The 266,496-nt window shown below is 42.1% G+C and overlaps 2 protein-coding genes and 2 long non-coding RNA genes across 6 annotated transcripts; 2 read left to right on the plus strand and 2 right to left on the minus strand.

The window, feature by feature from the left end:
- The first annotated feature begins 1,395 nt into the window (after window positions 1–1,395).
- On the plus strand, window positions 1,396–75,708 carry LOC139591812 (uncharacterized). Of its 2 annotated transcripts, XR_011679752.1 has the most exons (5): window positions 1,396–1,803; window positions 1,927–1,986; window positions 71,287–71,442; window positions 72,763–72,834; window positions 72,976–75,708. It is a non-coding gene; the product is annotated as an uncharacterized lncRNA (long non-coding RNA). The 2 variants fall into 2 exon arrangements; XR_011679751.1 differs by lacking the exon at window positions 1,396–1,803 and having other exon boundaries at window positions 1,838–1,986.
- Window positions 29,051–196,000, minus strand: CLYBL (citramalyl-CoA lyase). Of its 2 annotated transcripts, none has more exons than XM_071430907.1 (9): window positions 195,900–196,000; window positions 107,827–108,016; window positions 57,289–57,477; window positions 53,665–53,766; window positions 51,809–51,902; window positions 50,255–50,422; window positions 45,064–45,188; window positions 29,604–29,703; window positions 29,051–29,199 (listed from the first exon to the last, which is right to left on the minus strand). In XM_071430907.1, exons 1-8 carry the CDS (start codon window positions 195,950–195,952, stop codon window positions 29,608–29,610), a joined length of 1,017 nt encoding a protein of 338 aa, XP_071287008.1. In that variant the 5' UTR covers window positions 195,953–196,000; the 3' UTR covers window positions 29,051–29,199; window positions 29,604–29,607. The 2 variants fall into 2 exon arrangements, with proteins under 2 accessions (XP_071287008.1, XP_071287009.1); XM_071430908.1 differs by having other exon boundaries at window positions 29,051–29,473.
- On the plus strand, window positions 182,826–185,103 carry LOC139591943 (uncharacterized). The gene is made up of 2 exons (XR_011679805.1): window positions 182,826–184,752; window positions 184,893–185,103. It is a non-coding gene; the product is annotated as an uncharacterized lncRNA (long non-coding RNA).
- Window positions 196,001–214,078: 18,078 nt separating the features above from the next.
- TM9SF2 (transmembrane 9 superfamily member 2) lies at window positions 214,079–242,520 on the minus strand. Its single transcript, XM_071430909.1, has 17 exons — window positions 242,180–242,520; window positions 237,406–237,473; window positions 236,250–236,343; window positions 235,431–235,558; window positions 230,717–230,846; window positions 229,066–229,190; window positions 228,091–228,202; window positions 226,103–226,182; window positions 225,897–226,005; window positions 225,641–225,773; window positions 225,270–225,389; window positions 223,044–223,101; window positions 222,224–222,383; window positions 220,618–220,769; window positions 219,500–219,611; window positions 218,719–218,890; window positions 214,079–214,745 (listed from the first exon to the last, which is right to left on the minus strand). The coding sequence occupies exons 1-17, from the start codon at window positions 242,309–242,311 to the stop codon at window positions 214,678–214,680; spliced, it is 1,953 nt and encodes a 650-aa protein (XP_071287010.1). The 5' UTR covers window positions 242,312–242,520; the 3' UTR covers window positions 214,079–214,677.
- Window positions 242,521–266,496: the final 23,976 nt, after the last annotated feature.

Here is a 266,496-nt window from a genome sequence, read left to right on the forward strand (position 1 = left end):
GAAAGTGCTTGTGTTAAACAAGAGTTATAAGTCATCCAAAACAACAAACATTTTGATTTTCTTTGCCTAAAGGGTTTTCCCTGGCCATGGGCACCGTGAAAAAATAATGTACTTGCTGAGAAAGGAGCACCAGTAGTAGCATTACAAGCACAGTGCATTAAATATTGAATGACACGAGGAAAAAAAAAGAACTTGTCGAGGGGCACTCAGCCTTAAAGTCTTTCTTCAACTTTGTCTTCAGTGCCTGTTGGACTATTTAAGATGGTGTTAATTAAGGGCTGCATCTGATTCCACTAGCCCCCAGCTTTGTCTCTTTGCAGCGCTCCCATCAATAGCCCCTCTCAACCGCGGGCTTTCCCCACAAGTTGGTTTAGTGGTGCATGTGTCACTTCTTATTTTGAGGCTGAAGAGAAACCCGGATCGTGCATTAAGGGCAACAGGGAGATAGTAATCAAGCGGTGTTGTGGGGTTGTGGGGGGGTGGGGGGTGGAGCGGTGGGGCAGCGACAGGAGGAGGAGGAGGAGGAGGAGGAGGGTGCGCGTCTAAGGCTGGAGCAGGGCAGCAGGGAGCGGAGCGGGGGCACGGCGCCGGGGTGAGAGCCTGTTTGCACATTGCCAACAGCCTGTTTGGCAAACAAGAGGCTGGCGAGCTTAATTTGTTTCAAATTAATCGTTTTCCACGAGGAAAAAGAAAGAAAGGAAAAAAAAGAAACAAAACAACAAACCACCAACTCCACGCGTCAAACAGCCCTCCCCAAAATCCTGCAAGGGAGCAGGAGGAACAGCCTCCGGTCCCGCGGCAGCCCCGTGCGGGAGCCCACGCGTGGCTGCGTGGGGAGCCGTGGCGTGTGCCTGTGCCCCTCTCCGGCTGTGCCCCGGCCGATGCTGGCAGCCGCTGGCGCTGCCCTTGGCCGGCCCCGCCAGTGAGGCCGACCCTCGGTGTAGGGCAGCCCCCGGTGCGCCCCGGGCAGCGGGGAGGGCGAGGGCAGCCACCGGAGCAGGGGGACACAGCGCTGGGGACACCCGGCGGGACGCCTCGCCCTGCATTTACCCTCTCGTATTTAGGGACTCGCCGCTCTCCCCTCGGCGGGGAGCACCGTGGCACCCGCATTTCGGGGAGACGCCTTTCCCGGGCCCCATCCCGGCGCCCCCCGCCCCGGTCGGGGGGGGCTCCTCGAACCCCGATGGGGCGCCTCGTCCCTCCCTCCCTCCCTGAGAGCGCTGGAGGCCGAGAGGGGCTTTGCCCGTGGGGGCATCGTCTCGGCTCTCAGCAAATGCCAACAGCGGGGGTGCAAACTGGGGGGCGGCTCCTCTTTTCTGTACGGCTCCTTTTCAACCTGCCAAAGGCACCGGGTGTTGAAAGCAAGGGGGCGCAGAGGGATCCTTTGCAGGTGTGGGGGGTGTGTGCCCCCGTTCCCCCCGGGGTCAGCGGGGACCCTCTGCCCCAAAGTGCGCTCAGAGCTGAGGTCGGGTTAGAGGACCCCTTAATTGGATGGGGCGGGGGGAAGAATGGTTCACTTCAGTTCTGTCCTGCCTGAGCTGTGAGGAGGGGAAAGCCAAGCGTGAGGCTATGAAACCCAATAGCCAGATTCTGTTCGTCTTCTACTTTTTTTTTTTTCAATCTCTATGTTCCCCCTCTCCTCCTCCTCTTCCTTTCACTCGGCAAGCCCGTCTGAAGCGCTCCAAATGGCCTTTCAAACAAGAAAACCCTTCAAGGAAAAATGGGCACACATCCCCTTCCAGGCACCTTGCCAAAATCTCCCAAGCACCCTACCTGGCATCCTAGCTTAAGTTTCTTCAAGAAGTATGTGTGTGTCTGAGTACGCGAGGGGGGTGGGGGGGTTCGGGGCCGAGGGGGGGTGGAACTACAGCCGTCCTGTAGTGGTAGACACAAGTTCAGAGCTCCACTTCTCCCCTCTTTAATTAGGCTGGGGAGAGCCGCGGAGGCCCCTGGTTGAGGTGCGAGCGAGGCGGCCGGGCCGAGAGAGTGAGTACCCAACGCAGCCCCGACGGGACCGGGATGGGCACCCGGGGAGCCGCGCCGGGGGGCTCCGCGCTCAGCGGGCAGCAGCGAGCAGCCGCCTCCCGGAGAGAGATGTGGGAGGGGAGGATGAGGATGAGGGTGGGAACAGCGGGCCGGGGGTGTGCCAGTGGGACTCGCTTCCCCGAACTTGCGGTGCGGGCCGCTAGGCGAAACTGGGGAGGCCAGAGCCGGTGCTGCAAAAGTCAGCTCGACCCAGCTGTGACTTCACCTATTAGCCCCGATGTCTTTCCGAGGAGATTGGCGGAGTTAAACATCCCACAATGGGCGCTCTGGGGCGTCTCCAGCCTGACCTCTACCCGGTTTTAATAGTTTCATAGGAACTTCATTAAATCAATTACTTAGTGAGCACATCATCATTTATTTGTAATTAGCACTGAAGAGCTTGATTTTTGCAGCAGCCCGCAGCCCGGTTCCCAGCGGGGTTGGCCATGTACTACAAGCACTTTTGTTTGCTGTGTGTGTTGACTCGTGGTATTATTCGGCCGCCACAATAAAAGTGTAATCTTCACGTCTTAATCTAGCGTTCAGGGAGGAAAGGAAAACAAACACGGGGCGGACGAGGCACCGGTTCCCGTGTCCGTGTCCCCCCCTGCTCGGGCCGGGCGCGGTGCGGCTCCCGGGCCGTGCGGCGGGAGGAGGGCGGAGGGACCGGAGGGTGGGACGGACGCCGGGGCCGAAGGGGGGGAAAGGGAGGAAATGGGTCATCCGCAGCCAGGACAAAAGAGAGCGGCTCGGTGCCTTGAAGGGCACGGAAAAGGGGTGCGAACCGGCTGCCCGCGGCCCTGGGTGTGCGTGCTGGGGGGAAACCAGCGGGGCTCAGCGCTGGGGGCGCAGCAAGAAGGCTTTCGTATGGGGGGCTTCGGGGCAGTAAAGGGGACGGGTAGGGGCAGGGAAAGCCGCATCGGACGTGGGGTGGACGTGACTGTCTTAGGGGCGGGAGGAGAAGAGCAAAAACTCCCCGACGTAACCATCCAGGCCTCCTCTGCTTCTCCCCGCAGCCAGCGCCTTGCCATCGCGGCTCCCCACGGGGAGGCGGCTCCACGCGTGGGCCGCGCCACGGCTGCCCCCAGGCGACAGCCCCAGCCCCTCTCTCCCGCCGCAGGAGCTGCCGCGGCCGCGTCTCTGCGCACCCCGGCTGGGGCCCGGCTCGGGACCGGGATCCCGGGCCGGCCCGGGGGAGGAGGGCTTTGCAGCCCCCTCCCTCGTCGGGCTGCGCTGGCTCCCAGACAGACGCTCTCCAGGCAGGCAGGCAGGGGTTTGGGGAGTGGGGGCTGTTTTGGGGTGTCTGCCTGCCGCCCGAGGGAGGGAGGGGAGCTGATGTCCCGTTGGAGGCTGCAGCACACCCGCAAGCCCAGGGGCTTCTGCACCCCACGCGTGCCAGTCGCGGGTAGGCACCGAGGCAGAGACCCGAGGGGGCGGGTCGGGCTGTGTGTGCCCCTGTGCGGGAGCAGTACCGTGTTCGGCTCTGACGACAGCCCCACTCTTGGTATTCGGGCGCTGCCCACATTTCGGCAGATCACCTGCAGAGGGGCTCTCTCGCCCCGCTGCCCGGTCCTTCCCCACGGAAACCGTCGAGGTGAACGGGACGAGCGGCCCCGCCGGTACTTGCCTGGGTCGGCTCCTACCGGCCGAGGGGATGGATAGTGATTTCCATCTCGTCTTAATTTCCATCCTCGACGCGGCGAGAGCCCGGGTCCGGGGCAAGACAAGTGCAGAGCAGGGTGCAGATGTCACCCGCGATGGTGCTGCCCCTCGCCGTGCCGTCGGTCACCTCGTCTATCGTGGTGGGTCTCCATCGCCCCCGGCCGAGGGGAGCGAGTCCCGGAGCCCCCCAGCTGCAGGGCCCAAGTGGGGGCTGGCAGTGCTGGCAGGGCACAGGTCCCCGCGTAGGCAGGGCTGCCGTGGCGGCACACGGGTGATAAAACACGCCGTGGGGGCAGGGGGCGAACCCTCTCTCCCCTCCGCCCCAAAAACACCGCTTGGCATTAGTGCAAGGGCTACGTTCCCAAGTTCAAGCGAACAGTAGGGAAAAAACCCCTGAATATCCTCTGGGAGACGGAGAGGAGAGAGGTGCTTTATTTGCCCGGAGAAGCCGGGACGCGACGTGATTTTAATTGCTATGTATTTTTAATATTAAATCGTTTTAACATGTAACATAACCAATCTCTTCTGTCCGAAAACGACCGTCCGAGAAGCCGAGCGGGGCGCGTTTGTCGCCAGGGTTGGGATAAATGGGAGTTCCCCGCGATGGCAGCGAGGGAGGCTGCGCGGGCGCGGAGGTTGCGCGGCGGCTGAGAGCGGTCCCAGCGTGGTGAGCTCTCTTCTTGCTGGGCAGGAGACCGAGCCCGGCACAGAGCCGAAACCCCAAACGTTGAAAACAAAAAAGGTGTTTCCCGTGGGGGAGAAAACCAGTACCATCCTCTCCTCCTCCTTCTCCCAGACCTACAAATCCCGCAATTTACTCCACGGGGAGTGCTCACGCGGATTCGTGGGAACCGGCCCGCGTTGTAGGGTGCTATTTTTAGGGCATGGGGCTGGAAATAGAGGGATAACCCCAGGCTTTGCAGAGCAGGAGAGCTGCAGGTGGGGAAGATAGCGCTGGCTGCAGCCGGACGAGTCAGGACGTCAGCCGTGGGTGAGGCGAGTTGCTCGTGGGAGGAGGGAGGAGGAAAGCAGGACCGCGGGCCATCCGTGCTCCCCGTCCAGCCCCTCAGTGTGCCGGGCAGCCGTGGCGGGGCTGCTCCCGCTGTGCGCGGCTCCAAGGAGCGGAGGCGGCCTGCGGCAGAGGCACCTGCCCTGACCAGGAGCGGGTCCTGCCCTTGCCTCTGAGTTTTATGGAAGCGGGAGCACGTTCCCAGCCCGGACGTGCTCTATAAGCTAAAGCCCGTTTGGGTGGGTGGCGGTGCTGCCGCTGTGCCGTCCCGAGGCCCCACGGCAGAGGCATGTCGCGGGTGGAGCCTCAGGGAGTCACGGGCAGTGTCCGTGTGGGGCAGCTCAGCACCCCCCGGCCTCTGGCTCCGGTCCCTTCTGCCCCACGGCCTCTCCTGCCTGGCCACGAGTGTTCCTGCTCGTGCCTGCCCGTCCCACTTGTGTCCTGCCCGTGCCACCCTCCCTGCCTGTCTTGCTTGGCCTGTCCCTGCCTGCCCAACCCGCAGTCCCTGAACCAGCAACCCTCAGCCTCTGCCCCTGGTGCTGTTCATCACTGGCAGGAGCTCATGGACATTTGTTGAGGCTGTACCCTCTCACAGGGTACATCCCTTTCATCTGCTCTAAGGAGGAGGGAAGCTGCGTCCTGTGGGAAATGGGTGAGGAGAGAAGGGTCAACAGGGCAAATCCAGTCGGGTCTACCCTGTCCTAAACCTGGAAGCAGCTTCCCAGACACCCACCCGCCATTACCAACCTGGATGGCAGATTGTGTTTGGAAGCTGGGGCCATGCTACCAAATATTTTACAGCAGCTGTTTAATGTTGTCCTACCCAGTTATTAAAGACAAATAGGAGTAAATTAAAACAGCAATGTAAAGTGAAGTAAAAACCCTTCTTTCATTCTACTAAAAGACAATATCTTTCAATTAAGGAATATTTGAATTCCACAAAAACGCAGAGTCTCCACAGTGACATAAGACTTAGCTTTTCAAACTGTAGCCAAATACAAACCAGCCCAGCTCAGACCAAGCTTAGGCACAGGGGCCATGATCCCATGGGCCAAGGGCCAGGGCAGGCCAAAGACAGGGGCCTGCTGCTTTGATTCTACCCCAGAATACTTTGATTCTACCTCAGATTCCCTCATTGTGGGAGGTCTCCTTTGACTTTTTTGTTCTCATTTCTCGCAGGACAGGGAAGCAGGCTTGGCCCAGAGCAGATTTTCAGGTTCCAAGTTTGCTGGTGGTGATCCAGGGCAGCACCAGGCGCTGGCTTCGGCAGCCGTGCCCAAGTGCCCAAGTGTGCCTAACTGCTGGGGACAGCCCTTGGATTCTTTCCCCCCTGTTCTCTAGCACAGGAAAAAAAAAAAAAACCCAAACCCTCCCTTGAAACTGTTCATCGTGCAATGCCTGAAAACCTTGAATTACCTTATGCCATCACTCGACCCAGGGCAGTCTGCCCAGGATTTTATCAACATTGACTTCATCAGTACTTAGATTTCTATTCTGTAGTTGGCAATGCTCATATGCCAGATGCACTTGCCATTTAGTGCATCCTGCCAGGGTTAGAGAAATATAATGCAGGAATGAGATTAACCTGGGACCATACCTGTGGGGTTTGATGCTTGCTGCTGGCGCCTGGGATCTTTTCAGGGGTATGAACCTGCCAGGAAGTCCTTGGAGAGGGAACTTTGACCTGGGTGCATGCAATTCTGCACCATGTGGCTCTTAAATAAAAAAGTAGAGAAAATGGGAAGAACTTAGGCCCAAATACAAAAATGAGCTGTTGGCATTGAGCTCTTCCAGTGGAGTAGAGAAGCAGGGAGGTCAATAGTCCTGGTTGTCCAAGATGGCAATGAGCTGGCAAGAATGATTTAGCAACATTTTATAGCCACATAAATGGAGCTACATTCAGTGTTTTGTAAGGTACCATAAAGCATAAGTCCTTCTGTCTCTTGGCTGCTCCAGTTCTGCTTTGTTTTACCCAAAAAGAGACAATGTCTGCGATTGCAGCTAAAACCCCTCTAGACACACATAAAACGTGCATGTACCTACACCTGCCCTTCCACACAGGCACCAGTCTCACCCAAATACCCTCAGATCATGTTCATTAAAAGAATAAATTCCACAGGGATTTTCCCAGAATATAAGGGAAACAAAAACAACCTCAAAAGAAAGATGATGCTGCTGGCATCCACTTGTCTTCTTCCCTGAGCTCTCCAAGAACACTACCAACACCTTACCACTGCACAGAGCAAGGGGCACAGAGTGACAGCAAGGTCCCCTTTAATGGCAGATGTGGCCTTATTTAATGTTTTGTAGTGTTTTCTTTATTTTTATTATTTTGCCACTTAAGAAGCAGTCCCATCTTTCCTAGGGATTATGGCATTGTTCCCTCCCTTTCTCAGCTGCCTATCTGTTGAAGAACTAAGAATTTTACAAAACCGATTTATTGTATCTAAAGCAAACCAAAAATATCAAGGTGGAGGATTTTATTTAAAAAAAATATTCTGACTGCCAGAAAACATGGGGCCAAGTTGTCATCAAGTCCATCTTACCTGCTGCCCTACCAGAAGCATCACTTGCAGCTTCCCCTCTCCCCAGAGAACCTGGGGGTCTGATGAGCCAGCAGGGACAGGGATGGGAGGAACATGTATCCTATCCTCTGGCTGGGCAGCTGGGCAGCCCAAATATGGGACTGGGAAGGGTAATGCTGAAATGAGTGTGCAGACAGCCCAAGCTGGTCCCCAGGAGAGAGGGCCCTGCACATCTTGTCTGCTGCCTCTGTCTGCTGCTTTGAGGAGGGCATCCTTCAGCTCCTGAGGGAAGGACCCCACCTCTACCCTCGCTGGGGCAGTGCCCATGCTCTGACATGGCAGGACACCTTCCAGCTCAGGATTCCCCAATGCAACATTGGGCTTGTGACTCATGGAGGGCAGCAGCACCATTTGCTGTGCTAGCACAGGCCCTGGTGCTCCCCAGTGATAAAAGGGAGCAGTATGACAATACACAAGCTGCTGGTGACATGGATGTGCAGGCTTGTCTGTGGCTGCCAGCTCTGGGAATGAGTGTGGCTCAGTGCTGGCAGAAGGTGCTTGATTGATGGCTGGGTATTGTGGGGCTACAGTAGATGTGTCGTGCCAGCTTCTGTGTACCCAGTCCAGAAACCCAGGGATTATATCAAAATGGCAGCTTACAACCATGCCTAAATAATAAAGGTGCTTTCTTACAAGTGCAGTGAACCCAGCCATTTCCTAATGCCAGCACTACATTTGCTTTCTGCATTTGCATCTGTGGCTTGTCTGAGCTCCGCATGTTGGGGAATTTAAAAACAATCATTCGTATTTTTTTCCTTGTTTCTGAATGAACTAGGCTCCTGCAGAAAAATAGCAGGGGTGAATATATTTCTGTTCAGGGATATAACATTCTAGTCAAGGAATTTGGAGAGCAAAAGCATAAATGTGCAGAACCGTGAAGAGATAATACGTGGGGAAATGATTTTTAAAATGTAGAGGTAAAACAAGGATTACACTTTTCCAGAAGCAATTTGTAGACTGTGTGGCAATAAGAATTGGCATGGCAAGTGTGAATCTTGGCTGTGCACATATAGATGCTATAGAGATCCCTCACCAGCCATTTAGACAAATGATTAAGGCTAGAAGATGACAGTGTGCACACATTAAGGTGTGACACATGCTCACACACAAACACAGACATACATGTATGGGCACACACATCTTTACAATCAGCACTGCCTGATTATTCTTTTGTTTTCAGAAGGTTTAGAAATGTTGAAGCACTCTGATAATTTATGCTTACCTATGGGATCTCAACCATTGGGGTGGTACCTGGTTTATTTCTTGTTGATGTTGATGTCAATAATTTATTTCAATGACCAGAGGGGACGTGCTATGCATTAATGATTACTTACTTGCTCTATACATATTCAGATTTTGACTCCTGAGACTGTGCACATTTAGTTTGCCAAGAGATGCTGCTGCCTCTCCAGCAGGTATTATTGACTGAGGCAGCATTAAAGCAGCAAGAGGGGCACTGGGAAAATATCACTGATAGCTGGGAAGGGCCAGGAACAGATCATAAACTAAACTTCACTAAAGCTGAAATACACTCAGGACATTATCTTTCAATGAAAGATTATTTAAAACTCAAGTCTTTGAGTGCAGAGATCATAATGGATCAATTACATTTCAGAGCCAAAATTGTGTTGCCAGGTTATAAACTCACATTTCTGTCACGGTCCAGTTGCTGCTAGCTAACCATCTCTTCAGCCACCAGCACTGCATTTTTAAAGGACAGTTTGGGAGATACATGGCTTGGGAGGAACCAGGGGTGCCAGAGAATCAGTCTAGTTCAAGACTGACTCTTTCTTTTTGTAGCATGGGAGGGAGCGCTGGGCCCACGGCGCCATCAGCTCAGGGGAGGTGAGGGAAGCACAGACAGAATTGCTAACTACATCTCCCTCCATGACAAACTTGTTTCCCTTGTAAGAGGTGAGATACTTCTTCAAAGCACAAAGGAGAGGGGATAACTGGCAGGTGGGGCTCTGTTTGAGCATGCAGAGATTTTCTCCCCCTTCCCTGAGGTCTATTTTTTGTGGTTGTGACTGCCTTTGAAAGGCAGTAATGAGGTAGGAAATCTTCACACTCTTTTTGGCATTGAAGGGTTTCAGAGCAGGATTGATGCTGGATGGCTGGGAAGAGGAAGTCCAAAGCAGGAGAAGTATTTTGGAGTAGTGTAGTTTTTTTAAGTGGCATACATGCAAATAATTTCATATTTGTGACTACATGGACAGCTAGCAGAGCAGGACCATTTACAAGTTTTCCTAAATGGTGGTTCTTGTTGCTGATCATCTTTATGTAGACCTGGTTATTCTTGCTTCTGAAAGCCTATCTTCTTTAGGGTCTCTCTGGGATGATGTAAAGTTTTAATTGACAATATGGATTTCTAACTCAGCTAATACTAACATTGGCCTTAAGACAAATCAACACAGCACTGGCAGAAAGAAAGAATTCCCTTACTGGAAGCTGGAAGGTGTTTCTTTTCTCTCTCGTGCGCGAGAAATAAAAATCTTCCCCCAGATCTGCTCCAGGAGACGTGGTCAGTGCACAGGGCTGGGAGCTGGGGTACACAACCACTAATCCCAGCTCTGACAGACCCCCTTGGTGGCAAATCTCCCCAGCCTCCCTTTCAGCACCTGTAAAATGGAGACAATGAGCAGGACACCCTCCCTTCCCCGGGGCTGGGTGCCGTGTGCGGGGCTGCCGGGCTGGTCCCGCAGGCATCCCTGTGTGCAGCCCTGCTCCACACACCGGCATTTTGCTGCCATTTGGTTGGCAGAAATACCCCACAACAGCACAGTGCTCCAGACGATCACGAGCAGCCATGTAGCAGTCATCCTTTGTTTTCTTTAAACGATTTCAACAAAAATAATGTCTCTTTTTTTTCTGGAGCTGCAGGCAAACCATTTGGCCTCCTGGCAGACAGCTTTCCTGGGCCTCTGAGCCCACTGCGTTTACTGGAGAGGCTCATGTTGCATTTTCTGCCCCTTTCTTTCAAAATGTTCCTTTTGGGGAGGGGAAGGCATGCTCTTATTCTCTTTTATTTCATTTTTTGAGCCCCAGAGCTGGCAGAAAAGAGCTACCTTAGAACAAGCGTGGCTGGTGCAGAGCAATGGCTGTGGTGGGGATGCTTCCTGGCTGCACGGGCTGTGTGCCTGTGATTAAGATCACTGTCAGAAAGAAAGCAGCACTTTTAGAGGGTTTTTCATAAAGCACCCAGCAGAACCCAGCATGGACCAGCAAGAGATCTGCTAAATGCCAAAATTGCACTCAGAGTGAATTTTTTTTGTCTTTGGAGGGTTTTTTAAAAACTCTTTTATATTGACAAACTGTCAAGGAGAGATATTTCTGATTTTCAGGCTGAAACAAAGCACAATGACTGTCACTATGGCCCTAATAAAGGCAGGTAGGTGAAAAAAGAAAGAAGAAAAGAAATGCTTGCTTGGCTCTTGCCCCCACATATTTGTCAGTGTGCCTGTGACCTGAGCCAGCTGCTACCTCTGTGGCTCAGCCGCCACTGTGGTGGCCACAGTGTCACAGGGAAACTGGCCAGGTGCAGCCAAGGCCACCAGCCACCAGCTCTGGACACACAGTACAACCCTCACCACTCTAAACTCCATCTCTGCTGCAAAAACACCGGGAACACTGAGCAAAGCCTCACCAATTGTAACAAAAGCCACCCCCCCCATTGCACCAATAAAGTAATTTTCCCCCCTTTTCTTCTCTGAGAAAGCCGTGTATGAAGTTGTGGCAGAGAGGACCCAGGGCACACCAGGGACTGGAATTTAGGAGAGCTGAATCCTACATCCACCTCCTGTCCTGTTACTCCATCCTGGAGATAATTGTGCTGTGTCTGTCCCTCCTTCAGCTGTCCTGTCTTTTAGGTCAGGCTTGTTCTTGTTATTTGTACCACACGTAGAACCAAGGGGGCTCCCAATTCACTGTGGTAGTGGTAGTAGTAGTAAAAATTGTAATTATAATTATATTAAGAGACCGAGCTGTAGCCAAAACAAAATCCCTTTTCACACATTCCTATTGAGATGTGATCCATAAAACTGCATTTTTATGTCAACACATTGGCAATGCTATAACCTGGAGGCTGGAATAGGCAAAGGCATAGCTATATGCATATTTATTTTATATCAGCCCATTTTTATACCAGTGTGTGTGTGATTGCATTGCACATAAGAATTTATTTTCCTGTGTTCACTGAGATATGCATACATAGCAGTGTTCCATTTACACAGGTAATGTTAGATGACTAGTTTGTTATTCTGGGTGGTGCACAGGTGTTCTAACCATTTTTGATCAGATGCAAGCTGGTCTAACTCTTTTAGGGCACCAGAAAGGATCATCAGGCTTATAACTTCACAGAGGCAAGGCATTGGCCCTTGCCACTTGTAGCTTCAAAAAAATACCAACAATCCAAAACCCAAACTAATTGCAGGAGGTGCTACCACTTCCCTCCTTTGATGTGGCATCTCCCATAGCAGCAGATTGTCTCTCTGGCTCATCCAACTCTGGAGTCAGGTGGTTGTCTAGAAGTGACTTTTCCCCCTCTGGTATTTTGGCTCTTGGTCTCTAGGTTGGAGGCCGCAATTTTCAGCACCTGCTAATATTTTTTTTTAACAGATGATAGAAAGGAAAATTTCCAAATGCAGCAGATACAATCTGCTGTTGCCTGGGTCAAGCATGGACCACAGGGTTCATTTGCCCTGGAGATGGGGGGCTAATGCTGTCCATGGTTCTGGCAATTGTCCCGTGTTCCTCTAGGATGGTGGTCGGTGTAGCGCCTTTCTGTGAATTCTGTGAATTCTTTGCTGCAGAGGAGAAGCACACTGTGTGAGAGCTCTCCTCTTCCTGCTGTAGCAGTGACTGGCCCCTCCAGCACCAGGAGAATCCACACTGCCAAAACCTGTAATTTGCATTATTTCAAACACACTTTCATTTAAAATCCAAAGGAAACATTGAACTAATTCAATATATGCAGGTTCAAATTGCAGCACTACCACAGTAAGAATTCAGATGCTCTGTTCCTTGCAGAGATCATGGCTAAAAGAAGTCTTGACATAAAACCCTGCTTTAATATTTCTGGCAGCTCTCTGTCCCATGACTTCCACCACCCTTTGCTAAGCAAGTCCCTTGCCCCCTTCCCTCTGTTTTTCTTGTGACAGTGTGTGTATTTTAATCCAATGTAACTATTTGTTCTCATAGCCTTCCCTGGCCAGCAGGAAGTAATGGGACCTCTGAATGGCTCTTGAGAGGCAAGGGAAATAAATAAAAGACAAGGAAATTGAAAGAATAACAAAGGACAGACCATCCAGAGCAGGTTTCCATTAGGCTCAGGAGGCAAATGACAACAGGCATGGGAGGTTGTAGATGAGACAAAATGTCTCAAAAGGTTTTTGCCACTCTCTGATGACACTGACTAGAAATAAATATGCTTTTTTGTCTTTCTTCTGAGTTTTAAGCTGACTCAAGGTGTAAATAATGAGAAATGTAGAAGGTTGGATGTTTGCAGAGTGCATGTTATAGCTGGGACTTCTTCTACTGCCTTTTCCAATACGTGTATATATAACTACATGCACACATTTGTAATGCCAGCCACGTCTCTGTGCTGGTAACAGGGATGGGAGAGCTGCATTGCCTTCCTCCAAAAAGTATCTGTTTATCCTTGTCCCAGCCCACATGTGATGGGTACGCATGCTTTTCCCCATCTTACATTCAGAAGTCACTGTTAAGATCTCTTTCACAAACTCATTTCTTTCAAATGTGCCCATCATAGGGTCAGAGTTTGAAGATGAAATCAGAGAATCCAGGTGAATGTTACTCTCCTCCTTCCCTGTTTTTTTTTTTTTTTTTTTTTTTTTTTTTTTTTTTTTTTTTTTTTTAGTGCTTGCAACACTCTTTTTCAGGTTTGGAAATTAATTTATTTTCCTGCCAATGTTTTCTGATTCCATGTGGCAAATATTTTTCTTTACAGTGGAGCAGAAGCCAACATGGCTGCCTCCAACACGCATTGGTTTTGTGTATCCTGTCAACTCTTTCCCAGACAAAGTGAACAGTCCTGGGATCTGTTCTGCCTCCCCCTAGCCCTCTGGTGTGACAATCCTCAGTTTTAGCACATGCATAAAACTGAGGCAAAGTACTGGCTACTTGTAAATACAATTTTGAGGACATTGCTTGTTTTATTTGGAACTATGAACACTTTTCCAACTTTCCCCTGTACCTTTCCAAACTTGGCTATATCATAAAATGTGACCTAACACCCAAAGCACAGACTCCCACAGGAGTGGGTCTGACTGACTACTCACCTGAGTTGCTCAGGTCCCAGATAAATAGATGGTTTATCCTAATTACTTGTTATGTGAACTTTTTGTAAGGACTCTGGCCCTTACAAAACACAGATCAGGGTTGGTGCGGGGTCTGAGGCAGTGCAATGAGCTGGGGTATTTCGCTGTCCTTTACGGATGGAGGAGGTGAGTAGGCTGTGGAAGTGCACTGGAAGTGTCTGTGTTTTCATCCTTTTCATTGGGAGCCCAGGACATGCCCTTGGACACAGGATTCCTGGCTTGCTGGCCATTATTCATCCTGAACTACAGTGGTTGTGCTTAAGTAACAAAATCATGAAGCATAAGGGAAAAGAGCTTCAAGACAAGGCAGGAGTTTTTTGTCAGAGCATCTTAAATATTTCTGTCCATTGTTCTTGCTACATTTGTATTCTTTCCTGCAAGTACATTTATAAAATCAACAACTACAGTAGTTATATGTGTTTGTTAATAAATAGGGCTATGCACCACTTCTGGATAAAATCCATGGTTGTGCATGAGTATTACCTCAAAACGTGTGTGTTCCTCTGCCATGGAGAGGTCCCAGTCCACGGGAACTTGGGTAATGAACTGAAGATTAATTCATGTTTCTTGTCACATGACGGGTTGTGTCTATTAAGGGGCTTAATTATGGAGTCAGTAGCTCTAGGTCCTAAGGAAGTATGTTAGGCTGGTTCTCTCTCCTTTTAACTTTGTTTTCATATTTTGCATTCTGGACAACAACAATTACAATATTGTCCATGTACTGATCCTTTTTCACACAGTATGAACATTGCAGCCTCTGCTGAAGAGTTTTTAGCTGTTTGCTAAGTAAGAGCAGATGTAAAATGAAAGAAGATTTCAGCTCATAGCACAGACTAAGTGCCAGGTTTCAAAACCTGTATTTTGGGTTATGTTTTAAGTTTTGCTTTAGTTTTCATGGTATAATTGTTTACTGTGTTGTCAACAGATTTACTTCTGCTCTCCCTCTGCCCTTATGATACATGTACTGATGAGTGTTTAACTCTTGCCAGAGTGTGCCTCCCATATTGTGAATCAATTGCAGCTTGAAGTTGACACATTTTGCTCCCATTGAGGAATCACTGTTTTATTCATTATGGTGTTGCTATGGTTCTGCCACGATGGACTTTGAGTGTGATTCTGTTGCTCTCAGCAAGTACATGAAAAAAATATGGTGCCTTGTCCTCTGATCTGCCACCTATAAATCAAAGAAAATGATTTGACATATAACTAGTCAGATAATTGCCAAAGACATATGCCAGTTGGGACAAGCCCAAAATAATTTTGGGAAATAGCTGACAAACCCATGGTCAAGCAGGGCAGAATGTGCCCCTGCAATTCCATTCAAACAAATCAGAAATGCCTCCAAAATGACTGTTGCTTCACGTCTGCCCTCTTCTTTTGGGGCTACTATTTATTTCTGTCACTGGATTAGACACCATAACAGAGCAGTGGTCCTGAGCATTGCAGAGATTTGTTCCATGGCCAGCTGGAATCTTGGATCTGTGGCACTGAATGTTTCCATATTCCAGCAGAGCAGGTACAGAGGGGAGTTTGGAGAGAGCAGCATGAAGACGAATGCTGGTACTGGTGGCAATTATCTCAGACCTTTTGTTTTCACACCAAATTTCAGGGAAAGGATGAGGCAGAATAGGGAGTGAAGGAAAGGGCAAAGGCCAGGCTGCCAGGATGTCTCTCCTAGATCTCTAGCAAAGAGTGTAGGCCATGCATCTTGGCAGCTAGCTGGAGTCAAGGAGCTCGGAGAAGTCCGCCAAGAGGCAAGGCACAGAAATGAATGCAAGCCATCCAACACTGGCCTTGAACTCTGATTGAAGCCAGGTCATTTCTGCAGTCCTTACCCAAACCAGACTCTCCTTGGACGAGCAAGGCTTTGGTTTCTGTATGGACTGCAGATTCTGGGCTCTGACATACCCTGTGGTGGCAGATTTCTGCAAAAAACTGATGGTGCAAGGCCATTGCTCGGGGCTTCACCAGGAGAGAGCGAGCACAGAGGGAAGGGATGTTTCCAAATGAGAAATATTTTTTTTTTAATGAGTGATATGTTGGCTTCAGGCAAATGGCAGAAGGTTTTACTGAAAAGGCTTCTTTATGGGATTGTGGTTTAGCTTGGGGTAGGTTAGAGAAGTCTGTAAACCCCAGGAGCTCAAGGAGTTTGACAGGTTTGACAGGCCTTCCTGCTACTTATGAACAGGAGGCTGGAGCAAGTGTTCTTGAAATCACCTCCCTGTTTTCCATAAAAGCATGCTGGCAAGCCAGAGGAAGAGAAAAACTGTTTTCCTCACCCATTTTATTTTCTTGTATAAAGACAATCTTAGAAATATTTTTTTCCAGATCTTTAAAACTTTGCTTTTTTTGGCTCCTCTCAATACAAAATTCCTGTCCACATTTCTCGGCTTTGGATTAGACCCTTCAACGGAGACTTAAGTACCTTAAAATCATTACAGCAAGAATCATTAGTGACACACCAGAAACTGGTATACATCACCTCTAAAGAACGTGCCAGCTCTAAAGAGCCACTCTCTCACCTGGACCCCATTACCTCTGTTCAGCCTTTTTGTGTTCATTTAACTGTACCACACTCCACACTCTGCTTTGTCCCAAAGTGAGAAAATAATGGAAATTATGAAAATTATAAAAAATGATGAATGAAAGCCATTGAAATAATGAAAATGAAAATGACTGTAGAGCTGTATGTGTGTCATGTGCAATGATAGTAAGGGCTGCAGGTCCTGGTGATGACAGGGAGAAGAGCCCTCTTTACTTTCCCTGGGTCAACCTATGCCTTCACACCACCCCTGATCTTAGTAAAGGGAGTAAGTGCTTCCAATTAACGTCACATATTTGCCAGGTTTGCAAAGCAAAGGGCTTGGGTTTCTGCTGTAACAGAAACAGCAGTGGCTGCTGCTGCAATAGTTAAGCCGTCACTGGTCAGAGAGCTGTTGCAGTGTTTGGGCTGGGGGTCACTGCCCTGGAAAGGGGAAGCCTGGAAAGAATCAGTAATTCATGAAAAATGTACACATAAGGAGGAATTTCCTATTTCTTTGAATGATAGTAATTTAATTTAAGAAGAAATCCAGTGACAACTACCTAGGAAATAAATGCCTTTTTGTAAATCTCTGTGGTGAAAATGTACTTAGCTGAAAATCAGCAGAATTCTTCTTACTCTAGTTTCTAAACATGCCTCAGTTCCTAACCCAGTCCTAAGCTTGGGAAACTGAAATGAGCTCTGATAACACGAACAGAATGCTTAGGGCAGAACAAACCCAAGAGATTAAGTTAAATTTGCCAGCTGAAGAAAGCTTCTAAGCTTTATCAAACATACAAGCTGGAGAAAACTCTGAAGGTGGCATGTGAGCCTGCTAATATCTTCCACGAAATCTTCCAGCCACAAGGAGCTCCTCAGACCTGGGAAAGTTTCCTACCTCCTGAGGAGAAGGAGCAGCTTAGCTCCAGAGGCCAGCCTGTAATTCCATAGCCTTATCCCTGGCAGCACCTGACCAGCCCACCTTATCCAGCTGGCCCAGCTGGGAGGCTCATGGGCAAGCCACTTTATCCAGCACCAGCTCAAAAAGTAGAAATTATAATCCCATAGGCAAAGCACCAGAGAAGCCTAGCTGGACTGAAAAAAGAAAAGCAGGCTCTTCAGTGTAAACCCTCTAGCTCTATTCTACTCTCCTATCTTTCTTTCTTTCTTTCTTTCTTTCTTTCTTTCTTTCTTTCTTTCTTTCTTTCTTTCTTTCTTTCTTTCTTTCTTTCTTTCTTTCTTTCATTTAAAAAAACGATTCTTATTCTTATTCTTATTCTTATTCTTATTCTTATTCTTATTCTTATTCTTATTCTTATTCTTATTCTTATTCTTATTCTTTAATGCAAATTATGTATTTCAGCCTCTTAATTCTTGTTCAAAACCAGTTCCTGCTTTTCTGCGCTCACTGTGGTGGACTTTGTCCTACCATTCTCAAAAATTTTCATGGAACAAATATCTTGTCCTCCTTCTGGATGGAGTCATGAAACCTTGGTGTTTCTTTCACATCACCTAGACACTTACCTGGTTTCTTCAATTACGGCAAAAATGACTGCAAGCCCCAAACTGCTTTGCTAGAGCTGTGCAAACGCAGTAAGAGGTGACCTGTATGCCAGAATACATCATCTAAATAGACAAGACAAAGGAAACACAAATGTTCCAGCTGTGCAAAGGGAAACTGATGTATACTGAAATTTCAGAGAAATTTCCACATAGGGAATGTATGCTAGAAGGAAAAATTCGGTCAGGTCCAACTTAGTGCTTTATGACCTTGCTGAGTAGCTTTTCCCTCTGGAATTAAATGTTACCCCCCAGCTTTGCTCTTGGCAGGTTGAGATCCACCCAGGGGGGCTGGAGGAGTTATCACCACAGATCACAGATTCCTCATGGTGGATATGGACCTGATGATGCTCTGAGCTGCAGCTAGCTGCATAATCACCCTCATCACATCCTACAAATGAAAACCAGGGCCTCCTTCACATACCTCCATCATTAAACAGTTGGTTACAACCACATGAAACCCTTCAGGAGCTGTGGGAATTTCCCTATGGTTCCCAGTCTAGGATTTGGGGTGCACCTCCCCCTGTAGTCCCTCACAAAGCATCCCTGCACTGGTGACTGCCCTTTCCTTGAGCAAGGGATGTCCAACATAGCTTTTCAATTTGAGCTCAGCTCCCACTCCACAACTCATTTTTATTTTACTGGGATACCGGTGAAGCTGTAGCTCAGTAACTGATGTTAAGAGAAACTTTTAACACCTCAACAGCAAATGGAGGAGAATGTTTCCCATTAGTGGCTGAGGAAGTAGTGCTCCCGTAACTTCAGCCTTGAAAGCTAATGAAGCTCAGATTGTGGCCATGGCCTTTGATGTAGAGATGCCTGAGGTCAGTGCAGCTTTCGGAGGTGCCAGTGCTATGCTGTGTCACTGCGTTCGTCTGGGCGGGGGCCCAATAACTCTAATCCTGTAATCATGTTTCTGTAAGCAACAGTATTTATGGTGCAGATAGTGGGGGATAGCTGCAGTGGTAATTAAATCAGGGATAGCTGCAGAGGAAAAGCTAATCCAACCCTGTAATATTTCCAGTAGAGGAAGTTACCGCCAACTACGTCAGTAAATGAGTGGCAAAATACTGGAATTGGTGTAGGGAGAGGGTGTGGGGATTAAAATGCCACGTTTGGCCATCTAATCCATCTCCCTGCCAGGACCCTCATTCTGCCAGGGGAGTGATGTTAGCACGCTGGCAAAAATCAAGCAATTCAAAGCTGTGCCTTGACACTGCATCTTTAGCTCCCACTAATGCATGGGGAGGGGGGTTAAAGCACCCACTGATGGGTTTGGCACAGCTAGCTCTGGATTTAATTCCTTCTCTTCATCTGTCTTGCAACCTCAGGCCACATACTACGTATTTCATGTCTTCTAATGTAGGCTGCTGTCTCCCAAGTGCATGTGAATGGTTGGAAAAACACAGTGATGTACTCCACTCTAGTGGGGGGGAAAAGCATGTATTTGAGTAAATATGGTTTATCCAAGAGATGAGGAGAGCCTCCAACAAGCTGTTCTGCTGTACTAATGAGTAAATATATAGACATTTCTGCTATTTTATTTTGCACAACTCCATTATAGATAAATCTCTTCCTATGTAGTTTTTGTTAAATCAGAGGTCTTTTATACCCTCACTGTTTTAAAGAGGAGAAAAAATGGGAGTAGTGGGTATACCCCTTTTTGATGTGGATTAACTTTGGTGGGGATTTTGTGTGCAAAACTGGTCACGAAGAATCCACTCTGCATATCAAGGAATAAAGAAAAATCATGGTTTAAAGAAAATCTCATGTCAGACTGCAGACTTCAGTTGCATTACTCACAAATGCACATACAAAAATAGACTAATACATAGTATGGATAGATATATGTCTAGAGATACACATTCACAAACATATTTCCTTTAGCTCAGTGCCTAAAAGTTCATTTGTGGGCATCCTGATTCTTGATATATTATTTGTAAACAGAGGGCCAGGGGACTGGAGTATTTCCTTGACTTCAATGGATGATGAGGCTTCAAGCTGTGCACTCAGATTGGGACCTCTAAGTATCCTGCTGCTACCTAACAGCTTGCTGAAAAATGACATAATTTGTGACATCAGCAATATGCTGCTTTAATAGGGGTTTATAAAGCAGTTCCCACCCTTGTGTGTTAGGACAAAAACATCTATAGCTACTAAATCTGAGGTGCCCCCCCTGTATTCCTCACACACCTTGCATCCTTTGTACTTTTTTGGCATGTGTGGCTGTAAAGTCCCAGTATGGGAAGAGTGATAAGCAGCCATTCAGCAACATCTGTGCGAGAGCTCTGGCCCCACCAGCGCCAGGGAAGATGTCACTATTCAGAAGAACAGTGGCTGCCAGTGGGAGGTTCAGCAATGCAGATTTTAATGTGGGGATTTAATTTCAAATACAATTCACAGTTTGTATGCAGTTGAAAGATGTTTATTACCACCCGGATGTTCAGGACATTTTCCGATGAAATAAATTTCAATTTGGACGATTGCTGCTTTTAAAGCATTTTCACGGCTCTGTAAACAATATGCTTTATATAATTCTAATGGCAACAGTGAAGAACACACCAACTTTTAAATCACCCAAAATAATGCCAAAAAAAAAAACTGGCAACTTTGGATAACAGAATATTAGTCTGATATTGATTCAAATATGAGGGTTGTAATGACTTTTGCAAATGTTCCATTCTATAATACAATAAGAAGAGAATTATTTACCTCTGGGGTAAATTTGTTTTAAAATAAGGTGCAAACTAAAAAACCTCACATTTTGAAGAATGTAGAACTCTTCAGAACCTGACCAGCAGTAGTAAGGTGTTTTAGCTTGAAAGATTTGGTGCTCTGGAGTCACTGCTGTGTCACTGATACATGAAATGCAGTCAGTACCTGACAGAAAACCCACCCTGGAAGTCACAACTGCCTGGTCACACCTTCAGCATCTACTCAGATTTCTGGATGGGGGGAGGTTTGACACACTCGTGGGAGAGGGGCCTTCACACATGGCTCCTTATAAATGAAATGGGAAGGTACCTCAGGAGACAGATATCTCTGCAAGTGAATGTGTAGTGGATGAGGCAGGGTCCCTGCCCTTCAGAAGACCATAATCTGGGTTTTCCAGCCCACCACCACTTTGCCCTGAGACAAAGGTGCTTGAGTTAGGAAGAACATAGAATAAATCAGGGAGGGCCCATGCAATAATACAGGGACTTCTTTATCTCTCTAAATAGCAGTGTTATAGGTCAAAAGCAAGAAAGAAAGGAAGGAAGGAAGCAAGGAAGGAAGGAAGAGAGAGAAAGAGAGAGAAAGAGAGAGAGAGAGAGAGAAAGAAAGAAAGAAAGAAAGAAAGAAAGAAAGAAATTAATTTTCAAAGGGAGAAGCTGTTCATTAGTGTAGCTATCTAGGCAGCAAACTAAGATGCAAGAACATCTTGAAAAAATACAGGGGTAAGAAAGTAAATTTCCAATTCCTCCCTTGTTCATTTTTTAAGAGTGCTCTTTATCCTTTTGTTTCGTTCCATCCCTGTACATTTTGTAGCATCAAAGATTTTCTACATTATAAAAAATTCCTAGAAGACCTTGGGTAGACACCTAGGCTACCCCCTCATGAAGGCCCTGTGGCAAATGTTTACCTTACCTGCCTTTTCTAGAGAAACTTCATCCCTTTTCTTTACCAACTCATCTCATTGGGCAACTGGCTTTCAATTAGATTCTTTCTTGTTTTACAATAGTGAAGATGCTCATGGATGCAGAGAACAAGGGGTGACTCCACTGCAGGGTATGAGGGAGTAGGCATCTGTCCTCTCTACCCCCGTTCCTCAGCCCTTTCTCAGCCGCTCTCTAGCAGTAATTCCCCCACCTCTTTGGCCACATCTCTGTTAACATCTGCTTTGCAAGCTGTTTTACATGCCCATCTACTTTTACTTGGAGTTGGTTTTTGTTCAGGCTGCTAACTGGATGCAACAGAGGAGAAGCAGCATAAGGGCTTCCACAGGGAGCTCCGGACAAAAATCCCCTCAGATGCGCTTTGGCCACGGGAAAAGGTGGTTTGCCAGATATTCCAGGGCTGAATGGGAGGAAAGCATGGAAGGGGACCTGTAAAGGCAGAACTCAGTGGGTTTTGGCAGCCTCTCTTCAAATGCCATCAGGAACCTCAGTGATGCAAAGAGGAGCACACTGAACTCACAATGCAGCTGGGCTTCAGCCCTGTGTTTACTTCTGTGGTGGCAGACATGAAATATGCTGTAGAAGCAAAAAACAATTTCTGCTTTTGCTCATAACGCTGAGTTATAACCAACCTTAGCTCTCTGCTGATGTCTGCCCTGGTTTTATGCACATTGACTGTATCCAGAGGGAAAGCCATGGCTTCTATTTTCATACTTGGTTCTCATATGAAATAATGGGGGGAAAGGAGGAGGGGGGAAGATGCAGCTGCAAAAACAGTCAGTGAAACATAAAAATCCCTATTGTTTTGTTGTAGCTCTCGGTGCCCTTCAACTTCTGGGCACAGACAAGACCTCCCCCTGCTCAGGTTCAATACACAGGGGAGCCTTGAGGCTCAGAACTCCCTTCCTACTTTTGCCTAAGCCTTGCTTAAGCAATTGTAGTCAATTGTGCTTTTGTTCACGTTAAAAAAAATAGCCCAATGCATGCTAATTTATAGCCAGGGAAGCAATTAAAAGAAAAAAAGTTTATTATCCTTTTCCCCCCTGCCTCTCAAATGGAGTGTTACAGCAGCAGGGTTTTTTGGTAAACTTGACACAAACTGATGTCAGTGATGGGGGAGCAAGGCCAAGAACCAAGCACATGTCTTTACATCTTCCCTCCACATGAAATGGGACAGCCTTCCAATTTTCTCTGTCTGCCTATACTCAGGAACATGCATGCTTTAGGAAAACCTAGGCACAAAGATACACTCATTTCCTTAGGCTTTGTCAGTAAATGTGTTCTGTACACATCACCCTCACATACCCACTTAAAAAAATTGGGTTTTTGTTAAAACATTAAACAAAGAATTTGTTAATTGTTAAACATTAAACAAAGAATTCCTAATATAGCCACAATGTAGAGACATATTTACCTTTTATTACTGAACTTACTGCCTGCCTTTTTTCTGTAAATTATGGCATATTCTTAATATTCAACAAAATGTTAGACACCAACTAGTCCATATGGTGAAGTAAGTTAACACAGCTCGCCTCTCCATTTTGCAACTCTTTGCAAAACCTTAGAACTGCACCAATAGAGGATCTGCCATTAGCACAGGACTGGCCCTTTCTTTCAGGAGGAACTGGTTTTTCAAAACTGATGGAAAAGAAAGCAACAGATTTCTCTCCCTACTACATATTTTAAGAGGTCTCTGAGCAGAGCCATGATGTGGAGCTGAAAGTGCCTGAATGCTTTCAAATGAGCAGGTAGCTTTCACCAGTGGCCCAGAAGTCACACAGGGCAGGCAGGGATGGGCAGCCTCTGCAGGGTGAGCTCCTCTGGAGGCATCTCATGGGCAGAGACCAAGGCTCTTCCCTGCATTCCCACCAAGCACCACAGAGCTGGGGAACCTTCCTCCAGTAGTTCACAGTAAAACACAAACTCTTCGCTGGCAGCCCAGGTGCTGATGATTGAGGAGGGTGGAAGTGATATTTCCCCTGGCCTGTGCTCTCACTCAGTAATACCAATGATGTAGGCAGACAGCTCTTTCACATCCACTGCCACTGGTTTCCCTCTCATTTTGCAAGTATTTAATTCTGTGTTGTACAAGCAGAGGCCTCTTGGTGACAAATCTGGAGGCAGGGCTGTCAGTGGTGGTCAGATTTGCAGAGATACATGCACTACCAACTGTATCTAAGCTACATTTTAAGGGAGAGCAGGACATGGAGAGTTAACATAAAGCACTTCCAGTGGCATCCCATAGAGCAACAGACAAGCACAAACACTACTTAATGTATTAGGGGCTACTGCAAAAGCAGGCCAGGAAGGAAGTCAGGTATCTGGAAGCCTAGGCTAGGTCTTCCCAGCAGCATGAACATCTTCCATAATTCTAGGTTATTGCAGGCATGTGTCACACAGAGACCTTCAGCAAGCTTCAGCTCAGAAAATTCGTAACTGGTGTTTGTGCTTGACAGCACAGCTTCAATACCATTAGCAGCACTAGAAGAAGTAGGAACAAAATTCTAAACAGAAGATCCAAAGCTACATGGAATCACATTTTAAATTACAGAGGCCCAAGAAGGTAGCATAGGCATTTATTAATCCTCATTCTCATCAGGATGATCAGTTTCAAATGTTGCCAGCAGGCAGTGGCCACCTTCAACAGATTTAGAAACAGGGCCTCTTGCACTTCTGAAGGCATCATTCTGAGCATCACCTTATGGTACTGGCTTTGATATGACATTTTGGGAGCTTCAGAGTGAATTGGGGAAGTAATAACCCTAAGCACAGTGAGGCTGTCTGATCTCTCCCCTGCTTGAAGTGTGGCACACACAGGACATTTCCACTGTGCATCCCATTCCCTGCAGCCCAGGGTGAGCAGGAAAGCCCCTGTTCTGTTCCCGTGAGGGACAGCCAGTGCTGGGAGGCAAAGGGAGGCTTGAAGGAGCACCACGAGGACAAGACCAGGTGGGGATGGTGAGGGGGAGGGAAGGTGAGATGGAAATGGAGAGCACGAATTTCTGTGCTGTCCCTTGCAAGCATTGTTGGTGCCACGCTGGAGTTTGTGTGTGTGAGTGTGTGAGTGTGTGTGTGTGAGTGTGTGAGTTTGTGTGTGTGTGGGTGTGTGAGTGTGTGAGTATGTGTGTGTGAGTGTGTGAGTTTGTGTGTGTGTGGGTGTGTGTGAGTGTGTGTGTGAGTGTGTGAGTGTGAGTGTGTGAGTGTGTGTGTGAGTTTGTGTGTGTGTGTGTGTGTGTGAGTGTGAGTGTGAGTGTGTGAGTGTGAGTTTGTGTGTGTGAGTGTGTGTGAGTATGAGTGTGTGTGTCAGTGTGTGAGTGTGAGTGTGAGTGTGTGAGTGTGTGTGAGTGTGTGTGTGTGAGTGTGTGTGTCAGTGTGTGAGTGTGAGTGTGTGTGAGTGTGTGTGTGAGTTTGTGTGTGTGTGTGTGTGTGTGAGTGTGAGTGTGAGTGTGTGAGTGTGAGTTTGTGTGTGTGAGTGTGTGTGAGTATGAGTGTGTGTGTCAGTGTGTGAGTGTGAGTGTGAGTGTGTGAGTGTGTGTGAGTGTGTGTGTGAGTGTGTGTGTCAGTGTGTGAGTGTGAGTGTGTGTGAGTGTGTGTGTGAGTGTGTGTGTGTGTGAGTGTGTGTGTCAGTGTGTGAGTGTGAGTGTGAGTGTGTGTGTGAGTGTGAGTGTGTGTGTGAGTTTGTGAGTGTGAGTGAGTGTGTGTGAGTGTGTGAGTGTGAGTGTGTGTGTGTGAGTGTGTGTGTGTGTGTGTGTGTGTGTGTGTGTGTGACTGTGTGTGAGTGTGTGTGTGCACCACTCTGCAGGTGGCCTTTCCAGGGGCACCCTGGTCCCCACTGAAGGGATGCTGTGGCTCTGAGGGTGGCTGGAGGAGGCCGTTTTTGTGGCAGAGTAATGAATGTGATTAAATCACATTATGCCTTCCTTCCCCTTCCCTTTCTCCTCTATGTCCAGGGCTCCTGGCAGCAGCCCAGGAAGTCATGGGACAGTTCTGGTCCCCGCGGACTGACCATTCATCCGTCCGTCCGTCCGTCCGTCCGTCCGTCCGTCCGTCCGTCCCACGGCCGCAGCCCGGCGGTCCCGCGGCAGTGCGGAGCGCTCCGGGAGTTTCCTGCTGCCGCCCGGGCACCGCTTATCTGCTCCGGGGGGGCAGGACACCCCTCCCGTCTGCGGGGCACCTCGTGGTGCAAGTGCCAGCGCCCCAAAGCCACCCGAGCCCCCCAAAGCCACCCGCAGTGCTCCCCCCTGCCCCGCCGGGGCTCCCTCCGCGGAGTGCGCACTCCCCAGCTGCAGCGATGGGGAAAAAGAGAAGATCGTGGACTTGCCCGCACGAGCTTTCATTCCCTTCTTCCCGCTTTTTAACCTTTATAAGAGTTGTTATAAACTAGCCCTGCCTCGGGACTTCGCCGTGCTCTGAACCCGAGGGAGGTGAAAGTGGGAGAAGAGGGTTGGAGGGATAGGATGGGATGGATGAAATGCAGTCAAAGTTGGTTTCCCCCCCGACCCCCCTCCTTCTCCAATTCAAAATCAGGAATTACTGCTCGAGGAGCAGAATCTCCGTTTTATTGGCTCGTAAAAAAAAAGTTTTCAAAGCCTAATTTCCACCAGATACATTGATTTTCCGTTGAAAACAGAATTAAAACAATAAGCGCGAGTAGGTGCCATTAAAGCTAAACCATCTCTGGCCGTTAATCACGGGAGAGAAGGATTAGAAAAGTCCGTGAAGGAGCACTGGGTTTGAAACGCAAAAATCTGGAGTTTAGGAAAAGTAAGCTCAGAGGGGGTTGAAGCAGCTTAAGAAAGAAGGAGAAACCCTTAATAAGAGTGAAAATTCAGTGTCGGGTTACTTGTCGATATTGCGAGGAATACGCCGTTCCTGTAAGGGATTTGTGGTTGTGAAACGCATCCCTTGCTAAAATACCGTTTGATGTTCGTGTCGAAGAGAAAACCAAAGCAATCTTTTTTCCTTTCAAGTCCCGATTTCAAAACAAAAAAACTCCCGCCAAACCAAAACCAAGCAAAAGAAAAAAAAAAAAAAACCAAACCAAACAACAACGCCCCAGAAAAATCCCACTAAATTTCCAACGGCATCTCTGAAGAGTTTTCCTGGAGATATTTGCTTCAAACCTCACAGGCGCAGTACCCCTGTGTTCCCGAGGTCTCCCTGCCCTCCCTTCCCCCTTTTCTGCTGCTTGGATGGTCGGCAATGCCCGGCTAAATAATTGCTAGAATCCGAAAAAAAAAAAAAAAAAAAAAAAAGAAGGAAAAAAAAAAAAGCCGGGAAAATGCGCACCAGCATTCAGGTGCTAACCTACTTATTTGAAAGCAATTTATTTTCCATTTTGCCCGTTTTCCCCCTTTAAAACAGAACGCTGAAAGAAAGAATAAGTGCTTTAACATTTCAGTGTTGTGCTCTGGTAATTACTTTTTCACTTTTCCCCTAAGTTCCAATGTGAAAACCTCACAGGGGGGTCTTTGCTGTAGCAGGGCTACAGTTCCCAATCCCAAGCGCAAGATCTGCAATTACAAACCCATTCGGTGCCCTTCCCTATCATTAATATGCACAAAATCCTGCTGCTAATCTTATAATCTGTTTTGTTTCATCAATTGCTTGCCTAGCACCAGGCGGGAAAGAAAAAGAGAGAAAGAAAAAGAAAGAAAGAGGAGAAGAATAAAGCCGGAAAAGCACGGAGAGCTTCGGAAAGTAAACGGAAAAGCCAAATAAATCGGATTTTATTTTTGATAAAGCAAATATCGTTAAGGTTGTTAAAAGGAAGAGGCATTTTCCGCTGGAGGGGTGGGTGTCAGGGAAATTTAAGGAAAAATCGGAATATATCCAGCAATTTATTTGCATATTCGGTTTCTCCGCGTACGGGTCACGAAGTTCCTTCAGCAGTCAGCTGCGGAGGAGGGAGGGGGCGCGTAAACACCTCGGCAGAGTGTGTTCCCATATTCCCATATTCCCATATTCCCATATTCCCATATTCCCATATTCCCATATTCCCATCCCTTGTGTTTGCCGGGGGGAGGAGGCGCCGAGCGCGGGCGAGCCGTGGGTGCGGGTCCGGGCAGCTCCCGCGGGCTGCTCAGCCTGGCCACTCCGACTTCGGTAAAACAATGAAGACATTCGTGTTTGAAATCGTCCTCACCCTACTCCTCCCTCCCCCCCGCTCCCTCTTCCTGCGCGGAATTAAGGGAATGAAACCATCTACACCACACGCGTCCTATTGAGATTAATGTAAAAATTATGCCCCCCCCCCCCAAAAAAAAAAAAAAAAAAAAAAAGAAAAAAAGCCAACTCACACAAAAAAAAACAACCCCAACAACCCTTATCTCATATGTCTTATTCTCCGTGCCCCGCGCCAGGCCCCGCCGCCGCCTTGCCGTGCACCTGATGATTTATTAACGCAATCTGCGGGGAGAGCGACACGCGTGCCCGGCCACGGCTCGTCCCAGCTCATCTCCTAAGTAATTGTTTCTCATTAGTTCTCATAATGTTTTAGTAGCGCTGCCCGTAATTTAGTCAGCCTGGAATTAATAACGGAGGGTGTCCTGAAACGCGCGGGGATGAGGGGGAGCTGCAATATAAGCAGGTAGTCTTTAATTAATGAGATTAGCCCGGAGGTCCCCGCGCTGTAAGGGATGCCCCGGCAGCGCCTGGGACGGGACCCGGGTGGCGGAGGGGGAGAGGGGGGTCGGCCCTGGCTGCTCATCCCGAGCTCCGCGCAGGGGCTGCGGGGGCTCTCCCGGGGCCGCCCGGCGGAGCAGGACGGGGCTGAGCGGCTCTCCCGCTCCCGCTGCCGCCGCCGCTCTCGCTGCCGCTGCCGGGCCGGCCCCGCCGTTCCCGGGGGAGCCGCGGAGAGGCGCTCCCGCCGCCCCCGCGCTCCCTTCCCTCGCTGCTTCCACGCGGGCCGGATGGTGGGGTTCTCCCTCCCCCCTTTTCCTCTCCCCTTAATTAAACCAAAAATAACCCCAAATAAGTGAAAGCGCTGCTCAGAGACGGAGGGGAAACACACTAAGCGGGGAAACGGGAGGAATAAGGCACTGTGGCTCCATACGTGAAATGGCCATGGAGGCGGTGAGAAATGAAACTAAAAAACAACTGTTTTCTATTTACAATTTTAAATAAACAGAACAGCCTTCCCCGCGGTGTTTGTCTAAGTGCAGCAGCATTGCTGCTGTGTAGGTCATGAAAAGGTTGGTGCATAGTTTAAAACTTCCCATTCTGTTAATTTCTTAAAGAACAGTCGTTCATAGTCTGAGCACAAAAGCTCATGATTTAATGAGGAACAGAAACAAAATCTCTGATTGTTGGTGTTTCAAACTTCATTGGAGTCCTCTGGCAACCACAAGTTGATCCTCTGCAGCTTCAATACCCTTTAGCCCTCCATATAAGAGTACATGCTGAATAGAGGACAATGCCTGGTTGTTATGTTTATTTACCCTTACTACAAGCTGGGTTAACCTCTTCAAAACAGCTTTACTAAGCCCGTTAACCACACAGCCCACATGATCTGTAGCCGTATCCCTAATGTGATGTAAATCTGACTCGAGACCATATGCACAAGTTCTGCTGCATTGTGTCTCCAAAAACTACAAGTTTATTGCCGTCCAACCCTTCCCGGGCTGGACGCTTCCAGGAGGAAACTCTCTGAATAGAGACTGCTTAAAAAAAAGGAGAAGAAAGTCAAGAGCCCTGCATTGTTGGAGCATTATTTTTAATGGCTGTTGCACACTTACAGAAGGCCAGTGTGGGGGGAAAGCAAAGCTCACACAGGGTAAAGATTTTTATCTCAGTTATTTCAACTGGTGCGTAATTATTCGAGGCTTTCTCCTTTCTGCCAGGAGTTCTGCATCAGAGCAGGAAGAAGCACAGAAAGAAATAGAAAGAATTGAATTAGTTTCCATCTGCTCTTTTAACAGATCTCAGGGCTCATGTTTTGCCTTTCTCTTTCCCTGAAGTCATACTCCCACATTTGCAGTAATTACTGTGATGTCACAGATTCGATGAGGTAACTTCATTGAAGGCTATGAGTAGAACATGGGCCATGCAGGAGTGAGCAGTGGTTTGAGTTGGGAATAGTTTTAGCAATTAGCAATTCCAGCAAGCAAACTATGACAGATCTGCAAAATGGAAATTAATTTCTGTTTAAGCCTGACGTCTTTAATTTTACACCCCCCTTCCCCCTCCCCAAAGTATTATAGTCATCTTTTAAAACAGCTACTGGGGCCCCATGGTGAGAGCTTCATTTACCAGCTCATTTTTTCTTGATGGCTGTGGCAAGTGTAACAATATTCTGTGCCTGCTTCAGTAATGGCATGTCGATCATGCTCCCGCGGAAAGTAAATGCTCCCTGGAAAAGAGAGAAGATGAACTTCCTGAGACACCTTTGGAAATTGTAGTTGGCTGTCTTATTCTTTACAAACACATCTGTTTGCCAAGAAACATCATCTGCCTCAGGAATCCTGAAGAAGTTTTAGGAGACAATCTCATCGAGACAGGACAAGTGCATTTAAAGAAATGGGAAGGGCAACAAGCTCTCCAAAGGGGAGGCAAAAAGAGAGAGAAAAGAGAAGCCCAGGGTGCAGCTGGCCTGTTTCAGCCTCTCTAGCTGGCAGACACTGAGGGCCAAGGGCAGTGAGGCCGTGTGTGCCAGCTGGGGAGAGGGACTGGCACACCCCACACCTGGGGGCAGCTCTGTTCCCCACCTCCAGCATCACCATCCAGCATCCAGCCAGGGCTGTGCCACAGGGCCAGTGGGAAACTGCCTGCAGACAGAGGGCAAAGCCAGAAGCTCCCTTTGTCAGCAAACAGCAGTGGGTGTTTGTAGGGGTGCAGGGAAGTTCTCTTGACTCGGGGGTTTGCTGAGGTTGTGCTGCTGCTGCACCTCTCCATTAGGTCTGCTAAAGACAGGCTGGGCCTGCGCCGAGACCCGGAGACTGGGATGAAAGCTGAAATAACCAAGTGGGTGGCACAATAATATTGCCCAAATCTCCTCTGGAGCCAAGGTAAAGCCCACCTGAGCACCACACATGGGGAATTTCCCCAAATGGATGCAGAGCTACTCTGCATGCCTCAGCGGTGGCGATCTGAGAGTCAGGACAGGTTTCAAAAGTCACTTTGTATTCCTAAGAATTTTTTGTTGGTACCATGGTGACAAGTTTAAAACAATTAACTATGAATCACAGTTAAATCTTAAACAGAAGACATTTGCTTTAAATAGTGCCAAACCTGACTTGTTCCCTTAGATGCTTTAATCCCCACGTGTCTCTGAGGTAGGATTTGGAAGATAAAACACTGCATTAAGACATGCTGAAGTTCAACAGACAAAAAACCCCCATCTTATTTGCAATTCTAACAGTAGTTTGACACATTAAAAAAAAAAACCCCAAACAACAAACCCAAAAATCCAAGTACAAATGTGCAATCCCTTCCCTGAAGGATTTACTCAGAGCTGAGCCCCAGCAGTGCACAGGGTGGCTCTGAGAAGCACTGCACACCCTTTTAATGTCCTGTTGCAATTGAAATGGGATCACAGGCTGGCCTTGGGTTTGACAGTGAGCAAGGCTAACCAAGAGCAAGGTACAGTCCACAGCAGCACCCGTGCATGAGCAGTGGGAGAAATGCACAGGAGAACAAACCTTTTTCTGGTTTTCATTTGAGGCTTGATAATTATTAAATAGAGGACTCTAGCAAGTAAAGTGAAAATATAACCCATTTACAAAAATATTTAGGAAATGTGTTGCTCCAGTGGCATATCTAGCTAAACTGAAGCAGCATTAATTACATACCAAATTGTGTTCTGGCATAATTAACACAAAAAATCCACCTTAAACAATAATGTAACATAAATCAATATTCTTGCATGTAAGAGCAGGCTGCATTAAAGCCATTGAAAACATAATAGTAAGAACTATTATTTTATTCAAAGTAGATTTTCCTACTATAATTTCCAATATTTCAGGTAGTTTTGGAGAATGGTACTGGCAGCTACTCAAGGGTTGGTGCTTCAAATTGAATTTTTTTGTTTACTGAGCAAACAGTCAACCCTACCACACCCCAACACCAACATAAATGTTATTATTATTACTACTATTATAATATACTCCTTCTAATTATAGCTACATCTCTGTTGTTTTCAGTTACACTTTAAAAACTTTAAAGAAAATGCAGTCTCAAACTATTAAATTTATTATTGGTTGTGAAAAAAAAATAGGAACTAAGTAAACATTTTATGGCATAGGACGTATTTGAAATAATTCAGATCTATGCAGTGATCACAAACTGCAAGGTACATTTTTTTTTAAGTGTAAGAAAAACATCCTTTACTTGTCCTTTTTTTCCTGTAGGCATTCAGTAATGCCCATTCAGTAACAGCTAATTCAGTAACAAAATAGAATAAAGCTAATTCAGTAACAGCTATTGCTTACAGAAGAAATTTGCATGTGGGATGACAGTCATAAGTAGAAATATGTTGAAGCCTCAAATCATCCTTCCTAGTCCTGTGAAAGGCTGATTTAGGAGTACAGCTATCCTAAGTACCTGCAATGGTTTGCAGAAAGAGATGGGTGCCTAGCAATGTCAGTTCTGATCTCTGGTGGTCCAAACCATGGCTGGGAGGGCCTCAACCCTTCCACTGACTGGATACAGAATGATCTAAAGTCAGATACTTCTGCAGGTACCTAAGCTGTACCATGATCAATCTGGGCCAGAATGTCTTCTTTATAAAGCAAGAATTAATTAAGCAGCATGCTTGTCCTCTCTTCACTGAAGTAATATGTTTAAAAGGAAAACAGGATAATGGTGTGTACATGGACACACAAACACTGAACCACGTGAGAAATACAGTATATTTCCTGCTTGTCGGTGTGCAGCTGTACTTTGGGTTGCTAGGAATTTGAATTCTTGAAGGAAAAAACATGCCTTTTTTTTTTTCCTAACAGCAAAGGGTAACATGAAGTTGGCTTCTCTGCCTGTTCACTCTGAGGCTTATTTTCCCCCTGCTAATTTGCAGTGTTGAGCTAAAGTCCAGAAAAAGAAACTAATTTTAATGCCATTGAATATACCCTATTCACTGACTCTCTTTGCACCCACAGGTTTCAACAGATAGGAAATACCAGTAATTACAGCTTTGTCCCCATGCTCTCTTTTCCAATTCTGCTAGACGAAATTTGCCTCTAGCATTCTTTTGATTTTCTCTCACATGAATATAAAGAAAACAAGACTTTCTATAAACACCATTTGCTTTGATAGCATTAATCTGGGGATTAATTTAGCCATAGATCTAAACTTCGTTTTTGGCTAATTTTCTCAACAATCTCACACTTCCAGTCTGTACTTAGATTTCCAGTAGTTCTGCTATGGGACCAAGGGCCTGCTCTTAAGGAAGCTTGCAGCATGAACAGGAACAATGGCAGGTGGGTAAAGCAGGGCTGGGATTTGCATCCATCCCATTTGGTGGCTGTGGTTCTTGCTCACCATGCAATCATATAAGTCATTCAGAGGGAGCCTTTTCAGAAATATGTAAAGGGACTCTGCCATCAGGCTAATCAAAAGTGTCAGACCTGTCTTGGGAAGAGACAGGCCCTCCAGGTGGAGGCTGATGGAGAAGTGGGGAGGAGAAGCATGCAGGAGGCAGAGCTGCAGATGATGGGCACAGCTTCTGGGTGACAATACCTAGATGCAAATAACTCAGCTGGGATGAGAAGTGGGGAATGGAGGACAACTGTGGCACTCACCAGACAGCAGTCTGGAAGTGCAGCCCTACTGAGGAATGGGCAGATCTGTGGGCCAAAGACAGATTGGTGTGCCCCTGTTTAAAGCGACACAGCACAGATTCTGCTGTGCCTGTTCAGCGCCATCCTCCATGCAGCCACACAGAGAATGTGCTGAAGGCAAAGCCCTGTGAGAAATAGGGTGGCTTTGATCTGCAGTGTTTGGGAGCTGTAAGGGCACTTTGGCTGCTCCACACTGCACAGCTGTGAAGGCAGCACAACACAGCAGAAGGGTTTGTAAATACAAAATGTATCCCTCAGCCTGATGTCTCTACAGCTTGGGCAGGGCAGACTACCAAGGAGGAATCAAGGAAGAAAGTGAATGGGCAACATTCCCTGTTTGGGTCATCATTCAGACTATCTAAAAGTCCTTCCCAACTGAGTGACAAGCAAGGAAAGACTCAAGGTTTTTCCTTCTGGCATGAAGTATTATTCACAGTGACATTTAATGCTCTATTAGGACAGTAGTAACATTTCTGAAAAATAACAGCAATTTATGCAAGATGCAGGCCAGGCTGAGTAAGGCGTTAACAGCTCTACTTTAAATGTCAGTATATCCTAAAGTGCTGTGAGGATTGGAAAAAGAAGATTTAGCAAATATAGAAAACAACTGCAAGTGAATTAAAATTATAGACAGCAGTTAGTGGTTTTGTTGGTGGTGGTTTTTTTTTTGTTGTGGTTTTTTTTTTTTTGTTTGTTTGTTTTGTTTTGTTTTTTTTTCCTCAGAGGTAATGGCAAATTATAATCTTGGAAAAATGGAAATCGACAATGGTCAGCTCCAAGTAATGCAAGGATCCAGCCTACAGGCAAGAGAAGCCATAAGGCATAGCTGACAGAGAACAGTCAGCTTTCCAACTACTTTTCTCAACAGAACATTTTCACAGGTCAGGACATGAAGATACAGGCTTGTGATATAGGAGGGCAAATCAGTTATGCAATAAGAATAACAAATGCAACAAATTTCTAGGTGGTTGTGGAGACACTGAAGAGATGCAGAACCTAACTTTGTAGTATGCAAGCCTGTCAGATTTTATGCTTGTATCATATGAACTTCCTCTTAGATAAATTCAGCCACTCCAGCACAGCTCAGACCTGGCAAAGTTCAACATGTAATTGAAGGTTCTTCTTTGACAACTTAGAATACAACCCTGGCCGCACGCTGCCATGAATCTTGAAGGTGGCTCTTGTTATCTGTATGTCATCCTTAAAGATTTCCTTTATCTATAAGAAATGACATGTATCAAGCCACAGAAAGAGTCTCAGTGTTGGTCTGTCATTTGCCATGGCAAAAGATGAACACATTAATGCAGTGTTTCCTAGAACATGAAGACCTCCTCTTTTTGTGTGTGTCTTTCCTGTATTTGGGAACATTTACCTTGTGAAACTTTTGGGAGTAGTTAAGAGCTTGGAAAATCTGTAAGACCACTTCATAACCAGAGTAATACTGGTTTTTAGTGGCAAGAATGTTTTTACCTTTCTACAAGTTAAATGGACAGGATTCGGGGTCCATTATTTCAGTGTTGTCTAGGGATCAGTATTCTCTGGTGGAACCAGGAGAGGGGAAGAAATGATACAGGAGCTAGTGTTTACCATGGGTGTAATGGAATGGTGTTAAATATGGAACTGTGTTGACTTTGACTACACAGGGGATGGACAGGATTGCAAGTGAGGTACCCTTATGTTTTTCCATAAGATCAGGGAATGTAAAGTTTTATACTTCTTTATCTGTACTGAAACCTTTTTTATGATACACAATGTTACACAGGGTTTTACTCTCACCATATTTTATTTCTTTATGTACTGTTGGATTAAGGAGAGAAATAAGCAGAGTAAAACTATCATGATACAGAACATTCAAGGCATCTCTTAGTAATGTGACACAATGATCTCTGAGTTGTGTATGGAAGTACTTGAGTTAATTAAAGTCAAACAATAATTGTTCTGGGACATGTGGGACAGTGATGAGACGAGCTAGTCCCCTTTGGCTGGCAATACAGAAGAATTAGATGTACTCCTGCACCTGCCAATGCCTGCAGCCTTTTCTTCAGCATTTGCTCTGTGGTTACCTGTGCCTCTAACCACATCCATCCCAATGACTGCAATGAGCTCACTAAGAGTGTTACTGCAGACCCTCAGTTCCTAGACCACTGTAATCTATTAATCACCTGTGTTGGTAGTGAATATCAAGATTGTATGCAAAAGTATGTATGAAAATAAGAAAGGATGTAAATTTTGAAGTACCAAATGACTCTTGTAAATTCCAAAAAGTCTGCTGGCTCCCTGTCCGTTGGCAGACAGGACTCCAAGCACAAGCATTGGCTTTGACATCTCTGCTCTTTCTTTTTGGAACCATTGATGTGGTTCCACTCAATGGTTGTCCAGCCGTTGCTGATAAACCTGTGATTTGATGCCTTGATCTCATCATACATGTAGCCAACAACTTTAACTCCCATGTGACAGTTGCCAGGGTTTTTTCAAAGATATTTATACAGGTTACATTAAGATCGTGGCTTGTCCACAGCAGAAAGAAAAACCCAATTGTCCTGCATCAGATGAAAGAATATAACTAATAGTGCTAGGTTAATTTGTTGTGGGCTGTCCTAGGTCACTGTGTAGAGACAACTGACTCTTCCAAAGCAGCTTACTTTGGGAATCTAGTCAGGGTACTTAGATGGCAGGCTTGAAGGTGCTAGGGGGTCCTGGGAGTAGGTAAGGCTTTGGCATGGGGGACACTCTAGTTAGTTAGGCCAGTGAAAAAAAGGAAAAGCAAGACAAGATAATGTGCCAGGAAACAGCAATATGGACAAGACATCACCTGCTGATGAATTTTGAATTAAGTATGGGTCTAAAATAGGGATTATGTGATGCTTATGAAATGGTCCCAAACCCCTCTTCCACTACTCAGGGGACTACTGACTGTATGACATCTCTCAAGTGAGGGGGGACCCTCAGACTGAGCTCTAGTGTCACACAGTTAGAAACAGTGCCCCACTGGGGGCTGAGGAACTGGGTTTTTTCCAACTACTTTTCTCAACAGTTTTGCAATACTTTCCTTTGCAGACCACATCCCTGCAGAGTGTGTAGCAGTCTGGTTATCCCCTTGTCCTACTGGGCCGTCTTTGGAGGGGATGTGCACCGAGGACATGGGGGAAATGGGCATAAGGGAACCAACAAGGCAGCCACCCTTCTCTCCTCCACCCCCTTGATCATTAGGAGATGTCGTGAGTCAAACAGAGCTCCCTCACTGCTCTGGCAGCACGGGCCAGAGGCTGGTGTGAATACAGCCTTTGTGTAAATCAGTAATTATGTAAGTGCCCTTCCAGCCCCGGTGACCTGTGTTGGCACTTGCAGGCAGTGCCAGGCTAAATTGAAATGAGCAGAAGGGGTGATGCCAGCTGGCCAGGGCAAACCTTGTGTACCTCCTAACCCATACAGACAAATGGCCTCAAGTCCACAGACACAGGAAATCTTTGATCCACAGTTATCTGAGAGACACGAGTTCTTTCCATGGTAATCCAGTGTCTCACCCACTTCTGAAACACAAAGGTCTAGTTAAGACTTATTGGAGACACCAAAACTACAAGGAATAAATGCACTAAAATCTGCTTGGGTCTGAGAACATTGCCTCTGATCCTGTACAATATTAGCTGCTATAAGGCAATAAGAGTTTTGTGTTCTGCAAGCAGGGCAGATTTGGTCTTCTGAGGAGGGAAGGGAGCAGGTGGATGGCAAAGGCTCCCCCTAAAAAGTATGGCATTCATGAAGATAATTCCCCTGGGATTAATGAAAACACACGTTGTTTGAGTGACTCCCTGCAGAGGAAATTTGGAAGTCTTTGCTTTGGGGCTTAAAAAGAACGCTTGGATTTGCTTACAGGTAATGAACAAAGGAGAAGAGGAGCCTGGTCACAGCAAATGGCGTTGGGTCTGTGCCTGGGGGAGGAGTGATTATCCTCAGTACAAAGGAATGATTTCTCTTGAAACAGAAGGTTGAGACCATATTTTTGGGGAAGTCAAGAGCTAACAGCTGTGATGGTGCTGAATGCAGGTTTAATTAATTTTTTTTTCTTCTGCAAGTTGTAGCCAAAGAGCTGTCATAAAGAGCTGGGTCATGATTCTACCTTCTCATAATGAACTTCCAAAGGTTAGTGAGCTGCTAGGAGGTGTTCAGTGAAATCTGGGTCAACTGAGAGTATGTTCCAGGCTGTGACAAGATAATGTCTCTCTCTCTTCTCTGCTCAGGCCTGTCCTGCCCTCAGTCACACATAACCCTGGCTTTCTTTAAGTGTCTTTGCAGTAGGTAGGAATGCCCAAAAAACCAGTGCAGTCACATATGACAAACTGAAGACTTCACAGGGTGTGAGCTGTATGGACAAAGCTTTTTGGGCCACATATTTCCATAGCCTCTTCCCTTGGACCTTTTCACATTCACCCCTTTTCTGTAACAACATTATGGGTGGAAAAACACTTGTGCACAAAATCTTTGTGGAAAAAGAAGTGATCCCTGAAAAGGTTTGTCAAAGATATCTTCTTGGCAAGAGGAGATGCTCAGTGGGTCTCTGATCTGTTGAAGCGTGCATAGAGAGGGAATTTTGCAAAGTATCATCACCATTAAGTTTCCGTAGCCTTTTTGCTGATATGTAGAAAGCATTAGAAATCACTACCTTTTGTTTCTTTTTGCCAGTGCAATCTTCCACTGGAGTAGTAGTAGTCAGTGAGTTCAGAGGATAAATCAGTTTGTAAAGCCAGAAGCAGGCCTGTTTGTTTGAGATAGGCTTCTGCCTCTAGGAGCAGATGGAAGGACACAAAAGGTCAAGAAAGAAAGAGCAACAACCACATGAAATAGAGATTGATTTTTGCCTCAAATAACTCCTGAGCAGCAGTGCAAGAACTCTGACAGAAGAAACCCTTTCTAAAGCTCAACAGGTAGAAAGGACTTTGTGATCCTTCAAGTCCACAGTGGGGCAGGAAAGATGAAGAACAAGGACCTACAAGGTCCTTCATTTCTTCTCCACCTGGCAGTACTGTTTCCAGCCCATATATAAGGGTTTTGCCCTGCTGGGTGAGCCAGACAAGCTGTTTTTCCATCTTACAGTCCCCCAAGCTCCCTGAACCACCAGGGACAGCCCTTTCAGCTGGGGTAGGCCTGGGGATGCTGCTTGGTCCAGCGCCAGAAACTCCTCAGGCCACCAAAGTCTCTCCCTCTGCCTGAGCAAAAAATCTATTTAACATCCCTGAATGAAAGGCAGATAGGAGGGTTTTTTATTGCTGTCTTTGCATTTTCTTTAGTTACCTTCTTATTGTGGTTGCTGCCTTCCTGTGTTCTCCTCTAGAGCAGGAAGGAAAAAAACTAAAGAAGCAGAGGAAAGTTCTAGAAATCAGGAATACCCTCCACTGGTTTTCATTCTCTGTCTCATACTGTATTGGGAACGGAAGAATCCTAGAGAGCACACTTGCTGCTGCCAAGCAAATCTTTATTTTATAGCACAAAAGCAGCTTCCTGGACAAACAGCCTATCCAACCATGCATTTTTTTCTCCCTAGTGAGCATCATGGTTATTATATGGAAAAGTGAAAAGAAACTCATATTAAGACTTTAGGATCCTCAGATGACCTTCATTTAGTAATTTGGAATTAACTTGAGGTTTATAGTCATGGAAGCAATTTGTTAAATATAAACTAGAAAATGCAATCTGAAAGTAAATGACTACAGGGCATAGACAGCATTTGATACTGAAGGGAAAGGTAGGTGTAAAATACAATGGAGTTGAGGAAAATAATAATAGTGAGTCTTGTTCTGCCCACAAGCATGGAATTGCCTATATTTTTGTATTCTGTGTTTTTTCTAATTTCAGATTCATTTTCTGAATAGGATTGAACAGCCATTTTTTACTGTGATTCTCTATTTCAACTGACAGAGCTTTTGCAGACAGCCACTCCAGGTCCCTGGAAAAGCTGGCTAGCACAGAGAGGAGTGAAAAGGCAGCAAGACTGCTGCTACTTAAATTAACTGAAACAATATTTTGGCCGTACAGGCTTCTGAATTCCCTCAGTAAGGCTTAAAAAGAGCCATCTGGTCAGAACATTACCTCTCTAGTTAGAGCCTGCTTTGGAAATTGAAATGAGGCTCATGAGCACTCGTTAATGCTTTTTAAACAGGGATTTTGGAGGTGGGTAGCTGCCTTGGTGTGTTGCTCGGTGCAGAGCAGGTTTTGGCACGATGGTGGGCAGGTGTCTGCAGCGTTGGGTGTCTTCCCACTCCATGCTCATAGCAAAGCAGTGCCTGCACTGGGAATGTGCCGACACAGCACGGCCCTTCCAAAAGCAGCTCATCCTGCGTTTATCTCCTCGAGCCGACAAGGATGGGGGAGTCGTGCCTTGCTGAGGAGGAGCCCAGGGAGCTGCCATCCTCTGCAGGGCCCGTGTCCCCTGGGACAGGAGCAGCTGCCCCCTCCAGGGCTACCTCCGGGTGGAAAGGCTATGGAGGGGCACAGATCCATCCTGCTCCCGGTGAAACTTGTCCCCGCGGGAAACAGCAATGTGCCATCCGAGTCCTTCTCCCTCTGTGTTTTGGACACGGGTCTTTAATGAGTGGAGGAAAACAGATTAAGAGCCACTGAATGCCTGCTGGGGAGTGGAAAGGGCGGAAGCTGGCAAGAAAATGGTTTTGTATGAGTTTCTGCCCTGCTTAGAAGCTTTTGCAGCCCCGTGTAGTAAAATCTGTCTCCTTTTCTCCCCACCTGGCATAACTCCCTCAGGACTGATTGCACCAATGTAGGAACCAGTATAGCACAAGCAATTAGCTAATACAGCCCCTTCTGCTCTATTATAGAGGTTCAAAATCCACCCCAGATGGATCTTTTTAAGAGAAAGGCCTTCAACCATGACACAAAACACATTTATAAAGCATTTTTCAAATACTGAAAGTGTATAGGGAAATTTTGAGTACTAATATGAGCTCTCTCCATCTCAGTTTTGACATTAAAATTTCATTTGGCCATTTTTTAAAAAGACAAACAACATAACCATGGTCCATGCTTAAATCCCTCTAGCACTCTTCATCTTTGCATAGAGATGCACCTGCGCCTAGACTTCTTAAGGCTGGTGCTCCTTAAAGGTGGCAATTTATCACAAATTCCTGAATCCCCTACTCTGCAGAGAAAGGAATACACATTGTCTAATTAACATAAGGGACAGAACATGCCCTGTGCTCTCAGAGGGAGGGCTGACAGTGCTGCAGCCCTGCACACACAGAGGTATCCTGTGCTGCCACTGCCACCCTGGGATGGGATCCAGCTTGGTTGGTGGCACCTCAAAACTCAGCAGTCTGTCCTGGGCAAGGGCAGTGGGGGCCTGGGCTGCTCCCTCATTCCCAGCTCTACATAAAGCCCTGAGATATAATGCCCTGTAAGGTGCAAGATAATCCCTGGGGATTGATGGGGTTTAATACAGCCCCATGCCAGAGGGATGCTCCTGTGCATCCCTTCCAAGAGGCATCCCTTGGACATGGTCCCACTTTCCTGGCAGCCACGGGCTGCATTGAGAAAGGGTGGATCCCACTTGGCTGGGGAGCCCTCCTGGGGTCAATGGAACAGCCAGGAAGGCGAAGAAAGTCAGGGCAGACCTCCCTGTAAGGCAGTGGGAGCTGGAGCTGGCTGAAGCACGAGGGCGCATCGTCTCTAAGATACAGTGGCTTGGGGTAGCTTTTCCTAAACAAAGAGCATTATAAGAGAGCCACTGCTGGAAATTTCCATTCCTTTGTTGGGTTGATGCTGTGTAAATAAATGCATTCCTAAGCTTTTTCATAATCCTGGAAAGGGCCGTAAATGAAACTGTATAGTTTGCCAAATCACTGGAGTTCATATATATTATTCCTCAGCTGCTGGGTACACGATATACAATGGCGCAGAATATAATGCAAGAAACATATGCTAAAGGTCTTCTTAGAAGCATTCTGTGCATTTGTATGTGGCATGTACAAATATTGATTTTGATTTGCTCTATGAGATTTAAATATTCAACCTATAATACAACTTGGATTTGTGGTATACTTACCTTAACTCTAAATAATCCTTACCTGACAGGTGACCTTAGCAGCAGCATTCAGTTATTCCCTAGTTTAATCTGTGGGTGCTTTGAAAGCATTTGTAAATTAGTATGTGAGATAAATGTGTAATCAACCTTTTTCTTTATTCTTCTGCTTTTTCTTATATTTGAATTTTATTTAAAAGTAAGGTAATTTGGGAAGATTAAATTCCAATAATGATACTGTGCCTGGTGTACTTACACTTTGAATGGCTTAAAAATGCATTTTCAATGTTTTTAATGTCTTATATTTTTGTCATATATAAACACTAACCACTTCTAGAAGAGATACAGTCCTGTATCCAGGGTACTGGTAATGTAAACTCAGGAGTTACCTAACTAGTAAAGATTGTTATGTCCTCATTGTTAGAAATCAGATATTTTTCTTAAAATAGGCTAATAACTTCTCCCACTAACTCTACTCCCTCAGATTCAGTTTATCTGTATTTATAAGATCACTTCCCTGTTTAACGTAGTACAAATGCTTTAGAAATTTCTAACAGAAACTGTTCTTTAGACTACTGGAATTATGCTTAACAATCTGCTTTTTATTTTTGAGCACACCGACATCTATCTTATATTTAGACTTTCTGACAGCTACACCTGCTTTCTTCAGGATGAATATTCTAATTTTGAAAATCATATCCCCTAGTAATGCAGTTCTACTGGAAAAATATTGAAATGACCTGGAAAGAACACTTTTCTTTTTTAGCATGTTTCAGTTTTAGTTCTCAAAGTTTTAGACAAAAGAGAACACTTAATAAACAGTTGAATAAAATACAAAATGTACTTTTTCAACATTTGTTTCTACTTGTCCAAAATACAACATTACCATTTATTTCCTGGACATGCCATTTTTAAATTGGATTAGAAATGTAAAAAAAGCCCCACAAGCAAAACAACCTAGAAACCAAACCAAAGCAACCCCTCAAACAGGACTATCTCCATAAGGCAAGCCCAAATACTCCTGGCTAGCCTGTTAGCTCTCTAATTTCCTTCTGTTTGGACATTGCCACAGCATCTCTAATTCCACAGTGCTCATCTGAGATCCTAATTTTTCCTGACCTCAGTACTCACATTTGGGGGCTCCTATGTCAAAGCTTTTCAGCGTCCAGGATGAAGCAGCCTGGTTCAGCCTTCTTTCAAAAGAAGATTATTATGGTAATTGTAGGTCTCAAATCAGAATAGATTATAAAAGCTTATTACTGTATTTTAATGTAAAATATTGTTAACTAAAGGCATCAAACTTTAAACTACATTAATAGCAAACTATGATCCCAGAGACTGCAGACCAGTAACTTATCTACCACACAAACAGCTGCACAAATCCCTCACATTTATTTTTTCCAGGCTTTCAACTTTGATTAATAACATGGTAAAACCATGCAAGTCTCAACCATATTAACCACAGCTATATTTTTAGTCCTACCGACATGAACACTTTAATATAATAAAAGGGAAAGGAAAACAGAAGAGGTGTTTCATTAGGACAGGAGGATTACTGAAACCGCTGTGTGGAGCATTTGCCAGGAGGTGGTAGGGGAAGAGTTATTACTCACATTTTAGCATGTCGTTAGGATGTGGAGAAAGAGGATCCCTCTGTGAGATATGTTTGCTTTGGAAAAAAAATTAAGTAATCAGACTGTCCAAGCTCTTCTCACTGACACAGTCATAACAGCAAATTAGAAACTCAGTTAATGAGTTTCCAGCATTACATGGAAAGCTATTTTTCCAATTTTGTTATAAAATTCAGTAATACGACAGTGCTGCGAGATCCAGAAGTTCACATATTAACCTGCCAGTCCTTTTTATTGATAGATGGCTGTGTGCAAAAAATATATAAAACACGCAACCTGGTTGGTTAAAAAAATAGCCTGCACCACAAACCCTCAGCAAATTTGCTCTTGCAGCTGATTATAGAAGCTTATAACATATTTTAAAAGCATTAATGAAGAGGAAAAAAAATTCCCCAAACCCAAATAAACTCCCCCTGAATGGCTGATATAAACAAAAAACCTCAGCATTATGTCAGTAAATAGCAGTTTCAAAAGAAATTAAAGACTAATGCTTGCCTAACATTAAATTATTCAATATTTAACATTTTTGGCTTAATGATTGTATGATACTGGCACTAGAGTTAAATTTGGTCGAGTCTCCTAGTCGACTACTCATATGACAGAGGTGCTCCTTAAATGAGTTTCTGACACTAAATTCCACTGAATGAATAGTATTAAGCACATAATAAAAAATATTTGGCTGAGTAAGTTGTTTGACTTTTTTTCTTGCTGCATGTACCTGCCTACACATTTGCACCAGCAGTATGTTTGTAACGATGCCTTTTGTGAGGGAGCCAAGCCCTGTAAATTGGAATAATGGGCAAAACCAGTCGCATATTTTTTTATTTCTATATTGCTTGCATGAAGAGAGCTACATTTCAAAACTGAGGTGGAGAGAACAAAGAGATCCAGGCACACAGCATCCTAATAGGGACCCTGAAATCACTGCTCTGGACAGCACCCAAAAAGCATAGTCATGGCAGTGCTGGACACAGCCAGGTACCACAAAGGGGATGCAATAGCCCAGCAAGGAGAAGGGCAGAGCAATAGCAAATACCTTGTCACACTTTTACTCTGAGAAGAAAGCATAATATCTGTTTTGACCTTTGCAGCAATTTTAATGCACGACATCCATAGCATCAGAAATGCAGGGGAACAGGGAAGGCAGACATCCCAATTTTTTCTAATCCACTAGAAAGTGGAAAAAATGTGCAGAAAGCATTTATATGGCACCAGTGAAATGAGACCCCATGCACAGTCTTATAGGTGAACTTCTCGACCAGAGGGATTTGTCTCCTACTTGAATGCCACACAAGCTAGTGTGAACCATTCCCACTCATCTGCACTCCCCATTCTGACATTGGGACTTTCCTTTTTAACTAGCCCAGGCTTGGCTAAGACTAAGATAAACGTGTTTGGCTGCAACTTTTTTTTTCTTTCAAAAAGAGGCAAACTGGATTATAGCAAATAACCTTTAAGATAATTAACTGACAATGCTGCAACTAGCATAAAATCTTCCTTCAGGCGACCCCTAATTTAAGTATTACTGGCACAAAGTGGAGACAGATTGTGCATCACCACCGCAATATTTACATAGCAGAAACCCACAGAGCAGGAAACGTGAGACTCAATGATGCACTAAATTAGGAACAATCATATTCTAGTGTTAATTTGCTTTCTCCTCTATCCAAAATCCAGGTCCAGCAATTGGTACAAATGCACATAAAACATTTCCATTTTTAGTGATTAAGAACCACAATCTGAAAGCAGTTTCACTCAAAAGTACATTCAATTACTACTGGGCATATTTGAGGGATCAAACCCCCAAAAGTGAAATAGGTCTACCAATGCAGAGATTTTTTTTAGAAACCAAAGGCTTCCTAATACATTTATTTCTTTCCATAAATGATGTCTGTGCAAGCAGTCTGAGTCCTCTGCCAGGCTACCTGACTTGGGTTGCAAATATTTTCCTCTGACAGTAACACTGTGATTATGCAGCGTAATGGAGAAGCAGTTTTAATTCTCCGAACCTGTAGATACTTGCAGGTACTCAAAAGGCTGCATAATCACAGAATTACAGTTAAAATGGGGAGGAAGGAAAAGATAGCCATTCTATTTCTAAATATATTGGTAAGTGACACATTTATAATATCCACTATCCAGAGACAGATTTCACAAGCAATACTCTCAGTTACAGCACTTCGTAAGATAAAAGCAAAGAGCCATCACCGACCTTTCTAATAGAATCTTAAATATTATTCAAATTTGGTTCCACTATGGCATATTAGCAAAATATTTACCTTGCCTAATCGCTGATGTTCTTCAAAAGCAGAAATCAGTTCTTGCGCCCACTTTATTTTTTCCGGGCTCGGAGAGAACTGTTCCTGGACAACAGCAATTTGGTTGGGGTGAATCACCTGCTTACCTACAAAGAAGATTAATAACACCAGAATCATGCATCGACAAACAGATGTTCAAGCAAAATGTTCCAACCACCTGAGGCTCTCATATGCCTTGCAGACTTTCTTGCTCTCTAACTAATTATTTTACTTGGTTTATTTTATTTTTAAAACTGGAAAACAGGCAGATAGCTTTTTGGCAGATTATTTTAAAAGCAAGAATACCTTGTGCTATGCTTGCATTTAGTATAGTTTGAAGGAACCCAAGATTCTTTCTCCTCCCTCCCCATTTTGATCTATACATCTTCCCTCAGGAATTTCAGGTGCAGTTGCTTGTCTTGGGCAATCAATAACAATTAACTGTAATGCATCTCTGAATTTGACTATGTAAATAACAGCTCCAGCCACTCTTAAATAAGTTGTATTAAAGTGTGTTCAGAAAATGAGATCTGAAGAAGATGGCAAGAGATCTGTCGGGCTGAAAAGTTTCCAGTACCCTAAGGATCATTCCCTAAATTCTCAGTATTGGCTTATAATCATATAATCCCCAATGTTGTTTAAACTGTTGTTGCTGCAATTATTGGTAGTTGCAGGTAGGCTGCAATATTTATTTAGTCACTGGTATAGCAAACAACCACCAGCAGTGCCCTGAGGCTTTATGAAACAGTTTTTTTAATCCTTTCTTGTATAAACATAAGTTAAGAAAATAAAAATAGATGTTGTCTTTTTCACTAGAGATTTTCAAACGTGAATAGACAGCCACATAATCCCTTTTAATCTGTGATTGAATTTAGCCACCTTAAAACAAATACATGTCTAATTTGTTTGACACTTTAAAAAGTGCGGCGTTTGGCGTTATTAGTTCATTTCTATGGGAATTTCACAGACCGGTGGGATCTCCGTGGTTTGCTTTTAAGGTGCCCTAATAAAGGGAGGCTACCGTAACTCCCAGCTTCCTTCGGAGGAAAGGACTCTCCTCGGTGCCAGAAAACAAAACTAGTTAGAGGGGTGAGCCTGATGCTGCAAAGCTGCCAGCAAGTGAGCAGTGCCCTGCAGACCGAGGCTCCCACAGCCCCGCCGCTGCTGCCGCAGCCTCTTGTGCCAGCGAGATTTTTGCACTTTGCCAGGACACGTTGGAAGTGTCAGGAGCCAAGGAAGTTCCCTGCACAACGGGGTCTGCTCCCCTGTCCTTACTGCCATTAAGGCAGCTGCACTTTAGGAACCAGCCCATCACTGCATCTGAGAAGTCTCACGCCTGAGCGCAGGAATGCACCTATTTCCCAAGAAATAACACTGCAAAAATCCCTGGATTACTTTCATCAGGCTGCAGTGGGTCTGAGTGATAACCTGGAGTACAAAGAAACTCTACTTAATTAAATGAGCAAAGAAATAGTAGTGCCGCAGTGTTGCTACGTTCCTTTGCTAAAATGCCACAAGTAGCTCAAATTTACTTCTTCTTGAACAATGTTTGGTTTATGATTTTACAGGCATGCAAATATTAGTTTGAAATTTCAATAACACAACTATTTTTAAAATACCTTAAATACTGGTAAAAATTTAAACCCCATTAGGAACCATAATTTTTGAAAGAAATGGCACAAATAATATTTTTAAACTAATATGCTTTATCTTAAGTTTACCCAGAAGTTTTTCAGTTATTTTAATAAAATGTCATAATTAATAAGCTGATGATGTTCCTTATTTGTAATACAACAAATTCTCCATAGCTAAACCATTAATTCCAAAATTGAAGTGTGTACAACAATTTCTCAAAAAAACCTAAAGAGCTTAATTATTTAAAAAAAATGTTGAGTATATTTTAAATAATATTTGAAGTCAATCTCTAATTATAACAAAATTGAAATTTGTATTAAAAATAAACATATATGACTTTTTAAAAGTGTAAAACATTTCTGTAAAAAGACTTGCTTTTGATAAAGATACCTACATTAGTAAGCTATGCTTTTAATCATTAAAACACTACTAAACAATTTAGGAAGAATATAATTGAGCTTTTGATTTAGAGCACTTGGTTGATTTTTGTCACAGACTACCTATCCAAATAACTGTATTACAGACATAATGCCATGCAGGAACGAAGTAAATATTTTAAACAGAATTGTTGTTATTGACAAGTTATGGAGAGAGTGCAAAATTGGAAGACATTAAAATTTATGACCACGAAATCCTTTTTACAGTACCACTTGATATATTGTGTTTTAAATCAATACTTGTCAAGTCTTTTAGGTAACTGTATGATGGTGTCATTTTAGTCTCCTACAAAAGACTGAAAGGAGAGGACACCTAGACTGTTTCGTATTTGTATCTGCTCTCTCAGCATGTAGCACTGGAATTTTTATAATGACTAAGTCAGCTGTTAAAGCTTATGGCAAGGTTTACCTAATTTTTTACACAAACATTCCTAAAAACTATGCCCATTATATAGGCAACACACTGATTTAAAGTCCACAGGTAACGCTAGTGTAAAACATCTTGATGGATGCCTATTTATAGAAACATAAATTTTTAAATAAATATAAATATTAAAGGACTATTAATTTGGATGGATTACATTTGAAAACATTTGATTTTATGTTTATACACTCACTGAAGGAAAATCAGGCTGATTTAAAGATAATTGGAAAAGAAAACTTGGCTGCAATAAGCAGTGAGTTTTGCAATAATATTTAAATACCTGGTAAATTCTTCATTGTATTATTTTGCTTGTTTAATTTTGAGGGAAGCTATTTGATTACATTAAGGGCAATTTTACTGGCCAAATATGGGGACATCTAAGGACATACAGCTTAGCTAAATATTTTGGATTTGCATTGCTTTTGAGGGTGGTGAGTTCAGCCCTGTTCATGCAAATTAGTGAGTGTTCTCCAGCTATGAAAGCAATTTGCAAGACTCAGTTAATTTCAGTTCTGTTGATTTCAATAATTTTGATTCTTTATTAAAAAAGTAGCAGGGCGGGACCTTATCTTTAAAAATTAGAAGAATTGCACATTTTGAATTTGTTATTAGGTTGATATTTCAATATTTTTACATTATCAGAGGACTGTCAGTGGCAAATACAATGTGCATACTTCTGCTTTATACAAGGTCATGGATTAAGCTAAGGCCGATTTGTAATTTTCTGTGATGAATGTGAAATTGGAAATGTTAAAATGTTTCACTTATACAGATTTGGAAAAAACACTTGCATAGATTTGAAAAAACATGATTTTGCTATCAGTTTTGAAATTAGATTTTATTTCAATCAAAAGAAGCAGGAAAGATTATAAAAATATTAGATAAACTGAGAGCAAAAAGCCAAAGAACAAGTGAAATATTTTAGATTGACCTAAAATATTTTTTTCTTTTTTCATAGGAAAAGGAAAAATGCTGTTTTGTTTTAGCTCAAACAGATTTTAATTTTTTCCCCCACCAAATCAGTAGAGTCAGTATTGACCCATCTCTAATTACAGTTGGACTGATTGTCAGGTTGTTTGCTGAATTTTGGAAATGTGTCGATGATAGCTGCAGAAAGGCAGGAGGCAAAGGGCAGGTGCAGTGAGAGCACCTTAATAAAATCTGTAGTTTTCACAGACCCTTACTCCTTGTATGGAAAGGCAAGTATGACACACGCACAGCCAAGATAGAAAGTAATTTTACACCCTAAATTGCTGTGTGACCTTTTTATTTGTCTTCTGTCTGGACCCTGTTCTAAGGTCAGGCAACTTCCACCATAAAGTCACTGGAGTCCAAATCACCATCAGCATTGGTTATGCTGCACATTTCTAAATTTCCTAAACTCACAGCCTCAGTTAAGCATTTAAATGTGCATTAAGCATTCAAAAAGAGTGCTCTCAAAGGGTCTAGGCACCTGCAACTCCATCTTCTGTCAACAGGAGGTTCAGATGTTTATGTTGTTTCAAAAATGAAGCCCTTCCTTAAGCTAGGAAATATTGGTTGAGACTAGGTAGCCGTCAGCAGGTGCTACCATTCAGCAGCTCTATTATTTTCCCAACTTCAAAGGCAGCCGAGGGACGGGTGGAAGTCCACATGGCCGTGGATAATGTAGCTGTGAGGAGCTAACCATTTCACCTCCAAAACAAGACTTGGGTTTGCAAATGTCAAAGCTCAACAGACAGTAAAGCAGAGTTTGTGCTGAAAAGCATTGATTGCTATTCTTTACTGGTATGCCAAGGTCACTTAAAATTGCACTTATCTTTTTGTTTGGTGCTTTAAGATATTATATACAGCTAACTGTAAAACCAGGGTTTGCTAGGTGGCATTGCTAGGACCCATGCTTTTGGTAACAGAAGCCTAAGGGATATTCTCATATGTGTATCCTGGATAGTGGTCAGAGAAAAATAATGTGGTGTTCATCCTGTGTGTTAGAATTCTCTCATGCATGTGTCAAATGGCTGCTTACTATTGCAGACCCCAGTCTTTGGTGGCTGCACTGTCCCAACGAGGTGTCTGAGTGACCTGGTACACCAATCACAGGGTGACAGGCTGCATTACAAGACTGTGGGGCAAGGAGCCTGCTGCTCTTGTTGTCTGCCCATACCCATAGGTGTCACCAGCACTTACTAGGGAGAAAGCCAGGAGCTGACAAACAAACCAAAGAAAACAATAAGAAAACAACTTTCCTCTAGCAGCTAGCATATGAGATTTATGAGATTTACTCCTCTTCTTTTTTTTTTTTTTTTTTCCCCTAAAAAGTGTTTTTAAACTGCTGCTGTTGTTCAAACAAAGAGAAAGGGCTCCAGTTGTGGAGGAGCCATGGCAGAGTACAGTACTGCCTTTCCCGTGCTCTGGGAAGGGAGGAATCACTGCACAGCCTCTACCCCAACTTCTCTTCAAAACCGCTCACACGCTTCATGGCAGACGGTTTCAAAAAGCAGCCTGTGACTTTTCAGGCAAAATTTCCAGCAACAATTTTTAAGATAGTAATAAACATAGAAGAGCTTGATATCAATGAGTTTTTCAATAAGTGCCCTGAAACAAAAACCAAGTTATTTGTCCAGGTGACAGTAAACGTAGCAACCTATTTAAAATGAGCAAGGTCCGCGTTTTTTTGAGGCATGGGCAAAAGTCGTACCAGTGAATCCCATGGAGGCGCCTTCCCTCGATTGCCTGCGGAGCCCATCTTCATCGTGGAAATCAATGTAAACAAGGTCTATTGCTTGAAGGCCAAATGCCTTTGCTGTGACTATGATTTTTTGCCTGGCATATAGAATATCGTGAGTTTCCTTACTGCTTGTTGCACCTGAGAAAATAACAAGAACAAAGAAAAGCTGACAAGAGCGTTTTAAACCTTTCTGTTTTAAATATTTCTAACGTTAAAAAAAAAAGGGGAAACTTTGAGATTATATTTAACTGATTTAGAAAATAGAAGAGGGATGTAAATCTATACCATAGAGTCAAAATTATACTCTTCTGAGGAAAAAAGATGCTTTAGCAAAAATAAAAAATAACGTCCCTTGAAACACTAGCTTATAAATTCAGATTTTGATTTAGTTTAAATCAGAAGTTGAAAGCCTGAGGTCAGTGGAAGCTTTGTCTGGTAAGGACTGCTGACTTGGCTAAAATGAAAGTAATTATTAGATTTTGCTATTTACTGAATGTACAGTGAGAGGCATTACAGCAAGTGAAGCTTTACACAAATTGATATACTGGGTCCAACTAAATGGTTAAAAAATTCACACTGAGAATAGAATTGCACTTTCCTTGGTTCTGATTCTTGTCACAACTGATGTCCTAAGCTGAATATTTAAGCTTTAGTATTTGAATGAAAAATTGATGGTAGATGACTTCTGAGAAGAAGCAAAAGTATTCATGAGACTTCATGTGCTCACAGGCTACCAGCTAAGCAATGTACTCATGTGAAGGCTAGTGGGAAAAAAATAATAACAATAATAACCATAAGGTTATTATTTAGATAGAGATTTTCAGTCTGTAAGGAATATTTTAGTAAAGCAATGCTGATTTTTACATTAACATACTTATTTTTAATGTAGAAGTTCATAGCTCTGGGCTTTTATCTTTAAATTAAATCAGAAGCTAAGTGCCCTCTTATAAAATAAATAGTGAAGCACTTTTTAATTTTTAGGAAGTCTAATAGTGCTTTCATTTGAATATGTGGCTGTATTGCCATGTGACAACTTTAAAATAAATTTATGAAAGCAAAATGTAGCAGGAGAGTATTTGTGCTTGATGTCAAAAGCCTGAGTGACAGTTGTATGTAAAGAAGTGGTGAAGCAGACACCAGAATTTTAGGACTTTCAAATGTAGTTCTAAAAAGCATGTGAATGTTGCTTATGCATACAATATTTTAAAATTATTTCAGAGACTCAACAGGGTGAAGGTTTGTTTTGTTTGTCTGTTTTGGGGGTTTTTTTGGTGTTTTTTTAAAATTAACTTCTGGTACTGACTGGCAAAAAGCACAAGGAAGTCTCGGTGCCCTGTAGCACAAGGACCTTGTTTTAAATTGCCAGTGGTACATTCTGCACTGAAAAGAAATTAAGGAGTAAAATGAAAACATAAAATGCAGACTCAAGTGTCATTACTTTAATTATTGCTGTCAGAAATTTCACAGGCTTCTCCAAAGCAAATGCCATACATAAACATTTATAATAAAGAGGCAAGTAACAACCTATGCTGGCACGGAAATCCTCTCCTCCAAAGACAACTGCATCCAAATGAAAGCCAGCCTGGGATCCTGTTCTCAGTGCTTCTTCACAGACAGCCTTCAAATGAGAACAGAGCATTAATGTCTACAGAAATGCAGGATGCAGAGAGACTACAGAGGCTGTTACAGCAACTCAGTGTTATCAAAATCCTTCTGAGAATATTGCTCCTATTAAGCAAAGCCACTGTAGGTGCTCGACAATGCACAGTGCTTTAAAATGACTCAGCAAAAGAAAAAAGTATTTTGCTTTCCCTAAGCACCAAGATAGCAAATACTGGACATCCGTAACAGGTTCCCCACCTTCTGGTTTACATTATGCCCCAGGTGTTACTGTGACCACTACTTCAGACATTTATGTAGCAATATGAAACAAAACATTTGGCAAATATTGCTTAGCAACAAACAAAAAGTATTAAATTTGATTAGTTTGACAAGCAATATATCTGCATGAGAAACTGAAATAAAGATCAGAAACTCTTTTATGAAATAAATAATATTAATGGTTTACAATTATTACAAGTTCCTTACAAGATAGAAGATTTGCCACTTTAAAGCCTCCATCTACATATAACTAAAAATAAGATAAGGAAGTTAAAAATGCAACAAGTGCTGCAGAAAAGTATTCAAATAAAAGTAAAACATTTTTCTGCTGTAGCTTTTTTCATGAGGAGAGTAGTATTGCTATTTTTTATTGCTGTTTGGATAATATTAGTATCTTTTAAGGCTAAGGTACATGGAGAGAGACATGTAATTACCAGCTCTACTAACGGGTGTTCTTCTGTAGCAGCTGGTGGGACACAGAATTATTCTGTAACAGAGTGTGCTTTAAAAGGGAACTCTCCTGCCAGCATCAGCAACTGCAACATTAAACCTCCATTATAAAATACTGTAGGTGAGGAAAAACCTCAATGGCTTAATATATGATCTAATTCTGTGTTTGCACACTGGACAGGAGTGTGTCCATTTGGTTATGGCTTTATCATGCTCGTAGATAGGTGAGTGTGTGCTGTAAGATAAATGGCTGTATCAAACGATCAGGCTGCCTGTGAGGTACTTCTGGAGGGACTTCTGATCTGTGTGTCCTCAGCTGGTCTGAAACTTTTCCCTTAGAGCTTGGGAGGGGAATGCAGAGTTCCTCGTGCATGCACGAGCTCTTCTGTTTCATTACCATGTTGCCTTGCCATTCTGAAAAACCTGGACTTGATAGTAAGGGCTGGGGAGTGATTTATATTAAAATGAAATTAATAAATTAGATTTGATCTAAAATTACCCTAAAAAATGAGCATGTTCTTCAGGTATTTTCAAAGTTACTTCTGTGTCTAATCTCAGCATTAAACACTCCATCATACAGACAAAGAAATGATAACATGGAATTTGGTTGTAACATTATTAGTAGAAACCATTATAAAGAAGCAAGTTTAGCAATAGTGAGATGATATTAACTCTTATTTCAAACTAAGTGTTACACAAAAGTTGTGTCTGACAGCTACTAAATAGCCTGCAACACTGAGTATTCCAAATCTTTGGAGAGGCCTTTTTCCACTCCAAGTGTGTTCAAAACAGTAACAGGAATGAAGAGAGGTTTTGATATTTGTTGTGGACTGTCTGGAACTGTTCTATCACTGGAATACTTTGAATTTATGAAGGCCTTTACAATACAAATATCAGAGTTCAACGTGCAAATGTTTTTGGGGATTGAACAATATGTTTTGTATTTTTTAACCTCTTTTCCTTGGTGAAATCAGGGAGAGACTGAGGAGTATTCTGCTTATCCTAGTTTGCTGAGATGGCAAAATATGAACACTTCAAGACTTTCTTACCTTAAAATTGAGCAAGCCCATTGCAGTTTCCACAAAGGGGATAAAATTCATTGGTTCTACAAGTGTTCGGCCTTTTAGGTGATGTAAGAATTTGTCTGAAAACTAAAACTAGACAGAATGAGCTATCAGAGGCAAAAAAAGAACAGTCTACATGTATAAACAACATGGCAAATATTCACCTGACTGTAACAAACACCCCTCCCCAGCCCAAAACCTGATAACTAAAAAAATTAGAACAGCTTATAACAAGGCCTGTGATCTGAAACGGCAGCATTCTCATACATTTCTAAATTTGGAGGCTGGTTTGCAAGGAAAAAAAAATTTAAAAAAATTCCAAGCTTAGCACCTCTCACCCTGGCTTAGTGAAATGCAAATCCGTGGGCTGTGGAAAACAATGAAGTGCTGCTGTACCTGAGGTCCGGTTTTGTTTCAGGTCCAGCACTGCCATCACTGGAAGCACTCCCCAGCCTTCTAAGTGGCATCCGTATTATTCATTACGGCACCGTTACCCTTTTGTTCAATAGGCTTTTCTTCATAATTTTTTAGCTTACCTAGGAAGGCCTTAAAAAGGAAGTTTAATTCTTTGAAGACCAAAGCTTGCCAATTTTTTCCATGAGACCAGTTCACAGCTAGCTCTGAGCTGCCAGTGGGGTAGCCCAAATTCCAAAATCTATCATCTGGAAACATACAAAAGCTCTTGCACAGATTTTTCCCCTTTCAAAAGGGGAAAAAAAAAAAAAAAAAAAAAGGAGGGGTTGAACCTTCAGCCCTATATTGTAAATGTCTTATGTCTGTCCAGATCGAGTAATTTGTGTCAAGATAAACATATTGCAGGTACTGCAAAAATGTTGGTAAATAAAGACAAAAATCACATATGCATATATTTTAAATTTAAGGAATATTCAACTATTAATGGATATCAAAGGAAAGGGAATTTTAATCATCTCTCCATTCAGTCTCAGTTGGGTAAATCATATCTAAGAGATTTGCATAAATATAAACCATCAAAGACTTTTCATCTTCAAAGGGGGTTTCAAGACCCTATAAGCTTTGTACTGTAATCATCGCAGGTCACAACCCTGCAGGAATAAGGCTGCTATGGCAACATAAAAAACTAATGCTTAAGGCTTAGCATAATATTCTGACTAATAGAAAGGAAACTCATTTTAAAAGCTGGCAGCCTATTTACCAGAAGCTGGATTAGAGGTGTTATTTCCCCTTTTAGCTTCCCCCCACCACCCCTCCCCAAAAGAAGGAAAATCTAATCACCCAGATCTTGAAAAAAAAAAAGCTTTCCAGCAATTTGCAGTAACTTTACAATTAGGCCAAAATAAATCACAGCTTTCTCCAATGAAGAATTCTGCCCCCCATCTCTGCTCTGCATCATCATCATGGCCCTCTTGATAACTTTTTTTTTAGTGAAGAGAATTCCACTCAAAAATGTGCAAGGAGAAAAAAAAATCAATTCACTCTGTACAGTATGGCAGGTTACTACAGTGACAGAAAACAGTAAAGTTCACCCAGGCAAATGCAGAAAATGAGTAATATAATGGTATCAGTATATCTTCTTAAGACTCTTACCTGGTTTTAATTTTTTTAAGAGGAAAAAAATGCTACTGTGTGTATATTTTAGGTGCAAGTTAAAGAGCAGAGATCTTGTTTTATTTTAAAATATTTTAAAAGTCACACTCCTGGAATTTTTGCTATCTTTTGTTTTGAAGGTAAAGCAAAAAAAAAGAGCACATTTAATTAAATATTGCCTCCCTTTCTTTCTCTTGTAAAAGATTTGCAATAAGCACCAATACAAAAGGTAACGAGTGGAGAAGTTTCAATTAATTTTTTTTTTTTTCAAAAGGAGACGATTAAATGTTTCCGGCCCGGTAAAGTGTTCATTTCAGGGAGAAAGGGAAAAAAAAAAGAAGAAGGCGGAGGAAAAAAAAACCCACAAAGCTTGGGGAGGGGATGAAGTAGCAAGGCCTCAGCAATTCTTTCAATTCCAGTGCACACCCAATAGTGTGTCGGGAAGAATGCACACTGGTCGGGATTTGTGGGAGAATTGTCCCGCCACAAAGGGGGGAGAGTTACGCTTGTTATAGTCCAATAAGCCATGCCAGTCAAACAAGTACCCACACTAGGGACAAAAGGAAAGCAAGAGATTCTCACACAAAAGAAAACAAGTAAGCCCATCTTTTAGTTGTGCATCAGCCTCCAGGTTTTCTGCTGCACATAAATAAAAATGAAGCGGGGGGAGCGGGTGTGCGTGGGGGGAAAGAAACAGCTTCTGGGAGGCTGAAAAATCATGTTGGAGTGAAATTTTTGAGGATTGGGAAAAGAAGGCAGCGGCGTTAGGCAGAGTATGCTCTTTGTGTGCAAAGGTTGGGCAAAGGGAGAGCGAAGCAAAAGAAGGACAGTGATGCAGATGCTTCTGGGGTTGGCTTGTTTTCCATGATGGAAATAAAAGTTAGCCAGAGGGAAGGTGGAAGAGGATGAGGTGACAAAGAGCCCTGGCACCCCATCTCCCTGCAAAACCTACTTGGTGGCAGCAAGGGCTCTGCCATTTTGGTATCATGAATATTCATCACTGACAAGTTCTGTCTAACACTTACACAGCTGTAAACCCTGAGAGGTGCACTCTGGTTAATTTAATTACCCATTGGTGGAAGGGGATGGAGAACTTTCCATGGAGGCCAAAGGGGCAGCGCCACGGCACGGACGGGGCCTGCCCCAGACCCGGCAGACAGGGTTGAGCTCCGTGGTGTGCTCAGGCCCATCTCCATGGCCTGATCAAGGTTAGATGCTGAGATTAAAACAGACCCTAATACGCCTGCCTGCCTTTCATCACAGCTTGCACGCATGCTAGTTGCTCAGCTAGCGGTTTGCAAAAAATATGAAGTGAATAATTAAGCATTATTCCTTTCTGGTGTGTTGCAGCAATAATGGTATATCCAAACAAGCATCCCTCTTTTTTGACAATTAAAACAATTATAGCATAATTAGGCCTATTTCAAAGTTTTCTTAAGTAATTTGACATGCCAACCATTTACATTTCAGGTTTTTATTGGCTGAAAAGTCAGTTGTGAAACACAAACACACCTGTCAGCAATTAAAAAGGAAGAAGTAGAGAACTGTTCAGGAAATAATATCTGTGCTAATTAAAAACACTAGTTAAAAGCTTCCTGTTTGTTCCTCCAGTTGCCCCAAGGAGTGACCTTCCCCCCAACCCATTTTTTCATATGTTGCTAACACGGTTTCCCATCTCCTGCTTCCAATGCATGTAACTAAGGCTCTTGGACAGACAATAATTTTGCTTGTTAGGGTAGTCTGAGAAGAGTCAGGCACTTACCCTTCTCCTTTTGATAATATATTCTGACAGCAATATTGGTTCTTTGTCAGCCGTGGGAGAAATACACCTGGTTTTCTTTATAAATGTGTTCCATATATGCTTTTTATACAGCACATCACACACACACATTTAAGTGGATGCACTGCCCAATTACCTCAGCCAAGCAACAACATCATATGGCATTTGCAGCCCTCCTCTTAACTCACAGTCATTCATCTCTGTGCCTGGGTGAACTTGGCCCAACAGCTTCAGTCAAAAGCTACTGTGTTGTTGGTACTCACCCATCTTATTTCCTCAACATTTTCAACCTTTGGCAGCATCATGCTTGAAGGCAGCGTCTTGGACTGCAAAAGCACCTCTAGATCTTCTTCTGCAAGGCCGCTGGACACGGAGTTTATCCTGACACACTTTTCACCATGGCCTAAGTCAAACTCTTCAAGGGTTTTCACGATGTTCAGTCTTGCTTCTCTCTACATTATATATGAGTTCAGATGCACAAGAAAAGAAAAAGAAAGCATATTTTCTATTGACAGAAAAACGCACTGGGAAGAAAACTTGTTGAAGTGACTTGGGGGAAAAGCTAGACAGCCAATATAGTGGTTTCCTCAAAATGTCGGTCACTTTTGGACTTTATTGAAGCAGTCATCACCAGAACCTCACAATTTTACCTTCCTCTTTCCTGTTTCTTTTTAACTGGTAAAGTCAATGCATGGGGTTTCTACCACTTGCAGAAAACAAGACTTTTGTGTCTGCTAGTGCTGAACATGTGTAACAAACACAAATCTTTATGCTAACATAATGTATTGCACTAACTATCTGCTCTCTCAAAAATGGCATATTCTTAAATTTGCATTAAAAATTAATTTTTGTAATTTAGCTCTGTAATTTTGCCTGAATGTCAAAAAGTTCAGACATATATATATATACCTCTTTGGTTTTCCTTTACTCCATGTATTCAAAGTGCATTAAAGGCAGTAATAGAATTCACAACATGCATATAAAAACAACACTGAACTAACTCCAAGGTTTTTCTTAGACCACATGAAAGGGCATTCTGTTGGCACAAAATAAAATCTCCAAAGACACACACTTCCTCTGGTTGTTTGCTATTTTTGTGAAAGTAAATTTACAAATCTGTTTAATGGTTGATTTGCATGAAGAATACTGGCATACTTTTCTGAAATGAAATGCATTTCTTGGCCTGGAGAAGGGGGTAGGGTTGAAGGAAGGTGCTAGGCTCCTTGCTTCCTGCCAACTGAAGTTTCAACCCCAAATTCCTTCCACTCACCAACAGCCCCTAACAAATTTGCATTGTCAAAATGCACACTTATCATTTCATTTGTGAAGAGTTTTTATGGGGCTAATAAAACTTTAAAGCTCCTGAGCCATGGAGGCTCAGGAATGACTTTAACAATATGCAGTTGCTGAATAGAGATGCTTTTCAAGAAAAAAGGCAAACTCAAGAGGAAAAAAACAACAAAAAGAAATCATCAAAGTTAATATCCAGGCTAATACAAATCAGCAAGAGAGCACATGACAGTAGATTTAAACCAGACGGATGCAGACCTCTGCCGGCAAGAGGGGCAGAGGTGGTTTCCCAATGTGGTCTGAGTTAAACAGTGTGAGGGAACAGTAGCTTACAGTTGTCAGGACCGATGAGAACAGGGTCTCCCAGACCAGTTTAAGACAGCTCTGCAGTGTACTGATTTACAGGGCTGGGACCCCTGATAATTAGGGTAAGTTTAGAGAAAAGCAATAGGTGGCTCTAACTGGTTAAAAGGAAGGAATAATGAAGCAGAAAGTTAATGAAATCTGAAGCAAACAGCCTTCAGCTTGGGGCTCCTAGCTGTGCTCCTCCCAAGGCTGGGAGCATATGCCTGTTAATGGGACAGACGGGAACAAGGCACCCATGTATGCATCCCTGGGCTGCCATCAAGGGGCACCTTCAGAGGGAATTTCTGGAAAATGCAACCCAAAACACGTGAGCTGCTGTGAATGGACTCTGTCTGGAGCCATTAGGAAAGCCACATAAACATGCATGCAGTTTAGTACAAACGCGTCCAGCTGGAAGACAGCTCCGGCCCGTGGCTGTCTGAAATGGCTCTTCCAAATTTGGTCAACCCAACTGTATGATGCCAATACTGGGAAATACAAATCCCCTATGTTTTCCTTCTCTGACTCAGGGTAACGGGTTTCTAGGGCTGAGCTGAAAGCTTCTGGACATGATGCAGAAGGGTAGCTTAAAATCACACTCCAAACCAATTTATGCTTTTAATTAAAGTCAGATTATCACCGTTTCAGCACACACCGATGCAATTTGCAAAAGAGAGATCTTCCCAAAGTATCCTCTAAGGCTGCACTCAATTCCAGCTGAAGGCACATCTCCAGCAAACTTGCAGCCTAATTTGTTATGATTTTTTTTCAGAATATAATAATGAGCACTAGACCATTTCATATCTGTTTTTCTCCTCAGTCTGTAAACTCCCTTCCCAAAAAAGACAGATCGTGTCTTTTTAGGTATATTTCCATACAAAACACTTATTAACAGGCTGTTGCTGTTATCAATTTACATAAACTAAATGTGCAGCCCTCTGGTACGTATCCCAAAAATAACCAACAACTTCACTGAATTTATACCAACCAACAAACATGGGGAGGGGGTTGATGTTTTTTCCCATATTTTAATAGAAAATATGTTGCTATGTTAGTTAACACACCCATGCCATCTGTTGGGTTGAGAATTGATGCGTTTTCTTAGAACCGCTCTGTATTAGATCTGTCTGCCTAGATACCCCAGGAATGGAAATGTTTCCTTTCCATGATATAATAGTTCTAGTCACTATAGTTTCCACAGTAAGAATCAATTTATGTTTTTAACTGTGGAACAAACTGATGGGACCTGGTTGCCAAAGCCAGAGCTTGTGAGTGGGCTGACTGTGCCTACCCTTCCTACAATGGAGAAAATCTGACTAATGTTAGTAGGGAGTATCAGGTTCCCATAAAGGTTTCCAATAAAACATTTCATGGGTAAATAAAAAAATTATATACTAAAACCTTTGACCAAATGTATTAAAAACATGGAGAAAAGGGAGAGTCCTTTCTGCCTCATTAGGCAGGGAAATGTAGAGGCTATTCTTATTGAAGAATTTGTGCAACAGCTAAAATCCTAAGCTAGATAAACTACTCCAAAATTGTAACAGAGAAAAATGTAGTCCTTGATACCTTTCTGCCTTATAATATAATATCCTTACTGCCAAGAATGGAAAAACTAGAATTTTTAAGGAATGGTGAGAAAAATATTTGCCCTGTTCTTCATATGAGAACTACAACATCAGATAGTACTTTGTCATGAAGTAATAGCTGATAAAGAAATAAACCAAATCATTAAGTAAAATATTTCATGCTCAAGTAGCTTGGGATGGTGATATCCTCCTTGGGTCCCATGTGAGCTGGGTTCTTTATCAAACTGAACAAGAGAGAAAGACAACAGAGAGCTTCATGGTAAATAGTGATGCTATTAAAATGCTTTATATTTGTGCTGGAAAGCTCACTGAGGAAAAAAAATGGTTGGTTAGGGTGGCTACTTTAGCACCCCTTCTGTCTGACTCTGAGGAGGACACAGGAAGAGGTTCATTATCATGTGCAGCTAGGCCAACTGGTGAAGATAAAGGTTTCGGTGACGCAGCATTGCTGACAAATCCATTGCTACCCAAACACACACACACACACACACACACACACACACACCGAAATTAAAAATGGGAATACGCACATTGCCGACTCCACTGGCACCCATTAAACCTAATAACTAAGCATTCTCATGAGTTTCTAGCTCTGAATTATCAAATCTGCAAAGAAAACAACATCCGTCCACTTTTACACTCCAGTGGAAGAGGTGGTCCCTCGCGGCAGGGCTGCGCAGTCTCGCCATCTGGAGAATAAATCGAGTGTGAAGTACAGTATAGTTTGGGACCAAGCTCCGTGGCGGCAGCCCAGCAGTTAGTTCATTAGTCCCAAACTTGCGGGGATTAGTGCGGTATCAGCTCTACTGTCGGATGGGATCAGGCAGGCAGAGCGCGAGACTCGGGGAAGGGGGTGGCGGCAAAGAGGGAGCCCCTTGGGCTTCTTGATAAAACCACACTGTATTAGTGCACCTGAATGTGTGCTTTTGGTAACAGTATTTGAAAACAGCTTCCCATCATGTGAATCAGTACCTTTTCCATTTCTCCTTTTTTTCTTTGTCTCACCTTTTTTTTCCTGTACGTTATTTGTCAAAACATAGAAATTTCCACTTCAGAACAGAAAAACTAAAGAAGAAAAAATGCCACAGAGCTGGAAGTTCAGCCACCCACTCACCTTGCACACACTATTAATACAGCAAAAGATGGTCAAATTAACAGCAGATGGAAAAATTATATTTTCTTCTTTCTTTTCTAACTGGTACAATTCCCTACAATTCTGCTTTTCATCACTTTTTTCTAGATTTCTAGACCTACCCGATTTTGAGGACAAAATCCCTGTTTTGCTTTATTTTTCTTGCCTAGTCTTCCCCCTCTTTTTCTAAAGACCTCCAGGTCTTAGTTTAAAGATAGTGGTCATACTTAAATATATGCTTGTATATAGATCCCATCCTGTTAACATCTTTTGGTAACAGTTCTTCATGTGGAAATGTAAATATATGATGCACTAAAATGGCAGGCCAGAATCTGTCATCCTCAATGCCATAATAAGTTGGCATGTTTCAAATAAGAGAGGAAAAATTAATTACTATAATCACAATTCAAGTTCTTTTTTTGTGACATGTCTGACATGGTAAAAACATACAATTATGTGGTAATGTTAATTCCTTGGAGTGGTTTGTTTACAGAACTTGACATTGCTGAATCTTTTGTCACTTGTATTAGTGCATGCCATACAAATGCATGTCACAAATAAGATTTTGCAGAAGAGCACATACACATTATATACCTATAGTAGCTTTTGTGCATAATAGAGTTTCTGCAGGGGGAAAGTCTGACAGCTTCTCCATGCATAACTCTCCATCAATGAATGCCATACAGAATGATAGCATACAAATGCCATTTAGTTTCAAATTCACAAATGGGATTGGCAAGAGAAAAAACAAGTTACATTTGTTTTTAAGGAAACAAAGAGAACCATAAATGGGGAGCAGAGTGCTTCTGAGAGCAGCAGGTACTTGTCTCATGAGACTTGCTTTCTACCTTACATATATCAGGTGCTCATGAGAATAAATCTTTGAAATGGCAACTATGTATTTCTAGTTAGTCTATTTTTTTTAGTCTAGTTAGACTGAAAAACTGAAAAACTGTGCTGTAAAATATGCTCAAAGCCTCCAGGAAGTGGTCATTAAATATTTTCTTATTTTTACCTCTGAGCAGATAATCAGCTAACAAGTTTTAAAGATTTAAGAAATTTTAGAACACATTTTCTTTTCGTTCAAAATGGAACACACCAAACCCACCATGTAACTAGTCCTGAAGGAAAAAAGGGGCAGGAGTGAGGAGAAGCAGGGAGAATAGAGTCTCCATCATGTATGTTGCAGTCTCTCCTCTGTATTTCAGGTAAACATACGTTTTAGCATACAGCAAGACACTGATTTTGCTGATACTGTTTCCTGAAATCTTCATATTATTTCTTTAATAATTATTTGGTCTTTTTTTTCTTTCTTTTTTTTTTTTTCTTTTGTTTAATACCAACCTTTCCACTTGTCTGAAAAAGATTCTTCATGACATCAAAATGAGTCATCTAACTCTGTGCACTTCTAGCATCTGCTGCTTTTCTCTCTGCTCTGCTAATTGTCCTTACATGCAGTACATGGTCTAACAACACTAAAATGATGCAAACGTCAGTAGCAGTCAGCATTGTGAACTAAGCAGCAATTTAATTATGCTCTGCTCAGGAAACCAGATTTTTTGCCTATTTCTCTAGAAGTTCCTTTTAAGGTCTGGGAACACATCAGTGCACTTATCAACAATAGCTACCCTGTATTTTTAAAATATAAAATCTCTAAAATCTGTCCAGGAGCAGCTGGGAGTGCTTGCTGCCATGTCAGCCTAGGAAACCTCTCCATCCCTCTACCAGCGTGGACAATGTGGATCCTGAAGATATTAGGTGGGGGTCTATCCAGCACCATCAGAGTTGGGCAATTTCCACATATGGTGGTCAGGTGGCCTGTCCTGAGATGCTTTCAATGTGGAGAACCAGTGAACAAGAGCCTGAGGTTGTCTCAGCCAGCAGCCAGGAGCCACGGCTCAGGAATCCCAATAGAGCTTTAGGGGTGCTCAGCTATGTCAGTACTAAATTTCTGCTGAGTCTGACTGTCCAAGGATGTGGATTTGAATGCAACAGCAAGATATTTCCACAAGTTGTCATCAAGGCATTTTTCTGACTTGCACATATCTCAGAGAAATTTAAACAGAGGCCAGTAGGCTGCTAGAGTGAACTGGCACATAGAAATATTCACATAATATGAGGGCTGAGTATAAACGTTTCAGTAGCAAAAATGATACAGCACAGTATATGTGTATGTGTGTCTGTGTTTACATAAACACAGAGACAGGCTTATACCTTAAGATTATGTGTACAGAAATGTTCCAAGAGGTTTTTAGTGACAGTAATATATACAGCAGCTTAAATAAATCAAAGTTTTGTTCATGCAGGTAGGCAGCTATTCTTCTGTCTGCCAACTTTTATAAACACTTACAAAAGAGATGTAAACAACCTTTCAATTAACACAAATCAAGCTAGCACTAATTTAAGCTGGCTGCAAGAAGTAGTCTCTTTGCTTTTTCCCCCTGGCTTTCTGAAGATACTTTTTGTTTGTGACAGATTAGCATCACAAATGAAAATTCTTTAGAAGCATTAGTGTTAATTAGTCTTCCTGGACAGTCCAAATGAGCTACTGAATGATGAAATAAGGCCACAAAATATACAATCTAATAAATCAGTTTAAAAAAGGGTTATACTTTTCTTTCATCTGAACTTAACAGTATGTTAATTTTTATTTAAAAAATATTACACTTTTAAGATGTATTTACTTGGCAGTATGTAATAGATAGCTATGGAAAATTTAGACATCTATTTTTTATTTTTACAAGTGCATAATTTTGTTAATGCTGATAATGAAATGCACTGCTGTCTGTCAAAAGTACATATGCTTTAGCAAACTATCAATCCCTCTTCAGCAGCTGATTTCAGATGATTCTAAGTGAGATATAGATAAAATGTTTTAAAGATTGGCAAATTATTGCCTCAATTACTTAATAAATCGGTAGAAAAAAAATACTTAAAGCCAAGAGAGGTAAACAGAGGTTTTCTGAAAAAATCCTAACTAGCTAGAAATTTATGCCTGCTTTTACTGGAGGAGACAGTGTCTGCCCTAAGCTGCTTAATAGTTCCTAGGAACAAGGAAGACATTAAGAAAAATCAGGTTAGGTGTGCCATGGCATTTTTTATCCTTCCTCTTCTCGGGAACAAACTTTTCCCAGCATACCTACAGTCTCAATAGAACTATTGTTTCAAAGAGATGGCTTGAAATGACAGTTGTATTTCTGGTGGTGTGCAAACACTGATTAACAGCTCTTATCTCAGTTTTCATAAAGTGCCTTATCTGCATCAGTAAATTAGCAAATTAATATTCTGTAATGTGATCAAAGCCCTACAGAATGCCCTGAGTCCAAGTGTTCACAGTAAAACTGTAATGGTACAAAAAAAGCTCTCAACTCTTCATTTTCAACTTACATTTTAAAGTTAAGTGGTGTCACCTTGTAGATGCATATCTTTCCATGCAGTGGGGATTCAAGACCAGAACTGGTCACTCAGGTGTCTTACACTGGGAAAGGCACTCCCAGAAGTTCTCCCACCAGATGGGTTCTTGAGACACTTAGAAGAGGACTTCTGAAACCTTCTCATACCAGAGGCATTTTTTTAAAGCAGAAATTACCTCATGTATACTGCATATGCCCTTGTGAGATCATGCCATTCATATCAATTTCCATGTAAAGACCCTCTGAGAAAATCTATTCCTCTGGATGAATTTAGTTCCTAGCTTCACCTGAAGGTTTTGAGTCAGCTGCCCACAAGGCACAACTGCCCATGTACATCCAGACTCTCCTTTGGGGGACTGAATCATCTATTTCCTAAAAACCACAGTACAGGTGTGGTTTCAGAGAGAGATCTCTTCAGGCATCATGCCCAGAGAGTGGTTTGGGCAGGAGTGCACCAAGTTCAGCAGCTCCCACCCTGCTCCTGTGACGCTGCTCCAGCAAAGCCTGTGTCCCTCCAAATACCCACATGAGCTGTCTTGCCAAGCCCCAGGGTGTGCAACACATCCTCAGTTAAAGTTTAAAAAACCTCATGGTGGTATGCCACCCTGGTCATAGGCTGGAAATCAAGAAAAAAACACCCAAACTCCAACCATACTACAAACCTAGCTACTCCATCAAAACCCCATGAGGAGACACAGGGCACCCATGTGCTACTCATGCATCACTGCACTTAGTCTGCTCCAGAGATGTGCCCCTATGCCATGTGGGCACACATGGCACTCTGCCACACTAGGTGAGGGCAGCAGGGATCTCTCCTTGGATCTCACACATTTTAGCATTGTAGAAGTAGCCTGGAACTGCAGTAATTACTTCTGTGGGAGAATAACGTTACGGGATGTTCAACACAGGAAGCTTTGATCTAACGAGCTTTGCACTAAATTGACACAACTCTTGCCTTCATGCACAGCAAACTTGTTTTATAATTTTATTTCCCAGCCAGTGCTCACCTCAACAAAGATCCACCTCACTAAGCTGGATTTTGCCAGAGATCCTTCTTCTTTCTCTAGTAGAAGAAGGGCTTGTTTTTGATAGAAATCCCACTTGCATGGGTGACTGGGGTGAGTCAAGGACCCAACAATCCCACTTCACCCCAAATGCAGGTTTTAGCACATCCTGCAGGCAGCATTTGCTCAGATACTCCATATGATGAGGCAAAGCCCACTACACCTTCTGGCAGAGTCCCTGAAGGATGGGCAGTGGTACAAAAGCAGTCGTCCTCCCTTCTTTCCGCCCCCACACCCCAGAAGTGGGAGAGGGGAAACAGCACCAGAACATCATGTCCCATGTGTCCCCATATTGGCAGACAGTGATCCCTGATACAAAATAAAATTGTTAAAAATAAACTCCATGACTCATGTATTCATGGCAAGGAGTATGAACCTTTTGGAAATGAATTCACTTGTGTTCTGTGGTCTAAACAAAACCTGACAATGTGAATTTTTCCCTGCCTAGACCTGTGATTGGTGTCAAAGGAACTGAGATTTTTCTCCAGTTTCAAAGTGGGACCTGAGAAGGTGGTTGTTTTCTAGCTCAGATCTCTGCTAATCCTTCAGGATTTTAGGTGGTATTTGTACATGACTGATAGACGTATTGTCCTGGTACAGTACAATACACACCTTTATAGACATGATGAGAATTGTTTACTCGTATTCTTCAAAATAGTGATTAAGTTCCTCATTTAGATATTCCTGATGGCAGTGGAATAAGTTATTAGACCTTATAACATTTCCTTCCCTAAGATTTTCTTCAACTTACTTCCCTGATGAAATAAATTATTTTTAAATGCTAGGTTGGCTGAGAAGGTGCTCCTCAGTGGGGCTTCTGGAATATCTATGAAGTTTAAAGCAAAGTTGGTGCATATTTCCCAATAAAATGATAAAATAAACCAATATATTATTATTTCTGCAAAATCTAAGCAGTTCCTACCCTCTTCTGCTTATTCCCATTCCATGCCCTGCTTTTTCCTTATGCAAGCTTTTCCAATCAACTTTTTCTCAAGCTGAGATGCAAACTGGATCACTGAAGCAATCCCATTAGAGAAATGGGTTTTTCAGGCTTTTCTGTGTGGGAGAGTAGGATTTTGTTTTTTACCCCAGCCTGTTAAATCAGTCCTGTTTACAGCCTGGCCAAACAAACAATTGCACCACTACAAGCAAGGGCATGGCAAAGGAAGACAACAAGCAGCTAGGAAGGGCAACATGGAAAAAGGAACTTCTTGAGCTGTTTTTGTTTTTCTTTCCACCACAGCCCAGCCAGCTGAGCACCCAGTTGCAGCACTGTTGCACCTAATTTGTGCCCATGAGGAGAGTAGTAGGTAGTAGGTAGGACTCAAGCAAATGCACTCATCCCTTAACAACCCTCACTACAAGCCCCCATTCTTATATCTATGTCCATTTCACCATAAAATTACCTCAGCATAACCAACAGGGGCATCTGGAAGCAGAGCACCTTGTTAAATTATTGATTACTTGACTAACACAACTTTGGCCTTCATTTATGTGGTTCCCTTCATAATATTTTTCCAGACCTGAATATGCAGGACTCCTTCTACCTGTGCTTTTGTTAGCTACCCTTGCATCTGTCCAAATCTGACACGAATTTTATTCACTTCAAGCAGACTGTCAGGGTTTGAGTTCAAATTCATTACACATGGCTTATCAGGTATTTTCTCTCACTTTCTGGACAATGACTCTGTCAAATGTAGTGTAAGTAAAAGACTAATAAGAAAGTGGGTTCAGCTTTGAACCATTTCTATAAACATACAATAAATGCTGGGGTCAGCCTGGACTTTGTACTGATTTAACTACTTCAGATTTATTTGACACCAATAACATTAAGTTGATGCAACGCTCTGGCAAGAAACTATTTGCTAAAATGCTACTAGCAATATAATTTATTCTCCTGTGTGAATAAAATTCATGGACAATCAGGATTTTACAGCAATATAACTGCATTAATACAGTACTGCTGCTTTGTTTATCTTATATTAATTTTAAACCAACAGTGATAAAATAGAATTCAGTGTTTACAAGTTTGGCACCCATTAAACTGCCTTTTTTCTCACTTTCTTTTCCTCTTGTATTTTTGCCCAACTTGCTTTATTGTTGTGTAACTGTCTGAACAAAGTATGCAGTTAGCAATTTTTTTTTGTCCTTTTGACTTGATATGATATCATTCTTGTTCTGAATGAAGGACTGCCATAAGAAAAATGTGAAAATGTGCTCTACTTACCTGAAAAAATCTCTTTTTTGGGAAACTGTTCTGCTTTACTTGCTAACCTGTTTATATTTTTTTATTTCCCCAGTGATAATGTGTTTTCTATTGAGAACAGAAGGTAGTTTTCCCCCCAAAGTGCTCAGAGACATTTTCTCCAGCCAGAATCCCCATTCCCATCACCTGCATCAGGTGCAGGTTAACCCTGGTGGGACTCAGGTGATGCTCCCCTCCCTTTTCTTGGCAGTGTTTTCTCCCTGTGCTGCCAGCCTGCCACCAAGCATGGTGTCTGCTTGGCAGCCACCCCTCAACCTCCGGAAGCTCCCTGGCTCCGTTTCCTCGTTCCAGCTGGCCACTGAGGCACTGTCCCTGGCAGTGTGCTAGCGGTGCTTGTGCTGGTGTGTGCTGATGCTGCTGGATACAGAAGGTTCTTGGTGTCCCTCCCCTGTTAAGGTGTCTTTGCTTTTGCTTAGGGTAGGGCTGGAGCCAGCACAGTCCAGAGCGGTCCTACAGTTACCCTATATCCAGAGCACTTCACTCTCTTCTGAGGACAAAACACAGTGGCATTAATGCTCTTTGACTTTATCTGTTGGCAAGTTCCCCACCCATTCTCTCCTCACTCTTTGATTTGGCAATCATCTATAAACTTCCTAGGAAGTCCCTCTTTAGGGGCAGCAGGTTTCTGCAGCGTGGGTGCAGAAACAAATCCTTCTTGAACCTACTAGACCACTCCAGTATCTGAGGGTGCAAGGTACAATAGTACCAGAAAACTATTGCAAAATTTGTATTTTACCGAAGTATCCTTCTTTCCTGGTTCTTCATTTGATCTATCACCTTCCCCTGAGCTTCAGATGAAGTCAAAGAATCACAGGACTGCTGAGGTTGGAAGGGACCTCTGGGGGTCATTTGTCCAATCCCCTGCTACAGCAGGGACACCCAGGGCTGCACAGCTGGGACTGTGTCCAGATAGCTTTTGAATATCTCCAAGGATGGAGACTCAGCTGCTGGGGAACCTGTCAGTGCTCAGTCACCTACACAGTGGAAAAGTGCTGATGTTCAGAGAGAACCTCCCATGTTTAAGCTTATGCCTGTTGCCTTCAGCCCTGTCACTGGGCACCCTTGAGGAGCCTGGCTCCTCTTTGCATCCTCCCTGCAGGTATTATATACATTGATGGGATCCCCCTGAGCTGAACAGTCTCAGATCTATAAGCCTCTTCTCAGAGGAGAGATATTCCAGTTCCTTTAACTTTTTTGGAGCCCATTCCTGAGGCTTCTCCAGTATGTCCATGGCTCTTGAGTACTGATACCTCTGGCATTCTCCTCCACATGATTTGCAAAGTTTAGAAGTCCTCTCTGCTCTTTGTCAGACATCTTTGAGCATATTAAAACTGTCTACTTTTTTTTTTTTTAATGTTAAGTTCCACTTAAAAAAAAAATTACTAGTAATCTGTACTCCATTTTATTTATTAATATTGTTGTTTTTAAAATTCTCATGTCCCTTCATGCTCTCAGCATCACCTTTTCCAATACAATTCTCATTTCCAACTGAGTGATTCGATCTTTGCTTTAAGATAATTTTTCATCTGTTGCTTATTTGGCTTTATTTCTTCTTGACCAGGTTTCACAGCTTCAGATTCTGTGTTGGCAGTTTCTTGGCCAGTTTTCCCTTCCTGTTGACCAGATATAATCTCTGCCAGTATGGATGCTAAGTCCTCTATTGCTGGCCAAGCGAGAATCAATCATGCTGGATCTTACTAATATAAATTTACACTTAATAGAAATGTAACCCTCTTGGGAATTAACATCTGCCCTAACATAAACTTTGTCACATTTTATGAATGCTTATGAATATTAATTAATTATTCTAGCCCACTTACATGCATGTTTGTAAATAGACAGCTATTAGGACAATTAAAATAGCAAGATGGGTAGCAAAATGGCTTCAGTCTAACAGCTATATAAATAAATATATATTTAAGAATACTACTTCTGCCTGTGTTTCTCAGGACAGGCCGTTGTTCCACTCCGTACGCATGTGGACCTACTTTCCAGCTATTCTTGTTTCACATCTATATTGCACAATCACTGCAGAGCCACAGGCAGGATGAACCCCATTGTCCTCCAGAGCATTCAAGCTTAGCACAAATGCACGATCTAGCGACGAGAGCTTTCACGCAGCCGATTCTGCGTGCCCAGAAGTTCAGCTCAGCTTTTTCATCCTGAACAATGGGGAAGCAAGGGGGATAGCCTAATATTTCATCCTCTGTTTTGCCTACGTAGTCTTTGTCCACCAGTGTTCTGTGGCATTAAAGGTGAACCTCTTTCATGCGATAGCTATCAAAAAGCCTTCCTCCTCTAGACAAGGCAATGATGAGTTAGAGTCACTGTTTGCTGTTATCCTGATCTGCTTTTCAAATGAAGATTCGTTTTCTTTGATCTATATAACTTGTTCTGCTCCTTCTGTGTCTTCCCACACCATGGCACACAGTCTCTAGGTTAAATACAGGACAAAATTCTGAAAATTCATTTTTCTGCTGTCCTGTCTCCTAGGCATGCCCTCCTCCCTTCAAGCTTTCCTTGTACTTTTTTTTCACTGCTCGTAGTCAAACAAGTTATTGAAATGTTTTTGTTTGTTTTTTGGTGTTTCCCTCCCTCACCTTCAGTCGATGTTTGTAAAGCATTTAACACTACACCAGGCGGGTTAATTTACTGCACTGGTAAAACAGGCTATTTGGAGTGTCTTGCAACACTGACATGTTTTCAGCTTGAAAATCAGATGTCTCCATCCCAAAGGAAAGAATTCTTGCCAAAGCTTTGTTTATATCGATGCCAGGTGCAATCTGGCCCAACAGTGGTAATGACATATGAACACTAAACAGTTTGTAAAAAACATACTTCAAAATGAAACCTGAATCCTGTCTATAAAGACCCAGGTAAAGGTCTTACTAGGAATTTGCCTGGTGTAGAAAAGTATTTCTTTGTAGAAACATTAATTTGGCTTCTGGGCTCCCTTTAGTGTTATTAGTGGCCTCTGATTTCAGTTTTTTCATTACAGTTTGTTTTTCTTTTGCTCCTGGTAGAGCTTTCAAAGCCAAAGGTTTATTGTGTAAAAACATTTTAACAAAAATTACTGTAATTACTGTATTTAATATTTTATTTTGCACGTGGCTTTTGCATGTATGATTAGGAAAATAAACCTTTTCTTTTTTTGCTTCACAGAGAGCAACCCTGACCTGGTGAAAATTAGAAATACTGCAATGCAAAGCATACTGCAGCACCTCTTGATAGGGAATTGCCAGAATTTAATTGCATCCTCCTCTTCTTAAACAAGTTCAAAATAGGCTTTCATACCTAGAGGCGATTTTTTGGTTATTGGTAAGTTAAACCTGTGTAAGAGTCCTGACCCTTAGATGAAGTAACTCCCCGCCCATAGTGTGAAAGCATCAGAAACCCCAGTAGGCTGCAAATTGTGTATGTTTGTCTGATCTCTGTGATGGCCACATCCTTTGCACATCCTTACTTAAGGTAGGATACAACTGTGGAAAGCAGAGGCGGGTAGACACACTGAAACGTTTTTAAAATGTGCCCAGATTTTGTTTGCAAATCTGTATTAAATTGACACACCCACTAAATCAGTGGCCATTTAAATGAAAATCTGGCCCTAAAAACCAATGACATTTATGCAGTGATCAGATTCTTCTCTCTTCAGAGGGTCAGCGTTAAACCCAAGCGCTCATTGCTGCTGTCAGTATGTGTGCTGCTGTAAGGAAGGTGCCCAGTGTGATCTACATATCCTATAGGCATAGAGAAAATCGCTTCCTCAAAGAGTAAACCAAACAAAAGCCAGAGAACAACAGCAATAAGAGACTATTTGACAAAAAGCTATTCATGTGCAGAACCCATTACCTCACCACATACCTAAGAGCGAGCCAGTGGCTTTGGGTTTTGTCCTAAGAGGAAGCTGAGGGAAATTTTCAGGATGCTTTTCCCATGTGTTTGAAGTAAAATCAGGAGATCAGTATGCCTTTAAAATGAGAGATAAGCCTCTTAATACTTTAACTCAAACTTCACAAATCATGATTTTTGAATCAGTGCCTCAGCAGAAAAGGAAAGACTCAGATTTGCAGATGGCAAGTTGCTTGCTGCAATCTGAAAGGGTCTATACTATAATGGCAAAAAATATGACTATATACACTTTCTTCCTCTGTCCATCTGCCACTGTTATAGTCTAGTGTGGGGGTGATTTTATTTAAATTTGGACTGTTTGCAGGCTGATTTTTCATTTCTGCAATCATTAGGTTTGTAACAAAAAGAGTAAATAGATTTTTTTAAAAAAATCCCAACTGCTGCCTTAGTGCTGTGTGACTTAAATAGTGAAATCATTGCTACAGACTGCCACAGAAGAAATCTGCATACATCTGCTGCTGGTCTGCATGGTATCTCATCCAGTGACTATATATGTACATATTTACATGTAGGGAATCTTTGGGAATCTTCTTGATTCTTGCAAGTACTTTCTGAAATGGAAGATACAGAATCTTCTGGTGGTAATGACCAGGCAGACCAAGAAAAACAGAAGATAAATACATTAATAATAGAAAATGAGTGATGCAAATAGATATTTAATTTATTAATATTTAAAGGTCATAGGAAGAGTCATCTTGTTTTACTCACTTATTATTCTCCTTCATCCAGGGAAATGACACAGTAGATGCCCTGCGAGCCAGTTTCCCCCACACTCATAAGAAAAAAGGTCAGTGGGCAGAGGTACGTATTTATCAAGACACGGGGACGTTGAAAAGCTGTCAGGAACCATGACTGCAAGCATCAGATCATTCACCTTTCCCCTTGCTTAAGACTTGCCACGAAGAGGACATACAGATGGATTTTTGTTTTCTTGTTTTTCAGAGGGAGTGGATTTCCCTAGAAAAAGCCTCTGTGCTTTCATCCATCAGACCCTTATCATTGCAGGGACTGCCTGGTGGATCTGCCTCCTGGAGTGGTGGTCCTCATGGACAAAGCCCAGACTGGTCCCCTGTGCTTCCCCCATGCCCTTGGCTCCCAGTGGCACTGGTGCACCAAGGCTGTGTCCCTGGGGCTCTGCACAGGGAGCAGAGGGGGCTCTGTCCCAGCACATCCTGCTCCCTAGAAGGCAAGCTGGTGACTGCAGGGAACAGAAACAGCTGTGTAAGGCTGCCAGCTCTGCCAGGCTGATGGCAAAGGAATTGCATCAAATAAGGGAAATTGACTCCTTGATATGTTACGTTTTTAAAATGGCCTGTGATGTTACATGATAAGTTGTTTTAGGGCTTGTAGGTCATTAGCTCAGAGGACCTGAAAAAATAATATCTGAAGACAGACTTCTAAAGGATTCACTTTAAATAGCTTATTCTGTGAGAATGAAAAAACATCAAACTAAAATTATTGCAGAACACCGATTCCCATCTCTTTTGCACTGTGGAAGTGTCAGTGTGCAAGATGGAAACTCGAGCCCACTGGGACAGTAAATATTTTGAATCTGTGTTTTTTTGCAAGATGGAAGAAAGAAAGCAGCTGCCTACAAGGTTTCATCTGCTCTGAGTCCCATGGCAACTCCACCAATGAAGAGGGGAGATGAGTTTGGCCCACTGCTTGGCAATACCTTGAAAAGTCTACATGGAGGTATAAGTCATCTGCTTGGTCTAAATACTAATGAAATTTAGCCACCTTTTGGATGGCCCATATATTTTTTAACTTTCTTTCTTCTTTTTCCTTCTAAATTTAAAAGGAACTTTGATTTTGTTAGCGTTTGCATTCAATATTTGTCCTCCATTAAGATGGCATTGATATAATTTGGCATGCATGTTGTTCTAAAGTCACTCAAAAGAGTGGTAAAGAGCACTGAAGAACACTGTTTGCCATGGATCTGAAAATGTATAAACATTAATATATTTGTTTCATGTAAGAAAATGAATAGGCAGGATACATTTTGATGCACAGTTCTGAAATTTGGCTCTTTGTCTAAAGCCAATGTAAAAAATAAATGGGTTTTAAGCCTATGGAAAGCTTAAACTATCCAGCATCTTTGTCACTTATTCCATGTCAAGTGGGTTAGAATGTAGTGATTGTGATAAGGAGGCTTTTCACATCCATTTCTACCAGTAGTAACCCAAGACGCAGAGGGGGGTGAAGAACAAGGGTCATATTTATAATCTGGAATGCTGCAAAATGTATCTCTTCAAGTTTTCAGCTGAACTGAGATATTTATCTTAACAAGATCTAATTAGACCTAATTTCCATAGCATATCAATTATTTTCCTCATTAGAGTAGCTAATGCCATGTTCAGATATCATGGCAATCAAGCTTGCGATTTCTGGAAAAACTGGTTAGAAGGCTTGGTATTAAGTGTGTTTCCAACTGTGAAATTTATCCTTCTGAGCAATGCCTCCCAGTTTACTCACTTTGTTCCAGGATTCTCTGCAGCATATGGCCACTGGAACCCATTAAATAACACAAAGTAAGACAGGCAGCGATGAGTCAAAAATAGCTGCACTAGTGAATCGCCTTTCAAAATTCTGTCTCTTACAAGAAAAATAATGAAGAATAAGACATGCAATTAGAAGAAATTAAGGTCAATTTTCAAGCCGGGTTGCCTACATGGTGGTTTCAAAATCCACGTTAGGCACCTCAAATAAAAGCAGCCTGATTGAACACCTGCAGCTCTTGGCAATGCACTCGTGTGTATAAGGCAGCCAGGCAATTCTTGCACTTGGAGTCTCTACCTCCTGATTTTATTTTCCCCAGTTCCTAAACATCCTAAAACTCTGGGTTCTAATCACTAGGTTTAACACGTTCCTTTTTCCTCCTAAGGAAGATACCCAGTGCTTCCAGTGCAGGGCCATATGTGTGCCATATACTTGTTGGACCAGTCCCACTGGCTCAGCGTGAGAGTGAAGGCACTTTTTTCATTACAGGAGCTTGTCGCATGTTATTTGGCCAAATGTGTTGTCACAAGACGCTTGGATTCCTTGCATCCAGCCTGGGTCATCTACAAGTTTGGTGTCTGCTCTAAGTTTTTTTCTAGAGATTTTGTTAGAGAGGTCAGTATATCTGCAAGGAGATTTATCTTCTAGAGTGGCTGCATGCAGCGTTGAGATTATTTGCGCTTTGGAGGCACCCAGATCCCACAGCTGAGGCACCTTCTTCCTAGGGAGTTACAACAGTCAGGCTGAATCTCACCTCAGTGTTTTCTGGGCTGTTGTCTCCAATCCCAGATGTGACATACAGCATTTTGCTAATATGAAAGGCAGAGGTAGAGACCTCTGCTGCTATATGAATATTACACTAACAGTGGATCTGAGCTCGATGTATGGTTGTACTGACATGCTGCATGGCTGAGGGCAGCTTTCATTCACAGCTACACCCTAACCAAACACATTCATTTCTTCTCATTTAAAACATGCCTCGTGCTTTCAATGAGTACATCTTGAATGAGGCACAGGAAACATGCAAGTTTCTGAATAAAGGGATTTCTTTACTTGATGCATTTTCATAGAATCACAAAATGGTTTTGAAGATTTGCAGTTATTATCATTTGGTTATGTTTGTATCCAACTCCATTCGCAAATAAAAAGATGCTTCATCTGGCTGTGCAAATAATATATTCAAAGTATACCAGAAAATAAACAACTCTGCTCTTGTGACCTGTGTTATGAAGAATAAAAAGTTACCTAAAGGTCCAGAGAAGGTACATGCTGTGTTTGTGCCCTTATACCTAAGCATGTCTATGAATTTAATGGGCATATTCAGGTATTGTGCAGATAGGAATTCAGCCACATTTCTCCTAATTGATTTGAAATTATATGGACAGTAACGGTGCCAGAAGACAAATTAGTTTGCTCTTTCATACTGAGCTGAAGTTGTTTGGTTTTCTTAAAAGAAATAAAACTGATAATTGTCACTACAGTAAGTAAATATGTCTGAATACATGCAGAAAGCAGATCTATTGGGTAAGAAGGTTACAGAATCTCATTTTGTGGTCCATCTGCTCCCTCTTTGCTTCCCAAGCCAACAGACACTAATCTGGGATGAAGAAACTGACAGGACATGGGGGAGGAGTAGACGGTCATGATTCCTGCACGTTTCAGCTTTTTGATATATGTGCTCATGCCATTGTGATATAATAGAAGGAAAATAACGCAGTGGAGTCAGGAGGACAATTCCAACAATTATGCATTGCAGCAGCATTTTACTGCTCAAGATTTTCTCACATATTCAGTGCAATTTACATATTTTACCACTGAGATCTGAGCACTCAAAATTAACGTTCAAGGGGGAAAAGATGCATTGCTGGAAAAGATTGTTAAGCAGATCATAAGCTGAAATAAACAGCAAAATAATCAGATTGAGTTAAGAAAAGTGTCCAGAGTACTCCTGCTGGATTTTTTCTCTAATTTGCATCTATGTTGATGGTCTTGGAGAAAATGTGAACATCATCCTAGTAAAAATTTCTAATGGCCATAGCATGAAATAAAAGTGGTTCAAGAGGATGAAAATGAAATAAAGAAGAGATAGGGATAAAATCAAAATTCAAAGCCACAGACCATGAGTGTGAAAGACAAAGCCAAAGTGGCAGTGTGGCTAATGAGGGATGAGAGTGAGAGAGGGATGTGCTACACGACTGTGCAGTAATCAAAAAAAGGGCCAATGGAGCTGTATCATGTCATCTCCATCTCTGCACAGCTCAGCAACAACAGCATTGCCAGTTTTTACTTCTAATTCTGGTCACTTTGTCATCAGAAAGACCATAATGAATAGAAATAAGTTTCAATGGAAGCAAAAAGGAGCAAAGTGAAAAAAAGAGATTAAAATAGATAAATATGTATTGTTTGCTTTAACTATAATCAAGATGCAAGGCATGTACAAATGAATCAAGCATTTGAATGCTTCACTAAAAGTGGTAAGTTCTTGAACAGAAGCAAAGAGAAGCATCACTAGCATTTTGGATAAGGACTATGAAGAAGTTACAAAAACCAAAAACCCGTTGTCAGCGGGGAAGTGTGCCTAATGATTAAAGCACCTAATCCAAGATTTAAAAATAATTTCGACCACATGATGTGAAGCACTGATGCAACATAAGGTCCCTCTGCCAGGTGAAGGCTGCTCAAAATTTCTAAAATGGTAACTGTAGCCCAGATCAGAGGCTGTGAGTGTGCACAAAAATGACTGGACTTCCCTCAGCTAACCATGGATTTCTCATGGATTCCTTCTTATTTCCCTTCCATTCCCACCCTTCCAAAGCCACCTGGCTGTCCCTTGGATGTGGTTACCCTCCCTTATGTGCAGGACCATGATGATTCATGAGGAGAGTGGCTTAACTTTGATGCATGAGCCAAGATGCACATTTGTCAGCCTAGAATAGCATGGATCCAAGTCACATCCTTCAGTCTGTGTGATGCCTTCAAATGGCCAGTCATCACCAAAAAGTCAGCCTAAGCTCCATCTCCTCACTCTCCTGTATTTTGGAAGCTGCTCTTGATGCATTCATCTTTCACAGAGGCTGTCAAAAATTCTCTGCTCCCAGGAGCAGACACAGGGCCTAAACTTTCCATGGCCTAAGGACTTTCTCCTTACAGGCTTACTCACTTGGACTAATGGCTATGTATTACATGATATTGATTTTGTGAGAGCCAGGAATTTTACACAGCAAAGCCTATACATAATTACAGATCTTCCTCTGAACTTCATCAATGCTTCAGGATTTATAAAAATCAAACTTAAACTTGAGCTGACAAAAGAGATTCCCAGCACAGCAAGCTTTTCCAGAAAAACCTGCCCAGAAACTCTTCTCAATGGTTTAATGTACTGCAGGCACAGTATGCAATCACAGAATAAGGATATGCTTGGCATGAGCCAAGATGTGCATTCATCAGCCTAGAATAGCATGGGTCCAAGTCACATCCACTGGTCTGTGTGATGCCTTCAAATGGTCAGAGTCATCACCAAAAAAGTCAGTTTAAGCACTTTCTCCTCACTGTCTTGTATTTTGGAAGCTAGTCTTGATGCATTCGTCTTTCACAGAGGCTGTCAATTGCCAGGAGTAAGAAGAGAACAACTTTCTCCTTCTACTTACACTGGATGGGAGATCCTTGGAACGAGTGGCAGGCCCTTTGTGATTAATAGGCCTTGACTGGATTATTTCATGAATATACTCTTGCTTTTTGACTGATGTTCATTGCCACACTATCGAAAGGAAAATGAGTCTAACTATTCATTGTGTGAAACAGAGCTGCTTTTTGATTTGCTTGGAACGTGCCACTTGGTAATTTTTCTTGTTTGAAGCATCTTGGCATCCACAGCCAAAGGGAGACAACTCAAGGACACAGCTGGTCCTACAGGCTCTAGAGAAACCCTGGGAACAAAACCAGGGCTGCAGAGTTGAGAGAAGACTCCACAGAGTGAACGTGCAAAATCAGACTTGGCAGAGAAAGCCACCACAAGTGTGGAGCACAGCCAGGCTTCAGTGAGTGCCTCAGCAGAAAACCTAAGGGCCTTTGTCCAGAACATGACTAGCAGAGGTCAGTAATGAATAATACAGTAACAACACTTTCTCCTCAACTACATCCCATGTCCAGCTTTTAGATCCCATCTCTTGGTGCAGCTGGAAAGCCAATGCAAAGAAGAGCACTTTGACAACCCATGAGTCTATCATCTGTGAGAAGAGAGGGCCAACAGCTCTGCTGGCTTTCACTTTGCAGTCACGAATGTTCGGTAGTGTAGCAGAGAAATCTGCACAATCATCAGCTTCCAGGTGGCCATGGCAGTGGTTTTGTTCCCTCTTTGCAGGGGAGTTCATCAGCTATGTATGTGGTCCTTCTCATCCTGCAGCTCTTGCTCTGCTGCTAAGTCCTCACTGTGGTTGCTGGACCGCCTGCCTCTCCCTCTCCTGCAGGACAGACACTGGAGTGCTCTGTAATTCCAGATCCACCTGCAGTCTGGCTCTCCCTCTGCATGGTCTGGATGGCACAGGAGATGGTACTGGTGGCTGGAGACTCCAAGCACAGCTCTGATCCCCTTTATAGGGTCTTTGTTTTCTCCCAGCACATGCTTCTTTCTGTATTGTGTCAGCTGCTGAAAATAAACAGCATCCTGGAAATGGCACAGTTTCCGTGGCAGGTTAGCTGATGTGGTGGCCAGTGCACCACACTGCAGAGGGTGGGAAAGCCAAATGCAACAAGGCAGGGGATGCTGTGCACCAGACCCATGTCCAAAAAGAAGGGAGCCAGAGCAGCCAAAATTACATAGGTGGGCAGGTTGGAGAAGCTAAGTAATCCATCCCAGCTGAGCAGACCTACATTGAACTGCTGCCACCCATACATGTAAGAGAAACCACTTGTTGCTGTAAAATGCACCCTGAACACAGCTATAAACAGAATTAACATGAAAATATGGGTGTTCGGATGAATGAATTAAAAACAACGACAATTTTGATAAGTTCATAAAACACGCAATAATTTTTTTCTGCAGATAAATCAAAACACACAATTTGAAAAGGAGAACCCAATTCACCCTATATGCTTTAGGTTCAATACATTTAGCAAAACCCAAATTAAAGAGATTGAAAGGAATCTTTGCACAAGTGTTGAAGAAGAATCCAGCCCCCCTTGACTGCAGATGATGCAGGGGCTAGTGCTGTCCTCTGTCTGGCAGCAGACTCCCACCCTTTCCACCAAAATAACATTTGCTTACTAATAATGTCTCTTTCTCCAAAAGGTGTAAATGGGCCCTTGTTCGAGCTCATCACAGATTCAGCTATATTCTTTTATCTCCAGTAATCTGGAGATTTTTTTCCCTGCAGATAGTTTCTGTGTTCCATTTGCTGCTATTCGCTAGAGAAAGACTCTTGGGCTTTTTGCCCTTTGTATTTCCTCTCTTCTTTCATGTGGAGAAGACTGCCAACGTGGGATTTGCAAACTGCTGCCAATATGGGATTTGTGCTGCTGCGGCTGCCAATCTTTAATTTAGCATATGTATAAAGCTAATTTTTGGACATGATGCTAGTGCCTGGCATCTCTGCAGGAGTCAGCCAGGTTGTAATGTTTGTATTGTACTGCACTATAAAAAAACAATAAAAAGAAAATATAAAGGAAAAAGCCTTTTATCTCTAGCTTTATAGCTACAGATATGGTCTAAATACTTGTATTCTCCTTCTGTATCTAAAATCCGCTTCCTCCTTTCTGTGCCATAGCCCTTTCTTTTAGATTTGCAGTTTGTGTTGCCTGTATTAGAAGCCAATGATAGGCTCCTGCTCCCTACTGAGAATATCTTCATATTAAAATGTATAAATTCAACTCTTTAGAGGCAGAAAAAAAAGACTAGTTTCCCTTTAATTATATTTAAAATACACAGTCACATGTGAGAAGAAATATTTTCTCTTTAAAAAAAATATGTTAATACAGAGAATCAGAGAAAAAAAATTATCATTCAGGAAACATCTTTCTTATGGAAAACATAAGCTTGACTACCCTTCCTTGGCAAGGACATCTATGGTTTGGGAGGATGTTCCTGCAGTGAATTCTCTAAAATACGGCAGTGCCATTCTGGCCACTCAGTGGGAGTGTGAGTGAGCAAAACTCCAGCTCCAGAAGCCCCCATTTGGAGGACCCCATGTGGCTCCAGGGAGCTCCTTGGCCAGGCCTGGAAGCAGGCAAAGGGAAAGCTTCTGGGGAAGCCATGGCCACAGGATGGGCTGAGGGAAGCAGCTTTCTGCTGCCCCATGATGGTGGCTATAGCAGGACAAAGGCTGTAGTAGAACCACTGTTCCCAGTGGTCCCAGATGGATTTATAGGAAGAGATGAATTAATTGGAAGAGCCTTCAGTGACAGTTCACAGTTCTTTCTTATGGAGAGGATCTCCTAAACCTTTACCTAAACTTATTCCAGCCCTTGTACTTGAAGAATGGGTATTCCCCAGAAGATGTGTGGCATGGAGGAAATGCCAGTGAATGGGCTGTGGTTTGGAAAAGCCTGGCAGACCACGAGTGGCAAACTGAGCTAGTGACTTAAAGTAGGACCCACTGACTGCATAGAGTCTGAGCATTTGCCCCCAAATGCAGGGGAAAAGTTCACCAGACAAACACAGAGCATCATGAGGATTTTGTAAATCTGCTTTTTACAACTATTTAGTATACCCACAGGCTATTTTGATTTTTTCTTTTGTTATCAACAGAGATTTTTGCAGTTTCTTTTCTCACTAGATATATCAGATGAAGGAAAGGGAAATTGCTCTATCCTGGCATCACTTTTTCATTTTAATTATTGTGATTTAAATTATCCCATCTATGGAAGCCCACAGTAGAGTGTTGACTACCCAGTAATAGAAGGTAGTTTTTCCGCACGGCTAGACTGGTATTTTCTAAGAAGGAGATCTGCTAGCTTGCCTACTTTCACAGCAGCAGTGCCATGGGCCGTAATGAGACAGGATTATTGTTGCAACTGCTCTTGAAGGCCTCTCTCCCCAGGCAGCCAAAGAATGACTGAGTCACGCAGGTGATGCATTCGCTGTAACAAGATGGACAAAACCCTGAAATCCACATCCCGAATAATCCCACACCTCTGGAGGAGGGGGTGTGGGGGGATGAGAACAAAACCACTGATGCCAGAAAAAAAACAAACAATCCAAACTGTTTATTTTAAATAAATAAATAAAGGGGGAGGGGGGTGGTGGTGGTGGTGTTTTCTAATACCAATATGCCCTGCACAGTCATGCAGAAGAACTGGAGTTTGATTTCTAATCGCAGCCTCTTGTTCCTGGGGCTGGCAGGAAGCACGCATGGGGTGGAAGGAGGTGCCGTGCATCACTCAGCAGCAGCCCCTCTGGCTGCCTAATGAAAGGGGCTGACAGGCTCTTGTGGGAGACCCATCCAGCCTGCCTTGGCTGGAAGGATGATGGCCTTGGCACAGAGCACCACACCGCAGGAGGGGGTTTTTTCCCGGCTTTATAAACGACATCCTTGAGGCCCTGTGTGGCTGCCAGCTTCTGCTGCCCAGTGCAGGACTGTCTAGGACTCCCTCTGGAGCTCATCCGCCGGCTGGAGAAGCTGTGTTTGAGAAACACAGGATAGCCCCTGGCAGAGTGTGCCGAGCTGGACCACCCTCGCTGAGCTCCCCGCACCTGCTGGCAGGGAGAGCGAGCACTGGGACTGGAACAGCCTCAAGAATAGAACCATTGATAGAAGCACAAACGTAGAGCAATTATTTATCTTGTGCTAGGAGTGTGTGAGGTGGCAATTGTGCAGAGCCCTCTGTAAGTTAGAAATCTGCTCTATTCCCAGAGCACTGGTGCATCAAGGAAACTCTACAGACAGGCACCTCAGAAATACGGAAAGGATTAGGACTCTGAATGACAGGATGGTGTCACCAATGTTGTGCTCACATTAGCAGCCATGCTCTGACTCCCTCACCCTCTTCTGTCATGGGGGCAGCAGAAGGAAATGCTGTTATCTTTTCAGAATCAAGCACTGCCACTGAAAGACATGAGGCAAATACGATCTTATAGATCCCCATGAAGCTTCAGAATTATGACACAAAAATTAATTTCCAATCTGTAGTGGAGAAAGGAGGAGATTTTCTGCACTTTTGCCTTGCTTTGCAAGCTCCTGCACTGGGCAGCAGCCTTTGAGCACTGGTGACTACTCTGGAGAGCTGTTCCTGGTGACTAAGGTCTCATTTCCACCAGGAGTACCTGCTGTGGTTTGGCTCAGTCATTATATTTCACAGCACACAGGGCTGCCCTCTGCTATGTGCCAGTTGCATCTGAAACAAAGCAAGCAGTTAAGGATACTTCAGACCCATCTACCAGGATAAAACTTACCACAGGTTTTGTTTCACTTGTGTCTGGCCCTTCTCTTCTGATTAAATTCCAAGATTTATTAGGCTTGCCTGATGCAGGCCGAGCCCAAGCACACAGTTTTCCCTGACAAGGTATCACAAGCTCATGCAAGTACCGCTCATTCCCAAGACAAAGATTTTATCCCTGGACTGCAAGCACTGGCCACTGTCTGTGTCTGACCAACCACTGGTGACTCTGCTAAACCTGCCAGAAAAAGGGATGTTACCAAGTATTGTTTCTGTCAGAGAGCTGCAATCCTTGGCAGTGCCAAACAGGAATAAATATGAACCAAGGGGAAAGTATTTCAACTGCATGCTGCATCATGAAACCTACTCAGACACAAAACCCAATTCAACACAAACAACAATAAAAAGCTTTTCAGGAGGTCTTGGTATGACCTCATCATTGACCTGCTGATTCACCATTCAGTTAGGCAAAGGATTCATATGACACTAGTCTTCCCCAATCATGTGAGAAGGGTACCAAATAAAATGGACTCACTGGTGTGAAACATGAAATTATCCTCTCACATTTCATCTGTCAATTATTTCACATCAGCAGTCAAGGAAAACAGATGTAATGAACAGCTCATCATTCAAAACAATCACCTCCTAAACCCAATTCCCTTGCTAAATATATTCAGGGGAAGATCAGCAATGGTTGGATTTACACACAATGTGAACTGACTTCACTGGTCAGTTTTCCATGTTGGGCCACACCAGCCCAGCTGTACCCCACACCTCTGAGTGTCCAGGCAGCTGCCTGCTTCCAACACGTGACCCCTCGCTGTGCAATACCATGTCCAGCTCTGAATAGAAGTGCAATGCCTTGATGTCACTCACTTGACAGCCTGGGCATCTACCTCTCCCAGCATACCAGTGCTGAAAGCAGGGCAAGAAAATAAGGACAATAAAATAGCCAGGATAAGAGAAAAACACCATTGTGTCCAGGGTAGATCACAATCAACAGTGAAAGTGAGAATACATGAATGTTAAAGCTTCACTTCAAAAAAGACTGATGTCCCCCAGAATAACTCATATTTAAGAGACAGGCAGACACCCCACATGTTTCCATTTATTTTTTTTAAGTCTTTGCCCTTACCTTTGCCGTCCTAACCACATCTGACTTCAGACTACCAAAGCCTGACCACTGCTGACTGTATCTCAGTATCAGAAATACCTTGGCAATTGCACGACCAGATAAATATCACTGCAGACTGCTATTTAAAAATGCGTTACTATGACTTAAGGGAGACAAAAAGTGAGAATTTTTTATTTCTCATAATATGGTGCACACAACCATTACATCCTGAGCTTTTACATATCACCCTTTGCTGATGTAAATACTAGAAATGGATGCTATGTGGTCAACAGAGCACTGCTGAAGCACGGGCAGTCACACAAGAGTGACGTTTCCCACCTAATTGCACAAACACTCCAACAAACCGCGGCACCTTGGAGGTCTGGTTCCTCACTGATATTTCAGTTGTTCACTGCCGCAGCCACGGATGCAGCGAATTTTGAAATAAACACCACTGCTCGGTGATGCTGACACTCCCAGTCAAGCATATCTTGATGAAATTAGAGATGCAGAAAATATTTTTTGACAGAGTGCACGAGCAAAACAGCCAGAAGTGCAGCGAGTTCGGTGTGAATGGCTCGTGCAGAGAGAGAGACTGGGGAGATGTTGAAAATTGGAATCTCTGATTTTGGCAGGAAGAGGCGAATTTTATTAGCAATCTATGCCGCAAACATAACTTTCCAACTATTAACAGGTTTTAGTTGCCAAAAGAAAAACACCATTTCTAATTGCTTCTCAGCTCTTACATTTTGCAATGGAAAAAGAAAAAAGGGGAAGGCAAGAAAACTTACATCTCCATTATGTAAAATATCAGACCAGTGGAGAATACAGCAGCATTCCAGTTTAACAAAATCTTCACAAATGTAAACACTTTACAACCTTCTGCCCAAACCTGCAATTCTATGACAAATTAGCACAAACGTATTAAAAATATGCAGGAAAGTTTTGCAGAGTATCATAGGCTATTTAGGAATTGGTAAAATAAGATTGGTTATTCTTATTGTTGCTACCCCCAAGCATGCAGGGTCGTAAAAAGTCTAAGGGCATTTTGTTTCCTTAAAGAAACATGATTTTCCTTTGAGTTTAACAGAATGGAAATTTTAAATTAATGCAAGAGACAGCAGGATAAATTTCAATCTGTAAAGCTCCAAACCCCACCTGTTTCAGTGTATTTCTTCCTAGTCTAAGAAGGAAAATACAGCCTTTCTGGCTCTACAAGTACCACTGTGATCCCTGAGCAGAGAAAATTGCTATGATACAATACTTTAATTGTCTTTGATTTAGAGGTTTGGATGGGCTAAATGAGACTTTTAAAGTAGCATGTCTAAACTTCATTGAAAAGATCCTCAGCTTTCCAGAAGGTCCTCAAAAGTTCACTAAGACACAGCTTGTGAAAATTAGTAGCTAGCTCCTTTCCAGAGAAAGGCTGGCAAGCTTGACTGGGAAATAGCCTTTAGTCAGAGCAGAGAGTGTGGACCTCGGGGAACGGCCCAGATAGATTTAGTTCCCATGGGCAGCTACTTCTCCCAGCCAGAAACACACAGCTTACCCCTAAAACCAAACCAGCTGCTCCCAACCACAAGGCTGTGTAGCTAAAAAATGCAAAGATGTCTTTATCCAGCGCTCTGATCATACTGGCTGAGGTGCCCACACACGTGAGCTTTCCAGTTGCATAAGAAAGCATTGACTAGCTGCTCTATGAGGTGACTGGGGACTTTCCCTACCTTACATTGCCAGAACATGGACAGCGTATGTACTGGCTTGCACAAGACAGGCTCTTGAAAACGAAATACGAATTCTCCTACGTGTCCTTACTGAAGCCATGGAAGTTGGAGGGAAGAAAATGCAGAGCTGAGCAGTGCCTGGTGTGCAATGGTTTGGACCCATGCTGATGACAAAGCTAAAGGAGCAGCACTGTGTCAGGGCACAAGGCAGGAGAGATGTGTTCCACAAGGAGCTCCCTGGACTACAGCATGCCAGCTAAAGCCCACTGCTGCTCATGGCCACACTTTCTCATTTGTCTCTGTGGCTGGGTGCAGCCAAGCACGTGTGACAGTGGAGGCTCACCCTGAGACCTCTTGGGTCCCTGGATGTTGCCCCACAGCACTGCTACAGGTTCAGGTGACAGAGATGGGCAGGAAGCACCCCATCCTCACAGAAGCCTCTGGCAGGACCCAGCCCAAGGGCAGACCTGATGTTCCTGTGACTAGGTCCAGCTCAGCTCCCATGTGCAATCTGGGTGGCCAGAGCGAGCACAGAGGAGTAAGGGGACAGCAAAACCCAATCTTTCCTTCGTCCTTCTGTGAGACAGCAGAGGGGCCTCTGCATGTGTGTGCTTGCAGCTGGAAGCCAGGCTCTGGGAAATGCAGCAACCATGACAGGCTGAGCGCGGCGTGCCCCGCCAGGCGCCCGCTGGGCTCTGCACCCACCCCTACTGCTCGCCCCCTCACAGTGCAACAATTTACCCCTGAATAGATTAGCAATAATTGGAAATCCACTTCACTGGACCTTACGCAGCATGACTAATGTGACTCACTTTTTAGCTCTGTTCCTTTTGTGTGACTACCCAGCAAAGAGGGTGCCTTAGAAAAGAGAAGAACCAGTAAACTTTATGCTATGGAAAAAGAAATTACAGTCTCTGAAGAGTGATATAAAGGTTTAATGGGTGCTTTGGATGCACAAGAAGCGAGTGTGCTAAGAGAGTGCTGTGGGGCACAATGCTCCTACTGATGGCTTTTTGGCTTTGTATCCTTGTCTTTACCTTTCAGATGGTGCATGTTAATTTTGGTGGCATGGGGACAAGGCTCACAGAAGTACATCTCTGCAACAAAGGCAATACAAATCTGCAGAACACAAATAATTTTGAAGAAAAACTCCAGACTTGTGCTGTTTACTAGCAATGTTTCAAGGGCTGGGTGGGCTGAGAGCTATCTGAATCTCAGCCTTTGTCTTTGCCTAGATCTCTTATGAGAATGTGGTTAAGCCATTTTAACTCTTCCTTTATGGAAAAAAAATATTAAAGGTTATTTAGAATGGTTAACACAGAGAAATTACAGCATAAAAATATTATATGTGAGATAGGTAACTTTTAAGAAGCAAGAGTGCAAACACTGTTAATTCTGGAGTGTCACATACATTCATTTTCTCTCATAACCCTATTCAAGCTCATTGTATCGACCTAATTGCCAGGCTATGTTTTTTCAAGAAAAATAAAATGAGGAGTGTTCAGCACATAAATGCCTGTGTAAGCCCTGTAATATAGCACAGCTACAATATTCAAACAATTTGGCAAACTCTGTGCACTCACAGTAACTTGCAACCTGGTATATGAAGTAAGCACTGTGAATTACAATACAGAATTTGCAACATAATCAGTGTGGTTTATTAATGTTATATGCAAATGTCATGTTTAAATATTTATCTTTTGGTACCTGCCAACAGGTATTTTCCATTCTAGGGGGAGTACTTTTCTCTTGATTTATGCACATAATTCCTACTACATGAAGCCCAGATATGCATGCAGAAGGAGAGAGAAATGCATCCCTGTAGCTATAATTTTTTCTAAGACATTAGTGAGACAAGTGTTTCACAATTGCTGTGCAAGATCCTTAAGCAGAAATTGTGGTGCATGAAACAATCCAAATTTCCAAGGAAAAAATTATACCCTTTCATTCTCATAGCAGCATGTAACTAAGGTTTAGATGAGTGAACAGATGCATGCAAAAATCAGCCATGAGAATGGAAAACATTCATTTTCACAATCTGCTAAATCTGCTAGGTATGCATGAAACGAAGCCAGAGAGATCTCCAGCAGAACGCAATGTCACAGTCTTGGCACAACGGGGAACTTTCTCAGATGCTGCTTGTGCCAGCACTGGCACTTTTACTGTACAGCTGTGTTTAGAGAACACTGAAATACACTGGAATCTCAAAGAGTTAATGATACAACTGCTATTAAAATACATTCTCTCTACCTCCCACCTTTTCAGGAAATTAGATGCGATTTTTTTTCTTATTATTGCAGCTATTGCTTCACATGAAGTAATAAGTTCAATAGTGAGATTTTCCAAGTGTGTTTCCCTCTGCAACAATGCAAGCCCCTTATCAAACCCTTTCAATGAAAATCTGGTTTTGTCTTCATAGCACATACATGACCCTGGCTTAGTGATCTCATGCAATGCTGAAAAAAATCTCAAATTTTATATTTTTTTTTTATCCTCAGATAGAGAATAAATGAGCATATAATTAGAATGAGTAGATTAAATTGAATTAAAGAGCATAGTCAAATCATCTCCTAATAGCAGGTTCTCAGAAATACAGTTTCTGACTTTTCAAGGGTGAATTAAATGTCTGACTCTGGTGAAATGTAGATCTTATCAATTTAACGTCACAGCTGGTGCCTGGCCTCCAAAAGCCTGATTCTCTAAAGCCCAAAGAAAGCAAATGCACCACCCTGTTTCATTTTAGCATGCTGCAAACAAGGGCTGCAGGCAAGAAACCATACATGGAAAAGCAGGAAGGGAGGAGACTGTTTCCTTGAGTGGCAGGACTGCCTCTGGCAGCTCCTTTGTACCTCCTCTTGGTGAAGGAGTCTCAGGTCTTCCCATTCCCAAAGAAGGCACCTCCAGTGTCTTTTCCCCTAAATTGCTTGGAAGCACTTGGTTTTAGCAGCACCTTCAGGATGAAGACCTTTTCTGGAAGTGACAGGGAGAGGTTTTCTGCAGAGGTAGCTTTGTTTCCTGGTCTCCTGATGGGATTCTTTCTTTTAGAAATCTGGCACCTTCACACAGAAGGGGAATTTTATAGCTTATCTTTTGGTATCTTGGATCAATTTAAATGGCAAAAAGCATTAAAGGAACTTGTCACATGGCTTCTGGAATCACATGGAGAGTCCAGGATGTCTCCACACTCCAAGGCTGCTGCTCAAGCACTGGCATTTATATTTCTTGGCAAAACCTGCATTTATGTACTCACTCAATTTTCAGAACAGGGTGAAAACCAGATGCCCTTCTTTGCACCATGCAGCTTACACCCTGGGATGTCTACATGAAAGATACTGTGATGATGGGGTTTATTTTAAGGAGGTGGTTGATTGGTAGCCTACAGTGTTGCCCTTTTCATGCCACACTCTGGAAGGGGAAAAAAAAAACCCATGAAAGGAGGTGTGCTTGCGCCAAGGCACTCTGTGAAGTATACCTTCCCTCTGATCTATGACCTGGAATCAGTCCCCAGAGGCAGGGAGGTAGATGCTGCCAGGATGGCCCTTGGACTGCTTACAAAACTCTGCTGGAGTCCTGACATGAGGAGGAGGAAAATGAAAGGAGTAGTTTAGAAAAAAAATACTTTTGTTTAGGCCAGATCTGTGACCTGTAAAGCTGCCTCAAAAGGGATACACAGCCTCTATACTTCCTTCAGAGGCTCCATCAAAAGGAATGCCTGGAATCTGCAGCTCTGTGCAGTATAATGTTTCACTGCATACTCCTTCCTCTTTGTTATGCTCCAGAAGTGTGCATTACAATTTTGTACCTTCTTCAATGACTTACTTCTCCTTTTGTAGGGTGTTCCTCTTTCTTGCTATTTAAAAGATTTCTAGGGAAATTTCCACCAGAAGAATGGACAAATAATTTGTCTAAGTCAGATGCAACATCAGTATCCGCTTCTCTGGCTTGTCCTATAATTGACAATAATGATTTTTAACAGTGCTTTGGGGAATGAGTAGTCTGTATTTAGGAAATCCAAGCAAAGTCTGCAAGTTTTTCAATATTGTGATGAAAGGATGGTGCCTTTCCTACTGTGGTGAATGGGGTGCAAAGCCATGCTTTGGGATGCTATGTCACGGGTTAAAGAGATACTTTCACATAAGTGAAAAACATGTCATTCCCATTCTGTGACAGCCTGGTGCAGCCACTTGGGAAAAAGTGGCTGCACAACAACAACAACAACAACAACAAAGCCCAGAACTAGTTCACTGTGGTTACTGCAAAGCAAGCTCTTTACTGCACGTGCTGTGAGGCTACCTTGGCTACCTTGCTTCCACTGACTAATGCTGGGGAACCCATTTGCATGGTTCGATGAGTGCACAGGAGAGAAGATGGTGTGCAACCTCGGCAAGCGCTGGAAGCGCGAGGCACGGAAATGTGTAAAGTGCCAAAAGGGAACCGGCAGAACATTACACTTGTATGAAATGGGAGTAATCTCATTACCAGAGGTGATAACCATTGCACCCCTGATGGAAATGCATAATTACTGAAAACAGCTAATCAACTGCAAGAGCAGCAGGGTAGCCAGAAGCTCCTATCTAAACCATCTACTGTGCTTAACCCAGTTGAGCTGCTCCTCCTCCTCCTCCATCACCTTCTACAAAAGGATCAGTAAAACATGCTGCACATACAGACCCTCACATGTGGGTCAGCCCAGCTGAGTGATACAGTGCTTTGAATTTTTACTTGCAAATAAAACATGCATCAGTGAAGTCTCTGACTTAATTCTACAAAATGCTCAAGCATGCCACACTTGCAGCTGTTCATTTCATAGCTACATCTCTAGATGAACAGAATTTGGAATAACAGCCTAACATCCGACTTCTGTTGAAAAAAAAGTTGACAGCAAGCTTCTCGCCTTTAATCTCTGACTTTGAGAAATCTTGCCTTTAATTTGCTAACAATATATTTGTCTATGGACAGTAAGAGGTGATAATTCTCAGGCTAACGGTAAGGGAAATTGACCTGTTAATGGGATCTGAGGAACACTTGCTCAGCCTCATTGATGGTGAAACTGGTAATAACCAGCTGCTGGATTCAGCAGCTGCAAGCACATAGTTTTTTAATTTTTCTGGTCCTTTCAGTCTCTATCCAGGCCCTTCCAACAAAAAGAACAACAGGCTTGAATTGTTTATTGAACTGCAACAGGTGAGGGAAGAGTACAGAGGGAGGGAGAAAATATCTCTTGGCAGTTAAAAGTAAAATGCATAATTTTCTAGTTACAATTAGAAAAGCAGTAAAAACTGCACAAATTGTTTCAAGGTATTTAAACAGGACAAGCTGCTCATGGAGCTGGCAGGCTATTAGGAAAACACAGAAATGAAAATTTCCCTGCTAGTATAGCGATGGTATCAGTTTCATGTCTGTTGAGGATCTGATTTCTTGATGATGTCAGTAAACTAGGAATAGAACCACAGAGGGACACATGCACTGTGATGCTTGAAAAAAAAAGTCATAGACCAAAATGTACAATCTGTCCCTGGAACACAGATATAAATCCAGGTCTGTCTTCTCTTAGGTTCATGTCCTGACCACTAAGCTAGAAAGTCAGCTTCAGGCCTAGATTTGATCTGTGGCCCAGTTAATATCTACTTATTTAAAGCAAGGTGGAGGATGTCTCTGCCACAGGGGTGCATAAGTACAGATGGAGCACCAGAGTTTTATTCAGCAAGCAGGGTGCTGCTGTCATCACTCCAGATAAGGACAAATAGGCCTGTGCTCCTGGCTTCCTGGACAAGTTTTCTAACCACTAAGAAAATCATGCAATCACACATCTATTTCAGGAAGGAAAGGAGACCACTTCATCCATCTGCCTCCTCAAAGCAGGGTTATCTACCACTCTACACCAAGCTGATAAGGGCCTCACCCAGCCAGGGCTTGGATATCCCCATGGAGCAAGGATAGACCAGTGCTCTGAGCAGCCTCTTCCAATGGCTGACCACCTGCATGGAAAAGACTTTATTCCCTTTGTCTCCAGTCAGCATCTTCCTTCAGGCAGGCTGTGGCTGTTGATTCCAGCCAGTCTTTGGCCTTCCTCATTCTGTGCTTACATATCCAGGTAATATTTCTGCATTCCTCCTTGGGAGCTCATTCCTGCATCCATTTCCCGTATTCTTCCTTTTTGTGTTTGAGTTAAATCAAGAGTTCCCTTTGCAGCAAGCTGGCTGTCTGCCATGCCTGCCTGTTCTTCCACCCTTCAGATGATTTTTTTTGTATTTTGTGCAGATTGTCACTACAGTCTGACTAGCCCTTATGAGCTCCCTTGTCTCCAGGGGAAGCTTAATGTGGAATTGGTTCTGTCTACAGCTGAAGTCTTGTGTCCTTGCCTTCATCACTGCCTTAGGATCATAAACTCCAGCATCTGACAGCTCCTGCCGCCAAAACTGCAATTGACTGACAGTTCATTTTCATTCAGGATTCCAGCAAAGCATCTCCCCTAGTTAGTTGCTCGGTGCTTCCACCAAAAATTTGTCTTTCTTGCATTCCAGAAATCTGAGTTTCTTGTGACCCATCACGTGCTCCTGTCAGTAGATTCTAGCATGGTTAAAGTTCTCCATGAGAGTAAAAAAGAATTTTAGATACTTCCTTCAATTGTTTAAAGAAATACTTGTCCTCAGTCTCTCCTTGATCAGTCACCATCAAGACATTCCTGTATTCTGGCTTTCCCTCTGACTCTGATCCATCAGCTTTCGGTAAGCCTTTTACTGATGCCACCATGGACATGACCATTATTTCCTCTTTTCTAGCCTAGCCATATTAAAATAAAGCCATGGCTTCTGTGCTTTGCATGTGTCTCTTGTCAGTCTGCTAGGCAAATTTTGATAGCTCAAGTGCCTTAGACAGAAGATATTTGTCTGATAGCCTTGGCATAAAGAGACAACAAGCTCCCACAAGAAGACAGAAACATTGCTAGTAGGCACAAAAGCTAACTTTCAAGCACTTAAGAGTACATTCAGGGATATGTGTAGGAATAGCACTCTTGAATGCAGCTGTCTAAAGTTAACTCAAGGCAACTATAACATGTTCCAGTCCTAAGGATGCTTCAAAATACCTGAAATTGTGAAGCTGCATGATGAAGTAAGAACAAAGTCTATTGTTCATGATATCTCTTGATTCTACCTGGGTAAAGAAGAAGACAGGACAAAACAAGCTGACATCATGATTTCATGATAATTACTCAGCACTGGTGAAGCTGTGAAGCTGCTCCTGAAATGCAATCTCCAGCTTTGGCCACTTACTTTGAGAGAGGTGTTGAGAGACTGTGGAGGGCAGTCAAGATGTGAGAAAGCTTTTGACACTGCTGCATAAAGCAACTTCAAAGGGAATGTGCTAATGCAACAAATGATCCCAAATGGAAGTTCTAGTTTCCCCTGCCAGATACATTCATCAGTAAAACAAAAAAAAAGTCACAATTCTATAAATGCTCTGCTTCACTCAAGGAATTGGGCTTGATAGCCATAGCAGATTTACAACACATTATAAGTTTCTTAAGCACTTATGGAGTTCAGGGTGCCACTTGTCTGGCTGACAAGGTGGGAACTTCCTGCATGTAGCTTGCCCATTTAAAAGGTAGCACAAGCTCTCTTCTCTTGGAGAGTGAGAGTAAAAAAAGGGCCTATAGGCAGCCCAATGTGAAACCCCAGGCAAGACTTCATTGAGTTGAGAGGCTGCTGCTTTGTTCCACTGTTCCTCAGCAGCACCTCATTTGCTTCCCTAGCATTTCCTCACACCCTGTCTTCCACTTACCAGCTCTTGGACCACACTGGAAAAGAGCCTCCTTACCTCCAGCTACAGTGGACACAACCAGCTCACAGATGTTGCCTCTGCCATTATCTGGAGTTCCCACCACTACTCGTTAAATATGCACAACATACATCATCATCATCATTATTATTATTATATTTTTTTACCTCAGTCTGCCTTCCAAGACTATATGGCTTTGACAGGTGAGACTTGTGGCTCTGTTCACCACTAGCAGCACAATGAAATACCAGAGATTCCATGGCAAAAAAAAAAACCAACCCAAAACCAAAAAAACAACCAAAAAAAAAGTGTGGAGCAGGAGATCTCTGAGAGCCCTTGTTTATGTCAAAGAGCTGCTGCTTTTCTTGCAGGAAACATCACCCTCATGAAGGCACGAGCCATGCAATGTTTTGCTATGTTGCACCACATCTCAATGAATGTAAGTGGATGTAGGAAGAGGTGATGTCCGATGACCAGGAATGGGAATTGCTGTCAGAGGTTAGAAGCCAGTTGCTCTTTCTGCTAGTTTCTGTCAATTCACATCAAGCACTACCCAGAGGTTGCTCAGTGCATGAATCACCTCTAGCTACAAAATAAAGCATATGTGTGCAGGGCTGCTTGTAACAGCCTCAAGCACTGAGAACCACAGCCCACCTTCACATTTCTGGGCATTTCTTTTTCTCCTCAGTACCTCCATAGTACCTCATGGATGATAAGAAAATTTGAAAACATGAAGCCAGATTCTGAGGTCAGGTGCCCTGGCTGGCAATGTTCAGGTGCTGCCGCTGTTGTTTTCCACATGCTGGTCCTGAAGGAGCTTCTACAAAGCATCTACTCCAGGAAAACACATGCTCAGATACAAGAGTGCTGGGTGGCAGAGCCAAGCATCCTTCATCCCTCCCTCCCCATTCAATAACTTCTTTCAGAGTCAGGCAGCAGCCAGTCACAGCAGGCATAGGATCATATGGAGGAAGGGTGTTCTGCTCAGTAAGCCCATTGCCCCCTTGCATCTCCATCTCTCTCTTCCAGAGACTGAAGGCAAATGATGAGTATCCAGTCAGGTGATGTGGCTGCAACTCCCTGGTCATATAATATAATCTTTATTTCCACATAATATTTCTTTATTTCTCACTTGACAGTTGCTTCCATATGGAAAATGAAGAGCTAAGCCTATTGACCCAAGCTGAGGTGATAGATGAACATTTTAAAAACAACCTGTCTTAAGGGCCAAGTGTATATACCTTCCTACTCTGACAGCAAACCTGGAAACAAAATGCCATAGCACTGCTCATTACTTAAGGGGGAAGGAAAGACAGATCATTTATCAAGGACCATGTGCACCTGGGAGACATGAAGTTTGTGTCCTTCCTGATGTGAGAAATCACAGGCACGTTGTACGCCCATTTCTCTGAACACTCTCAGCACCTCAGACCTCTGTGGCAGTGGCTACAAGGTCCCTGTGTGCTTTAAAGCATCAGGCTTATGGTCTGTTGCATATGGAATAAAAGAACACATTTGGAGAACAGATTTTTGAAAAAGAGCCACAACAGAGGCTGAACAGCTATTTCCCATTCCTAGTAGGGTTCATTATCATTGGTGCAAAATGCATACAACAGGGTATAAATCTTAGTCCTGTTGATGCCAAATCATATGTGTTTTCTCACTGAAATAATGGTTCCAAGGTTCTTCTTCATGGCACTGCCTTCAGAGGAAGATAGATAGCTTGGCCACTTAGGTATTTCACACTCATTTGTAATTATTGAAATTCTCTATTTGATAAGAAAGAAGAAATTTATGAGACAAGATGGAAGCTAAAAGAAGTTACCATAAAATCTGTACTGGGTCAACAACACTGACTATGATGTTGCAAAATCTAGAAGAAATTGTTTGTCATGTTTTTGTGACTGGTAGGTTTATTAAGTGGATTCTTCTTAGCCCTCCACACAGAAGATTACTAATTTCATTATTTCAATGCTGCAGCTGTGATTAGGTAAAGACTTGGATTCTAACCACAGAAGATTTAAAATAATTTACAGGAGATGCATAATTCACAATTTTAGGTAATAAAAGTTTTGTTCTGCAACTATGATGTGGACAAAGATTTTTTTAATTGAAATATGACATAGTACATACCCTTATAGCTATTCAGTTTATGTATTGCAGGACAAGCAAGTTCATTGTCCCACTCATACCCTGTTCCACTGCCTGCAGCAACTGTCCCAGAACTGTTCTTCAGAGTGTGTAAGGAGAACTCCATCAGGGTCTCTGTGGAACAGCTTGATGGGCCTTTCAGTAAAGGGATGAATGTTCCTTCTGCACTGCTGTCAGTCTTCCTACAGCTGGAATGCAGAGGCAGCCTCCCAGGAGAAGGCCTCTGTGGCTGTCCCATGCTCATTTGGATAACTGAGAATTAGCCTCAAGGCACGTACAAATCAATGTGTGGGTTATATATGAATTATCAATTGTGGTATCTCTTCCTACTCAATGTATTTCCTTTGTATTTGAGGCAGAACATGACCACTCCCAGATTTCACCTCATGCATATTTCACTCCATTTTTCCCTCCTGCACTATTTGTGCCATTTATCTTGTCCTATATTCACTTTCTTTTTTTTCCTACTTTTGGGAAAAGCATCTAATATCCCTGTAGCATTAGTTTTTCTTTGTTAATGTCAAAAAATGTTAATCCGTGAAGACTTGCTTCCTAGATAATGTTAATTCAGCTGCCAGTTTTATAATAGGATTATGCTTTCCAGGATTTAAAAATCCCACTTGTTAGCTACAAAACAGACTTCTACTAACAGCTATAAAATCTAATTTAATCCCTATTGGCATTAACTAAATAGCTGAGGTATAATTTCTGTCTAGCTGCACTTAACACCCTGCTATTGCCATAAATATATAAAATTCCCTTTGAAGTTATAAAAGAAAATGTTTGGTAGGATAAACAGGGTCTCGTGAGTCCAATCATATGTTATCTCCAAGGCATAACAAATGTTGTTTACATATTGTAAGGATTTTGTGGACAGCGTATTTAAATAGATTCATCCATGTTTACATGTATTAATTTGCCCTTTTTCTCAAGAAAATGCATACTAAATTATGATCTATAAATATTCTATTTAAAAATAATTGGTTAATGAGTGGAAGATTTGGTCTGTGCGGAATCAAAGCTTAAAATGTAACCAAATAACCTGACTAAGCTGGAAGAAAATACCAATTTGTTCCACATATCCCCTTTTAATGCACAATTGTATTGTGAAACCTCAGAAGATAAAGTTATCTGAAGTCTGGCATAGGAGCAGCTATTTTAAGGCAATCTAGCAAGAGGCTGTAACAAGTTAGGAGGAAAGAATGAGCAAGTCATGGTTTATAATCATCCTAAAATGAACAGCCAGGATCTTTATAACCATTTGCTCCCAAATGAGGAACAACACAAGGATTTATGGTCTTCTGGAGCTCAGTGATCAAAATAAAGAAAAGTATTTATAATTATTTTCTCCCAGTCTTGAAATAACTGGTAAGTACATTGTTCTGGAGAGGGTAGCCCTACTGCACTGCCGTGAAAGAAGGATAGCAAAAGAGCCATTACAGCGACCCACAGCAGGCAGCACTATGTTATGCAGGAGTTAAAGCAGCAATCTCAGAGCAACCAAGCTGCCTTAAAGATAGAAATTGTTAGTCAGACTCAGAAAACACGAGAATTTCATTTATACTTTCAAAAAGATGCAAAGTGCTGATCAGACTCCACAGTCAGCTTATCAATTTCCTTATTGATAGACAAAAAGGCAGTTCATTTTGTGATATTACAGCCAAAAAGAAAGATGAGCAACCTCAGCAAAGCAGCTGAAATTAACATCCAAATCTGTGGCAGGCTGGATTTGCAGACATGTACACTTGTTTTTGGAGAGTTATACACTATGCTTTGGACAGCACATTTAGGTACGATAACAACTGCACATGCTCCATACAGCTATAAAAAACACTGTCAAAACAGCAACTTTTCAAATGCAGCTGGATGTTTTGACTTACTCATAATAATAATAATAAAACTGGCAAGTTTTTCACTTCTTTGTAGAAGAATTTCTTGCTTGGACCCCAAATTCTGGGCACAGCAATGTGTGACCTAAGGATGCATTAAGAGCTTTCATGCCCTTGGAGCCTACTGCATACTGTGGAGCCAGCAGAGCTGTGCAGGTTTAGATGGGAATAAAAAAATGCACATAGTTCCTAATGCTCCATCCCCATTTGTTATGGCTTTTACAACAGGGACTAGAAAAATTGCAATACTTGCATATTGTGTTCTATTCTGTATGTGAGTGCACATTAGATTTGTGGCTCTGGATGCCCTCCACTGTCAGTGAGCCAGAGATTTTGGGTATCAGCTTGTTCCATGAAAGTGTTTTCTTTTGGTGTATAAAGCAGAGCTCTACAATCATTCACAATTTGGAGAGGAAAGTAATTCACAGAATATGTAAAAACCAGGGCTTTAGGAAATCATAATCCATGTGTTTTGTCTTCTGTTGAACAGAGACAAATTACTCCACTCTAAGTTAAAGGGATGTCATGGCATGGGTTTGATTCATGGTGGAAATAAAAGGCTGGTTTTAGATGGTTCTCTGCTTATTTCACAACTAGCACAGTTCACATGTCTTCAATTCAATATTTGCTGGTGTATGGGAGGAAGAAGCTCAAATTCCCTAAGGGCTTAACTCTGAGTTACTCATTTAGACACAAATGTCCTTAATTCATGAAATGTGAAATGTTATCTGAATAAGGACAGAGAATCCATAGCGTTGTCAGTGTTGTGGACTCTTGGTCATACAGTGGAAGGAAATGAGGCTTTTGCATAGGCACTGGTGGTTTAGTTCCCACCACTAGGATCCTTTAATCTGGTCTCCAGAAGAATAGTAGATGAACCCAAAGATATAGATGTTAAACATCATGGTTTTTTGGGTATCTTGGCAGCTAACACTTGCCAAGATTCCCAAGCCTAGCCATGACAACAAACACCTTCACCTGCAACTTCCACATGTATGGTTATGCTGTTTCTCCATCTGACAACAAAAATTCTTTTCTCTTACCCAGCATCTCACCACATTTTCTTGTGTTGCTACCTAATAACACTACTAAACCCCAGGTGAACAGGAATTGTTTAAACAGCCTGGAAAATAAACCACAGATTTCCCCATAATCTTCTGAGTATCTCTGAGGTTCTTCTCTTCAGTGGGACCCGTCCAGCTTTGATGGCACCAATGCACTGGGAAAAGTACCATGCATTTCCACCTTTCCTTCCCTACCTATCTTGCCCAAATCAGACCACAGGGCCACTGTACCACTACCTGTGACCATAGAGATACCTTGTAGACAAGTTTACCAAAGAGGGCAAGGGCTGTATTCTCTGTGTGTCCTACCACTTTCTGGTCCATATCCCTGTTGATGAGGGTCTCTTGGTTCCCTCACGCTTCACTTGCCACTCTGTTTTCAAAGTGTGGGCCTTGCAATGAGGAAGAATAAGCAGGGTGGACTACTGGCTATGAAAGCACAATGAAATCTGAAGTTCAAGACTAGGTTTCTGGTGTTGTTCTATTTCTCTAGAGTCCCATATTGTTGTTATCAGATTTCTAAAGTCCATACCTCTTTGGTGTATTCTCATGGCTGCAGATCTTCACTGACTCCTTCTGCATGCTGTTCTCTCTCAGGCAGGACTCCTCCAAGGCTCTTTCTGACTGGCTAAACCACCCCCTTTTATCCCAGTCATCTTCATTAGTTATAGCTGCAGCCCAATTAAGGACATCACAGCTGCAGCCCATCAAGGGCAACCAGGACCTCCAGGGCAAAGCCTCTATACAGATATTCAAATACATTTCCTCTACTATATTTCCCCCTTTTCTTTTACATAAGTTATCAGTTGTACAGATATTCAAATACAATGCATACATTTCTCCATGACTCACAGGCTATGTACAACACACATAGCTCCTTGCTCAAAGGCCATACTCTTTCACAGCTCCCTGACCCAAAGGCTATGTTCTGTCACAGCTCTTGGCTGCCACAGCTCTCAGCTGTCTTATCCTCTACCAAATATCACTACAGCTCTTGGCTGCTCTGTCACAGCTCTTGGCCACCACAGCTCTCAGCTGTCTTATCTTCTGCTAACTATCACATTGGGGTCACCAGACATTCTTGTTCTATTTCTCTAGAGTCCCATATTGTTGTTGCTATCAGATTTCTAAAGTCCATACCTCTTTGGTGTATTCTCATGGCTGCAGGTCTTCACTGACTCCTTCTTCTGCATGCAGTTCTCTCTCAGGCAGAACCTCCCCCCAAGACTCTCTCTGACTAGCTAAACCGCCCCCTTTTATCCCAGTAATCTTCATTGGTTACAGCTGCAGCCCAATTAAGGGCATCACAGCTGCAGCCCATCAAGGGCAACCAGGACCTCCGGGGCAAAGCCTCTATACAGATATTCAAATACATTTCCTCTACTATAGGTTTCAAGATTAATTGCAATAGAAACTTGGATAAACAAACACATTCCAATGCCTGCTCATTGCCAACAAAAAAAAGAAAAAAAGCAAAGGAGATCTGGAGCAAATGGTGTTAAGTGCTGAGTACCCCTGTGAATGAGACGGGGTACCTTTATCATTTCCTCATCCCATTGGAGCCCTGACAACACAACACAACACAACACAACACAACACAACACAACACAACACAACACACACATGGCTTTGCATACAAAAAAGTGCCCAAATTTGATCCCTCAGATTGTTTCTCAGCTACCCATGTAAACTGAACTTTTTAGTTTTAGCTTGGTTTTCTGTAGCACACTTGAAACTCAACAGCTCCCTTCTAACTAAATGATAGGAGCTCAATGGCTGTGCAGGCAGGTCCTTCCTGCTACAGGAACAGATGAAATATTGAAAGTTGGTCCAGAAATGTGTAGCAACCCATTCTAGTCCTGCAGTTAGCCTTTAGTACCCAGGTGTGCTGATGTGCCTGCAGACAGTGGACTATACAAAAAGGGAAGGACTGTGACTTACAAGTCCCTACAAACATTAAATGTATGTTCTCAAATATTTTTCCAGGTCTATTAATGTATTCCTGTCTGAAATCCCCATTAATACTGAGCCAAGACATTTTCCCTAAGTTTCTAGACACCATTCTGTCAGCAGTAATGGTTACATCAGTACATGTCCAAGTCAAACTTAATTGGATACATCTGAATCAGTGGAAAAGAAATAACTGGCAATTCAAAGACTCTGCTCGAAGAGAAACAGCCATTACTGAGCTCATTAAGAAGAAAATTGCTGAATATTGAGATCTCCTTACGAATCCTCAAATCTTTATGTAAGGAAGATGATTGGCTTGTAGAGTAAAACAATAGGAACAAAAACTTTTATTGTCACAGTCAGTACTCAGGAGTGGCAGTTCTTCCAGGACCATGGTGGGATTAATGAGGAAATGAAAACACTTTACAACTTTCATAAAAATGTATATTCATCAGAACTCTTCAAGGATCAAAAAGGCCTTGCAGAGTTTCACCGTACAGTTCAGCTCCCCTACGATAAACCAGAGAGACTTTTGGACTCCCCAATTCCTACAGAAGAAATTTCCCATGCTACTCAGACTTTTAATAATGGCAAACCAGTGGGGAAAGCAGCATTCCCATTTTAATTTTGTGCATCTTTTGAAAAGAAGTCACCCTACCATGCGCCTGTGTACATTTAATCATTCTCTACACACTTTATCAGCAAGCCTTCTCCCTGTAGGAGGAATACAATTAGGTACAGTACTAATTTATTATAAATAAAGCAAAGACCTGGTAAAATAACCTAGTTATCAATGTTTCATGCAACTGTGCCTATGAAGTACTAGCTAACAGTCTCACTATGAGCCTAGAAAAATACCTGCAGCATTGATAAATCCTAACCAACACAGCTTTATTAAAAAAAAAAAGAGAGAGATTATCATCATATAATACAGGAAAACTGTTGGGTTTAATTGAAGTAACTAGAGATTTATGGAAACCAACTGGAGCTTTCTTCCACTAATACTATAAAATCCTTCAATAACATCAATAAGGAAATGCATCTCAACAAAGAAAGCCTCACATTTTTTTTGTATACCACGCTGACCCATTTTATGTATTTATCTCCACCCCCGAATTTAGTTGAAGTGTTGTTTTATATGCAAGAGCCTCTTGTCATCAATGATAAGGACTAAAAAGGTCAGAAGGTCTCAGATTAAGGGGAAAATGGTAGGCAAGGATGCCCTCTCTCTGGATGGAGTGCTGTTTGTTCTGACCCCAGGATGAGATCACTAGAGAGATGGAAGAGGCATTCTCACAGGGAGAAATCTCCATAAAATCAGCATGTTTGTGGATGATCTGCTCTTGACTGTAATGAACTAAGAGTCATCTCTTACATATGTGTTATTCATAATGGAACACTTTGAAAGGTGGCCAGGCTTTAATCCTATCTTTAAAAACAGACAATTCAAAAGAATTAACTGATTTTTCCTTCTCCCATGACACAGCACAATGAGTTTTAAGTGGCTCCATGATGTTAGGTAGGAACACATTTATGCTATGATTCTTAGAGGACATGCTTCGGATTAGTAAAATAGGTCCTTCCCTATACCTCCTCTTAACACAACCAAACTTCCCCTCACTGCTGAGGAAACTGGGAAGAACAGGAGAGACTCAGAGGACAAAGCTGAGGCTTTCTCTTCCCCAGCTACTCTTGTTTAAGTGCTGGAGGAGAGAGCAACGTTTTTCTAAAAGAGACAAAGCGGCATAATGATGATTCACATTAAATAAAGCTTAGGAGATTAAACTCTAATCAGTCTGACATAATTTTACAGTGAAGCCCTGAATATCAATAATTTTTTATTGGATGAATGAGCTCCATATAGTTCCCAAGGATCAACAATAAAATTTCCTGTATTCAAGTATTTTATGTCAGAGGAGTGCACAGACGTTTCTCAGCCATATGTACACTCCAAGGGATTGCTTTTACACCTCTGATACAAAAAAAAACATGAGCAGAGGGAACATGGGGCTTTGTTTTGATTCTTAATTATAACGCTGGCGTTCCCCATGGAAAGAAAAGGCCAAATCCTATCACTTTCAAAATTTGCCTGAGAGAATTTTCAAAGGTCATCTTTGGCAGGAGGGACTGTGCCCTGCCTGGCCTGATGGCACACTGAAGGGAGCTGCAGAGTGTACTGTATTATCCCAGTTTTTCAAAACCACCCTGCAAACCACAAACAAGATAAAGCCACAAATAGCATTGATTTGGAGGCATTAAAATTCTCCAAAACTCTTGCCAAGGACTCAGAAAGAGATATAAAGGCTATAGCAACAACCCCAACTGTTCTCTTGCTAGGCTGACCTGGCAGCTAACACCTCCCAGATGCTCTGAAGAACAGCACCACCAAGACAGGATCATGCTGGAAAAAAGACAGTTCTAGAAAACTCTCTTGTAGGGGTGGTAATTTTACATAACCCATGGGAAGTAACTACAAAATCTCAGCTTACTGTGTCCTTGGAAAATGAATGCACTGACATGGAAATCTTCCTTACTCCAACAGGAAGAGAGAACTTTTCCACCTGATAATAGATCCACCTGACCTACAAGCACAGTGAGTGATGCAGCTCTACAGAGGAAAGCTACAGCAGGGACTGCTGGCTTGGCTGAGAGCACTTGAGACAGCTCAGCTCCTACACAGAGATCTTTCATAAGATGCAATTCGGCTTGCTGGCTTATATGATTCATACAAGCATATCAATGCAGCCATTTTTAAAACCTTTTTAATTTTTAGAATCAAAATGAAAGCATATTCAGACCTTTTCCTGTGAAGAGCTGAAATAGATACAAGCTATTTTTGTCTCTAAGAGTGTGATGCATTTGTGATATATTAACACTACAATCTGTATTATTTCTAATTTTATAGTTTTAGAATTTTTATTTGAACTGTACACTTTAAAATATCACCAAGCTCGTAATTCTGACTAATTTCTTTAAAATGCACATGCACATCAGTTGCAAAGAAATCATATCTTTGTCTGTGAATAGTACCTCAGGGAAGGTAACTTCCCTTTACTAATATTCAATTGTTTCCACAACCAAAACTTAAATCTCTGTTTTTCTGTAGAAATACCCAAAGTGTTACAGAGTCAGAAACCTTGAGAGGCAGCTGACAGTCTACATCATATGGCACTATGCATCTGAACCTGTAAAAACAGCATGTGGATCCCCAACCAGGATTAGAGAACAGCATGGCATGTAGGGTATGTTCAGCAAGACTAATGCTACCTCTGTAAAATATATTTTCAGCAACATCAGCATATCTCCCTATCACCTTTCCTATTCTGAATTTTTGAAGCCCTCCTACTGCTCTGCCTGGTCCCAAAGGTGTTGCAAAAGCCCCTGTGCTACTCATACCAGGATCAGGTGTAACCCCACATTCAGGGTTAGTACTCAGCACACTATAACAACTTTGCTTATTAGCCATTTCTTCCCACTGGTTTTCCTCAGAAAATTCACTGAAGTATTTTCTCCTTGTGAATGCTGTGAGATTTTCTGTGTTTTTCTGGTTTAGTCAAAATATCAGATTCAATAAGATTCAAAAGAAGGGGAAAGAGATGACACCTGAAGTTGTGGTCAATGTTGTAGTTCTTGAAGGTAAGAAATGCAGGCACGGAAATGGTAAAGGGGATTAGGGTATGGGTATGGGCTCCCCCCTTCTGGTGCTCTCTGACAGCCATTAGAAAACATAATTGTGGGGGTAAGGCACAGGGAAGGAAGTCTTTCAGAACTTCATTGAGAGAAAATACTGCATAGAAAATAGTTAATTTTTTTTTTTTTTCTGGCCACAGCTTCAAAAGCTGCTACTGCAACCAAATGCAGTTTTACAAATGTTATCAGTTTCAGTAACAGGAAGCTCATCTTCCTTGTTTCCTTCTGAATGAGCAAGCAAATAGGGCCGCTGACATTCCAGTTTATCGATCTGTCAAATTTTAACTTAATCCTAATATAAACCACACAGAATCTTGTTAAAATTGACCCATTAGATGTGGTTCAAGCTTGCTGCTTGGACTTCCTGCAAATGAAGACCTGTAGACAGGCAGGTTTGGCCCAAGGCACTGTGAACCTTCAGCCAGGTCCTGGTTTTCCCCAAATTCAAAAATTCTGCAGCAATTTGAAAGAAGTCCATACGTAGCATTTTAAGTATTATAAGACACAGCAATAAATAGTCAAATTCATCAGTACTATTTGAGAAGAATGAATAAAGGACAGACTCAGCATTGCTGTGTTTCCTAGTGGGTTTTTTCCCCTCAGCTTGAAATGACCCATTTGCAATGGGCCACTGAACACTGTACTTCAATGCATATTCTTGACATATCTTTCACACAAAGTCTCCAAACACCTCATGAACATTAATAAATTAAGCTGCAAGAGCAATAAGAATTTCAGCTTCACATTCATAGAACCTATGACTCAAACTCTTCCTGAGTATCTGTGGCAGATCTAAAAATGAAATTCAAACTTCCAATCACTTTGAATTAGGCTTCTCTACTAAATCATGCAGTCACAGAGTCTAATTCAGGTTGGAAGAGATCTCAGGAGACCACCTCAAAGCAGGACTAACTACTGCTCTACACCAGGCCAATCACAGCTTCATCCAGCCAAGGCTCCTCAGGGAGGGAGGATACACCACCAATGGACAATCTCTTCCAGCCTCTGACCACCTGCGTGGGGAAAATATTTTCCCTTGTCTCCAGTCAGCATCTCCCCTCATGCAACCTGTACCCAGTTTTTTTCTTTTTCATTTCTGAGCTCCTCTGAGAAGAGTCTGGCTCTGCACCCATTCAGCTCCCCTCAGGAAGCAAAGTGCCCATCAAGACCCAACTCAGCCATCTCATCTCCAAGAGGAAGAAACTCAGCCCCTCAGCCTCTCCTCCTGTGCCACGACCAGCCTGATGGCCCTTCATGGGCTCCTTGCCATTGGTCAGCCTCTCTCTTGTCCTGGGATCCACAGCTTGGCACAGGGACTCCACACAGAGACTGTCAGAATCAAGTGCAGGGGATGGAGCCCTTCCCTGGACCTGCTGGGTGCAGCTGTGCCAGCACAGCCCTGGGGATGGTTGGTGCTGCAAGGACACACCAGTGACCCTGTGCAGCTTGTTGTACAACTGCACCCAGGCCTTCTGGGCAGAGGTGCCTTTCTCCAGGCTTTGGGAACATCCCCCAGCCTTGATCTTTCAGGGATGACAGACAGCAGCCTCGTGATGACACACGACAACTCCCTGAGAGGCCTCCAGTGTGTCCTGTCTGGTCCCACAGAGCAGCTTATTTACATAGACCCTAACTCCATCCTCCCCTACTGTGGCTGCTCCCTCCCTCCCCAGAGTTTTGCTTCCAGGCCTGAGACTGGGCAGGCTCTGACAGTAAAGCCTGCAGTTTCATGGAACAGTGCATCCATTTGACTGGTTTTCATTCTCATTTTTCCTGCTGATAAACTTGAGGTAGCCATTTTTGCTGTCCTGCTCATCCCTGCTCATCAACACCAGTTTTGATCCCAGACAAGCTCTGAACTTCCTCATTCTGCTCCTACAAGCCTGGACCACACTTTGTTATTTCTTGGTAGCTTGTCCCCACTTCTACCTCCTGTCTGCTTTTTTTTTTGCATTTAAGCTGAGGCAGGGGCTCATCTGTCATCTCAAGTTTCCATTACCAATTTTCCCCCTAATTTCCTTGAAATCTTATACCCAGTGGCACAACTTCACTTTAACAGAGCTAGAATTTTACCACCCTTGAGAAATTGCTACTGTCAACTTTGTTGTCTTGACCATAAAATTTTGTTTTCTGTCATTGTTTATTACAAATAAATGCTTATGCTATAAATTATTTGATATAATTAAGCTGCACCTAAAAATACTTCAGTTTTATACACAACTATGTCTTGTATCATACAGCAGCAGCCTCTGAAAGGTGATGAAACAATACTAATTCACTGTGACAGGAGATATAATCCTAGTCTTTCAACGCTGAATTTTAGCAACTGAAAAATGCTTTCCAATCATCTTCAGCAGCACACAGGAACATCCAGCAGTGCTACTTTCACTTTTCAGAATTAAAACAGGTACATACAAACTCTGTAAAATTTTTCCTTTCCAACATACCTGAAAAGAGCGGAAGGTTAAAGAAAGCACTATCCAAGAGAGTCCTTGTGGAAAGCATTAACTCACAAGAAAAAGAAAATAATAAAACTTCATCCACATTTTGAAAGGAAATGGGAAAATTCTGAAGTCTTTTTTTCTAATTTTCTGGACAAGATACTTAAACTCAAACCCTTAACACTGCTTGCTGTAGTCTGAAGCATGGAGACACAGTTGGGAAAACCAGCAAATATGAAAATAATGTGACAGCAAACTTACATTCCTGTTGAGAAATAGCTTTCGTTAGGAAACATTTGCACCAATTTCTCATATACATTGTTTAAGATGGCTGACTTGGCAGTTATTTTTAAAGTTGGACTCAGTGATCTTAAAGGTCTTTTCCAATAATTCTATGGTTCTAAGACATGGAACGTACTGAAATGGTTACTTCCATATGTTTTAAAAAAATTTTGTTTGCAAGCAAAACTGAATGCATGTTAGATCATTCTCTCTTTTTCCACAGTTTAATGTTAACAAAAACTTGGCACAGGTACTTGACACATCTACATCCATCTCCCACTCTGCTCTCCATCCCCATTCCAAACACTGATTATGCTTGGGATCTAACTTTTGCTTCCTTGAGAAACATCCCTAACAGCATTTCCCCCCAAAATTTCAGGAAGTATATCTTTCCAAACACCCTAAGGCTCATGCACCAAACAGACTCATGCTGTTTTGCTCATAATCTGAAGATGCTTTTATTTCAATAACAAACTGCCCACCTGGTGATTCTGAACTAACGCTTCCTTTCCCACTTCTCTTCTTACAGACTGTTTCTTCCTCTTCCCTAAGAAATGTGTTGCAATAATAACAGTATCTCCCACTCTTCTGTGATGACAGCTTATGCCAAGTTCTGTATTCCTGCAAAACTCCCTCCCTGCTTACTCACACGGGATCTCTTTGAGTTCTGGGTAACCAGATTTTCCCAACACCTTCACAAAGCCTATCACTGTGACATTACTCTGTATATCTTAAGAGTTATCTTTGTCTTTCTGGTTGTCACTTCCTCAAGGCAAAGGCAATGTTTTTCCACAAGTTCTCTTTAGTGCTGATTATATCACACAGATAATTTTTAATTACCTTTCTGTTCAGAGCCACACCATCTTCACAGTCCAACACTGCACAATCTACATTTAGTGATGGGATTTTTCTTATCTTCTTTTCATCATCCGCAGGTACATAGAGCACAGCCCGTCTGGGAACATATTTGTGTGATGATGTAAAGCGATAACTAAGCTTAGGAACACCAGCTGGCAGAAGAGAATCCACCCTGTAAAGGATATTGTTGAAATTAGACTATTGGCAGCAGTGCTGTAAATCATACTTGACTGTATTTTAAAAGCAAAACATTCCTACCTAGATAGTGGCTGGTTTTGGGCTACTTGCATATTTTTTCCCTTCGGAAGAGACAAGTTAGGGACATATCAGTATTACAGTTAATTACAATATAAAACTCCAAAACCACTGTGTTCAATAGAAGTTGCAAACTTAATCATAATTGAAGACCTGCCAGGGCTAAGGTTTATCCATGTAGCTTTAATTACATTGCTTATTCTGGGTGCTACAGCAAGTATGAAATACAGAAGGGTGGTGGTTGGTTTTTTTTCCCTGTCATAAGTCTCCTCTGTAGGATGCAGACGGTGCTGGGAATGGATCAAGACTGCTTTGGGGAGGAGCTGCTATCTGCTACATTTCCTCCAGGAGCTGGATGCCATGCTGTGAATGAAGCAGGGGTGCTGGTTAAAACAAACACAGGTTTGTGAAGTTCATTTTGCAACCTTAGCATTATATCAACAAATGTATTTGCATGCAAATTTTAAATAAGCAAAATGGATGGAGGGGGAAATGAAGAAAAAAGAATGAAAACCCCAGGCAGTGTGGAACCTCGCTACTCTCTTCAGACCTTCATATCCACAGCACAGACTTCCATTGGCAGAGTTCACAAACAGCAGCATCAGCAGCAGGTTTTTGGCTGTGGTGTCTTTTAAAATGTGTAAATGCTTTGTGCACCACACTTCAGTGCAGGTGTGAGCCTTTGGTGCCACATGGCTTGAGAGGATAACATCCTTGTGGCCCATAGGTGTGAGTCTGGGGTGGTCACCATTCCTGGTGAGGGCCCAGCTAACCTGCTCCAGGCAGGAGCTGGGTTGCTGCACTTGGAGGCTGCCAGAGGAGGCTGCTCTTCAGTGCTGTGGGGAGCTTGCTTTGCTCCATAATTACAAGCATAGAGAAATAAATTATAGAGGGTGCCACTGTGTTTCTTGGCCTTCCAAAAAAACCCCTTGCCTGTTCCTGTTCCTCCTGCTGCATGCTGTACCCCCCGGCCTATTCTGCTACATCAAAGATGAGGACAAAATAATACAATTTACCTTCATATTAAGCACAAGACACTCACACTACAAAATAATCCTACCATATAACACCATTATGCATTATCATGTATATTATTCAGCACTTTGAATAATGCAAAGCTTTCCTAGCACCATGCTGAACATGTCATTATCACATCATGTCAGGGACCCATGCATTTCCCTGTGCCCCTCTTAATAATGCTGCCCAAGTTGCTAGACTTGGATGACACATGGCTACACACACATGTGGGTTTTCTTCAAAGGAAACACAACTAACACTCTCAAATGCCTGGAAATGAGTTCAGTCAATCTAAATCAGAGCCAGTGTGGCATGTCACTGACAGACCACTGTAATACTTGCCTTTCTAACCTGAATCTGTTGAAGAACCCTCTCTTCCCCTAGAGTGTGCCCCCTTAAAGCTGAATATAAGAGTTGGGTTAAAAATATGAAAAAAGCTTTTATCACATTTTACCTCAGTAAACAAAATTGAAAAGGAGAAGGATTCCATAATCTCATCTGCTGCATCTCTGCATATCCTGTGTGGATCCACTTTAAGAGCCTACAAAAACTATTGCCAGGCTCTTCTTTGCAACATACCTGGTAATGCTTAATTCAGTTTAAGAAATGGGACAGCTTGGCAGTTAAATAGACATTATTCTATAAAAAGTGCTGGTGTTACCCTTGTTAATGACAGCAACAGCTTCAAGACTCAGGTGTAGGAGGTCCTATCAACACCTGGAGATATGCCAGTGATATCCACTGAGCCCCTCCAAAGTACTCTCTTTGCCTCTCTCTCACAAGCTGCTTCACGTTCCCTACTTCAGGCTGAAGTGGGGATGGTAACAGAACTCATGGCAACTCAAGTGGCTGCTAGACAAACCCACTTAATCTCATTTTCTTGCAGTAGTACACTTTGGGAGAGCAAGGACGAGGTGGATGCGTAGTTTATCTCAAATAGAAAGAGGAGGATCTTTTTTCAGTGTGACACAGAGGTCAGTAAAGTCTGCAGTCCTTCCCATAACATGTATGAGGGAACAAAAGTGATTAGTTTCTATTCTCTTTCTCTGATGGCTTCAGCCTTGTGGTTCCCAAGGGCACAAAGGAGCCAAAGAGCTCAGCCCATTAATAGTTAACTCCAGCCTGGAGCCAAGCAGCCCCCGAAGCACCCTTAATGACTGCCTCTCACCAGCCCTCCAACCTGCCAGAAACCTGATAGACATGGCTAACACCATAATCTCAGAGCATGCTGAGATGAGATGTATCTTCTGTCACACATGTTTCCCAGGATTTCTTCTGGGCTGTCATCAAACCAAGGGCTGTTTGACCAGCCGTTTTCCCTTTCACTGCTGCAAGCCCCATGAAGGCAGCCCTGCTCTGCATACTACACACAATGGTGTGTAGTGTTGTGTAGGTGAAAGCACCAATACCTGCAGACCGGATTTAGTCAGGTGTCACCAGCCAGGTCCATGAACTTGTGTTTAGATGGAGGAGCAGTACAGCTTCCTCAGCAGACCACCTGACTCCACAGAAGTGATAGACTTAATCCATTAAAACACCATCACTTAATAGGCTTAATGCTGGAAATGCTACTGCCTGGTGACTATTGCTATCTCCCCCTCAGCTAAACATCTTTGTAACCACATGGGCTCAAATAACAGGTTTCTCAGGACATGAATTATTATAAAAAATACACCATCAATGTGTCAAATTATTAGTTTTATGGGATATCTTAGCAAGAGATATCTATCTATCTTGAAGAAGAAATAATTTTTTCAAAAAGTACAGCCAGGAAAAAAATATATACAGCAGGAGATGGTGTCAGTGGACCAACACAGAATCCTTCCTCTTTCAAAACTAAGAGCTCTAGAAATATTAATATAAAATAAGAGTTTTCAAAATCAACATCATACCTATCTTTAAGTATGACAGCAGTAAATGGTATCAATGCTAATTCTTTTACATCTATTCTTTAATCAGCACTGTGCATTTTGCTTGCAAAGTAATATTTTATGTTCTACAATAAAAAAGTAGAGGAACACATGGATTAATTAATAGATCCATTTGTCTATAGACTTATTTTAAACACTGGCAAGGCTTGGGGTGCTCTGTATATGAGCAGTTAGCAACTCTGGTAGGAAACACTCCCCTGATTATCTTGACTTCTGTTATGTTGATAGAATGAAAAAATCCCCAGCAGTTGCTTTTTTAGGACAAAAAACCTACACAGCACTGCAGTCTCGATTATACTGTTAACCCTATGCCATAAAGAGGAGGAAAATCTTACATATGTTTCCTGGCTCCAAGTATTTTAATGATTCAAACTAAGCTTGACTATGCTTTAAACTAAACACATGGACAAAAGCCAAGTGAATTTGCTAAGACAATGTTTCTTCCTTTAAGCACTGTAAGTTAAAACAAGGACTAGGCTATTGGGTAATGCTCATTAAATTGTTTTACAGCAGCATATTTTCATTCATAGCATCTGGCAGCATGCTGAGTGCTCTTGGGTCTTGGAAATAAAACTAAATTTCTTCAGCAAACATAACACTCTACTAAAGTCTTCATCAAATATGTAAAAGTAGCTGGCAAGTTAAAGTTTCTCATGGTCCTTTGAGAACTATTCCACCCAAGAGTGAATAGGTCATCCTCAGGAAGGAGAAATGAAAACCTATTTGACTACTAAGAGACACTGCAGTTTGCAATGGCAGCCATACAGCATGACTGTGAACAGTGAAATTACCCCAAATTATGCAAATTTCCCTGCTGTAAACTGCATTTTCACATTCCAGCATTGCTCATACACATACTTAAATGCACACACCTGTGCAGTGACATTGGAGCCAACAACTTATAGCTCACAAAGTAAAGTACTCACACAAGTGATTTCCAGCACTTTAACCTGTGCCTCTGTTCCCTGTTTATTTACTAAATCAAATCACCCCTGGAAGATCTGCCAAACACATAGAAAAATATTCACTGCTCAATAGGCCAAATCTTTCCTTCTACAGTCTTTGGCGTAGTGTCAGCAAAGTGTTTGCAAAGCACACACTTGGTAATAGTACTATTTAAGTAAATGAAGTAAATAGACACTTCACTAAAACTATTAAAAAATCTGGATAATTTCCACATGTATTTTTGACGTCTGTGCATGTAACTACACACCATGATATCTGTGGAGCTGTGGAAGAAGGACAGAAGTGATCTAAGACCCACAACCCCCCCAGAAAAAGACCCAGCTGATGCAGGAAAACATTGTACAAATTATTTCTGCAATATGTGCAAAAAAACCCACTCCAGAGAAAACGTAATGGTTTTCCTGTGTTGAATTTACTGGGGAGTAGCACACCACCGCACACAAATAATCCACCAAAAACAAAGGAAACTTCTATGGAATTACAAAGCCCCACAATTTGCATAGTAATTCTTTCTAATTAAGAAAAGAAGATACAAGTTGTTTGTTATAAACATCAGCAGGCCCTGTGCAAATACAGAGGGCTCGCAGCCGCGCTGAGTGTTTGTCAAATCAAAGCGACTCGCTGGAGAGTTTTATTGGTACAGCTGCGGCGCATGCATTTTATCACACATGCTAATAATCCTGGTTATGGCACTAACATTTTAATCATTTGTTCTCTGGGCTTGTTTCTCAAACAATTAGCACTAATGAATGGCCAAAATACCTCGGATCATATATGTCTAATTGCAGTCAAGAGCGGTTATTGTCCGCATGTACATTTCAATTCACCTCTGGGGATAATGTTTGTTAATTGTATTTCTTTATATAGCAAGTGAAAAAAGGCTGTTCACTCAAAAAGGGACTAAGTGTTCTCTTCTTTCCCTTTGTTCCCACAAGAAGCTAAAGTCACTTCAAGAGGCACTTAATCCCATCATCCATGGTTACAATTGCCTTACAGCATCAATCAAAAAGAATCTGAAGTAAAATGATGCAGCTATATTGTGTAATTAAAAGCAATTCAGGTAGTTATTACTTGGGGCATTTTCCAGGTCCAAATACTTAAAATGGCACTGCGGGGATTCTAAATACTGTAGTGTTTTAAATTTGGTGAACTACAATATCTCACAGAGAAAGGGAAGGAATATGCAAAAAAAAAAAATCTCCTAGTGTGTATTGTAAAGTGAAAGAAAAGAGGAGGAACAGCTAACGTTTGAAGTGACAAAATCTACAAGTCTCCATATAAAAGGGAAATAAAAATATCAAGAAGAGAGAAAAGGGAAGGAAAAAGAAAAGGACAGCAGTTTTCAAGGAAAAGGAATTCCTCGTAATTGTTAAAAAGTTAACATGTGAAAAAATGCTAACATTTCCTCAAATGGAAAACAAAAGCTCATGTCACAAGCTTTACCATCAGAATACAGGTCCCCAAAATCTTACTGCTCTCCTGGTGGAAATAAATCCGGGTAAAGCAAGCAGCTCTTCTTTAGAAAAGAAAAAAAAAGAAAAAGAAAAAAAAAAAGAAAAACACTTAGGTTGAAAGTGAAGAGCTATGATATTTACTTTTGAATAAAATGTAAGGGAAGGAACTTTACGTAACAACTGCCGCTAACCCTGATCCAATGTTGAAATTAAAACTGGGGGGTTATCAACATACCAAACACTCAGCTTTACATTTTGATTTTTTCCTTTGTTCCAGACTCAGTATGGTCATTTTCCTGACCCTCAAAAAACTAATTAAGAAACCCCCCCAAACCTAAGCCCTTTCCAGGGCAGGCAGAAGCCACCAGCTCTCATGGTTTGAGATCTCTTGACAAGCAGTTTTCTTTACCAGGAGAGGCTTTGTCTGATTTTAAACTTCCCACCATAAGGCTGATACTATGTCTCACAGACCTAAGGTGAAGATTCATTCCCCTGAAGCTGATGGAAGACATAAAGGTATAAAATTGGCCTCCCAAAAGTGAAGAAGGTGAAAGAATAAACCCTAGCACTTCCTCAGCATCCTAAGGGAGACAGGCGGTCTGCACCCAGCTGCGGGGACTGAGAGCGGTGAGCTGAAGAAGCACTCACAAAAACTCAGCGAATTAAGAAATTTAACCCCCGTAACAACCAGCTTTGGATATCAAAAGGGACAGATTGGAGGGGGCTGCTCCTGAGAGCACTTGCCTGCTGGAAAAATAGCCGGGAGAAATGAAAAGGGGGCTTCCAAGTGACCTTTCACAAGCACTCACTCCAACTGATCAGGACACATTGCATTATAGCCAAAAAACAGAGAGCTGAACCAAATGGGGAAGGAGAGCCCCACTGATCCAGAAAAAAAATCATGACACAGAGAAGTGTGAGTGGAAATGAAAACTAAGCACCAAATCCAAAGCTGCTGGAAAGTAATTTTAGGAAAAATACGTGTCTTTGTCTGCTATTTGAAAATTTTCCCTATCTCCAGTAAATCAATGTAAGTCATATAACTGGGCTCCAGAGAAAAGATTAATACAAGAAAGATGAGTACAAACCAGGAACTTACTGGCAAAAGCTTAAAATCACAGACCCCTAAGCCATAAAATGATAAAAGGTTATCATAGGTTAAATAGTTAACCAAACTTTCTCCTCCCACCAGCACTAAATGTAAAAAAAAAAAAAAAGACCTTTTATTTACCCCACCATGTTCTTTCAACTACATTTGACCCTGTTGTTTTGGTTCACTCTGAGCTCCATCATGCCTTAAATTGCTTTGACTGAAGATCAGGCATTTTTTTCTTCTCAATTCAAAATGGCCAAATTAGACAGCGAGGATAAAAATAAAAGGACCACTGGCTTCTCATATTACTAACGTGTCCTGTTTTCAGGGCAGCAAAAATAGCCTGTTTGTGAGGAAGAGGAGAGTGCTACGGTTCTTTGACTTAAGAAGTGAATTTTAAAAGAGATTTAAATAATGGCTCAGGGTGACAAGGGCTGCTGCTTCCTACTAATGGCAACAGGCTGCTCCTCTCGGGCAGCCTCTGTGTGTGTATGTGTTTGCTATCATCCAAGGTTAATTGGTGTCCTGTCTTGGGGAGCTTTAGCATATGTGACATACAGTTGAGGCTTTGCTCCCTTCCTTACGGTGTGGATAACCCTGAATCACTCATCATGCCCATAAAGTACTCTCGAGCCGAGCTGTACCTCGCTTTGCTTTTGCCATTGACAAAGTATCTGGCTTCTTGGGATGCTTTCTGCTGCTTAATCAGACCCACAGCACTGCAGGGCACTGGAAAAGCACTCTGTCTGTAACACATTCACTTTGCCACTAAGGAACATGCAGTTAGGATAACAGTTAATTTCTCTGTCTTCCTAAATATAAAGATATAGAAATAAATGCTAAGTATGGACAGTTTTTAAGAAAATTTTAAGTGCTTTCATTTATTTAACTAATTCGTTTTCTAAGTTGCATTTTAAAAATCTACAACACTGTAAAGAGATATTGCAAAATTTTGTCTAGCTGTATGTTTTTTTAAGCGAAACTCTTGCATTACATTTTTTAAACAGAATTGCAAGTAGCAGCTGCAACAGAAATTTGCAACACATTTTAAATAACAAAAACATCCCACAATAAAGATGAAGATCCAATACCAACATTGAGAGATTTAGAAAAAAAATACACATAAATTTGCCTTTTTAAAGGTATGCATTGAGAAGTAAGAAGATATTGCTTTGGATATGGAACGTTGATGTAGATTTGTTTTGATTTACTTGGGTTTGGGTTTTGTGTACAGACAAATATGCACCAAGTGTTATCAGAGCTGTATGGCACAAAGGAAAAAACATGCCTTTGGAGGTTAAGAATCTTCCAGTTGAGGGGGAGGACCACATATAACCAAAAAGCTGTCCTGGAACATCCCACACCAAAATCTGTCTTAGGAAGTGAATATATAAAACCCACAAATCTGCAATGGTTGCCCTTTTATACAGTCAGACCCATCCTGGTAGCCTCTGCAGAAAAGCTGAACTTTGAAGGGATTCTTTATGTCACTGCAAAACCACTCTTGGTTCTTCCAGCTCTCCCCTCCATCTTACCATCAGGTACTTACTTCCCTTGCTCCTAAATCTGCCCCAGCCCTTTCACACACTGACTTTGCACCCACCCATCTCGGTGTACATGCACCAAAATTAGTAACAATGTTTGGGCACAATTTCTTTTCCTACTGAAGGTGTTTTCCCCCTCTTTTCTCCCCCACTGCTCTCCATTCCCTCAGCGTCGGTTCCCACACCAGGACACCGGGAGCATCCCCAGCACTGAGCTCCTGCAGCCCTGGCCACCGCCCAGCTGTGCGCGCATTGGCTAAATGCTGCAAGGTCGAGATCCAGAGCGGGATTCAAAAATTCCACGCTAATTACTGTGATTAAAGTCCAAGTCCCAGACTCATCCAAAGACTCCTGAGCAGTTTAGGAGCAGGCTGCTAATGAGTTATACACAAAGTAAGAAACAGGCACTTGATAAAGTCAGAATCAATAAAGTGCCATTCCTGCCTGTTAAAATGATCTTGCCATCCATCACAGAGAGTCACTATGTTCACCAGAGCCTGTGTAGGTTAGATATCTATGTCTGCATGGTGTGAGAGAAAAGGAAAACACTACAGTCCTTAAAACCACTTCTGAATTATATCTGAGTTGAAATAAAATTACACCAAAGTTGTGACTGACAATTTTTAGCAGAAGGAAATGAATGGAGTGTCAATATACTAGTGCTGAAGAAGTCAGGAGAAAGGAGAAATTTGTCATCCACTTTGGGTCTTCCAGAATTTCTGATTTTTTTATTACAAACTGTTGTCTTCATAGTTTTGGTTGTGATGAGGACATTTTACAAACTGAAGGTCCCTTCACACTTCTAGGAATTTTTCACTGGTAGACCATATTTTATCTCAATTTGCAATTTACGTCAGTCTACACTTAGTCAAACCGCAAGCATTTTGATGATTCCTGTACTTAGAAACATAGGTAAATTATAATACTATATAAAGCACAGACATTTTTACCGTATAACAAAAAGAAAACAATATTGCAGTCTTCTCTGCATTTTGAAACTGCTCCTGTAAACCCACTTGAGCATGTGCCTAGCCCAGAGAAATCAAAAAGACTAGTCAAACACTTACAGTTAAGTATGTGCTTAAGTGCCTCCAGGACTGGGGATTAATTTTGAATTATGAAACTGTTCAATTTCCATGTGTTCTTAGGCTATACATGGGTCAACCCGCTTTTTTCAGGTTTTTGCACAGAGACTTGTGCAAAATTGAGACTTAGATGTATATGGACGCAATCAGGGTGGTGAATATCTTTTAAACAATATAAAGATGCTCAATTTCAGCTGGTGGAAAAAACCAAACTTATATGATATTTTCAGAATAAGATTAAAAGTAAAAATATTATTTATGTTTAGCCAAGTATTCTGTAGAATTATTATGTGGAGGAATTACTAATTCAAAGAATTATTTTGTATTAAACTAGACTTATTCAGAATGTTTTCTGCACCAAATAACTGAGCAGTGAAAAACAATTTAGCAAGCAATTAGCAAATATTAAATCACTGAAGAACAGAACTATAAAACTACAATGCACTGCAATTACATCCAAAAAAAGAAAATGTTGGAATTACATCAAAGCTGATGCAATATGACAGAAAAAAAGAACGAATACACAATGCTTTTAGTTCAACAGCAACTGTGGCCACACTAATTGAAAACCAACTGCTCCCTGGCTTTGAATACAAGCCTGGTGGAAATTTAAAAATATTTCCTAAACGGACAATAAAGAAGAACACTTACAAATCCTGCAGTGCTCCAGGCAACACTTAACTTTGGAAATGTCTACAGGCAGAAATACTACCCTGCAATATGGCTCAGGATGGCACAAACAAGCATCTGTGTTTATTTTTTAACTAGTGGATTTATAAGAGCAATGAAATCCCTACATAAGCATTTTATATTGACCTGATATGGACTTACTGTTTTAACCAGCTTTTTAACTAACTCCACAAGTTAATAAAGGCAGCTACATGAATCCTTACTGCCTACACATTAAGATAAGAAAAACATTCATTAAGCAATATCCAGACTGTTTTAATTACAGGAATATCACTCTTATTTGTAGTATAATGTTCGTTAAGTACAGTATAACATTTTCTTAAAATGCCCCAGAGGCAGTTAAACTCTTGATTAGCTATTAAAAAAAAAAAAAAAAGAAATCTCCCTTAACTTCAATCGCAGGAGTTAATGCCTACTGCAATGAAATTCCAGCACTTATAATCATGCAAAAATGTCATATGAAAATCTTATTAACCATGAAAACATTATATAAGATCAAATGAATCTTCTGTGCTGTTAGCACTACTCAATGTTAGCAAAATGTTGGACTTTTTCTATGCTGATTGTGGTAGTAACAATAATAAGCCCAGCCCTACTTCCTTTGAAAATGACATCAATTGAAAACATGCTCTTATTTTATTAATTTCAAAATATAGCAAGGAATGCATGAAAATTCCGACTTCTATATTTTCATGCCTTTAACTACATCTCTGTTCTATTATCCAATGTTAAAGCATACCAAACTAGAAGCAGTGGGTGGATTAAAAAACATTATAAAGACAGAACCTTCATGATCTCCAGTAAATAAACACTATTTAGGTGCTTTACTACGCAATAATGAAACTTCCTTTTTTTCCCTGCCTTTTCCAGTACATTACAAAATTTAACATTATTACTGTTATTGTACAGAGTACAATGAAATATCTATATTTTCTTCGATATTTATCCTGCATCTGCCCCTTATTCCATACAGCTCTTGAAAAAAAATTTGTTCATCTTTTATTTGCTAAGACCACCAAGAATTAAAAAAATTGTGAATAACATGATGCATTAAAAATTGCAGTATTTTTAAAGTACATATTGAAACATTATTTTGTGGTTCTGTGTCTTTGTATTTTCAAGCTTTTTAAAAGACAAAAATTTTCTTGAAAAGTAAAAAAAATGAAAGGTGAGATTTCAGGAATCAGGACTAAAGGAAATAACAAATACAGTGACGTTAATGATAAATAGGTGACAGCTGTCAGCTCATTTTGATCTTTCACATAAGCAGCTGAAGGATAATTTTATTATATGGGAATGCCAAACCCTAACTCCAAAATGGCCCTCCAAAATAATCTCCTTAGTAAGGTCAGCAAACTAAAAATTGCAAATTTAGCACCCACCAGTGTCTTCAAGCTCAGCACCTCTCTATGCACAGAGTTCCCCACAGTGAGTGATCAGCATTTGCTACCCTGAAAGGGACAAACCCCTCCCTCCACTGAGCTGCTGGGTCAGGTCCTGCCACCCCCATGGGTGCATATTTGGGGGGAGTGGTCAAAGCCCTGGGTGCACCTTTCAAGGGCAGATTCAGCCATAATCCTCCCCCTGACTCAGGCAGTTCCTGATGTCCCTTGAGGCGGTGAGTGTGCCTGGGGGAGATGAACCCCATCCCAGGGTGTCCCCAGCAGGGAACCAATTTCAAGGAACACATCGGTCATATCATGACAGCCTGTCCTCCCAGGCACAACCTTTGTTGTGTAGGCAAGCTCAGAGACCATAAAGGTGCTGAACCTACCATGCAGATAATATGAATGTGTAATGGGGGATAAACATTAGCCAAGGAATACATTTTAACACTAAATCAGAAGATTACTATAGCTCTTTTTTTTTTTTTTTAGCCCTATTCCTAAGATACTTTTATAATTTAATTCTCTGAACATTTTCACAGAACTCCTCAGATTAGCTTTGCCACATCCCAGGAAACTCAGAAACCTGTCCTAAAACCATGGCTCCTGGGTCCCTGTTTCAGATCCCCCACTGTCAAAGTCCCATCCCATTTGAGGCTCAGTTCATCATCAACGAGAACACTTAAAAAAAATAATCCAGACTGAAAGTCAGATGGGGTGAAAATCAACTTCTCTGCAAATCAGTATGATTTTATTTTCATGAACAAAAAAAAAAGGACAAATTATCAGGTAGCAGCTCTTTTTGGGGGCACCTGATGGGCCTGTGCAAGTGCAAGTGCAAGTGCAAATCCAAACGCTATTATTTTATGACATGCCCTGTGGAAGTTTCTTATCTGTATTTTTCAGGTGAGATTACTTGTGTGGTTGTGGTTGCTATAAGATATATTGTCTGTGGCCAGTGAACACATGAAAAGGCCCACTGACACTTTGGCAAAGCTGAAGAACCAAAGCTTCTCCCCTCACCAGCAGCCTTGTTCCACAGACATCGCAGACATCGCAGTTCTGTTAAATGGGGATTTCCTATCTCACTGCCTCACAACACACATCTTCATCATTGGTTCCCCTCTCCTAAAACTAAATTTTAGAAAGCAGCCTTGTCCTTAATGGCTGCCTAGAGGGGAGGAAAGAGACATTAGAGAGGAGAAGTTGGCAGAGAGGGAAGGGAAGAAAGAGACAAGAAGAGGTCACCAAGCACACAGCTTGCTTGGGGGACCCATGAAGAAGAAATTCTTCCAACTTAGTTTAAGAGTGAGGGTTTTCTCCTCTACATTCTTGACACAGGCTGTTAAATATTTATTTAAAAATAAGTGAAGAAGAAAAATCCACTTCCTCCCTTGCAATCTGCACATATAAAGAAAATGGCTTTTAGCTCATAATGATGGTACATTATAGATAAGCAAAAGTCCTGGATTACAGGAAAATAAAATCTGTAAGGAGAAATAGGATTAAGTCTACTTCCACATAACAGCTTTTATGACATTTAAATGAGCAGCTGTGTTTCTTTAAGTAAGTGTTATAGCATTCCACATCTGTATAAAAACTGAATGACAGACAGACTTTCTCAAGTCACTGATATATAACCTTGTGAGGATAAAAAATCCCTGTGAAAATGTATAAAGGCATTGCTTGGCTTTCCTTTAAGTCTTCCTTAACAACCTGTGTCATGAATATAGGTTTAGGCTTAAGGAAATAAGGCAGTTAAATCACATATTTCTTTTGTCCTGTACTGAACAAAGAGAAAAATTATTCCATTACTGAATCAGCCAACTTTTTTTCTTTGGGTAACATTTTAGATATACTTTAGTGTAAAGGCCTTGAGATACATTTTAATTCTGCAGTGCATGCCAGTCATCTGTAAGAACATTAAGAAACAGTACCTCCCAAAGTTGCTATTATATATAAGAAATTTGGATGGTTTGAACCAGTTTTAGTTTCACTTGGTGCCTTGCTTGCCATCATCTATTTCCTTGCTGATAGGAAGAATGTTATGGATGTCTCAATTTTTATCTTCTTCCTGAATAACAGTTTAGTTGAGCTGATGTCTCAGTAACAGCAAAATTTGTTGACAGAGATTAACATCAGATATGGTGAAAAAAAATTGGGGCATATTCACTTTCTTCTCTAGAACACATCCAGCAGGCAAAGCCTTCCTCCCTTTTTTTGTGCCATTTGTGTTTAAGGGAGAACATGCAAAACAATGACCTCACTAGTTCTGTGTGCAAGCAAGAGCAGAATGTGAGACACCAAGCAGACATTAAAATAGGCCCACCCTTAAAGATAAGGTTTTCTTTTGGCCTGCAACCACAATAGTCTGAGATGATAATTTATATGTGTGCATGCTTGTGTTTATATATTTGTGTGCCTTTATATGTCTATCTACATACACAATCTATTTATGTATTTGTGCACATATAAATGTACATATGTAAGTGTTCATATATGTACATGTGTATACATGTATGTACATAAGAAAACTCAACATGGCATAGTGCAACAGCAGCACTGATCAGTGGAAAGTGGCAAAAAAGAATTGACTTCCATAAATCCAAGGAATAATAAAACGGGTTTTTTTCCCCAACTTTTAGTCTCAAACATTCCTCATACTTTGCTGGAATAAACTACCTGTTCCTGTATCTCCAGCAAAGGCATTAGAGTGGGAGTTCTCCAGTGGAATACAGAGTTTCCCCAGCACCCCAAATGTACCAGACTGAAGGCTGTTCCACCATTACTTATGGATGGCCCTGCCTTGCTTTTGCAAGGCTTGAGGTCTTTGCATCACACACTGCATCCACACACTGTGGGCATCCTGTGCATCTTGCAAGTTCAGGTGTGACCCTGCATATTTACAGCTGCTGTAGACTGAAGCTGTGTCTCAGTGAGCCAAAGCAGTGCTGCCCCTCACATTACTGCTGTATCCCTTCCAGAATAAACAAGCCACAAGTGACACTCTTTCTTTCCACTTCATCTCCTGGAGCTCAACATTTTTAGCCCTGAAAAAGTGAACACTCCTATCCTCTTTTCCTTGACCCTGCTCATACTACTTTGGAGGTGAAGGAGGGGATTTAGGGGCTGTTTCACCAATTCTCTACCAGTATTTGTTAATAGAGGGGAAAGAAAGACTAATGGCTAAACCAGGCATTTACAGCAGTAGCCAGAGACATTAAACTGAACCACAAAAGAGGGGGTTTGGGAGAAGAGATAATAATTCTAATAATTCTTTCCTTTTTTCCTTTTTGAGAAGCACCAGGATAAGGTGGAGCACACTCTTGACATGAGTATCTTAAGGGTCCTTTCCAATCCAAATTATGTTCTCTTTCCCTCTCCTAAGGGCCCAGTCTGGGCTGTGAAAGCCGCAGCTGAGGCCTTAGAAAAACAGACTCTGTTCCTGTCCTAAGCAGATAAAATGTAAATTGTTCTCCCACCATGACAACAGTCATACATGCTAACTTGCACATTTTGAAGATGTTGATAGATTTCGATCCACAAAAAGGATATTATAACTATTAGTAAGTACCTTATTTCATGGCTCTGTGGCTTATATATTAGTTTGAAAAATAAATAACCAGTAGTTAAGTTGCATGTGGTTGTAATTATACTAATCTTAAAATCGTCTGTTTCATTATTTTCTAACCTCTGCAAAAATGTTCCTGTTATGAAGAAAACAAACAGAAGACAGATTCTAGACCAGGACAGACTGAATTAAGGAGAAGTAAAGATAAAAGAGGTTGGAGAGACAAATAAGGTTGCAGGTGGCTGCAGTATATTAATTACCCTGTTATTTTAAAAGACATTCACATCTTGATTCAAAATACACTTTTATTACTCTCTACACCTTTTCCATTGCTTGGAAACAGCAATCAACAAACCAATGTTTAACCTACCACAAGGAATATTAGGGTGGCTTTGAAAACAGGGAAGATGGAGAACTTTGTAAGACCGTGCATGTTTGAGGCCCAGTAAGGAAGAAGCCTAAAAATCATCTACAGGAGGAAGAGAATGAAAGGGTAATTGTAAGCTGCAAGAAGCTTACAGGTCTGGCAGAGTAATGAAGTGAAGAAAGCCCAGGACCAGGGCACCACACACACAAAAACCTGAAGCTGACAACAGGCAACAGGCAGCTCTAGAGGTCAGTCAGAGCAAGAGAGTCCTGAACAGCCAGCACACAGCAAAGCAGGATGGCCCAGCTGGCCAGGAGAGGGGTGACAAATGCATAGGGTCTTGGTGAGAAGGCCCTGGGCACCACAAGGAGTTTTAGGTTTTTGCAAGTGGCACGGCAGACTCTGCCAGGATATGTCCCCAGCCGAGCCACCACAGAAGACAAGGAAGGAATGTGGGAGAGATGAGCAAGGAAAGGAGGTGACACCATTGAAAGGAAACCACACCATCAACCAGGGATGCAAAAAAGAAGACATAGTAGGCATTCACTTAGAAAGTCTGAAGAAAACAAGGTCAAAGGCAAGATTAAAAGAGCAAGGTGAAGATGTAATTTAAAGATAAAAAAGGGGAAAAAAAGGAAGAGGACAAGGTCAGTGTAGATTTTGTTGAGGGAAGAATCAATGAAGCAGAGACTGAGGAGTCTCTTGATTCAGCATCAGACACAGAGAAGATGTATTAACTCAGGGCAGCCAGCTGTATCACTTAAGGAAAACAGGTAGAGTGGCATAAGTCTTTGAAAAACGAAACAGCGGAAAGAGGAGTCAAGGATGGGAGCACCAGGGAGGAAAAGGAGGAAGCAAAAAGGAGACAGTGGGATCTTGATTCAGCCAGTAAGCTGAGCCTAATGTGAAGAGTCTGAGCACTTGTGTAGTATCACTTGACTAACCACCACTGGTACAGGAGCCTTCCAGCAAAAGACTGGGGAAGATGTGTAAAACACACAGAACACAATGGTTCAGCATTGAGAATGGAAACGAAATGGGGATGGTCATCCCAGAAGAAGCTCTTCTGAAACCTTTTAAGTGTGACCTGTCACCTCACTTCATAGAGAAAACAGAAAAATATTTTTACGTGGCCTACACACTGATTTCCTGTACACAAGCAATCATTTTAATTTAGGCTTCTAGATTATTTTGCCAGCACTTAATGTTGCATAAAAATAAAGAAACTTAAGCTCCCTGCAACGCAGTGCAAGCGACTGAACTTCCTTTCAGTAGCCAGAACTGCATCTATTAAATGTGTGAAATGCTAAAGGTAACAGTGTCCAACAATAGAAAATGAAGCAAAAGGAATTTAGACCAACCTCAGGAACCAGTTTGCCAAAATTATGGGTGAATGCTAAGGAAAAAGGACAATTAATACAGGGACAGATGGCTAAGCAAAAACAAAAGCCATTATCTAAAACCTGGCTAAGGAAAGCTTAGCAACTGATTGTTCAACAGAAGGAATTAAAGAGCTCAATTAAATATAGTATTATCAATAGTTTGGATTGTAAGGAATAAGAGAATAGAGGACTTGTTGTCATTTGTGGCAATATTAAATTCTTTCTGTGCTTACATTAAATATTAAGGTGCTCAAGTTTTATATAGAAGCAGACATTTCTCGTCCTTGTGAGAAGGTGGGTTATAGAATGCAAACAAACTCTAGGCCAGTAATAAAAGCTGTAGTGACTTGACAAATCTTAGAAAACATAACAGTGTTCTGCAAGTGGTCTGCAGCTCAGGAGATCCTGCTGAAATATGACAGCCTTTCCTTCCCCTCTTGATTCCCCCCTGAAACACGCCTGCATATAGTCCTGGAAAACCATACTCAGGTGAGATGGGCAGTCTTTGGCTGTGTCCCCATGGGGGTGAAAGGCTACTCCAGAACAGCAGCATCACTTTTTGAAGGTGCTCCACCTGAAACACATCAGCTGATAGCCACAACTGAGCAAGAGTTGGGAGAAAAGCATGGGAAGTGGTACAAGAAGATATGTCCCACATGTGTTTAGAGTCATGCCAGGATAGAGATCTGCGACCTCTGGCAGCTCTTAGCAGAGGGAGGGTGCAGCACAGGCTCTGAAAATCCACTGGCATCACCACCTGAAGTGCTCTCTGCCAAGCAGCCCATGGAAAACTGCATCTGGGGGAGTCTCAGCCACTCTCATGCTAGGAGCAGGCACACGCATTGCAGTCAAATCACTTGGTCCCATACAAAAAGAATTAACTCCAAATAAATGTCTGAATCTCTGCCTGCAGCCTCAGTACAAACATTGACTCCCTCAGGGGAGCACTCCCTGAAAAGTTGCACAAGTAATGAAAATGAAGCCTCCTAACAGCTTTACACAGCACAAAATGATGGCTAAACCTGTCTGCCATCACTGTCTGGTACGAACAGTTTGAACCGATAGGCCTCACTCATACGTGCAAGCCATGTTTGGTTCTTGTCGATACTTTAGCAGTACTTTAATTATTGTAGTAATTAGTTGACATGCATTGTTTCAACACATCACATCTCCATGGTGGCATCATCAGTTTGTAATAGAGGCTTCTTTAAGAAAAGAAATAGCTTCCTAATTTTTTTTATTAAAAAAAGTTAATAATTACAGGAACACTGACAGTGTTGCTATAGTTACGACTATATCAGCCTTTCACTTACAACTCCCCGTTTTCAAGGGTCAATAACTCAGTTGTCAAAAATCCCACTGGGCAGTAGCCTGACACATCTTAGACATAAATGAAACAACTGCATAAATAAAAATCAGCTGTTACACTCTTGTGAACATTTTGAATCAAATCACTCTTTCCATATGATATTTTGAGCATCCAGCAGTAGGCTTTGTGGCTTTTTTTGTATATGTTTTTTGGCAGTCTGTTGGTCCTTTAGGTGCCCCAGCGGTTTCGACAACTGCCAGAGGGAAAGGAAGAAGAGCCATCACTTTTTCCTCCAGCCATTTCATCCCATCCCACCAGAAAGGAAGCAATTCTGGATGCGCCCGCTACGGTCCCAACAAAACTTCCCCAGGATTTTCAGGCACAAAAGCTTCACACGCATGTGCAGCAGCTGGATTACCACAAAAGACCATAACGGCCCTAAGAGCCGTTACGGTATATCAAGTGAGTAAACCGAAAACTAAGAAGGATTTACACAATGACCATAGTGGCTCCCTGGGAGCCGTTACGGTCTATCAGGTCAAAAATCCACTTTTCAAAGAGCGCCTAAATATGTGTATACCCAACAGGGCCTTGAATCTCCGGAGCAACTATCACACACATTTTCAAAATCAGCCGGGGAAGAGAAGGGAGATTACACCCAACAACATAAAGAGAAAATTTTTTTACAATGAATAAAAGACATATCATGCAAATTCTAAAGACCTACATTTAAATGGAAAGAAGTGCATGTTAAGTTGAGAAATAGGACACAACATGATTTCTTCATTGTCAAAACAGGTCCTTTGAGGCTTTTTCCTCTTTTTCTTTTTTAATGAAAAAGGAAATTTCCCACCAAAGCCAATCACTTTAAAAAAATTAAAAGTTAGTTTTCAATAAATACAGATATAATGCAATCACAGCTGGGTTCTGAATTGCAGTTCTGCTGCATTTCAAGTCTCTAGTCACGGCACAAGTTGGTAACAAGGCTCAGCTTTGCCTTCCTTTAATTCTCTCCCATTGTGTCACGAAACGAACAAGTTACTCAAGACAGTAATTTTCTCCGTAAAAGTCACGTCTATTTTTTTCTAAAAAGAAATCTGTAATAAATCATCAGCCTACTTACTTTTTCTTCTTCCCCTTCCTTTACATGACATATTTGTTCCTGCAGCAAACCTTGCAAGAGAACACTTTCTCTCTATGACCTGAGATAACGGTAATGTTGAAAGAATGGCCTCACTTGTCAAAGATTAGAGGGCTGTCTGCAGCCTACACTCGTCTTTACTTCAGCCAAATAGGCCCAATAAATGCTAATACTCAGCATGACGCATTGAGAACGCTAAGCCTCAACACTGACTAAGAAGAAAGTATCACAAATTTACTGAAATTATCTATAGCACAATAGAGAAGAGAAGGAATTAATCAAAGTCTCTCTCTTAATGCAATGCTTGATTGAACTATCCCAATCCCTTTTTAAATAGGATAACCTAGTGGCAAGTGACCCCGATGACACATCCTAGAGAGGTACACAAGTACCACTTGTTCGATTTTTTTTCTTTTATGACCTCATTAAGAAGGATTTTGAAGATTGTTCCTGAGTATGAGAACAAAGTGTCTGAAGATATCTCTAGCTTTTTATGTCTTTAGCCTTTTGCTGTTGAAATGGATTTTGAACAAGTGTTTATAAACTAAGTACATGCACAAGCAAAAAAGAAAATTCCACAAAAATGAAATCTACTGAAGCTACCTTACTTAAATGCAAAGACTAGCTAAGTCTCCAAGAAACAAGAAAGTTTTGCCAAGATGAACTCATGATTGTATCTACCCCCCGCCCTGTACTCCCTCTCTCTCCTTTCCTGTTATAGACCTCATTAATTAGATTTGGCGGCAATTTTCCCTTCCTTATCAGGGAAGACAGAGTCTGCCAAATCTGCTAGTGTGAAAATACTTCATCGCCAGTAACATTTTTTCCTAAGTGTTTGTTGATTCCACGCTTGGATTTAATATCAAGGATTATATTTTATAACCAGAAACAAACAAACAGATTTATAACTGAAGACTGAAAGGCAAACAGCAGAAAAAAAGCAAGCCAAGTACTGAACCTAAATGTAGCATTTTTATTGACTTCTTAGAAACCAAATAACCTGGCATATTAGTGTGTGCATTCTGCAACAGACATTCAGCCCCATTGTACTACTTAGAAGAGAATAAAAAGAAACCCTACTGTTTGAAATCCAGCGGAACATCCCCACAACAGAGCACAACTGTTCCCTCATGCATGAATGGGAAGGAGATGAAAGAAAAGATGGACTTCTGAGGTACAGCAAAAAACAAAGACAACAAAAGTGCTGATCATGAGGGAATGACACAACTCATTGCTGCAAAAAGGATGAGAGAAAGGAGCTCAAACAATGGTGCAGACAGCTAAGTGACATGTAGAAGAATTGAAAAATCTACAGAAGTGTCTTTTCTTTCCACACTTGACGAGAAACAATTAAATGTTGGTACATCTGTCATAAAAAAGATAATTGAAACCTGTTACCATCATTATAGACGGTAACTTAACTACCAAAACTGTAACTGTCCAATTAAGTGTTGCCCCCTCTGTTATCTATACCACTTGCTAAAATGAAAAAACCCTTTAAAGCTGGTGATGATTTACCCCCAGTATAGTTGTTACAAGCCATGGAGCTGAACTAGCACGTTTTATCAGGTGGATATTTAGGCTACAGGGTACCTACATCTATTTGTACACACACAGATGGGGGAAGGCAGGCACACATGGGTGCACGCGGGCTCACATGTGTGAGCGCACGCATTCATGCACTCGCACACCCACCAGTGAGGACAAATTTTGCAAACAGATGAGGTTTTTGACAAGGAATCCAAAAAACCCAGATAACTGCCAGAAGCCTCACTAGGTGTTTCCTCCCCTGAAGGTCCACCAGCCTGCGAAAACAGCACCGTGCTAAACTAATCCACCGACTGTTGCTACTTGCTTGATAACATGCAACACTCCACAAAACTGCAAAGCAGTTATTGACCCTGTCAGAACACCTGATTAATGGATAAATGCTGTAATTGATTAGCAGAGCAGTGTGAATTAAAACAGAATACAGCATCAATAATGAGCCACTGACAAAAGGTAGCTGACATAAAATGTAAAATGGTAGCCTGCAGCCATAAAATGTAAAATGGTAGCCTGCAGCCATATCTCATCAAAGACATGCGTTTCTTAAAAACAGAAGAAAACACTACCCCTGAAAAAAACCCACAAGTGCGGTGTCCTGTTCTCTGCATTCTTTAGGCTTTTCTCTTGGTAATGATTAAACCACCAGCAAAATGTTATGGGAACTACTCGAGAATCCACTTCATACATCAAGCCAGGCAGGGCAGTTAAATGACTGCATTATCCTCTGGGCTTCTCTATCCTTAAAGAAATTCACTGCTCTCCATTTTATCCAGGTGAACTGCGATTTTGGAGTGGCGCCGGGTGCATCCAAGGCTGCCTTCAGTGGGGTGCAAAGGCAAATCCCACAGTTCATAGGTACACAAAGGAGCCCCACAACGGTGTCACACTAAGGAGACAACTTGGAGCTACAATCATCACATTGTTACACTTGTTTTCCATTCCCTTAAGGGCCTCAGGAGGCCAAATGATCCTACTTTTGTTCCTTTTTCTTTCTGATTTAATCCTCCTCTAAGGCCTTACATTATGCCTGACACTATATGAAATAGATTATATAGATTTCATACAGCACCCTCAAACACACGCGTGATGTTTCCCTGCTGTAGGAAAGGGAGTTTGTAACACAGTGTCAGAACCTTTCATGGCACCTATCTTGGTATTCCAGCTCTTTCGGCACCCTGCGTTACTCTGTGCATTAGGCAAGTTGACACACCTAATGTAATGCCATCAGACATATCAAAGCTGTCTTGGTACAAGCAGAAAAAAACATTAGCTTGAGTTGAGCACTTAATGCAATTACGCTGCTCTGACTTCCTGAGCTAGCTCACTCAGAAGTAACTTAAGCTTTTCTACATGACACTGTATTGTACCCAGCAAACACAGCCTCTGCTCAAAATGGTTGTTGCTACCAGGGAAGTTTCTGGGAAGTCTCTATATGTCATTTTCCTCCTTAAAATAAAACTCAGAAATTGTTAAACTGAAGATCTGTGCTTTTGATATGAAAAATATGAATAATGAAAAGTAGCATTATTCCCTTGCAATAATTCTCTCAAAATATGTCAATCTGATGCCCATTTTACATTCCTCTGCAAAGCATAATGTATTTTTCTAGCAGTTCTGCAAATTCACAGATATATATTCAGAGATATACTCCTTTGGAAACCCACATCTTTTTAGGATAATATTTTCTTTTTTTTCACCAGCTTACCATTCGACTTATTTTGGGGGCAGAATGATTTTTCTGCTTCCCCAGCTGCTTCAGGACTGCTGCCTTTTCAGTGGCAGCACAACTTTTTCAATTTAAGTACTTTACCAGTTCAGAAGCAGATTTCATTATATCTCACATCGGTAATCTAATGCATTACCAGTGTAGGTGATTCCTATTTATCAACCAAGAAAATCAGGCATTTCCAAAGATAAAGCCTGGTGTCTTTAGGCTGGAAGATCTGCCTCTCTCCCATTAATGACCTAACAAGAAGTTACTCTAACAACTTGCACTTTAAAAGCTACAGCTACATCACAAGACTTCTGTCTTAGCAGTTTAAGATAATTGCAATTAAGGAGGTTTTTAACCCTTTCTGTGGTATTCCGGTGTCCTCTGCAGCTTCCTATGGTATTCCTGTAGTTCCTATGGTATTCCTGTTCCTCTGCAGCTCTCTGTGAGGACCAAGGGACGGAGAAACAAAGTGTGCTCTGATGGGTCCCCTCCCTACTGCAGAACATCTCCAGCCCAGCAGGAGCTCCCTCACAGGCACCTCTTTGTCCTAAAACTTGGCTGGACAAAAGGAGGGGCAGGTCACTGTGCACATGAGTTTGTTCCAGGGAAGGGGATCCTGGGTCTCCCTTATTGTCCATGTTCTCTGAGAAGTCCTGTGCTCCAGAATACCAATTGGTTTGGGGAGAACTGAGGCACAGGTACATTTCTGCTATATAAAAAGCTATTGGCATTTCTTTCTTGTGGAGCTTCATCAGGAAGAATAATGGATCCTGGATCAAAAAAGCAAATGGCTGAACAGTTTGGGCATTTTTGGAGTCTGAACCTGGTCAGAGTGATGGTGAGACTGAGCCCAGCTCTCACTACCAGGGCAGGTGGGGTAGCACTGGAATATCAGAAATATAGGCACCAAGGCACTCCTTTAAAAAAATGAACAAGGAGACCTGCTGACAGCTCAGCTATTTCCTGGAATAACTGCTTTACTTACCTGACTCTAGAGAGCTTGCTGGTGCTGGATCCCTGGTGCTGGGGGACAGCTGCCCGTAGCCCTGATACAGAAGCTTGCAACCCATAATAGGAGAGCTTACACTGTCTATAACCATGTAGAAAACACCAGCTTTCTACTGCTTATTATCAAACCCAAACAGTTTTTACAGAAATGAAATCTTGTCTCCTTTCCTTAGCTATTTTTATATTGTATTGTAAAATATGAAACCTGGTTTCAGCCTAGAAGCATTCTAAAAAGTAACCTAAAAATACCTCCAGCAGCCCAAAAAGAGGAGCCTACCTTAAAAAAAATACTGATAAGAGACAAAGTTACATCAATTTCAATGGAAGCAGGATTAGGCCCTTTAACTTTTTTCTTTTTTTTCTTTTTTTTTTTTTTTTGGGGGGGGTTGGGGGAGGGGATGGAGTGTGCAGGGAAGAGGAGAGACGAAACTCTGGCAGCTGAAGGTTCAGCTTGATCCTCAGAAATTTTAAAGAAGACATTCTTCTCCACAGCTATTGTCAGGGCTGGAGACAAAAGTAGAGGCCCTTTCAGCTGCTGAACTCAGCCAAAAAGCCATTTGTAACTCCTGCAGAGCGGTGCTTTTATAGGTCAGGGCATACTCCAAAAAGATTTTCTCTCTTTTTCATTCTCTTTTTGGAAGATTTGGTTAGGACCCAGAAACTTAGCTCAGAAATAAGCAAAAAACATTTCAGCAGATTACAAAATAGCTGTAGAAAGATCTCCAAGTGCATTGTTTTAACACAAACACAGTTTTCTGATTTGGAATTACCTTTTACTAGTTGGTGTGCACACCTGAAGCAGTCATCACTTCTCAGACATAGTTGACCATGAATTTTTGTTTGCTTTTGGGTCTTGAGAAATATTAATGCATAGGTCAAAGAGGAATTTTGGAATTTAATTTTTCTTCTAGTCCCTTAACATCAAGAATCTGGAAAACAGTTTTAGCAAAAACATTTTACCAATTAGAAGATGCTACATTTTTTTGCCTAATAAAACTCAGTCAGATTGGCCAGATGAGAGGGGTGCAAGGATCTGCAAAGGAAATGTCAAGGTAAGAGCCTTGCTCTGTTTGCACACCCAGCTAGTGGGACAAAGTTTACTGGAATGTATGTCTGACTGCACTCTAAGGGCTGCCTGAGAATTCAGGCTTTAACTGAAATGGTGATCTCAGTACCTGGGGGACCAGATCCTCATCTAAAAATCCTTCCTGTCCCCCAAGAAAAGCAACTGGAACTATTTGCTCCAAACAAGCAAACAAGAAAGGAATACTTAAACAGTACAAAAGGAAATGTAGTCAAATAGAGAGAAAAGAAGGAGATTTGAGAAGATTGATAGGACAGCAGAGCCATATACTTAATAAAAGAGCAGGAAACAAACCCAAACATTTTATCAAAGGAGAATATTTTAGAAATCCACATGCCCAACATTCTTGAAAAACTGCTCTGGTAAAATTCCCACTGATTTCCATGACTGAACAGGAAAAAGAGAAATGTCATTAGCAAACTCCTGGTACACATTTAAAGAGAGCCATCTTGTTTAAATATATTTTCTTCCTAAGAGTCTGCATGGCTAAATCAGTGATAATCAGATACTTTCAGACAATGAGACCCTGCCAAACCCAAACAAATTCTCTGATGTGTGCAGGTGTTGAACATTACACTGGTAATCAGAGTGATTGCCTGGCTTATATTCATATTTACAGTGGTGGTGAATGAGCAATATTTGAGTGGGTTAGAAGGTGATCTTGATCTTGGCAAAATGAAAATATGGGCTTTGTTTCACCCCAAGTTACATTCCAGCTTTTTGGTGCACTATTTTCAGTGCAAACCATAACTAGGTGCCCTCCTTTTGATATGTGCCCTAATTTCTTTAAAACATTTTGAATACCACCTCAAGACATTGTCTAACAGTAATTTGCACTTACAACTGAGCACATGCAAGAATAGCTCCAGAGATAACGAGAAGTCACAGCATGCACAGCAGAAGGAGGTTTCAAAACAATTTTGGGTTTTTTGTTGTTTTTGTGGTTTTTTACATGGGTAAATTAGGGTAGATAAATGCTGCAAAATGAGGTCTGCTTCTTCCAAAATACCCAAAGCTCTCAATTCACCAACTGAAGTCACACAGAAGTGAAGATCTTTTGGAAAGAGGATTTTCTGTTTCTAGAAGGTTACTGTGGATGAAAACTTGTGCCAGCTGTGGATGAAAACTGAACCAAGGCAACCATCAACCACTTTGAGAAGCTGATGGTGTGTTTGCAGGAGTTATTTAAAAATATCACACAAAATATTCTATGTAATGCTACCAAAATATATTCCAAAGTTAAAGATATATAACACGAATACTTTCCAAAGTTAGTTAGATATAATACTTTCCAAAGTTAGATATATAACATGAATTTACAAGATTTAGCCCAAATTGACTTGCATGGTTATCTATAATGTTTAACCCCTAAATTTTAAATGTTTCAGGTAGTATAGACCTTCTTAACTTACCACAGCAGCTCTGTTTTACAGTTTTTCAAAGCATATTGGCATTGCTCACAATGAACTCAGCCTGTCACATAAAGATGAACAGAATGTGCAGTACCTTAAATGAAATTACTTTATTACAGATCTCAGTTAATACCAAATCTATACCATGCAATCTTAGTAACATCACAGACCTTAGCAAACATTCCTCTGGAATCCTCATGCAAAGTGGTGTCACCTGCAGCACACATCTAGCTAATGGGACAATACTAGCCAGTAAAATTTATTTCTTCTTTACATTCAGCTCCCCCTCCAATTTAAGAGTAAGCAAGTTGGTTCAAGAAAACATTTTTCTCCATTACATGCATACAACAAAGAACTAACACTCCTGTTTCCAAAAAGACTAAAGTTTGGGCATAATCCAGAATAATGATCAGTATTTTTATGGATTTTGTATTATACAAAGGAGATTAAATTCTGTCCAGTGGATTTTATAGCAAACTTCTGTGCTGTAATTCCACCCTGGCAAATCTCTTTAGCATGTAGTTAGTAGTGGCATGAGAGACTAAGACTTTGTCCAGGCTTACTGCTTGTTTGTTTGTTTGTGGTTTTGTTTGTTTGTTTAACACTGTGGAATTTTGTATAAAATCTATTCACAAATTAAGTAGGAATCTCAATGACTTTGTTCTAACACTCTCTCCCCTCCCTCCACTCCTCAAAAAAGGGCTTCTGGATGAAGAGTCTTTCTCACTGGGTTCGCTGATGTCAAACTCAGTTCACTTTTAGGTACTTGCCTCCAAAACAATGCCAAAGTAGGAAGTTCAAGAAGTCTTTTTAATAAATTCCCAGTTATTCAGTTCTGCATTTGTGGAGTTTAATTGACAGAGACCTCTAATATGAATTAGAGGAACAGTTCAGTCCTCATGCAAACTCATCTGTAGCCACAGAGCTTGGACTGGACAGGTACTCTCAGTGGGTGCAAATAGTCTTTAATTTTTTACCCAATGATATTGGCTTTGTGGCATAATAAAGTGGGTTGCTGTTAGTTGATTCTAGAATGAGAGAGTTTTTTTATCTTCCACCTTCAGGTCAGTGGGCTCACATTTTTGATGACTTGCAGTGATCTACGTACTTTTCATGTGCAGTGTGGAAGAGCTAAGTGACTCCCACATGAGCAACAAAAACTTCTTTTATGTTTCTGTAAAGAAAATGAATCACAGGGGACTCCAAATAAAGTTCTGCTTTTTAAAGTCGTCTTCTTTTTCAGACAAGACATTAAAATATCAAGGTGAAAGTACAAAGATCTTAGCAAAAACTACAGGGATTGCAGATCGATTCTCCTGAAAAGATGTTAAATCAGGGTTCCTTTGCCCCTCTAAAATGTCATAGAGCAACTTGTGGTGCAGCATTTTTTTTAATGTTCCTACCCTGCTTCTACCCTGAGTGTGCCAGGTTACTATCATATACCATGTTATTTTGATTTGTACCAGACAACTCTTAATTACTTCCACATAATTTTAGGCACATGTGCTCCGAACCCCGCTGCTTGCTTCTGCTGCTCCCACAGCACCTGCACACTATCCGGAGCCCGGGGAGCAGGGAGCCGTGCTGGTGGGGAGCAGACACGACCTGCCATCCCAAGGGCCACCTTTCCTCCCCTTTCAGCTGGCCCGAGGCGCGGGCTGAGCCCCGGAGCTGCGGTGGCACCTTCCCTGCCGGCTCTGCGGAGGGGAGCCGAGGGCAGACAGGCCCGGCACCCCGGCACGCTTATTTTCTTCCGCCCGCGTGTGCGGGTGCCAACTCCGGCGTCCATAAAACTGGGTTACATCAAACAGACCAACCGCCGGCATCTCCCCATCATTACCCCCGACACAAGTCCTGACAAAAGGCGCTGCCAAGGCCTCCGCTGACAGCCCGAACAATAGCGGCCACAAAGGCCTTTTCTGCCTGCGCAGATGACATAAATCTGATGCTATAACGCCGGCGCGACTTCAGCTTGCTCCTTATTTATTTATTTAATAAGCCACTGTCATCCATCTCGGGAAGGTGGCTTCCAAACTCCAAATTAATCAAGCCACTGAATGCGAATTTCCATATTGCTCTGCCAAAGGTCTTCTCCACATCAATTGCCGGGAGAAGGCCCCCGTTGTGCTTTGGTGTATTGTGTGCGGAGCTACTGCTGCTGCTAAAAGCCACTCTGTTTTTAATAAACATGCATTGTTCTTTTTGTAGTAAATCCAGGAAATAATACCCAACTGGGAGTTTGGGTGCAGGCTTTTTTTGTAGCGTGAGCAAAGCAATGGATGCATTTTCATGTCTGTTAGCACGGTGATGGCTCCATTTGTTATTGCTCAGAAGGTATTTAATTTTTCAAAAATATAAATTAAGCCAATATTGAAGCAATGCTTTCTTGTTTATCTTGGGAAACCCCAAGCTGAGCCCACTAATCCTGCATTTCTGTGTCGGTCACTTCACCAAACAAGAGCTTTGCTTCAGGTGCCCTGTTCCAGAGGTTTACCCGACTGCCAGAGTGGGGTTTTCCAGAGCACTATGGAAGAATTACATTGACACCTCTGAATTAAAAAAAAAAAAAAACCTCACTGGTTTAACGGAGCCAGGATTTTTTTAGTTTGCATTTTAAGATTCTTTAGTCAACTAAGTATCAGGTATTGAGCCTACACAAGTTATGTTTCCTTTAGGCAGTCTGTTGATAAAGACGAAGATCCCCATGGAATGGTTCATCACTGCTGTCTCAGGGATGGGCTGAACTACCTTCCTGAGGAAAATCATGATTTCTCTCTCTAATAAATACCTACCACCCTGTATTGTACAAGCTCAACCAACTCTCCTGCTGGCAGAGAGGACAAGCAGAAGGGTGGCCCCAAGATGGCAGGAGAAAAACAAGAAGGGTGGCTCTCACGTGAGGTGGTGACCAGAGGGACTTGTACATGTGGCTGCACAATGGCCCTTTGGACAGGTGTGTATCACAGTGCAGACACTTTAAAAATGCTCCTCAGTGGCACAATAGGAAAGGAAAACAAGAGACAGGTCAACATCAAGAGCAGAAGGGAGATTGATAGGGCTCTTTCATCTGCTGTATTTGAGCACATATATGATGCTTTCCAGGGTTTACAGATGTAGAAACAGAACTTATCTGTCCCACAACAGCATAAAGATGGGAGGAAGTCTTCTGTCAGATGTTTTTAAATTAGAAATATTTACTAGGGAGTTTTCACTAGAAACTGACGATGAGGCCTCACCTGTTTTTCATGAGGGATAATATTTTGGAAACAAAACATGCAAAAGGCTATAAATAGTGCAATTAAAAATTCCTTCTTCACTCAGCTAGTCAGATTCCAAATTTGCACAAAATTTTAGTAGTGTTTTTGAGAACAAAGCCAAAAATATCTCTGAATAGTTGCATTGCAAGACAACAAAACAGAATACAGATGGCACTCATAATATGAATAGAGTTTGATGGACAATAATAGGCACAATAAAATCTACCAGTGAACCAAGAGATGAGATAATTATAGGTATGTTCATAGTATTTTAAACATTTCTTTTCCATGAAATAGCAAGAGTAATTTGTCAACTGGATATTCTTACTTGACTAAACTTTTCACTCCAGAAACAGTAGTCTCAAACACTGAGAAAGGAAATAGGAATCACAAACACTAATAGATAGCATGTTTCATACTTCTACAACCTTAGAAAAACCCAGCAGATAATATCAGATTAAGTTCCACAGCATATCTCAAATGAAAAGTAATGCTCTTCTAATGAGGATTAATTATTTTCCTTTGAAAGACAGACAGTGAAGAAGCTACCCAGAAGCTGCTGCCCAGAGCAAGAGCTGGGATTCCCATGCTGGGCTCAGGCTCCAGAGGCTCAAACACATGACAACCCACAGGAGGGACTTTTACAATCAACTAATAGCACACCTTTGTTATCCCTGCAAACAGGCTGCTTGGTTTCCAAGCACAGAAAATGGATGGGGGCAGAAACTACAAAGAAGCCTGAACTTGCAAAAGAGAACAGGTCTGGGGAGGAACCACCTACATCCCAAGCTGTGCTTTCAGACTAGTTTTGCTTTTTATACTGTGAGTCTTCTGTGGAAAGAAGTAGTCCTTCTGTGACAGCAGTGGGAATGGGAATTGCCCAGCAACCTGTGAGACTGGATAATAAAAAGTTTTGGAGCAAACCTGAATGGTGGGTCTGGAAGAAGCTTGACAATCTGCAGGCAATTCCATGCAGAAGAAAACATCTGAGGTGGCAAATCATGCTTGGAACAAGTTATAAGTGAAACTTTCAAAATAAGGAGAATATCTCCAGCTTGAAATTACAAACACACTGAGTTGTACTTTTTAATATTGTCTAATGGTCTCAAGACAGACAAACCAAAGTGTTAGCAATAAGCAAAAGCAAAAAAACCTCCAAACCAAAATACACCTTCATAAACTCCTACATGAGAAAGATAATCCCCCCCCCACCCCGCCATTTCAGTGTCTAGGTATCTTTCAGAGTAACTATTTAACATATAATTTTGACACCAGATTAAAGACAACCAAAAAAATGTGCCTAAAATATAATATGACTTGCTCTGTTCTTAAGTAATGTACTACAGTGTAAGAAAAAAACAATTGTTAATTAATACTGCTCACTGTGTTACAGCCTTACTGATGAAGGGAAATGCATCCAGACTCCTAAAATGCCGGTCTCCAAGACCATCAGGGTTAGTTTCTGAGTGGCACGTTTTTAAAACATTTAATCAGTGATCTGAATATGTGTCAACACTTTCTGGTAGTGTGCTATAAAATGTGAACCTTGTCAACAGAAACATAAAAAGGCGACACACTTGGGACACAGAGCTTTTATGCTGACACACTGTAATAATATAATTTTTAAATTTATCATCTGTTTAGCCACAAGCAACAATTAATCTTTTAACTAATCACACAATGTTTTAAATAACACCTCCAAAAAAAAAAAAAAAACCAAAAAAAAACTACCCAAAACCCAAACATGTTTCATTTTTACTTTCCTTCCCTTCACAATTATGTCGCTTTCAAAACCTTATGAAGCAACACACAATAAATTTTGCAATGAGGATAAAAATGTTAGCGAATAATATGTTTCCCCCTCCTCAGTTAATAAAATTACTTAACACTGAGCCTGCGAGCAAAAAGAAAACCCCAGGAGTAAGGCAAGCCTCAGCGGGTTCAGTTCTGTCGTGTTTCTGTCGCATTAAGTGACATTTTATTCCCAAATCACTTAACCTTTGACTTTTATAACTAAACATACAGACCCTGAATTGTTAGCATGGGGGGGACCAGCGAGTGACACTGCTGCCAGGCACCGAAACCAGGTGCCCCACAGTCGTGAGCTGCTACAGGATGGAAGTGGTTTGGCTCACAAGAACCCAAGTTTCACTCCTTGACACCTGGAAAAGGAGGCAGAAAGGGAAATGGGAGAAGGGGAGATGTTTCTGCTAGTGGCCTCTGTGTAGCACCAGATGCATCCCCCCTCAGCTACAGGACCTCAGGAGCACTGTTTTCACAGTGTTCCCACCAGTGGTGCATGTGCCAGGCAAAGAAGGGATTAATAATAAGGCAGAAGTAGGAAAAAGCACTTTATAATTAAAATGTAAATCTTGAACCCAGCTGGAGCTGCATGAGGAATAATGTCAAAGCATACAGATAACTTTGGGGGGTTTTTGTGCAATAAAAGCACAGATCATCATACATGTATGTTCATGTAAGCATGTTGACATTAATAACCAGCAACAGTGAAGGCATCTCTTGCTTCATCTCCAAGGCTCTGACTGCCTCCTTCTGGGTGCAGAGGAGCTGGGAGACACCAACCATGTCACTGAATGTGACTCCATGGCTGGACAAATGCAGTCACATCTGAGAGGTTAATTTTTCTTAGAAAACGATGATGGCAGAGTCTATTAAACTGTATGTCTAGCAACTAAGAAAGCTTCTGATTAAATATGCAATCACATTAATAACTTTCTTCTTCCTTGCCCAGTGGCCAAGGGCTTTGTCCTCTGCTCTTGTCCACATGAGAGACTTTGCTGGTGTGACATGCATGATCATGACAAGGCAAGGGCAGGAACCTGACTGCCAAATTCAGTAAGGTACTGAGTCAGTCATGCCGGGATTTAGTTTCCAGTCACAGTCCTTGTAAAAATATTTTTCATTAATTATTTTCATCAACAGGGTGGAACAAAAAAATTAAAATCTTCTGGGCTAAATATGGATCAGCTCCCACCACACTTTAATTCTAAAGGACAGTGGTATTTGCTTCTCCTGAGAGTGTAATTGCAGGAATCCATAAACTGTAGAACAATGGACTCCAGACAGTCTGTGACAATCATCCCAAACACAGGTTAAGAAAATTACATATTAATTATTTATGACTGATGTCTCTTTAGAGAATGGATCATCTTCCCAAATAATGAATATCTGGTCTAACATAAGGGGGCTTGCTCTGTGATTACAGATCCTTTACACTCCAGGAAAAAGCATGTTGAAGTTGTATCTTGAATTAATGCCTAGTGTGAAGTTTAGAAATCAGCAAAGTGATCCTCAGCGATACCCATTTTTAGAAAAGGTGATTATGGTCATCCAAAGAAACTAATTCTTAAAATCTATTTAATGAGGGAATGTTTTTCATGGCATGGAGCAGGGATACATGCTTCTTGCAATGCATTCCTCATGATGTAGGATCTACATCTCAAAAGGCAAATGTACAGGTAAGGGTATCAGAAAATGGAAATGGAACAGAAAACATATAAATGTGATGAATGACATGTTAGTAGAATTGTTATGAGATGGATGGATGAGTAATGACATTTTGCCCCCTCATTTTATGGCTGAAGCATCAAAATACTACTGCCATCTGTTGTGCTTGCACATACCCTCAACTCTCAGTGCTAGAAAAGACAGTATTCAGCTGCAGCTGTGAAGACTGTGCAAGGGAAGTTGACCACTTGCAAAAAATAACTTCAAGAGAGTTGGCCCAGACCACAGGAAGTCATTTGTTCCTCATTCCAGATGACATTTTCCAGTTACTTTACAAATTGCAGAAGCACGATAAGACTTCTGCAGAGCAGGGACTAATGTAAAAACAAATACAATGCTACTATGACAAGGAAGGTGTTCACAAACTGCAGGAAGCAGTTTAAAATAAATTGATGTAGGTTTTGAATTGTCCACAAGTTGGGTTTAGCTTGCTTCCATTTACCTTTACTGCATTAACATTTCTTTTGTGGTGGCTGCTGCTGGGAACCTATTGTAAGTTTGGGCAATTAGGATTTTTGTTCCATCTGTCCCTCCCCTCAGTCAATACTGTAGCATCAAAAGAGGCCAATTCAGTGTAGGCTGGCTCTGCTCTAAAGCCAGCTAAAAGAGATGTTAGAATTCAGTACTGCTCTGGGTGGAAAGGATGCGGGAGGAGGGGGGGGATGTAAAGCTATAATCATAAAAATGCTGTTTCAGGCTTGTTGAGTTCTTAAAATAATCTGACTTAAACCTCCTACACAATGCACACAAGTCAGAGCATGGTAATATACTTCAATGTAGGTTGCCTCTCTCTCCCTAAATCCAAACTAAAATAGATGTTAGAAATCATTACTGCACTATGTCAAATACAGACTAGGACTGTAATCAGAGGGCTGCGGCTTCAGGTTTCAACGGTTCTTAAAATAATCAGCCTTAAACCTTCTGCAGGAATCAAAGCCTGGTCATTTATATTTCTGTAAGGCTGAGGATTCCATCACCTCAGGCTTCTCCCTGATAAAAAAGCAGCTTCTTTTTTTTTTTTCCCACTGAAATAACTTGTGCATGGCAGATATAGGCAGATAGAAAGACAGTGGAAACTAGGAACTTCATTTTTGTCAGAAGGTTAACTCCATGTGAAGTCAGGGTATGACCTCAGAACAAAACCCAAGTGCCTGGTCTTCACTGTGTTTTTACCTGAGCTCAGCAGATGTATATTAGCTACCTGAACTCAAAACTGCTTTTCCCAGTGAAGACAATCCTTATATCCCACTACGGAGCACTCTGTTAAAGCAGGCAGCTTTGCTGCTTACTCAAACCACAGATTCCTACTCTCTGATTTTCATGTCAGCAATCCATGGGTTAGCTGTTCAAATACAAACCAAAACAAAATAAAGTGAATGCATATGATTTGGAGTTTGCTCTTCCTCCACTTGCCCAAGAGCTCCTTCTGTGTGACCAATTAGTTTTTTACTTTTCTCTAATCCCACTCTGCTTCTGCCTCTTTATTTAATACAGGTTTTCGGTGGGTGCAGATTAACCACAGCCTTATTTTCAAGTATAAGTACTTCTAACAGGGAACAAGTTATCTGTGATTCAGGCTATAGACATGAAAATAAGGTAATCTTCCTATTCTTTTGCAAATGTGCAGGAGAGAATATGTTTAACATTGTGTAATAACATCCAGACCAGGAGGGGGGTAGGTGGGAAGGGTGGGAAGAAGCAGGGATGATCTTGCCACACTGATGCAGTCATTTAAATTTTAAACTGAATCCAGCCCATGAAGAGAAAACGGGCAAAAATAACCACACTCACAGGGATATTTGCCTATTCTCATTTTTGTCAAGATACAGGATGCTCACTGTGCCCTTGGGATTTATAGGCATTAAAAAACATGGAACGCTGGTGTTTGTTCATCCTTCCTTTCTGAGAATCATAGACCTACATGATGATTTTTAAATGAGGTAAATCTCAGGACTAGCTGACTGCAGAGAAAAGTTTGGAAATGTGGGAACCCCAAAGTTCAAAGCCAGAATACTCTCAGCATTATTATTACATGTGCTGAAATCTTGTGAGTTTTAATGTTTCAGGTGCAAATTCATTGAAACTTCATTCACGGAGGAAATCAGAGATTTGAGCGCTCCAGCAGACACAACACCAAAGCAAAGCAACTGAGTGGGGTTACAGCATCAGGTAGGATTAATGCTCACTGCCACACACAGCTAACACAGACCTGCTCCTCAGCCATGCTCATCTCATGGGGCAGGTCTGGCCCACCTGTTGCAGTAGTTCCACAATCAAACACCAATCCTGATGGCAAGAGGCTAAGGGCTGGGGAAAGAGCAGCCTTCCAAGAGGTAGAAATGTCCAAGACAGCCCCACTGCCTCCTGCATTAAGAAGGGACTTGGAAAATAGTCACATTACACCTCCTTTGCCCTTAGCAAAGCCACTGATTTGGGACTAATATGCCTGATGTCTTTTTATGGGACTGAAATCAGTGGCTCCCAGGAAGTCATTGAAATTGGAGAAGTGACCACAGTAGTAGTGGGAGAGGCTCCAGAGGAAATATTTGCAACATTCAGGTTTGCCAGCACCTAAAAGAGCTGCAGGTTTTCTCTCAGCCTCTTGTGCTTTTTCAACAAAAGGCCAATGCAGCTGGATGGAGGCGGTACAAAGCCTTGCAATGGCTACAGGCTCATGAGGAAAAGAGCTTGTGGTTTACCACACCCAGAGCAGGAAACCAGGAGCCCCAAACCCAGGGTTAGGTGTAAAACACACAAAAACAAAACTTCAGCTGTGGAGCAAGTATCAGAAGAGACCTGTCTCATGACAAGTGTGGTCACTGGATAAAGGGAAAAGATGGTCCTGAGCCAGTTTGCACTGGTATCATGTCCTGGATCAAACCATGGGCTGTCTGTTTGACAGGAAAAACAAGCAAGCTTCTAAAGAGTTAATCCTAAACAAAAGGTTTCAAGTGCTAGGGAAAAGTGGCCACTGGTTACCTAAGTGATTTAAAGTACTTCAGGATATCTATGCCACATTAATCTTGCATGTGTATCTGTCACGTTCTTTAGAAATAATTCCTTACAAAAAGTTTTTAGGTTTGTCTCAGTAAGATGAAATGTTTTAAGCTTTTCAAAACCTGAAGTTTTTCTGTATAAGAGAAACATGAAAAAGGATTGTGCAGAGTTAAGTAGAATCCACCCACATAAACCAAACAGGTCTGCACCAAACGAATCGTGCTATAAACCTTGGAATTTTACAAGCAAGTTTTATATTAATTCTTTAGAAGCCCTTTGTGCTTATGGTTTCAGACAGAATATAAAAGCACCATATAAATATCAGCACAATATAGTAGGCAGCTGTTAGGTACTTTAACCATTCCCAATCAATTATAATAAACAGAGCAAGCACACTGAATCACATCAGAGCACCATGCAGTAACCCTCCACCTCTGACTTCTCCTTCCTGCCATGTAAAATTAACCTTGCAATAAATTACTTGTTAAATGACAGAATCTGGAATGTTCTGTGAGTTTTTTGGTAGGCTGGGATGGATAGAAAGACTAAAACCACTTCTTGAATAACAAACAACATTAATGGCAGTAAGAGTCTCTCTTTTTTTCTTTTTTTTCTTAAACCAGCTGCAAAAGAGCAGCAGAATAACCCCAACTATTCCATTCAAAGCAGAAGGGAACCCGAAATGTTGGCTCTAGAGAAACACTGGGAAGCACTGCAAGCATGCCTAGCAGATGAGATTTACTTAGTTGGCTTAAAATAGACAGAACATAAAGAAATGCAGCAACCAAGAGACTTGGGAGACACAATGGGGTGGCAGCAAAGATTTCCCTTATGGCAGGGAAGGACGCACAGCCTCTTGGAGTAGGCAGCAAGAAAGGAAGGAAAAGTGGGACGATAACCACATGGCTTGTCAGAAGGAAAGTCACTTCTGGAACTGCTGGACAGGCAAACAGCTCCTGAGGTGCAGACATCAGCTGTCTGTCCCCTTTGCTTTCTGTTTCCACTCCTTTAACCCCACCCACTTGGATGTGCTGCTTGCTTGGGATGGACGCACAGCTGAGCGTGTGGAAAACTCGCACTCAAGATAAAAAAGAACCTCTTTTGTGTGTTTGCTAAACTGCTTCTATCCAAATACACAGTGCTATTCCAACACCCACAAAATCATCTAAATTATGCAAGGCCACAGGCAATTCTCACCATGACTGCTCCCTCTTGCAGGCTGGATCAGACTGTAGATATGGATGCTGATTAGTGGGGTCTGTGTCTGGACCACTCCTGGGTCAGGCACATTGTGGGTCCCACAGGCCTTGCTGAAATTGTACTTTTATTTACAGTATGCTGTGATATGTGAGGTAGGGAGGACAAAATCTGCTGCATTTATTTACTATTTCTGCCCACACACACACACTTACAGCTGGTACATTTTTGGCACTTCAGTAGTCACATGTCTCCTAAAAATATATTCATTTGAATTTAAATACTGCCAGTCAGAGCAATTCTTAATAACTGACATTGTTTTCTATGCAATAGCTAATAGTTTTAAAACTCTGCTAAAATGAGAATTTTGCAAACTTTGCTTTCATTCTTCAAAACTCTTAATTTTAAAAAAAATCTTGGAGCTCAAACAACTATGAGCCTGATGAACAACTTATGGATCTATTACAACAATGTCAGATTAAACTATCCCAAACTGGCAACAAAGACTAAGTTTTTAATTGCACTTCATATTAATACTGCCATTTAATATTATCTGTATCATCAAACAAGTGTATTCAAAGTCTTGTAAATATTTTTACTTCCTGCAGTAAGACTTCCAGACATAGAAATGATAACTGAATGTAGATATCATCCTATGCACTAGACTACCTTAGTCTTGGAAATAAGAAAAAAAAAATCATGGAGAAAATATTTTCCTGCAGCTTTCCTCTCAGGCTGTCTTTTCTTTAGCACTAGATTGTGGTTCCTAGCAAGAGGATGCTCCAGAAGAAGAGGACCCAGCAATGCACTGATATTTAAAGATCTATAAACAGGACCTTTCAATGATCCAATGCAGCCTAGGAGAAGCTGAGGAAAATGCATTTAGAAACCAAGGACAATACACAAGACAAGGGAGGGTAACAGAGGCAATGATGATCAGAGCAGTTTTGGGCCCAGGCAAAACAGTGACTGCTGAGCCCTGTATTTCCATTTCAATGTGACAGAGTCAGAACATGGTACCATTTCCTAAAACACAAAATATGAGACAGAATTAAAAATTGTACAGAACAAAATAATCCTCCTGGAGCACCTTCCCTAGTTTGTCAGCAAGTCTGTCCCCTCTCAATAAAGCAATAAAACACTGTCTGCAAGGCTCCAAACCTTTGTAATGAAGAATTATTTCTGACATGGTGACTCATGATATAAACTTGGGACAAGCAGGCCATCCCAATAGATTTTACTGCTAACCACTTCCCATAGGCTTGTGTCCAATACTTGAATTCAAGTCAGGATGGATGGATGTTAGAGAACATGTGATATGGTTCTCCCTTTATATCTATTTACCCATTCTTTAAAATTTTGATATTTGCTTGAGTCACATCACTCTCAGGGACAGGGTTTACTGAATGTAGGAAATTAATAGCAGTGGGTTGATGGAGAACTTGACCCTTTCCCCTGTGGCATCCTCCCAGAAGCCAGCAATATGGATGTCCCCTCCCCACAGGCATTTTTCTCACAACACAGCAAATACAATCAACATAAAACCTTGTTTCATAAGGTGCCTGTAAAGGGAGAGCTACAATGGAAAGCCTTAAACGACCTGTGGTACTATTTCATTAGCATCTGAGCCATAATATAAAGAAACAATATATTTCCAAATGACAGTGTTTTAATAAAGTTATAAAGTTAAATAGAGAAATAAAAATCTGAGCTTTAATGAAACTCCCAAAAGGCAATGAAAAACAGTGACAAATCATTCTAGAAGCGAGTAAACCCTCATACAGCAGAGTTTACAGTTGAATTTTGGTAATACACGTGTTTTACAACATACCAATATCTGTATCTCTGGTGCTTCCCATTTTTTCTGCCATTTTGCAGCAGAAGAATACCTACAACCCAAAATACTGTCTCACCACACACAGCCAGCCTGTCACTGAAATTTTGAAGACAACATGACACAGATTCCACAGAGAATTTAAAACAGGAAGAAGCAGAATCGGTGGCTTCTAGTTTCCAGTTGCAAATAAAACTTTCTGGGAAAATTTACTTTCAAGCAGCTTTAAATGAAAATCTATATAATTAAGGGAAAGACCATTGCTTCAAACAGATTGACTGTCTTCAACAAATTTCTCTCTTTCTAGCTACTCAGATATGCTATATTTCCTAATTATCACCTTTTAAGGGCCATCTGGGCCCCATTCCTCACCATCAGGGGGCAATTCCATTTGCATTGTTCATAGGCTTAGTCATGATCAAGTAGTCTGGTGGTAAAGTTCATTAGAAATTAGAAGAAAAGCATTAAACCTCACACAGTAAACTAAGTAGCTGATACCTACATACCCACAGGAGAGATAAGCATTTAATGCATATTCTCACACGACTTAACAAGTCTTCAATGAGTATTTTTTTTCCAAACTGCTTAAAGAATCATTTAGACTGATCCCTGACCAGGTATGTAATGAAAATTCAATTCAGTCTCTGCATACTTCAAAATACTTCTCAATTAAAGAGAAATGAATGATAAAATAATAGTCTATTAAATAAAATCATAATCTGTTTACATCTGTAAGCCTGAAAAGTCTACCAAGCTAATGTAATGATACTACTATTTCTTCTGTTTTTCAGATGCTTGCTATTTGAAATGGCAAGATCTTTCTAGTAATTGAATTTAACATGAAAATACAGATGCACTCTCATAGACTGTGTTATTACAAAATTACAAAAACATCAGTTTGTATTAACCATACGAGAAGAGTTGCTTTGTACTGTCATGTAGCAAGAAATATCAATATACATTTCCCAACAGGTCAGTATAAACATGCATGGGTTAGCAGAAGAGGAAAAAGAAGCAAGCCCTTGGCCTTGTGCCTGGTTCCTATAGCATAAATCAGTATTTCATCATTATGGCCTCTTCAGAAGGTATGAAAATGGTATTTAAAAAACCCTCAAGAAAGGTCAGACAATCTATTTCACATAAATGATGGACCTGTGGAAGTCAACACCAAGACTGTAAAATGCAGAGTCCTGTTTCAAAACAGAAGTGCTGAAAAACCTCTCTTTGACACAGCATTTTTGTCTCTGCAGTTTGTGCTTTGGGTCATTTTATATCCAGTAGTCTGTAGCTTCTGGGAGCTCTATGCCCCTATTAGAGATGAATTACCACCACCTCTCTATGAAAAACCACTAGGGCAGATCCTGGTAAACTGCACTGAGACCCACACATTAAAAATTTGGGAATTAAGGACATATGGGCACTACCTGCTATCTTTCAATGTTATTTAATTCTGGAAGTTTTTTTTTGTCAGCTTGAGAAAAGCTGAAATGATGGTGTTCATGACAAAACACTTGATGCTATAAAATGTGATATGCTATAACTTGAACACTATAAATACACTTGCTCAGCTGCATAAAAATGGCAGTATTACTGAGGTAATGTGATGCATTATGCACATTTCACATTTTGGGGTGAAAATGCAAATGTCAGCATATCATTGGCTATATCAAGAAGCTGTAGTCACATATTAATGGCTGGATTTATCTTTTGAGTATTGTAGGCTGTTGTTGTGTCAGTCAGATATGAACTCAGGCCCCAAGATTCTGGAGTAATTGATTTTGATTTTTCAGTGCTTCCTGTGAAACCAATAAGCTAGCTATAAATTTATTTCCTGAACAACCTTTTGTGACAATACACCTCATCAGGTATTCCACTCCTCTCTTGAATCTTGGAGGACTGCTCTCAGAAGCAACATCTGTGAGCTAATACTGCCCCAAGGAGCACGTCCCAGCCAGCAGCACTGGTAGACAGCTCTGCTTCTTGATCAGGAGGGCATGGCAGGCCCTGGTAGGGATGTCATTAGAAGGCTGTCCAGATGGCCACTGAACCTTGCTGTGAAATGCAAGATTTGGAAGCTTTAAATCCTCCTTTCTGATTTTAGGAAAGATGTATAGAGCAGCTGACTTCTTGCCTTACGCTGCTGTAAATTAACTTCATCAGCATTTAACAATTTGTGTTGTGACCTTTTAGGGTGTTTTGATTTTGGACATATGAAAGCAAAGGGGATGTGCTGGTTCCAGGTACTTCAGACTGGACAAAGGTCAGCATGGACAAAGCCCACGTTTGAGGAGATGAATGGAGCTCTGATTGCCAGCTCCTCTTGACACTTTTTCTTCTTGTAAAGTAGTAGACAAAGAAAATATAACCTTGGCAGAAAAATTTGGAATTGTCTTTTTCTTACAGATTGTGATACTCTCATTTCTCAAGCATTGTTAATGCTATAGTGTATTATCAATTATTTCTAAATGGTCCTCGGTGTAGGACAACCCTGTGGATTTCTGAAAAAACAACACTGAATGGAGCAATTTGATTTTATAATATGGAATCAAACTATGCACTTGCAAAACAAGAAGGCTAAAAGGTTATTAATGAGAATAAACAATACCTCTGATTTGATGGGTTGCTTCTCCTAGAAAGAAATGTAGGACAGATTATCATGTTTAACACAAAATAATACATACAGGTTCTATACAGCATGAAACTTATTGCATCAGGGTTTGGAGCATAATCAGAAGCTCACATAAAATACCACATATGGAGATCTTTGACAAACAAAATTAAAAATATTAGTGCATGAACTGAAAGTAAAGCCACACTACTGGAAACTGGTGACAATGATTAAAATGTGGTGACAGACTTCCTTCAGATCTATCCAACACAACTCATCAGGACAATACTGGAATACCAGAATTTCCAGTTAAATAGTGGAATTTCCAGTTTAAAGTCTTGAAAACATCTGTAATTTCCACAGAAAGACTTGTCTTCCTGGTCCATAGGTGAAATAACATGAAATAGAAAACACTTTGCCCTCTTGGAGGTTCCCACCACCCTGATGGTTTGGTGAAAAAAAAAAAAAAAGGCACTAACCCCCCCAGCTGCTCAGCTTTTGCTGAGGTTCAAAGACTGAATGAATGCTTATTCCATTGAAATATTCAACAAATGTAGAGATATTTCAGAAAGAAATTGTATTAGTTAGATCAGGCTTCCCTTCTGGATGGTTGCTTTGCCTGTCAGTACCTCTGGGAAGCACTGCTTCATCTTTCTCCTTGGACAGGAGCATGGCTGGGATGAGAAGTCCCCATCACCTGCCAGTGCCACTGGTCACTGAGGGCTGATTTTGGCCCTGGGCTGAGAGAATGCAAAATATTTTCAGGCAACTCAAACAAAGGCTTATAGCATGGCCAGTCTGCAGGTGATGAACTAGAGTTTGCAAAATAGATGTTGCCGTTTCACATTAAAAATATAGGTAATTTGCCAGCTTTTTCCTACAGCTGTGCCTTTTACTAGATTAGCCTACACCTGCTTTTGAATATTCTTTTATTATTTTCACTGAACAGTAAAACTTCAGTAAAAATGCAAGCCTTGAGTGGAGCTATAAAGCCAGCAAATGCAGTAAAATGTCACTGCCATGTTACAGAATTGCTTTACTACTTAACACTGCACAAGGAGTGTGTTTTCATAGTTGTGTTGAGTTTTAGCTACCTGGCTCCTACTGACTTTAATGGGAATCACACTGCTAAAACTCCATGCACCACTTTGTTACTTCAAAGTAATTTTTCAGTCCCCTGGAGAAGGTCATAGAAATATTAAAAACTAAAGCATTCTCCAAGGATCTCAGATTAAAGACTTGCATCAGACTTTATAAAAGTGATTGGTCAAATATATAATGTACTCTTAATGTTCTAGCTCCTGGTTTGTTTTCTTTAGAAAGAGCCTTTGTGATGCTTTGCACAAAAGGCAATATAAAGTGTAAAGAACAGCTCAGTAAGGCATAACACGAAGACACAAAAGTAGAAGAGTTACTCTCTACTTTTTTACAGTGGTGAGGAATTACTTATGTTTTTGAATAATATGAACAAATTCAGGACAATTCTTAATTAAGACGTTGTTACAACTCTATACCATTCAATTGCAAACAATACTGTAACACAAATATTTCTATTCCCTTTGACATGCTCCCCACAACTTACAATGTGGCTATAAAATACCCTTCCCATATGTCTCTCCTAAAACAGGTTGACATAGCTGCTCTTTTAGACCCCAAAACACATCTGCTGTCCTCTAGTTGGTTTCTGGACATACCCAACCTTCTTTGTGCTTAGAGCTTTGACATTCTCACAACCCTGTTAGGCTTGCCATATTGAAGGCAAACTCTATCTACATCATCAGCTGCACAGATAGGCAGTGAGTAAAAGCATTAGGAAAGATAATAAACATGAATTCAGGAAACTTGTATTAAATTTACCTCCAGGTTACTGATGGCACAAGCAGCAACCGAGATCATAAACTAATTGTATGTCTGGTTATGTTACCAAAAAACCTAACTTTATATAAAAATAGTAATATGACAACCTCAATCAAAATAAATGTAGTTAACAGAATGTAAAGAACTTAGTCACAGAATCATTTAGGTTGGAAAAGACCTCTGAGATTATCAAGTCCAACCTTTGGCTGGTCATCACCTTGTCAGCTAGACCATGGCACTAAGTGCCATGTTCAGTGATTTCTTGAGCACCTCCAGGAATGGTGACTCCACCACCTCCATGGGCAGTCCATGCCAAAGTTTAACAACACTTTCTGCGAAGAAATTCCTCCTGATGTTCAACCTGAACCTCCCCTAGTGCAGCTTGAGGCCATATTCTGTCATGGAGTCACTTGCTGCCTGGAAGAAGAGGTTGACTACTCCCACCTGGCTACACCCTCCTTTCAGGCAGCTGCAGAGGCTCCCCTGAGCCTCCTTTTCTCCAGACTAAACAAACCTGGCTCCCTCAGATGCTCCTCACAGGGCTTACTCTCTAGTCTTCTCTAGGTCTTCTCTTCATACTCAACATAAGGTTTAAATTGTAAAGCCGCAAAAGCAAAACTAGAAACAAATTTTAAAAAATAAAATGCACACAAAATGAAAAAAGAACATTTTAAGCATAGAGCAAGTGCCTTCCATACAGTGATGAAATGCCTTCAGCCTTCCACCTGGAAGCAAATTGAGAAGCTCATTAGCCATCCCACTTCTCCCAAAATGCTACATCATTCATAAAAGCACAGTCAAGCCACATGGAATAAACCCATATTTATTACCAGACAATCCCAGCTATAATCTTAAAACCACAAATCAAGATAAATATAAGCATGTGTAAATACACAGACAAACTTTGAAGTGGACAGGCATGCCCCTCTCACACTTCCAAACTATCACATTTAAGAAGAAGCATAAACATACATGCAATAGATTTCTGTAAAACTGGGAATTTTTTTGTGTTTCCATCATCCCTACATACAGTTGTCAAGTTACAGACCAATTAAGCTTCTGCTTAATTCTGAAATAACCTTCTGCTAAAGTCTTGAACACAAACCAAAGCACAAGGACGATGCAAAGCAAGTGTTACCATCTTAGCCAATTCACATGAAAAATGACTGTGGCAATATCATCACACTATAGGTATCCTAAAACAAAACAGGTCATGTTTTGCTTTTTTTTTGTCACAAGAAAGGCAAATTGATGCATAATTAACAATTGGCTGATGCAAATTCTTTTACATCTTTTAATTGGTGTTAATTAGATTAGAAGTAAATTTTCTTTTATCTCACCATTCTAATGCGAACTAATCTTCTCAGCAGCATGTCAAAGTTTCCCTTTTAATTAAACTTTTCAGCTGGGAACTTCGGCAGCACTCAGGCAGCCAAAGATATAATTTAAGGCACAAGAATTGTGCAGGGTTTTATGAATGGAACATCAAAAATTTAAAGCAATGATTAAAAAGGCTCAGCAGAATTTCAGAAATCTGAATTTTGTGGAGGCAACAGTGAACTTTTAAAGCTGCTTCAAGAATGCACCAGCAGTACTCTCCAGCCACCCTTTCCACATTCAAATCCATCTTTTTACAAAGGAAAACTACCCCCAATGTAAAACATCTTCTGTGAATTAACTTCCCCCTTTCATACTGTTTCTCCCGAAATATTGCAGCTCCTCTAAAATTGTTAACGTGCAGAATAAACCACAAAATACATTTAATATCTTTTATGGGAAGTTGACCTAAAATAAAATTTTATGTAGTTAAGGACTTTTGATAGTTCTTCATCCAACTTTTTTCTCTCTCTATGGGGCAATGGTGATTGAAACCTAATGTGGGCTGCACAAAAAGGCTATAAAATGTTTTACGCAGAAGTAAAACAGTAGCCATTAAGTTTTGCTATGATGTTTGAGTAGATATGCAGCATGAAAACATGATAAAAGAGCCATAAACTGATTGTGATCAAATGCAATTACAATGACTTCTCTCCAATGAATGACATGTACTAAATGCACTTACAGTTCCTTGCAAAATTACTTTGGGCAAAGGACCAAGAAAACACTATATCCTTTTTACGAACGGCAGCTTGCCAGGGAAATCGCAAACACACAAGCTTTAATATCTATGGCCAAAAAGCACTTGGGAACTCATTAGCAAAAGGTTTAAAAGACTCACTTGTGAAAGACAGCTTTTTTTTTGTGATCAGAGCAGCATCCTGGAGAGTCCAGCATTTGGGGTGTTGGGAAGAAGTGCTCCCAGAGAAAGGAGAAAGGGGCCCTAGGCAGAGTGGGTACCCTTTTTCCTCACCATGTTTTGTTCCCATGACAAAAATATGCTCCGGCAAAAAGCAAATTGTTTTGCAGTTTTTTCCATTAAAGTTTTATACCATGCCCTGACAGAGGACTGGTGAAAATGGCATCATAGCCTAACAAAGATTTTGATAGGAATATTGTCCTTCAGCATTGAATAACTAAGATAGAAGCTGACAGCTTTGAAATAAGATGAATCTGATGACTCTTAACTGTGAGAGTGGTGAGGCAGAGGCACAACCCAGAGAAGCTGTGGATGTCCCATCCCTGGAAGTGTTCAGGGCCTGGTCTAGCAGACAGTGTCCCTACCCATGGCAGGGGGGTTGGAACTAGATGGAACTAAGGTTCCTTCCAACGCAAACCATTCTGTGATTCTATGAGTCTGTGAAGTGGGTTCTTTTTTGAAGGTGAATAGGAACCAAGGTCTTGGGAACTTCATTCCTTTTATTGTGTTTTGAAATTTTGATAAGATAATCTGATATAACTTTTACTTCTCCAAAGGACTTCTGTATTTTGAGCAGTTAGATCAAACCTCTGGATTTCATGAGGGATACACACCAAGGAGAAGACACACTCAGGCATTTGGAGTGTCAGAAGGTGGTGAGCAATGCCAGGTCACTCTGTGGCTAACAAGATTTAAGGAAGGTGGTGTAGAGATATTCCAAGTTATCTCTGTGTCAAAACCAAACATGCGATATTAATGTGTCAACAGCAGTAATTTTCCTCAGAGTGAAATTGTCGTGAAGTATTTTGAAAAATGCACACCTGGTAGCACTTTTTCTATAGTACAATGATTTTCTATATCTACCTGCAAATAAAGGGAATGGAAATCAGGACTTTCCCATGGAACCTAAAGCATTTTTCTTTATACAGGAAGGACAAAATAGGGTTGAAGCTAGAGATGTAAATTGACCTGTGTTTCTATTAAATAAAAGAGGCAAAAAAAATTCACAAAACTATCCCTTCCATTGTCTAAGAAACTCCATATATTATATTTTAGGGGCACTTAGAAAGTGCAGAAGTGACTGCTGATGCTTAGTACAGACACTTAATAGGCTACTGAAACTTAGGTACCCAGGAGCAACATGAGTAGAGAACTGAATCTTCTGAGTGAAGAACAAGTTCCCCCCACACCACTGGGATTCACTTAATGGAAACTTAAGATTTAATTAATTTGATTTTACTTGATTTCATTAATTTGATGTTATTTACAGCTTTTAGAGTTGCTGAATTATTTATTAAAATAAAAAAATAGAAAAAAAGGAATACTAACCAGAATTATTCTAATTTAGTACTAATTATGCAGAGCAGATTTTTTAGAGTGGGGTTAGGTTAAGGGCTTATCCATCCATGTTATATAAACTGTAAGTTTATAACTCATATTAAAATTTATCCAAATATTTCAATGCTATAGAAGGTGTCTTTGTAAGCACCTCTCAGTACACTGCAGAGTACAAACCAGAAAGGACCAAAAACAATCCTTTCTAACCCTTAGCCTGTCTGAAAAATGTCATGCTAGATACCCATATTGCCAGTAAGAGAGTGAGGAAACATACAGTAACTTGAACTCCTTGCCCATAAAGCAAATAAATCTCTCCTCCTAAAAACCAGAGCCTGCTCAGCCTTCTCCTGCCTTATTAAATCATAAACCACACCAAAAAAAAAAAAAAAAAAAAAAGAGAAAAATCAAAGCATGGCTGCAACTTCATATAATTACTGTAAGACCTCCTAGAATGTGTTAGAAGATGGAAGGAAAATTTGGACATGAAAGAGGGGAAGTTCACTGCTCCAGAAGCAATGCTATGATGCAGTGCTGGGCTTTGGTGGTGAGGAACTTCCCTCCTCCAAAGAGCTTTCTTTTTTTAATCCTATACATTAGCTTTTTAATATTAATTGTCAATTTTGCAACAGTGACACCAGTCAGTAATTACTAATGGTAATTAAATTCAACCAGAATGTAACAAGGGAGATGTCTATTCCAAGATGTATCTGCTTGTGGAACAAAAGCCTACAGCAGCAGTTAAATAACAGAAGCTGCAGTATCAAATCGGGAACATTCAGACTGACTACACTCTCCCTCTCCTTTTAAAGTGTATTGATTTGGTGAGGAGCAGTTCCTTTCCTAGGTTTTCGAGAAGAGCCCAGACTCATCACTGCTAAACTTCTACACTTTAAAGAAGTGCCAATTGCTCTTGAGCATGAAGTGGCCCTCAGCAGTGGCGTGCACGATGGGCAAGACACAAAACGGCGGCATGAACAGTTCAGACTGTGCAAGTAAAGACTGTGTGAAGAAGAAGTGACACAGCCTGACTCTGACCAGTGTCCACCAACATGGGAATAGTTGGACATTTGCTGGTGTTTAACATAGCACAAGCACCACAATTCCTTCACAAAGGGGACAGAAGTCTTAGAAACTCTGGTTAACTTAAGGCTGGAGAAAGCTCCCACTTCTCTGGTTTTTTTGAAACTGCACTTCCACCTGCACCAAAACCCACACAGCCAAATGAACAATATACAGTAACATCCAAGAATAACCTTCTGGTTATTCTGGTGGTTGCCTAATGGTGCTCAGTCAAAGGGCACGGGTTCAAGGATTTTGACAGGCTATATTGATGTCTACTGTAAAGCTGGAGTGGCATGGACCACACAGCATCAGTTCTTCCCTCATTTCCAAAATTGAAAAATTGATGGCAGCCATGAAAATTAATGCAAGTGTTGGACTTGCAAATAATAAACTCTTCCAGAAAAATAACTAAAAAAAACTCAAAACCCTCTGGAGCAAGGCCTGCTTCTTGGTGAAAACTCTTCAGCTTTCTCTTGCTAAATACCTGGCCATTATAATCTTGGCCATGCCTCTAATGTCTGGAGTTAAAATCCTGAGAAAATAATGTTGGCATGTGTCAGGCAATAAAAAATTCCCTTTTGATGGGAAATAGAGGATTTGGTGAGACTGAAACTTCCATGCAATCGTGAAAATTCCCTAGAGAAGCTGTAAAATGTCCAGGTGAACAAAAACTCTGATTTACTTACAGAAACTTTTTGCTCAGCTGCTGTCATGGGAGGATGATACAAGGAGCACCGTGCTGCTACCTCCAACAAAAAGTGTCTGCTGGGTGCTGCTCACCACCCACTCAGCCCTCACCAAACTACCTACTCCAAAACGAAATGATCTTTGGCACACACGAGTAAATTGCTGCAGCACAGACATATCTGGACAGTAATTAATCACTCTGAATGCTCAATGTGTTTGGATATAAAATTAAGAAAGTCGGGTTGTTAAAAAATGACAGATTTAAGCACCATCTGGGCTCTGTGGCCACAGTGGCGCGAATTCCAAAGGAAGGCTTAACAGTGCATGATCTGAGAATCCCATCTGTCTCAGCTGAAATGAAACAAATAAATAAATAAACCAACAGCCTCATTTGCAAGGTTTTCTCAAGTTTCCAATCTAAAAATCATCTTGCAATAGGAAAGAATACAGACTTGAAAGTATTACATCTTCAAAATGCATCTGTACCTTTTACATACATTATTAAAGTATTAGACCTCTAGGGAGAAATCTCTAGAGAGGCACACCTATATAGATCACCCATTGTGAGACAGCATTCCTACCATGAGTATGTTTTCATAGAAATAAAGTGATAGTAAAGAATTTATGTGATAGGACTCTTCCATTGATTGGGAAAGCCAAAGTGCCATCCTGGCACCCACAACCTCCTTCCTTTCCCAAGCCATGGCTCACCTGGACCTGCCCCATGGCAGATCTGCCTGTGGATGAAATGCAGCCTCCTCAGTTGCACCTCACTCTGGCCACCTCTCTGCAAGGGCAGGAGCCATGCAAAACAAGAAGTCACCTGCAACTAGTTAACCTGCAGGATGCCTTCAGTAAAATTTGCCTGGCATGGGAAAGGTAAATAAGTCATCCAGGACAGAAGAACACTGTATATGAATACAACTATTTGCCTAGAAAAGCTTAGCCAGGTGGATTTAAGTATAGAGGTGAGGAATACTCTGGTGTAGCTCCTGGGAGTCTGGTCCAAGGCCTCCCTCCACTCAGCTGAGCACCAGGCAATGATTGAATGGTCAACATCTGGTTCTCAAACACAGTTGTGCCCCAGTGCTCAGGACATTGCTCTCTATACCATGGTGCCTCTTTTGCTCTGCAGGAAAGATGAGACATTCCATCCTTGGCAGCTTCTGCCCCTGGCACATACATGGACCCCCACACTGGCTCAACCTGTGTGGAGCTCACCCAAAGGAAGAAAAAGCCCAAAAGTGGCACCCATCAAAGCCTCTCTTCCTCCCCCAAAGCCACATGCTCATTTTCCCTACCGTTAAGGGCCAAGGTAAGATTTCTGGGGATGTCTGTGGGTATTTTCTGAGGTCTTAGGGAAAGGGCTTCTCCAAGGGGGGTCAACAAATGACCACCATGTCTCTTGCATAGCCACATCTTACTAAAACTGACTCCTTCTTCCCATCCTGCCTACTCCAACAGCTGCAAGAGGCTTCCCAGACATATCAGCAGGAAATATGACCAAAAGGTACTAGTTAGTAGTTTTAGACTTCAATAAAAGATAGCATCATACAGTATAACGTTTTAGCTTCTTTCAAATAGAGACATTTGTATAAAGGCTAAATCCTGGAAAGATTTTTTTTCAGTATCTTGATTTTACCTTCAGTAGATCTCTTTGCATTGTAATATGGAATATGTGGGTACATTCTTCTGGATCAAGAATGTAGCACTTTGACCCTGTTCTTATGGTGCAATTTGCAGTGCACAATTTTGTATGAGAATTATTTGGACCCAAATGGTAAGCAAATGGATAATATATTCTGTCATTTAAAATTGCTTTAAAATAAGTGGCACTAAATTTGCTTGTTCTTTCCTTTTAAAAAAAATAAATTGTTATGTAATTTGTAGGGGTCTCCTTTCAGTGAGCTCATGCAAACTCCTGTGGTCATCATTGACAGCTCATCGAGATGACAATAGAGATGATGAGTTTCCTCAAAGCTCCATATACAAAACTTCCACACATTAAAAGTTAACAAACTGTGCTATATTCCTCAAAATAGGAATTTGCTACAAATGATAAAAAATAGAAATAAGAAGGGGAAATGTGGTTATTCTTAAATCTTCTTTCAGAAGATTTCTAGAAGGAAGATGATCTCTCTATAATGAGAGAAATTAAGGAACCCGGAAAAATCACACGTGAGACCAAGCTTCTGTACAACAAAGTGATGCCAGGGCTGATGCTGGCAAGCAGCAGGCAGCAGCCACCAGTCTGTCGAAGTCACTCCATGGGAAGGTCTCAGCACTTCTGATGTTTGGGTGTGGTGCCCCGTGAAGGTGAGCCAGCAAGGGCTGCCCTGCTACTCTGCACTCCTCCACTGCTGTCAGTCTGCTACTAAAATAAATGAGATTTACCACCACAATAACAGAAGCACAGTGCCCCAGTGATGGGGATAGCCAATGCCAGGCACAGCACCCGTGTGCAGAGGGTGACCTGCGGAGCTCACCCAGGCATTCCTAAGCAGCTTTCCTAGGAGCACTGCTCCTCTGAGACACTTTGAGATGCCCAGATTTTGGAAAATCACAAAAAGCATAAAGTACTAATGTCATTTTTGTAATGCACCATTTAAATCAACAATAAATATTTTCTCAATAAGCAGTTAATGAATTTCCTAGGAGTCAGACAAAAGACGTGTTTGTTCTCTCAGCAGATGTTGTGTAAAAATGAATCTGCTTCCCAAAAATGGGCATTCATTTTTTCTCTATAAGTAAACTAGCACATACTTATAAATTTTTCTTTGTTCATGAGTTTCATCAGCTTCATCAACTTTAAAATATGATGAAAATGCATCTTTTTTCTGTAGATTTTTGATGTAAAACCCTTGGAGTGCAAAAATAGGCACATAGCAGTTTAGATAAGCTGAAAGAAAATATTATATTCTATATATTCTCATAATACTGTATGGCCTGTTAAATATAATATTTTTGCAATACAGTAAATTAAGCTATACTACTAATAAGATATATTCTTTCCTCTGTAATTTAGTCTTTATCACTCTGGTTCTTTCCATATTAAGACCATATACTGGGTTTTATAAGTGCAAAACTTATAGTTGCAAAGTACAAGTTTCCTTGTGAGAGAGTTTTTGTACTGGTTAGTTAAGAAAACAATGAACTCAATCCTTGTCACTGCACACCTTCTCAAGGACACAATCTGCAGAAAGGGTAAACATTTTCATGTGTTGTGGTGGGCAAGCCATGCTTGGTGTGCACCAGAGTGGAATCAAATGGCCCACAGGCTACCAATCCATTTGCATTGCATTTGGTATCATCTCCTCCGTTTACAGAACAGCTGTGTAAACTGAAGGGCAGGGAAGGGAGGGCAGCAGGGATTTAGGCTGGGTTTGAGGGTGAACACACACAAGAGAGGAAAGAGACAAGTAGGGCCAGGCAGTCCAGCTGCAGCTGTGACACTGGACACCAAGCATCCCTTTGCTACCACATGGAAAGCAAAAGCAGAGCACCGTGATCTGTGGGATGCAGGGGGACACAGTGGGAGCCAGTACTGGGAAGCCCAAGGACAGCAAGGGAAGAGCACAGTCCAGTTTGGCCAAATTACTTCAGAGAGGGCACAGTATGAGGGGCTGGCAGAGACAAAACTAGAGCTCCAGACAGCAGCCTTGGGACACAGAGGCTGCCTGCTTTGGGGCACCATGGAGCACAGGTTCTTCTCCAGCAAGCACAGTGGGCGGCTGCAGGGCCAGGGAGCCAAGTGGGATGGGAGTGCCAGAGCTGGGGCAGCCTGTGTGGCTGACTGAAAGCACATGGGGCCTGAGTACCCCAACAAAAGGGATTACATTTTCCATTTTGGGCTCGAGAATGTTTTGCAGTCCTTAGGTGAACTGCAACCTGTCTGCGCCTTGCAGTTTTTTGACTAGTAAAAGGACTTGAAATGCATGCCCACCTGGTAGAGCTCTGCTCTCCTAGGAGGAATTGTAAATACTTGGAGATTCTTGGAGGAAATGAGTAAAAATATAATTACCATAAAGGAAAACACTTAAGAGTTCCCCATGAATTTTCTATGCAAATTAACCCAAGATAATTCTAGCCACATGAAAAAATTTAGATCGTCTTAAATGCTTGCTTTGCACTGAATGCTGAAATTGGCTGGGCGACGCTTCTGAAGAGTTCTATTGTAACAAAGTAAAAACTCAAGCAAGTAACAGGTAAAACAAAAGTCTTTCCTTAGCGCTGAGCCCAAATGATTGTGAAATCGAGTTAAACAACAGCATGTGTTGGTGCTAATTTCCACTCTCAGAGGCAAATTATTTCTGAAAGTCCCCAAACTCGCTGTAATTACCCAGCCGATGTTGGCTGCCTCAGACCAGGCACGGCACCATTACAGCGACGAACCATTATAGAAGAGGCAAAGCCACCGAAGTTATATGAAGATTAATAGAAATCTGAACCTCGCTACATCTAAAATAAACAAAAGCTTTTGTAGCCGCGCTGAAAGGCCCATAAAAGTAAACTACAACCTCGGCAAAGCCTTTTAAACTGACAAAACCGGACGGCAGAGGTCAGGGAGGCAGGCGGGTCAGCAGAGCCGTGCCCGCAGGTTTGGGGGTCGCTCCGTCTCCCCGCTCGCTCGCTCGCTCGCACGGGGGCCTCGCCGGGGCCGCGGAGAAAGCCCACCGCCGCTCCTCCTCCGCCGGAGCAGGAACACTTGAACTGCCCTTCTGTCTCAACAAAACTTTAGTTTGCTGATTGGGCACGAAACAAAAGAAAGACAGCGGGACGCGATTTATAAGGGGGCAGGGTAGGCTGACATGCTATTGTACTCCTGAGGTATCCACAAGCTGTTAATTCCATTTTAACATTGTTAATAAGACTGTTAACACATCTGACTTTGTTTAGAGACTTTGAAAACATCAACAAACTGAAGGAAAAAACCAAACCAACCAAAAAAAAAATCAAGAACCCCACCCGCACTAGAAGTAAAATATGATCTTTTCAAACAGCATCAAGCATCCAAACGTGACGCTTCTGCCTGTCCGGACCTGGCAGCGAGGAGGAGATATAGCAGGGATGCTCAGGGACGTGCATCCACATATTCCTCATCCTCTCGTTAGACTATTTAGCTATTCACATTTTCCAGGTTAAATTTAAAGGACTCGTTTCTAACACCACTGCCGTTTTGAGAAGGAGAGGGAATAAACCTGGACTCCCCCCTCCGCGCACACCTCCTCTCCCTCGCTAGCACTTGCACGCAGGCAAATGTGCAGATTTAATCAGTGTGGAATGTTTTAAATGAATAATTGGGTCTGACAGATTTATTGCAGTTAATTTTGCAATAGAATGGAAAAATGTTTGGATCTCAGCCTTTAAAGTATTAGGAAAACAATTAATCCATCACATAACGGAAATTCCTGTATTACACCCTCATGTCCAATTAAATAATGTCAAGTAATCTTACATTGTAAAATGCTGAAAATTGAAGCTCAAATAATTGAGTGGGATATGTTTTAATTTTTTAAACAAACTTGAAACAAAAATCACATCAAATTAAAATCAGATGCTTCGAAAAAACGTTTTTTGGTTTGTTTTATTTGGAGAAGGAGATGTTTTTAAATGTAAAAGAAAAAAAAACCCCAGCCTTACTAAAAAAACCCATTAATTTCTCTTTTTCTCTCCAGTTTTTGCATCAGGAACCCTGCCTTAGCAAGGCAATCTAAAAGCAAATCAAAAGCTTTAGGATGAAGTCTGCGACAGCATTTTAAAAGACCGCATTCTTTTAAAAAACTTTAAAAGGAGATAACCAGCACTTCTCTTTTCCTGCAGGCAGAGGGGCTGATTCCCGGGTACTTACTCAGACACAACTCTCCGAGACTTCAAGCCGTGTTTCGCTTGAATAACGTCCCGTAGGATCGAGTCCTCAGTTTAGGACCGACTGACAGCAAACTTCTGAGCCTGAAAGTAAGCGGGATTCGTTTGTTTTTGTTTACAGCCCAAAGCTGCTAATGCTGTAAAATTGCTTAATGTCACACTCCATCTCCTTTTTATTAAAAGTAAGGTAAGGGGGAAAAGAAAAAAAAAAAAAAAAAGCCTGCAAATCAAAGAACTTTTCCAGAATAACAAAACCATCGACTTACAAATGTCTTGCCTGCCCCTGAAATTTGAAACTTGGCAAATTCATCTCATTCGGTGCTGTACAAAAGGTCCCTGAAGCGTGTTACAGTAGGGACCCGCGAGCTTCCCAAATACTTTGACTGTTTCTAAACTAGGGGATACGGGGCTGCGGTTTCAGGGCTCCCTCAGCTAGAACGAAATGAAAGCGGGTGGTGAAATTTTAACATCGCGGAGGTTTAGGGGGAGTACGTCCGGCTGTTTTTACAGGGGGATTGCCGACGGTCCTGTGGCAGGCGAAGTAGGGAGCGCGGGGACAAAAAGGGATTGGAGCACGTGTCGCTACAGAAAGGCAGAAAAAAAGAAAAGAAAAGAAAAAAAAGTTGGAGGTACTGAAGAAGGAGTAAATATAAAACACAAGGAAATATCCTTCTAGTATGTCAACGGCAAAAAATAACAGACTGTAAACTCAGGTCGCATTTAAGGGCAATAAATACTGTAATGACTTGCTGGCACCTTCGCTAAGGCACTGTCGGCATGGCCGGACAGAAGAAAATGGGGATTACACTGAATGAAAGAAGTGTAAGACTTGGCCACCATCATTCAATTTGTTTTTCCAAATACAACACGCTTCTTATTTTGCTGGTTTCTTACAATCTTGACGTTCTGGATACCCACATTGCCACCCAACTATTTCTGTTGCCATAACAACATCAGAAATTTGTTCCTCGATGCCCTTTTTAATAAAATAATTTTGGGATTTGGGAGCTTTCGAAGACGGGACAGTTTCCCAATTTAGGCAGCTCACACCTTTCTCACAAGGAACCTATTTGTTTCTGTTTCCCTAAAAAAAAAAAAGTAATTTGAAAGCGATGGCCCCTCCTTCCCCCCTTGACTTTGGAAACAGGCCTGTTGCTATAAACAGTTTTTCTGGGGGACTTAGATTTTCAAGAAACAGGCAACCTACAGCAGCCAGGGGACCACCTCCTAAGGCTTACAGAAAGGAAAGAAGTACTGTACATGCAGCCCAGCGTCTTAAATAACAGCCAAGTTTTCACCATCTATCCACAGGATGGGTTTTAAGATCTTCAAAAATAAAATATACAACCAAAAATTACCAAGGAAGAGTAATAACACTGTATATTTTGTATGCTGTCATTTAGGACATCCCTCTCTCAAGGCAACTAGAGCTCCCTTTGAGAGCTGCTCCTTGGCATGGCCAAGGAGCAGCTTTTCTTTTTTTTTTTTTTTTTTGCTTTCTCAGATCAGCTCAAAATGAGTGGAATAAGAAAAACAAAACCAAAACCAAAAAATCACCAAACAACCCCTGGCTCTTTACCATTAAATAAATTGGATTCCCAGCACAAACAGCAAAACAATGGCCAAGAGGATGTGACTAACAAACGCCGAGGGAAGAGTCAAGCTGCCCTCTCTTTGCATATGCAGCCAAACAGAAGTCACTGGGGTTGGGATTCTTTCCCTTCCTATTTAACATATCTGTGCATTTCAATAAATTGAAATGAACAATGCCCGGCTTTCAAAAGTTGCAAATTACTGGGAATACATTGCAAAACGTGAATAACCCATAACATAGGAAGATGTTTAAAAATATTTTTCTTCGTTTTTTGTTTTGCTTTGTTTGGGTTTTTTTGTTTTGTTTTTGGTTTTGTTTTACGTTTTGTTTTGGTTGAGTTTTGCTTTTGGTTTTTGTGGATTTTTTTTTTTGTTAGTTTCGGTTTTTTAAGTGAGAAAAAGAAGAGAGAGAAATCACAATCAATCTAGGGAATCAATCCTAGACTGGGAAAAAGTATGGCTGTGAGATATGCAAGAAACTTCAAGGGATAAAAATTGTTTGAGTGTGTATTTTGTAAAAGAGCAAATATGCAATTATCTCACTGGCTGGTTCAAGCCAGACAGGGAGTTCTTGCTCATGTGCATTGATGATCTTTAGCAAGATGTAAATATTTCTTGTCCTCGCTGCCGATGGCAAGCGGACACCGGCACACCTGCACCTCGAAAGGGGAAAATTTCCCCTTTTCGCTGTTACCGGTGGCATTTCCACACTTGCTAAAGCAGCGTGATGGGAATCGCGCCCTTTCCGAGCAGCCGCTTTGGAAGCACAAGTCGGAGGGCGCCCGCCACGCTCAGGAGAAGGGAGGGGAATGCTCCCCACGCGGGAAGAACTCGACAACCCCCTCGGTAAAATCCAAAACCAAACCCAAAACGCCAAACCCAAAGCACCCCAGGCTTTTGAACCGCGCCGTGTGTCTGTGGAATTGTCTCTCCTTGGGACACCCGCGGCGTGGGACGGTCACGGCCCGCTCGGGGGTCACCCCCCCGCCCCCGCACCGCGCCGGGAAAGCGGGGCCGGGGCGACACCCACCGGCCACCCCGAGAACTGCAGCCGGGCCGCCCGCACCGACGGGCACGGCCGGGCCAGGAGCCGGGCAGGGATTCGGGCAGGGAGCCGGGCAGGGAGCCGGGCAGGGATCCGGGCAGGGATCCGGGCAGGATTCGGGCAGGGAGCCGGGCAGGGATCCGGGCAGGGAGCCGGGCAGGGATCCGGGCAGGGATCCGGGCAGGGAGCCGGGCAGGGAGCCGGGCAGGGAGCCGGGCAGGGAACCGGGCAGGGAGCCGGGCAGGGAACGGGCAGGGAGCCGGGCAGGGATCCGGGAAAGGACCCGGGCAAGGAGCCGGGCAGGGATCCAGACAGGAGTGTACGCTGTGGCAGGCAGCGCACTCGGAGGGGGTAGCGAAGGGGCGGGCAGAGATGTGGATGGGGCAGGCTGGGATTCGGTCAGGGTGCGGGCAGGGGTAGAGAGGAATGTGTGCAGGGGTGCGGGCAGGGGGCAGGCAGGAAAGCCATCAGCTCAGCATTCCTGGCTGGCTTTAGATCTCCACAATTGTTCCCCCTTCCCTCCCGGCGGGGTGAGGAGGGAAGAAACCACTTCAAAGAGGAAACTTTCTGCATGAGGCAAAGACGAGAGTTGTGTCTCCGTTACCCGGACTATTACTGTCCTTAATATTTCAGTACTCTCGTACCTCTCTTTCTCCCCCCCCCCCCTTTTTTTTTTTTTTTTCTTTTATTTTCCTTTTTTTCTTATTTCTCTTCTCTCTCTTTCTCTCTCTCTCTATTTTTTTTTTTTTTTGTCAGCTTGCTAATGAAGCTGTTGTTATTCCTGGGAAAGGAGAAGGCAACACGCGGTGAGGGAGGCGTGCACACCGATAACTCCCTTTTCAATTTGTTTTCTCCCAAAGAAAATGGAAAATATCTCCGGCAAAGGAATTGGCCAGCAGCTCCCTCTGGATCCTCGGCTCCCGTCCTGGCCCCGTGGGGCTCTGACAGCGGCAGGGCTCCGGGGTGAGCCTCTTCAGCCCCAGGCCAACCCGCAGCACCTTCCAGCACGTTCTGTCTGAGCATTTTCAAAGGGCTGCACAAACACTAATTAATTATCCGTGCTCCGTATCCAGGCAAACGGGGACCCGGGGATCCATTTTACAGATGGGGAACTGCTTGCACTAGGAGAGCCAGTGAGTCACCGTACTCGAGACAGAAATTAAAACACCAATTTTCTCGTCTTTAAATATACAACCCATTGACCACTTTACCATTCCAAGGGAAGGGGAGAAGACAGGCTGATGGAGAAATTAATTCCCCATCTTGCATTCAGCCTAGAGACACAAAAAGCCTAACAGAGGCATAAGAGGCAGCTCCCCTCACATTCACTCCCGTTTGAAACGTTTCTTTTACCCTCGAATGCTTTACATAGTCAAAACAACACGAAGAAAGAATTAAAAATCATTATCAGGAGAGGAAAACTACTAATTTGAAAAATATGGGAGAGCTCATAGCTGCTCAACTGAGCTTTTAACCAGCTGAAGAGCTAGTTTGGTGGAGAGAAAGGAGAGGGATGTCCCTGGTGTTAGGAACTACAAAGGAGGAGACTCCAGCATCAATACAGGCCAGAGTGCAGGAGACAGAGACAGAAGACAAATATTCATGGGAGCCGTGGGGGTGAGGTGGGGTGGGATGGTGTCACGGAGATAGATGGGGACCAGATTTTCCAGGGCAACTGAAGATGCAGACAGGCACCTGGCAGGATTTTCAAAAGCAACTGAGCAAGATAGGTACCTAAATCCCACTGAATTCAGTGGATGGGAGGATGTCTAACCTGCTTATGCTCTTTTGAAAAGCCTATTAAGTGCCAGCTGCATGTTTAGGAACCCAAACACATTTGAAAATTTATCATAAGGCTCCAGTATGGATAAATTTTAAGAGCAAAGTGTTGTGATGATGTCAAGAATTAGAAAAACAAAGCCAGTTTCCCTCTCTGTCCAAAAAGGAATCTGGTTGTTAGGAAATAAGAGAGTACTTCTTTCTCTTTAAAGAAACAATTTTGCATCTTTGCATTTAGCCTTCCTCATTTCTAGCTCCTCTTTGTCTTTTGTAATAAACCAACTGGAGAGAGTAGGGATTTAAGGCAGAAAACAAGTGATGCTGCCGGGCTCCTGACACAAGTGTGCGAGTGGCAGTGCTGGGGGGACACACAGATGGGTGTGGGGAGGGACAGGTAGTGCCGGGCTATGCAGCGAGGCAGCAGGGCTGCAGGGAACGCTGCTGGGACAGCGATGTGCCGCTGCAAATGCGGGGAGGCAGGAGACAACAGGCAGGCATCCGGGAACAGCTCTGCCATCACGCTCAAATGCAAAACGATGTGACTGAGGACACCCGGACACGTCCCTTTAGTTTCAGGGGGTGCTTTGGGGCAACTCAGATAAAGCAGTATGTAACCATGAGATAACTGTATATTGCATGTACCTCGTTAAGAATTTCAACATTGATGACAGATGGATTATTTTTTTTATCAGAATCAAGGTGGTTTTGACAGTGTGGATTTTTCTGTAAATTTTGATGCTCTCATTTATATTTTTTTTTTGAAAACTGTTAAAACAGGATTGTTGAGGGACTGCCAGACTTTCCCATGAGTTTGCTTTAAATATTTAGGTAGCAGCTGTCTCTTGATCACTGACAAACTTTAAAATTCGCAGAGTAAAATCTCAACAAACAATTCTGTAAAGACAGACTTTCTGAAAGAGTCTACAAAAAAAACCCCACTATTTTTAAAGCATCTTAGCACCACTAGTTAAACTGACACAGCAAACCCATTGTGTTTTGCACCAGTTTTGTTTTGCTCTATACAGCTGTGTTTTCACAGATGCAAAACCATGTGTCTTCAGCAAAAGGTCTACTCTTCCCTTCAGATGTGAGTGAAGATCAAAGGTTCAAACACAGAAATACAAGCTCCTTTTCCCTTTGGAACGTGTTTTTATTTTTTGCAGTGGCTCTACACCAGAATTTCCATCTGTTGTCCTTATGCAGTGTACAGGTTAACCTTAACAGCCGGGTTTGTGACGCTGTTATCTCAACCCAGAAGCACAGAGATGAATCACTCTCGCATGTAGGCTCTGAACATCTCACCGAGCAGCACAAGCAGAGCTGCCTCAGACAGACATCATTTCATGGAGGAGGAGGATCAAGGAGACTTGCTCCTTCCTTTCCAAGAGAAAAATTAGGAATTTCCTGAATATTATATTAATATGTTCACACATAAAATTGTCTAGCCCTAATTTCCGCTGCAATAGTACGTTGTGATTCTTTTAAATGGCAGGGTCTCCGTTTGTAACACAGAAGACTTCAGCCTATGGCTTTTAGACAGTGTTACTTGACATTTTATCTCTGCTTCTCCATCAAGCCAGCCGGAATTAATGTTTTACTGGAATCACAGAATGGCTTGGTTTGGAAGGGACATAAGAGATCCTGGCTGGTTGGAAAGAGCCCTGTGTTGCTGCTGTTTCTGCGACTGGCAGGGAACAATTACCTATACTTCATAATACTGCGGCATTTAATAAATTAATAAATTAACAAATAGGGAGATGAAGAGTAAAGCGCTGGCGGCAGCTGCGCCCGGAGAGCAGCACTGAGGTGCCGGCAGAAGCTGCGGGCTCCGAGCAGGCCCCGGGCCGGGCGCGGCCGCTCCGCCGGGCCGGCACTGCCATCTAGCGGCACCCCCGGCCCACCGGGCCGGGCCCACACCGAGCCGCGGACACCTCCGCTCCCCGGCCTGCAAAACAACCAGGAGCTGCGACAAGACAGCCCCGAAGCTGCAGGTGAGGTGCGGGACAGGGTCCGTGCCCCGTCCGGAGTGAGGCAAGCCCCGGCGAGGAGCTGGAGCAGCCCCCGGCTGCCTCTCAGCACCGCACAGCTGCGCAGGTGTTTATGGCGCCGCCGTGCCCCAGTTCACACTGTTCCAGGTGTGGGGCGCACACGGAGCCAAAAGAGGAGTCGGCATCGCAGCTGCCACCACCGAGGTCACTGGGGCGGCCGATGGCCGCCGCGGCCCCTCCGTGCTCTCGGCAGCACTCATGCCGTCAGGAGAAGCCACAGCTGGCGTCGCCGAGGCGTGTTGCTTTATGCACACCGTGCCTGTGCCACTTCGGCAGAGGCTCGCCTGAACCCTGGTGTACAGTGCGGGCAGCTGGGCTGCTCGGCACTTACAACAGGCTGGGTAAGTTCTTGGCCCCATGTAAAGCAAAGGCAGTGCCATGATTTCACCCATTGCAGAGACTCCTCACCAGACCGAAATGTCAGGTGTTGGGCCCCACTCCTGAAAAGCAGGGCTGGTGGGGGCACAGCCCAGCACCTCTGGGCACAAGGCAAAGGGCAACCCTGGCATCACACCAGCCCACGCCAGCTGCTCCTCGTGGAATTCCAGCCACATGGCGTGGGCAGCCTGCTGGGGTGGGAGCATCATCATCAGAGCTGGACTCTCATTCTGTTTGCAGCTTTGGCAGCTAGGATTGCTACCAGAGGATAGATGCCCCTGCCCACGGTGATGGGAATCTTGTCCGAACTCCCCCTTATGCAGTGGCAGCTCTGTGATAGCAGGATGCACACCAACCCCCTCCTTCCACAGCATGCCTTCCCTGGAGCAGCCCAGCAAGTGCAAATCTGCACATTTTATGGGCCTGCATTGAAGGCACATAAGGCTTTGGATTAGACTTGCTCAGTACTTTAATGAGTATTAAATTAGCTTTGGCAGCAGCAGAAACCCCCAAAAGCATGCTATGCAAATTACTCACTTTGAGAAAAACACACGCCAATGTTGTTATTTGGAGAAACCAGCACAATCATGGAAGAATAGCTCATCAGTAACTCTTCCTTTGAAAAACATCTCCAATGGGCACAGTAGGATTTAATTTCTACTTTTTATTGGAGAAAAAAAAATCAAGTTAATAGACTTTAGCATTGGCAAAGATAATTGCCAAGTACAGCTTTTGTGAAGTTCAGCCCTTCTTGTTTTCTTCTGCCTAAGTCCCTCCAAATATGCAGGACAAAGACAATGCCACAGTTCCAGAGCAGAAAAAGAGCGGAAATTAGTGTTTGCCAAGGAATCAGATGGACACCTGTATTTTTGTCACCAGATTTTCAAGTTTTTGTAAATCCTATAAAAAATAGTTTTGTAAAACCCAGCATGTACTGCCATTTGCTAACAAAAATCAAATTTTACAAGTCTTTCAGAAAAGAGATTGCAAAAGGCATGCTCTTTGCTTACTCTGTCCACCTCCAGTTGTGGTTGGTTTTGCCCCTCACAGTAACAGCCAGTGCTGGGGGGAGCAGTAATTCCACATTTCACAAGGGGTGTGACTTCAGCATTGTGTTTCCCATGACTGCTATGCAAACCAGAAGGGTACAGCCTTCAAACTGCTGCTACAGAATCTCATCCCCATCTTACTGCTGCTTACAAACAATCTCCAGGAGTACTCTAAAGCCATCACTCACTAGGACTGGTTGATTTTTTAATTTTAATTAAGAAAGAATAAGTTTAAAAACCCCAAACCCACTGTCAAAGCTATTTTGCAATTCCAGTCAAAATTGGGAGGCAAAGAAATACAGGCATAGCCTGATCTATTGTTTTCATTTCACTGGCTGCCTATTTTCAAAAAGTCAACTAAATATAAAAATGGAAATAGGAAAATAAGAAAAAAAAAGGGAAGAGAGAGAAAGAAAGAAAAACAAAATGAAAGAAACCCATTAATTTTTCTTTAAACAACAGATATATCAAAAGGAAAAAAGCATCCTTTTCCAAAACACTGGATACTTTGCTTTATGTTTTTCAGTCAGCTTGAATGTTATCTAAGCAGGAGCTTAGTAGAGATGTAGCACATCAGTCAGAGGATGAATTTGCTCTTCATGGAGACGTGTAAAGAACAAACACTTTTATTATGATGAGGTGTTTCCATTGACTGAGTACCCATGTGGGAGGAAAGCCTATGCAGTTCAGCTAGGGAGAGGGAGAAGAGGAACATGAAATGCTTTCCAGGGAGCTCTGTGCTAAGCAGAGGCCATAAAATGTATACCAGCAGGACACCTACTGCTTTCAGTGATTGAAGGCTGCAGGCAGATGTCCTCTTCTGAACCTAACCTGGGATGGCATCAATCTGGGGTGCTTGGGATCAGGCAGGCCGGATGCGATTGCTTCCGGAGCCGCGCTGCTGGGAAGGGGCTGCCTCAGTGCTGCCATGAGCCCCATTAGTGTGTATTGAACTTCTCCCAGGCACACCTATGGGAGCCATCGCCTCTCCTGGAGCGGCACGGAGAGGGGAACAGTGCCACTCTCAACCTTCATGGCTGGATCCAAAGTGCACAGATATGACCTAGCTACCAGCTGCTGTTCCAGGACATCAGTTCCAGTTAACAAGCTTGAGCTGAGCATTTTACTCCTAGGCCGTGTTTTTGCACAGCCCAAGCACAGTTTTGCTTGCTTTCTCTGCAATAATTAAAATTGAGCTGTGAATTCCCTTCTCTCACACAGATTCATTTTCATTTCAGTACCAATTAGTAAAGGCTCAGCTTTAGGGAAACTGTTGCACAGCCTAGCACCAAATGAAATTCCTCTGTTTCTTCTAATTCAAAAAGAAAGCCTTAGTGCCTCTTTGTTGTGAGAGCAACCTAGATCAGAGAAGTGACAACTCATCTTCACAAAGACAGTAATGTGAGAGCCCACTATCTGAACATGAGGTTGTAATTCAACATGATTAAACAGCCTTTTTGCTGTAGAAAGATGTAAACAATTGTTACAATCATGACACCCGTGTTTTTCCGCAATTGCAGACTTCTTGTGTGCTAATTTGTTAGTCCAACACTGTGGTGTTCCAATAGCAGGGGGTCTGCATCAGCAGTGCTGGTCTTTTTGTTATCAAAACCCGTCAAACCTCCACATTTAGTGAGCTCTGCACCTGAGCACTGGAGAGGGATATCATTGCCTACAGCTTGAATTCATTTTTCTAAAGTTTTGGAATTTGCAACCTAAGCAGACTGAAAAAATAGCCGTTTTTCTCCATGAAGTCTGTAGAAAGTTTTGTTTCTCCATTAGCACAGCAACATCATTCTCCACATTCAGCTTCCCTCATGGAAGTGGGCTATCTACAGTAGGATCGTATTGTAGCCTAAGTTGCCATATAGTTCTCAGTTTCAGTTGCATGCTATTCTCCTCCAAGCAGGGAAAGGAAATGCCATGGCTACATGTCCACTTTGGGGTAAAGTTCTGAGAGGTTTACAGTGCTAACAGGCAATTTCAGAGAGTGAGATTCTTCTGCAGCAGAAAGCATCAGATCACCTGCAATGGCCCTGCTGCACTTGGGCATCTTTAGTTGTAGAGATTCCCCCCATAAGAATAATCCAGAAGAAGTGTCATAGCTCCACCAAGTATAACTCAGTTGTTAGACAGTAAATGGGACTCAAGCAGGCAGCAGCTCTGCTCATAGCGGGGGCTCAGACATTGTCAGGAAAAGCTGCAGCAGAAAGGGGCCCTAAGGGCACTGCAATCCCCATTTCCTTCTGTTTTCTGTCCCCCGCTCTTAGGAGGACCAGGCTCCTGTCTCCTGCCCTGGCTCTGTGCTGAAGAAGCAGTATGGCAACCTCCCACCCATGGACAGCGCTGGGTATGGACCATGTTCTGGGCACAAAAGTGACAGGGGTGGTGGCTCAGTGACCCCAGGCCCCTCAGAGGAGACAAAACACCTGTGCAGAGGACACCAACAGTGTATCAGTGCCCAGTATCTTGGTACCATATGCATATTGTTCAATGAAATATTGCAGCACTACCTGCACATTGGCCCCATAGCTTGGTGCTCTCCAGCTTGGAAGTCATGCTGACAAACCATGGGGGATCCAGTATCTTTTCAGGCTAAAATCTCCTCTTAGCAATCTGCAAAAAAACCCCACTAAAATATTTCTGCAAATACTATGAGGCAAGCTAAGAGAAAGTTAAGAAATAGCCAATTTGACTTTTCTGTGTAATCCAAATTTAGCCCTCGGGGCACACAGTTTATGAAACTCTCTTCAATAATATATTCCTGCAGAGATGTTCTACAGGACAGACCTTAATCAGGACTGATAAGGAAGATTATTGTCTGTAGGAATGTGAGAGGCTTTTTATTTGTTTGTGTGTCCATTTTAAGGTTTTTTAAGGTCTTGCCCTCCCTGGTGGACACGCTGCTCACTAGCACACAGTTACATATTCACTGCATCTGAGGGGGATGATCCACAGAAGCCCAAGCATGACCTTTGAGGACAGTTCAAGAGACTCAACCAAAAGCAACTTTTTTACTGTAACCAATACTTGATTAACATTAATTACTTTGTTAACTAATTGGAGCAAGGATGGAAACTGGGTCTGCCCCCTACCAAGTGAATCCCTCTACCTATTCATCTAGAAAGTCATGGTTTAACCCATTACTGGCTAGTGCAGTGTTTTGAAAATACAGGCTTGAATAACCTCAAAAATAAAAATGAACTCATGCCATTGCTCCTTATCACTGAGCAACGTCTAAAGCAAGAGGACATTTCTGTCAACATTTTTGTTTCTGTCCTCTTCTGGAAGGGTCTTACCTAGTTAAGTCAAATTCCAAACTGCTTTTGGATGCAGGAGTTTAGATGAGTGACTCTAATATAAGGGGCTAAGAGCTCTGAGTCTTGAGTAGAAGAAACAGCTTTCCTGAAAGCCACAGTAAGGATACTAAATCCATGAAAAGGCTGTGATTTAAGGAATGGTATTCTGCAGTACTTCCCCTTGTCTAGGTTTAGGAGATTCCCTGCCCACTTAGAAGGTAAGTATTTCCACCTCTTCTCAAGTCTAGTAAAGTCAACTGCTGTGATGGTCTGTGAGTCTTTAGAAGTTTCTACTTGGCACAGAATTAAAATTATTTGTATGTTCAAAAGTAAAAGCATGGAGGTGAAGAGAGATCTATACTTCTTTAACTGTAAGCTGACAATGAAGCATCCATATTTATGGGACACTCATGACTCTAGTCTCTGTATGACTTAGCTGAGTATTTGTAAAACAGAAGTATTACCAGCCCTTTTTATCATGAGGGTTTTCTGAAGATAAATTAATTAATGTTTGTTAAGCATTCAGATATTTATAGCAATAAGTGCCATAGAAAACCTCATAAGGAAATTACCAATTCTGTCTTCACAGCAGGGTTTCAATAGTGTGCAGTAAATAAGGCCTAGGGCTACACATTGAAAAATTAGGAGAAAACAAAATATTGAATAACTGCTCATTAACTCAGCATCGTCCATCTTGTTCACTAGCTGAGGCAGGGGTCCTGTGGAAAAGCTATGTATGATCTTGATTTTAAAAGACTGTGCTACCAAGTAAATATATAAGGGGGCTGAACTTAACTGCACCAGCTATCTTAATTTTGACATTTCCTAACTCCTGAATATTTTACTCTCCAGCCTTAATGAAGCTGCTTTGAGCTGCTGCAAGACTTTGCCAGCTCCCCTTATAAAAGAACACTTCTAAGAATGCTGTGTGTGGGGAGATACAGAGGCTGAAAGAATGCCAGAACCATAAAAGAAAACAATGTTAATAATATCAAAAGAGAACTTCAGCAAAATTTTGCCCCAGTCTTTTAAAAGGCAATAAAATATCAGTGAATCAGCTTACATTTCACAACAATAGTATGCAGCCAATGGGAATTTCCAGAGGAAATGTGGTCAGAGAGAGTATTTACACACTGAAACCAGGTTTGGTCATCAGCATTCAACAACACAGCCTTCCAGGCAGTTGCTTTCTCTATATCAAGATTTGGATGTGAACTAGAAGTTAAGTGCCTTTACAAACATTAGGTGCTAGAAATCAAGATTACTTTAAATAAAACACTGAGAGCATTTAGAGCTTAAGGATTCCTTATCTGCAAGGATCCATGGAAAAGGTGAGTGGAATATTAAGAATATGTTAAGAGCAGAGCAGGAGCATTGCCCTGGCAGGAGTGCTTCTGGGCAGCAGGAGGAGGACTGCACAGAACAGGCTGGAGGGAAGTTCATTCTTAGAGAGGGAAATTTGTGAGGACACACAGCAACAAAAATAGTTGTCTGTTGGACAGAAATCACCAAGCTCTAGCTGTGACTGCTGTAGCATCTAATGTGACAGTGGATTTATGTGACATCACCATAGCTAAAACAAGACAAAACAAAATTTAAAATAAATTGAATATGTAGCCTGAAAAAAAAAAAGAAAGAGGAAATAAAATTGCCGAATAAATGTATATTCACCTATTGGCAAAGTCCAGTATGTTTTATGTTTTTTGCAAATACATAATCCCACAATGAGTTTTTTTTTTTTAAAAAAGAAACAGGTTAGTTTAGGAAAAAAGACAAAACCAAACAACCCCAAACCCAAGACTTAACAAAATGTTACATGCTGATTTGCATAAAAAAGATTAGGTGGGAACACAGTGTATCTTGTGAAAAGAAAAGAAACTCTAAAAATAGTGTGCATAGTAACAAATTCAAAGCTATGAAAAGAAGGGGCAATGGGAAAATGGCATTTTTCATTCTTATGACGCTTTGCATTCATTAACTAAGGTTTTCTATTTTTTAGCTATTTTTTTCTTCCATCAAAAAAAAAGAAAGAAAAATTATGAGGAAACCAAAACATACTTGTCATGACGGTAAAATGTTAATTCTGCGAGAAACACTTGCTTATTCTTTCTATCTTGAATATATAAACCTGTGGGGAAAAATCTCAAGGATATTTTTAAACTGTGCACCATAAACGTTTTAACATTTGCTTGTTGAGGAAATTTTTGCAGTGAAAAGTTTCTCTAGAGAGATTATTTACAATATTAATTTAAGGCCTTACTTTGTAATTCCTCCTCAAAGGAAAAAAAATAAATCCCATTGGCTTCAGAGCAAGCAAATTTAATGCATATAATGAGATAACTGCAATGAAGATTCAAATGATACACTTTTGCCAGGGATTGTGTTTCTTTTGTACTACCTTTCCAGAATTATGCTAATTAAATGCTTACTAGAATGTCTTTCAATTAATTAACATATTCTCTCATACTCCTCATTTTACAATGGCTTTTAAAAATAATTAGGTATTAAATTCAAGATCCCAGGCACCTGATTCAGCAGCAGGTTGCATTGTGCTGAGCCACACAATTTCTTGTCTACACTAACAGTCATATGAGGAGTGAGGGAACTGTGCTGCCCATAGCTTTTTGGGGTTTTTTTTTTTTTTTGGTCATATGTACTTTTTGTGGTGTGTCAGCCTTTAACTGGTCTTGGAAACCCAAGGGGGAAATCCCAGATAACCTGAAGCCAAGGGGATCTTGCATTGCCTTCAGCCACCCTGTGATTCCATTTGCCTCAAAGCCTTTTCACTTCAGAGACTATGTTGCTTTTAGCAGCACCAGACACCGTCCCCAACCACCAGACAAGATGTTAAAGATTTCTTCAACTGGACTTCAGCCTTAACTGGTGTGACTGTCCAGCTTTTCACACAGCCAAGGTCAGCTTGGCAAAGCACCTGGAAATATCAAAGCAAGCTCAAAGCAAGGCCTTCCTGGCCCCAGCCACTCCCAGCACACCATCGTCTTGGGCTGGTGGCAAAGCAGCCTCCGTGGCAATAAAGCAGTGCTGGCAGCAGTGCAGCGTGCGGGGAGCAAGGCTGTGCAAGTAAAGCAGTGCTGGCAGCAGTGCAGCATGCAGGAGTCAAGGCTGTACAAGTAAAGCAGTGCTGGCAGCAGTGCAGCATGCAGGGAGCAAGGCTGTGCAGGTAAAGCAGTGCTGGCAGCAGTGCAGTGTGTGGGGAGCGAGGCTGTGCAAGTAAAGCAGTGCTGGCAGCAGTGCAGTGTGCGGGGAGTGAGGCTGTGCAGGTAAAGCAGTGCTGGCAGCAGTGCAGCGTGCAGGGAGCGAGGCTGTGCAGGTAAAGCAGTGCTGGCAGCAGTGCAGTGTGCGGGGAGTGAGGCTGTGCAGGTAAAGCAGTGCTGGCAGCAGTGCAGTGTGCGGGGAGTGAGGCTGTGCAGGTAAAGCAGTGCTGGCAGCAGTGCAGCGTGCAGGGAGCAAGGCTGTGCAGGTAAAGCAGTGCTGGCAGCAGTGCAGCATGCAGGAGTCAAGGCTGTACAAGTAAAGCAGTGCTGGCAGCAGTGCAGCGTGCGGGGAGCAAGGCTGTGCAAGTAAAGCAGTGCTGGCAGCAGTGCAGCATGCAGGAGTCAAGGCTGTACAAGTAAAGCAGTGCTGGCAGCAGTGCAGCATGCAGGGAGCAAGGCTGTGCAGATAAAGCAGTGCTGGCAGCAGTGCAGCATGCAGGGAGCAAGGCTGTTCAGGTAAAGCAGTGCTGGCAGCAGTGCAGCATGCAGGGAGCAAGGCTGTACAAGTAAAGCAGTGCTGGCAGCAGTGCAGCATGCAGGGAGCAAGGCTGCCCTGCATCACACTCGGCGCAGGCACACGCGGCCCCGTGCGCGCAGCCTGCTCCTTGCTCCAACGTGGACAGACTGAGGAGCATCTGTGCTGGGGGGGATGTGGAACAAATAAGTAATTGCTGTTTTTACTAAGTAAAGCAGAAAATTACAGCATATTAACAGCCAAGTGTGTTTGTTGCCCAGGAAGAACCATTTGTGTTCCACTTTGGGCTTTTTTACTCATCTGAAGTCTGTGCCTCAAAGCACATTAAAAACGTTTTAATTATTGTGAGTTTATGTTCTCATATGGATTTAAAGTGTATAAATATTATGGGGGATGGGGAGAGAAGAAAGTAAAATAAATACATTCAAGAAAATGTTGTGTATTTTTAGCATCCACTGTGGTGGATGCAGTTCTGAATTAGCACCTTAGAAAACATATAATTCTTTTTAGAGAGCATTTATTGCATTAAAAATGCATCCTGGTTTATCAGACAAGTGTGTGGCTATGTGTATGTTCTCTTAGTCACATTCAGCTCTCTTCAAAAAGACATCCAGCAGAATAGCACTCTTTAGGGACAGTGTTTCAGGGTTGACAAGAACATTAAACCATATTATAATTATCTCTTCAATGAAAACACGGCTTTGTAGTGGAGGCAATGCATGGTCCTCAAGGCGAGTGTTATTAGGCTGTATGTGTTTTCTTGGAAGGAGATTCATGGAAAGAAAAAAGCTTTTAATTTACTGCAAGGAAAAAAATACAGAGTACATGTCATGCATAGCAAAAGGGATTTTACAAAGAAGGCACTAAGTTGAGTGCCTCACTTATCTTCAAGAATGCTTCTACATAATAAGTGTGGGGATCAGTTTAACACAAGCCACAATATAGATATAACACACACATACAATTCCCTGTGACCGTTCATATAGATAACTGCAAAAAAATTGTCTGTAATGTAAGGTAAATATAAAGCAATTGCCTCCTGTGACATAAATGGGTTCTGTCTCATTCTTTGAGAGGTCACCACTGAACAGAATACATTCTTATGGCAGTGCAGATAATAAAATCTGTTATTCTTAATGTGAATAGAAGGATTTTCCAACCCATCTTCCACATTCAAAATACTGTTTTCTCAAATTAATCTGAAATTATAATGTAGGAGTTCTGAAACAGCAAGCAAAGTTACAAACTGCACCAAGAAGATTCTAATACGTTCATAAATGACAGTATTTAATATACATATCTTACACATACTATCCACACGTGCACATTTGGATTTATTTATTCACATTTAAAAAAAAGAATACTCTGGATTTTTAATACTTTTGTAAATGCCTGAATTATTTTAAACCAAGAATTTTCTTCTTGTTTGTGAAAATGAGATTGCAGCTTTGTTTTTTTTAGCATGTTGGCAAGTGGATAGATTTAAATTCCTTAAAATTGAATTAACTAGAAGAAAGAAACTAATAATGTTAACCAACAGTTACATATATTCTGAACACAGAAAACACCAACAATATTATGAAAATCTTGTGTTAATGGAGAATTAATTTTAAAACTGTGGCATTTCAGTTGCGTGCAGGCAGGTCCAGGCACACGCAGGCATAAACACAAAAGACAACAGCCCCACTAAACAGCTACCAAAATATACCCAATTGGCCTAATACTAGACACAACAGCTTGAGCATTTGTAGGAAAAAAAAGTCAGAAACTCACCAAATCTTAGTTTTAAAAGCATGCTAGGTATCCAGAGAGGGAGCATTCGGAACAGTCAATTACTTTCACATTTTGTCCCAGGACTTTAAAAGTTAAAGGCATAGTTCTGCCAATTGTGAGATGCCCCATCCAGCACAGACCACCCACAACTACTGATTTTCCATCTGGTGAACAAAACAGACATCTCCCTAATTATTTTTAAAAAGGTTTTTTTTTCTAACATACTTCTTTTATTTGTCTGTGACCTGGAACTTAATGGAAAACCTGGTAGATGCCAACCTCATTTCTTGTAATGAAGCATCTTATTTTCCCTACTTTAACCATGCTTATTTAAAGGCTATTTAATAGAAAGTTATTACCTAAGCTGATCTTTGATAGGACCTAAATTACTAAATAGTTTGAAATTAGAACAACTTTATATCAAACCCTAAATATTCTAGTTAATATTTAACTTGTTAAAAGACCTTCCCTTAAAGCAGCATATTAAAACAGGAAGCAATGAGGTTTACAGTCTCATATGCTGGGTTCCCATATTGCCAGTGTCAAAATTTATGCCTTTTTTCAGCAATATGGTTGCCATTGCCAGCACCACACTTATACATGCCAACTGTAATTAAAATCTGGCACCTTATACAAGCATTAAACATACTTACAGATTTTAAAAAAAATCTTTATTTTAAAATACTCATTGCAGCATATGCAGGCTTAAAAAAAAGTTCTTCTTCTGCCAGTTTTAGAAACATCACAGGAAAAAAATTTAAGGTCCAAGTTGTCCTGAAAATTGGTCCAGAGAAACCTAAATACTGTGCTAAATTTCACAGTGGATGTATTTGGGGGAGAGATGGCAAAATCTGAATTTTCACTTGAAAAGGGCTGCAAAGAAATAGTGTATTTAAAAGTCTGGAGCCTTGGCAGACACACAGGGCAGGTAACACACAGCCTTTATCTCAGCGCCCTTTACACTGGCGGTTACAGTTCAATAAAGATGTAAAGCCTCGTCGCTGTCGCGGTGAATGCCCAAGTAGGGCTGGGGATCCCACAGCCCAGTAAGGGAGGCTGCAAAGAACAGAGGCTGGAATGAACCCATAGCCTGTTCATCTTAATAGTTTTGGGGATGTAAACATGATCATCTGGGCTTTTCATCCTTTAAACACCCAACATTGGTGCATTGTTGTGCCTCCAGTAGTGAGCACCAGGCTGGGTGGCCAGTTAAGAACAATTCTCTCCCAGGCTTGTCAGCAACAGAAGTGATCAGCCTTGGGGAAGTTGGGGAGCTGGGGGAAACAGGCCATCCTACCCAGCAAGGAGTCCAGCATAAATTCCTTTTCTATTTACTAGCGTGCTACTTCTAAGTTACACAGCTCTCTTATGGACCTGCTGGAGATGAGGAACCCATATTCATGAAAGCTCAAAACATAAAGAAGCTACCCAGGCACACAGCACCCAGGTGCACAAATGGGGTGCTGCAGTACCCTGAGATTGCTTCTTGGTCTGGCAGCACTGCACCAAGCACTGGTCTGTACTGCTCCAGTCATTCACCTTGGCTAAGAGGTGAGGAAGAGTCATCCAGCCACACTGTCAAGTAAGTTGCTGGAGAAGGACCACCTCTCAGAAACTCGGCACCACCTGGGGACTCTGCTTGTGGGGAATTGCCAAAATGATTTTTAAACAGCAACTGAAAGCAGTGTTTTTTCAAAGCAATTTGATGACAGGTTACAAACTGGCATTTACAGGAACAGCTTCCAAAGTGACCAGTAGATGGAGAGGAACCATGGTGGCTCTGTCCCAGAGCTTGGGACACCACGGACCAAAGGCAGCAGGACTCAGCAGCGACTCTGCCGCAAAGGCACGATGACCAAGATGCTCCATCGTGTCCTCTGTACCTCATTGTGCTGGTGCCTGAAGCAAGGTTTTCTCTCATAATCCTACCAGCAGAAGAGGTAATTAAATTTCATTGTGGGGTGTCCCATGTACCAAATGTTTATGGACAGGACTGAAAAATTGTATCCTCATATTTTTTGACATCGCTTTCTTGGCTGAATTCCTGAATCCTTATGTCAAGTTTGCACTGATGGTTAGGTTCACTTGCAGGTACTTCTGTTATTGATGACTTTCAGCAGGATTTAATCTTTCAAGACACTTTTCTTAAAAATAAACTACACTACCAAATGGTAAACCTTGAGTTAGATAATTAATTTGAAGCATGTTTTCCCATGTAAAGGTTTTAGTTATTTTCTTGGAGAAAGGTTAATTCTCAGTTTGCAACCACTAAAGTATGTTGCTTTGTAACTAAATATAGCTCTTACACTAAATTTGGCACTTCTTATTGCTAGCCAGAAGGACAGAGTAGCTTTGCTGATATATATTTAAACTTTTCTATACCTCATTATACATTTTTTCAGATTAATTTTACTGTTTTTATTAGAAAATCGTGTATGGCACAATTCTTATTTACTAGTTGATCTCTTTGTGTTTACTTAGGATTTATGTTTCTTTGGATGAAAACTGGAATACAATTTAAAACGTAATGGGATGGCTTATTGCTTGCATAGCACTATCTGAGAGAGGCTGGACTTGTAAAAAAATTTGATTAGATTTAAAAATTTATCTATTAAAATAACTTAGTATTAGCTAGAATTAGCACCAATCTAGTATTTGGTCTTAATATCGTCCAATATTGTAGTATTAGCAAATCTAATCCTCTCATAATTAGCTTTTATTCACAGACTGGTAGAGAAGAACAAGCTTTTCTGCTTCTTTCAACTCCCAATTGGTCAAGTTTGAATAAATTAGTCATTTAACTGAGCTAATTGAATATATTGAAGAAAATATTCTCTTGGTACTTGCAGAGGAGGCCATTGATCTCAAAAGCCGACACAATACTTCAAACACTTTGGGCTTCCAGAGTTTAGATTTTGACTTTCATCAGCTGAATGGTTTGATCCACAACCTGGAAGCAATGTTTCTGTTTTGGCTGGGGGTGGGGGATTATTATTCAAACAGATTACAGTAAATTTAGAATTTGCTGTAATTTTATTAGGCAATTAGGCATATTTTTAAGAATAGATGTACCCAGCATAAATTTTTGAAAACTGTTTTTCTTATTTATTTCTTGATCACAAAATTGTTGCCATCTCATTGATTTCAGCTCTCTGCTTATCATTTAGTTCCAGATTTTTTTTTTCCTTTAATGCAGGAATATACCAGCATTACCATTACTGGTGGCAGAAAGCAGCAAGACCTACATGTCATATATTTTATATAAAGATGCCAGAACATAATTTTTATCAGTTGTAAACAGGCTGCAAGTGGTCTGAAAAAGAATCTGACAGTGTCTAAAGTGCTAAAAATTTTCAATGTCTTTCCTTCGTAAACTAATTCCCTTCATGGTTGTGGAGTGAAGACATCCTGCAGGCCCCACTCTCCACACTGCAGACCTTGTCAGGCATTGCAACAGATCAATCTGGCAAGGGGTTAGAATTCCTTTTGCTGAAGCCAAGGCCTCTCAACATATTTGCAGTCTGCAATACCAGAAAGGCCCAAACTATTGCTGGTTTGCCCCAGCAAGTTTATGCTTAGGTTCAAAACCATTTAATTTTGCCATTACCATTGCATAATCAATATCATTTTATACAGTCATAGATTACAATGCCAAACCTAAATGATCATGTCTATTTTTGTTTCTTAGATTCTGCCATTTGTTGGTCGTGTTTTCAGGTTAAAATACCATTTTCCAGGCAAAAGCAGTCAAAGAAGCTGATAAAAAATACCCAAAGCAAAAATGCCCAAAGAAATGCAGCCATTTGAGAGCACATTCATTTTCTGGTTTATGTTGTTCAGGAACACCAGTGCTGAGTTTCTGTGGGAAGACATGCTGCCAATGGCATGTGTCTTAGATGATGATACTGACATTAAAGACAAGGTTGACTTAACTGAGGTCTGTATCATTTCAGATATAATCAAAGGAAATCCATTGTGACTGCATAAAAACCACAGTGCACTTCAATTTTGTCTTAGAAATTACAAATCTGGAAATCCCAAGTCAACTTTCACACCCTCAATGTGTCCTTGTGCAAGTAATGTGTCACTGTGTTTTCCTTTTCTTTTGTTCTTTTATTTTTTAATTTGTTGTATATAAGAATGGTTCTATTCATTCCAAATTACTGGATCTAGGCAAGATTTTCCCTATTTTAAGGTTCTCTACTGGAATGAAAAGAAATGTTAGGAAATGCCACACCACTCTTTGGTAAGTCATTTTCATTTCTTTCCTACATTTACCTGGCCAGATGAATGTGAAATGGGGCTTGAGAGCACTCAAAAGGGAAGGAAGCATTGCTCAGGTTCTGTTTGGCAGAGAAGGTAAAGTATGTAGGTGGAAAGGAGCCCCTTTGATTTTTAGCCTTAGAAAGTTTATATCATCAAAAGCCCTAATGCCAGGCTTCCTACCTTCAGACAGACGTGATCCAATGCAACCAAACTTCTCGAGAGTCAAGAGTTTATGGAGATCCGGCATTGCAGACAAAAAAGAAACTTTTCCTCCTAAAATGAGACTCTTACTCCTTAGGTAGAGAAAGGGAGACAAAACCAAATTCAACCTGTACCCTCTCTGTAGGGCACCATAGCCTTTACCCTAAGATGGGCACTGTTCAGCATGCTGTGCTTCATGTGCTGTGGAAGCAGCTGGTGTGTACTGGTAAGCAAACAGCACGCATATCAAACCATCCACACTGAAACACACAGATGTGCTTAAATCATGACAAAAGTAAAGAAACTCGTGGCAAGAGAGGGACTGTCAAGCTGAAAGAGTGTAATGGGTGAGAAAACACACAACCAATAACAGAAGCAAAAGGGGAGGGGAAAAAAGTCCCAGAGGAGCAGAGCCCAACCCACTGAGGAGATGGAGATTTTTGGCATCAGTCTGCCTTTTGTAGAGCAGTTACTGGCTCCACCAAAATTTGGCTGACAGACTTCCTTACAGCATGTGGATGTACCTTGCACAACAGCCCTGCTGGACTGATGGGTGAGTAAAATTGTATGCAAGAGGGCAAGAGAATAAAAATGCAGAAAGATAGAAGCTTTTCTTACTCAACACCCTTAACTTTCAGAACTTCATTCAGAAAATAACTAGAGAAGACTCCTGCAAAGACAAAACTGCAATCCAAGGGAAGGATCATCTTAGGAGGAAACTGCAGAATTATACCTTCTGGTTGATGTGATACCTGAACCAGCCAGGCTAAACTAGATACAGTGCTCTTCATCGTGAGATAACCTCTCTTGCAGCAGGCCACCACAAGAGGTTATCCTGTAGCTCTAGAAACATCAGCGTCACAATGTGTAAGAAAACAAAGCCTCTAATTAAAAATGGCATTGCACATTTTCATTATTTATGGGTACTGTGAAACATGTATCTCAAGGAGTAAGTTAAAGTAGGGCACAGAAGGAACATGTGCCTTTGGAAAATCATGTACTACCTCTTCTGCACTGCTTCTGTGGGGAAGTACTGAAAAGCTCAACCCCATGGGTCTCGGGCAGAGGTGGCACATCAGGAGAAAATACCATCCATGCCGAGTTGTTTAACACAATGTCACATCTCTTTTCCTGTGAGTTAAGCTAGAAAAATATTTACTCCATGGTTTGGAATCTGGCTGGAGGAGAGAGGGACTCCAGAGCAGCAGTCCCTGCTCAGAGCACCATTTCATTGGATTGCATCAGGTAAGTAGCAACTACAATTTTTTATTTTTCAACAGATGTTTGCTGGTTACAGTGAAAGTATCCAGAAAGGTCAAAAACTTGCATGTTCTTACAAATTAAATTGCCTTCTCAAACTCATCATTATTACTTATCTCTTCTAGGTTGAGAGAGGGCTATGTGGAAAAAAATCTTGGCTCTCCGTTGCCACTGAAGCAGTGCCAATAACAGACTGCAAAGGGGGTGCCCAACTGCAAGCCCTAAAACTTATACATGAAATTTCAAAAACTGAGGATGGAATTACATGTTTTGTTTTGCACAATGCCTGTATCTACTTCTAATACTACTCTTTTCATAAAGCTACTGTTGTTCTCACCACACAGCACATCAAGAATCATTAAAATCTGAGGAAGTCCTGTTTGTTGTTTGACATGGTTTATCTAAGATAAATAATATCTATTTATCTAAGCCCACGTGTTCCCCAGGAGAAATGGCAACACATTAGTTCCCTCCTGCCCAAGCAAAATACAAACACTTTGTATTACATTACATTATATCATAAACTTTGGTAACCAGTATTTCCCTTCCCAAAAAACCACACATGTTGCCCTCTGCCTTTAGCAGGCACACGTGGGTTCCAACTGCCTGCCATTAAGTTTCAGCTTTTAAAACCTGCAAACAAATATACGGTAGAAGTTAAAATTATGCACTGCTGCTAAATTTGCTGTGTGTACTGCAGGAGGATAGTCTGAAAAAAACATGTTAACAGTTCAACATTTAAACAAAAATGAACAAACTAATTAAAAAATAAAAAAGGGATGATTTTGAGTTTGTATTTTCGATCTGCTACATCTCATTTCTCCTCATTTAACTATCTGTCCATACTAAGAACACAATCAGCCAAGCCTTTGAGTGAACAGGATCAGTGAGATACCTTTTGGGACACAAAGTAATGGGAGCCTTTTATTTCTGTTCCAAGCACTAAAGCTGCTGCAGGGTGAGGCAGGAGCAGGCAGCAAAGCCAGGGGGTGTGAAGGGGACTGGCCATTAACTTATCAGTTCCAGGCCTTAGCTTCCTAATTGACAACCTCAGGGCTACTTTCATCACTTGTCGACTTCAAACCCACACTCAATTTTTCCTTTAGATAATGATGCAACTATAACATAACGGTGTTTCTGACATATTGCAGCATGTAGCAGTAGGATGATTTCCTCAGTAGCTTAGTTTAACAGGAAAGTAAAAAAAACCCCAACTGTTAAATGGTTTTCACATCTATCAACTTCTAAAAAAAACCAGTCAGTCAGAAAACAGATTTTATACTTCCAGTATATTGAAGTCACTGTTTGGTGCTGACCCAACCCAAAACACCTTCAGTGCTTTAGTATCACTAGAGATTTAACGAAACAAGTGAATGGTTAAGGCAATAAGCCCATAAAACATGCATTCATATATAAAGCCTCAATAAAGGAACCCACAGAACTCAGAAATGTACTACAAGTCAGAGAACTTGAACAATAAATTCCCCAAAAATGTCATTAGAAATGTATTACTGATATGATATCTAGAAACCTTATGTCCTTCACAAAGGAAATAGAGAAATAACAGGAATGCTGTAGTGGACACATCCCTACAGAGAGCCAGAAAAACCTGACTCGCATCCCCCACAGAAATCTGAGTAGTGGCTGAAGGCTGCTGAGCCATTTACACAGAGTAAGGTCCTCAGGTAAGTATATTCATCACATTTGGATCACAAATTTAAAAAATACTAAATTTTGTCAAGTAACAGCATGTCCACAGGCAGCAAAGCACCTGGCTGTAACATAAACAGTCACATAACTGCCTTTTAATAGTGGTTACAAAGGTCTGAGTCCTGCAGTCGGCTCTGCAAAGGCCTGGGGTCACAATGAGCTCAGTGCAGTGTCTGGGGCCCTGAGCACAGCAATCCAACAAAAGCAGTGACAGAGAAAGAAATAATACTGATGTGCTTCCAAAGTGCAGCCATTCCACTGGCTCCTACGTGATCCACGGGCGGAGGGATCACACGCTGGATACCACACTGCACAGCCAGGTGCTGCTGGAATAGGTGTGCATAAATTAGTTCCTAGGAGTGGAACTAATCCAGATTAACAAAGCAAAGACGCTGGAGGTAGACTTGATGTGCAGTCACCTCTTGTCTCACTGGCATTTGGGCTCTGACAGTGCAAATGGGCACCCAGGTAACTTCAGCCACAGGACATTAATGTGGCCATGAATAGTTGGTTTATTCTGGCCTGACTGGAAGAGTTCAGCCCCAGCCATTTCAGATTACAGATATGGATGGCTCATTCCAGGCAGCAATTGCTACATTTTGGTCATGAACTTTAAAACAACAGCTCTAGCTCTTATTTGAGGATTAATAGGGGAGCAGGTAAGGAAAGCAGTACCTGCTCTGGGAAAAAAACCACTGGGCTCAGTGTTTCCTTTCAGGCTTTCTAAATCCATAAAGCATATTGTGAATTTTGCAGATTACATTGCCTGATCAGAATTGTAACAATGGCATATTACCATATCACCCCCTTTCAAGTGTTGTACATGCTGCTACTCCTTCTCAAGCAATAGGGAGGCAGGAGCTCTCCCTACAAAATGCCTGGCCCATGTCATGGGCCAAGGTCACTAGTTGCAAAATATTATTAAAAAGCCAGGACAGACTTATTTTATAGCCAAATTAACAGCTCAGCAAAACAGTGGGCTGTAACAGGGAAGACAGTAAGTCCAACAGCTGGGCAGTTCAACTGCTAAGGTTTTACTGGGATCACTGCCTGGGATGTTTTGGGGTTGTTATGGGAAAAGAGAGTTACCAACACAAGAAGTGTGAAAACTCAAGTTATTACATGAAATATTAAAGGCAGATGTTTTCCCATTTTTTTAAACCAAACCCCACCACCTTTGCAATTTTGCCACTCCAAGGCTGCAAGCAGCAGTACAAACCGGTCCCCTTTCAGGGTTTGGAGCATGGGTTTTACAAGCCTGTTTTGCCTTTCTGCAGGCACTTTGAGCTTATAAATGGCACCTTTCAGTGTCCTGAATTACGAAGGGCAGCTAGTCCTGAATTCTCCTGTCGCTTAATGATCTCACATAAAATGAGGTCCACAAAACTTTTACTACCGCTGCAGTTCAAATTCACAGGTGAAGAACCACCAGGGAAAGGATGTGGACATCTTTTGCTTTCCTAATTTTCCAGGTGCAAGAAAGTTTCCCACTTGCACTTGAACAATTAGTTACTCTCAAAGCAAGCCTGATCTAAATAAAAAGACTTCAGTATGTTCCCCTGATAAGCACTGAGAAAATCCAAGGGGAAACCACTTGAAAACAACACACAATAGCACCATATTTAGGTAAAAAAATTAGGTTAAAAAGACCCTATCTAAGTATTTATTAGTATTTTCTTTTGCACCTAATATTTTTCACTTATCACAACTAAGTATATCTGACACTCAAGGATTATAGATAATATTTAATTAAAACATTGATTGGTTCTGCTCTTATTCTGGTAATACTATCCAGTGTTTGAAAAACATACTGCACCTTAGCAGTATGAACAAAAAGTCAAAAGAAAGTCTTTCCAAAAAAAGAAAGGATTTTGTTTGTTACAAATTACTTCTGCATTTATATAAAGATTTAACGATTCATGGCATGCCAAATACAGTGCTAATGAGGTTTGAGTTGTGTTTTTCATTTTTGTTAGATTTTTTTTCTTGCTAAAAACAATTATTAGAGGCCATTCAAATGCCACTGCATAAACCAGGAAAGCTAGTAAAACTGCAGGTAAAATTGGTATTTTGTTTCAAGTGTGGCTCAAGAGTCCAATTCACTTGTTGGTGAGCTGCATATTTCAAATAGCACCTACAACTCCTTCAAAAATGGAAGCCAGGTATGATGCTTTTAAAAAAACCTATTTATAACATTCATTAATGAAAAACAAAAATTAAAGAGTGTAAGCTTACCATTTAATTCCTGCCTTGCAAGGATGAACATCTTAGCCTTCCTGCTTTCTTCTCCACTTACCAATGAAAGGTAGATAAACAAGCAGAAATATAAGCTCTTAATTCTCAGCACCTCTTAGAGGACACTCGTGCCCATAGGAGCTTAAAAACCTTCCTGGGGAGCATTATTAATCTTGCTGCTAACAGCACAGAATTTTTAAAGCCTATTAAAACACCGTCTAGTCATAGACATGCAAGTCTTGCTTTTTAGTGACCTGGTTTCAAGAAACAAACAAAAAGTCTGGAAATTATGCCAAATTAACTTTCATCATTCAGTTACACGGATCACTGCCCACCTCTAACTACTAACTAGATACCAAACATCGTCCTTCAACAACAAACCTTGCCATCTACCACACAGAATAGTTTGAGCTGGAAAGGACCTTTAAAAGTCAGTTAGTCCAACACCCTGCCAAGGCTAGGGCCATCTACTATACTCGATCAACTACTCCACATGTTGATGCTTCAGTCTAATGGAAACCCTGCTTTGACCTTGCTTCGTCCTTGACCTTGCTCTTCCACCTCTGCCTTTGGGCCTAGGAATATTTTCAGAAATCTGAAAATAATTCCAACTGCCTTCTTCCCAGGGTAGCACTCCTGCCTGGCTGCAGCCAAGCTGCTGCCCATTTACACCACTGCAAGTCAAGCCACTATTAATCCCTTGGACTTTAGTCTTCCAAGTAACATGTGCATTACTCCAAAGGCTTTTAGATGACTTTTTAACTGAAAACATCCAGGATGTTGGGGGTTTTAACAAATCATCATAGCTAGTGCCCAGCAGCTGATAAGGCTGAAGTTAATTAATGTTGCCAGGAAATAGAAATATAGCTGTGATGAACTAGTCTTGTTATGCCCATATTCAACATTTCCACTCCTTTCCTTGAAGAGCATTTCACCAACTTAACAAAAACTTAACAGAAACAAGCACAACCCCCGACCCAACAGGCTGGGCAGATGAAAGATATTCACACTAACTAACCCCGCTCTCCGGTTCACAAAAATCCCACTGACAATATCAAGAGTGGGGAATCAAACCCCTTTATTACCAAGTCCACAGCAGATAAAGCAGCAATTGTGCTTATACAGTAGTGGAAGTGTAGCTACAACATAGCGTGACAGCTTGTTAGTGTTGAAAATATATAAGCTCTTTGTAATTGTGCCTTTGGAATGCCATCTGTCTCGAATTAACGTCCACCTGGGATCATGTTTCGATGACCAATATGGACACATTACTGGAACTTTAAAACCTCGCTTTCTTTGTAATTGACATTTAAACTGTTTGAAGTTTCTCATTAAGTCCTTTTTTACAAATTAGGTGCAGATGTATAAAGCTAAATGTACAGTACTAAGGGAAATTAGGTCACATGAATGCTCAATAATAAAATGTATCAACTGCTTAAGTGCAATGAGTACATTAAAATTTAGAGATCAACTTTATGCCCCAAATTCTTCAAAGTTTCATCGTTCCCCTTTCATTGCTGCAGAGCCCCTGATGCCAACCATTTTTTAATTAAAAAGGCAGAGAAGAAGGCAGGTTTGGCCACGCCTGTCCCACAAAGACAGCCCTGTTCCACAAAGAGCTAGAGAAGGCAGGGCAAGCAGCCACAGAGATGCCCATTTCACAGGGACAGGCAAATCCTATTTACACCAGTGATGCCGGGAGATTTAAAGGGTACAGGGAGACCTGAGAAGTAAATATAGATCTGACCAGAAAATAAGGTAAAATATATGAAGGAGACTTGTTCAACATCCCAGGGCTAAGAAACCACAAGCTGACCTCCAGACCCATTTGCAGTCAAAGTTCTGCAGACCTGCTGTGCTCCTCAGCTTTGTGGGGTGGAAGAGGGAAGTGCATAAAAGGGTAGTGGCTGGAGAAACACCTCCATGCACAGCCCAGCTGACAAAATAAGGGCAAATTGAGTGTTTCCCCTTTCCAAACAAGGAGATTCAGAACTTGGGGAGGTGTGAGAAAGGGGTCCAGGAAAAACCACTACCAGAAACTCACATGATGTGCAGAGGACAGGAGGAGATACACAGGGGTTCATCAGCAGAAATTCTACAAAGCTCTTAGCATCAAGGGGCTTTTACCTGTCAGAATGGCTCTTAAGGAAAGAGACCTCAAGTACAGCAGCCCAATCTCCCCAACAGGTATGAAAACTCCAGGGAACCCACTCACCCAGCCTTTATGAGTAGCCAAGAAATACTGCCCAAGTGTGTGAAAGCTCAATGATGGAAGGCAGTGAGCACCCACCAAGGGAACACACGCCCTCCTTTCCCATGCAGGCCTGGCACTGGAGACCTCAAGATGCCACCCTGCAGCTGGCAGTGTTTAAACTCAGTGCAGTCACACACACAGGTTTGGTGGAAGTCCATTAACCTTCTCTTCTGGAGAAAGGTCTCTCACTCCAAGTTAGGACACCATCTACATAAAATGCTCAAATTCAAATCCTTTTGGCTAGGATTTTCAAATCCACAGCTAGCTCGTTGGTTCTGGAAACAACACCAGGATGCATACCCTGGCTCTCTGCTTGGAAGCATGGAGCTGCAATGGAAGAAGCAGTCTTCTCTAAAAGCTGCTAAACCAGACCAATACTGTCAACCAGATCTCTTTCTGTCTGCTTAGACTTCATCTGTGTGCTTAGACTACTCTTAAACAGAGTGTCTTCAGTACCACTACTTATTACAATGATTTTAAAAAGCTTTTCTGCTCACATCCCCTTAAAACCCTATTCTGGTAAGCTACTAAAACTCTTGGCAAAAGAAGTGTAAACTTTTAACTGGGTATGTTTCTGCTGCTTCAGATAAACACCCAGGCAACTCTGCTGTGAAATTGTCCATGCTTCTTGGTTGCAAGATGAACAGCAGGCCCCTACTGGTAGCAGAACAGGAGATTCCGGTTTCCTCATCCACAGGCTCTTTCTCCAGTGCTCACACACATCTTCAGTTCAAGGAGGAATTCAGATAAAAACTGCGTATTTTTAAAAGAAATAAAAATTGGACCATATGTAACCAAACCTCAACACCTGAGAGAGACTAAAACCTGACTGATATAACACAGCAAGATAAAAATATTTTTCTGGGACAGGCCAGCCCATTCATTTGCAAAAGGAATGAGACAGAGGAGTAACTCATTTTCCATGCATATCAAACAAGAAAGGCTGCTAAGGAGGATGTATTTGTACCCAGTTCTTTTTGCTCACACGTTACAAATACTGGCTTTCATTTGGGTAATGAGTCTGCAAGGGCAGGTACAGGAGCACACAGGAATGTCCAGAACAGCACAGGCTTTAGCAGACCAGTTGAGGTGCCAGTGGTGATTAGCTGGACACACCCAGCTTTGCACCCTGCTTCTCATTAGCATTAATTATCCGTCATCATACCTCTGCTGCTGCCAGGATGAAAACTGGCTTGGGCAGTAGTTTCACAGTCCTCCATGCCAACTGTGGAGTTGCCAGAGTGCACAACAGGGACCTTATACTGGCCCCATGTCTTCCTGCCAAGGGCAAAGGAGAGCAGAGACGTGGTTGAGCAGAAAGCTGGAGCAGAGTGAACAGGTAATACCTCCTTCACTCTAAGACCTCTCAATGTAACTTTAACCTGACAAAAATGTTTGAGTGAATTTGAAACACCAGAGCTAAGGCTCAGTTTTGTAACGTGCTTCACCTGGTCTAGCAGTGATGGCTGATGGAACGCCCCATCCTACACACATTCCCTGTGATGGAATGCCCTCACACACAGCCCAGAATGCAAGGTAGACTGAGGCTCCATCAGGTCCGCCCCAGAGACAGGATTACAGTGCCAGGGACTTGATTAGGGATGCTCAGGGTATCCCCAATGGGTGCCCTCCCCAGTGTGAGCTGCTATCAGGTTCTCACCCCACTAGCAACACAACAATATTCATTTCAGTGAACCAAAGTGACCTTGTAGAAAAGCAGACTCTGCACATGCAGCTCAACAATTCTGCCAGATAAAGTGTTTTTATCACTAGAAAGTCACACTTTCAAATAATTTTCACCCCAAGGCCATAATCTCAAAAGACACACTTAAAAATGTGTAGAACATAAAATGAGTGATTTTTTTTGATTGAGGTTAAGGAAAGAAATCCCTCACAGACATAACACTTTATTGATATTCTTGGTCACAGCTCTGCACACGCTGAACAGGATCAGCTACTGGTAAGGACCACAATTCATGTCTTTCCATTTAAACCCTGCAACAAAGAATAAAACTATTTCACAACTAACAAAAGAGAACCCGTTAATTTGCAACAATTTCAGCTCCCATTGTATTAGCACCCTCCAGTGTCCAATACATGAAAAACAACATCTCCACTAATTTACCAAGCAGACGCAGACTTGGAGCCTGAAACACAAGACACAGGAGTGGTGGACTCCTGGGAGGGAAGATGATGAGAATTGATGATGAGAAAAGAAACTCCCAATGCTAGAAATTTTAAATGACACAGGCAGAGTCTCTGAAGAAGATCTGACATGGGGTTAGTACTCGTCAGGCTCCTTTGTTCCTAGCAGGCATGCCAGTGTCTGCACCTTTGGCACAATAGGCTCCACGTGCCCACACTGTATATTCCATACTCTGCAGCATTCCACTGAGATGTGGATGCTGCCTTTGACTGATTTAGTGCAGGCATGTGGGTATGGATCTGTCTGGGGTAGGCCATGTAAATGAATGCATGTAATAAAACCCTCTTGTACATGGGTGACGTGCACTTGGCTGGCTGAGGGCAAACAGGTGACCTTGCTTCAATGTGCAATGCTCCTCTCTTACAGCATCATCACCAAGCAAAGAGAGAACAGCAAAAACAGCTGCACTTGCTACTAAAAAAACAGCTGGATGAAGGGTTTTTTTAACTTTTTCCAACACAAAAAAATCCTTCACAGGCAGAGAGAGCCCAGTAGGCTCTGGAACATGGCAAATAAGAAAAACCAGCTCTGGGTACCTGCCTGATAATAACACAAATACTCGGTCCTCCTTTTCTGGGCAGCACTGCTTCCCCCCAGCCTCACAGGGGCAGCAGCACGCCCATGAAGGAGGAGGGCAGCAGCTGGAAAGGCAGCCACACCACATCGGAGGTACCTGCTGTAATTAGGGTCCCAGTCCAACAGCATGGCAGAGAGCTCTGTGGGACACAAGAGCTAATTAAATCCAATCAACGTGTTCATTGATTGTTGACACTTGAAGTCATCCCTGTATTTTCTCTCCCAAGTGCACACAGTGAGCAAGGACTCCTCATGCCTCATCCTGCTGTGGTCTCTGACTGTTTGGATACCCAAAATTCTGTAGTCTCTACCTGCCCAGTGGCCTCTTGGGCTCCACAGAAGCACTGATGACAAGGAGCAGTCAAATCCCACCACAGGGAGGTCATCACATCTTCTGGGAGTCATGCAAGGATGCTGTGATGCCTGGCAGCCATGTCCCAACCCACAGTAGCACCAGCCAAGGAAGCCCCTTCTGAGCCACAGCTGGAAGAGAGCAGCCTCACCATGGGCATGCAGGCAGCCTCCTCTCCCAGCCCTGAACAGGTGCTGCATACACATAAATGTCATCACCCCTGCCCTCACACTGTGTAGATTCCTCTTCCCTCCACAGTATGAATAGTCACAATTCTTCATAACCAGAAATAGCAAGGCATAGCATTTATGATTCTACACCAATATGGGGGAAAGGGGATGAAAACAAGGGGGAAAAAAGGCATGTACGTGCATGCATCTTCCCCAGAAATTGGCTGTAAAAGCGTGCTGAAGGAGGCAGGCTGGAAAAATGACCCTGGGTGCTAGGCAGGACATTACTGTGGGCAGGAATAACTGACATGGACTCACTGGGCTCTTCAGTGTGCCTCCAGCACAGCACAAAGCACTCCAGCTGTCCCTGAGGCTCCCCAAGAACACCAGCATCAATATTGCATGCTCACAGTAACATCTACGTTACAGTTTTACAGACCGCATAGGCTTTTGTCACTCAGCTATAAAATATTTACAGAACCACAGTCTCAGCAGAGAATGCGAGAATTTAAAGCTTTAAATATTGATAAGAAAATGAATTAACATTTGATTGCCACCCTAATATCAATACTAAAGAAAAAAGTGTTTTCCTTCTAGCAGTGCTGTTGAAAACCTGCCTTAAAAGAGCACAGACCCATCAATCCCTCCCTCTGGCAGAAGTCACTCCCTGCCCACCGGGAACAGGCAGGCACACACCTGCAGGCAGAAAGCTGGACATGAAACCTGCACACTTCTCCAGCAGGAAGGTGCAGCGGAGCCTTTATTTTCCTTGGCACTTGTCACTCGGAGCCTGATCCTGCAACACTGACCTGTACGGCGATCCTCTATTTAAAGCAGAGCTTTTCCTAGCATCCTGCCGAAATCCGTGCTATTCCTGACAGCTATTCACCCACCTGTGGGAAAGCACCGGGTGATTTCGGGCCCTTGACAAGTGGACATGCGTTGCCTACACGACCTTCCCTCATCCAGGCACTGCAGGAGCAGTGTCCCCCCACAGCACTATTCCCCCACAGGAGCACGGGGACTCCGCACCCCCCGGGCTCCCAGGGGGCTCTCAGGATATCCCAAGGATAAGGGATGCTGGGGGGGGGCCTTTGCTCGTGCCCACATCACCACCCATGCCGGGCCATCCATCGGTGGAGCAGGCGGCACAGGATGCTGTTTAAACAACGGGAAAGCCCCCGGTGCGGATCTGGCGCGCCTGGCCCCGCTCCCCTGAGGGAAATGGGGCACGGGGCCCTGAGGAGCCCGCTCGCTCCAAGGCCGGGCGCACGAATGGCAAAGACCCAAGGTCACCCTCCGGGCAGGAGCTGCACCAAAGCGGACAGCCGGGCAAGGGCGACGTGCCGGTAACGGGAGCAATCACGGAATAGCTCGGGTCGGAAAGGACCTAAAGGACCACCTCATTCCAACTCCCCTCCCGCGGGCAGGGACACCGTCCCCTAGAGCAGGAAGCCGACTGCCATTCCCACGTTGCCCGTCCCCGAGGGCAGCCCCGGCACACCCGGGGGGATCGGGGGAGCCCCGCTCGGGCGCGGCTCCAGCGGTGAGGGGGAGGGGAGGGGGAGGGGAGGCGGCGCCGGGGGTCCCGCGCCCCGCCCCGCCCCGCGCGCGCGGCCCGTCACTCACAGTCTCCGCCTCCCCGCGCGCAGCCCGGCCCGCCAGCACAGCCCCGCCGCCATCGCGCCGCCGCCACACGCCCCGCGCGCCCATTGGCTGCGCCGGGACACGCCCCGCGCTCCCATTGGCTGCGCCGGCGGCGCCCGCGGCACGCCCCCGCCGCGCGGTGGGCTGTGACGTCAGGCGGAGGCGCGCTCCCGGGCCCCGGCGGCGCTCCCGCTGCTCCAGCACATCCCGGCTCCGCAGCCCGCGGGGACCGGGATGCTCCAGCTCCGCTCTCCCCGGTGCGCCTGTGACTGCCGCGAGTGGGAACGGTTCGTTCGTGCAGAGGATGAAGAGACAAGACCCAAGATAACACAGGATGTAACTGGGCGGGGTCGGAAAGAAACAAACTTGAGAAGAAAAGGATCCGGAAAAGGAAATAGGGATTCTGATTCTATTTTCCATCAGTCCAAACTTGGACTGAGCATATAATATAATTTTCTTTGCCATGATGCTGGAATGTGCCAGACCCACAAAGTATAATCCCAGCAAGTTCTCCAATATTGTAGATATTTCAGCTTCATTTCCAAAGGACACACACTTGGATCATGCCACCTCTCTGTCCTGTTATCTTTCATTCCTGCCCTTCCACAACTGCTGAACATGTTGCTCTGGCCATGGGAGAGAGATTCCCAAGACACTCAATTGCAGTAGCTTTCCTAAAAACAGGAGATGGATAATGAAGCACCCCAAACCAGTGCCCCCGGTCCTTGGAAAACCCACGTTCACATCCACGTAGGTTCATCCCAAGTCTTCATGGAAGGGCTTTTTCTTTCCTAGGATCACAGAGTTTTGCTGTATAACTTTGTTGTTTTCCTGACACACAATTGTCTTTCCTTTGTCAGTGAGCTGTGTGGAAATTTTCCAGTGTGGCTTAGCATCACTTTACTGGGGAAGTGGTGTCAGCAAAGCATGAGCTTCCCCTCCTAGCAGAAATAAAATCTGCTGTTTTGCAGAGCTGTGCTGAACCGTGAACGTGACCTCGCTCAGCTTCCCTCCCCCACGTAATCTTGTGTGCAAGTCATGGGTGATACCACTTGAATCTGACACACTGAGATAGCAAACATTTCCTTATCACCAACAGCATGACAGAGTTAACCCTTCTCAGCACAGATCCACTGAACTGTGTGTGGCAGAGACTGCTCCTTCTCCCTCCTGTCACTGTTTCCTCCTTTGCTCTCTCCTCTTTCCAGCCTTACCTCCTTGGGGAACTTCCTCATGAAGGATGATATTGCACAACATGCTGGAGGAGAACCTTGGATTTGTCTCCTTGCCCCTCTCTTATTTCTGTAGGGACAGATTTCCTTCCTGGCACCTCTCTTGTCTTTTCCCCTTCCAGCTCCAAGACTCCCAGGTGTACAAAATGCTCTCCTTCCCCACTTCACTGATGAGGATGGCCTGCAGTGGGGAAACAAAAGAGATGTGTGACACCTCATAGACCCTCTTGGCTCTTGTTTCTTTATGGCTGCCCACAGAGAGAGGAGAGCAGAGCAGAGCAGAGCAGCAGCCTGGATAGGATGTGAGCAGGGGTACAGCCAGACCAGGCAGAACCCCTGAAATGTGCATCATGGAACCATAGAATATCCTGAGCTGGAAGGGACCCACAAGGATCATCAAAGTCCAACTCCTGGCCCTGCACAGGGCATCCCAAGAGTCACACCATGTGCCTGACAGCATTGTGCAAAAGCTTCTTGAGCTCTGTCAGGCTGGTGCTGTGACCCCTGCCCTGGGGAGCCTGTTCCAGTGTCCAACCACCCTCTGGGGGCAGAACCTTTTTCTAACATCCAACCTAAACCTTCCCTGACACATCTTCCTGCCTTTCCATTAAGTCCTGTCACTGGTCACCAGAGACAAGAGAAGAATCTTCCTTGCAGGAACAGCATTTAGTGTGACATCAGGGGGAGGCAGGATGCTGTGCTGACAGGAGCAGCTCTCAGGTTTTGTCAGAAGTCCAAATAACCTTTCTTCAGCATTAGCAGCTGAGCATGGGTTTTGCATCAACCAGTGCTGGCAAACCTGGACTATCCTGGCCTGTTGCGTCCCTTTGACTTGTAAATGATCATGGGAACACAGGGACATTAATTAAATCTCATTACCATCTTTTCCCTTCTGTATTCTGGGAAAAATACTGCACCTGTCCTGTCCTTTTAAAATGGGAAGCCTTTTAAAGATGCTAAGTTTTCACTTAATTGGATTAAAGTAGTGTAACATTTTCCAGGATGCTCAGAAGGTATTTATGAGCCTAACTCTCGGTGCCATCCTCAAGAGTTAGGTATGAGGTACTTTTGAGGATGTGAATCCTATAGCAGCAGTATGGTTGGGGTTAAGACCCCTGGAGCTGTGTGTACATGAAGAATACGTGCAGAAAAGGGTTGCTGAGCTAAGTTGGAACTGCTCATCAGAATTAGGATATTTCTGTGAGTGCTTTTGTGTTTTGTGTCTCCTTGCAAAAACTCATGCGCACAAATGTTTCAGCTCAACATGAGATAACTGCAAACAAATTAAACAGAGGGAGGGATCCTGCAATTTCTCAGATAAACAATAAATTATGAAGGTCAAATGACTCATGGACTGTGCTGGTGAGAATCATTTAGCAACTATAAAGGATTGGGAAAAATATTCTAAAAAAGGATAACTTACCTATTAGTTTTTCTTCTCATATTTCAATAAAGCATCACACCAAATACAGTGTACTTTAATGTACAGTATTTTTTTAAATTGCTGGATTTCAAACACCTTATTTGTAATCTTGGTCTATTATCTTTTGAGATGTTGAACGAATAAGGTTGCTACAAAAGAGCAAACCAAATATTTTGGTAGGATATGTGGTGGTCCTTGTTCAACAAGCATTTTCTAATTCTGTGATGATCTCTTAATGGTATGATAGTGACAAACCCAAGTATTTTTGAATGAGAAAGGGAAAAAGAAGCAGTGTACTACTGCCGTACTGTAGAACTATTAATAAACCATGCTGATAAAAAGAAAATTTTTATTGGTATCTTAGTGGAAAAAAGAGCCATGCTGCTGCCTGAAGCTATTGCATGTCAGTGTCCTCTTGACACTCATTTACTTTGATTTTCAAGAGAGAAATGAGCATCATAACAGCCAAGGCATATTGTGCCTTCCTGTCTGTGTTTGTGTGAACACAAAAGGATGTCCTCCTCAGCTCCTGTGCAAGAATGGGAAACAAATAACTGTTGGCACCAATCTGGCTGAGGCTCCGGTGCCTCTCTCTGACAGGCACTGGTTTTTGCTGGCCAGCAGTGTCACAGTGCTCCTGTGGTGAGCGTGCTGCTTTGGGCCTCAACTCCTACCTGCCCAAGTGTTTGCTGCCTCCCAGCTTGGAGACCACAGATCACCCAGGGAGCTTTGTCCTGCTGTGCCTCCTGTGCCACCAGACTGGCAGGACCCAGAACATTCCTCTGGCTGCCCTGGGTGATTTGAGACCCTGGCAAGAGGCTCAGAGACCTTGGCATGGAGTCAAAAACACCCGTGCCTTCGATTTTAGTCCATGGAAACAATTACCAACTTTGTGTGAAGATTTACAAGCCACAAGAGTTTGAGTAGAATGATAGTGAATTTATCACTGGGTGTAAAAGTAGAATTTTGGTTTTTAGAACGGGGGTTCAAGAGGCAAGATGGAGGAATCTGGGTGTGTCCTGTCCTTCTTCTCCTTCTTCTTGTCCTCCATCTTCTGCTGTGATGGTGACACTTCTGGATTGGTTTAGAGTAGAGACAAACTGTCTAACATAGGTGATAGGTATTGGAAAATTATTGTAAATAAAGTACACGTAGTTCTTAGTGTAAAAAGCTAACACCACCCCAAGGGCAGGGGCTGTGCCTCAACCCAACCTGCTGGACAGGTCTCAGCAGGTCAGAGAAAGAATGTAATAGATAAGAAAAAATAAACAACCTTGGAAAAGCAGAACCAAGGAATCTCCACTTCTTCTTTGGTTGCGGGGCTGGGAAAAAAGAGACTTTCTAACACCTCCGGGGTCATCTCAACCACAGAAACCTGAGACCAGACAGCACACAGCACTCCCTCATGTCACACATCTCCTCCTGTAGGATGAGAACCAAAGGAGGTATGTGCCTTCCAGCACAAAAGTTTTGAGAACCTCCCCCAAAACTGTGTTATCATACAACTGGAAATAAGTCAGCATTTTCACGATGAAAAATTAATTGCCCAGTGTCTATTCATTGCACTGTTATGTTCAATGGAATTGCAGTGTGTGTTGTATCCCAGCAGTGCAGAGTGTTTTAATCCACCATAAATCCATGTAGAGAGTACATCATCTGGGGCATTTAGAGTGATGGAAGGTGAAAGGAAGGATTTTGGTGAAAGTGCATTGAATAGCCCTGGTATATTGAGACAGGATCTTTTTGTCAGGAAAAGCTTTCTCTGTGGTCTTGAAGCTTCCCTTTTTCATCTACCTCAGAAGCACCACTCAGGCAGCTGCTTCCTCCACTTGGGAAGGGCAGAGAGCCCCTGCTACCATCATCCTGTTGAACCAGGGGAAATGCACAGCTTTATGCTCTTGGATCCTCTCCAGATCTCAGGAAACGTAAATACCCCTGCTTACCTGGGGTGTTCTCTGGAGGTTGCTTGTCCAAGTCTGGTTCTCCACCTTTGAAATCAAACTCTTCCCTTCCCCAGTAAGCTGGGGATACTGGTAAACACCGTTAACAGATAGAAAAAGAAAGTCCAAAAAGGCAGAAACCTCTGGAAAAAACAAAGGGCCAGTAGCTGAGATGAAGCTGCAGGGAGTATAAACTAGGAAAACTGGTCCAGCCATAAATTGAAGAAAATGCTTGATAAGAGATTTGAAGAATTCCTGTTTCCAGGCATCAGGAGGACATTACAGTGAATTCATTGCTGTACAATTCAGATTCTGTTATGTACTATGCAATTTTGGGAGGAGATTATTGATAATCACTGGAATTCAGAAAAGTCACAACATTTTCATGCTGGGAAGCAGAACACACCCTGTGTGCTCTGTACACTGGCTGGGAAGATTAGAAGGTTGGGGCGGGCTGGGGAAACAGGGGAAACAACTGGGAAACAAGAGTTTGGAAGAGGCTTTGGAGAGGTGTGCTTGCCAGTTCTCCAGGTGGGAGCAGGTGATCTGTTACACAAAGAGGTGTGGTTTCTGCACTGGGTTTCATATGAGCTGGCAACAACAACTCCTACTCCAGCAGGAGTGTGTCCTTTCCCTGACTGTCCCTTTCCCTACAGGCAGAGCCTGGGGAAAATGACCTTAAACACATGGTGACGTTCCAGGTGAAGTGAGTGGTGGGGACACTGCTCTCCTTTGCACTGAACCTCTGCTCAGGCACGGTGGTTTGACTTAAAGTGAAGTGGCTACACTGTAGTTCAGAGCAGAAATATAACAAACCACGGGGCTATTTGGAGCAAGTTAATTAAAAAAAGAGTGAAGTGCATCATGATGGGTGTCCTACATGAAATACTGGTAAATTGTGAGAGGAAATGAGGATGCCAGGAGGAGATTATGATGCACATGTTGAGAAGGAGTGGCCAAGAAAGCAGACTGTCCTTCTTAATATTGTTGTTTTGACAGATTTCAAAACTCCAAACATTCTGTATATCTTATAGTTGATTATATAAAAATGTTTGTTGGTCATTATATGATCACTTTTATTTCAAAGTCCTGTCTCCCTATAGATTTGATAATGTTTTCACCTTTCTTGATTGATTAAACTCGCTTTCCTGCAGGATGCTTTGAAAGCCAGGAGATAATCTGCAGGCTTGTTGACACCATAATGCTATGATGGCTTGTGTGCCATTAAAATAGATCACAAAAATGTTCATCTATAGAACCTGAACTCAATACATTGTGTCAGTATACAGTATAGATCCCTTAATCCATAGGCTATTATTAAAATAGTGGATTAAGGAGTTGTTTGGGATCAGAGCATGCTGTATGTGTAACAAAACAGTTTAGCTGAGATTAGTACTTATTACTCAATGCAAAATTTGATTGAAGGATTCATAGGTGCTTATAATATCACAGTTTTTATTTTATCACTAAATTACTGACTTTTTGCCATACAAGCTCTTGTTAAGACTTGAGAATTAATCACTGTATATGGCAACAATAAAACTGAATAACTGACATGAACCTAATTAAAATATTTTAGTTTCATGCAAATATAAAATACGGTATGTAGATGTTTAAAATGCATTGTATGAAAACAGGCATGGAAAGGACGTTCAGACTTCAAAAAAAACCAACTTGTAAATTAAAAAAAAATTAAATTAGTTCACAAACTGTTACACAGATCAGTGTCAATCTAATCTAAGCCAAAATGAACTGGAAACCAAAAGTATTTTTTTCCATACAATCTTCTGTCGACAGTATTAGTGAATTTGTCAGGAGGCGAAGTTTTATGCAACCATGTGGCGAAGTTGAACTGAGTAAGATAGTGGCAGTTTTACAGACTTGTCCTTAGTGCAGCAGAAGGTTGTCAACAAGTCTTTTTGGTGACATCTCCTCGTGCGAGCAGATGATTTGAGGATTACCAGGGTGCTGGACAGGTCAGCCAGCATCTGAAAAATCTCTTCCATAAAGGATCAAATCTGCAGCCAGAAGCTGTTTACTGGCTGAAGGGGGAGGGAAATGGGTGTGTCTGAAAGGCAGAGACCCTTGGGTTTGTTTGTTTGTGTGTGTAAGTGGAGTGGTGTCTTTAAAACTCACTCTGTGTAGGGAGAGTTGAACTCTGCTTGACACTCATTTTCAAGTAAACTAGGAGGCAAGATAAAATTTCATATAAAGAAAATATTTGTGCGCAGAAATCATTATATTTACCAGATAAGTAGAACAGAGCCATTTTTTGCCACAAGGTGGAACATGTTTATACTAAATTTCAGTTATACTGCAAATAATATAATTTTTTTTTTAATCACAGTTTTAGCTGTGGTTTTATTTGGTTTTATTTTTAGTCCCATTGCTGCTAGTCCAGGTCCCTATTGTACTTTGCAGAAGAGTCTTGATATTTCTGAATGGAGGTTCAGACACTTCCATATCAAGCAGATTAAACTCCAGTGAGCATGCCTGCGCTGGAGATTTCTGTTCCACAGACTATCCACCAGCTGATCATCTCTGTTAGGTTTCAGGTCCACTTCCTACATCTGCACAGCCCCTGGGCAAGTGATGCTGTGGTTTGTAAGGAGGTTATGAAACCCCAAGCAGTGGGCACAGCAAGTGGAGGCAGCACAAGGCACCGCTTTGGCAGCAAGCGTGACTTGTGAGCAGGGATGGCTGTGGCACTTGAGGCCATGAATGCTCGTGCCCAGGGTTGTGCTGTAAGTGATGCCTCAGGTTTTAGCTTTTATATTTTTCAGATTATGTACTACTTCAGTGTGTACTTCTGAGCTTCATATTAAGGGATAGTAAGCTCTCTTCACAGAGTAGGCAGACAAAACAATTCCTTCTCTCACTGGGGACCCAAGTACAGCTGATCCAGAAGGAAGAGAGAAAAACAAGAAGGATGGGGCTTCATGGACTAAAGCTGTAATTGGACAATAACTCCAATATGCTAATGGCCCAAAACTTACAAAAATGTGAGACCCCGTGACTGGTCGTCCATTTGGTGACCATTTTTGGGTTCATCTTGGGTGTAGCCTTGGCTGGGCTCTTGTGCTGCCCAAGGTGTGTCCATTCAGGCCTCCTAATAAATACCTACTTTATTCTTTAGCTCCATCTGATCTCTGTTCCACGTCAGCCTTCACAAGGCACCACAGGGACTGGGAACCTGCATATCCTAAAAAGCATCACGTGAATCAAAATAAAAGAAGGACCTATGGCAGCCTTTCAGTGCATCTCCAAAAGAGCACTTGTGGCCAAAGAACTGGGGAATCAGCTCTGGGAAACTGGAGGAGAAAATAGGTAGAAAAAAAGCTGACTTCATTTACTTGCACACCTCTCCATGAGGCAACATTTAAGGAATGTTCAATTTCTATCTAATTCTAAACTAAAGGTTTGTACAACTTAGCCTTTCCTTCTTAGTTAAAAAGTGTTATAATTTAGCCCTTTAAATGGCTGTGATACTAGCCATTTAGATTTGGTTACTGCTGGCTTCAGAGATTATGCTCCACTAGAGGAAAAGACAGAAAGATGAAAAAACATTCAAAGAAGTCACAGAGAACTTGAAACTAGCCATTCTACCTACCACTTGGACTGGCTTTAGATAATTTTTAAATATTCCTGAAGTTCTTATGTAAAAGATTATACATAGTGCATTATCCTTTAATGCCAAAAGGTAAAAAAGCAGAAAAAAGAAAACTAGGAAATAGAGCTTTCACTGATTTCCAGTAAGATTTTCTCAACCAGTAAATTTGATGAGATCCAAAAGGTAAGAATACCTGTTCTGCATACAGTGCATATTTGGAATATGTTATTCTGTTTATAGAGCCTGAAGCATCATTTCAATGCTGCTGCTTTCTGTCATGTCAGAAAGCAGTGGAACTCAAAATAAAATAGTTTTCCAAAGGCTGGTGTTTCACTTCAATAAGGTAATACTTCAATGAGGTAATATCCTCATTTTTATAAACAGAAAAAAAAGGATTTGGCAAATGTGATTAGATTTTTTAAATGTTTTCGATGTGTGAAACATCAAATGAAATGAGACAGGTACCAGAGCTTCCCAGAAAAAAACAGGGACTCTTCATCAAATGAATAGTGGGATGATTTGTTACACTGTCCTCAAGCACATACCATTAATGCTGGCAGCAGAACTCCTTCAGGATCCTTACAGGTGTTCAGGAGGGCTCAGGACACTCAAAATACATGGATTTTCTTGCAAATTTACAGAAGCACCTTGCCTCCCATGTTCTGCCTCAGCTAGAAGTTTAATGACTAAATTTGCCTTTCCCCTTTGCATGGGTTCAAATTGTAGGTTTTTGTGATCATTTCCTTGGGTAAAGTTGCCAGGTAGCTCCCCCACTGACTTGTGCCAGTGCTCCGTGCCACATGCCACAGCAGGATCAAGCTGGGAGCTCTCTGCAGCTCTCCATGTGGATAAAGCAGATGTAAATGTAGTGCTGGTCCCAGATCCTGAACTGAATATCTGCTGCCTTTGTGATCCATGTTTATCATGCCCATCAGGAACACAGAGCTCCTGCATCTCAGCAGCCTCAGAGTGACAGACATTACAGGAGTACTTTGGAAATACACTTTCCATTTAATCTCTATTTAAATTTATTCCAGTTTTGTGACTGACATGGTGTGAAAAGTAGTTGTCACAATGATTTTAATGACACATAAATATTTTCTGCCATCAAGTAGAGCGCAATCATCCATCATTAAGAGATATTGCCATATGGCTATCACATGGCACGAAATACATCCTCTAATAACTTGGGCTACCTTTAGATCAGTCATGACTGAAAAAATTCCCACCTTAGAACCCAGACCTAAAACTTGGAGAGCAACCTGAGACTTAAATGCAAGTAAAGGAGTGCAAGTAGATGCAGAAACATCCCACTTCCTGTATCTCACACATTTTTTACAGGGAAAAAGAGTTGTGCTTTTAGCAAAGCAATATAGAGACTGCTTCAGGTAGATTTGCTCCAGTTGAGGTCATAAATGGCCTGCTGTGACCTGCCAGACCTCCTGAGCTGCCTGGTGGGTGGCTTGAGAGAAGGGATGATTTATGATTCATACCCAAGGTGTTTAGTTGAAATCAGCTGGTTTAAGTAGGAAATCTTGGCTAACCAAGGGTGTTTGAAATGAAATGAGCTCAGGATGGTCACAGAAATGTTTCAGCCTGCAGATCTAACTGGAATGCAGTCTCTCACTTACCATGTTTGGGAGCAAAGCCCCCCAGCCTGGCCTCGCAGGGCACAGCCACAACTAGACGGGGACCCAAATTCAGATTCTGTGAAACAATATTGGTTTTACCAATTTAACAAATGCTAAATATTCTCAAAGGGGGAATATTTACCAATATACCTATTGGACTAAAAACTGGGTCGACACACTTGTTTGTATTCCTCCCTGTGCTAATGATCCAAGTGACTATAAAGGAACTTGGCTAACAAAACACACCACACTCACAGATAAGCCCACAGGCCAGTTATGCTTGACAAAAATACTTTTGACAAGGAGGTATAATTCATTGTTTAGAATCACTGAAATGTATTTTATAACTGTTATTCTCTGGCATTCACCCCAAAGGAGTAGCTGTGTTGCTTATCCAGCTGCTGAAGGCATAAGGAAGGCATCCACTGTAGATACAAAAGAAGTGAAAAATTTTGTCAATTTTTTAAATATGTCTATATCACACAGGAATTCCCTACATTTATGTCACATTAACTTGGTATTTCCTGTCTATATTTTTAGTTTCACTTTCCAAATTTCAATCCCATTCAAATAACTTCATCTCAGCCCTTGTTTTTTCCTTCAAAAACTCACTGCCATATGGAGGAAACATTAAAATTATTGGATCCAAAGTAAAAACAAAAGCAGCTTAGTGTTAGTGCAAGAGGCTTAAATCAAGACAATTAAACCTAAGTTAAACTGAAAGTAAAAATGACAAATAATTTTGGCTAGATGTAGACCACACACCAAACAGAAAGTCATTGTCATGCATGGTGGAAGCACAGAGTCTTCAAAAAAAAGATCATCACCTTCAGAAATAGTGAAATAAACTTCCAAGAGAAATCCATGCTCTAAGCAGACAAGAAAAATCTCTAGCAGGAGTAATTTTGAGAAGAGGCTGCCTTCCAGAGTTCCACCAGGGGATCACTCACGGCCACGCAACCAAGTGATTGCCGACCATTTTGGGAAGAAGGTCAGTGGTGTTTTCAGCATGGACAGGACCCGGGATAATCCTTCTGCAGCCCAGCTTTCCTCTCCTGTTTGTTATTTTAATGCCTTGGTTTATACTTAATGCTGCTGTGAGTGACTGCTACTATGACAGCCGCCTGTGCATCTCCCAGATAACGACGGCTGGCCTCATTAACCACTGTGGCGTTGGGATATTCAGAAGTAGCCTTCAGTTGTTCAGTTTTTAACAGAAGAGTTGAAAATGAGATTGCTACACTTGGTGACCATAGTATGAATTCAGTCTTTTCCACGTATAAAAATCTTGTCAGTGTTCATTGCCAGGAATAAACCTGGCCCCTCAGAAATGCCAAATTTTAGATATTTGATTTGTAATGTTACTGATTTGCTGATAGCAATCCGTGATCCTCCACCACAGCCTTCAATGCTGCTTCCCAAAGACCACCAGGTGGTGATTGCTGAGACGGACCTGCAGGTTCTAACTGAAATTTAGACAGCAGTTCCTGTCACTATGAACAACAGCTAATGGAGAGGAGGAAAAACCCCAACAAACACCTGACCAATTTGTTGAGCTGCCAGGGCAGGCAATGAGATGATGGAATAAATGGCTCAAAGTTATAATGAAAGTGGTGGGTAATAATTATTTGTTTAATAATTATTGCTCTCTAATTTGTTAGCCCTATCCAATCTCTTTTACTCCAGCTGTGGACGTTACCACTGCTCATAAGACACAGAGGCAAATACCTGCTTCTTCCTATGCCTTTACTACTCTATTGAAGCTGTGCTAAAAAATAAAAGAGAAAGAAATGTTTGCATCCACACAAATAAATGTGAAGGGCTGGAACATGTCCATACCAAACTGGGCCCTCTGGCTTGTGTAGCATCTGCACACAAGCCCTCTCCTTTCCCTTTCACTCCAGAAAGACCAGATTTTCTTTTCAAGCTGTGGTAAATATAGTTATTACTATTGATTCTTATAAACCTTTTAAGAGCATATTTATTTGTTTTTCCATTAACTTCTGGTGTGACAAGCCCAGACTTAGATGGATTTCTCCTATATACTGTATATGAACTAGCAGTGCTGCAGCTTTATCTGTATTTACTCAGGCTGTGAGATTCAAAGTTGAATGAAACTGCAAGAGGGAGTATTTGTCCTTCCTGTCATCTATTTGCAGCGCAAGAAATTAGCATTTTTCATTACATTTCTGTTTCCTACTTATCCCCATTTTTTGGGGTTTTAGGTTTTTCTTTTGTTACATCAAACTCTAGTGGTTTCTGCTGGGTATTTATATGAACATTGTGCACTTGGAGCAATGAGAAGTGTATTTCTGCATCAAAGTACATGGTAGATGGCTTGCTCAGGTTATTTTACCAGCAATTCTCTGAAGTGTCAGGGATGAGTGGGACAGGAGACAGTGTCCCATGCAACAAAACCGAGATTGCAAGTTCTGTCCCTTCTGGGCCTTCACAAACCTGTTGGTAAAGCTGTTTCTAAGGACAGAAAGATAGATGCAGTAACCTTAACATAATCCATTGGTCAAGAAAATCTCTGGGGATTTAGTCACATTCTTAATCTGCCTACATTTTTCTGCTAGGCTTGGTCTATTGAGAAATTCAGTTCTGGATCTAGGATGGTCTCTTCCAGAAAAAAAACCCCACTTGAAACAGCTAACAGACTAACAGAAAAGACTTGAGTTTAATAAACCATCATTTTCCTGATGCATAAGTCAATTCTTTGTTTGGACTCTGCCCCTTGGGTGAGGATATTGTTCTTCTTGAAGGAAAGGAAGCCTCTCTCTAATTTTTATCCAGTGTTACTACAGTCACCCAGCTTTCTGGGATAGACAGCAAATTTAAGGCCACCTGCTGTTTCTCCTTTGCCTTGCCCTCCACCTGCCTTGGGGCTGCCCTGATGTGACATCCTGCAGCAGGAGAACACGTATGATTTAGCTCTGTTGCTGTCACTGCAGCCTGCAGAAGGAGACAGAGCAACAGAACATCAGTTTCTTCTCAGCTGCCTTAGCAAGACAGCCTTCCTCCAGTGGGCAGAGAAGAGCAGTTTCCAGCAGGAAAGTGGAGAGGGCTCCTTGTAAGAACTTGCAGAAGAATGTAGGAAACAGATCTGATTTTCTGGCTGCTCCATTTTGTAGCTCCTAAGCAAGGCTGAAGAAGTATCACAACACTAATGCTTCTTGTATCCTTGGGCTACCAAGGGAGAGGATGGGCCATCCTGGAAACCCACTGACCTCCTCAGTAATATCCCAGAGCAACTGATACTGGTGCATGCAAAAGGTGGGAGCTGAACACAGCCCACCTGCCTTTTCCAACCTCCAGAGAACGAGAAGTTTGCTCACCTTCTGCAACACAGAGGGAAAGCAGAAGCCAGATTGTACATGTGCCTGCTCTGCTGGGATGTCACTTCTCTTCCCAATTGCACATTTCCCTTCTTCACATCATGTAGTCAAGGCAGTTTAATGATTTCATACACATCAACCAAATGTGTAATTGTAAACAAATCAAAAGGCAGTCACGGGAAGTTGGGAAAATATCAGGAAGACTGTCTTCTCTACCTGAACAATTTCCCCAAAAGAGAGATGAAATTGACTTGATATAATTACTGAAAAAAACCCCAACAAATCTCTGAACAAAAGCCCACCAAACAACCCTGCTCTCCCCACCCCCGGAAAAAAAAACCCAAACCCCAACCAAACCACCCACACAAGCCACATCAAGTTTTGAGTCTTGCAGCAGCATCAGCAAAACAGCAGTTGTGCTGCATTGTTTGAAAACAAGGAGGTAGCATTACTGAACTGAGAAGATGGAATGTGCCATTCTGCCCATCTCACTGCCCAGGCTGGACAGCCTCTCAGGACACCCTGTGGGCCCCTATCTGAAGGAGCCTTTTGTAGTGAACTTAGAAAAACTGTTTGAAGGTATCAGAACAGGTTCCTAAGTAAGGACAATTAATCCTTATAAAGCAAGGCTTTACAAATCCAGTGAATTCTAGAGGGCCCTTGCTAGCAGCGTGCCCATACTACATGCAGGAGACAAAGCACATTCACTAGTGAATTATTTGGTTAATTACTGTTATTATTCTTTGCCAAGATTTTTGGCTGTGCATTTCCAGAAACTTCAGATCATGCATGTTTGCAGATCTAATGCTAAATCCCTCCAGTAAACTGCTTAGTCAAACCTTCCTGTCATGCCCTTGCCTCTGCTCCTGCACCCTGTACTTGTGTGCGTGCTGTGTCCAGCAGGCTATCCTCAAATAGCTCGAGGGAAGGGAGAACTTCAACTGCATTTTCATTGCAAGTCCTGGAATCCTAGCAAGTGGCAAGAATGTGTCATCACCCAAACATGACAGGCTTCATTTGTAATCTTCTGGCTTATCTGATTTACAAGAGTTAACCACTCTCATCTCATCAACAGCAAGTTCCAGATGTTTCACATAAGAGGAAATAGTGCATGATGGCAGCTGTACAGTAATCAACTGATAAATTAAGTCTCTCAGTAGTCCCTGAAGGTTTGTGCTTTAATCTGAAGTGTCTGTCACACACTTGTTTAGGCACATATACCCAAAGTAATTCTTTAAAGTAACAGGAGAATTATTTCATGAGTCTGTTGAGGAACACATATTTATGGAGATATGGAAATAAATAGATCACTAGTGGCTGACATAAGGAGAAACAGCAGGGTACTGAGAATAAAAAAATTAAATTAGAGGTGAATTGTAGGAAGCAGTGTATCTGGGACAAGAACATCTCTGCACAAGTAATCTCCCTTCCTTTAAGGAAATACATGGCTGTGATAGGCTGATGGAGCTGGAGATACAACTGTCCAGAAATGAAGGTGGTGTCCAAACTGTAAAGATGCTCAAACAGAAAGAAAATGGCCTGTAACTTCATGGCAAAAACTCATGGACATGTGTGTCCCACATCAGCTAAGCTTACTAAAGTTCTTGCTCAATTCCTGGAGCAGATACACTGAACCATGCACTGTGCTAAACCAAACACTCAATTAAATGGAGGAAAAAAACAAAACACCAAAACGCACCCCCACCCCCCCAAAAAAAACCAACCAAAAAGCAGGGTGAGGGAAAAGTATGTTGGACTATTTTACCATTCTGTGATTCTATGCTCACTGCTGTTCCTTATCAGCCATTAAACACAGAAACATCTACAGCTCTTAAGGATTTACCAGATTTCCATTACAGATTTTCATGTAACTTCTTACCTGTGACACTCAGGATCCCCATCAGGTGAGTAACAATTCAGTGAGAAACCTCAGTTTTGACTTAACTCTGCACCACCCATGTCATCAGGACTGGCTGCAGCAGCCCCTCCCCAGCATTCTCACAAAGCTTTGCAGAAACATTTGGCCACAATTTCACTCCATGGACCAAAGTCATATACACTAAAACCACTCCCTTTCAAGGTCTCCCACTTCTTCCCTACCTTGCCTGAAATACAGTTGTGCTCCAGCCTACTTAGAGATTGGTATTTTTGTCTTTACCAGTATTAGCAGAACATTTAACATCCACATTTCACCTTTTTGATTTGTACATCAGTTCAAACAGGACTTGGTTGGTGCCTCTCAGCCCTTCCAAACAGATACTCAGATCAGTGTAACTGAGCACCTCAGGTGCCTGCCAGAATTTTGTAATTTTACCTCTTGTCCTCACTTCCAGACTTTTCCTGAAGTCATTTCTCACTGCCTTTTGCCTGAAAATGGCACAAAAAGCATCAAGACACTATGACTGGTTCACAGTCAACTAATATTTATAACATTGCTTACAAGATCCAGCCAAGCAGCTGAGGGCTCACACAATCTTTTATGACCACAGAAACCTGAGGGCTCACACAGGTGTTCAAACACAGCCAAACCTTTGAATAAGAAGAGAAGCTAAAGATGAGCCTGCCATGGTGAGTGACAGCTTGCCATAAAGCTGCTTTCTTATTTCTTCTAGGGAAAGAAAATCAGGACACCAACTCCCATATCACATTTTCAAAGTATGATTTGGACTAAGGATTCCTTTCAGACTAAATTTGACAGTGATGGCCACTCTTTTCAGACTCTGAACAATAAGTTTTAAAATTATTTATCAGCCACCAAAAAATTGACACTTCTGTGTTTTGTCCAAATTTGCCCTGTCTTCCTACAGCTCAACAGTTTGTCCTACCTTGTGATAGCATTCACAGGGGTTTTAGGATGAGGGGAGAGATAAGGGTCTGACTCCATGTTTCAGAAGGCTTGATTTATTATTTTATTATATATAACATATTAAAACTATAGTAAAAGAATAGAAGAAAGGATTTCATCACAAGGCTAGCTAAGAATAGAATAGGAAAGAACGATAACAAAGGCTTGTGGCTCGGACTCTCTGTCCGAGCCAGCTGGGCTGTGATTGGCCATTAATTAGAAACAACAACATGGGCCAATCACAGATCCACCTGTTGCATTCCACAGCAGCAGATAACCATTGTTTACATTTTGTTCCTGAGGCCTCTCAGCTTCTCAGGAGGAAAAATCCTAAGGAAAGGATTTTTCATAAAAGATGTCTGTGACACTACCTCAACCCTCCTTTTAATTTACATTTTCTCAGACTTTCATGCTGTAAGTGCAATTTAAGAAAATACTGGATAATACATTAAGTTTCTGGAAAAGCTCAGTATTTTGAAAGTTTAGACAAAAAAACAGGTCTCCCAAGAGGAAAACAGATACAGTATACAGTAGAATGCTTAAATGCCTTAACACAGACCAAAAGCCTAAATTCTAGAAAAACATGTAAAATTATCTGAGGCAGTGTTACAAGGGCAAAAACAACTTTTGAACAGCTCTTCTGTAAAATCTGTGATGTATTAAACTTTCTGAATTGTCTCACACTGAAGTAGTCCATACTGAAACATTGCAATTGCAAAACAGCTGCAATTATTATAAGGCAAGGCTGCTTGAAAAGCTGTGTATGCAGCAGGTTCAGATTCCAGAAGATACTGACACATTTCACAGACTGCCTTTAGAGCTGGAAATAAAATACTTGAGAAGCTGCCATGAATTGTCAACTAGTCTGTAGAAAAATCCCCAGGAAAATACACCCATCAGTTTCAAACCCACATATACACCACAGTGGTTTCATCTAACTTCTATTAATCTTTTTTAAACAGCAATTGTAAATACATCACAAAAATCTGTTTTTTTGAATTTGAATTTCAATAGCAGACAATTGATTCATGTTTCTCAAACTAAGTATCCCTATTTGTGTAAAAACTACTGGTGATTTCAGGCAGTGACTCTACAGTAGGTGGTCACAAAACCAGGGATATGAAGACTATTCTAGTTTTAAACATTTGAATCAAGAGTCATACTACAGATCACTGCAGTAGCAAAGAGCAAACACTTACCATACTCACCCTTTTCCTCTTTTGAACACAAAGCATGGAAGATTTACCTAAAATCAGGATTTCCTAGTGACTACATGCTGGGAGGGGCACAAGAACAAACCTGTGCCCATCTGAGCAGAGCTGTGTCTGGCAACAGGCAGAGCACAAGTGCTGTGGTTCATCTGGGAAGGGATGTGGAGCACTGCAATTGTGGGAATGCCTCCTGAAGCCTTGATGTGCCAACTTTTGGGAGGTTAATAATGACAAGTTACCTTAACCAAGGATATTTTTATTGGGTCCAATATTCAAGCATCATCAGGTTAAGGTCCTATAGAAAAGTAAACTGGTAAGAATAACCCCCCCGAACCTTATGAATGGCAATTGGTATATGAAGTTTAATTTTAAATAAAATTTTACCAGCCAAACTGTGTTATGAATCTAAAACTATCAAACAAGGCATGAACAAAATACTCCATTTCCAAAAAAAGGCAAATATAGGTTTAATGCCAGTCATCCAAAATTGACATTAGTCTTTTAATATAAGGCAAAAATAGTAATTTTCTTTTATTTTTTAACCTACATTAAGTACAGTCAGCAATAGTTGTTCTCTAGAATATGCATCATTGAGATCTAAAAGCAAGATCAGCAGAGAATGCCGACTCATGCCTTGTAAGATCTTCTCAACATAGTGACAACCCCATAGCAATCTCTGGGTGAAGGACTGGATTAATGCTGCAGAGAGCTTTTGTTAAATGGGTGTATAATTTAGTTCCCATGCGCCACAATCACATGTCCATGTTATAGCCATTTAGCACAAATAATAATTCTTGCAGATCTAAATGTGTGTCAATATACATTAAACCATAGAAAATGCCATAAAATACTCTAATCTTTAAGCATCTGTATTCAATATAATTGTATTTACATATTTTTATGAACTTCTAATATGTAATAAGTCAATGAAGACATTTTTACAACGTTTATTGGATTATGAATTTATAAATTCAAGGACTCAGAGGCACATAGTTTAAAAGGCCAAGAACACCAAAACTAATTAAGTCACAGAAATCAGAATATTTATGGACGTAACACCAGTAAAAAATAAAAATCACATCCAGACTAAAAGCAACACCTCTTAAAGAGTCATCCTTCAAAGTTAGCATAATAAAAAGTTCTCATTTCCCTCAAAGAAAAATAAATCATCCCACCTACCAAGCTAGAAAAACCTATTTACAGTTGTACTTTGATCAGAAGTATCATTAAGTTGTGTAATACAGCCACTTCTATTCTGCCATTAGAATTTAACATTTCTTTCAAAGTATAGTTGTATTTACAAATGCATAAATATTGTAACTCTGATCTTCATTAAGGTTTGAATGAAAACAGGTTGTTAAGTCACAATACAAACGTGTTAGTGGAAAAGTAGGTGCATTTCAGTATCATTCTCAAAGAACAGGAAGCCAATACTTCTGATAAAGCTCAAGTTCATCAACAAGACCAGGTTTTTAAGTTAGGTTAATGAAGATTAAACCTCTTCTCTGTTAACTCTTTACATCGGTTTCTTCAGTCGACTTTCACTACACTGTATATTTTGGTTACAAACCAAAAGCATGCAAAGAATCCAATTGTCCCTAAAAGAGAGAAAAAAGAAAATGATGTGTTAGAACACTGACACAGAGGACATTAATTTCTATCCATAGTTTATAAGTCAGGATATATGTATATGTGATCTGCTGTCCTTAGCCTTCAGAACATCAATCACATCAGATAATGGAAAGTTACAGACAGTACTCAGACCTTAAAGGCATCAACTACTCTGTAACCTCTCATTATTTTCAGGAGCACAGAATAGATCATGTGGAACACTCTAGTAGTAAGATGTTTCTGTTTACTTTTTTGTTCTTGTTGTTCCAGTATGCTGCAGTCCCACTCCTTCACACTGCTCCATTTCACCCTTTCTCAGTGACTACTCACACACACTTTATCTCATCTGCTCAGCTGTCAGAACATTGTTATTATGTTTAATAAACATAATAACATCATCAGAGCTCCCATTACTTAGCAATACTTTAAGGTCTTGGAAAACTAGAGCATCACCTTTATTTCTCCACAGACTGAGTTAATACAAATTTCAAACCATAGTGTAGTTACTACACAACTTGTAGTCCTACTGAAAACATGTGTTACATACCTTAAAAATAAACACTTCTGAAATACTTATGACAGTCAAAAGGTACACACAGATTTGAACTAAAATTGGAGGATGAAAATCATTTCCCTGATTATTTATCCTTCTAGCAGAAAAAAAACAGTGGCTTCATCCCTTCTTTTTGTGTAACTCCAAAAGAAGCTTTTCACAAAAATATTATTTTGAATGTGAAATAGTTAATATAGTTGGGCTTTGTTAATCTAACTGGATTACATCAAAATTCAGTCTCAATCAGAATGATACTGGATTAAACAGCAGCTCAGAACACCTGTTACAGGAACCTTAATTTCCCACAAAAACTAGGACAGGAAAAAAGCCCTGAAGATTATCTGATCTCTGCCCAAGTACCTCTTCTAGAATTATATCCTGAACTTATACAAGCATCAAAGAAGTTCTTTAGAGGAAAAAAACTTCCTTTGTTTTAGATTTGGTAAGAGGGGCAACAAAAGTTGTGTGGTAACTTGTTGTCTATCAAAGCTTGAAAGGAACCATGAATGATATCATGGTCATTTTTTTTTCACTTTACGCTTGCTAAACTACTGATGTTTAAGTGATTCATTTACTATGATACGTAGTTGTGATCCCAGCTGTGAATCAAAGATTTGTCATGTAGCTCCCGGTATTGTGCCTGCTGAGTCTGATCAATGACCTGGAATGCAGTATGGATGCAAGTGCCTGAAGCATGTGTTACACTGACATAGCAGCAGGGCATCGTCAAAACCCTCCTCCCCATCCTGACAATTTTTCACAGATGAGTAAGCAGCAGCAGAATAGTTTTCATACAACAATTATGACTTTTTCTTTTTAGCTTTTTTATCATCCTGACATGGGAAGTCAGTTGCCTTTGGGAGCAGTTTTTGCTAAATTGCTAATATGTTCTTTTGTTTAAAAAAAAAAAAGGTACCTTTACCCAACCTCTGATTTCTTCTGTAAATCCTTATCTCCGAGCACTTCAGTAAATCTCAGAGAACTGAACATAACTGCATTTACATTCATATCAACCTAAATGGACAAAATTCTTCTCAAATCTTAAGAAACAGGATTATTTCCCCAAATTAAAAGGTAATTTGCACTTAATCTTGAGGGAATTAGATAAAAAATTGTTAAGCACAGTGTTTTACAATTCTGTGTAATTAATTACCTCAAGTGTAACCTCCCCTGATTTCAACATAGAAATTGAAAATCTAAAAAACAAAGAGCATACAGACTGAAAACTGAGTTCTAGTTGCACAGGATGACTTGCATTTCCACTGTCCCAATTACAAACAAATGACTGCCACAAAAAGCAGCTGAAAGGGGATGAGAATAAACCACCTCATCTTTGCAAGCTTATGAACCTACCCTAAAAATTTGCTGACAGGTGTTGTACAACGACTTGGTCAACTGAAAGTGAACACGTGAGCAAAGGAAAAAAGGGGATGCAGTGGACACATCTTAATGCCTCTAGACAATGCCATGTGACATGACTGACTTGAAAGAATAAGGGCAAAAGATGAAATTATATGGGTGTCTGAGATGCAAAAGGCAGCTAAACCATGTCTCAGCACAGAAAATTATTGTAAATCCCCTTTATCTTGAATGAATCTGCTCCAGAATTAGTGCACACATGCAAAGTGAACAAAGGAGACAGGGTAAACACAATTCTGGTTTTGGGCAAAACTGTTTACTATTACAGGCAGACTTGCTGAACATCTGTTGGAAAAACTGGTGAAACTAAATTAATTGACTTTACACTTTTGTAAAGCCTTACTATTTTTCACACTACTTTGTAAGTCTGCACTGCATTTAAAGTTGATCTGCATACAGCAGTACACATTCATTTCCAGTTGAACAACCACACATCCTAGGATTTTTTAGTTCAATGAAACTATCAGTACACCCAGACCAGAAGTAAAGGTTAAGAGAAAAGTAAGGTGAGAAAGAAGAAAACCTGAGCAAGGGAGGCAGAATCTCTGATCTAGGCATTTCAGAATGACTTGCAAACTGGTACAGAAATGTGAATAAAAGCAGAGATGCATAAATTACAAACTATCGGCAAGCAATGCCAAAATACATTGGACTGACTTAAAATGAAGGATGGAAGATAAAACTGACCACTTCTGGGACACAGCTTGATCACTTTTCAGTGAGATTATATAATGCACTCAAGTCCCATTTCTTCCTTTTAAACAGGCAATGACCCAAGAAAATCCTTGCAGGCCATTGCTCCCATTCATCATCATCTGAATTCAATCCACAAACAGCTTCAATATTTTCTTAGCTGAAGTGGACATGTCTTTGAAATATTCAGTTATACTTAAAATGAACACCATTCTTAGTTCTTTCTTCTTTCACTATTTTTGTTCTCCTAGGTTAAGTGGAAATGAAAATTCTACTTAAAAGTCATAGTGTGATTTTTATTAAAAGCTCTGATGACAAGCCATTTGTAGTCTATGAGGCCTCAAAAGATAGTGTCTATACACATACATATCCAAGACTGTGGAATCATTAAAAGTCATCATCAACATGAAGCCTGAAATTATTTAAACCATTGATCAGTTCAAAGTAGTTTCAGAAGTACTGCTCTGTAGGGCAGAGTATACAAGGACTGCATTCTGCTGCAGCAGAACACAGAATTTTTAAGATCTTTTTGAGGAGTTGGCAGTTGCTGCCTTCTTGCATCAGTTTGAAAGGAGACTTCTTGTATTTTCACTGCCATTTTCCCACCCTAAACAAGGGCTATTTCTGTCTGACTGAAGGCTACAATGGAAAATTTTGTGACCTCATCTCTATTACTGAAGAGGAAATTGAAATGCAGCACCTAAGGACAGATGTATTTTCCAAACGCTCACAATGAAGATTACAAGGTTCTGACAAGTCTGATAAAAAAAAAGTTAGAGAAATTCTGTCTGCTTCCCATGCCACTTCAATGCAATTGGGATACAGGTAAATACATTCTGGAAGAGAGTAAATTTTAAAAAAAGGCATTCTTTGTCTACCTTTATTCCTCTCTCTTCCTTCCAGCTATTCCAAAAAATCTGCTGTTTTTATCTTGACACTGTAAACTTTATACTTGATTGTGTGTGACTTGAAGTGTGCTTTTCCAAAGACAACTTATTTTTAAAAACTGAGTTTGTCATATGACTATCATAAAAATAAAATCTGAAAAAGTATTTATCACATATTTGTAGACCTAATGATAGGCCACACTTCAAGTTAGCAGTAGTTTTGCCTCATCCTCATTTATCTCTTTTATTAAAGTTTGTAAGCACATAGTTGCAATATGCTACACCTGGAAAAAAATCAAAGGCATACATGAATTTATAATTCTGTATCAAGATCAGTTTTGCCAAGGATTCTACTGTGCAAAACTAAAGGCAGATTCAAAATTTAAAATTCAGGTTCAATACACTTACCTGTGAAAAGGAAGAAGATCAAAACCATAATCATGGTATAACCGAAGTATAAAATGGTGCTAGCTGTTCCTGTGATTTGCAGTTTAGAAAAGAAATAATGTATTGCATATATTAGGAAATAAACTGCAGTGAAGCCACTAGTGAGAAATGAACGCCACTGCCAGTGATAGTCCTAGAGTGAGAGAAAATACAAATGGTAAGAAATACTGCGTACACCTCTAGCCCACTGATCCTATCAGGGAATGCAGAGCTACTTTCTCTATTATGACTTTATCCAAAAGTAAGTTTTTGTAGGATTTTTTTATCTAGAGGGAGAAGAACTATATATAACCAATACTGCTTTAATTACACCATTCAAAATTAGAGATAAGTAACCTTAAGATCAATAGCAAATACACAAAATACTAATATCCCAGATAAGCCAGGTGTACTTATTTCCAGCCACAGAGATTTTTTTTTCCCAAGGTTGGGCATGTCTGAAATGCACTCTGATTGAACAAAATTAATGGATTAATTTAGCACCTTCAGAAAACAGGGAGTGAGAATCTAAAGACGTGACATCTGACTCAGCAATACCCAGTGCAAGGTTTTAATATTTCTTACAAGAGTTGCCAAAAGTAGCCTGCTTCACTTTTTAAAGACATGGTTTAAGTACATCTCATCTAGCACTAGTGTTCATGCTGAATTCTGGAATACTTATTTTCAATTACAAAAGCATTAACATTTTTGGAAGCATTCTTAGAACATTATCAGGTTTGAAAACAGAGGAAATATTTCCTACCTCTGCACAAAGATGGAAGTAGCAGAGCAATATTGTAGCCTCAGAACATGTAATAACCAAAATAATGAATACCAGAAACAGGAAGCCAAACATGTAATACATCTGGTGGGACCTATAAAAGGGAGTTAAAAAAAAATTTAAATGGCCATTGTGCTATTATTATTTCTTCATAGGTAGTAACATCACCTTCACCTTAAGTATTTTCCCTTCCTATTGAAACTGTCAATTGTGCAGCCATACAATTGACTAATTTATTTTCTAACTAAAGAACAGCAACCTTGGCAGCTTGGTCTGAGAACACTGAGAAAGCAAGGCCAAAGCATGCCCCTGGTTGGGATTTTAGAGAAATAAATGACTAAACATAATGGTGAAATCACAGTTCCAGTGAAGTCAGCGTGACCTCTTCCACTGACTTCAGAAGAACCTAGATTTCACCTCACATTTCAATCAAAGGGGCAAAGCTCCAAAATAACAAGAAATGTCAAATGCTGTAGCTGTCTGTGTTGGGTAGAGGCACCTATTCAAGGTTCAGAAACAGTTTAACAAGATCCAATAACTAAATTGTGCCAGAAGGAAGACAAATTCCTCACAGTAGATTAGTTTGTCAGTGAGCTCACATCAAAATTCACTTCTACTGCACTAGTCTATGGGGCTTTCTTTTTAAAAATCATTATTAATTTCTAATAAAGATTTCACAAGAATTTGTTCTTGGTTCTTTTTTTTCCTCCCAAGAATAGTAATACTTTTCTAGCCTAATAACAACTACCAAAAAAATCTCAAGTTTATTTTAATAAACTTTACTACTGTCAAGTTATATGCTATATATCAGCTTCAGAGCCACTTCCACATGAAGTCGCAAGAGTAGCATGAGAAAACAACAAACTATCTGAAGGTAGGTCAGCTGTAAATTGCTAAGCATATCACAGCCACCTCTCTGCACACCCCAACAAGCACAACAGGCACCGAGTATTATTAAAACATAAAAAAGATATTAACATTTAAATATTATTGAACCAGTATGGTAACAATGGATCCCCAAATAATCAGGGAAAACATCTTAAAGAAAAACCTTCACAAAGATTTTATGACAGAGAAAATTCAATATATGGTGAACTTACCAAATACTATTGAGAATGAAGAACAACTGTATAAAGATACATCCAAAAGGAAGAATCCCTCCCATGATAATACCAGGTAATGGCTTTGTATAGAACGATTGCTCAGGAATCTGACGTGGAATTTGATTTGTGCGAACAGGGTGTTCAATAGCCTTTTAACAAAAATAACAAACAGTTAAATAAATAAAGTATCAAACTTTTTTGCTTTCTTTTTGTAATGAGTGGTGGCACAAAGTCTACTCTTTATTTTGAGCATGTGCATACCCAGCTACGCTACATTTGCTTTTGCTCCAGCTCGGTTACCAACACATGCTTGGCAAACTTGCTAAAAGACAGCTCTTACTGAAAACATAGTGACAGATATTTTGGACTTCCCTTTCAATGTTTGCCCATCTGTTACAGAGCCTGAGCTGATTTACCATATTTCAGCTGGGGTAGTGGTGGTGCAGATTCCTGCTTTCACCTTCTAAAAATTCCTGCGTGCTGTCTTTCAGGATTTACTTTGAAATTGCACAGGATAAACTTACTGAAAGGACTCGATCTGGCAATTTAATCCTAATTCAAGACACATGCATGGATCAGCATGGTGAGAGAAAACAACGTAAAGCACTGTAAGATACATGCATACTCTCTATCTTTTGGCTTTCATAATAATTACATCAAAAACATCAACAGATACTTCCTTTCTAAATTGATTTCCAAGTTTTTGTGACACCTACCACATTGCCTTATTAGCTTATCAAACCTTCCTTCCTCCTTAAAAGATGTACACACCTGTACAATGCAGGGGAACTCGATGGAATTTCAACATGGTTATCAGAAAAAAACCACTGAATTAAAAAGAGCCTACTAAAACAATATTCTCTGAAGGTATTACAAGAGATCTACAGAGAGACAGAATCCTGGCTTCCTATGCAGGAGAAAACCTACAAACGTATCTGCACTTATAGAAATTTATTTGTGGGGGACAGTAAATAGTTTTTTAAGAAAAAAAAAGAAAAAAAGAACGAATCTCATTATTTAATGATTTGGTCACCAAATTATTAAATGTTTGGTCACAAAGAGCCCTCATAAAAATATGTAAAATTGATTAGTTTAGGAGTAAATCACAATTAATGTCTGCCAAGCAGAGATAACCATTTACAGAACACTTATGCAAACAGATTTCACAGAACTCTAGCAATTTGATCAGGAAACATCCTCAGTGTAGAGGGCAGACAGGAACAAGAAATACATGACGAAACCCAGAAATGCAGAATTTGCTTTCCCTCATGCTTGCTGGGTCAAGTACTTGTTTTAGTCTATGAAAAAGATGCTAATTAAAATAAAAATGCTCATATCACTTATTTATCTGTAGCAGTCACTCAATTAAATAGAATGACAACCCAATTTGCTGCAGAGAAGTATCACTGCCACCAACCATGTGTCACAGCCTTGGAATACCAAGACTGGTTCTCTAAGGCAGTTCTAAAGCAACTGAACTGAACTGGAGCCAACAGTGCAACTAGATAAGGTGCTACCTCAGTCATGGCCTATACAGAGACAAATATTTGTGTGTGTTTATATATGTATATACTTAAAAAAACAAATTCTCAGAAACACTTACGTTTTTCTTAAACCCAAAATAGGCACCAATAAATGTCAGTGGTACAGATATGCAAAACCAGAGTGCCAAAATAGCAACCAAGGTACCAAACGGAATAGCTGCTGAAGAGCCTTCTCCCCAGAGAATAAGGTTCATGATAAAAAAATCTGCAAATACAATTCTGAAAAACACAGAGCACACTTAGAGCACAGAAATACTTCTGAACATTCAGTAACCTTGACAAAACAATGGCACTATTTTGAGATTTTAGCATAAATCTCTGCTAAAACCAAATGACACACACAAAATATGAAAACAAAGAGATCAGACAAGCAATTCTTTGTTAATCTAGTGGGACTGAACTCCAGCAGGCACTGACGTTCCAACTAAGCTATTTCAAATATATGCTTGTCTTAACTACACTTCAGGGTAAGACTGCTTGCTGTGATTAAGTGGAAAAAATTATCAGAGTGGTTATACATTATATGACACTATATAAGACTGACTACAGTGCAGTCAGAATAGTGCAGTCCAGAGAATGAAAGAAAACAATGAAAAAGTGGGCCTCAAACTTATTACTATCATAATGGCTTTTTCCTAATCAACCTTTTCATGTGGTGAGAGTAAACAAATGCTTACCAAAAAAAAAAAAAAAAAAAAAATCAAAGGATGATATGCCACTAACCTACTCATCTTTGTCAAAAGTACCATGATACTCTCGTAGCTCCCGGAATAAAGGGACAATGTAAGATTTACTTGTATAGCTGAAACCTAAAAAATTAGCTATGCACATCAGAGATGCAATTTAATTCTCTTAATCATGACAATATTCTCAACTTACCCAGGACAAAGGAATGATGTCAGCAGGACATTTGTTTTCCATTTCTCACCTCCAAATGCTGTATATTAAAACATTTGACAGACATTAAAACATGCATTAAGTTCAACTATTAATTTTCCAGTCCATTTACCTGTTCTACTTAGCTTGCAAACACTCAAATAATGTGCTATCATGCCCAAAACCAGTAAACTAAATATTCAGTAATAAAATTGGATTTCCTTATCCTATTGCTTAACCACAGAACTTCAAAGCAAAACGTCTCAGACCAAGGTCAGGAAAGGTATCCAACTAAAACTGTGTTTCTGACGACTTTATCTACTAAAAGGAGGGAACAGATTTGCAATATTTCTAAATCTTTAAAAAATGTTTTAAACCTGGAGGGATTAAGAAATTTAAGCTTTCCAGAATTTGACTGCAGGTTTCAGTAGGTAAAGATACATAAATATGTGAAAACCAAGCTTAACAGTTTTCTTGAAATAATTCTTGCCTATGAATCTTACAGAAGAGTCAGAACTAACACGCTTACAGTAGTAGTGATGTTTTCTTGAGTCTTAACAGCATTAAGCAGTGGTGATACCAAAAGACCAAAGATAGCTTTTTTAAGAAAATCTTTATGAATTTGCACTATGCTGATAAAAATTCTAGTCAATATACTTTCAAATGAAAATATCCTGCTGGAGTGCAGTGAAGCAGATAATTTCATCTGAGCACTGCCATAATGACATGCTTCTTTATTTCAAGAGTCAGAAGTGATTATGGTTAGAGTGATTTTAATTAAGTTTCTATTTCTTCATAAAAACTTGGTAGAATGTGACAGCAGTTATTAAGATTAACCATTTAATTTCAACTCATGTTTCACTTTTTAAATGCAATTTTGAAAAAAACCCCAACTTTTAAAATTGGATATCCATTTCAACTGCATTTTGTTTTATACATCACATTATTTGTGTACTATTAAAAAAAACCCCATTCATGTTTACATGCTCTAATGCAGGGTATAAACCACTTCCTGTTATAACAACAAAAATATCTCCGGATCAGTCATTCACTATCTTAGTAATTAAACACAACATTCAAGTATCAACTAAGTGATTACCAATAAATAAAATATTAAATTTTATCCTTAAAAACTACATTTCCACCAAAGACATAGGATTCAATTTACCATTAATACACTTCAAAATATCCTTCAAAACACACAGTATACACCACAATATCAAGAATAATTCTATCCTCAATTATGCTCTTAGTACTAAAATTTCCTTCTGTTTAAGTCTTAACTGGCTTGGATATTAGGAATACTTCATTGTCATGTCACCACCACTATGCAAAAAATTCCCTACAAGATACAAACTCACTTTTCCCACAGTTTTTCCCCACGTGAAAACTACAAAATGGTAAGAAGGAAGATCTCTAGTATCTACTGCCAGGCTGAAGTTCTGAAATAAACTTCTCCTGTAGCCCCATATATTCACAAGTAAAGTAGTTCAAAAGATCCGTTTCTCTCAAGTCAAAAAACCTTTCACCTTGAGTAAGGTAATTAAAACAAGCTGTATGTGGAATGCCATGCTTCTTCACCTTAAAATAAATCAGATGATAAAGGGGTAAACCATCTGAGGCTGGCAGACAGGCAGGTCTTGAAACAATAGCTGGGATCAGTGAGGGAGAACAGTATCAACTAACTCCTGTCAGGGGCCCAGACACCACAGGGCTGGTTTCTACAACCACAGAACAGTCCTTCTCCCCGTGCTCCAGCCACAGTCCAATAAGCATTATTCTCCAAAATACCTGGGAGCTAGCTAAAAAGAGGTCACCAATCTCAGGCATGCAAGAACTGAGGTTCACAATTTGGGGGTGCAGGTGTGTGTTACCAAGCAACATCCACAACTAAAACTCAATGCAGGTTTACACAGTCCCCACAGTGACAGGAAACAGAAGCAGAAAACAGTCTGATGTGAAGATGTAATGACCTTAGTACTACTATTATTTAATTTCACAAATACACAGCAGCAAGAGCAATTCAGGGTCTTTAGGCATGATTACATCAAAACCAGTGTAACTATATTAAGTGTTCTATATATGTATATTCTGTTGTTAAGGAAAGTACATTTCCCCACGTTGCCCTGAGGGAAGCTACAAACAGTGCAGTGAAATAAAAATCAGTTCTGTAATGATAGTTTATGTTAATGAACTTAAGCCTTGTCATTTTCAATAACTATTACTCACATTTGTAGAATCTGGCAGCAACATAACCAGCTGGAGTTCCAAGCAGCACCCACAAAACTACAGCACAGGTCATTAGAGCTCCCCTGTTAGCAGGTGACAAAAATCCCAGGCAAGCAAAAACTGTGAAGCAGAGATGCACAATTTTAGAAATGATGTTAGAAACCTTAGACTATATGTTTGACTTAAAGTCAGTACATCAGTTATCTTACAATCTGTGTGTACTAAGTTGCATGTCTACTACATCAGCTCAGCTGTTTCTAATGACTTTAATGAAATTTCTAGAAAAAATGATACTGCTATTTTTACTAGCACCGTGCCGTTAGCAGTGAAAAATCATGTACAATCAACTAAATCCTCCCCACTTTACTTACACAGGGTAACAAAAGTCATTATTAAGATTTGTGTGCCAGAGCCTAGAAAAACTGACAACAGCATTCCTTTTCTTGGGGGCCTGAAAATATCACCATGAACCAGTTTCCAGCCAAATTCTTCTTGAGCATCTTCCTGTAAAAGAAGTACATCTATTTTAATACAATAGATTACAACTTAAATAGCCTGTTACAGCTACACATTTAACTGGAAAAATTACATTCCAAATAAATTTTAGGAACTACATTTTAGACTTACAGTGGAATCCATTTGATTGTATCTTGCAATATCTTTATGGAGTGTCCTCAACATAATCATAGCTACCATTCCAGACAGAAAGAGGACAATCACCAGGGAATTCATAATACTGAAAAGAAAAAAAAAAAAAGAAAAAAAGAAAATTAATGAAAATCATCATTCAAACTGCAATGTAAACACTGCAGTACAATAAATTTCCTCCTTACCTAAACCACTGGATGTGAGTGTGAGGCATGGATTCCAAAATATAATCCCATCTTGATGCCCACCTGATATTTTTTTCTTCCTGAAAGAGTAAACACATGAACATCAGATACAGTCAGTATCCAACTCATACATTTGAAAGCTGATGTTTGTGCAAAGCAATCTTAAATCTCGTGACTAATTGAAATTTCAAGTTTCATACTTTACAGGGAATACTTCAATAACAGCTACCTAGAGCAAACCTAAGATTTGACCATAGAATCTAAACCAAAATATTTTCTGAATTTGAGCACTTGTGTCTTCTTAAGACATTAAGGCTTACCAAATTAATTTAATTGTACACCCACCCTTCAAGGACTGTATTGATTCATCTGGAATGGACCAGCAGAATAATGAAAGAACATAGATTTTTTAGCACATGTAAGTCCATGTATCAAGAAACTAAGCTATGCTATACAGTCTCCAGATGATACTTCACTCACTACATCATGCTCTGTCCAAATTATCCTTTGCTTTCATACAATCTCATTTCAGTACCAAATACCGTTACAAACAGCTTTTACTGCAGGACAGGTGGGGAGACAGAATTTAGCAGAGGGAAGCAAATTATTCCTCCAGGCATTTCAACAGATTAAACTTATTCAAAGTGACCATTTATTGATCAAAAACACTTCAAAAAGAACATTTCTTTGTTTTATTTTGCAGAGTAAACAGGAAAAAAGGAATAGACAGTGTTAATCAAGGTGAAGGTAGCTATTAAACAAACCAATTAACAAAACTGGCTAGGTGTCTGACAGGCTGTTATTTCAGTAATTTCTAACATGCAAGAGCAAGAGTGCTTTCCAGTAAAGCCAGATTTTGAAAAAAATCCAATGGGTTAAAAAATGTAGTCAAGATCACATATATAGTTCACTGAGATAATAAAACCATGTCTCAAAGGAAGCAACAAATTTCTAAACCAGTATCAATGACTCTAGGACAGAACTGCATTCTTCCTCATACCTAAACTGCCTTTTTTTTCTCTTCCTGAGATGACCTGATCTGCCAACTCAACAGAAATTCAGAAGATTACCTCCAATTGATGTAACACTGTGCACAAGACAGGTGCACACACACAGCTGGGCATGTCATTTTTAAGGCCAAACAATAAAATAATATGAAGCTGAGTTCACTCTTCATTACTAACTTCTCACAGGTTTCCAGAAATACTTGCTTTTCGGTATACAAATTCATTTCAGCACCACAACTGATATAATTTCTGAAAATATCATTATATAGAATATACATAATATAATCCCTCCAATATCATTATATAGTATAGACATAATATAATCCCTCCTGAGTATATTTCTTATACTATTTATTGTATTTTGAACTCAGAGTGGAAACAGTTTGAGAAGGAGTAGGGAACTTTGATAAACAGTTTGTCCAGCAAACTCCATCTACGGAAAACCAAAACAAAACCAAAACCTCCCTCTCTTGTCAGCAGAATGAGAAACATTCAGCTATCATTGCTGCCTGCAGTTGCCTGATATACTGCTCCTCTGCTTTTAAATAGAGAGTAGTAGAACAAAGACTACCAGCTTCCTACTCTTTTGAAGGATTCCAGGGGAGGAAGACCTTAAAGAGAAGGCAGCTTTTGCAGCAGAAGGGCAGAAAACTATCAGCTTCAACCTACCTACATGAAACAAACAATTTCTCAGACTTAAGAACTTGGATTGAAAAATAATCTACCAGACAACCTAGGCAGATGTGGAAAGTGTGACTCTTAAAAACCACATACGTGTTTCGCATCTACTTTGTGTGTGTTGGTATGCAAAACTGCAATGTATGTGGTCAAATCCCAAGCCACCTCTGACATTCCAGTTCAAATAAAGTTTTAAAACTACAAATTTACTATTCTGAGCCAATTTTAATTGTCCATCTTTATAATTCAGAGTACTAATGCATGATTTTAAGAGGTAACCACCACAGAAATCTTAGTACTCACATGAAAAGTAACTGAGTATGTGTAAGCAATTTTGACTTCTCCACTGGCCTTATTACTTATATCCATGGGCACTCCTGAGCAGTCAGGGTTGTCTGGATGAGTATGCTTGTAACTGCAGGGAGACAAGACACAAAATGAAAGCCACTTCACTGACAACATTCTTAAGAAAGAATTCATTCATCTTAGAAAAGCATACCAAGGATTCTTCCCTTCAATATAAGAATTGTACTTAATGTCTCATAAATTTCAGGACTCATAAGGAACATATCCTAAGCTCAGGAGTTTTTGAAACTTGAACTTCTTAAACAAGATTTGTCTCTTCTAAAAAGAGCACAGTCTCTAAAGCAGAGTACCAAAATTGAAAGAAGCCTTAGTATTGCTATGAACTTCCAAAACATTTTAAAAGTTACACCACCAGAACTACTAACTTCTCTCAGGAAAAAATACTTTCAACTGAACCAACAATGCGAGAAGCTCAGTTATACCATGAAAGACAAGATGCTAAGAAATAACACAACAGACACCAATTGAGCAAAAGCCACACAGACACCAGGACAACTGATGAGTGCATCTGTGAAATCTTTCTATACAAATCCTGATTGTTGAACAGATCAAATCTTACACTCCAGTCAAGCCTGCAACAGGCACTGGTGTCCTGTTCTGATACAAGACAGAATATTCCCTGGTAGGGAAATTAGAGTTCTACATGCATGCACACACACACTCATCACACCCCACAAACACTTACAGGTTTTATTTTATCTTTTCTTGGTCCAAGTAGGAAAAAGTGCACCAAGGTCCATCAAATTACAAAATTACATTAGACTGTCCTAACTACACTACATCAATCAACAGGAGAGGTAATCTGCAGGTCACATATCTGAAAGCATTTCTGACTAGCAGCAGGTTCTCAGATCAAAGCAAGTGTCTCGGGATGGATGACTTTTTGATGACAAGTTACTTTCAACTACTAACCTTTTTGGTTCAAGTTTAGCAGCAACTAGTCTTGCTCCCAGAGCTTCATTCTCCACAACATGGTAATAAATTTTTATGTCAACATGGTTGAAAATATAAAAGGTATCCTTTTCATGAAATTCTGACTGCAATGAAAAAAGGTTATATTAAACAATCAAAAAATATAGACATCACAAAGCCTTAGACAGAAGTCTGCATAACAGAATTTTAGACTGCATATAGTTTTTTCTGTCAAGAAGTTCTAAAATATGAATGTGAGATACTGGAAATTATAAAGACAGTAAGTGCCTTCTTGCATTAAAAACATAAGTTAGAAAAGTTAATGCTAAGAACAGTCTAGTAAAATTGAAAAGTAGAAAAATCAATTTAAATATTTAATATATATATTTATTAATTAATTTAACTAAAAATGTCCTATTTTATTTAAGTAGCAACCTGAATAGATAACTAAGGGACAAGTTTTGTTATTAGAAGCATTTCAAAAGCATCAGCTATTTTAAAACAAAGAGTCTATTTTTCAGAAATTAAACAGAACCTCCCAAGATGATGCAAATAAATGCTCTCTGTGGCAGAACAACCTTTGAAATCAAAGATGCACAGGGATGAACAGCAAGCAGCAGCCAAGAATGCTGAATGCAAACCTCAGGTGAAGGGAAACATCACCTTGGAATTTAGTTAGTTTAAGAGGTTGTTAAACTCACAAGTAATTTAACAGTTATGTCTACTGAATTTCAGTTAGAACCTCTAAAGTGTTCTATCCCCACCTTTTCTATAGAGCAGCCCCACTTATAAGAATAGTTACATAAATGGAATGTTCTTCTACAGTACATCAGTTATTTATTCAAAGGTTATTTTCCTTTAATTAAAAACAAGCCTTAAAATAAGATTAAAATAATATTGCCAGATTACATATTTGATTGTAAATGCATCCATTCACATGGAGACCCTGAAACCAACTCATTATGGAGGCAATTAAACAAAATTGGCAACCACAGAAATTGTTTTCTTTGGTAAGATCGATTAAATAAAACCAACCACTCTGAAAAACCCCAAAAACCTATCCCAAGTTCTCAGTGACCTTGCCATGGAAGAGGTCTGTGGTAGTCAAAGACTTCCTGGACTTTCTTATCTCCACCATATCAGTGCACTTACCTGGATCTCCACCATATCAGTGCACTTATCTGGATCTCCACTATATGATCTATCACAAGAGAATCTTTTTCCATCAGCTCCCAGTTTTAGGAAAAGCAAACCTTCCAAAAGTACGCAGAGGTACAAACACACCTATGCAAATCTGCTTCCATGAAAACACTTCTATCCCACAAAAATGTCAAGCCTTCAAACATTTCCATTTCTTAGGCAATGAAGGATGACCTTCACCCTCCACATGTACTGAATGTTATGCATGTTCACCCCCTGATCTTTTAGAGCTCTTCTGTACTATGCAGCATAAGAGACAAGGTTCTTAGGCTTATATCAGGCTTTCAAATTGAGGTACTTGCAGAGACCAAAACACTCACCTATCTTTAGGCAACACGTGTTCTTAAAATAGCAAGGACTCACCACAGAAACATGACACAGGAGAAATGCTGGTCTCTAAATTAGTAAGAAGTAATATATAAAAAAAATATATATAATTGCATAAACATACATTAATAACACAGGCATCTTTTGGACGGCCATCTTCTGTAATGTAACAGCCAATAGGAAAACCAGGATTACAGAACCTCTGGCCATCTTCCACATCGTAACACCATGTCACAGGCATGTTGTCCACAATCCTGCAAATGACAGAGTGACACTTCACCATTTTTCAAAATACACAGTGTAATGGAAACAAAACCAAATTAACATTAATCTACTTTGCTATATTCGTTACTGGAATATTAACCACAAGAATAATACTACCCATGGAATTGCACTGATTGCCAATCCAAGTTCCAAATGAGTTACAAGCATGGAGCTCTTCAACTGAAATCACTCTGTTCATGGCACTGCTTCATGAAGTCCCCATGCAAAAACAGCCCAAAGCCAAAAACTCACCCAGTCCAAATTTGTAACAATTTAACTTATTATTTTGTCTTTAAATAATGGCCAAAATAATCAAATTTGCTGAACCAGCTAAAATTGACAATTTCAAGTTTAAGACAAAACAAAAATTTTTTTTAAAAGCCTACATCACAAATTATTAATTCTCCAGCTTCCTCATTGCAAAATACATTTTTCATAGCACTCTTAAAGCTTTTTTTTTTTTGCTATTTAAGTGAATTCCTAATCATTAACCTCATTTATAGCTACCAAAGAGTATGCAACATTTTAATTAGATGATTTGCATTACCAAAAAATTGTAAGCCATCAAACAACTGTTTTTGTAAGAACTCCCATGTCTGAGAGAGCCAGTTCCAGCTGGCTCCAACAGACTCCCTGCTGGCCAAGGCCAGAGGAGAACCTCTGGGAAACAGATTAGAAAAGGGAGAAAAAACTCTTCACAACAGCATCTGCAGCTGGAGAGAGGAGTGGGAATATGTACAACTCTGCAGACACCAAGGTCAGTGGAGAAGGATGGGGGAGAAATGCTCCCAGCACAGAAGCAGAGATTCCCCAGCAGCCTGTGGTGCAGCCCATGGTGAGTCAGGCTGTCCCCTTGCAGCCCAAGGAGGACCACAGGGCAGCAGATATCTGCTTGCAGCCCATGGAGGACCACAGGGCAGCAGATATCTGCTTGCAGCCCAAGGAGGACCACAGGGCAGCAGATATCTGCTTGCAGCCCAAGGAGGACCACAGGGCAGCAGATATCTGCTTGCAGCCCAAGGAGGACCACAGGGCAGCAGATATCTGCTTGCAGCCCAAGGAGGACCACAGGGCAGCAGATATCTGCTTGCAGCCCAAGGAGGACCACAGGGCAGCAGATATCTGCTTGCAGCCCAAGGAGGACCACAGGGCAGCAGATATCTGCTTGCAGCCCAAGGAGGACCACAGGGCAGCAGATATCTGCTTGCAGCCCAAGGAGGACCACAGGGCAGCAGATATCTGCTTGCAGCCCAAGGAGGACCACAGGGCAGCAAATATCTGCTTGCAGCCCATGGAGGACCACAGGGCAGCAGATATCTGCTTGCAGCCCATGGAGGACCCCACATCAGAGCAGGTGGATGTGCCCTGAAGAAGGCTGTGATCCCATGGGAAACCCACAGTGGAACAGGCTCCTGACAGGACCTGTGGCCCCATGGAAAGATGAGGCCACTCTGCAGCAGGTTTGCCAGGACCTGTGAATCCATGGGAAACCCACACCTGGAGCAGCCTCTTCTTAAAGGACTGCATCCCATGGAAGGAACCCCCACTGGAGCAGTTCCTGAAGAGCTGCAGCCCATGGGAAGGACTTGCACTGGGGAAGTTCATTAAAAACTCTTCCATGGGAGCAACCCCACACTGGAGCAAGGCCAGGGTGTGGAGAGTCCTGGTCCTGAGGATGAAGGAGTGGCAGAGACAACGTGTGATGAACTGACCACAATCCCCATTCCCTGCGCCTCTGTGCAAAGGAGGTGGTGAAAACTGGAAGTGGAGTTGAGCCTGGGAAGAAGAGAGTGGTGGGGAGAAGGAGTTTTAAGCTTTGGGTTTATTTCCCATTACCCTTCTCTCATTTGGCTGCTAATAAATTAAACTAAATTCCTCAGTTTGAGTCAGTTTTGCCCAAGACAGTAGTTGATGAGTGGTCTCTCCCTACCCTTATCTCGACCTTTTTGCTACATTTTCCCTCCCCTGTCCACTTGAGGAGGGAAGTGACAAAGCAGCTTTGGTGGGCACCTGGTGTCCAGCCAGGCTCAACCCACCCCACAGCTGGACTCAATGATTTTAGAGGTCTTTTCCAACTCAATCAATTCTGTGCTTGTATATTTGAAATTTTATCTTCATAATGTATGCTAGAGAGATTGCTTGCTTTTGTTAGTGTTTTCATCTCCTAATCAAAACAAAGCAACATTAACATATTGCAAGTAAGTTTTGTTTGGATAAAGACTTTCCTTTGCATCTATGCAGCAAAGCCATCCTGAGCTGCCTTCAAGCAGCAGCAGCAATGCCAGAGCAAATTGGTAGTTTAAGAAGCAAATCATTTTTCACAGTTAATCTTCAAATTTAAAATGACTTGAAGAGATTATACATGTGGAGCAAATATGCTATTCAACAGTGTTCTTATATGTCTCTCAAGAACATCTGGTGATGAACAGTCAGCCAAGATATCAGTATAGCTGTTGAGTCCAATTCAGTATGTCAATTCCTAATCTTATTAAGTGGCTTTTGAAACCTTAGAAGTATTTTGCACCATCTGTGTTCCCCAGGAATTTCATGATAAATTGAAGCTGGATAATAACCCTCTACTGAATCCTACTTATGCTACCTTGTTCATCCCTGTACAACATACCTCTGTACCATACTCCTGGAGCACGCATCATTAATCACAAAATCCAGCCACGGCCACTTTGTGAAGCTGTGGCTAAGGAGGACTAACAGACATAACCAGGGATTTTTCACTGGTCCCTAAGTTTTAGGGCAGTGGGCAGAGAAAAAAAATATAGTAAAAATGCAATTAAAAGAATTAAGAAATAACCTAAATTTCAAGGGAAGTTTTCACACGGAAAAACAGAATTATATCTTACTTAAACCTCTACTTGAATACACTAAGTATATTTTTTTAACAATTTATATTTTTTAAACAATTTAATCTACAGGGAAAAAAACCCCAAACCAGTCTGAAGTACTTTTTTGTATGATTAATTTTACACAGCTCTGTTTCAGCTTCTATCAGCTTAAGTTATGGGTTTCCTAAAAAAAAAAAAATTATCTTCTTTCAAGCTTCGTAGTCTTGGGAAGCTATTTTTAAATTACACACCAAAACATACACAACCTTTTATAGCTGAGTCTTTTATGCCAGACTCACATGCATTACTGAAATTCAAAGTGGTGCAAATATTACAAACATATGCAGTATTTAAGAGGAATATAATCAAGTCCAGCATGTTTGAAGCTCCACTTCTTTTAGCATTAGGCATACACACTTCAAATCCCTGCAAAAGTAGCTGTACATTTCAGAGTTTCTTTATGGCCTCCTTGTTCACCTACCTGAACATATGACTCTTGCCTGTGAACCCTTCTGACATAACCTATCAAATTCCTACTACACTCAATTTCAAGAGGCTCCCAGAACATTTACATCAGTGAACCACAGTTTATCCCCACAAAGGGATTTCCCATATCAGTTCTTGAGAGCAGTAGAAAATGTACTTGTTGCCTTTCCAGCTGTTTCAAAATTGAAGGAATGGAACGTAGCATTACAGAAAAACAGTTAATGACAGTGGCAACATTCAACCTGCATTTTTACTTAAATACCCAAAAAGTTTAAATCCAAATAGATGAAGACATTTGTTCCCACAAAGCAGGAGGCCCATATTTGGAATTAGAGCATACCTATGAGTGACATCAATTAATGATGCTCATGCCTTCCTTGCTAAGACATGCCTCAGGAACTCATGCCCAAGTTGTTCCTTCTATTCTTGCACCTGAAAGCTGCTGTTGGCAGAGCCTGCCAACATGTAAAGCACTAAATAAACACTGATAACATGGCTGGGACATTTCCAGTGTCAAGACTGAGCCTGCTGATAAACATTTCACAGCTCTTGGATGTGGGTGCAGTGTTGGGAAACTGAATATCTGCCTGAGATTCAGCACACTCATTCAGCCTTGCACCACCCTTAATGCCCATCAAACGAGGATTCAATGTTTGAGCTCAAACAGAGCTCCAAGGTCAATCAGATGGTTACAGAGAGGCCCCAGAGAATAGGAAAGGACCAAGCCTTTATGCATTCCTCAAAATTACTTATTTAATTAGTTTTCATTGGCCACCTTTCCCTTTCACATCCATAGAAGAGAAACAAACATTGCATAAAAGTCTTTCAGAACTGTTGATCCTGTCTCCTGGACACAGCATTTGAAGGCAAGTGCGAGGGCTCTCAAGGAAAACAAAGACAACATAGCAACAGAATAAAGGCCCTGTAAGACTCTTCTCAAGCTAAGGCAGGACTAACTTCTATATTTACAGGTGAAAAAAAGCAGCAGTATTTTACAGTAAGCACAAAGCTTTGTGTTTAGAAACAGATTCATTTCCATTGCTCTTGATGCCTATCCTTCAAGTGCTGGAATTTTTTTTAGGAAGATAGCAAACAATATGACATTTTATGCAAAAACAGAAGAGGAAGATATTAAGCGCACGTATCTAGTGTTCCATCTGTGTTAACTTGAAAATACAAAAGTATAAACTAAATTATCACCAACATACTACACTAACCAATCTATGAATTTTAGACTTACCAACTTACCAGTGATGTTGATAATTCAGTAGCATACTTTTTTTCAAAAAGTCTAATTTCTGTTTGTCTTCTGGCTTTGTGGTATCATATGTTTTTGTACAAACAGATTTACATGTCTCCTTCTTGTTGAATGTGAACTAAGAAAAATGAAAGACTCATGAGCAAAAAGGTTGTAACAAACTGTCTTATTTCAGTACATAACAATTTATCCTATACATTTCATTGCCTATACTATTATAATGAAAACACCTAAAAAATTACTGAGACTAGGTACATCAACCCTCCAGAGGAGGTTTTTATATTGGTGTGTGCTCTAAACCCCTCCCTGTAGGAGCCCTACAGGAAGGGCTCCTTGTTACTAACTAGCACACATTTTCTGCCATGATTGACCAGATAAGTCATTTGACCTCTCAGCAGCCATGCTGTCACAGGCAGCTTCAACTGGTAACTTTCTCTCCTACTACCTCTGTAGAAGAGAATGTGAGAGCTTCAGTCAGCAGGAAAGACCAGCAAGCTAACACCATTTATAATTCATCTGTTTTATGGCTGCAATATTTTCAGATCTGGTTCTAAGAAACAGGAGTGCTGAGCAGCAATAATCAGGTTTTGTCAGATCCCAAAGAGAGAAGATAACCTGCAGAGCATTTCAGGGTACAGCCCCACAATGCAGAGCATTGCAAGTTACAATTACGTTAAACTGACAGATTTTTATCATGTGGAATTTCAGATGCTGAAGTTTCTCAGATAAAGCCCTTGTGAAAATCATCTTCAAGATTCTGATCTCCTTTGGTTACATTTGAATGCACACATTACTGTCAGAGAACCAACCCTGTAAGGAGACGGTTCTATCCTCTCCCCAAACAAGACTTGGCCAAGGTTTTCAGATGGACGCTTCTTTCCTTCTGCTTGACAAAAATCAAACCTAAATTAGAGAAAATATACAAAAATGAATAAAATATTCTCAGCTGCAAATAATGTTCCCAAATCAACATGTTCATCACAAGCGAAGGAGCTATACAGCTTTCCCTGTAGACAACAGTTTCTTCATATAACCTGTGAAGTGTGAAAATCACTATCCTGGTTTGAGAAGAAACCAGGTGAAACAGAACCAACATTGAAGTCTCTTCATCAGCTATTTCAGAACATTGTAGCACAAGTTTCTTTGAGTAATTGAAGTTTCCTATTTGAACAGGGATTCTAGACAAGAATTAAATCTTCATCTAGAGTTTAATAATGACTCTCAGAAAAAAGCATGCAGGCCAGATTCCGGAATTTGAGGGAAAATAAAAATAAAAAAGACAGAGACAGCTCCTTTACAACAAACACTATTAAACAGGTTATTACAGTTTTATTCACCAACACATTTAATAGCACATCCTCCACGTTTTTCCAGTCTGTTTTTAAAAATAGCACATTCGTGTTCTTTAAAGTGTAGACATAACTGGTGCTTAAGCTCTTCAATATTAACAGTTAAAATATTCTTTATAGCAAAAACTTTACATAGTTGTACCAGACACTGATACATTTTGTGCACTCCTATGATGTGTACAAAGAAAACATTTAACACCTCATTAAGATAATTGATGGGATGTTCGCACCTCATTACCACTTTAACTCATCTGGCATCGGCTACTAAAGACAGAGGCAATACTTTGATCTACAGTGACAACTGATGCAGTAAAGTATCATATATTTATACACACATATTTTAACCTTCAGTTACACCACAACAGCGATTCAACCTGCATGACGGCCTATAAATCCATGCACTGAAGTTATGAGCAGAAAACAGACAAAGGAAGTAATGTAGGCATCCATCTGCTCACTGAAAATTCTGTTATTTGTAAACTTAGGTTAGCAAAATAAATCGCCATGCCTCGGTGGCACACTGCTGTAAGTAGTAGATAATACTATAAGGTAAATTAAATCCATCTTTTTGGAAAAACTGACAATTAAAATAGTACAAACGGTGTAATATACTTACGCAGTGTATTCATAGGGGAGGACAGACTCTACTGAGTCAAGCCTGTTCACAAACAGCTCGATTCCAGACTGAAAGAGCAGAGATAACCAGCAGTTACATTAAAGCACTCCTTCAATTCCCAAGGATATATAAAAATAGATTTGTTTGAATAAGGTTAAGGAAAGCTGAAAATGCAAGATTTGTGTAATGGTACATCTTGATGTGTGATGAACTGTATCTGCTGGGAGCACAAGTAAGGCACTATCTAACCATCACAAAAGCAGTGACCATATGACAAAAACACTTAAAGGCTAACATAACCACTCCAACTACAAGATAGCAGGAAATCATGCACAAAAATAATATCATTAGCACAGCTGCCAGTGTTTGAGTTTAATGTACCAAGTTAGAGTCATATTAGTCATCACCACAACTTTTGTGTAATAGAAGTCTTAAAAGAACATGAAGGAAAGTGCAGATGAGACCAGTACTTCTTCCTGTAATTAAGGATGCTCCACAATTTTATATGTGTAGTAACTATAAACTGAACTACGATAATTTCAACAATGCATTCAGACTGATACATTTTAAGTTTCAACAGAATCTCTTTACAAAGAGAAGGCAAGGATACCCACATTTACCTTCCTATGGAAGTTTTTCACTAACTCTATCAACTCGAGTAAGAACCTGAAATTCAGTCTACTGTGGTTTCAGACTAGTTTAATCTATATACATTAATTACAGATGGGCTACTCCACTTGTATTGAAAGGGAGAGGACTCTCACTCTACCCTCTTGGTCTCAAAATCCCTTCCATTATTCTAGTCTTGCAGTTCCAATAAATTTCAAATGTTTGCTGTACACTGCTTTTGGCAGTTATCTGCTTGTACAGTAAATCAATCTAATGGGCTTAAACAGCAAAAGACTTAAACAAAAAAATTTTGAAGAGCAGTTCTTAGTATCATAGCAGGCTGTCCTCACTTCAGCTGGGACAGAATTTACTTCTTAGTAGCTGGCACATTGCTGTGTTTTGTATTCAATGAGTGAATAATGTGATAACACATTGAAGTTTTAGTTGTGGCTAGGTAGTGCTTACCCTGAGTCAAGGACTTTTCAGTTTCCCATGCTCTGCCAGCACAGAGGTGCACAAAAAGCTGGAAGGGAACGGGGCCAAGAGAAGCCGACCTGAACTGGCCAAGGGGCCACTCCATACCATGGAACGCCACACTCAGAATATAAACTGGGAGAGTTGGCTGGAAGGGGACAATCACTGCTCTGAGATGGGCTGGGCATCCATCAGTGGGTGGTGACCAATTGTACTGTGCAACTTGTTTTGCCTGGGTTTCGTGCTCGCCTCTCTCTCTCTCCTTTTCATTAAAATTATTGTTATTGTTAGTGTCATTAGTAGTAGGAGTATTTTTTTTCTGATTAAACTGTTCTTATTTCAACCCACAAGTTACTTTTCCCCCTATTTCTCCTCACCATCTCACTGGGGTCAGCAGGGAACAAACAGCTGTGTGGTTCTTAGTTGCCAGCTAGGGTTAAACCACAACACAAACTGAGCTGTCTTACTGTGTAATCAGACAAAAGCTGAAGAGCAAAGCAAAGGTGAATGCCCTCAAGAACAAACCCTCTCCCTTTCAACAGCAAGCCATCTATTTTCTTACCAACAGAAGAGCATTTCCTCCCTATGAAAATTCACTCAAGTTTAGCCAAACCAAGAAATTCTGGAGGGAAAAAAAAAAGCCAGAAATGTTCACATGTATCTGTAGCTCAGATACTTCAGTTGGGTACCGTGTTTTACTGATATGACTTAGCTGTCCATGTGCAAGTCAGGATGCAGTCCTGGGAGACACAGGAAGTTCTGTGAGCTGTTAGGATGACCCACTAAGTAAAGACACACCTTCAGGCTCATCTTTCCCCTGCCCTAAGCCATGCAGACCTGCTGCTCACCTCTGGGTAGTCTATGCTTGCCATAACTCTGTAAGTCACTTCAACTCCCAAACACAACAGGAAACTAGACTGGCAAAAAGTGGGATAGTTTCCTGCCATGTTAAGCTCAAAACCACAACAAGTAACACAGCTGAGTGAATGCAGAGGACAGGAACACATTGCCCAGGGGAAGGCAGCAATGAAATCTCTCACTCTCAGCAGCAGGGAATTAGACTGCCTCAGCTGGCCACAGAACCGTGGCCTTAAATTAGCTACTTGCATCGGAGGAGATTTACTGAATGCTGCAATTTTTCCTAAGAATTACATGCATGATTGCAGATCAGCATATTTGATAAACCATTTCCCATACAACACCAAACCCTTTTTGGAACAATCAGGATTTTTTAAAACTGAGTAAGGATTCTTAATCTTTAGGCAAGAATTACTATTTAAGTAATGGATCTGCATAGATCCCATTCAATTTCTGATGGTATTCTAACCAAAACCAGAAGAAACAGCCAAACTGAGTTTGCCCAAGCAGATTAGCAGGAAACTTGGAGATAGGGGGAAAGCCACAGGTCTCACTGTTCTTAGCTACATGCCCCATTAACAACATCTCATCCCACCTCACCAACACAGGACAGGAGATCACAGGGATCATAACAAACAAATAGTAGGTATTGAGATCTGGCATGTGGATTGAAATCCTCAGGCAGAGGAAAATGCACTATTACTGACATTGTAATTAACAGTGAGAACTGCAAGAAACCTGTGAGAAATGAAGCCTGTCCAAGGAAGCTTAATTTTATCCACTTACATAAATGTGATACAGCAATAATCCAATCATATATTGTTTCTTCCTACCAGGAACCAGAGTACATTCAGCTGCAGACTACATGGAGACAATTAGATGTGAAGAGTGCTTTAGACTTCTCCATATGCCTACGTCTAATATGGAAATTGCAAAGAGGTGGCTAATTGCAGAAAGATTTTTTGCACTACTACAGCTGTCAAGGTGTTCAGCTGCCTGCTGGTGGTACATTTAAAGTACCCAAGCACCTCATGTCACACTTATTAAATGGTAAAATCTCAGGAGAAGACAAACATTTTGTACGTGTTTTATGAGGAATAAAACTGCAGAGATATCTGAGAAAGATCACCTCGTAAGTGTCTCAGATTGGTTACAAAATATAGTAGGCTATGAAGTCCACCTGACTTTAAAAAATAAATCTGCCTTCTACAAGCTTAAAACAGGAATAATCCAAACATTGTAATGTTTTTCAGGGATGTTGTGAAAAAACACAAACTGCAGCTTGAAAGCTTTAGCCTATATTTCAAAAAACCCATTCCTTAAGAGGGTGGTGCAGCACTCTAACAGGTCACCCAGGGAGGAGATGGCTACATGCTTGGATGTTTCCAAAGCTTGCTTAAACAAAGGTAGAGCTGAGTTGATCTAGTGTTGACAAGAGTGGTGCTTTCTGTCCTCTCATGCTCCATACTCGTGAGGCTTGCAGTATGTGACCTGTTGAGGTCACTTCAAACACCATTTCTGTAGTCCTATAAAAGAATGCCCACGGGACATTTTACTACTGCAACTGAACTGCCTTCATTGTGTACTTGGTTTATTCCCAGCTCGGCTGATTCAGGACAGCAGAAGGATAAAGTCAGCACATGGTATATACCAAAAGCATACAGTTTTAAGCAGGCTCTTATTCTGAAGAATTATGAACCAGTGTTTCATGCAATGCAGAAGCTGAGAGCTCAGAAAGTGCAAGACAGCTGCTTTCTACAGTAGTAAGACCATAGATCATAAAATTGATTAGTCTTGAACTTTCTCATTCAAGTATTAAAGCATAGTCTGCTGTAATTTCCATCACAGCAGCAGGAAACAACTTCAAAATGCGCCCCAAAGGAGCAAAGATGATTTTTCATCAGAGGAGATTTACATGAATGCTCCCCACCAATATCCTTACAAATGAGTTACTTGGTTATGCAAACTTTGCTTGTCCCTTCTGCAGACATGAAGGTAAGTTTAAGCTTCACTTGACATTCCGGGCCCTGGCAGCCCCTACACTTCAGGTTCCTGCAGCCAGGAAGACACAGCAAAGAAAATGTTACGGGATGTTTACTTTGATATCTGCTCCAGCCACCAGCTGCTCGCTCCTGCCAAGAATCACACACACACACCCCTCGGCATGACCTGTCACTGCCATCCTTACTTGCTGCAGCTTTCCTGCAGGGATTTGAAAGGACACAGGAGAAAACCGGCCGGAGCTTCCTACATTCCTACTTCCCCGACGTGGCCGTAACTCACAGGATGAGCCGACAGCTCTCTCCTTCCCTCGGAGGGATCGTGGTCATCCAGCCAGGCCGGAGCTGAGCCAGGCAAGCACCTCTGCCATTCCCCTGGGTCCTCTGTCTCATCAATTTCCTTTTCAAGGAGCAATGGTCATAAACTAAATTACAAGAACTTTCACCTCCACACGAAGAGGAACTTGTTTACGATGAGGGTGACAGAGCACTGGAACAGGCTGCCCAGGCGGTCACGGAGTCTCCCCCTCTGGAGACATTCAGACGCGCTCCTGTGTCACCTACTCCCGGTGACCCTGCCTTGGCAGGGGGGCTGGACCGGGTGTCTCCAGAGGTCCCTTCCAACCCTAACAATTCTGGGAGCAACTTGAGCACAGCGGGAACGGAACCACGCTCGGGGCCCCGGCAGCCACAGCCCCGGTACGGCACGGCGAGGGGGCTCCAACCCCTCCGGACAAACTCCACCAAGCAGCCCCGCGGCAGGGGGACAACACCCAGGCCGCGCCGCACCCGGGCGGCCTCAGGGGCCTCCCCTCAGCGCCCCCCGGGCTCACCTTGCACTCGGGCTTCTCCTTGCCGGCCTCGCAGAAGTTGACGGGCGCCAGGCCCGGCAGGTAGAAGGCGGCGGCGGGCGCGGTGGCCGCCGCCAGCGCGGCAGCGATGAGGAGAAGCCGCCGCAGAGCCATGTCCGGCCGTGGGACCACGGGGCAGGGGCCGGCGGGGCCGGGGTCGCTGGGCGGCAGCGGGGTCGCGGCTCCTTCTCTCGCCCCCCGCGCGCGCCCTGACGCGGCCGCGCCGCTTCCGGCTCCCCCCTCGCGCGCGCGCGCGACACGTCGTCACCCGCCGCGCGCGGGGCCGCCAGACCGAGCGCCGAGGGGGGGGGCGGGGCCGGCGCGCGCGTTCGCTTCCGGGGTGTCTCGCGCCCCCGTTACCACGGCAGCGCGGCCCCGCCCCGCCCCGAGCGGCTCGCGCAGCGGGCGGGCGGGCGGGAATGAGGGGAGCCCGGCTAGCGGGCAGGGCGGTGAGCCTGCCCTGCTCTTCAGGTCTGGGCTCCTCCGTACGAGAGAGATGGGAGCTCCTGGAGTGGGTCCAGCGCGGGGGGAGACAAAGATGATCCAGGAGCTGGAACATCTCTCCTCTTACCAGGACAGGCTAAGAGAGCTGGGCCTGCTCAGCCTCGGGAGGAGACAGCTGAGACGGGACCTCGTCCATGTTTATCAGTGTCGAAGGGAGGGTGCCAAAGGAAGGAGCCAGGCCCTGCTCGGTGGTGCCGAGCAATAGGACGAGAGGAATCGGGCAGAGACCGATGCACGAGAAGTTCTTCCTGAATGTGGGGATGAACTTCTTTACTGTGCAAGTGACTGAGCACTGGAACAGACTGCCCGGAGAGGCTGCGGAGTCTCCCTCACTGGAGATACCCGAGAACTGTCTGCACACAATTCCTGTGCCGTGTGCTCTGGGATGACCCTGCCTGAGCAGGGAGCTTGGACCAGATTTCCCACTGTGGTCCCTTGCAACCTGTCCCATTCAGTGATTGTGTGAATGTCCACAAGTGATAGACAGGAATGGTGCCCAGCTGCCATTTGGGACCCCTGCACCTGGGCAGTCAATCCCAGCAAAACCTGGATCCACTAATACCAGTCAGGCTGCACTGCCTTCATGCCTGTCCTGCAGTCCTTGCTTTTTTAAAAATACATTTTGTCTTTTTAAAAATAAATCTTATCTTCTAAAAAATAAATTATCATTTTTTAAAAAAATAAATTTTGTCTGGTTTTTTATTTTTTGGGGTTTTTTTCTAAATTCTCAAGGGTTTCACTGGGAAGAGGGTCCTGCCATGCCCAGCCCCTGTTACCAGCACCCTTGAATTCCCAATCGTTTTCCGTTCAAGAGTTCCTGAGTGAGGAAGGGGTTATTAGAATATAAAGTTAATTTCAAAGCACTGAAACAAAACAGGAGCTTCTTCTAGATGCAGCAGAATATGGTTGTTATTGGCAAGGAGGGGGGTGAGGCTTTTTTTTAAAACAAAAATATGAAAAATTTTATGCAAAATATAATCTCTTTAAAATAGAAAATCCAGTCTTTATTCCTCACTTCTCCTCCCATGGGTTCTTGTGGGGAATTAATGACTGACACAGCTAGGCAGGGAGCAATCACTCCTGAAGGCTGGGTGGCCTCCAGACTCAGGTGTCCTGTGACCATGGCAGGACACTGCCCATACCAGACTCAGAGCAAACAACATTCCTGTCTGGGTTTGGTCTTTTTAATTCTCGTGGGTTTTGGGTTTTTTGATTCTCATGGGTGGACAACTCTTCACGGTTTTCAAACCGAATTCTTGGGGTGAGGCATACTGCTGGCTGAGTGGAGCTGGGGAGGAGGGGAGACAGACAGACAGACAGATGTTAGCTGTGGTGGCTGTCCATTGCAGCTGAGCATTCAGAACAATCTCTGTCCTCATTCTCTCCACGTCATCAATGGCTGCTGTCATATAGCACTGGTAAAAATCTACTGGAAAAAATCCCCTCCCAAAAACCCCCACCCTATAAGCGAGGCAGACATAAAAAGTCTGTTTTGATAATGTAGGAGAGGGCATTGCTCAGATTATAATTTTACCTTTCCCTGCTTCCTAAAGCATTCCATTAGTTTGGGTGTGTGCAGCTTCAGAAGCTCCAAACAACACCCTCTCATGAAAAACTATTTTTGTAAATGCTGCAGCATTTCCACTAATTGCCTTGGTTCTCACAACATCTTTTATTTCATTTCTGCTGTTCATTACAGGGCTCAGGGGTCACACCTGTTGATCACACAGTCCTGCAGTAGCCAAAGTGTCCAGGGCAGGGTGAAGCTTCAGGTGGGTCAATTCACACAGCATCTGACCAGATACAGGATTGAGCATCTAAGCACCTAGATCACCGAACATAGTCCTTAGGCAAGGTTATTTTAATAAATGTGTATGAATTTTCAACATTACACAAACCATTCTTCAAGTTTGAGATGAATGCATGGTAATTTATAGCATATGCATTAGATATTTTTGAACTCTCCCTATATTTAAAATATAAGTTGTTCATCTACCTTTCTCATTCCAATTTCTACTTGTCTCATCCTGTAGATATCCTAAGAGCACAATTATAAGATCAAGCCTTATGACAAGCACAGCTGGAGAAGAAATCCCAGTTGCCTCTTTTTATTTAAAATTACTCATGGTTAGGATAATCAGGTTGTAAATGACCCAAGTTCAGTTGCTTTTCTGCCACAAGGGAGTTCAAATGTATCTCCCATTTCCCAGGTTAATATTCCAAGCAAATTACTTTTGTGGGCCTAATTCCATTCCTTTGCATGAGAGAATATTTAAAAGCCTTTGCCCATCTAACCCTCCTCTTCCTTGAGAACGCTCCAAAAGCTGCACCAGGAGTAGGAGTTGCGGTGTGTGCATCAATGCTTTGTGAGCTGCTTCAATCTCTCCCCTTGCTCTGCCTTCGTGACTGCAAAACCTGCTGACTCAGAGCTATTTTAAGGAGTGCTCTGCCAGTCAGTCCAGACAGCATTTCTGTGCATGTGGAGCCATATGCTATGCTCCTCACTGCTCTGCAAAGGTGATCTGGAAAAACTGTTTCTAGGCTGTGTTATTTTGGAGCAGTTATAATCATGGGTTACAATCCCAGGAATGGTCATGGTCCTTGAGATCCAGTTTGAAGCTGGGCAAAACCCATCCTCTCTAATTTAATGAGAAATTCAGTGGGAACTTGCTTGATCATTTCTCTTCTTGAATTTCCCTGCTACGAGTCTTATAGCCATAGGTTACAGTTCAGGGGGTGTGGTTTTAGTACTGGCAGAACAAGTATCACAGGTTTTATCATCAGAAATTTCAAGGTTATGCAAGACTGTGAAATAAAATGCAGGAAAAAAAACTGTGTCAGACACTAATGAACCAACAGAAGCCAATGTAAAAGGATATTCTGTGTTTTTTCCTGATAAATTATTGTCATAAGAAAATACAGAGATAAGAATATAGAGCAGTTGGAAACTTCTGAGGAAGTAAGTGTCACTCCTTGAAAAGTGCTACCCCTTCTTTTTATCAGAAAGTTGTGAATAACTTTTGCTATTCTTGTAGTGGTTCTCACATTTTGCTGCTCATGTCTAGGCTCCAAGGGGTGCCTTCTTCATCTGAGGATTCACAGTTCCCACAGTTCAGCTCTTCATTTCAGAAACAAAGTCCCAAAATTCACTCTTATCCTACAGCTCAGAGTCTAATGCCTTCTCCTAGAGTATTCCCTCCTTTGCCTGAGTGCCTTAGCAGCCCAACTGTGGGGCTGTCCCACTTGCTGTGGAACAGACAAATAATCCTTGTTCTGGCAGGTGCAAGCACAGAGTTGTTTCCCCCACTACAGGTTGCAGTTCTGTTCCAATTTTAGTACCAGAAGAACAAAATAATGCTCTGTTGCATAACTTTTGCATAACTGGATACAACTAATGTCCATTTTGCTGCTAATTGTCATTTCAACTTTTTAAAAAATATAAACGATCTATTGCAGCCTGGAACCTGAAGCAACTAAATTACAGAATCTTGTAAATAAGCGCATTCTTTTTCTCTCCTGAGGCAACCACACTAACAATGACAAATTTCATATTTGTTGTTCATATTTGGGGGGAAATCCCCTGCTGTTAAGTAGCTCCTACACTGGCCATGTTTCTATAAAATGAGAAGTAATGGTGAAGATGTCATCAGGGCTTGGTGGCACATGAGGTGTGATTCTTCTTCAGGTCCAAGTAGAGTCTGATGGCCTCATTTTTCCTGGGCTCAGGAAAAATGTGTCCTTTCATACAGAAGCCACATCATTACCTAAGTAAACAAGGCAGTGTTCTGAGTAGTCACAAGGTGTGTGGCAACTCATCTGGTTGTGCCATTGCAGATTTTGTTTAGTTTTTAATGACTTGCAAGTCTGGTTTCCTGGCACTTAGGAATTCAGGCATTAGATTTGGCACTTCCTGTGATTTTATGACCAACTTCAGATTAATATTTAACATAAATCCTTTCAGGCTTTTGGCACGCTGTGGAGGTCTATGTCCTTTTTCCCTTTGGAAAAAGGGAAGTGCACTAGAAACATGCAATCAGTCCAATGCCTGACTCTCGAAGTTAAAAAGAGAAAGGACTGACTTAATAAAATAGGCAAAGAAGAGCTCTGTCAGGTAAAAACAGCTAACGAATTACATCTAAAAAGAAAATGCTGAGACAATTACAATATTACAAATTACAATTACAATATTTAAAGCTAAATTCAGCTTTTAATATACTGTATTTGCCTGAATTTATTATTCAGCAATTGCCTGAACTATGGGGCAGAGCCTTTGGAGAAATGAGTGTGCCAAGAGGGACGTGGTGACGCCTTGCAGCAAACACAAGCCAGACTCCCCCGGGAGGGAGAGGGGACACGTGGCACCAGCCAGAGCAGCCTGCACACTCTGGGCCTTGGGAGCAGCCACGTTTATGACTTGTTTCAGCTGTTGCTGTTGGTAAGGTTTCTGTGAGGTCCCTGGTGAGTTTTAAACCGGCACAAAAGGAAGTGTGGGAAGATTGCTGCCTGCCTGGCTCACATCTCCCATGTTTGGAGCAGGTCTGGTTCAGACTGCACCAATTAGTGTGTAAAAATACAATGTTGTTAACATCAGTAAGAATTTCAGAGACTGCAAAGAAACAAACCCTTATACCCTTGATATGTTTGTGGATAAAACAAAGGGAAATGCTTTCTTTTTATAGCTCTGTGACCCTCAAATCAGTTGAGCTGGTTACCTGTTCAGCAGTGAGCATGGTCAAGTAATAGTTTTACTGTCAGCTTAAATGTACAGGCTTATTTAAGTTTTCAAACTTAAATCACTCTTAGTAGTCACTGATTTCTATCAACTGGGAAAAGAAGAATCTGCTGTAGATTTTTTTCCTCCAAGAGACTGCTCAGGATCTTTGACTAGAGTTAAACTAGACCTTTCGGGAAAAAAATTTTAAAAAGTGTTATAATCTGTTTCTAGCTCATAAATGGAAACACACAGAGACCATCTGCTAATTAGCAGTTAACCTGTGGTCACATTTCTGAAGTGTTCTGTCCTTGCCCTGTATCCTCCCATGGAATGGCAATAATCATACTTGTAATCAGCCATTGATAAAGGTTTTTATGAAGGCCAGTTCCTGGTGGTAAATTTTGCACTTCAGATTGTGAGAAGCCTTTTGGAACAGCACAGTAAAGGCTTCAGAGCTGATTTGAGATGCACCTACTGGAAATCTAGACATGAAGGCATTGAGGCAGTTAAATCCTTCTGAGACTCCTATTTTTCCACTAATTTCAATTGAGAATTATGTTCTAAATTAGGAGCTGGGTATTCAAGTACATTGAGTTTGCACTGCGCTCCTTAGGTCTTAATTTCAGTCCTCGAATTTTGTAAATGGTATGATGGGTATTTAAAGAAAGAATATTTGTAGCAATGATTTTCCCCCACCAGTGCTGCAGGAATTGCTTTGCCACATGTCTGGCACTGCCTGGTATTCAAGTCTCTAACAAGGACTGTATAGCACTGTTTAGAAAGGGAGTTTCTCAATAATCCCTTCTGTTCCTGGAATTTTATGCCCTGAAGTATGAGAAAGGTGATCTGTTGGAACTTTTAAGCTTGCTTTATCCATGTGATCTAAGTAAAACTATGACTGTTCTCCTGAAAGACTTAAGCATTTTTTATATTTCAAAATATTTTGGTCTTGGGTATGAAATAGTGTCATTACCTTGTTAAATACATGATGAATTACATATGAAAAGTTTGCTTCTTTATTTGTTTTTTCCAAATCTGGAGATTCTGAGTTTCATCCCCTACTTCTAGTATTGAAAAAAGGGGTAGATGGCAGAGCCCAGTTTCCCTACTTTGCATCACCACAATTCTCATATGACTACTCTTTACACTAACCTGTCTTGGGAAAAACATCAATCCTGGTATTTGTCAGGCTCTGAGGAACATTCCTATAAAAAAAAAAAAATCCCAAACTGGCTAGAATTGTTCTTTAATACACAAGATTTTCAAATAGTAAAGGAAGCAGGACTTGGGGCAAAGCAATGCTGGAGAGACAGTGAGAGTGATACCCCCTGGGGTATCAACCTGTGTTGAAATGGAAACCAGCAGCTAAAATGATGTATGGATTGTCTTAAATGACATAGGGCATCAGCTTGGTACCCTACAGAGATGTTACAGAAGCATCTATGAGTTGATTTTGTCCTGTCAGGCAGTTGCAGTGGTGACAGCTCTGTGGGACTGTTGCACTGCATGAAGGTGTGGGTGGGACTGCAAACATCCTCCTGAGGATCCCCCTGGTGGGAAGGTGGCCTGAGCAGTCCCGTGCCCGGGCCAGCCTCCAGCCAAGCTTTCCTCATTTGGAGCACTTACCTGGGCTCAGCCCCTGCCTGCAAACACTGGGCTACATGGCTGATTCCTGCCTCTCCCACTGGGGTCAGAGCAAGTGGTGCATGGCAGGAGACAACTGAAAAGGTCAGGAAACAAGCAGCTATTGACTGGTGACTTGTGCTGGGAGGCAGCAGGCGAGTAACCTTGCTCCATTTTATGGTAGTGCTTCACCTGCAAGTGCCCGCTGTGAGTGAAATTGCCTGGGCTGGTGCTGTCCTTTATCAATTTCACTCTCAGCAGGCTCTGCAGGTGAAGCATTTCATTGTAGGAATCAGACTCTGCTTTCTCCTTGACAGCCTGAAATAGAAAGTGGAGAAAGGGAAAAAGTAATAAGTGGAGAAAAGCAAGACAGAACCACAAAAAGCAGGATGTGTGTTAAATGGTAATGGTAATGCAGTGCATCTAGCCCTTTAAATTGGGGAGAATTTGACACTGAAAAGAGTTTTGCTTAGCTCTTGTAAGCTTGGCACTTAGAAGTAAAAGAAGTGAAAGGACATTGCAATTAGAAGTGAAAAATTACCGTGAATAATATTATGTTTAAAATACCACATAAGATGATGTGGGTAGAACTAAAAGATAATTTTCTTGATCATCAGCCCAGCAGAGAATTTTTGTGGCTGTTTCTGGGAGAAATCCAGACAAAAATTCTTTTTTCTTCTTTTTGTGAATTCTGCATTCCAGATTTATATGCCTTTCTTTTTGTGGATTTTGTTGAGGTTTTTTTTTGTTGCCCTTTCTTAAGACAATGTGTGTGACTTGCAGCGTTGCTGGTTTCCTGATGCCACTTTCCTTGGCTTCAGAGAAAAATTCAGCATCCAGGAGGAGAACTACAAAATCGGTATCTGCATCTGAACATCTGACTGCCTGTTACTGGGGAAAGAAGTGCATTGGTTCAAGGACAAGGATGCCAACAGAACTTTGAAGTTCCCAGACTCATCTCTTTCCAGTCAGTTACATCCCAGGGCTTACTGGGAGTGGGGGACAGCACAGAGCCAAAGCATTGGAGCTGGTTTCTGGTTCCTAGTGGAATTGCTTGCATAGAGACAAGGAGTCTGATTGCAGAGCCACGAGCATCCATCTTTAACTGCAGTGAGCTTATACCTTCAACCAGATCCCTGTGTGCAGCAGGGAACGTGGGAAACGTGATGCCTGTATTTCCTGTAGGAGTTCCACAGCACTGGAAACTCTGTCCTAGATATGTGTTCAGGAGGCAATTACAATGTCTAGCCCATCCCTGAAGTTTTGTGGATAAAGAGCAGCTTTTTGCTGCAGTGACATGAGGCATGTGCAGCTCTACCTGGTGGCTTGTGGTTTGCTGCTGGTTAATGTGGGAAAACTGGATGAGAGGCTGCTGCTGCTGAGGAAGGTGTTCTGAGTGGAAAAGATCACAAATTAGCAGAGGTCTTGAGTTTCAGGAGAGGAGGGAGCAGAAGCAGTGGACTAATGAACTTAAACCAGAAGACTTCAACACACTCAAAGAATTGGTAAATGCAGTCTTGTGGAAAGGAATTTTAATGGGAAAGGGAGCCCTGGAGAACTCTCAGCTCCTAAAAGAGGCGCTGAAGATGGGATGAAAAACCGCTCTGATGCAGGAGGCTCCCAGCAGGAATGGGGAGAGGCCAGTGCGACCACCTAGGAAGATGGCCTGACAGTCAAAAAGATGCTATAAAAGGTGGCTTGCAGGCAGGCCGTACAAGAAAGGTTTCTGGTGCTGTCCCATAAAACACTCTGATGGGTAAACTGGGGGCATGTGGTCTTCATTAAACTACTGCAGAGTGGGGCAAAAAGGAGGGAAGGGATCAGCCAAGTATGTGGAAGATGGAGGAGGAAGAAAGGTGTGGAGAGAGAAGGTGGCACAAAATGGGGGAACTTTGTTTCCTCTAAGACTAACAAAATAATGTCCAGACTAAAAACTTAGCACAATTTTACAGATCTACTGTTGCTGTTTCATGCAAATGCCTTTGCCTTCTTAGCAATGGTGTGTGACTGTAAACAGAACGGGATTTGCTGGATCAGTAAATAGAAACATGCCCTAAGCAGACAAAAATATTAAGATCCTTTGCATGAAGATTTTTGTTTTCCCAAGTGAGGGAGAAAAACAAGCAAACCTACTGCAACTCTTCCCATAATTAATTCCCTTTTATATTTTAGAGGGTGGGGTCTCTAAGCACCCAAATTTGAATTATTAGAAACAACCAAGAGATGCATTTTCCTACTGGGCAGACTGCAAGAGGTGGTTTTGCCAGCTCCCACACACAAACTGGTTTAATAAAGTTATGTGGCCTCATTTGCAAATAAACTTCTTTCTTAGGTGCCCTCATTACCCTTTTCAAAGTGATGTGTTAGGAGTGCTTAGATATTTCAGGGGAAAGAGTGCGCCAGGAGAGGTACATCCCCCTATAGATTTTTGTAGAAATTGTCTGCTGAGATAATGTTTAAAGAATCACATGCTTTAATTTTTTTTTTTTTTTGTAAATACATTCCAGTCAATAACAGGATGGAGGTTAGTGTAAAACTTAATTAAATTAGCAATCAATGGGATTAGGATGACAAAAATTGATGTAAAACACCAGGTAGGTGTTTTATCTCTGCTATTCTGTATTATTAATTCATTGTAAACCAGAGGAATGCTGGAAATTTTGAATTACATGCTGATTTATGTCTTCCATATCTCATAAAAAATAATACGATTATGTAAAATACAGAAAAATGCAAAACTGCCTCTTCGATTTATGATTGGTGGGTAGAACGTTGTTCAGATGTGAAAAAATCCATGCATGTTATTTACACAGGAAAGAGACAGAAATGCTTGGGAAGTCCTGGTGAAATAAAGATGGCTCTCTCAGTGGCCTTTTCTCTCTGGAAATTACAGTATGTTCCCTGGGAGGTTTACTTACCATGAGACATATGGGTCACTGTGCAAATAGGCAGGAGCAGGAAACAGAGGCTGTAATGAAAAGAATCACACCTGACATGTGAATTTGCTAACAAATCAAGTATACCTGTAATGAAAATCATCTCTAAACACTCCTAGTGGTGGATAGGTCTGAAAAGGTTACGTGGCACTGCTCAGAAAGAGGTGCTTGTTTGCCATTCTTGGCTTTGGATGAGCAGGAATACAGAGCAGTGCTGCAGAGAAAATGGAAAATAACACAACCCAAAATCTGTCAACACCAAGAATTTTGCAAGTCAGCTTTCTTTTTCAGTTTCAATGGTCAAGTCAGCTTTCTTTTTCAGTTTCAATAGCATGACATTGCAATGTGCAGAACAGTTATACTCCTAGATTAAAATAACAGAAAATTTAAGTGGAAAGGGTAATTACTATTGTGACATTACATGGTACTGCAGCTGTGTTCACAGATACTGAAACTGGCTGCACTGGCCAGTATGTTGTACGTTGGATGCTTCACAACACTGTTTCAGCAAGGATCAGCTTCTGTACTGTTCCTCCTTCTTATAAGTGGGTAAGTGCAGAGTGGTAGTCTGGAAGGCTGACATTGCATTTGACACAGCAATCTATGGTTTGTAAGACCTCTTGGTCCTGTATTTGTGTCTGAAGCATGTTGAGTGCTTCAGGAGTTTTGCAAGCCAAGGAAAGAAAGAAAGAACAATCTGTGCTGACTTGGCCTGCCAGAAATGATGAATCTGGAAGCAATTACAGAAAATCAACAGCTGAGTCTGCTAGTGCCTCAACACCTTGGATGCAGTGGGAAAAGCTTCTTGAAGGACACAACTATATTTATGTGATCTGGCTAAATGGAAAATACATGCAGCTGAATATGCAGCTTGTGCATTCATTGATTCAGGTTGGGTGACATTTTTGGATTGCAGCAAGCTGTCTATGTAGTGTTGCATTGATTGTTTGCAACCTTTCCTAAAATAGCATCTGTGCTAGTGAAGTAGGCAGTACCTACACTGATAACTTTATGCCAAGAAATGAGATCATAGAAATGTTGGTTGGATGAGACCCTGAAGATCACCCCAGTCAAAGCAGGACTACCACCACTGCTAGGTCAGCTGTGCCCTTATCCAGCCCAGCTGTGAAAACTCTCCAAGGCAGGAACTGCAACCACTTACCTGGAGCATCTGGCAAAGAAACCTTTCCTAATAGCAAGCCTGAGCCTCCCCACCTGCCATGTGTGCCTGTTGCCCCCTGTTACATTCTCTGAAACCACCAAGAATCTGGATCTGTTGTCTTTGTACCTTCTTTTCAGGCAGACATAGGCTGCTGTTCCATCACCATTTGGGCTCCCCTTCACTGGGAAAAACAAGCCCAGCTCCCTCCCCCCTCTCATGCTACATCTGTACTCCAGACACTGGGCCATAGTGGCACCCCTTAGCTGGACCTTTCCAGCTCATTTCACATCCCCCTTGAGACAAGAGTCCCAAAACTGGATGTTGCACTCCACCTGCAGACTTACCAGTGCCATGCAGATATCCTGTTCAATCTGCTGGCCATCCTCCTCCGAGCACTCTGGCATGCAATCTGCAGTTAGTTAGCTGCAATAAGATCACATTCTAGTCTCACACTTCTCTTGTCACCCACCATATCCCCCAGGTCCTTTCCAGCTAGCTGTTACTTCACAGCTTGAGGTTATTCTGTCCCACACCCAGAACTTTTTAATGTCTCCTTGTTGAATTCCATAGGATTGCTGAGATTGCTGCTGTGGTAGAGGTACATAGTTCTTGCACTTGCTCTTCTATTTTCTCACATTTTTAGAGAATACTGGTGACACAGCAACGTAGCTCCAGGCACTACCAACTCTTTCAGTTGCTCAGAGCCCCCAGAAGTCTCTTTGCTCCTATCAGTGAAACAACATACCTTGATCTCACAAGGACACTGAAAATCCCTCTTCTTTACTTTCTTGATTTCCACACCCACCTTTGTTTTTCTTAACTCTCACACATTCATGTTCATTCATTTCTTTTTTATCCAGATGGATTTTTCCTGAATGGTACCCACTTCTGCTGGCAAGCCAGTCCTGGCCCTCTCTCTGTCACTAGCATGGAGTATTAGTGCTGCAAGAGCAGCTCCTGTGGGTGGGGGAGTGTTGAAGTTTTAACCAAAATCCAACAGGGGAGTGCCTGTGGGAGGTCAAGGCCATGGCCCACTGTCCTCTCTCCTGCTCTTTGCTCCCTCTCTGAGCCAAATAACAAAGCATTTGTTCCTGACAAGCAGATGGGGATGAATTGGCAAGGAGCCTGGATTCCTTATAACTTAATTTCTGTCTACTCAGCTGTAAGTAAAGAGAGTTTTGTCTCAAAAGAACATTATTTCTTTGGCTTTGCCACCAAATATTTGCTCACTGACAGATTTTTATTCTCACACTGTTTTCCCGAGAGGAGACATGGGTAGTTAGATTTCCAGCTACTGTGAAAATTGATCCTTGGGTAAGAGAGGATGGATAAGAGGCCATTCACTAAAAGGCAGGTTACTTCTGATGAGCATATTGTGCCCATTACAAGGTTTTTTTCTCTATACAAAATGCTATCCTACCTCAAATATTATAACAAAAAGAATTCAAGGCATAGAGAACGTGGTCTTCCATTTACTCCAAGAAAATCATGTTGAGCTAGATGACTTGAGGAATTCACATAGAATGATTATGAAGTTTCATAGTAGGCTGCTCTGAGGAGTTTTGGAGACTATCTAGAATTTTTACTACATTGTAAAGGCCATTTTGGTAGGAATGGACAAAAAATTAAATTAACATTAAGCTGTCAAGTGACATCATATTTCAACATGCAAGAAATCATAATCATATTCCTTTACCTAGAATATAGCAACAAACCTTTAAACATCCATAACCTCTTTCTTTGTCAGACAAAGTGCAAATGATCATTTAGTTTTTCTCCCTTAACTGTCTTTTTCAATTCTTACAGAACTGGAAGAAGGAATGGACACATGTAACTCCTGCAGAAGCTACAGGTGGAATGTAGCCCAAAATCCACACAGGAACATGAGATGTCTTCCCTCTTCCCCAGCTGCCCACTTTTTGAATAAATTGCTGAGTGAAGGGGTAAGCATTGCCTGGCAGTGAGTAATGGGTAGGTACAGGGATTCTACTACCTCCCATCAAGCCAAGGCTGAAGTGAGGAACCTAATCATACAAATATATCAGATATTCCCAAAATGTCCTGAAAGTTTCACAGCAAAGGCAATAGTTTCCATTTTACCTGCCTGTATAAGATTCAATCCTTCCCTGCCAAGAGCAGAGAGCTCCCAATAGACCCATCCTAGGTAATGAGTGAGAACAACTGCAAAAGGAGTCAGGCTCTGAACTCATGGGTTTTACCCATGTTGGCTCCACCAGGAGCCTGGTTTCTCCTAGAGAGGAGTGATATTTTTTGCTCAGTTGATTCAGGAATGAAGGGGAGGACAGCACAGGGCTGGCAGGAGCACAGGAGAAGCTGGCTCCATTCCTGGGACTGCATGCTTTTCCTGTGTGCAGCAGGAAACCTGCGGTGTAAATTATCCATGTGTCCCAGGCCTGAGATCAGAGGGCACCAGACAAAGCAAAGATCAGGTGCTGGTGCTGCAGGTAGGCAGACAGCAAAGACCCAACCACAGAGGGCACCCCCCATCTCTTGCTACTGCTAGTCAGGGCTATATTTAGAAACTTTGGTTAATGAGTAAAAGATATATGAGGAAAGAGCTGCTCCTGCTGTGCACTGGAACGGTGCTTGGTGGCACTCCTGAGGCCAAGGAGCCGTGCCTGAGGCTATCATGCTCACTGGTGAGTGTGAGCTCCTTGAGCACCGTGCCATGGCTGTCCCCTGCTCCAGCACTGCTCCTGCACAGCCTCAGCAGCCCCAGCAGAAGGAGAAGGCTTCCCCAGCCAGCGAGCCACCACCTGCTTTAACCTCGGCCGTGCCTGCTGAGAGTGGAGCAGCCGTGCGTGTCCGCCCTGTGCTACCAAACAAAAGGCTGCCAACCCACTCTGGGCCTTGGGCTGGCCCCTGAAGTGGCTGCTGAATGCTCCCTCACTGCCAGCTGATCAGCTCTGGGGCTTTGCAATTCCCCTTTCCAATTACTGGCCCTGCTCCCAGCTCTGGCTGGGCCTGGTGTGTGCCAACAGCCAGGCAGCGACGCAGGGACTGTGGGGCTTAGAGTGGGAAGAGATGGGAGAAATGGTGAGCCAGAGCAGGGACTTTCATCAGTCACTGGGAGGGCATCTCCTCCCAGCTGCCTTTTCAGGAGCTCCTGGAGGTGCCTGCTCGACTGAGGATGGAGTGATCTGGAGGGGCCATGCAGAAGCAGCCCTGGTAAGTGTGGGGACAGAAACTCGGTGGTTATCCAGGCAAGGGATGTGGTGGCATGGGGATGCTGAGGCCAGGTGACTCACAAATATCTTTCTGAAGTGGCTTGGGTATAATTGATCATTTTGGGAGCATGGAAACAGAGAGGGTGAGCCCTGCTACCCTTTTTTCTTTACCTGCATTGCCATATTGCTAAAAGAGGCTTGGGAAATTGTCCATATAAATCTAAAGATTCAACAGGTAAATACCAACACTGCTGTTCCAGGTACTGTGGGTCTGATGTTTTCCCCTATCATAGGCACAGTGTAATTTCTATAATATCCATGTAAAGTGGCCTGAAGCTCCAGAACTGACCTTCTGTGACTCTGAGTCAACGAAAAGTGATCCTGCAGTCATCAGGTATCTGCTGGCTCACTTCACAGAGGCACCAACATGAAGTAGTGTGCCTAGTGAGGATGTCTGGTGGAAATTCCAGCTGGCATAAGACTGGAACCCTCCTCTCATCTCCTCCTGAAGCAGGTAGAGTGCTACTGTGTGCCAGACATCCCTAAGGAGTGTTTTGTACCTGAGACTGCTTTGCAAGTAGGACAAACCATGGTGGAGCTTGTGCAGCCAGAGTCGCTCACCAGGGATGGATGAGCAACCCGTGGAATGCAGAGGGCAAAAGTGGGGAGTTAGCATCTTCATTTCCCCACTTCCCCAAATTCCCTTTTCCTGGGAGCTGGGCTCCTCACCCAGGCTGGCACTGAGGTTTTATTGGTGTGAGACTGGAATCCAGCTCAGACTGCCACTGCAGGGACTGCGCTTCACAATTAGCTGAGAAGACAGGTCTCCAGAGGGACAAAGGGCCTCTCACCAGGAGAAAGAGCTCTCAAAGTGTCAGTTCAAAAGCAAATCCTATCTAAGTTGAGAACAAAGAGACTGCTGAGACTGCTGGATGGGTTATGATTTTTAATGCTCCAAAGAGACACCTTTCTGAAAAGACTTTTATTAAAAAAACCCAAAAAACAACCACAAGTGTGAGCAAATCATGAAGATTCAGTCTTGGCCTGAAAAGAAAAGAGGTAGCATGCATGGCCCAGCAACTATCCTAAAACCCCTGTGGCAAGCAATAATCTTGAAAAAGCCAGTGCAAGCCATGTTTTCAATTTATAAATTAAATGTGTTTAAAATTTATGAACTTTGACTGCACGAGTAACTACTTCATTAGACTTTAGGGCTGCATGTTTCCTTGGCTTTTTTCACGGTAAAGTAAAACACATTTCTAATAAACATGGAAAGAGATTCCAAGCTAGAGTCACTACTTTTATGTAAAGGACCCTCCAGACTCATTAAAAAAGTTTACCACCTAAATAAAGCAAGCACATTGTAATTCTTTAACTCATAAAGTTGGTAATATACAAAGAATATTGGCCTACTCTTCCATGTACACCGCTTGGTATAGGTGAATGACATACAGTAAGGGGTTTACTGGAAGGAAATTAGCATATAAAACTATGTTTTGGTAAGTCTTAGACTGAAAGATGAACTTGAGGAACAAGAGGGAGTAAGTTGGGCTCTGCTCTGATTTGCTGAGTAAGCATGGAAAGCTTATACAGATTCTGAGCCAAAGCTGTAGCTGTAACCAAAATCACTCTGTTTCTCCTAGTTTATATCAACTGTTTAGTCCCCTTTGACAGTCAGCAATGGAAATAGGGATGGAGGTACAGTGGTGTCTGCACCATGCATTGGCCCACAACACAAGGCTGTGGCTCAAACATCTGGCACCGTGCACTTCCTTTTCCCAGCACTGGTGCATCCACAGCTGGAGTTTTGGGACTTCTGCCTCAAGGGGAACATGGAAAAAAACTGGAAAAATCCAACTGAGGGTTGCCACCATGGCCCAGCATCTGGAGTGCAGATGCAGCAAGAGTGAGGTAGAAGGAGCTTGTTTTTCCTCGTGTAGGGAAACCCAAAGCAGATCTCCTTGAAGAGCAGGTACAAAAAGGACGATATCAAACCCTTCTTGGTCATGTCAGGGGACTTAACAAGGGACAACAGGCACTCATGGCAGATGGAGATGTTCAGCTTGGCCTTTTCCATCAGATGCTCCAGAGAGGTGATGGTGGCTCCTTGCTTGGAGGCTTTTTATGACTTAGCTAGATAAGGCTAATATAATGTATGGTGATTGTGGTAGTCCTGTTCTGACTGAAGATTAGACTAGGTAAGCTCCAGCAGTCTCATGCAACCAACATTCCTGTGATTCTGCAGTTCTTTTTCCCAGAGCTACAGAGAAGCATGTCCCAAACCATCAGCCAGCTCACCTGGCCAGAAGAGAGGGCAGCTCTCCCAGATTCCAGCTCCTGAGGGCTGATCTCAGCCTAGCACTTACAAGTGTGCATTAGTCTGTGCTGGGATTCAGAACCAAGATTGCAAACAAACCTGTCAGCCTTAGCTAGCCAGTGTCTTACAGTCATTGATATCTGACTTCCACATGGTTGTACCTTGCAGTAGTCACAGCTCAGTGTATTTGTGCATGTCAACGCAGCACACTGGCAGATTCTTGGCTCTTCAAAACTCATCTTTCAGCAAGAAGTCACTAAATTTTCAAGTCCAGTGATGAAAAATCCCTCATTGACTCTTACTCTGCTTTAGCAGACACTTGGGCCTTTATGTGAAGCCTTGTATGTGTGATTTGCATTCAGCTCTTCTCCTGCATTGGAATTAGTCAAATGAAAATCACAGGCTTAGGTTTTTCTGGTTAAAACTCTCCTCTGCAGAAACCCTTTCCTGGGTGTCCTTAGGAAGGTGTCCCCAGTCCTTCCATAGTCTCAAAGCTGTCACAGCCAGTTCTCTCCCTACCTCACATCTTCTTTCCTTTTAGGCTACAGGGGTGCTGAAAATAACACTGGAAATCTCACATCACAGTTTCTTGCATGACAGCAAGCAACAGAAACCACCCAAAAGAGCACCTTTTCCTGAGCCAACTCTCACATGTTTGCAAAAAGGGTGGGGTTGCTGAGCAAACAGACCTGTTCCCTCTCTGATTACTTTGATACTAAGGCCATATGGGCCTCCAAGCTGGTTCCTACTCCCTGGAGATTTTGTTTGTGGATATTGCATGTTCCTTTGCAAAAAAAAAAAAAAAGAAAAAACAAAAAAAACCAACAAACCCAAACCCCAATGATTTTACTAAGTGAAACAAGCAGGTACGGTAGTGCTGCATATGGTGCTAGTAAAATTGTAATAGTGAAAGTTGGCAAGAGTCAAGCAGCCTTTGTATTAATTCTCTGGAGCTTCAGGTAGAGCCTAATGTAATTACTTGCTTTACTTTGTAGCATTTTAAGAGAGAAGTGTGTGTTTTAAAAAGTTATATTTCCAAATAAAGTGGTCAGGTCTGGAGAAGACAAAGTGCCTGATTCTGGTCCCTCTGAATTCAATAGCAAAACTCCCATTGCCTTAGAGCAGGATTATGTCCCAAATCTAAGAAATAACAGCAAACAGCCCTGTGCAGTTTTTTAATTCACTGTCCAGGCTACCAGTTTGTAACTTTTTCCTATTTTCTGTCCACTTAAGTTCCAGAAGGTTTGTTTGTCCTCAGCTCCACTCTCTGCATCTGAATATTAGAGCTGATTTTTTTTTTCCACATGATGACAGCTACTTTGCAGTATCTCAGTGTAAGTGGGTGAGTCCAGAGATGCCTAATCTCACTCACACAGACACAATAACTTCATTCAAGAAACAATTGTGTCGTTTTTTTCATAGAATAACAGAATATCCTGAGTTGGACAGGACCCACAAGGATCATAGAATCCAACTCCTGGCCCTGCGCAGAACAACCCCAAGAATCACACCATGTGTATGAGAGCATTGTCCAAATGTTTCTTGGGCTCTGTCAGGCTGGTGTTGTGACCACTTCCCTAGAGAGCCCATTCTGGTGTTCAACCACTCTCTGGATGAAAAATCTTCCTAAAACCCAACCTAAACCTGCCCTGACACAGCTTCATTCCAATCCCTTGAGTTCTGTCTCTGGTCATCAATGGGAAGACATCAATGCCTGCCCCTCTGCTTCCCCTTGTAAGGAAGTTGTAGACCACAAAAAAGTCAATTATTTCAAAATTCCCCAGGTTTTAAAAATGCCACAAATTTAATTTTCCTAGGTAGATTCAGAAGCCCGAAAAATGGAAGTCACTGACATTGCTCCAAGAAGAATAAAGTGTTTGAGTGACTGCTGGGAGGAGCTTTTGATTTTTTCTGACTGTTTATTTTTGTGATCGATTGAGGCATTAACTAGGATTAACTTTCTTGTTGATAGCAAGCCTGTGAGCTTTAGGACCTGCCTCTAATTAATTGAAATCTGTCAATCTATGTTGCTTGCAAACTCTCATCAAAAGTTAGGCAAGGCTGGAATAGGTCTTACAGCAGCCTAACCCAAACTGCAGTTGATAATATTAGTAAAGACTGACCACTTGATCACCAAATTAGAAAATAACATGGATCCATTGCTTTTATCTCTCAGGTTTGGTATGTAACATATAAAGACAGCACTGGTGGGAATCCTTTTTAACTTGGATGTCCAAAATCATCTTACTGTTCATTTTTTTCTTTAACTAGCTTGTAATTTAAAACTTTTTCCACTGTAACCTGCTTTCTGAGTACATGTATGTCTTCCTAATTTTCACTTAATGCCTGAATAACAAGGCTGAAATGCACCAAGATCCTTGTTCTGCCTAAATGTTGGCTTAAGAATTAGTCCCCAGATCCCCTCCTACAATAAATGGTACATGAAGGAGCCTTCCATGGCCATCTGGTGCCAAACAGAGCCTTCTGTCAGCTGCAGTTCACCTTCTCCTATGGTTCCTATGAGGAATGGATTTTCCAGCACCTTGGCTCACCCTCTGTTTTCTATTCAGGTGTTTATGGTCTCTAATCAGCACCTAACTTGCCTGTACTGGAGTTTATCCCATACATACAGTGGGGTTTTCCTTAGGGCTTCTCCTGGCCTGCTTTCAATCTCTGGAGTCATGTGCTTCCAGAGCAAGATGGAAAGCACATTTTATTTATTAAATGGACAAAAACCCCAGTAAAGCTGTCCTGGCTTTGGGTAATTTCAGTCCAGTGAACCACAGGGCTTATTATTGAAGTTTTCTTATTGATTCTCTACAGCCTCTGTAGGAGATTCCCTTACAAGATGAGGGAAACAGTGTCCTGAGCTTGAGGTGGCACCTGCTCCAGGTGAGACTGGTGGGAGCTTCCCCTGCCTTGGCTTTGTGTGCCCTGTCTACGAGACCTCCTCCAAACCTTAGGAAATGCATCAGCCTTGACCTGGGGGTGTGTCATCTGGGGCTCTCCCACATCACAGGGGCTCTAATGAGAGATGACACCTTTAAAACCCAAATACCCTTAGGTGTCCTCCAGGAGCCAGGGCCTCACTGCTCTCGGGGTGTTTTGCTTCTTCCCATTGGTTTCTTCCTCCCTCCTCCTCACAACCAGCCTTGTGTAAGGAGGACTGTCTCTGAAAATAAATTAAACTGCAGCACCTACACCAGTGCCCTTATTTTTACTAGGAAACAATGTTCCCTCCCCTGACGTGTGCCAAGGAGCTGCTGGCAAGCTGGAAGGCTGCACAAGTCCTTGGGACTGCCTGTACAAACAAAAGTTGTTATGATGTGCCTGCAAAAACTTGTGAATATGCTTTGGGAACATGGAAATGCCTGCTGGCCCCTGGGGTTCAGAGAAGAAGAACAGAGAGACATGAGGGTCCAAAAGCACCCTGCACCAGCATCCTCTCAGCCAAGCCTTCCACAGTGCAGGGCCCTGAATCACTTTCTCCCTCTCCTCCTGCAAGCCCAGACAGCTGAGGAAGTGTCTGGTAAATAGGAGCTTGGTGACCTGTTTACAAGGATATGTAGTGATAGGACAAGGAGCAATGGCTATAAACTGAGAGTGGGCAGGTTTCAGTTAAATAGGAAGAAATTCTTCACTGTGGGGGTGGTGGGACACTAGAACTGTCCCCAGAGAAGCTGTGGATGTCCCATCCCTGGAAGTGTTCAAGGCCAGGCTGGATGGGGCTTTGAGCGACCTGATGTAGCAGAAGGTGTCCCTTCCCATTCAGGGGGGTGGGAATAAGATGACCTTTAAGGTTCTTTTCATCCCAAACCATTGTGATTCACTCAGAGCTGTTTTACACACTGCAAAGGGAAGGATTTGCCTCTACCTGAGGTGCCCACCAGCATTATGGTATCTGCATACAGGGGTAACATCGAGGCAAAAGGTTTCTGCTAAACCCTTAGAGCACAAGGAAAATGCATTTTTCTGTGGAAAATTTCATGGGAAGAGCTCCTGAGGGCATCGCCCTCACAGCCCTGCAGGATGTTTGCTTTCATGAGGATAGATGTCTTATAGTGGCTGCACTATATTGACCAGGTTTTGTTTCCTGACGCCTTTTGCTTCCTGTACACCCATCATCTTCCACTGGCCAAAAATCCCAGTTCTCCTTATTGTGTGGTATTTCCCAGGCCAGTGCAGGGCTGGAGGTCCAAGTCCTCCCCAAAAGCAGTGTCACCAGAGCAGCAGCTTGGCAGGGGGTGCGAGCGCGGAAAGTGAGAGTGAGATTGCTTCGTGTCACTGGTGATTGCTGCCGGCATTTCCGCCAGCTAAATATGGGGGCAGCCACTAAAAACAAATCCCGAAACCACTGAAATTGAGGGGGGTTTGTCTGGTTTCTGACAGGAGCAATAATTGCCAGCATCAGCTCTGAATAATTTCACGCTAAGTCAAGACATGCAACAGTCCAAGGTTTGAGAACACAAGAGTTAGCCCAGAACTTTTTCTCAGTTTTGCTTTGAGGTAAGTTGGTGATTCAGAGCGAAACCTGGCTAAAACCATGATGGTTACATTAACGTTTAGTTTTAATCGTTACTCTACCCAGGAATATCTGGGGCTCGTCAGTGAGAGCTCTCTGTGCCCAAAGAGACAGAAGCTCACTTCAGGCAGGAGAGCAAACACCCAAGGAAGGACATGGGGGAAGCTCTAGGGGAATCGTAAGTATTTCCCTCAGGCAAGTTTAACACCTCATTTTCTTAAATGTCTTTAATTCATACACACGAAGAAGCAAAGATTTTAAACCAAAGATTTTGGTGCAGCAGCTGGGACCCCACTTCTTGCCCACATCCTCGCTGTTGGGTGGAGGTGAGGAAATGTGAAGAAGATGTGTTTGATGGAGGTGCCAGTGTGGGAGACACTTGGCACTGAAGCTGTTGGAAAAAATCAGCTTCCAAGCGCTGTGCTCGGGAAGGTTTTGCATAGGATGCTGCGTGCTTAAAAACCCGTCTGGAGTATCAAAACTCAAAAAAACAAACAAACCAAAAAAAAAAAAAAAAAAAAAAAGAAAGAAAGAAAAAGAAAAAAGGTATTTTCCATGTGATTTCTCCCTCCCTCCTTTACGTTAATCGTGTGTTCTAACTCCGTGCCCTTCCACAGAGCTTTCCCGGGGCGCCGGCAGAGGCACGGCCCTGGCTCTGCCCCGCACATCCCCGCGCTGTGAGGGATGCGCGCCCGTCCCGTCCCGTCCCGCCGGGGCCGCTCCTCCCTCGTTGTGCCGGGGACCTCTAGCGGCACCGGGAGCCGCCTCTGGCCCGGGCCGCTCCTCCTCCGGGCACCCACCCCCGAGCTGCCGCCATTCACCTCTGCAGCCGAGGAAATGAAGGTGGCAGCAGAATGGGCTCTGGGTCTGGACTTTCTGCAGCCAGGTGCGCACCCAGCCGCTCCCTGTAATTTGTGCTGGGTGTGTAGTGGGGATATTTCCCCGGTATTGAGCCTGCTTCTCAGGGCAGTGGGCAGCAGATTGCACCTCCAGGTATCCTAAAATGTAGCATCTGAAGATTAAAATCTATTTTTGCTTTCTCTCCTTTTTCCTAATTTCTTGTTGTAAATCGACATTTCTTTGGCATTGGTGACTATGGAGAGGATGTGGTTTAGGGCTTAGAAGTTCAGTTTCTCTTCATATCCCCTCCCTGCTCCAGATAGGCCCAGAAAGAGAAGAGAGTCCCCTCCTTCTCCTGCACTTCTTCCCACTTCTTTCCAGCACCTTGCTGACACTTTCACACAGGACCAGACCCCTGGACAAAACCAAGCTCCTGGCCAAAATGGGCTGATGAACTCAGCCTCATCTCCTATCTGGGCATCCTGGGGTGAGAAACAAGTCCCATGTGCCCCTGTCCCATCAACATCTTCCACACAGGGCAAGGAGGTTTCCTGCCCCCCAGGCCAGCTGCTGTCACCTCAGCAGCCCCTGTGGTCCCAGGGCCAATGGCTGCTGCATGGAGGAATGCCTGAGTGGCCTTTGCCATGCTCCATCTGCACCAAGCAAGGCCTGTCTCAAACCCACAGGTGAAGTGGGATGACACATTTTCCCCCCTTACAAAAATCACTTTTCTTCCCTTAAATGTGGTTTTTTTTTCACCAACTTCTCGTCCTGCCTTGCCTGTGCAGGGCAGGCTCTGTCATGAGCCCCATACAAGGCTTCACAACTGGTGTGCAGCAGCAATCATGCAGACATGAGAGCAACCACTTCCTCCCTCCACCAGCTCTGTGAATCCACACCAGGACCTGCAGACAGTTCTGCACACCCTCCTCAGCTCAAGCCTGGAGAAACATCTGCCCTCAGAAATTCAGAAGTCACTCAGCACTTCTTCCCTGCTGCACCATGCACACACAGGAGTGACATTTTTCCCCTGAGGCCTCTGGAGCATCTTATATTGGGAGCAGCAGCATCACTGTGGCTGTGGTAGGCTGGGGTTCCTTCCTGTGCCTCCTGGAAGCCCTGGAGGTGTTAACACATCACCCTGCTCAGGGCTGAGTGCCAAGGCCCTGCACCCTCCCTCAGGGGGCCAGAGAAAGTTCAACACCACCTGAGAAAGGGGAACTTGCCCCTTGGCAAGCTCCCTTCCTCTAGGAAGAAAGGAAGGAAAGGAATCCCAATGTGCCATCCCACTGTGGCATTGCCCCATGCCACCTGGCTCCTCACCAGCAGGCAGGACAGCAATCTCACCCAGCTGCACAGAGGCATTTTAGGGAAGGCTTCCCTGCAGGAAACAATCCTTAAGGAAACATTTAGATGGACCTAAGGACATGGTTTGCCACCTCTTGAGCTGAGTGGCTCAGCAGACATCCATTGAAGCTGCCCTCTGGACCTGGTCTCCAGTGGCCCAGCAGAGAGCATGATCTGTCTGCTCAGGGTTATATCTGTCACAGAAGCCCACACTCCATGCATGAATTTGCATCTAATTAGCATGTGCTTAGTGGACCTTACTCAAGGGCCTCAGTGTGGTACCTTTCTTTTACCCTGGACTGGTTTTTGATGAAAACTGGGTCATCCAAGTGGTAAGCACTGTCAAGTTTAGTACATTTTACAAGACCTTCTCCTTTCACAAGAATTCCATGTGAAGGTACACGATCCCTTGGCCCAGCCAGCCATGGGGAATCTGCCCACAGATATGCTCCACCTCAAAAAACAGGATGAAAACATCCACATCTCAAAAAGAAAACGTGTTTCTGAGCATAAAACCACCTTCTCCCTCATCCTCACTTCAGTCAGCCACTAAAAACATTACAAATATTAATCACATTGTCAATACATATCACACCAGAAAACGTGTTTGTGGTTTTTAAGTACCAATCAACCATACAAATCAAATACTGGGAACAACTTGTCTGCAAAATAAAAAGCATGCAAGCAGTGAAATTGAGAATGATTTGGGTGTTGGGTGATCCAGCAGCATGAAGCCAGTGGGCAATGCCCACCTGTGTTGGTGAGTCTGGCTTCAAACCTGGCAGTGAGGGTTTGGTGGGTCACTGGTGCGTGCAGAGGCTGGAGTGAGGCACAGTTTTGGCAGTGGGAGCTGTGTTGGGAGGCACTGGGAGCCCTGTCTGCCTGTGGGAGGATGGCAGGACCAGCCTCCAGCAGGCCTCCCTCTGGAGCCAGGCTGGCATGGCTGTGACCACACCTTTTGTTCCCTGTTAGGAGAAAGAGCTGAAGGCAGAATCTGCTTTTTCACCTCGAGGCATTCTGTCTGCCAGCCATGGCCAGGCCATTAATTCATGAACCAGTGTGGGAGGGGAGACTGTGCATACCCTTATCTACACCTTCCGAGGAGCAGCAAAGTCAGGCAAGTGAAACTACACTGTCTCCATTTCT

Source organism: Agelaius tricolor, unplaced genomic scaffold (assembly GCF_023055355.1).
Source record: "Agelaius tricolor isolate 1412-34295 unplaced genomic scaffold, bAgeTri1.0.p SCAF_7, whole genome shotgun sequence".
Taxonomy (NCBI): domain Eukaryota; kingdom Metazoa; phylum Chordata; class Aves; order Passeriformes; family Icteridae; genus Agelaius; species Agelaius tricolor.

Excerpts from the sequence above, each read along its gene's own strand:
- TM9SF2 (XM_071430909.1), bottom strand. The coding sequence starts at position 242,311 with ATGGCTCTGCGGCGGCTTCTCCTCATCGCTGCCGCGCTGGCGGCGGCC. Across the intron at positions 236,344-237,405 it reads CTCCCCTATGAATACACTGC|GTTTGATTTTTGTCAAGCAG; the intron begins GTAAGTATATTA and ends TCTCTAATTTAG. Across the intron at positions 229,191-230,716 it reads AAGATGCCTGTGTTATTAAT|TCAGAATTTCATGAAAAGGA; the intron begins GTATGTTTATGC and ends TTTTCATTGCAG.
- CLYBL (XM_071430907.1), bottom strand. The coding sequence starts at position 195,952 with ATGGCGGCGGGGCTGTGCTGGCGGGCCGGGCTGCGCGCGGGGAGGCGG. Across the intron at positions 57,478-107,826 it reads GTGTGGCTCTGAACAGAAAG|AGAGAAGCAAGACTGAACAT; the intron begins GTAATTAAAAAT and ends TATATAATGTAG. Across the intron at positions 45,189-50,254 it reads CGCCTCCATGGGATTCACTG|GTAAGCAGGTGATTCACCCC; the intron begins GTACGACTTTTG and ends TCTTCTTTGTAG.